General features: G+C 38.4%; 5 protein-coding genes and 1 long non-coding RNA gene across 19 annotated transcripts; 4 read left to right on the top strand and 2 right to left on the bottom strand.

Moving 5' to 3' along the window:
• Window positions 1–48,428: 48,428 nt before the first annotated feature.
• LOC133248755 (inositol 1,4,5-triphosphate receptor associated 2-like) lies at window positions 48,429–57,142 on the top strand. Its single transcript, XM_061419071.1, has 3 exons — window positions 48,429–48,993; window positions 50,435–50,548; window positions 56,955–57,142. Exons 1-3 carry the CDS (start codon window positions 48,429–48,431, stop codon window positions 57,140–57,142), a joined length of 867 nt encoding a protein of 288 aa, XP_061275055.1.
• A 1,982-nt stretch (window positions 57,143–59,124) lies between these two features.
• Window positions 59,125–147,637, top strand: LOC133248003 (uncharacterized). The gene is made up of 36 exons (XM_061417596.1): window positions 59,125–59,213; window positions 62,053–62,211; window positions 67,215–67,332; window positions 68,508–68,558; window positions 72,383–72,460; window positions 74,789–74,845; window positions 76,222–76,281; window positions 76,386–76,450; window positions 77,249–77,348; window positions 79,514–79,648; window positions 81,255–81,356; window positions 82,369–82,532; window positions 92,878–92,992; window positions 93,423–93,585; window positions 100,798–100,859; window positions 101,960–102,040; window positions 102,952–103,048; window positions 104,949–105,096; window positions 105,854–105,935; window positions 117,728–117,774; window positions 117,880–117,944; window positions 118,450–118,557; window positions 122,370–122,430; window positions 123,593–123,602; window positions 125,526–125,583; window positions 128,615–128,669; window positions 128,755–128,782; window positions 129,045–129,185; window positions 132,071–132,205; window positions 140,469–140,616; window positions 141,510–141,553; window positions 143,349–143,411; window positions 143,525–143,574; window positions 143,872–143,973; window positions 145,916–146,023; window positions 147,122–147,637. Exons 1-36 carry the CDS (start codon window positions 59,140–59,142, stop codon window positions 147,363–147,365), a joined length of 3,378 nt encoding a protein of 1,125 aa, XP_061273580.1. The 5' UTR covers window positions 59,125–59,139; the 3' UTR covers window positions 147,366–147,637.
• A 120-nt stretch (window positions 147,638–147,757) lies between these two features.
• DNAI7 (dynein axonemal intermediate chain 7) lies at window positions 147,758–235,785 on the bottom strand. 8 transcript variants are annotated; one of them, XM_061417602.1, is made up of 17 exons: window positions 235,671–235,740; window positions 232,167–232,184; window positions 227,959–227,991; window positions 216,674–216,795; window positions 214,971–215,062; window positions 212,512–212,613; window positions 211,288–211,425; window positions 201,745–201,891; window positions 198,995–199,098; window positions 196,021–196,327; window positions 163,217–163,292; window positions 162,016–162,176; window positions 158,730–158,886; window positions 155,187–155,401; window positions 152,266–152,433; window positions 149,232–149,345; window positions 147,758–148,128 (listed from the first exon to the last, which is right to left on the bottom strand). In XM_061417602.1, exons 5-17 carry the CDS (start codon window positions 215,028–215,030, stop codon window positions 147,850–147,852), a joined length of 2,028 nt encoding a protein of 675 aa, XP_061273586.1. In that variant the 5' UTR covers window positions 215,031–215,062; window positions 216,674–216,795; window positions 227,959–227,991; window positions 232,167–232,184; window positions 235,671–235,740; the 3' UTR covers window positions 147,758–147,849. The 8 variants fall into 8 exon arrangements, with proteins under 8 accessions (XP_061273586.1, XP_061273585.1, XP_061273581.1 ...); XM_061417601.1 differs by having other exon boundaries at window positions 216,711–216,795; XM_061417597.1 differs by lacking the exon at window positions 227,959–227,991 and having other exon boundaries at window positions 216,711–216,795; window positions 235,671–235,753.
• Window positions 235,786–235,867: 82 nt separating this feature from the next.
• On the top strand, window positions 235,868–242,813 carry ETFRF1 (electron transfer flavoprotein regulatory factor 1). 3 transcript variants are annotated; one of them, XM_061417613.1, is made up of 3 exons: window positions 235,868–235,958; window positions 241,761–241,848; window positions 241,927–242,813. In XM_061417613.1, the coding sequence occupies exons 2-3, from the start codon at window positions 241,804–241,806 to the stop codon at window positions 242,146–242,148; spliced, it is 267 nt and encodes an 88-aa protein (XP_061273597.1). In that variant the 5' UTR covers window positions 235,868–235,958; window positions 241,761–241,803; the 3' UTR covers window positions 242,149–242,813. The 3 variants fall into 3 exon arrangements, with proteins under 3 accessions (XP_061273597.1, XP_061273595.1, XP_061273596.1); XM_061417611.1 differs by having other exon boundaries at window positions 235,907–236,261; XM_061417612.1 differs by lacking the exon at window positions 235,868–235,958 and adding an exon at window positions 239,434–239,453.
• Window positions 242,814–243,222: 409 nt separating this feature from the next.
• Window positions 243,223–285,745, bottom strand: KRAS (KRAS proto-oncogene, GTPase). Of its 5 annotated transcripts, XM_061417610.1 has the most exons (6): window positions 281,707–282,065; window positions 261,454–261,632; window positions 260,308–260,467; window positions 252,755–252,870; window position 250,011; window positions 243,223–247,693 (listed from the first exon to the last, which is right to left on the bottom strand). In XM_061417610.1, the coding sequence occupies exons 1-6, from the start codon at window positions 281,815–281,817 to the stop codon at window positions 247,577–247,579; spliced, it is 684 nt and encodes a 227-aa protein (XP_061273594.1). In that variant the 5' UTR covers window positions 281,818–282,065; the 3' UTR covers window positions 243,223–247,576. The 5 variants fall into 5 exon arrangements, with proteins under 5 accessions (XP_061273594.1, XP_061273591.1, XP_061273592.1 ...); XM_061417607.1 differs by lacking the exons at window position 250,011; window positions 252,755–252,870 and adding an exon at window positions 285,579–285,745 and having other exon boundaries at window positions 281,707–281,828; XM_061417608.1 differs by lacking the exons at window positions 243,223–247,693; window position 250,011 and adding an exon at window positions 285,579–285,722 and having other exon boundaries at window positions 252,750–252,870; window positions 281,707–281,828.
• On the top strand, window positions 274,619–283,260 carry LOC133248008 (uncharacterized). The gene is made up of 3 exons (XR_009736591.1): window positions 274,619–276,754; window positions 279,624–279,756; window positions 279,977–283,260. It is a non-coding gene; the product is annotated as an uncharacterized LOC133248008 (long non-coding RNA).
• Window positions 285,746–288,358: the final 2,613 nt, after the last annotated feature.

The raw sequence follows: 288,358 nt of genomic DNA, 5'->3' as shown, positions 1-288,358 counted from the left end.
TCCTCTGCTTATTCATCTCTCCCTGCCTCCTCCACTTTCCTTTCCTTCTCTCCTCACCAAACTTCTGATCTCTTTATTGTCTCCATCTTCTTGCCTTTTCCCAAATGCCACAGAGTTGCAATCATATATTTTGAAGCCTTTTCAGACTGACTTCTTTCACTTAGTAGTATATATTTAAGAGTTCTCTATTTCTTTTCATGATTTGATAGCTCATTTTTTGTGTGTGTGCTCAGTCATTTCTGTTGTGTCCGACTCTTTGTGACCCCATGGGCTGTAGCCTGCCAGGCTCCTCTGTCTATGGGATTCTCCAAGCAAGAATACAGAAGTGGGTTGCCATTTCTTCCTTCAGGAGAGCTTCTCAACCCAGGGATTGAACCCTCATCTCCTGTGTCTTTTGTATTGCAGGCAGATTCTTTACCTGTTGAGCGATTTAGGGAAGCCCATCTGAACGTCCCACAGTTTATCCATTCACCCACTGAAGACATCATGATTGCTTCCAAGTTTTGGCAATTTTGAATAATGATACTAATAAAAATCCGTGTGCAGATTTCTGTGTAGACATAAGTTTTCAAGTCCTTAGGATAAATATCAAGGAGAGCAATTATTGGATTACATGCTTAGAGTTATATGATGACATATAATGTGGAGCATCTTTTTAGATGAAGAGTCTATTAAGGTCTTTGACCATTTATTAATTGCTGTGTGCTTAGTCGCTTGGTCATGTCCAACTCCTTGTGACCCCATGTACTGCAGCCTGCCAGCCTCCATGGGGATTCTCCAGGCGAGAATACTAGAGTGGGTTGCCATGCCCTCCTCTAGGGAAACTTCCCAACCCAGGGATCGAACCCAGGTCTCCTGGGTTCGAGAGGAGGAGGATTCCTTTAACTACTGAGGATTCCTTTATCTACTGAGCTATCAGGGAAGCCCATTTGTTAATTAGGTTGTTGGTTTCTATTGTTGAGTTTTACGGGTCCTCTGTGTATTTTGGATACGTCCCTTATCAAACTGTGTCTTTTGCAAACATTTTCTCCCAGTCTGTGATTTGTCTTCTCATTTTTTTGACAGTGTCTTTCACAGAGCACAAGTTTTTAATTTTAATGAAGTCCAGCTTATCAATTTCTTCTCTCATGGATTGTGCCTTTGGTATTGTATTGAAAAAGTCGTCACCATACCAAAATATAAGTCTAACTTTTCTCCTACCTTTTCTTCTAAGAGTTTTTATAGTTTTGTGTTTTACTTTCAGGTCTATGATCCATTTTGAGTTAATTTTTGTGAAAAATACAAGATCTGTGCCTAGATTCATATCATTTGCATGTGTATGTCCAGTTGTTCCAGCACCACTGTTGAAGAGACTGTCTTTGCTCCATTGCATTGCCTTTGTTCTTTTGTCGAAGATCAACTGACTGTATTTGTGGGGGTCTATTTCTGGGCTGTCTATTCTGCTCCACTGATCTATCCTTTTGCCAGTATCACACTATCTTGATTACTGTAGCTTTACTGCTGCTAAGTCACTTCAGTCATGTCCGACTCTGTGTGACCCCACAGATGGCAGCCCACCAGGCTCCCTCGTCCCTGGGATTCTCCAGGCAAGAACACTGGAGTGGGTTTGCCATTTCCTTCTCCAATGCATGAAAGCGAAAAGTGAAAGCAAAGTAGCTCAGTCGTGTCTGACTCTTCGCGACCCCATGGAGTGCAGCCTACCAGGCTCCTCATCCGTGGGATTTGCCAGGCAAGAGTACTGGAGTGGGGTGCCATCGCCTTCTCTGCACTGTAGCTTTACAGTAAGTCTTAAAGTCAGGTAGTGTTAATCCTCCCTCTTCATTCTTCTACTTCAGTGTTGCCTTGGCTATTCTAAGTCTTATGCTTCTCCATATGATCTTTAGAATCATGTTGTCAATATAAATAAAATAAATTGCTGGTGTTTTGGTTAGGATTGCATCCAATCTATAGATTAGGTTGGGAAGAACTGATCTGAAGTATTGAAACTTCACATCCATGAACATGGAATATATCCCTATTTATTTAGTTCTTTGATTGTGTGTGTGTGTGTGTGTGTGTGTGTGTGTGGCTGCACCGTGCAGCATACAGGATCTTAGTCCACAGACTGGGGATTGAAACCTCATCCCCTACGTTGGAAGAGCAGAGTCTTAACCTCTGGACCACTGAGGAAATCCCTTAGTTCTTTGATTTTGTTCATCAGAGTTGTATAGTCCTTCTTCTACAGATCTTATATATCTCCTGTTAGATTTATACCTAAGTACTTCATTTTGGTTGGGTGTTATTATGAATAATATCATGGTTTAAATTCCAAATTTAATTTGTTTATTGTTGTATATAGGAAAGCTATTGACTTTTTTTTTTTATATTAATCTCTTATCCTGAAACCTTGCTAGAATATTTGTTTCAGGAATTTTTCGGGGGAGGGGGTATTTTTTTTTGGATTTTCTATGTAGACGATCACGTCATCTGCAAACAAAGACCATTTTACGTCTTCCTTCCCGATCTGTATGCCTTCTATTTCCTTTTCTTGACACATGGCATTATCAAGGGCTTCCAGTAATATGTTGGAAAGGAGTGGTGAGAGGGCGTTCTTGCTTTGTATCTGGGAAAGCTTCGTCAACAAAAATTCAATTAACCATCAAGTTAAGGAGAAAAAGAAAAAGGATTTTTATTCAAATCAAGCTAAGGATTATAATCCTGGAAGTAGATGCTCAAAGCTCTGAGAACTGTTCTCCTGTTAGAGTCAAAGGCGCAGTTACATCCGTTTTTGAGACAAACGATAGTATATCAAAATGATGTACAGATAGTTCACCAAGGATACATTGTTCAGATAAGCAGTACAAAGCAAGCAGCAAATCACCACGCCCCCTTAAGATCTGGTAGAGAATACTATTCTTTTAAGAAGTTACATTGCTAGCATCAGAAGAAAGAAAAAACATTGATCTTTATGGATGAGCAGTCCTTCCCGACATTGAGGAGCTCTGGTTAATGTGCAATATATATACATATGTACACTGTATATTACAGAGGAAGGAGGTCCAAGCAAACATAGACAGGAAATTCTATGTTTAATGTTTTTCTTGTTCTGCCTTAAAATATAAATTTTACTTAATCAGATTCATGTTTCTCACCATTTAGTACAACGTTATCTTAAGATATTTTGTGGATAGTCTTTATCAAGCTGAGAAAGGTCACCTCTCTTTGTCTCTCCCTTGTTTACTGAGAGTTTTTTTTATCATGAATAGTTATTGAAGGTTTTCAAATATGTTTTCTGCATCTATTGGTGTGATAATGTGATTTTTATTCCTTAGTTTATTGATATGATGGATCATATTAATTGATTTTCAAATGTTGTACCAGTCTGTTTTTATCAGATGAATACTAAATGGTTGCGGTATATAATTCTTTATATATATTTTTTGGATTTGATTTTGTTGAGGGCTTTTGCATCTACTTCATGAGAGATACTGGCCTTAAAATTTCTTTTCTTGTAATATCTTTGTCTGGTTTTGGTATTAAGATAATACTGGGCTCATAGAATGAATTAGGAAGTATTTCCTCTGTTTTTACACTGAAGGAGCTTGTAGAGAATTGTTTTTTTTTTTTTCCTTAAATGTATGGAAGAATTAACCAATGAACCCATCTGGGTATATCGTTTTCTATTTTGGAAGGTTATTATTTATTCAGTTTCTTTAATAGATACAGACCTTTTCATATTGGTTTCTTTTTTTTTTCCCTAGTGTGAATTTTGGCCAATTTAATCTTTCAAGGAATTGCTCCAGACTCCTTTTTAAAGACACCATAATTTAATGTATTAAGAATTAGATCAGTCGCTCAGTAGTGTCCAACTCTTTGCGACCCCATGAATAGCAGCACGCCAGGCCTCCCTGTCCATCATCAACTCCCAGAGTTCACTCAGACTCACGTCCATAGAGTCAGTGATGCCATCCAGCCATCTCATCTTTTGTCATCCCCTTCTCCTCCTGCCCCCAATCCCTCCCAGCATCAGTCTTTTCCAATGAGTCAACTCTTCGCATGAGGTGGCCAAAGTACTGGAGTTTCAGCTTTAGCATCATTCCTTCCAAAGACATCCCAGGGCTGATCTCCTTCAGAATGGACTGGTTGCATCTCCTTGGAGTCCAAGGGACTCTCAAGAGTCTTCTCCAACACCACAGTTCAAAAGCATCAATTCTTCGGTGCTCAGCCTTCTTCACAGTCCAACTCTCACATCCATACACGACCACAGGAAAAACCATAGCCTTGACTAGACAAAACTTTGTTGGAAAAGTAATGTCTCTGCTTTTGAATATGCTATCTAGGTTAGTCATACCTTTCCTTCCAAGGAGTAAGCGTCTTTTAATTTCATGGCTGCAGTCACCATCTGCAGTGATTTTGGAGCCCAGAAAAATAAAGTCTGACACTGTGTCCACTGTTTCCCCATCTATTTCCCATGAAGTCGTGGGACTGGATGCCATGATCTTTGTTTTCTGAATGTTGAGCTTTAAGCCAACTTTTTCACTCTCCACTTTCACTTTCATCAGGAGGCTTTTTATTTTTATTTTTATTTTTTTTTGCTGTCTCGTATACAGGGTTATCGTTACCATCTTTCTAAATTCCATATATATGCGTTAGTATACTGTATTATTAGTATACTGTTAGTATACTTTTTAGTTCCTCTTCACTTTCTGCCATAAGGGTGGTGTCATCTGCATATCTGAGGTGATTGGTATTTCTCCCAGCAATCTTGATTCCAGCTTGTGTTTCTTCTAGTCCAGCGTTTCTCATGATATACTCTGCATATAAGTTAAATAAACAGGGTGACAATATACAACCTCGATGTACTCCTTTTCCTATTTGGAACCAGTCTGTTGTTCCATGTCCAGTTCTAACTGTTGCTTCCTGACCTGCATACAAATTTCTCAAGAGGCAGATCAGGTGGTCTGGTATTCCCATCTCCTTCAGAATTTTCCACAGTTTATTGTGATCCACACAGTCAAAGGCTTTGGAATAGTCAATAAAGCAGAAATAGATGCCTTTCTGGAACTTTCTTGCTTTTTCCATGATCCAGCAGATGTTGACAATTTGATCTCTGGTTCCTCTGCCTTTTCTAAAACCAGCTTGAACACCAGAAAGTTCACGGTTCACGTATTGCTGAAGCCTGGCTTGGAGAATTTTGAGCATTACTTTACTAGCATGTGAGATGAGTGCAATTGTGTGGTAGTTTGAGCATTCTTTGGCATTGCCTTTCTTTGGGATTGGAATGAAAACGGACCTTTTCCAGTCCTGTGGCCACTGCTGAGTTTTCCCAATTTGCTGGCATATTGAGTGCAGCACTTTCACAGCATCATCTTTCAGAATTTGGAATAGCTCAACTGGAATTCCATCACCTCCACTAGCTTTGTTCGTAGTGATGCTTCCTAAGGCCCACTTGACTTCACATTCCAGGATGTCAGGGTCTAGGTCAGAGATCACACCATTTTTAAAATCTAGGTTACTGGTATTTTGCATTCTGTCAAAAGAGGTAAAAGCTGTTATCAATGACAGACACACAGGTATCAGAGAATTTATAACTTCAGTTCTCATTCACAGATCAGAAGTTAATACAGAAACACAAAAGCTCTCTGGTCATATCTTAAAGAGCTGTTCTCCTTCCCAGTGAGCACAAAATATTGCCTTAATTGACTTGTGCTCACAAATAGGCAAATACAGAAACAACAAAGCCTAATGGGCCATATTCTTTGACTGTCATGTTTCATCCAGTGGAAGATTGGGCCTCATCATTCTTAGAGATAACCAAGGGAGCGGAAGACGGAGTCGGATTCTCAGTTACTGCGATTATTGCTGCCACCAATGAGGAGTAAATCATCCACTCTGTGCGTTCCAGGGAAGTGACGCCTGAAAGCCCACTACACATGACTTCCTGGACCACACTGTAGGAAAAATGTGGCCCAACCACTGTTTCCTAAGGACCCAGGAATATACAGGGTGTTCCCTCACTTACGAAGCTGAGACCCGCCTCTCCGTCCAGGACCACCTGTGTGTTGTGCCCACTCCACTGGCTCACCAGAGCCCTTTGCAGCAGGGACTCTACATTGGTAGCTCATCATTGGCCATATTCAAATATTTATACCACAGAAGTTAGTAGATGCTGAAAATCAGCCACTGTGCCACTTGATGAGCCAGTTGTTAAACATTTTTACCAGCACACCACTGTCCTTTATCCACTAGTTCCTGGACACAGGAATGGAAAGAGAAATGGCCCAAATCACAAGTTAGAATGTGGACAGATGAATTGATTTGGCCAAGAAAAGAAATAAAAACAAATACAGAGAAGTGAAACGAAAAAGAATCTGAGGAAGAGAGTCAGCAGAGGGAAAATTATTTTGACACATGACTGGGCATAAGTAGCCCATGGAGTGCACCTCTAAGGCAGGTAAATTGGTCCTGGCAGGTGAGTCCACTTGGACATGTCAGACTTCCAAAGCATAAACTGCAAAAGCTGGTAACATGACTCCATACAAATATGCAATGAATGTGTGTCAAAAATTTACTTCATTCACTAACCAGGTGTCAACATGAGAATAAAACTGATTCTGAAAAGTATAGGAGAAACAGAGTATTTGTAGTCAATGAAAGATGAGATGCAGGATAAGATGACAGACTTAGATACGAACTGGACTTAGGGAAAGGAAAGGAGGAAAATATTTATTGTTGTTGTTTAGTCACGAAGTCATGGTCCACTCTTTGGACTGTAGCCCATCAGAATCCTCTGTCCATGGGATTTCCCAGGTAAGAATTCTGGAGGGGGTTGCCACTGCCTTTTCCAGGGGATCTTCCTGATCCCTAGAGAAGGGAAGGGATGGAACCTGAATATTCTGCATCTCCTGCCTTGGCAGGCAGATTCTTTACCACTGAGCCACAAGGGAAGCCCCGATATTTATTATGACACAGACCAAAAAAAAGAAAGAAAAAATAATTTAAAATAATGTTAATATTAATTGGAGTGTTATGAGCAAAGATCAAGTGATAGTTATTTTTCCTCATAGATTTATCTGGTCTCTGTCATATGCTGCTGCTGCAGCTGCTAAGTCATATAGACCTCTCTTATTAAGAGTGACCAAGATTATAGTAAGATATGGAATAAGCTGCTGCTGCTGCTGTTGCTAAGTCGCTTCAGTCGAGTCCGACTCTGTGCGACCCAATAGACGGCAGCCCACCAGGCTTCCCGTCCCTGGGATTCTCCAGGCAAGAACACTGGAGAGGGTTGCCATTTCCTTCTCCAATGCATGAAAGTGAAAAGTGAAAGTGAAGTCGCTCAGTCATGTCCGACTCTTAGCGACCCCATGGACTGCAGCCTACCAGGCTCCTCCGTCCATGGGACTCTCCAGGCAAAAGTATTGGAGTGGGGTGCCATTGCCTAGTGTTCATCAAACTTTGACCTCATAGAAAGAGTGCATGAGCTTTAAGCAAATTCATTAAAACATAATGAATTTTGTTGAATCCTTGACTAATTTTCTTTTTTTTAAATTTTATTTTATTTTTAAACTTTACATAATTGTATTACACATGTATACCTGTGGCGGATTCATTTTGATATTTGGCAAAACTAATTTTCTTTTTTAAAAAACATAGTTTATTTGGCTCTGCTGGGTCTTAGTTGTGGCATGTGAGATTTAGTTCCCTGACCAGGGATTGAACCCAGACCCCCTGCATTGGGAGTGAGGAGTCTTAGCCACAGGACCACCAGGAAAGTCCCAAATACTTGAGTAATTTGATTATAAACACATAATCAAATACACTGAAACTCATGACAGTTTCTGGGCACAGGATGGTCTTTAGAAAATTTAGAAGGTAATGAGGAATATGCTGCTGCTAAGTCACTTCAGTCGTGTCCAACTCTGTGCAACCCCATAGATGGTAGTCCACAAGGCTCTTCTGTCCCTGGGATCCTCCAGGCAAATATACTGGAGTGGGTTGCCATTTCCTTCTCCAATGCACGCATGCATGCAAAGTCACTTCATCTGTGTTGGACTCTGTGCAACCCCATGGACAGCAGCCCACTAGGCTCCTTTGTCCACGGGATTCTCCAGGCAAGAATACTGGAGTGGGTTGCCATTCCTTCTCCAATGAGGAATATATATATATATATATATATATATATATATATATATATATATATAAAGAGAGAGAGAGAGAGAAGGAAAAGGCAACCTATTCCATTTCAGTATCCTCTTTTTAAAAATTAATTTATTTTTTACTGAAGAATAATTGCAAAAGGTCAGTTCTCATTCCAACCCCAAAGAAAGACAATTCCAAAGAATGCTCAAACTACTGCACAATTGCACTCATCTCACACGCTAGTAAAGTAATGCTCAAAATTCTCCAAGCCAGGCTTCAACAATACGTGGACTGTAAAAACTCATGACAGATGTTCAAGCTGGATTTAGAAAAGGTGGAGGAACCAGAGATCATATTGCCAACATCTGATGGATCATCAAAAAAGCAAGAGAATTCCAGAAAAACATCTATTTCTGCTTTACTGACTATGCCAAAGCCTTTGACTGTGTGGATCACAATAAACTGTGGAAAATTCTGAAGGAGATGGGACTATCAGACCACCTGACCTGCTTCTTAAGAAACCTGTAAGCAGGTCAGGAAGCAACAGTTAGAACTGGACATGGAACAACACAGTGGCTCCAAATAGGAAAAGGAGTACGTCAAGGCTGTATATTGTCACCCTGCTTATTTAACTTATATGCAGAGTACATCATGAGAAACGCTGAACTGGAAGAAGCACAAGCTGGAATCAAGACTTCCGGGAGAAATAACAATAGCCTCAGATATGCAGATGACACCACCCTTTTGGCAGAAAGTGAAGAAGAACTAAAGAGCCTCTTGATGAAAGTGAAAGAGGAGAGTGTAAAAGTTGGATTAAAGCTCAACATTCAGAAAACAAAGATCATGGCATCTGGTCCCATCAATTCAAGGTAAATAAATGTAGAAACAGTGGAAACAGTGGCTGACTCAATTTTTGCACTCCAAAATCACTGCAGATGGTGACTGCAGCCATGAAATTAAACGACTCTTGCTCCTTGGAAGAAAAGCTATGACCAACCTAAACAGCATATGAAAAAACAGAGACATTACTTTGTCAACAAAGGTCCGTCTAGTCAAGGCTATGGTTTTTCAATAGTCATGTATGGATGTTAGAGTTGGACTGTAAAGAAAGCTGAGCGCCGAAGAACTGATGCTTTTGAACTGCAGTGTTGGAAAAGACTTACGAGAGTCCCTTGGACTGCAAGGAGATCCAACCAGTCCATCCTAAAGAAAATCAGTTCTGAATATTCATTGGAAGGACTGACATTGAAGCTGAAACTCCAATACTTTGGCCACCTGATGTGAAGAGCTGACTCATTTGAAAAGACCCTGATGCTGGGAAAGATTGAGGGTGGGAGGAGAAGGGGACAACAGAGGATGAGATGGTTGGATGGCATCACCAACTCAAAGGACATGAGTTTGGGTAAATTCTGGGAGTTGGTGATGGACAAGGAGTCCTGGCTTGTTGCGATCCATGGGATGGCAAAGAGTCGGACGTGACTGAGCGACTGAACTGAACTGCTTTATAGAATTTTGCTGTGTTCTGTCAAACCTCAACATGAATCAACCGTAGGTATACATATATCCCCACCCTTTTGAAACTCCCTCCCATCCCCCTCTCCATCCTACCCCTCTAGGTTGATACAGAGCACCTATTTGAGTTTCCTGAGCCATACAGCAAATTCCCATTGGCTATCTATTTTACATATGGTAATGTAAAGAAATGCAAAAAGGTAAAATGGCTGTCTGGGGAGGCCTTACAAATAGCTGTGAAAAGAAGAGAAGTGAAAAGCAAAGGAGAAAAGGAAAGATACAAGCATCTGAATGCAGAGTTCCAAAGAATAGCAAGGAGAGATAAGAAAGCCTTCCTCAGCGATTAATGCAAAGAAATAGAGGAAAACAACAGAATGGGAAAGACTAGAGATATCTCTTCAAGAAAATTAGAGATACCAAGGGAACATTTCATGCAAAGATGGGCTCGGTAAAGGACAGAAATGGTATGGACCTAACAGAAGCTATTAAGAAGAGATGGCAAGAATACACAAAAGAACTGTACAAAAAAGATCTTCATGACCCAGATAATCACAGTGGTGTGATCACTGACCTAGAGCCAGACATCCTGGAATGTGAAGTCAAGTGAGCCTTAGAAAGCATCACTACAAACAAAGCTAGTGGAGGTGATGGAATTTCAGTTGAGCTATTCCAAATTCTGAAAGATGATGCTGTGAAAGTGCTGCACTCAATATGCCAGCAAATTGGGAAAACTCAGCAGTGGCCACAGGACTGGAAAAGGTCCGTTTTCATTCCAATCCCAAAGAAAGGCAATGCCAAAGAATGCTCAAACTACCACACAATTGCAGTCATCTCACATGCTAGTAAAGTAATGCTCAAAATTCTCCAAGCCAGGCTTCAGCAATACGTGAATCGTGAACTTCCTGATGTTCAAGCTGGTTTTAGAAAAGGTGGAGGAACCAGAGATCAAATTGTCAACATCTGCTGGATCATGGAAAAAGCAAGAGAGTTCCAGAAAAGCATCTATTTCTGCTTTATTGACTATTCCAAAGCCTTTGACTGTGTGGATCACAGTAAACTGTGGAAAATTCTGAAAGAGATGGGAATACCAGACCACCTGACCTGCCTCTTGAGAAATCTGTATGCAGGTCAGGAAGCAACAGTGAGAACTGGACATGGAACAACAGACTGGTTCCAAATCTGAAAAGGAGTACGTCAAGGCTGTATATTGTCACCCTGCTTATTTAACTTATATGCAGAGTATATCATGAGAAACGCTGAACTGGAAGAAACACAAGCTGGAATCAAGACTTCTGGCAGAAATATCAATCACCTCAGATATGCAGATGACACCACCCTTATGGCAGAAAGTGAAGAGGAACTAAAAAGCCTCCTGATGAAAGGGAAAGAGGATAGTGAAAACGTTGGCTTAAAGCTCAACATTAAGAAAACAAAGATCATGGCATCCGGTCCCACGACTTCATGGGAAATAGATGGGGAAACAGGGGAAACTGTGGAGACAGTGTCAGACTTTATTTTTCTGGGCTCCAAAATCACTGCAGATGGTGACTGCAGCCATGAAATTAAAAGACGCTTACTCCTTGGAAGGAAAGGTATGACCAACCTAGATAGCATATTCAAAAGCAGAGACATTACTTTGCCAACAAAGTTCATCTAGTCAAGGCTATGGTTTTTCCTGTGGTCATGTATGGATGTGAGAGTTGGACTGTGAAGAAGGCCGAGCGCCGAAGAATTGATGCTTCTGAACTGTGTTGTTGGAGAAGACTCTTGAGAGTCCCTTGGACTGCAAGGAGATCCAACCAGTCCATTCTGAAGGAGATCAGCCCTGGGATGTCTTTGGAAGGAATGATGCTAAAGCTGAAACTCCAGTACCTTGGCCACCTCATGTGAAGAGTTGACTCATTGGAAAAGACTCTGATGCTGGGAGGGATTGGGGGCAGGAGCAGAAGGGGACAACAGGGGATGAGATGGCTGGATGGCATAACTGACTCGATGGACGTGAGTCTGAGTGAACTCCGGGAGTTGGTGATGGACAGGGAGGCCTGCCGTGCTGCAATTCATGGGGTCGCAAAGAGTCGGACACGACTGAGCAACTGAACTGAACTCTACTGAATTGAATGTAAGTTTACATGTTACTCTTCCAATACATCTCACCCTCTCCTCCCCTCTCCCCATGTCCATAAGTCTATTCTCTATGTCTGTTTCTTCATTGGTGCCCTGTAAACAAATTCTTCAGTATCATTTCCCTAGATTCCGAATATATGTGTTAGAATATGGTGTTTATCTTTGTCTTTCTGACTCACTTCACTCGTAAAATAGGTTCTAGGTTCATCCACCTCATTAAAACTGACTCAAATGTGTTCCTTTTTATGGCTGAGTAATATTCCATTGTGTGTATACCACAGCTTTATCCATTCATCTGCCGATAGACATCTAGGTTGCTTCCGTGTTCTAGCTATTGTAAATAGTGCTGCAATGAACAATGGGATACATGTATCTCTTTCAATTTTGGTTTCCTCAGGGTATATGCCTAGGAGTGGGATTACTGTGTCATATGGTGGTTTTATTCCTAGTCTTTTAAGGAATCTCCATACCGTCTTCCATAGTGGCTGTATCAATCATTCCAGTCTTCTTAGCCTGGAGAATCCCATGGACAGACGAGCCTGGCAGGCTCCAGTCCAGGGGGTCACAAAGAGTCAGACACGACTTAGTAACTGAACAACAGCAACAACACATACACACACATAGAGAGAGAGTGAAGTGAGTCTGTCATGTCCAACTCTTCTTAATAAAGAAGCAAAGTGTTCTGGAAGGTAAGAGAAGAGAGCTACTTGTTCTTTCAGTGTCGGACATTTCACAGTAGACAATGCTTTATTTGTTGAAAGGAAAATTTTTTAATATTTATCTATTTATTTGGCTGCATCGGGTCTTAATTACAGCACACAGGACCTTTCTTGCAGCATGTGGGCTCTTAATTGGGGTGTACAGGCTTCCCTAGTTGCAGTGCGTGTGTTTCTCTCTAGTGGTGGCAAGTGGGCTCTAGAGCACCAGGCTCAGTAGTTGCGGTGTGGCTGCCAGGGCGTGTGGAATCTTAGTTGCCATTCAGGGATTGAACCCGGGTCCCCTTCATTGGAAGGCAGATTCCTAACCACTGGACCACGAGTCCTTAAAAAAATATTTGAATAACTTAATTCTGGCTAACAGTCACTGAGTCCTGTCTCTGTGACTGGTACCACTTTAAGCACTTTATATGTTTTAAGTCATGGAATGTTGACGAAACCTCTTCATATTGGTAGTATTATCACTACTGTCTTCCTGATGCTGCTGCTAAGGCACAGAGAGGTTAGGCAACTTGCCCAGGGTCACACAGTTAAGACAGTAGCACAGGTGGGATTTGAAACCAGGCGATCTCCTCCAGTCAGGACTTTTAACCACCGTGCTCTGCTGCCAGGGAAGGAAGGGTGTTACAGAAGGAACTGGAATCAAGGAACTCTGCATGAAAGAGGTGGCCTTTCAACTAAATCTTTCTACAAGAATGAAATCCTGTGTGAGAGTAATTTTTTTTTTTTTCAGAAAAGATAAAATTGTGTCCTCATCATCGTTTCCCGTATCATTAATGTTTTTCATATGAGAGGGTTTATGGGAAATTTGGAAAGTAAGTGAAGAGCAAGGAAAGAGATAATAGCAATTTATTGTCACAGTTGTAGAGATGGTAATCTCCTGGAAGGCAAGCCTGAGGTTCTATTCACTTTTGCTCTCTCAGTTCCAGGAGAGAAGAAAAACTTCCATATTAGGTACCCATCTGTGTCACAAAATAGGTAACTAGAATATTCTGATGTTGGGTAAGCTTTCTTTCTTTTTTGGCTAATTTTAAAAATTGAAGTATAGTTAATTTACAATGTTGTGTTAGTTTCAGATGTATAGCAAAGTGATTCAGTTTTATATATATATATAAACACACAGTTTTAAATATATACACAGACAGATATATTCACACTCTTTCTCTTTAAAGATTATTATAGAATATTGAGCATAATCCTCTGTGCTAACAGTAGGCCCTTGTTGGTTATCTATTTTATATATAGTAGTGTGTATATGTTAATCCCAAACCCCTAATATATCCCTCCCCCAATTCCTCTTTGGTAACCATAAGTTTGTCTTCTATGTCCGTGGCTCTATTTCTGTTTTGTGTATAAATTCATCTGTATCAATTTTTTAAAAAAGATTCCTTATATAAATGACATTATATGATATTTGTCTTTCTTGGCGTGGATTAATTCACTGAGTATATTCATCTCCAGGTCCATCCACTAGCAACTTGAAAAGTAATCAAATGCAGCACTGTCAAAACATTCTATGATGGTGAAAATGTTCTCTATTCTGCTCTGTTCAATACAGCCACCACCAGCTACATGTGGCCACGGATCACTTGAAATGTGGCTTGTATGCCTGAGGAATGAAATCTTAAACATTTTTATTTTAATTAATTTAAATTTACATAGCCACATATGGGCAACATAGATAGTCACAGGAGTTCAAATTTTTCCAAAATCTCCATATGGTTCCAGATAATAGGTGGTGTGTAGATTGGTCATTCAGATCAGATCAGATCAGATCAGTCGATCAGTTGTGTCCGACTCTTTGCAACCCCATGAATCCCAGCACGCCAGGCCTCCCTGTCCATCACCAACTGCCGGAGTTCACTCAGACTCACATCCATCAAGTCAGTTATGCCATCCAGCCATCTCATCCTCTATCGTCCCCTTCTCCTCCTGCCCCCAATCCCTCCCAGCATCAGAGCCTTTTCCAATGAGTCAACTCTTCACATGAGGTGGCCAAAGTACTGGAGTTTCAGCTTTAGCATCATTCCTTCCAAAGACATCCCAGGGCTGATCTCCTTCAGAATGGACTGGTTGCATCTCCTTGCAGTCCAAGGGACTCTCAAGAGTCTTCTCCAACCCCACAGTTCAAAAGCATCAATTCTTCGGCGCTCAGCCTTCTTCACAGTCCAACTCTCACATCCATACATGACCACAGGAAAAACCATAGCCTTGACCAGAGGGACCTTTGTTGGCAAAGTAATGTCTCTGCTTTTGAATATGCTATCTAGGTTGGTCATAACTTTCCTTCCAAGGAGTAAGCGTCTTTTAATTTCATGGCTGCAGTCACCATCTGCAGTGATTTTGGAGCCCAGAAAAATAAAGTCTGACACTGTTTTCACTGTTTCCCCATCTATTTCCCATGAAGTGATGGGACCGGATTCCATGATCTTCATTTTCTGAATGTTGAGCTTTAAGCCAACTTTTTCACTCTCCACTTTCCCTTTCATCAGGAGGCTTTTGAGTTCCTCTTCACTTTCTGCCATAAGGGTGGTGTCATCTGCATATCTGAGGTGATTGATATTTCTCCCGGCAATCTTGATTCCAGCTTGTGTTTCTTCCAGTCCAGCATTTCTCATGATGTACTCTGCATATAAGTTAAATAAGCAGGGTGACAATATACAGCCTTGACGTACTCCTTTTCCGATTTGGAACCAGTCTGTTGTTCCATGTCCAGTTCTAACTGTTGCTTCCTGACCTGCATACAGATTTCTCAAGAGGCAGGTCAGGTGGTCTGGTATTCCCATCTCTTTCAGAATTGTCCACAATTGATTGTGATCCACACAGTCAAAGGCTTTGGCATAGTCAATAAAGCAGAAATAGATGCTTTTCTGGAACTCTCTTGCTTTTTCCATGATCCAGCGGATGTTGGCAATTTGACCTCTGGTTCCTCCGCCTTTTCTAAAACCAGCTTGAACATCAGGAAGTTCACGGTTCACATATTGCTGAAGCCTGACTCGGAGAATTTTGAGCATTACTTTACTAGCGTGTGAGATGAGTGCAATTGTGTGGTAGTTTGAGCATTCTTTGGCATTGCCTTTCTTTGGGATTGGAATGAAAACGGACCTTTTCCAGTCCTGTGGCCACTGCTGAGTTTTCCCAATTTGCTGGCATATTGAGTGCAGCACTTTCACAGCATCATCTTTCAGAATTTGGAATAGCTCAACTGGAATTCCATCACCTCCACTAGCTTTGTTCGTAGTGATGCTTTCTAAGGCCCACTTGACTTCACATTCCAGGATGTCTGGCTCTAGGTCAGTGATCACACCACTGTGATTATCTGGGTCGTGAAGATCTTTTTTGTACAGTTCTTCTGTGTATTCTTGCCATCTCTTCTTAATAGCTTCTGTTAGGTCCATACCATTTCTGTTCTTTATCGTGCCCATCTTTGCATGAAATGTTCCTTTGGTGTCTCTGATTTTCTTGAAGAGATCTCTAGTCTTTCCATTCTGTTGTCATTCAGGGTCTTAATAATTGCAGATTTTTGGGCCAATGTATTAGTATAACAGATAGGATCTGCTTTCAAGCAGGAAGGAAGTGGCTTGCCATAGCAATTTCCTCAAGTGTAGAAAATATAAAGCTGGAATGATATATTGCCAGTCATATTTAATTCACTTTTAATTAACTTTTACCACTGGGGAAGACACACTTAAAAATAGGCAGGATTTCAGACGTTATAGGTCCCCTTCAAAGACTTAGAATCAGTCCCAAACCTGGAAAGATATATATTCTCAGTGATCTGAGTTGGACTGTGGATTCTGAGAGAGATTAAATTGTTACAGTGTTCTGAAATAAAATAGACTGCATATAAAATGAGCTTCCCTCATAGTTCAGTCCTTAAATCATCTGTCTGCAACTCATGCTGTGAAGGAAATATCTAGGTTTGGATGTAACAGATTATTCAAGGATAGCTGAATTTCAGCTTAGTTTTCTATAATGCATTTTGACTGCCCGTTGGTATTGAAAGTCCAGTATGGAAAAACTCTGTTTAAAACACACATCATGCACACAAATTCACTTTATTTTGGAAATATTGGAAGTTGAAGAAAAGTCAAACTTTACTACTCAGAATTTCCATTGTGAATAATTTGGGTTTCCTTTTTAGGCTTTTTTCCCCTTTTCCCTTTATACAGTTGAGATCATAGTATATATAATTTGCTTTTATTTACTTGTAAATTTTAAGGTTATTTTTGTACTATTCCCATTTTACCAGCTTTGGGTGTCCCTTGCCTTTTTAGTTGTATTTGAGAGTTAACAGAAGATCAAGTCCTCAGAACTCTGTGCTGCAGAAATGCTACCACAGCTTTTTGAGCTGCCAAAGAGCTTTACTACATCAACAAAACACTTTCTCAGCTTTGAGCCGTTGTGCAGTGAGATTCAACACAGACATTCCACTTGTCTGGATTTTCCATTTTGAGGCTCATGTATGTTAGAAAAATATGTAAGTTCTACCATTTTCTGTCTATTATTTACTTTATTTGTAGCCATTTTTATAAAATAAGAGGTTTTCATAGATGTATGACTTTGGTTCAACTTACAGAAAATCTGAGAGGAAGGTGTTTTAAAGTGTGAATTTTACTTTAAAAAACTTCAGTGTACTTGGCATAATATTATGTACATGCCAATTAGTTGAAGCTGTGTTTCCAGAGGTGACCAACTGCCCTGCTCTCCAATATGCTTCAGATTGATATCTAGCTCAGCACAGAGAAAGCCAGCTCTCTGCTCTCCCAGCTCCTCCATCAACCCTGACAATTTAGCATATTGGATGTTAAATACGGGTTTTTATTGCCAAAACTCATGCCTGTTTAGAAAAAGGATAGGTGTTAGAAGCTGGTTCTCACTGGGGAAAATACGTTTCTCTTGATATACGTATGTGCTAAGTCACTTTCAGTTGTGTCCAACTCTTGCAGATGTTATGGACTGTAGCCTGCCAGGCTCCTTTGTCCATGGGATTCTCCAGGCAAGAATATTGGAGTGGGTTGTCATGCCCTCCTCCAGGGGATCTTCCCAACCCAGTGCCAGCTGGGAAGCCCCATAGACAAAATAATTTGGGGGAACTCTCTAACTCAACTTACAAATGAAAGTATGGTGGGTTCACCCCAGTGACCCCTGCCTCTGTGTAATCTCTGAACTTAAGTGTGGGCCAGATTTACTGACTTGATTATAATGAATAGAATATGGCAGAAATTATGGGATATCACTACCAAAATTAGGCTTTAAAAGACTTTGCTATTTCTTAGTCTCTCTCTCTCTGTGTAAATTCTTCATTTTCTTTCCCTCTTTGTCTTGGATTGCTTACCCTGGAGGAAGCCAACCACAAGCTGTGAGGCAGTCGTGCTGAGAGGCCCATGTGGTGAGGGACTGACACCTGCCAAAAATTACAGGTGTGATTTTGGAAGGAGAAACACCAAGCTACGTAGTCCCAAATTCCTAACCCGCAGAAACTGTGAGCTAATACATGTTTATTGATATGGGCTTCTAAATCTCAGGATGCTTTACTTCCCAGAAATAAACAATTAATAAAGATGTATAAGAGCTAGAGAAGCTGAAAGAAGCTACTCAAGGGATCCAATACACTTTTGGCAATTATGTAGTTAGCATTGGACTGCCTCCATTGTGCTAAGCAATGTTCTGCATACCTTTACATATAGCAATTCATTTAATCCTCACTTTGATCCTGATATTATCACCATTTTACAAAGAAACTGCCACAGAGAGAGGTTAAGTCCAAGGAAATCTAGATCTTGAGTCCATGCTCTTAACCGCTTGACTGTCTTGCCCTTCTGTGGTTAATTTTAGCGGGGAGAATGAAGCAGGTTTAGTCAGAAGGCCAGTTTAGCCAGGGGTGGAGGGAGGGCATAAGCAGAAACAAGAAGTTAGAAAGGCTCCCTGAAGTCTAACTTTGATTCTTAGTGGCTCAGATGGTAAAGAATCTGCCTGCAATGCAGGAGATGCAGGAGATGTAGGTTTGATCCCTAGGTCAGGAAGATCCACTGGAAAAGGAAATGGCAACCCACACCAGTATTCTTGCCTGGAGAATCCCTTGGACAGAGGAGCCTGGTGGGCTATAGTTCATGGGGTTGCAAAGAGTCAGACACGACTGAGGCACAAAACATGTATACTGTGTTTCTTCATTGCTTTGTGCAGGCTTTTGTGAACAGAGGCTACTTTTCCTTGTGGTGTGCAGGCTTCTCCCTGCTTCTCTTGTTATAGAGCACGGGCTCTAGTCACAAGGGCTTCAGTAGTTATAGCTCTCAGGTTCTAGAGAGAGGGCTCAGTAGTTGTGGCTCAGGGACTTAGCTGCTCTGAGGTATGTGGTATCTTCCCAGGCCAGGGATAAAACCCGTGTTCTCTGTATTGGCAGGCAGATTCTTAACCGCTGCACCACGAGGGAAGTCCTAACTGACTTTATTAAGCATAGCTCTAAAATCACTGCAGATGGTGACTGCAGCCATGGAATTAAAAGACGCTTACTCCTTGGAAGGAAAGGTATGACCAACCTAGATAGCATATTCAAAAGCAGAGACATTACTTTGCCAACAAAGGTCCGTCTAGTCAAGGCTATGGTTTTTCCAGTGGTTATGTATGGATGTGAGAGTTGGACTGTGAAGAAAGCTGAGCGCTGAAGAATTGCTGCTTTTGAACTGTGGTGTTGGAGAAGACTCTTGAGAGTCCTTTGGACTGCAAGGAGATCCAACCAGTCCATTCTGAAGGAGATCAGCCCTGGGATTTCTTTGGAAGGAATGATGCTAAAGTGGAAACTCTAGTACTTTGGCCACCTCATGTGAAGAGTTGACTCATTGGTAAAGACTCTGATGCTGGGAGGCATTGGGGGGCAGGAGGAGAAGGGGACGACAGAGGATGAGATGGCTGGATGGCATCACTGACTCGATGGACGTGAGTCTGAGTGAACTCTGGGAGTTGGTGATGGACAGGGAGGCCTGGCGTGCTGCGATTCATGGGGTTGCAAAGAGTTGGACACGACTGAGCCACTGAACTGATCTGAACTAATATGAGTAAAGTCACCCACCCCTTTCTCCCACTAAGAACAACTAGCAGACTAGGAGGAAATCTGCTTGTTTTGGGAGGAAGAACATTTTCCAAGAGATGGAGAAAGTCTAAGCAAAAGATAAGACAGATATGGTCATCAGTGCTGTTTTGCAATAATGTCTTTTTTGGGGGCCATGTCCCACTGCAGTGAAAGAGCTGACCATCAGAGAATAATTCCCTGTGATGATGTCTGTTTGCTCAAATAAGTTAACATACCCATCCCAACTGACACTCAGAAGACATAAACCCATCAACAGATTGACCAGTCTAGCCTTCCTCCAAGATAATCTTTTACTTTTATCTAGTTTGTTTCACTTTTCCTATTTCATACTCAGTGCTCCCATTTCATTTAGTTTGTTTTCCAATTTCATCTCTCTTTTCTTAATGTTCTTTCTCAAGCCTTTATCAAGCATAATAGAAAAGCCTTTGTATACATGTATATGAATAATATGTATAATATGTATATTTTAGAAAATATGAATTTTTGGCGGAAAAATTTATGACATTTTGATTCCATTTGTTTTTGTATAAATAGAATGCTAGATTTCTAGTTAAGAAAATAGATATGCAACCAGCAGCAAAGATTTACTGTTTAGCACAGGGACCTGTGTATATGTATAACTGAATCAGCTTGCTGTGCACCAGAAATATTGTAAGTCAACTATACTTCAGTAAAATAAATATATTAAGAAAAAAATTGAAGAAAGAAAGAAAAACTATATTATTGTGATTTTTCATAAATTGAAAGTCGTAGGCTATTTTGCCTGCTTTTTCTTCTTTTTTCACAGTGACCTCCATGCACCTGTATTTGGCACTTAAAAGAGTATGAAGGGAGCACGTCCTGGGGGTCTCAGTAGAGCCTTAGATCCACTCCACTACACTGTATGACATGGTCTTGTCCATGCAGAGGACGCCAAGAGATCCTCAGTACCCAGGCTGTGAGCATTATCTGATTGGATGAAAAAACTAAAGCCCCAGCACATTTTGGTGGTTGTTGATAAAAATGCTTTCTTGAGTGTCAGGAAATGAAGCCCAGTTGAGTTGTCCCAGCAAGATAACGGTAGACAATAGGTAAACAAATTATAGGAAAGAGCTTTATTATATTTTATTTTTTAATTAAAATTCTTTAATTGCATATAACTGCTTTACAATGTTGTGTTGGCTTCTGCTGTGCAATGAACTGAATCATCTGTATGTATACACATATCCCCTCATGTTGGATTTCCTTCCCATTGAGGTCACCACAGAGCACTGAGAGAGTTCCTTGTGCTATATGGTAGGTTCTCATTATGGAAAGAATTTAAATGAAAGTGTAAGTATTGATGATTCCCTCTTATGACCTACATGGTGCTGACATCTATCATACGGGTCAAGATCATTCTACCCTTGTCATGGTTTAAAACCTGGCTGCTGATTTTCAGGAATAGAAGCTCTTGTCTGAGAAACTTCCTCCCACAACACAACAAAGCTGAGCTTGTTGACTGGGTATGTGGAAAATGCCTAGGTTTTACATGGGGTATTTGATTTATTATTCAACTCAGTGTGCTAGTTACTTCGTGAATAGTTTTATGGGGAAAAAGTCATAGTGAATAAGTGATTGCATTTTGCATGTCATAAAAATAAGAAAGTGGATGGAATATTTATGTAACACAAACTTAGCATTAATTCTTACCTGCCAGGCAAGAAAAATAAAACATGTTTGTCTTGCAAACTAAATAGAACTCTAGTTCAAGTATTTATGATTGCACATTTGGGAGGAATGAAATTCCTCTTCCCTTTAAAAAATATGGGTATGTGTTCTATTTGGTATTCTAGTATATAATATGGAAACATGAACCATTTGAAGGTTTATTTTTGAAAGTATACCACAGGTTTATATATAAAATATAAATAACTCAGTCACTAGAGCTGTACACAGCCTCTTCTTGGAAAAAGAACCTAAACTTTGGGTTTACATAGTTACTAAAACACTCAACCACTCACTGCCACAGCCATACCCTTGACCTTGTTATTAGCAATAGACAGAGCCCTGTCATATCCCAGATTCTGGGTTCCATTCTGATTGCCATCTTCTACCCCATCTTCACCATTTTTTTTTTTTTTTGGTCCATCAGGATGTCCCATCCACTGACTGTATTGCTGTTGATCATCCCAAATCCCCCCACTGATGTCCCATGTTCTCTCCCTGCCCAGACTAAATCCCAGGTGCATCGACCGAGTCACTGCTTCACACAACTCTACCAATTCTTTCTCAATCTCACATCAAACTTGCTTGGATAAATCACAACCCTAGTTAACTCTGATTTTCCACCTACTCTGTGTCTGCACTCACACAGCTAAAAATCACGCAACTCTGCTAGCTGGTCTCATGTGAGATTTGGGACCATGAATCTTGAGTGTCATGAGAGTCAGCATGAAAGTGTGAAAGTGAAAAGTGTTAGTCACCCAGTCTTGTTTGACTCTTTGTGACCCCATGGACTGTAGCCTGCCAGGATCCTCTGTCCAAGTGATTCTCCAGGCAAGAAATCTGGAGTGAGTTGCCATTCCCTTCTCCAGGGGATCTTCCCGATCCAGGGATCCAACCTGGGTCTTCTGCATGGCAGGCAGATTCTTTACCATCTTACTGCTGACTCTCATACTGTTCTGCAATCCCACTGTGATTCCCTATCCAGGCTTTCTCATGCTTTCTCTTAGATTCTGTTATATGTTTTCCTCTCTTCTCAAACTTCCAACACTATTTCCTTTTACAGACATAATTGAAGCAATCAAAAGAAAATATTCACCACCCGTCCCCTGTACCTACCTACCTACCGCTACGCCCAAACGCAGTATCTTCCCTGTGCTATGGATGGTCTGTCTCTGTGGCTACTAAGCCTGAGCCCTTACTGGATATTAAGCCTCCTCCTTCAACACATGGTCACCCACAGTTTCTACCATTCCCAGCTCTCTCTCCTGCAACCTCAGTTTTCCTCTCTGGATCCGATTATTCCCATAAACGTGCAAGCAAACTGTTATTTCTCCCAACTAAAAGAAACCCCAAAGCACTAAACTCCTTTGACTCATTTTTTGTCTGCTATTGTCTATTTCTTTCCTTCCTTTCATAGAAAATTCTTTTTTTTTTTGGCAGCTTCACTGAAGTTGAATTAATATGCAAAAATGCAACACATGTTTAATGCACATAATTTGATGAGTTTGGACATACACATACACCCAGGACACCATCACCATCATCGAGGCAATAATTACATCCATTACCTCCAAAAGTTTCCTCATATCTCTTTGCTTTTTTCTTTTAATGGTCAGAATACTTCACACAAGATCTACCTCTTAATAAACTTTTAAGTCCCCTTTACGGACCATAGCCTTATCGTGGTGAAGGGGCTTGCAAAACTCAGTGAAGCTATAAGCCATGCTGTGCAGGGCCGCCAAGACAAATGAGTCATAGTGGAGAGTTCTGACAAAACGTGGTCCACTGGAGAAGGGAATGGCAAACCACTCCAGTATTCTTGCTGTGAGAACCCTATGAACAGTATGAAAAGGCAAAAAAGATATGATACCGGAAGATGAGCCCCCAGGATTGGAAGGTGTCCAGTATGCTACTGGGGAAGAGCAGAGGGGAATTATTAATTGCTCCAGAAAGAATGAAGTGGCTGGGTCAAAGTGGGAACGACATTCAGTTGTGGATGTGTCTGGTGGTAAAAATAAAGTCTGTAAGCAGAGACATTACTTTGCCAACAAAGGTCCGTCTAGTCAAGGCTATACTTTTTCCAGTGGTCATATATGGATGTGAGAGTTGGACTGTGAAGAAGGCTGAGTGCCAAAGAATTGATGTTTTTGAACTGTGGGGTTGGAGAAGACTCTTGAGAGTCCCTTGGACTGCAAGGAGATCCAACCAGTCCATTCTGAAGGAGATCAGCCCTGGGATTTCTTTGGAAGGAATGATGCTGAGGCTGAAACTCCAGTACTTTGGCCACCTCATGTGAAGAGTTGACTCATGGAAAAGACCCTGATGCTGGGAGGGATTGGGGGCAGGAGGAGAAGGGGACGACAGAGGATGAGATGGCTGGATGGCATAACTGACTTGATGGACGTGAGTCTGAGTGAACTCTGGGAGTTGGTGATGGACAGGGAGGCCTGGCATGCTGTGATTCATGGGGTCGCAAAGAGTCGGACACGACTGAGCGACTGAACTGAACTGAACTGAAGGAACAATATTTCCTAGGAACCTGGAATATTAGGTCCATGAAGCAAGGTAAATTGGATGTGGTCAAGCAGGAGATGGCAAGAGTGAACATCAACATGGTAGGAATCAGTGAATTAAAATGGACGGGAATGGGGGACTTTAACTCGGATGACCATTAAATCTATTGTGGGCAAGATCCCTTCAAAGAAATGGACCAGTCCTCCTAGGCAACAAAGGAGTCCAAAATGCAATACTTGGGTGCAATCTCAAAAATGATAGAATGATCTTGGTTGATTTCCAGGGCAAACGATTCAATGTCACAGCAATCCAAGTCTAGGCCCCAGCTACCAATGCTGAAGAAGCTGCAGTCGAATAGTTCTATGAAGACCTACAAGGCCTCCTAGAACTAACACCAAAACAAGACGTCCTATTTATCATAGGGGACTGGAGTGCAAAAGTAGTAAGTCAAGAGATACCTGGAGTAACAGGCCAGTTTGGCCTTGGAGTACAAAATGAAGCAGGACAAAGGCTAACAGAGTTTTGTCAAGAAAATACACTGGTCATAGCAAATACCCTCTTCCAACAACACAAGAGATGACTTGACATATGGACATCATCAAATGGTCAATACCTAAATCAGATTGATTATGTTATTTGCAGCCGAAAATGGAGAAGCTCTATACAGTCAGCAAAAACAAGACGTGGAACTGACTGTGGCTCAGATAATGAACTCCTTATTTCAAAATTCAGGCTTAAATTATAAAAAGTAGGAAAAACCACTAGGCAATTCAGGTATGAACTAAATCAAATGCCTTATGATTATACAGTGGAGGTGATGAATAGATTCAAGCATTAGACAGAGTGCCTGAGAAACTATGAACAGAGTGCCTGTACAAGAAGGAAGTGACCAAAACTGTCCCAGATAAAAAGGAATGCAAGAAGGAAAAATAGTTGTCTGAGCAGGCTTTACAAATAGCTGAGGAAACAAGAGAAGCAAAGAGTAAATGAGAAAGGCAAAAAGCAAAGGAGAAAGGGAAAGATTTACCCAACCAAATGCAGAGTTCCAAAGAACAGCAAGGGGAGATAAGAAGGCCTTCTTAAAAGAACAATGCAAGGAAGTAGAGGAAAACAATAGACTAGAAAAGACTAGCAATCTCTTCAAGAAAATTTGAGATATCAAGGGAACATTTCATGCAAGGATGGGCATAATGAAGGACAGAAATGGTAAGGATCTAACAGAAGCAGAAGAGATTAAGATGAGTTGGCAAGAATACACAGAAGAACTGTACAAAAAAGTTCTTATGATCTGGATAACCACAATGGTGTGGTCACTCACCTAGAGCCAGACATTCTGAAATGTGAAGTCAAGTGGGACTTAGGAAGGATTACTACAAACAGAGCTAGTGGAGGTGATAGAATTCCAACTGAGCTATTTCCAGTCTTAAAAGGTGATGCTGTTAATGTGCTGCACTAAATATGCAGGAAATTTGGAAAATTCAGCAGCGACCTGGACTGCAAAATGTTAGTTTTCATTCCAATCGCAAAGAAGAGCAATGTCAAAGAATGTTCAAACTATTGAACAGTTGTGCTCATTTCACATTAGTGAGGTTATGCTCAAAATCCTTCAAGATGGGCTTCAGCAGTACATGAACCAAAAATGTCCATATGTACAAGCTGGGTTTAGCAGAGGTAGAGGAGTAGTAGTGTTAGCTGCTCAGTGGGGTCTGACTTTTTGTGACCCCATGGACTGAAGCCTGCCAGGCTCCCCTGTCCATGAGATTCTCCAGGCAAGAATACTGGAGTGGGTTGCCATTCCCTTCTCCAGGGGATCTTCTAGACCCAGAGATTGAACCCAGGTCTCCTGCATTGCAAGCAGATTCTTTACCATATGAGCTACAGGGAAGCCCTTGTAGGGGAACCAGCGATCAAATTGTTAACATTCACTGGATCCTAGAGAAAGCCAAGAATTCCAGAAAAAACAGTTGCTTCATTGATAATGCTAAAGTCTTTGACCCTGTAGATCACAACAAACTGTGGAAAATTCTTAGAGAGATGGGAATACCAGATAACCTTACCTGCCTCCTAAGAAACCTGTATGTGGGTCAAGAAGCAACAGTTTGAATCTTACATGGAACAACTGACTGGTTCAAAATTGGGAAAGGAGAACGACAAGGTTGTATACTATTACCTTTCTTATTTAACTTATATGCAGAGTACATCATGTGAAATGCTGGGCTGGATGAATCACAAGCTGGAAAAAGATTGCCAGGAGAAATATCAACAACCTCATATATGCAGATGACACTACCCTAATGGCAGAAAGTGATGAGGAACTAAAGAACCTCTTGATGAGGGTGAAAGAGGAGAATGAAAAAGCTGAAAACTCAACATTCAAAAAACAAAGATCATGGCATCTGGTCCCATCACTTCATGGCAAATTGAAGGGGAAAAAGTGGAAGCAGTGACAATTTTTTTTTCTTGGGCTCCAAAATCACTGCAGACGGTGACTGCAGCCATGAAATGGAAAGATGCTTGCTCCTTGGAAGGAAAGCTATGATAAACCTAGTTGTTGTTCAGTCCCTCGGTCATGTCTGACTCTTTGCAACCTGATGGACTGTAGCATGTCAGGCTTCGCTGTCCTTCATCATCTCCTGGAGTTTGTCCATAGAGTCGGTGATGCCATCCAACCATCTCATCCTCTGTCATCCCTTTCTCCTCCTGCTTTCAATCTTTTCCAGTATCAGGGTCTTTTCTAATAAGACAGCTTTTCGCATCAGGTGGCCTAAGTATTGGGGCTTCAGGTTCAGCATCAGCCCTTTCAATGAATATTCAGGACTTTAGGATTGATTGGTTTGACTCCTTTGCAGTCCAAGGGACTCTCAAGAGTCTTCTCGAACACCATAGTTCAAAAGCATCAATTTTTTGGCACTCAGCCTTCTTTATGGTCCAACTCTCACATCCATACATGATTACTGGAAAAACCATAGCCTTGACTAGATGGACCTTTGTTGGCAAAGTAATGTCTCTGTTTTTTAATATGCTGTCTCGGTGGGTCATAGCTTTTCTTTCAAGGAGCAAGTGCCTTTTAATTTCATGGCTGCAGTCACCATCTGCAGTGATTTTGGAGCCCAGGAAAGTAAATTCTGTCACTATTTCTATTGTTTCCCATAAATTTGTCATGAAGTGATGGGCCTGGATGCCATGATCTTTGTTTTTTCAATATTGAGTTATAACCCAGCTTAAAACTCCTCTTTCACCTTCATCAAGAGGCTCTTTAGTGCCTCTTTGGCCTTTGCCATAAGGGTGGTGTCACCTGCATATCTGAGGTTGTTGATATTTCTCCCGGCAATCTTGATTTCAGCCTGTGCTTCATCCTGCCTGGCAGTTCACATTATGTATTCTGCATATAAGTTAAATAAGCAGGGTGACAATATACAGCCTTGATGTACTCCTTTCCCAACTTGGAACCAGTCATTGTTCCATGTCCTTTTCTAACTGCTGCTTCTTGACCTGCATACAGGTTTCTCTGGAGGAAAGCAAGGTGGTCTGGTATTCCCATCTCTTGAAGAATTTTTCACAGTTTGTTGTGATCCACAACAAAGGTTTCTGTGTAGTCAAAGAAGCAGAAGTAGATGTTTTTCTGGAATTCTCTTGCTTTTTCTATGATCCAATGGATGTTGTCAATTGGATCTCTGGTTCCTCTGCCTTGGCATATTAAAAAGCAAAGACATCACATTGCCAACAAAAGAAGAGTCAAAGCTATGGTTTTTCCAGTAGTCATGTACGCATGTGAGAGTTGAACATGCGTACATAAAGAAGGCTGAGCACCAAAGAATTGATGCCTTTGAATTGTGGTGCTGGGAAAGATTCTTGAAAGTCTCTTGGACAGCAAGAAGATCAAATGAGTAAATCCTAAAGGAAATCCTCCCTGAATATTCGTTGGAAGGACTGATGCTGAGGCTGAAGCTCCAATACTTTGGCCACCTGATGTAAAGAGACGACTCATTGGAAAAGACTTTGGTACTGGGAAAGATTGAGGCAAAGGGAGAAGAAGGGGACAGAAGATGAGATGGTTAGATAGTATCACTGACTCAATGGAAATGAATCTGAGCAAACTCTAGAAGATAGTGGAGGATGGGGAAGCCTGGCATGTTGTAGTCCGTGGGGTTGCAAAGAATTGGACATGACTTAGCAACTGAAAAATAACAACAAAACTTTAAATGCACAATATAATTTTGTTAACTATAGGTACAATATTGTATAGCAATCACAGTGAGCTCCTAAAAGCAGGGTCCAGGGGCTTCCCTGTGGTCCAGTGGGACCCCATGCTTCCAAAGCGAGACACTGGGTTCATAAAATTTTCTCCTGAAAATGTCTAACTATCTGAAAGCCTGTTCTGCCAGTTTTCCCCAGAATGCAGAGTGCCTCATTCCTGATCTCTGCCCTGAATTCCCTTCAGGGTGTGTTAAGGCTCAGTGACTGCAGTGGCTACTGTCTTCATTCCTGTAGAACCAGATAGTTAACAGCATTCTTTAGTTTAGAAGATGAAATCACCCTTGTCCCTTATTGCTAATCCAAAGTCATCTAGTCCTCATTTTACTTGACTGATCAGCACTTGATCACTGTGTCTTCCTTGGAACTTTCCCTGCCTGGCTTTGAGAACATCGTGCTCACTGGATTTTCCTCCTTCTACCTTTCTGCTGCTCCTTTTCAGTCCCCTTTGCCGGTTCCTCCTCATCTCATTTCCCAGACTGATAAACATTGACATGCCATAGGGCTCAGGCCTTGGACTTCTCTTCCCCACTCGCCTTCACTTTCTGGGTGAACGCCATATGTCCCAGGGGCTTATATGCCACCTTTGCGCCAAGGACTTCTGGATTTATACTATCTCTAACACAAACCTCTCCCCTGATCCAGACCATACGCTCAACTGCCTATTTGACAACCTCCATTTGAATGTTTAATAGGATCTTAAACTCAGCATTCTGAAACTGAGCTCCTGATACTTACCTCTCCCTCTAAATCATCTCAATTAATGACAGCTACATTCCTCTAGTTGCTCAGGTCAATTTTGTTTTTTTTTAAAGAATGTGTTTTAAAATTTTTTAACCCTTTTATTTTGTATTGGGGTATAGCTGATTAACAATATTGTGATAGTTTCAGGTGAACAGAGAAGGGACTCAGCCATACATATACATGTATCCATTCTCTCTCAAGTCCCCCTCACATCCAGGCTGCCATGTAACATTGAGCAGAGTTCCCTGTGCGCTACAGCAGGTCCTTGGTGGGTATCCATTTTAAATATAGCAGTGTGTACATGTCCCTCCCAAACTCCCTAATTATCCTTTCAGTTCAGTTCAGTTCAGTCGCTCAGTCATGTCCGACTCTTTGAGACCCCATAAATCACAGCACGCCAGGCCTCCCTGTCCATCACCAACTCCCAGAGTCTACCCAAACCCATGTCCATCGAGTCGGTGATGCCATCCAGCCATCTCATCCTCTGTCATCCCCTTCTCCTCCTGCCCCCAATACTTCCCAGCATCAGGGTCTTTTCCAATGAGTCAACTCTTCACATGAGGTGGCCAAAGTACTGGAGTTTCAGCTTCAACATCAGTCCTTCCAATGAACACCCAGGACTGAGCTCCTTTAGGATGGACTGGTTGGATCTCCTTGCAGTCCAAGGGACTCTCAAGAGTCTTCTCCAACACCACAGTTTAAAAGCATCAATTCTTTGGCCCTCAGCTTTCTTCACTGTCCAACTCTCACATCCATATATGACCACAGGAAAAACCATAGCCTTGACTAGACAGATTTTGTTGGCAAAGTAATGTCTCTGCTTTTGAATATGCTATCTAGGTTGGTCATAACTTTCCTTCCAAGGAGTAAGCGTCTTTTAATTCCATGGCTGCAATCACCATCTGCAGTGATTTTGGAGCCCCCCCCCCAAAAAGTCTGACAGTGTTTCCACTGTTTCTTTACCCACTGGCAACCATAACTTCATTCTCTGAGTCTGTAAGTCTCTTTCTGTTTCGTAACTTCATTTGTATCATTTCTTTTTAGATTCCATATATAAGGGATGTCATAGGATCTTTCTCCTTCTCTGACTTACTCCACTCTGTATATCAGGTCAAAATCTTGAAGTCATTCTTGAGTTTGCTATTACCCTCATATCCCACATTCAGTCTGCCAGCATATCTTGTCTCATCTAAGAGCATCCATCTATCTATCTATCTGTCTTCATCATCACCATCTATCCATCTATCTTCATCATTACCATCTATCCATCCATCTATTTGTATTCATCATCACCATCTATCATTCTATCTATGAGTTCATGTCATCATTTCTCTTCGTGGATTCTTGCTATAAACGTCTAACTGATCTCACTATTTCTACCCTTGACTCCTTTCACTTGATTCATATATTCAAAGCACATATTTGCTCTCCTTAAAATCCTCTAATGGCTTCCCATCTTGCTTGGAGTAAAAGCCAATATTCTTCTATAACCCTGCTGCTGCTGCTGCGAAGTCACTTCAGTCATGTCCGACTCTGTGTGACCCGAGACGGCAGCACATCAGGCTCCCCTGTCCCTGGGATTCTCCAGGCAAGAACACTGGAGTGGGTTGCCATTTCCTTCTCCATTCTATAACCCTAGGGTCTTATATAACTTACTCTCCCCAGTTTGTGCTCTGACCTCATTTCCTATATTTCTCCTCTATTGTTTTTACTCCAGCCACATCGGCTGCCTCGCTGTTACTCAAATATGCAGGCCAAGCTTGCACCTCAGGACTTTGCATTTGCTCTTCTGCCTGGTTGCATTTCCTCAGGTATCCCCCTGCTGGCTTCTTCACTTCCTCCAGGTCTTTATTAAAATTCACACTCCGGTGAGCCCTTCTTTGGCTGTGTGTGTGTATGCTCAGTCGGGTCTGACTCTTTGCGACCCCATGGATTGTAGCCCACCAGGCTCCTCTGTCCATGAAATATTCCAGGCAAGAATACTGGAGTGGGTTGCCATTTTCTACTCCAGGGGATCTTCCTGACCCAGGGCTCGAACTTCTGCCTCTTGTGTCTCTTGAATTGGCAGGAGGATTCTTTACCACTGAGCCACCTGGGAAGCCCCACCTTCTTTGGCTGCCCTATCTACAATTGTAGCCTTCCCTCCAAACTCATTCTTCACATTCTCTTTTTCTTTCTTCAGCATTTATGAGTCTATAACATACTATGTATTTTTGTCAGTTATGTTAATTTTGTCTCCTTTGGTTGGAAGTAAGCTCTATTAGAGCAGGAATTTTGTCTATTCACAATGTATCCTAGCACTAGGATGGGCCTGATACATACTAAGTACTCAGTATCTGTTGAATGAACACACTAATGAACAGTTGATGAACTTGATGAAGGTTTTCCCAGGTGGCACTAGTGGTAAAGAATCTACCTGTCAATGCAGGAGATGCAAGGACACTGGTTTGATCCCTGGGTCAGGAAGATCCCCTGGAAAAGGAAATGGCTGCAGTATTCTTGCCTGGAAAATTCCATGTACATAGGAGCCTGGCATGCTACAGTCCATGGGACTGCAAAGAGTTGGGCACAACTGAGCAAGTAAGGCAATGGCAAGCCACTCCAGTACTCTTGCCTGGAAAACCCCATGGACGGAGGAGCCTGATGGGCTGCAGTCCATGGGGTCGCTAAGAATCGGACAGGACTGAGCGACTTCACTTTCACTTTTCACTTTCACGCAATGGAGAAGGAAATGGCAACCCACTCCAGTGTTCTTGCCTGGAGAATCCTGGTGGGCTGCTGTCTACGGGGTTGCACAGAATCAGACACGACTGAAGTGACTTAGCAGCAGAGCAAGTAAGAAGCAGCAGTAGAACAAGATGAAAATATACAGCCTTATCTGAATATTTTATATACAGCTTTATCTGTATAAAGAGAAACATACACAGTATTGCTTTCTTTTATACATATTGGTGATACCTATTGTTAAATTGGTGATAATTATTGTTAAAAAGCAGTTATTATTTTATTCTCAATATTCCCATATCATCAAACGCAGAATTTTATTCTCAGACAACAGATACAAATCTAGAATTGTGAACTGCTACAAAAAATGTGTAATTTTTAACTTTAGGAAACTCCCACCATGATTTTCGAGAATTATTATATGAATATTATCACTCATGATATACTGAGTACATGAGAGAACTGTAATCACAAAATAAGACATAAAATAGGTTTATTAATGATTTTAGGTCATTGAATTTCAACTTATTACCAGCAGAGGGTACTACTGATCCGTCTTTTTTACATCTATGTATAGAAAATGTTTGCTGAACTATGAGGCAGTTTTTAATGATATAAATAACCTTATCTTACAAAACTACATTACATGGTAATGATTCAGTCATCAAAAATAGAATAACTTGAGTTTTTAAAATCTATTATTTTCTATTTTATTCTTTTATTTAAACTGATGATCTTGTACATACAATACAAAAAAATATAAAGAAATGATTAAATCTCTACCCCTGTTTCTGAGTACCCAGTTTCTCTCCCAAAGGTTATTGTTGTCTCTAGTTTTTTCTGTATCTATGTGTACCTGTGTTTTGCTTTGGTTTCTACTTTACATATTTTTAAAATGAGAAATAATATAAGTAATGTTCTTCACATTAGGGTTGATTTATATTAATAATTTGACCACATAATTTTGGGATTCCATATACATCCTTGGAGAACCTCTTTTACTAGTTGTATTTTATCACAAAGTGTGAATAAACTGTAATTTATATAACCGGTCCTTACTGAAGGATGCAAAAGTTTTTTCACCACTTTGTCATTCCAAACAAAACTATAGTAAGTATATTTTGGGAATTTCCTGGTGGTCTAGTGGTTAAGACTCTGTGCTTCCAATGCAGGAGGCGTGGGTTCAGTCTCTGGTGAGGTCCCACGTACCTTGTGGCGTGGCCAATATACATATCATTTACAAAGATAAATGTTTTATATATGTATAATGTTTAATATGGGCTTCCTTCATAGCTCAGTCGGTAAATAATCTGCCTGCAATGCAGAAGACCTGGGTTTGATTCCTGGGTTGGAAAGATCCCCTGGAGAAGGAAATGGCAACCCACTCCAGTGTTCTTGCCTGGAGAATCCCATGGACAGAGGAGCCTGGCAGGCTACAGTCCATGGGGTCCACAAGAGTCGGACACAACTTAGCTACTAAACCAAACCAAAACAAATGTTTAATGTATATGTATATGTTAAGTGTATGTATTAATGCATAATATATACATATATAACGGAGGAGGCAATGGCACCCCAACTCCAGTACTCTTGCCTGAAAAATCCCAGGGACACAGGAGCCTGGTAGGCAGCAGTCCATGGGGTCGCTAAGAGTTGGACATGACTGAGCGACATCACTTTCAGTTTTCACTTTCATGCATTGGAGGAAGAAATGGCAACTCACTCCAGTGTTCTTGCCTGGAGAATCCCAGGGACAGGGGAGCCTGGTGGGCTGCTGTCTATGGGGTCGAACAGAGTCGAACACGATTGAAGTTACTTAGCAGCAGCAGCAAGTGTATCTGTAGGATAACTTTATGGAAAAACCCAGTAGACATCTGAAAAATAATGAAGGCAGAGTCTTATTTCCATATACACCAAAATAAAGTCTAAATGTATTGAATTCTAAAAATAATAGAAAAGAACATGAGAAAATGATTTATGAGTTTAGAGTCAGGAAGAACTTTCTTTTTTTTTTTTCTAATTTTATTTTATTTTTAAACTTTACATAATTGTATTAGTTTTGCCAAATATCAAAATGAATCCGCCACAGGTATACATGTGTTCCCCATCCTGAACCCTCCTCCCTCCTCCCTCCCCATACCATCCCTCTGGGTCGTCCCAGTGCACTAGCCCCAAGCATCCAGTATCGTGCATCGAACCTGGACTGGCAACTTGTTTCTTACATGATATTTTACATGTTTCAATGCCATTCTCCCAAATGGCATTGAATTCTCCCAAATGGCAAGAATTCTCCCATTCTTCCCACCCTCTCCCTCTCCCACAGAGTCCATAAGACTGTTCTATACATCAGTGTCTCTTTTGCTGTCTCGTACACCGGGTTATTGTTACCATCTTTCTAAATTCCATATATATGCGTTAGTATACTGTATTTATGTTTTTCCTTCTGGCTTACTTCACTCTGTATAATAGGCTCCAGTTTCATCCACCTCATTAGAACTGATTCAAATGTATTCTTTTTACTGGCTGAGTAATACTCCATTGTGTATATGTACCACAACTTTCTTATCCATTCATCTGCTAGGAAGAACTTTCTAACAAAAACTCTGAAGCCATAAAGAGAAGATTGAAACCTGAGTTTAATTTTTTAAAAATATCTGCATGGCAAATATGTCATAAAAGAAAAATAGAAATGACCCATTATACAAATGAATTTCTAATGCATAAAATACAAAGAACTAAATTTCTTCCTATGTAAAGAGCTTTTGTAAGTTGGTAAAATCAAGTCCCTGTTGAAAAACGACCAAAGAATACAAACAAATAGAATATAGAAATGGAAGCACAGATATTAATAGCTTTAAACACATGAAACCATATGCATAAGGAGAGAAATGCAAATTAAAATGAGGAGATGCCATCTTTCACTTATCAGATTGGCAAAGATCAACACATTGTGTTGATGAAGGTGTGGGGAACCAAGCAGGCTCACGGATTGTTGGTGACACGATAAGCTGATACAACCGCTATGGAAACCAACGTGGCAACAGCTGTCAGAATTTCCAAAAGAAAAGTTTGTGGAGTGTTTTGGCTTTAGGTGTTTTTTTTTTTTTTTCCCAAATCAAATCCCTTTCTTTGAATTAGTCACATGTACTAAACCAGAAGGAAAGGTCACCAGAGTTTAAAAATAAAAACAAAATAATTTAAGATATTATGCCCTTCGTGTAAAGCTGCATAGCAACCATATTGGGCTATGGAAATTACAATGACGATGAAAAGAATCTCTAAGTGTGTATCAGTCAGGATCCCTTAAGAAACAGATGGCACATTTTTTAAAGGGGAGACAGAAAAGAATTTCAATCCTGAAGATGTGGGTAGGATTAAGGGAAATAATGAGGAGTGGGGAGCACCCCATGGTGCTGGCATCCTGGATCTAGGGAACCTATCCTAGCAAGGGCTAAGGTAGGGACGTTCAGAACCAAGTGAGTACTGTCACTTTAAGAGAGGGTTGCCTGGAACTTCCTGGTGGTCCAGCGGTAAAGAATCTGAATTCCAGTGTAGGGTACACCTGTTTGATCCCTGGTCATCCCTAGCTGGGAGCCAAACTCCCACATGCTGAGGGACCACGAAGCCCACTCAGTCTAGAGCCTGTGCGCCGTAACAAAAGAAGCCTTCGAGCTGCAACTAGAGAAGCCTGCACCTGCAACTCAAGAACGTCCCAGTGCTGCAGTGAAGACCCAGTGCAGCCAAAAGAAAAAAGGGGGGCTGCCTGACAGGTGCCGTAGAAAAGCACAGACCACTGTCAGACAGGGCTGGCAGGGTGGGATCCAGGAGAAAAATATTCCAGGCTCTTTCTGTTCATGCCTATTTTATGCAGGTGCCTGGTACTAAGTTCAATGGGAAGTCAGAGGGCAGCGAAGTCAGACTGATGCCATCCACAGAGGCCAGTCTGCTGGAACACAGAACAAGAACAGGTAGGTCTTGCTTTAATTCAGGAGGGTTAACTTGGGAGGGCAATGGGTGATTGTCGTTCAGCTAATACATATCTTGTAATATCTCCAGGGACTTCATTTTAACCTGCCTCCAAAAACATATTACCAATTTTTCTTCCAAAGTATTCACTTCTGTGTCCCCTTTCTTTTAGAATGGAACCCATAAAATCACTAATATTTCCAATCCCTTTCTTTCTGGGACAGTATCTTTATGAAAATTGGCTTCCTGAAGACACTGCCTTTGCTTAATAAAGCTTAATTAACAGAAACCAATTAAAAGACAATGGCACCTAGAACCTAAGTGCACTACTATAAGAAACAGTGCATTTAAAAAATAGTGCATTTTACATACAGCAGGTTTTAAAAAGTAAAATGTATGTTATGGGGACCTCCCTGGTGGTCTAGTGTTTAAGAATCTCCCTGCCAATACAGGGGACACAGGTTCAATCCCTCATCCGGGAAGATCCCACGTGTCATGCTACAGCTAAGCCCGTGAGCGGACACTACTGAAGCCCTCGGGCCCAGAGCCTGTTCTCTGCAAGAAGAGAAGCCAGCACAGTCAGAAGCCTGCACAGGGCATAGTGAAGAGAAGCCCCTGCTTGCTGCAACTAGAGAAAGTCCATGTGCAGCAACAAAGGCTCAGCGCAACGAAAATTAAATAAAGTAATTAATAATAACATTTTAAAAACATATGTTACATTTGGCCATGCTTCTCATGAAGGAAGATTCCACTATCTGGTTTTCTTTTTTCCTTCCTTCCTTTCTTCCAATGGTGCCCCTTTTCCCCTCCAATCTACTTTTGATCAGAATAAATGAGTCCCGTAGATCAACCAGAGATTAACTCCAGAGATCCTGCTACTGGCTAATGTCTAACAACATTAAAGACAGCTTTAAAGGGACTTCCCTGGCAGTCCAGTGGTTAAGGCAGTTAAGACTCTGAGCTTCCACTACAGAGGGCATGGGTTTGATCCCTGGTCAGGGAACTAAGATTCCACATGCTGTACAGGGAGGCAAAAAAAAAAGTATCATTAAAATTTTTTTTAAAAAAGATTGCATTAAAGAGAAGGAGATGTTATTTAAATATATATATATTTGCCTATTTACAAAATATTTAATTTTCTTGAAATGTTATTTTGAAGAGTGGGGATGGCATTACTTAGAGGTTCCCTAATTATAGCGAGACAGTTCCTTTCAGGTCTGGCAATATCAGAGGCCCTCTGGTCAGACCCACCTTAAAGGGAAATGATTTAGAGAGGAAACAATATGTTTCAGTCCTAACAGTAGTTTATTCAAGAGTCAAAGCTCCATCTTGACTTTCTGGGGTAAAGCCTGATTTTATCCCTTTGTACTCCTTCATGTGTTAACAAAACATATTTTCAGGGCTGGAGAAAATGTTTGCACTGTGCTGTCACTTCAGTCCCGTCCGACTCTGTGACACTGTGCATTGTAGCCCGCCAGGCTCCTCTGTCCATGGGATTCTTCAGGCAAGAATATTGGAGTGGGTCGCCATGCCCTCCAGGGGATCTTCCCAACCAGGGATCGAACCCATGTCTCTTATATCTCCTGCATTAGCAAGTGAGTTCTCTACCACTAGTGCCACCTGGGAAACCCAGAGATGTTTGGTTATATGCAAATACCGTGCCATTAAAAAAAATTACTTGTTTATTTTTGGCTGCCTTGGGTCTTCACTGCTGTGCACAGGCTTTCTCTAGTTGTGGCTAGCAGGGTCTACTCTGTGGTGGTGTGTGGGCTTCTCACTGCAGTGGCTTCTCTTGTAGAGCGTAGGCTCTAGGGCACAAGGGCTCCAGCAGTTGCAGTTCACGGGCTCTAGAGTACAGACTCAGTGGGCTCAGTAGCCGTGGCGCACGGGCTTAGTTGTTCCAAGGCATGTGGGATCTTCCCCAACCAAGGATCAAACCCATGTCCCCTACATTGGCAGGAGGATTCTTAACCACTGATCACCAGGGAAGTTCCTATGTCATTTTATATAAGAGACTTAAGCATCCACAGATTTGGGTATCCAAGGGGGTCTTGGAACCAATCCCTCATGGATACCAAGAGGCTATTGTATTCTGTTAGAATCAGCCTGAGGCAAACAATAATAAGTGATGGAATAAATAAGTGAAATAATACGTGATGATATAACACATTCATTTGATTCATTGATGAGCCACTGAAATTTTATTCAGGTTTTCCCTGAATAAGTTCAGGCTGCTCGTTTCACTGCTCTGGGAAATATCACGTATGATACATTCATTTGGAGAAGGAAAAAAGAGTTGAGTTTGCCAGACAGGCGATATAGTCTAGTGGATTCAGAATTTGAATATTATTTCTGGCTCTGCTGCTGTCTTTCTTTATGACTAGGAGGAAAATCTCTCTGGGTGTTGCTAGTTTCGGTATCTGGGGATTGATAAGAAGATCACAAGCAGGGATGTTATAAGAGAGTTTATTTCATGGGAAATTAAACAGAGCAAGTCTAATGAGAGACATGGGTTTATTAGTTATTTCTTTCTAGTGCTATTTTGTGTTTTAAGAGGACATTTAATACCTGAATAAATACACTGAGTTTCAGAAAATGTATCATATGCATGTTATTTCATTTAACCCTTGAAATTAACCCAGGAGGTCATTCAGAATAGGATGCAGTTTCAGGGAAGAAGAAACTGAAACACAGAAAGTTGCTTTGTCACAAAATGAGTGAGCAGGGACATCCCTGGTGGTCCAGTGGTTAAGATTTTGCCTTCTATTGTAGGGGATACAGGCTTAACCCCTGGTGGGGGAAATAAGATCCCATATGCCTTGTGGTCAAAAGCACAAAAAGCAGACAAAAAAAAAAAAAAAAAAACAGAAGCAATATTATAACAAATTCAATAAAGATTTTAAAAAAACAACAAAAAGCAAAACCCTAATGAGCAGAAAAGCTCATTGGCCCAGGTTATTTGAATCCAGAGCCCTAATTCTTAGCTACTACCTTTCTCCCTCTCACCTGGGGACAGAGATAATGATGACCCACAGGAATAGGAGTATATATATAAATCTTGATATACCAAAAATAGATTTTCAGAGCACCCTATGCAGGGGAGGGGGGAAGGGGGAGAAGAGGGGATGAGCAGGAAATCACTGACGCTAAGGTCTGAGAAGCATGTGATTAGGGCCTGCGAGGCCTGGCTGGAGAAGCCCTGTGAGTAGTAAGCAAAACTGCCAGTTTGAGAAAAACGTGTTCCAGGTTTGACGCTTCCAGTTTTACGTTTGGAACCCAGATTTTGGTTTGCTTTTCTGTTTGTTTGTTTTGTGGTGAGTTTGTTTTGTTCTGTTTTTAAGATGCTTGTCACAGCTGAGTATCATTTCCTTGGATGGGAAATGACACTACATGAAGTTTCATTTATTTCTGAATCTGCCTGTATGCTCCCCACCTAAATCTACATTTTTTCACTACCCACCCCCTCCCACCTTTCTCATGGTTCCATCAGACTGTGTACACAGTGCTGGTAAAATAACAGGCTCAGTCTCACCACTAGGCTTCACTCAGTCTCTCCCCACCTCACAGGTGTGTCCACACCCCTATCTTTGCATAATACTTTATTATTTAAAGCCCAGCATATGTCCCAGCTACTTTATAATGGCTTCTCAACCCACACGGAACACACCCTATCCTGACCTCCCATGAAGCTGAATGTTCCACTCATCTAATTCTTTGCTTAATTTTTGCACTCTGCTCAATTTATATGCTGAGTCTCCCAAACCAGGTCAGATCTCGTAAAAGACACGATGATTAATAGCACTGATGTCTGAGAAACTATACAGCATTTGGCCAAATAGAAGCATATGAAATTTAACTTAAAAAGTGACTTTTCCTAGTATGAAGATATTAACAATTAAACAATAAGCTTGTTTTTAGCATACATTTTATTATTAAAAGCTTTGAAATAATATTGTCTCTTTTAGACTTTCATGGGCTTCACAAATTTTAAATTTTTTGCAATGTCTACTTGATATTTCTGTTACAATTTTAAAATTTTAAATATTTAATAATAACCATGGTATGTACTCAATAACTTGTTTTGTACATTCTTTTCTAAGTGGAGAGATTCATTAAGCCAAGACAGCATAGAGCTGAATAGAAGTGGCAAAGAGAAGGGAAATTGGACTTGTCAATGGGGCTGCAGTTTGATATTTAGTGGTATCCCATTTTAAGTGTTAGTTGCTGGCTTGAAAATTCTTCAAGAAAGTCTTTGAGCAACAGGACAATTCATTTTCAGTAAGACTTCCTTCCTACTTCATTGATGGAATTAAGGCTATACATTGTGATTGTTTTTCCTGTTTTCAGACCTAACCCCATAAACAGAAACAATGGTAACAAAAAAGCTGACTTTCCCCGATTAGAGAGTATATTCGGATGATCTTTATTTTTGTAGTAACACGGGATGACGTGTTAGTGAGCACACCAACATGGCACCCATCCTTTCCCAGTAGTTGACCGCATCCTCCAATGTACCTTTCCTCACACCCCTACTCCTGTGGGCCTGGCTGAACCCGGGAGGCACGTGTAGCTCATGAGGGGCTTCCCTGATCTCCAGCCTTTGTCTCTCACCTCGCTCGGTACCACTCTGAAGACAGCTCCACCCACATCATCTGGTCCTGAGGCCCTCTCTCTCCATTCCGGGTTTTCAGAAGGTGGTTCTTGGATGCTGGTGAAGTGAAAGTAAGGTGGTGAGTTTTCCCCAAATAATTAAACTTTGGCTGATGGTGGCTCTTAGTCATTGAAGGTCAAGAAAATCTTCCTCTGAATGGGGCAAAAGCAACTTCAGCCGTCGCTAAGTTCTAACCTTCAATTCAATGTGTCTGTTGTGAATGAGACAAACCTCCAAAATTGATATAACAGGGTTCAGTGGAGCTCTTTGAAAGTTTGAAACACTTCTAGGAAAAAAAACCCAAAACACTGAAAGAAATTGGGAGAAAAAGCTGAGTGGCTAAAAGTGATAAAGCTAGTTTCCCTTAAAATGTTGCTTTGGAGATCCCAGAAGTGTTTTTTTGAAGGCTTTTGGATAGGTTAAAGCACTGAATTGTTGTTTCCAGTCTTGGCTATTTGGAATGTGTGTTAGGAGAATGTAATTTTGTGGTTTTGTTGACTGTAAGAATGTAGGAGCACCTGAGTTCTTGGAGTTAAGATTTACCATAGATTTTCCCCCTGGTCTCTGAGAAGAAAACCAGACTTCATATAATAAGAACTGAAACAGAAGAACACAGTTTTCAGAAGCATAATGTGTGACTGTGCTATTTCAGGAATTGTTCCAATATGAGATGTTTATAATAAGCTTGGTATGACCCAGCCAAGGAGCTTAATATAACAAGGTTAACTGAGTGGTGGGAGGAGAAGGTTCCAGCTTGCAATTATTAGTAATGAAAAAGGTTTGCAGATGACAGACTCACTGAGCATTTACTAAATCTGGGACTTGTGGTTTGCAAATCATTTTGATTAACAGCTGCTACCATGTATCTGGAGAGGGCAGGAAAACGTGTTGCTATTTTATCACATTAAATACTAGTCAAAGAGAGACTAAAACAGTGTAATTTGGCAAAAATAAAATTTACTGATTGAGTAGAAATCCATGCTCTGCTCTCCCACTGGGCTGCTAAAGATGAGTTTCCCGGGAACATCTCAGTGAACAGATGTTTCTTCTTATGTGTTGATGACGAGTTTACTGGCGTCTGATTGTTACTGAAGGAATCTTTTGGTAAAAGGAACCCGTTTTTTTATCTATCTACATATATACTTATATTTTTTACATACATTAATTAAGGGCTTTGCATTAATTAAGCCACCAAGTGGGACTCACTTGGGTGAGTCATGAAGGATTTCATAATTAAGTAACAAATGATTCTTAAGCCTACTTGATCTTAAGTTTCGAAGTTCAATGTTCAAGCAATAACTATTAATAAAGGGAGAAAAAATTTAAATGGTTGGTGAAGAAAAGATAATTACATTATCCACATAATCTTTCTTGAGTCAGAGTTTGATTCAGAAGGCTTCCTAAAATTCTTCAAGGATGCTATTTTTGTATCTCTGTATAAATCTTAATGTCTTTCTTTGAGAAGAAATCCAACAGTTTCTTAGTTATTGAAGAATATGGATATTGAAAACACAAATTATGCTCTAATATTATAAGTTCCTATGGAAGAGGAGATATTATCTATATTACACATACATGGTGAATTTATTCTAATCTATTGAAGACTTCTTTAGGAAGTCCAAACAGATAGGTTAGTGTGGGACTCTGTAGTTACATCACTGATGAAAATAACCTTACTTTAGATAAGAAACCATGTTTGTTTATAGATGTTGCTATGCATCAGAGGCTTTTAATTATTGCTTTATAGTTTTAGATCAGAGAGATGATTGAAAAGTGTTGAATCAAGACCTTGAATAGGGGCAACAAGGCAATTCAGGCGATAATAATAATGACACTCATTCTAGAAAGGAGGACAATGGGTCATAAGTCAAACAATAGGAGAAATAAATAAAATTAGTGAAATAACTTGTTTGGATAATCTCTAATATTATTTTATATTACATTTATCTAATGTAAACTCAGAAATATGCTGTAGGAATACATATCTGGATATAATGTAAATATATAGATATAGGAAATAGAATATAGATATACAGAATAGAATAAATGTAAATATATAGATATAGGGAATGGCATCCAGTCCCATCTCTTCATGAAAAATAGATGGGAAATAATGGAAACAGTGACAGAATTTATTATTTTGGGCTCCAAAATCACTGCAGATGGTGACTGTAGCCATGAAATTAAAAGATGCCTGCTCCTTGGAAGAAAAGCTATGACCAACCTACACAGCATATTAAAAAGCAGAGATATTACTTTGCCAACAAAGGTCCATCTAGTCAAAGCTATGGTTTTTCCAGTAGTCATGTTTGGATGTGAGAGTTAGACTATAAAGAAAGCTGAGCAACGAAGAACTGATGCTTTTGAACTGTGGTATTGGAGAAGACTCTTGAGAGTCTCTTGGACTGCAAGGAGATCAAACCAATCAATCCTAAAGGAAATCAGTCCTGAATATTCATTAGAAGGACTGATGCTGAAGCTCCAATACTTTGGTCATCTGATGCAAAGAACTGTCTCATATGAAAAGACCCTGACGCTGGGAAAGATCGAAGGTGGGAGGAGAAAGGGACAACAGAGGATGAGATGGTTGGATGGCATCACCAATGCGATGGACATGAGTTTGAGTAGGCTCTGGGAGATGGTGATAGACAGGGAAGCCTGGCGTGGGCAGTCCATGGGGTCCCAAAAAGTTGGACATGACTGGGCAACTGAACTGAACGGAGGGAGTGGACAAGGGATTTTTGAGTCCACTTCTTAATTTTCTGTTCACAACCTTAGATTTAGCAAATATATATAGCATTATGCATAGCACATGCCACATAATAGATGCTCCAATTTTTCCCTATCCTTAACTCCCAAACTAGAATAACCCCTATTATATTCTCTCACAGCCCTGGCACTTTTCCTTCCTAGTGTGTAATTATTTATTATTCTAGGCTTTAGGGTTGCTAGATTTAACTAGTTAGAACTGCCAGATGCCCAGAGAAATTTGAGTTTTAGATAAACAACAGATAATCTTTCAGTATAAGTTTTTCCTGTGCAACTTTTTGATGCACACGATGTACTTATACTAAAAAAATTAGCCATTGTTTATTGGAAATTCAAATTTTATTTGGCATCCTGGGTCTTTTTTTTTTTTTTTTTGGCTGCATCGGATCTTAGGTGTAGTGGCATGCAAGCTCCCTTGTCCTGTGGCATGTGGGACGTTAGTTCCCAGACCAGGGATCAATCCCTAGTCCCCTGCACTGGAAGGCAAATTCTTGCACGCTGGACCACCAGGGAAGGCCTGGGCATCCTAGATTTGATCTGGCAGTCTTCGTAGCTTCCTTCTTACATGTGCATCTCTCACAGACCAAAAGTTTTAGGAGAGCAGATATTCTGTTTTGCTCATGATCGTACCCCCTGTTTCTACGAGGTTTAGCACATTTTTAGGTAGTTAATGGATATTGATTGAATGCCTAAAAGGATGAGTGGTATAGAGTACAATGAAGGTTCAGAGAATTTAAAAATAAAACAAACCAATGGAATTTCTACAGGTGTACCATCTTTACATAGTATTCAATCAACAAAACAGATAAATAAGGAAATTCTTCGTAAAAGACAGACTCCAAGCACCTGATTCTACAAGTACAATTAACCTTCAGTTTTTAATTTTCATTAGTACTCTTTCAAAGATAGTTATTGAAAGCAAGTCAGACTTGTATTTTTCAGTGTTATGGCAGATTGCAGTGGATCTAAAACTAAAAAAAAAAATTTGGACAGGATGGACAGGAGATATTTCCATGCCATATATGGAGAAAGTGGCACAAATTTTGAAATCTTGATCATCACATCTTACTTATTGAACTCCCACAAATGTTCTGCTCTATATTAGAAAAAGCAAAACAAGTTAATCTTGTGAAGCTCTGTTAGCTCATGAAGAGCCAGTGCCTTAAGTGTGCTTTTTCTAAGGTTTGGTTTAATAAACCATGGAGCAGGGCTTGCTTAGGTGAGTCATGGAAGTTTAGGAAACAGATGGTAGGAGGAGAAAAATGCCTCAGAAAAGCAAATAGAAATGTGGTGTCTTATATGCTAGGAACATTCATCTGGACCCATCACAGATGCCCACGAGTGAAGCCTTTCACTGGGGCTTGAACAGCAACCCACGCTGAGGTTCACAGATGTTCCCATGGAGATTGATGGGTCTGGGAGTCTGAGGTTCCAGTTCTAGGGCTTCTATTAGCCTCAGGCTCAACCTGTCCCTGATTCACTGGCTGTTGAAGAGTAAAATAGTCACAGTACATTGAGAACACTGACAGATACTTCACTGTTGTTCAGTCGCTTAGTTGAGTCTGACTCTGTGCAACCCCATGGACTTCAGCATACCAGGCTCCTCTGTCCTCCACTTTCCCCCAGAGTTTGCTCAAATCCATGTCCATTGAGTTGGTGATGCTATCTAATCATCTCATCCTCTGCCATCCCCTTCTCCTTTTGCCTTCAGTCTTTGCCAGTATCAGGATCTTTTTCAATGAGTCAGCTCTTCACATCAGGTGGCCTAAGTATTGGAGCTTCAGCATCAGTCCTTCCAATGAATATTCAGGGTTGATTTCCTTTAGGATTGACTAGTTTAATCTCCTTTCAGTTCGAGGGATTCTCAAGAGTCTTCTCCAGCACCACATTTTGGAAGCATCAATACTTCAGTACTCAGCTTTCTTTATGGTACAAAGCTCACATCCGTACATGACTACTGGAAAAACCATAGCTTTGACTATATGGACCTTTATTGGCCAAGTGATGTTTCTTCTTTTTAATACGTTGTCTAGGTTTGTCATAGCTTTCCTTCCAAGGAGCAAGCATCTTTTAATTTCATGGCTGCAGTCACCATCCATAGTGATTTTGGAGGCCAAGCAAAGAAAATCACTGCTTCTCACTTTTCCCCCTTCTATTTGCCATGAGGGATGGGACCAGATTCTGTCTTAGTTTTTTGAATGGTGAGTCTTTAAGAAGGTCGTTAATTGACATGGGGAAGTCAGATGGCTCCTGCCGTGTCCCCACCACAGTCAGCTGTAGATGTGGAATGCCAGGCAGGCTCTCTTCTGTCATTACTATTGCTTCACTTCCAACCTCCTAGCTGAGCAATAAGAAGCTCCCATTTGGCCAGGGGAAATTTTCCAGAAAGAGTGGTAGCTACAAGTCTTTGAGCCAACACTCACTATAGCTAGGGAACAAGTCCACAAGCCTTGTGGAGTATCAATGCTGCCAACAGTAATGTATTGAGAATCTAAAAGAGAATCACACCATGACTTTTGTATACAAGAATTAAAAACATTTTTGAGGAGGCAGTGAGTATACACATTTAAAACAGCCCAAGAATAGAAGGCAAAATCTAATTAAATGACAGAATATACAGTACAATTATACATCCTTGGAGAGAACAGAAAGAAAGCTTGAGTCAAGTGCATATACACTGATTCCAGAATTTCAGTAGGAGAATGTGTTTTAGGCTTGACATTGAAAGATTAGCCTTGAATAGAAGAAACGGAGTGGATTGCAGAGTGACAGCATAAAGATTCAAAGATGATTGTTACCTTAAATGGTGAAGGGTTCTGTTGATGGAAACTTCTTTAGGTGGAACTGGTGGCAATTATCTTGAGGTACAATGAACCAGACTGAGATTTGGAGCATCTTCTTCCTAGTCTTTCTAAATGCCCCTTTGTTCATTTTCTGTTAGGGGACTTTTTAAAAAGAATCACAAATAGAAGCTTTTTTAAAATTTTTATTTATTTTAATTGGAGGCTAATTACTTTACAATATTGTAGTGGGTTTTGCCATACATTCACATGAATCAGCCATGGGTGTACATGTGTTCTCCATCCTGAACCCCCCTCCCACCTCCCTCCCCATCCCATCCCTCAGTGTCATCCCAGTGCACGGGCCCTGAGCACCCTGTCTCATGCATCGAACCTGGACTGGTGATCCATTTCACATGTGGTAATATACATGTTTCAATGCTATTCTCTCCAGTCATCCCACCCTCACCTTCTCCCACAGAGTCCAAAAGTCTGTTCTTTACATCTGTGTCTCTTTCGCTGTCTCGCATACAGGGTCATTGTTACCATCTTTATAAATTCCATATGTATGTGTTAATATACTATATTGGTATCTTTCTTTCTGACTTACTTCACTCTGTATAATAGGCTCCAGTTTTATCCACCTCGTTAGAAAATAGACGTTTTTGTTAAGGTTCTAGAAATAATAACTTTTAAACTCTTTGTAACTATTCAACTATTTATAACTATTCAATTTATTGTAACTCTTTGCATAGATTAAATGTTACCAGTTTAGGCACAATTTTGGATTTATTTCCAAGTTCTTTAGTTACTGTCTTATAAGAAGTTGAGATCATGCTTTTTAAAAGTGCTACCATTAAACAAAATTCTGCTGAAGTCAGACACTCCTTGGCACAGATCTTAGAGATGTTACCATTAGCAAGTTACTTGACCTTTTTGAGCCTTAATTTTATTATCTGTGAAAAGGGGATATTTCTACACATCTGACAGGGCTTGTGTGAAGTTTGGACATTATATATGCAAGATACTTAAAGAGGTATTTATTAAGTTCTCAAAAGATAAGAATCAGAGTAGGTACTCAAATGGGAGCTTTCATATCGTCACTATCATCATATTTGATGTATAAGTGAAGAGCAATGTTGTCTACCCTCTCAAGCAAGACTGCATGGGTTCAAACATGGACTCTAGCACTTATCTAAGCTGACTTTGGGTGTGTCCCTTAATCTCTTTGTGCCTGAAAAAGGAGATAATAGCAGTACTTGCCTCATAGAGTTGTTTTAAGATACGATGAGTTCGCAGCACTGTTTATAATAGCCAGGACGTGGAAGCAACCTAGATGTCCATCAGCAGATGAATGGATAAGAAAGCTGTGGTACATACACACAATGGAGTATTACTCAGCCATTAAAAAGAATACATTTGAATCAGTTCTAATGAGGTGGATGAAACTGGAGCCTATTATACAGAGTAAAGTAAGCCAGAAAGAAAAACACCAATACAGTATACTAACGCATATATATGGAATTTAGAAAGATGGTAACAATAACCCTGTGTACGAGACAGCAAAAGAGACACTGATGTATAGATCAGTCTTATGGACTCTGTGGGAGAGGGAGAGGGTGGGAAGATTTGGGAGCATGGCATTGAAACATGTACAATATCATGTATGAAACAAATCGCCAGTCCAGGTTCGATGCACAATACTGGATGCTTGGGGCTGGTGCACTGGGACGACCCAGAGGGATGGTATGGGGAAGGAGGAGGGAGGAGGGTTCAGGATGGGGAACACATGTATACCTGTGGTGGATTCATTTCGATATTTGGCAAAACTAATACAATATTGTAAAGTTTAAAAATAAAAAAAATAAAAAAAAAAGATGCGATGAGTTGATACATACAAAGAACTTAGTACTTTGCCTGGATCATGAGAAATACTTCCTATTTGTTAGCTATTATTTCTAGAAATTTGAGTCCCAAAGTTAAACATGTGGAAATCTGTTTAAAGCAATTGTTTAAATAACAAAGACCTACAGTACAGCACAGGGAACTATATTCAATGTATTGTAATAACCTATAATGGAAAAGAATCTGATAAAGAACATATGATATATCTTAAGTTGCCCAAAAAGTGCATTTGGACTTTTCTGTAAGATGTTACAGAGAAATCTGGATGAATTATTTATTTGTTTGTTTGTTTTTGGTTGTGCGGGTCTTTGTTTCTGCATGCAGGCTTTTCTCTGGTTGCTGAGAGCAGGAGCTACTCTCTGGTTGCAGTGCTTGGGCTTCTCATTGGGGTGGCTTCTTCTGTTGTGGAGCACAGGCTCTAGGCTGTGTGGGCTTCAGTGGTGGGCTCGGTAGTTGTGGTTCCTGGGCTCTAGAGCACAGGCTCCATAGCTGTGGTGCACGGGCTTAGTCGCTCTGTGACATGTGGAATCTTTCCGGGCCAGGGATTGGACCTGTGTCTCCTGCAGGTGGATTTTTATCACTGAGTCACTGGGGAAGCCACCAAACAAACTTTCTGGCCAACCCAATGTATGCGTAACTGAACCACTTTGCCGTACACTTGAAACTGACACAACATTGTAAATCGACAATACTCTGTTTTTTAAAGCAATTGTTGTAAAGATGGTGGTTTAAAGACATCTTGATCCCCCCAAAGTTTGTTTGGGAATAAATAGCCCATTGCTCCATTATTGTTAGGACAGTGTTAACTGAAAAACATGTCTATATTTTGCCTGTACTTTAGCCACTTCCTCTGTCTCACTGGAGGAAAGTCCGCAATGGCCTCTGCAAAGAAGGTAGCTGAGAAGCGGCATAACCCCGTGGAAAGCATCTGTAGAAAACTGCGAGCCATCCAAAAGAGAGAAGACATTTCTGATCCCATCCGACAGATTATCAAATACCAGTCTAGCAGTTTTGACAGCCCACAGACTAACCCCAAGAAGGATTTTGAAGAGGTACTGAAGAAAATGATGGCTGCTCACGTCCCTCTGCTCGACACGCTCTTCTTGAGTCCTGAGAAAGATGGCACCTTCACTTCACAGTCTCAGATAGTGTCTCCAAGAACCCCATCCATTTCTCATCTCAGCTCTCCTGAGAATGCAAAATACTCACTTATCCTCGCAGGTTCTGAAAATATCTCAAGGCCAAGATCACAGAGCTCCCAGAATTACACATCTTTGACACCGCAGATTATGAAAAGGGAGCTCTTTGCTAACAAGGATTTGACTAACTATTGTAGTGAAAATGATTTTAGTACCTTAGCACTTGATTTTGATTCCACCTCTGATCAGAGCTCTACTCCTCAGGATTCCATGGTGAAAAAATTATCTCCGAATGAAGAGGGTAAATATTTATCTTTTAATGTTTGTTCTTCCAATAAAGCAAGGAGCATATGACTCTGAGAGTGCCTGATCTAAAATGAAGTATGAAACTTGATGGAAGCATCCATCTTTCCCTTAAAATTTTCTTTCTCTCAACAAAAATCTTATATCTGCAACATCAGTATTTTCTATGCTTTCAAATATAAACCTGATAGCAATTCTAGATTATATTTTCAATCATAATCATGGATATTTTTCTACTGACCTGAAAACAAACTTTCTCCTGGGCAAATTAGAATGTCATGATAGAAATACGTAGATACATGGGAGTTAAAATTCATATACTTCCAACATGCCTTGCTGAAAAATAACATTTTAATATTTTTCCCTCTTTGTATGTGAGAGAAACATGTAAGAAAGTGTAGCGGCAATAAGGTACACCAGGAAACAATGCAAATTCTGTAGGCCAAGTTCAATGAAATTTTGGAATTCTATTTAGGGAATTGCTTACAGAATCCCATGTATGATAGACCCTAAAAAGCAATGTAAAATGATACATTTTCTGTATAGCTAGTGTTTACTTTCCCTCTGTTTTCTTTAAAATATTCTTATTTGTGTTAACACTATTTGCTTTTTCACAGAGTGCTTTTTTTTTTTTAAAACAGGTAAAGATAGCTTTATTTCCCCCAATTGCATTATATTAACTGAAACCTATCCATTCTGGCACATGAGTTTCTTCAAACATATATTCTTCATAGGACTAAACTGTCTTAATCCGTTGAGCACCTCATTATTATACCACTTCCTTCACAGTGCCAGAAGTTGTAAGCAATATAACTAAAGTAATATCCAGAAGTAACAACTTTTTTACTACAAATATTTGCATACATTTCCTTGTATAAATGTTCACTTGTCATCAAAAATGCAAAATTAATTTTATCTATTTCACTGTTCCAGTCATGTCAATCATTATTAACCTGTCATAGAATTGCACAGTGGCAATACCTTAGAGATGAAGGTACCAGAGCTGGCAAGAATAGGGATAACACACTGTAGCCCGTTCAACTTTCTCTATCGACTCTGCCAATGAAAAGTACCTACCCGCATAACAGAAATGAATCTCAATTTCGCCTTCTCTCTCGCCTCACAGAGTGCTTTTACTATCACAGGACAATAAAGCTCAGTTTCTTCTTCATCTTCTCTCCTTTTATTCCACCTTTGTAAAACTTGAAAGGAAACATGAATAATTAAAGATGCTTCAAGACCACTTTTTTCTTGATCTATTCATGTTAAGTAACCAGTATTGTGGGCTGCTCTTTATTTTAATATTTGAAACATAACCATATACGTAAAAATATATGTTAGTCACTCAGTCAAATCTGACTCTTTGTTAAAATTAAAATAGTAACTAAGCATGTTAGCACATAAAAGCATCTGGATTTGCAAACTTTTTCTTCTGATAGGGTGGAAACAAGGAACTGATGATGGCAAGGAAGATGTAACCTCTAGCAACACCAGGACCTATGAAGAAGAGTTGCTTAGGAGTATTTTTAATATATGTGACTCCAAACGCAGAGGTTAGTTGAAAGTTTTCTGCTCAGATTTTCACTGATACTCATCCACTCGTGCTTTCTGTTGTGAGAGAAAGGGAAATGGTTTCTGTGTATCTGTGTATCTGTGTCCGTACATATGGCAGGTGCAACCTAATTTGGGAGGGGCGATGGCTATTTAGAGTCTTGAATGATTTTACTGAGTTTATCATCAATTTTACCAGCTGCAGTCATTGACTGGAACTATTTACATCTCATAGGTGTTGCCTCACAAGAAATACATACTTCATATAAATAAAACCGCTGTACAAATTTAGCTCCAATTTTTGTCAATTTTAGATTTTCACTTCTGTTTTTCTTAGAGACATGCTTTTCTTAAAATTTCCGCAAGTAATGTTTAGCATGTCAATGGTTCATGATCACTGTAACAAAATTAATAATATGGAGAAAAGAAAGGAAAAAAGAACTCATCTGTTATCCTGTTTCCCTGAGTAACCACTGTTAATGACTCATAGTATAACCTGCCCCCACAAATTGCTTGGTCCATATGGTTTCCTTTCATTTGGATTAAAACTTTTTTATTATAGAAACTTTCAAACATATACAGAAGTGGAGAGGATATTATGACCGTTATGTATATGTCATAAATCATGATGTCTCATTTTTCCTCCACTCCACTCTGGATTGTTCCTGTTGTTGTTCGGTTTCTAAGTTGTGTCTGACTCTTTCTGACCCCATGGACTGTAGCCCGCCAGGCTCTTCTGTCCTCCGCTATCTCCCACTAAGTCTGGATTGCTGCTAAGTCGCTTCAGTCATGTCCGACTCTGTGCGACCCCATAGACGGCAGCCCACTAGGCTCCTCCATCCCTGGGATTCTCCAGGCAAGATCACTGGAGTGGGTTGCCATTTCCTTCTCCAATGCATCAAAGTGAAAAGTGAAAGTGAAGTCACTCAGTCGTGTCCGACTCCTAGCGACCCCATGGACTGCAGCCCACCAGGCTCCTCCATCCATGGGATTTTCTAGGCAAGAGTACTGGAGTGGGGGTGCCATCGCCTTCTCCGAAGTCTGGATTAGTTTGAGGCAAGTCTAAGACATATTATTTCCTCTGTAAACATTTCAGTACATTCAAAAGATAAAGACTGATTTTAGATACAGCTATACAAAGTCTTTTAAAATTTTTTATTTTTAACATATTATTGGGGTATAATTGTTTTCGATATTGTGTTCATTTCTGCTGTACAGCAAAGTGAGTCAGCTATATGTGTACACAGATACCCTCCCTGTGGAGTCTCCCTCCCACCCCCACATCCCACCTCTTTAGGTCACTGCTGAGCACTGAGCTGAGCTCCCGTGCTGTACAAAACTTCCCACTAGCTGTCTATTTTACACATGTACAATGTCATTTTTATGACCAAAAATGTAACGTAATTTTTAAATATCAAATACCTTACCAACATTCAAGTTTTCTCATTTGTACGAGAAATTTATGTTTTCTTAAACAGTTTATTTGTTTAAATCAGTATCCAAGAAAGGGTTGTTCATTGTTATTGGTTATCTGGCTTATCCCTCTGTTCCTTTTTCATTCTTTTTGTATTTTAAGTTATTTGTTAATGAAACTGGCCCTTTTATCGCCTCATTTTCTCCAATCTGAATTTTAGTGGTTGTGGGGCCATAGCAATACAACCTGTTTTTTGTCCCCTACATTTAGAGGCTTGATCAGGTAAATGTTTTATATCTGTTTTTGGGCAAGACTCTGTATAGATAGTGTATTTTGTATTTTTTTTTTTTTTTGCTACGTCAAGTGGCAGGCATGTGGGATCTTAGTCCCTTGACCACGGATCAAACCCTCACCCCTGCATTAGAAGCATGGAGTTTTAACCACTGGACTGCCAGAGGAGTCACAGTATATGTAATTTTATCAAAAGACAAAACTATTTGAGAGTGAAGGCCTAGATTTATTCTTTCATTAGATGATGTGAAGGTTAGTAGTTTATCATTCCTTCTTACTTTATCAACTGGAATATCTATAAAGAGAAACTCTATGCTGCTTATCAGTTTTATAAGGCTGTGGCTGAGTCTTGTTTCCCAAAGGAAAGGCCAGATAAAAGTTTGATGGTGTTTCTAATTGAAAATAAACTCCAGATACTGTGTCTCTTTACCCTGAAGTACACCAGTATGTATTTCCTACAAAGAAGAACATTTGCTTGCATAGCTGCAGAACAATTATCCAAATTAGGATATTTAACATTGATATGATACTGTTATCTAATTTAAATGTCTGTATTCAAATTTTGTCTATTTCCCCAACAATATTCTTTATAGCTTTTTTGTTTCCTGGTCCAGGATCAAATTCAGAATCACACACTGTGTTTAGTTTTCACATCTCTTCAATCTCCTTTTATCTGGAGTAAGTCCTCAGATTCCTTGCCTTTTATGACTTTGAAAGTTTTGAAGACTATATGCCAGCTACTTTGTAGAATGTCTGATATTTCCTCTTGTTTATTCAGGCCGTACATTTTCGCAGGCACACTACAGAAATGATGTTATGCTCTTCTCAGTACAATATACCAGGATTTTTAACTTTGATCCCTTGATTAGTGTGGTGTCTGCCAAATCTCCATCTTGTAAAGTTACTATTCTCCTTTGTAATGTCTGTACAAAATGAATCCGTTGATCTAAGAAAGCAATGGAAAATTTTAAGCCAAAGTGAGGACTATAATCCAGGAACAGCCTTTCAGAAAACTCGGAGAACCATTCTACCTGTTAAAAGTCGGAGCACATGTTTGAGACAGAAGGCTGTACATTAAATGGTGTACATATTATTAACGGTTTACACAATCTGGATCTAAGCATATAAGGTGAGTAGTGAGTCATGGGTCATCCTAGCTCCTTATAAGAAGGAAGGTTATCTTTTTAGGGGTTGTCTTGTTGATGCTAGGATAATGTTGCTCTTTATGGTTGAGCAGGTATTTCTGCCGATGGGGATGTTTGGTTGATGCAAAATGCAGATACACAATGCATAGTAGAGGGGAGAGGGGAGGACAAAGAGCAGAGAAAATATTTAGTGCTTAAGTTTTCCTTGACTAGCCTTAACAGTTTCATCTGTGGCTTAAGTAGGGAATGACCTGCTTTAGGTGGCAGAATTCGTTTCTTGCTCTTATAGGACTGAAGACTTCAGAGTCTTGCTACTGTCAGCGAGACAGTTTCTTGCTAGTTGCACCTCTGAATATAGGAAGCCCCTAATATGGCAGATTTTCTTCTTCAAAGCCAGCAAGGGAGTGACTCCAGCAAGATAAAAGTTTGAAAGTATTAGTAACTAAGTTGTGCCAACTCTTTGGAGACTCCATGGACTATAACCCACCATGCTGCTCTGTCCATGGGATTCTCCATCCAAGAATACTGGAGTGGGTTGCCAGTTAATTCTCCAGGGGATCTTCCTGACCCAGAGATTGAACCCAGGTCTCCTGCATTGGTAGGCAGATTCTTTACTGCTGAGTCACCAGGGAAGCCCTAGCAAGATAGGCACTGTGATCTCATGTAAGTTAATCACACAACCATATACATGTATATCCTGTCCCCTTTGCCATATTCTACTGGTTAGAAGCAAGTCCCAGATCATGCCCACACTCGAGGGGAGGAGACTACACTAAGGTGAAAGCATTAGGAAGCAAGGATCATAAAGGGGAAGCCTGGAGTCTGTCCACCTCATTGCCACAGTATGGTTGCAAAAAATGGTTTAAGACCTTTTTTTTGGTCATTATTTTCTCCTTAAGTTATATGCAATATATTCCCTAAGTGTAAGTGGGAATGTTTCCACCTTGCTTTATAATCTGCTTTTTCTTACTTAATAATTTTGAGTACTTGTCTATGTCAATAATATATATTTTCTCTGTACTCTAGGGGGATGTAACATAATATATTTAAACAATATGTCTCAATTGGGTATTTTTTCTCTATTATGAAAAGCACAAAAATAACCATGATAAACCATAATGAACATTCTTATAGCAAAACATTTACCTGCACTCTTAATTATATCGGTAGGATGAATGGGACTTATTTATTCCTGGTAAGCCTCTCTGCATGGACAGGATTTAAGGAATTGTTTCCTGGAAGAAAATAAGGAAACTCCATTAAAGGAAGATGGGAGATGTATTAGAAACAGAACCAACAGGGTGTGTGTGTGTGTAAAATATATAAAGAGATATATTATAAGGAATTGGGGCTTCCCTGATGGCTCAGTGGTAAAGATCCATCTGCAATGCAGGAGACACAGGAGATGCAGGTTCAATCATTGGGAAGATCCCCTAGAGAAGGAAATGGCAAACCCACTCCAGTATTCTTTCCTGGAAAGTTCCATGGACAGAGGAACGTGGTGGGCTACAGTCCATGGGGTCGCAGAGTCAGACACGACTGAGCGTGCAGGCCCACACGCACAATTATAAGGAACTGGCTCATGTGATTATGGAGGCAGGCATGTTCGAAGATCTGCAGGGTGAGTGAGCAAGATGAAGATGGAGTCCCAGAGAGCTTATGATGGTTTCCTTCCAGTCAGTGTCCAAAGGCCTGAGAAGCAGGAGGCAACCTGTCCAAAGGTCAACATCTGGAAACTGAAGAAGAGCTGATGTTTCTGTTCGAGTCCAAAGTTAGGAAAAAAGATAAGTCTTGGTTCCAAGGCAGTCATGCAGGAAGAATTGTCTCTCATTTGGGGAAGGGTCTGTCTTTTTGTTCTATTCAGGCCCACTTGCATTAGGGGACAGCAGCCTGTGTTAGTCTACCAATTTAAATCTTAATCTCTTTCAAAAACACCCTCACAGAAACAACCAGAATCATGTCTGACCACATAACTGGGCACTCTGTCGCCCAGTTGAGTTGACACGTTAAAGAAACGTCTCAGGAGATCTTTCTGGTTTTGAGGTATAAGATCAGATTTTAGAGCTTTAGTGGAGGAAAATGAGATATAGGGTATTCTTTTTGACTTTCCAACTCTCCAATTATGCAAACAGGAGTAAAAATTATCCTTCTAAATAACTATTAAAATTTTATTTCCATTTCTTTGTGTCACAACCTAATGACATTTTCCATTAAATTAATGCATTCTTTAAAGTCATTCAGTTTCCTTTACAGCTCTCTTTTCCTAATGATGTACTAAGCTTATTCTTTTATTTTTTTATTAAAAAAATTTTTTTTTCAAATATTAGTGTCTCTTCTTACCTCCTGGGGTAAGAATCTTCACCCTATCAAACTTCACCCTATCAAACTTCTACTTCCTTTTCCTTCCCTCTTTAAACTGCTAGTCCAAGGCAGGCCCTAGTTAAGAGTAGAAAAGATGTCTTATGCTTGAGGAAGACTGGTGTGTTAATTACTAACAGTCTGTATGACTTTAATTTCTGAATGTGATAGTAGGGCTGATTATATCCAAGAATGACTTTTCCACTCCTCCCTCTCCACCCCGAAGAGTCAAACTACTTACTTGAGGCTGAAAATTTCACCTAGGGCCAAGGAAATCCTTCCTTCACGAATGCTTTTTTAAAATATTTATTTATTTTAAAATATTTATTTACTTGGCTGTGTCAGGTCTTAGTTGAGACAGGCAGGATCTTCCCTGTGGCTCATGGGCTTCTTCAGTTGAGGTGCCAGGGCTCAGTAGTTGCTGTAGCTCGAGGGCTTAGTTGCTCCACAGCGCGTGGGATCTTAATTCTCTGACCAGGAATTGAACCCAAGTCCTCTGCATTGGAAAGTGGATTCTTAACATTGGATCGCAAGGGAAGTCCCCACTAACTGTTTTTTAAGGAAAGAATGGGAGAGAAAAATAAAGCGGCATTTTTGACCACTTCCCACAAGTGATTATTGATTACATCTGTGTGTGTGTGTGCGCGTGTGTGCGTGCACACGCTCACTCAGTTGCTTAGTCATGCCTGACTCTTTGTGACCCCCATGGACTGTAGCCCATCAGGCTCCTCTGTCCATGGGATTTCCCAGGTAAGAATACTAGAGAAGGTTGCCATTTCCTCCTCCAGGGGACCTTCCCAACCAAGGGACTGAATCCTCGTCTCTTGTGTCTTGCATTGCCAAGCGGATTCTTTTATTGCACCATCTGAGAAGCCTATTGATTACATAAATCTTTCCTATTTGAATCTCACAACTCTGTGTAGTAGGCATCATTTCACAGATGAGGACACTGAGGCTCAAAGAGACTGAGTGATTTCCCCAGAGCCACACAGCTGATACAGTCCAGAGCCGAGATTTGACCCTAGTCGGTTAGACTCCAACCTTAAGGCCAGTGCTCTACTTTATGACATCAACTCAGCAGGATTGCGAGGGTGATAAGGCACATTTCCAGGACTCAATGGACTTGAACGAGTTAAGCACCTCACTTAAAAAAAATCTTTTGCCACCTTTAAAAACTAACTTGACTTTGTTCTTCCTAAGGTTTAGTCAGAGTCACCAAAATAATAGATTATCTGAGACAGACAACTAGTCAAGGTTCTGAAGATGATGACCTCGAGGAGCTATGGATCATGCTTGATCCTGAAAAGAGAGATGTACATGTGAACCTGGAAACCTTCCAGGCCACTGTGAAGGAATGGATGATGGCTCACTGCAGAAACAAATGGTAATCATAGTCCCAGCAGGATGCGTTTTCAGGTTCTGATTTAATAATTGATTACAATGAATGTTAATCACTGTTTTTTGCACTGATAGGAAATACTATCTGATAGTATCTTACTATTAATCCAAGAAATGAAAATAAAGAGAACATATTTGGTGCATCAGTTTAACAAAGGTTTAGAGGAATGACCCTATCCCATGTTGTCAGGGAGGGTGGAGAAATAGACCTTCTCCTTGTTTATAATACTGCAAGTTGGCACAGCTTTTCAATGGCAGTTTAGGAATGTATGGCTTCCCAGGTGGCTCAGTGGTAAAGAATCTACCGACAATGCAAGAGACGCAATTTGACCCCTAGGTGGGGAAGATATCCTTGAGGAAGAAAATGGCAACCCACTCCAGTATTCTTAACTGAAAACCTTCATGGACAAGAGGAGGCTGGCGGGCTGCAGTCCATGGGGTTGCAGAGAGATAGACACGACTGAGAGACTGAGCACAGCACGAGCATCAGAGCCTTAGAAATATGCAATGTGGTCAAATTATGTAACTTCAGGAAAGACAACCAATTGTATACTCTAATGTATATGCAGAATGTTGTTTATGATTATGACAAATGTAAGCAAACCAAATATTTAATAGTAGGTGGTTGGACAAATGATAATACTTCCATACTAATTAGTCACTCAAAATTATAATTAAATAAATATTTGACAGGAGAAATATTCATATGTATTAATTTAAAATAATTGGCCATAGATCTGTGTATGTAGTATACTCCCCTATTTGTTGAGAAATAAAAATATGCACAGGAGAAAGTGGGAAGGAATATATTCCAAAATGATTTTCTTTGCATGAAGACCTTAGCTTCTTTGTCTTATTTTCTTATGAATTTTCTACTTTTCCTAAAATATTTAGGCTTGATTGTATAATACAGATATCAATAATCCATGGGTAAAGTGGAGTGAGGGCAAAAGAGAAAATTTATTTTTATGACAAATATAAAGGAAAAGAAAAAGAACATGGGAGATATAAAAGAACAGAGACTCAGAAATGGTGATGGGTGCGGATCTATTAATAGGAATATGAGAGTGAGGACTGAGCTATTCTGCTCAGTCATCTTCTGAAAACATCTCATGTTGAAACACAATAGGATGTAAGTACTAGTCTAGAGGCTTTGGTAGCTGCTCCGAAGAGATTATCTAAGGGTTTGTCAATTGCTAAGATTAGGCAGCAAAACTGAAATCATAATACAAAGACTCTCGGAAAACAAATGGTTGAAGTGTTAATATGTTTATTTGGGGTGTCCTGGGCAGAGGCCTGTGTATAGGGTTCTCCAAATTTTAGGAATGATATGCTCCAAACTACAATTAGTTCAAGTTCAACTTAGTTTTTCATGAGAAAGAAAAAAGAGCACCTTCAGTGTGCACCAAATTATTAGCTGTTCATGCCTTTCCCTTCCTAATTCTCTAAGGCCCAACGTCTTGCTCCCTCTACAAGTGTCCACTTAGTCCTCCAAATCATGCCAGCTTCCTAATCCATTGAGGCTCCCATTGCCTAATTATAGCTATGTGCATCATCACCTACTTACTTATGCATTCATATTCTTTTCTTCATGTTAGATTAAAGTTTATAGGAGGTAGAGACAACATGTTTCTTTTCTATGACTCTGTTTAAGAACAGTGTTGGGCTCCAAATTGTGGCCAAATGGATAGATGGTTTTAAAATTCAGAAAGACTACCATCAATAAGAAAATACAGAACACATCTGAAAAATTGGCTAAGCTTTGGTTTGACAAGGAATTCTAGCTCACTGGTTTTGTTTTTTGGCCACAGGGAAAGAGAGAGTAGTGGATCAAGCAGCACAATGGTTGATTCTGCTTTTGAACAGGACAACATAAAATCATGTGAAGCAAGTATGTATGTGTTTCTTTGGGATTGTTCTGCCAGTTTTGTGTGATTTGGAGAAATGGATTTTTTTATAAAACTTTCTTGTGTGTGTTTCAGTTAAGATGACCACAGATAAAACAGATTCTTCATCATGGAACTTCAAGGGGTTGGGTGGAGACTTGCCTAAAGGAGTCTTGTAAGCATTCTTACTTGTAATGTTTTCTCAAGCGCCTCAACTTTTCTTATGGATTTTCTTATTTCATAGATCTATGTATTTTATTTTATTTCTGGGCTTTCCTGCTGTCTCCAACAGTAAAGAATCTGCCTGCAATGCAGGAGTTCATTTCAGTTCATTTCAGTCACTCAGTCGTGTCCGACTTTTTGTGACCCCATGGACTGCAGCACACCAGGCTTCCCTGTCCATTACCAACTCCCAGAGCTTGCCCAAACTCATGTCTATTGAGTTGGTGATGCCATCCAATCATCTTATCCTCTGTTGTCCCCTTCTCCTCCTGCCTTCAATCTTTCCCAACAGTAGGGTCTTTTCCAATGAGTCACTTCTTTGAATCAGGTGGCCAAAGTATTGGAGCTTTAGCATCAGTCCTTCTAATGAATATTCAGGACTGATTTCCTTTAGGATGAACTGGTTTGATCTCCTGGTAGTCCAAGAGCCTCTCAAGAGTCTTCTCCAACACTCCAACACCACAGTTCAAAAGCATCAATTCTTTGGCACCTAGCCTTCTTTATGGTCCAACTCTCACATCCATACATGACTACTGGCAAAACCATTGTTGTGACTAGACAGACCTTTGTTGGCAAAGTAACATTGGCAAAGCAATGCAGGAGACCTGGATTTAATCCCTGGGTCTGGAGAATCTCCTGGAGAAGGGAATGGCAACCCACTCCAGTATTCTTGTCTGGAGAATTCCATGGACAGAGGAACCTGGTGGGCTATAGTTCATGAGATCTCAAAGAGTCAGACATGACTGAGTGACTAACACTTTCAACTTTTTCATGTATTTTATTTACGGTAAAGTCACTTAGCTCTGCTTGTGTGCATGTGTGGTAGGGCTAACATAATTTATTTTTAACTCTTAGCTATTATATCCTAATTGCATTAGAAGTAGTTTCACTAGGAACACAAATTGTGAAAGATTATGAAGTGTCACATAAATAAGCATTTTCTTGCTCATGAAAACTTTATTCTTCTTTGACTTTGTGTTTTCCACGCACGACAAGTTCTATCATACATAGAATTATGACATTGACCTTAAGCTCTTTGGGGGGGGGGGTTGCTTTTTTTTTTTTTAGTTGGAGTGTAATTGCTTTAATGTTGTATTAGTTTCTATTGTACAATGAAGTGAATCAGCTATATGTATACCTATATCCCTCTCTCTTGGATGTCCCTCCCATTCCACCCATCTAGGTCATTTTAGAGCACCAAGCTGAGCTCCCTCTGCTTTGTAGCAGGTTCCCACTAGCTAGCTATTTTACACATGGTAGTGTATATATGTCAATCATTATTACTGCTTCAATAGATACTTTTGAGAAGGCAATGGCACCCCACTCCAGTACTCTTGCCTGGAAAATCCCATGGATGGAGGACCCTGGTAGGCTGCAATTCATGGGATGGATAAGAGTCAGACACAACTGAGCGACTTCACTTTCACTTTTCACTTTCATGCATTGGAGAAGGAAATGGCAACCCACTCCAGTGTTCTTGCCTGGAGAATCCCAGGGACAGAGGAGCCTGGTAGGAGGCCGTCTATGGGGTCGCACAGAGTCGGACAGGACTGAAGCAACTTAGCAGCAGCAGCAGCAGATACTTTTAGATATTAATGAGAAAAGCTGTTTTCTGCTACACATGCATTTGGATATTAAGGAGAAGTGACTCTGTTCTTTATTTTTATTTTGAAAAAAATTTTTTGGCTGAGCCAACATGTGGCTTGTGGGATCTTAGTTCCCCGACCAGGGATTGAACCCAAGTCTCTGCTTTGGAAGCTCAGAATTGAAGCACTGAACCTGTCCTTCCTTATTTTATCTTTGCCACTTCAGGTTTATCTGTGCAAAAAGTGTGGACTAGGAACCGTGTAGCCAACCTATGCTAAAGTCTAGGAAAAGATGGCAAAGAAGAGAAGGCCTGGGACTCCTTGAAAAACACAGTTCAGACTCTCAAAGGGTTTAGGATCAAATGTCAGGGCAAGTGTGACAGCTACAAATATTAACAAGCTGTAGAAAATACTAGGAACCATGAGTACTAAATTGTGAGCTACAGGCTACAATGATAAAACTCTAGGAATTGTTTCCTAGTTAAAGGCCTGTTGAAACCGGCCAAGATTTCTGATTGAAAGCATCCAGTGTCAATTTATTTCAGGATTTTCCATAACCCAGGCAGAAGTAGGAACTCTTCAGTGTCGATAGAGACAGAAGTTGGGAGCAAAGTGAAGAGGAAGAAATGAAAGCTGTAAAAGTTGATTTCACAAGTGGCAGATGCTAAATATCTGGCAATTTTGGAAAAATCTTTGGTGTTATTGTAATAAGTGCTTGAATAAATACTGTGTATGTGAACTATGTTTATGAGGATGAATGAAAATAAAGTAGAAAATCTTCTTTATTTGTTTATTTTTGGTTGTGCTGGATCTTCATTGCTGCATGTGGGTTTTTCCTAGTCGTGGCAGTTGGAGGCTATTCTTTGTTGTGGTGGTTTCTTTTTTTCACACAGCAAAGGCTCTAGGCAGTGGGCTTCAGTAGTTACAGCATAAGAACTCAGTAAGTTGTGGCACGCGGGGCCTAGCCTGGGAGGGCTTCGGCAGTTGTGGCCTACAAGGTTTAGTTGCTCCGCAGCATGTGGAATCTTCCCAGACCAGGTATTGAACCTGTGTCCCCTACACTGACAGACGGATTGTTAACTACTGGACCGACAGGGAAGTCCTCACAGGAATATTTAAGCTTGTTTGGGCTTAACCATAAGCCTTACTTTGACTGGAAGGGATTAGTGATGTTGAAGTTTATGCCATTCATCCTTTTCCCCGCAGAGAGGTGCCTGATTTGATTACCTATATAGCAGACATGCATTTCAACAAGCAGAAATTGGAAGAGGAAAATAATAAATTGAAATTGGCATTGGAAAACTTGGAGGAAGCAAACAGAGAGTTATCAGAGGACTGTACTGAACTGCGCCTTCAGATAAAAAGGTGAGCCATGGTGTGGGTACTGTGTGCTGGGAATTCTCAGTTCCTTTTCCTTTTTTTTTTTTTTTTAATAAATTTGTTTTTTATTGAGATACAAGTCACAAAGCAGAAGAGTCACCCTGTTGAGGTATACAATTAGTTTAGTGTTTTTTAGTATATTCACAAGATTATTCACATGATCTAATTCCAGTTATTCACAAGTATATCCACATGATGTATTCACATGGTATCAAGTATATTCACATGATCAGGACATTTTCATCACTCCAAAAAGAAATCCCATACTGATTAACAGCCACTCCCTATGTCCTCCCCTCTCAGCCCCTGGCAACCACTAATCTACTTTGTATCTCTATGGATTTGTCTATTCCAAACATTTTCATATCCATGGAATCATACAGTATGTGACCTTTCTGTCTAGCTTCTTTCATTTAGAATCACATTTTCAAAGTTCATCCATGTTGAAGCATATATTGCTATTTCATTCTTTTTTATGACTGAATAATATTCCATTGTATAAATATACCTCAGTTTGGACATTTGGGTTAGCACCACTTTTTGGCACTTAAAAAACTGCTGTTATGAACATTTGTGTGCAAGTTTTTATGGGATCATATGTTTTCTGTTTTCTTGGTTATGTATCTAGGAGTGAAATTGCTATACTTTTTAAGACCTATACTTTGGTCTTCCCTGATAGTTCAGTTGGTAAAGAATCTACCTGCAATGTAGGAGACCCTGTTTCGATTCCTGGGTCAGGAAGATCCGCTGGAGAAGTGATAGGCTATCCACTCCAGTATTCTTGGGCTTCCCTTGTGGCTCAGCTGGTAAAGAATCTACCTGTAATGTGGGAGACCTGGCTTCGATCCCTGGGTTGGAAAGTTTCCCTGGAGAAAGGAAAGGCTATCCACTCCAGTATTCTGGCCTGGAGAATTCCATGGACTGTATAATCCATGGGGTCACAAAGAGTTGGACACGACTAACTGACTTTCACTTACAACCTATACTTTAGGGCTACCCAGGTAGCACTGGTTGTAAAGAACTTACCTGCCAGTGCAGGAGACATAAGAGACACAGGTTTAATCCCTGGGTCTGGAAGATCCCATGGAGAAGGAAATGGTCACCCACTCCAGTATTCTTGCTTGGAGAATTGCATGGACAGAGGAGCCTGGCAGGGTACAGCCCATAGCGTCACAAAGAGTCAGACATGACTGAAGCAACTTAACATGCATGCATGCAACTTATACTTTGTATTTTGAGAAACTGCCACACTTTTCCAAAGTTCCAAAGCGACTTTGGAAAACAGCTTTATTTTCCCACCAGTGAAACAACTTTACTTTCCCATCAGCAACGTTTGTTAGTTCTTTTCTAGCAATGATGTTCTCTATGTCCTTCAAGTCTCTGTGTAAGACCAATATGCATACAGGTCAAGTGTAAATCTATCCCAACATTCAGTGGTTCACTAGAACTCTACTTATGCAAAGTTCCATGCTGAGTATTATGAGAGATTCATCGATGAGTCAGGTTTAAAATGTGCCCTCAGGGTACCTGTTTGGCCACCTGATGCGAACAGCTGACTCATGCTGGGAAAGATTGAAGGCAGAAGGAGAAGAGGGCAACAGAGGATGAGATGGTTGGATGGCATCACCGATTCAATGGACATGAACTTGGGCACGTTCTGGGAGATGATAAGGGACATGGAAGCCTGACGTGCTGTAGTCCATGCAGTTGCAAAGAGTCAGACATGATTTGGAGACTGAACAGCAACAGGGTACCTGTAGCCTAGAAGGATGATAAGAACATTCATTACCTTAGCTTAAGCTAGAAAGGGATACTGGACCTTGAGGATGTAATAGATCAAGTGCAGACACTGGTAAAATAGATGAAGTGGGACATGCTTGAACATCAGAAAACAAGCAACCTGGTTCTCACAAAGTCTGTGTGTACAGGTGTCATCAGTTCAGTTCAGTCACTCAGTCGTGTCCGACTCTTTGCGACCCCATGAATCGCAGCATGCCAGGCCTCCCTGTCCATCACCAACTCCTAGAGTTCACTCAAACACGTCCATCAAGTCAGTGATGCCATCCAATCTCATCCTCTGTCATCCCCTTCTCCTCCTGCCTCCAATCCCTCCCAGCATCAGAGTCTTTTCCAATGAGTCAATTCTTCACATGAGGTGGCCAAAGTACTGGAGTTTCAGCTTCAGTATCAGTCCTTCCAAAGAACACCCAGGACTGATCTTTAGAATGGACTGGTTGGATCTCCTTGCAGTCCAAGAGACTCTCAAGAGTCTTCTCCAACACCACAGTTCAAAAGCATCAATTCTTTGGCGTTCAGCTTTCTTCACAGTCCAACTCTCACATCCATACGTGACTACTGGAAAAACCATAGCCTTGACTAGATGGACCTTTGTTGGCAAAGTAATGTCTCTGCTTTTGAATATGCTATCTAGGTTGGTCATAACTTTCCTTCCAAGGAGTAAGCATCTTTTAATTTCATGGCTGCAATCACCATCTGCAGTAATTTTGGAGCCCCCAAAATAAAGTCTGACACTGTTTCCACTGTTTCCCCATCTATTTGCCATGAAGTGATGGGACCAGACGCAATGATCTTCGTTTTCTGAATGTTGAGCTTTAGGCCAACACTTTCACTCTCTTCCTTCACTTTCATCAAGAAGCTTTTTAGTTCCTCTTCACTTTCTGCCATAAGGGTGGTGTCATATGCATATCTGGGGTTATTGATATTTCTCCTGGCAATCTTGATTCCATCTTGTGCTTCATCCAGCCCAGCATTTCTCATGATGTACTCTGCATATAAGTTAAATAAACAGGGTGACAATATACAGCCTTGACATATTCCTTTTCCTATTTGGAACCAGTCTGTTGTTCCATGTCCAGTTCTAACCGTTGCTTTCTGACCTGCATATAGGTTTCTCAAGAGGCAGGTCAGATGGTCTGGTATTCCCATCTCTTTCAGAATTGTCCACAGTTGATTGTGATCCACACAGTCAAAGGCTTTGGCATAGTCAGTGAAGCAGAAATAGATGTTTTTTCTGGAACTCTCTTGCTTTTTTGATGATCCAGTGGATGTTGGCAATTTGATCTCTTGTTCCTCTGCCTTTTCTAAAACCAGCTTGAACATTTGGAAGTTCACGGTTCACATATTGCTGAAGACTGGCTTGGAGAATTTTGAGCATTACTTTACTCTAGCGTGTGAGATGAGTGAAGACTCTACACATGGACATCACCAGATGGTCAACACTGAAATCAGATTGATTATATTCTTTTCAGCCAAAGATGGAGAAGCTCTATACAGTCAGTAAAACAAGACCGGGAGCTGACTGTGGCTCAGATCACGAACTCCTTATTGCCAAATTCAGACTTAAATTGAAGAAAGTAGGGAAAACCACTAGATCATTCAGGTATGACCTAAATCAAATCCCTTATGATTATACAGTGGAAGTGAGAAATAGATTTAAGGGACTAGATCTGATAGATAGAGTGTCTGATGAACTATGGACTGAGGTTCGTGACATTGTACAGGAGGCAGGGATCAAGACCATCCCCATGGAAAAGAAATGCAAAAAAGCAAAATGGCTGTCTGGGGAGGCCTTACAAATAGCTGTGAAAAGAAGAGAAGTGAAAAGCAAAGGAGAAAAGGAAAGATACAAGCATCTGAATGCAGCATTCCGAAAAATAGCAAGAAGAGATAAGAAAGACTTCCTCTGCAATCAATGCAAAGAAATAGAGGAAAACAACAGAATGGGAAAGACTAGAGATCTCTTCAAGAAAATTAGAGATACCAAGGGAACATTTCATGCAAAGATGGGCTCGATAAAGGACAGAAATGGTATGGACCTAACAGAAGCAGAAGATATTAAGAAGAGGTGGCAAGAATACACAGAAGAACTGTACAAAAAAGATCTTCACGACCCAGATAACCACGATGGTGTGATCACTCACCTAGAGCCAGACATCCTGGAATGTGAAGTCAAGTGGGCCTTAGAAACCATCACTATGAACAAAGCTAGTGGAGGTGATGGAATTGCAGTTGAGCTATTCCAAATCCTGAAAGATGATGCTGTGAAAGTGCTGCACTCAATATGCCAGCAAATTTGGAAAACTCAGCAGTGGCCACAGGACTGAAAAAGGTCAGTTTTCATTCCAATCCCAAAGAAAGGCAATGCCAAAGAATGCTCAAACTACTACACAGGTGTCATAGATGTTAAAATTCTGAACAGAAAAGTCCTCACTTAACTTGAAAACACAGAAAAGCATTCTAACATTGAACTCCTACCCTCACAATTTTTGACCATACTCCAAATCAATCTATAAAATTAAATATATATATATATATATGTATGTATATGTATTTATTTGGTTGCACCAAGTCTTCATTGCAGAGTGTGGGATCTTTAGTTGTAGCATGTGGGATCTAGTTCCCTGACCAGGGATCAAACCCAGGCCACCTGCATTGGGAGTGCAGATTTTTAGCCATTGGACCATCAGGGAAGTCCCCCGATCTGTAACATTAAAAAAAAATGCTAACCTCAGGCTCTCTCCATTCCATTGTTGGCTTATGTATTTGAAATATTCAGTTTCTTTAAAAAGAAAACAAGCTATGCTTTGAGTGAATGTGTGATGTTATTTAATAACTATTTGTGTAATTATATTAACTAATATTATGTCTTAGTAGTAGAAGGAAAGAACTGTGTGATTTAGCCAGTGATGGATTTCAAAGGGAGTATGCCAGTCCTTGGCTTCAGGAATATGTTTGTTTCCTTCTATCCTTTATCTCCCAGTGTACTCTACCTGAGTCCTTTCCCTTTCTAAGGACTGTGGAAGATCTTGAGTAAATTTTTTTTTTTTTCCTTTTACTATTGTTGGCATCTGGTTTGAATTTTCAGTGGTTTTCAACTTGGAGCTTAAAAACAGTCCGTGGCTTTAGTTAGTATCTTTGACGGTTATATTTGAGGTTTTGCTTATTGCCTTCTCTCCCCACCCCCACAGTGCCCACCAGGCTATTATGAGAACAAACCTGTTAAAAGAAGAACTGGAGGAACTGAAAATTACTATGAATGCTTCAGAAGAGCAGAAGACCATGATTGTAGCCCAGAACAAACAATTAGTAAGTCATCCAAGTACTTTGAAATCAGCGGATAGTTTATTTAACTGAAATCCAAATGGTTTATTTGGAGGCAAAGATCAGAAATCACAGGCTGATGAATGAATTGGTAACCCCTTAGAAAAGTAAAGATAAGTAGGATAAAAAATACTGTTTTCTTTTCAACCAGGGTTAAAATTCTTTACAAATGTTACATTTGCAATGGTTTGTGAAGATCTAGAATGCCTTCTGAAGTTAACAGGTGAATTTATAAATATCTGACACTGAAAGTCACATCTTCCAAAAAAAAAAAAATTGTGTGTCAAACTTTCACCTTTTTCTCAGGTTTTTAAAAACATTCATTTTTTTCAGCATGTACAGATTACTAATTAGCTCCATTAATCAGTCCTTAACACTAAATAAGCCCAGGCTTGTAATTTTTGGGGCAAAACATTATTTAGACTAAGCTTCAACTACCAGAGAAGTAATTATTTTTATGGAGACTGTTAAACTATTCTCTGGAGCTTCAGTAATAGTCTTCAAAATCCCTCTAGCACTATTTGAGCATTGCTAACCATGGTCAGGCATGGGGGGACAGTCAGCTGAAAGTCATTCAGACTGATTTATTTTTAGGTCTCTAAGGTATCAGGAAACTTGAATTTCAGGCCTGTGTCTTTCACTCATGACCTCCTACAAGCAACAGTTTAGCTTAGCTTTTGCTTCAACAATAAATGTGGAGACTGGACTCACTAAGTATCAGGTGACTCTGCAAGTCTCTATGAATACATTACAGCAAGGACTCAGTCTGGGACCACTAAAGAGCTTCTGTGTGGAAGTCATGTAGAGCAGTGACCAAGAGCTCACCTTTGGGAGTCAGACTGAGAACATGTAAGCCCCGTTTCTGAGGGCTGTGTAACTTTAGGCAAACCACATAACCTTTATTTTTTGTTTTCTCATCTTTCCTTCTCTGTCATGGTTAGATTGAGTCAAGGAGGAGAGTGACTTTTCACTGATACCAAGAAACTGGAAGCCAAAGGCTTAACCCCATATTGAGAATATTTTCCGACTAGGCTTATGTGCAATATGTCAATGCTATATTTAAGGTTGCTGAAAAAATGTTGATGACTCTGGAAGTAAATATTTGTTATTTTCATAAGCTTCTCAAATACTTTTAAATTATGTTTCTCTTAATAAATCAGGAGACAGAAAACCGGGCTCTGATTCTTAAGATTCGGATTCTCCAAGAAGAGGTATGTTGAAATTGTTAAGCAGACTATACAGATAAATATGGAAATCATACAATCATGGGTCCTGACCCTGGATTCATATGAAATTCAAATCATACGAATTTCAGGCTCCTGTGGGCAAAATACTAGGTTGCTTTGTCAAATGACAAATGAGAAAGAGTAGACAGGATTTTCCTGTTTGGACAGAAGTATATTACCTTTGTAATCCTCCTCATGTATTTCCTTCCTCATGTAATTTCATGAGGAAATAGTATTTAAGAAATTCAGACTTAAGATGAAATGAAATTAACCCATCTAAACAGTATGCAAATCAAGAAGGAAAATGTAGACGTTATTTAATAATTTTCCAATATTATTCCCCAAAACTAGATGGCAAAGGTCATTGATTCTAAGACCTAGATCTTAAATTCTTTGACAGTCTGACCTTGGAAAGGCCATTTATCTTCTGAGGGATTAATAATACCTATTCTCTACAGTTACTTTAAAAGTTAAGATAATCATGTGAAGCCATTTCGTTAACCATAATATACCTATATATATTAGTAAATATTAGTAAAATCTTTAAAAAAAGAAAACTTTTATGCAATATATTAATTATTATTTATTAATTAATTATAATTATTATAAATTAATAATTAATTAAATTATAATCAAATAATTAATTAAATAAATTATATATTATATATATTATTTAATATAATTAAATAATTAAATTATAATTAAATAATAAAAATAATTATTAATTATAATTAATTAAAATATTAATTAATATATATTAAGCAACAAAATTAAAACATTGAAAGAACAGGTAAAAAAGCTATTAGTAAGTTACTATTTTGAAGAAAAATTCTCTATAGGTATCTTTTGAATGTCAATCATTATGTATAGTTTTTTGGTTGTGCTTTATGTAAGTTTATTAGAGTTATTTATTAAGCTGCAATGAATGATCTGAAGAGTTATCCAATTCATGGCCTAAGTGGACATTCATAATGGATTGCAAAGGAACAGCTAAAGATTGGAAAAAAATCTTGTATTTTGTTTAGATATATTACAGCTGCCAGGCCAGGTTTCCATGAAACTAGTGCTTTTGAAGTAAGTTCCCAGTGTAAGATATTTTTCTTCTCATATTTAAGATGATTGACTACCATCAAAGAATTATAGTATACCAATTTAGAATTGAGATAGAAGGAAGGAGACTTAGAACTCTTCTTCATGAGATGACATTACGATGATTGACTTGTGTTAGAAAAGGCGTATAGATGTCACTGAATTTCCTTTAGGAGGTAAAAATCTGATGCATTGTGAAGAGCACAATGGCTTGGGTAATTATTCCACCGATTGCTTAGTCACTCAGTCGTGTCCTACTCTCTGCAAACCTATGGACTATAGCCCCCTGGCTCCTCTGTTCATGGGATTTTTCAGGTAAGAATACTGGAGTAGGTTGCCATTTCCTCCTCCAGGGAATCTTCCTGATCAAGGGATCAAACCCACATCTCCTGTGTGTTCTGCATTTGCAGGTGAATTCTTTACCCACTGAGCCATTGGGGAAGCCAATTATTCACTTACATTTATTTACTTCTTATACACACATTCACTGGGAGATAGACTCTATTCTAAGTGAATATGGACTTAAACAAAATAGCCTGTGTGAAACTAGCATGTTAGATGAGATTAGTGCCACCAAGAGAAGAAGAACAGAAAACGGCAATTTAAACTAGGGTGGTTAGGGGACTTCCCTGGTGGTCCAGTGGTCAAGACTCCACCTTTCAATGCAGGGGATGTGGGTTTGATGCCTAGTCTTGGAGCTAAAATTCCACCTGCCTTGTGGTCAAAAACACAAAAATAAAGGTTTACTTTATAAACTCTAGCTTATTGGGTGGTTAGGAAAAGTAGAACTGTGAAGTTAATTTTTGGTTAAAAACTATGAGGCTCATCTTGAAGAACACTCATGGCAGAGGAGATAGCAAGTCCAAAGTCCTCAGGCTGTAGCCTGCCCACCATTTTTAAGGGATAACAAGATCATTGTGGCTGGAGCAGAGGGAACAAGTACTACAAGGTGCTACAGAGAGTTGTGGGGACCTGGACCCCCAGGATCTTATAAAGGCATTGTTTGGACTCTGGTTGTTTATGCTGAGTGAGATGGGAGCTGCTGAACAGTTTTGAGCAGAGGAGTAACATCATATAATTTCAGTTTTACCAAGATTTCTCTGGCTCCTGGCTTTAGAATTAACTGTGGGGCGAGGGAAGAAGTGAGGAGACCAATTGGGAGGCTCTTGTATTAATATTAAAGCAGGCAAAAGTCAGTGAAGGCTTAGACTGAAGCAGGAACAAAAGTAGTGGATAAAGTATTCAGGTCAGTAAATGCTTTATAATATCCCAAAATATTTATTATATATCCAAGTAATATGTAAAATTCACTTCTAGTAGTTTCTATTAGAGAGTCCCTTGGACTGCAAGGAGATCCAACCAGTCCATCCTAAAGGAGATCAGTCCTGAATATTGATTGGAAGGACTGATGCTGAAGCTGAAACTCCAATACTTTGGCCACCTGATGCGAAGACTTGACTCACTTGAAAAGACCCTGATGCTGGGAAAGACTGAAGGCAGGAGGAGAAGGGGACAACAGAGGATGAGATGGTTGGATGGCATCACCAACTCAATGGACATGAGTTTGAGTAAACTTCAGGAGTTGGCGATGGACAGGGAGGCCTGGCATGCTGCAGTCCATGGGCTTGCAAAAAGTTGGACATGACTGAGCGACTGAACTGAACTGAATAGTTTCTAATGTCTCAGTGAAATACAGAGCAAAGTCATTGGCTGAGAGTGAGGATGTTGGAGGAGGTATTGGAAGTTCAAGGAGAGATAAAGAATGAAATAGGCCAGGAATTGGCAAACTTTTTGTGAAGGACATGATAGTAAATATTTTTAAGCTTGCCTGGCTAGAAGGACTTTGTCACAACCACTCACTTCTGCCATTGCAAGGTGAAGGAGGCTAAGGACAATCTGAAAACAACGGGCTCAGTTGTGTCTTAATAAAGCTTTATTTATAAAACCAAGTAGTCAGAGTTGGTCTCTGAAAATGGAGAACGGTAGTTGGTACAGTTTGCAAATCCTTGCTTTAGGCAAATGGCCATTTGAATAGATATGATATAATCACCAGAAAACCTTGAGATTAAAGCTTACAAATTTAATATGTGACCTATTGGTTTATTTGTATTTCTCTTTAACAATCATTATCAGAAAAGGTGCTGGCATGGAGTGGATGGCAATCTGAAATTAAGAAAATACTAAGAAATAGGGGAGAGCCAAGGGGATTGAAGGGATGTGGAAGTAAGAGATTGTAATGATTGGCCGTGAAAGAATTTAAGCTGAGTCAAGAGGTGACTGAGTTCATAGGAAGGTGGTAGGGTAATGAGAAAGTAGTGGGATCATTGGATTGCAGGTTCCAGTGGGGACTGAAGGTTTGTTGATGCACAAAGAAGTAATCTGGAAAGACAAGAAGTAATGGTTGAAGAGTTTAATTGCAAAATGCTTTTGCAATTAAGGTAACAGAAGGGTCACAGTTGCTGTAATGACAAATCTGAAGGTATGTCTAGGGAGTGAGTGGCCCAGGTAGAATGGAAAATAAGAAGGGATTACTGAGAATATTCCTGGATGATCACATTAAAAAGATTGTTATTTTTGGACAAAGTCTAAAGTTCTGTCCCTTAGTTTAAAATGGATTACGATGTCAATGATGAAAATATCACTTTCTAAAAAAGACTTTGTGATGTCCTTTTATGTTTTTTTTGGTCTAAATCTAAGAATACTATCTTACTTTACATTAGAATGCTAAGAACATTATGGATATATATAAATTGGAAGAGAAGATTGAGGACTTGTCTAAAACTGAGAAAGAGCACCAAGTAAGCACTTCTCAAATACTGGTAAAATATTTTCTTGCATCAAATTAATATTACTTTATGAAGGTGTTTGTGACTCATTGACACAATGACCTTTCATTATAAATTTTGAAATTTGTACTCTAGATGTCTGAGTTATATAAAAGACAGCTTCTGCTTTTTTAATGTAGCAGCTTTACTGATACATAACACATATGCCATTAAATTCACTCAGAGTCAGTGGTTTTTAGTATTAAATATATTCAGAGTTGTGCAACCATTACCAAAACCAATTTTAAAATACTTTTTCATCCAAAAAGAAATCCCTTTAGCGGTCATTTTCCATTCTTTCCCAACACTAGACAAACACTAATCAGCTTTCTATCTCCATAGATTTAGTTATTCTGGGCATTTCATATAAATGGGGTCATATACATTATATTGTCTTTTGTGACTGGCTTTCTTCACTGAGACTAGTGTATTAAGAGTTCATTCATGTCGTAGCATGTATCATTGCTTCATTTCCTTGTATTGCTGAATAATAGTCCATTATAGGAATATAGCACATTTTGTTCATTCATCAATTGCTGGACATTTAAGCTGTTCCTACTTTTTTTTTCTTTTTACTATAATGAGTAATGGTGCTATGAATATTCATGTATAAATTTTTGTGTGGATGTAAGTTTTAATTTCTCTTGAGTATGTATCTAAGAGTCAAATTACTACATCATATGATAACTATGTTTAACCTTTTGAGGAACTGCCAGATGTTTTTCCAAAGTAGCTATACCATTTTACATTTCCATTAGCTATGTATGAGGGTTCAAATTACTCCACATCCTTGCCACCATTTGCTATTATTTATATTTTTTATTCTAGTGACAATTTCTAATTTAATAGTATCTAATTTTTCAAATTATTAAGTTAGGGAAAAGTTCAGCTATTGTACCTTCTTAATGCAAAAAATGAGAGATGGAAAAAAGTCCATCTTGATTTTTTAATTCAACTCTATTGAATAAAGAAATTATATCTTACAAAAATGATTTTTTAATCTATATTGATAAAAGTATCTATTTAGTGTATATTTTTGTTATATCTGCCATATTTTATTATCAGGAAACAGAAAGTGACTATTACTAAATTCAGGAATTTGTGTCATGCTTTTTGTTATCTCTGATGGTTTATTTGAACAGTATTTTTTGCTTTATTATATGTTTGAAATGATGTACTTAAAATTCATATCTATATGTGGAATTCTCACTTTTCCTAGCAGACACTCAATTCCATGTGTGTATGTACATATACATATATTATAGCCATTATAATGTAGACATTAAACATTGATTTTATTCTAGGAATGACTGTTTTGGAAAATATAACTGCCATAAACTAGTGGAAAGAGCCAGAGAAGATGTGGATTCAAATCCTGTCTTCTCGACTTAAAAGCTTTATGGCAGTGGTGGTTTAGTCACTAAGTCTTGTCTAACTCTTATGACCCCATGGACTGTAGCCTGCCAGGCTCCTCTGTCCATGGGGATTCTCCAGGCAAGAATACTGTGGGTTGCCATTTTCTTCTCCAGGGTAAAAGCTTTTAACCCCAAGCAATTAGTTAACTTCTTTAAATCTCAGTTTTTCCATCTATTAAATGGGTACCTCATCCACAAGCTTGTTGGAAACTCAAATGAAAGGATTATGTGAAAATACCTCGAGGACTATAAAGGAATATCAAACATGTATGATTATGATGACAATTCTTCTGACTATGCTATTATTTTTCCAAGTTTTCCATTCAAACAATATACATTTTTCTCAATTACATCCTACTTAGGAGTCTATGCCAACAAGCTTGCTTTGGTTTAAACTGATAATATCCTTAATATTCACTTTGCTAAAAGAAAGCTTGAACATTTTTACACTGTTTTTTAAAAGAGGAAGAGCCTTTTGCATGCTCATATGGAGTCTGTGTTCATGTCCTACCTAGATTTTTCTTTTCACCAAAAAATGAACACACTCTATGTCCTTTTATTATGTGAAGTGTGAAACAGTGGGAAGAGCCCTTGGCTGAAGTTGGAGACTCAGATTCTAGGCTCTGTTCTGTCACTTACTAGGTGTGACATCGGGCAAGTCTCTGGATAGTGCTGAGCTTGGATTTCCTTCCTGGTAGAGAGAGGGCAATAACCTTGGCCTTGAGGGTTGTTGTGAGGCTAATGGGAAGGCTCTTTATAAAGTGAAAAATGCATGCATATAAAAAATGCTTCAGAAACATGTCTCCTGATTGTGCCATGATTTTGTGGCATTGTCTTTTACCAAAGCAATGTCCTAGTGGCCTTCCCTAAATGTGTTTCTTTTCAGATGCAGTTACACATGTATGAAAACACTTTGCTTAATACAGATGCAAGTTTACAGAAGGTTGGTACTGTCTCTGTCCATGGAATCCTGGAGACTCCCTCCAAGTAATAGAGGAAGGCGATGATATTTGCATAACTCCACCCCTGTTAAAATATCTGATTCTAATATTCTGTCATAAGACATTTCTTTATTTGTAAGAATAAAAATTGTTCTTCTGAGTGAAGAATATTGACTTTTCCACTTGGGATATTTAACATATCCTCTGTAAATTCTGGTGATATTCATTCCTTTATTCAACAATATTAGTATGCCAATTTGCCAGTCATTGGCTAAATAGTGGTGATGAAGTGTTTTGTTTTGTTTGTCTTTTGTCTTTAATTGAACCCACGCCCCTGCTGTGGAAGCGTGGAGTCTTAACCGTTGGACCAACCGGAAACTCCCTGTGATGATGAAGTTTTAATTCATAACAACATTAACGAATGTACAGTCATTCATTTCAGGGAAAAACAATATATCCCGAGTTATGTTCTACCTAGTTTGACTGATTAATTTGATAGATAAGTATTACTCTATTTATATTTGTCTCTCATGATCATAGCCTATTTGGTAACAAACTTTCCTGGCTACAGCGATGCTGGTTTGGTGGTTTTAAGAGACACAGAAAGGAGGCAGCCTAAGTTAATAAGCTTCCACGTTCAAAGACAGGAAGGGGAAGGAGGAGCAGTATTTCACTTCCTTTCCCTGCAGTTTATGACATTTCAAAGGCATCCTTAGCTTGTGGACATTGACCAGAATACTGACTATGGTACCAACTGTGTCTCCTCCTCATGGGCAGTCTCTCCCCATGTAGTGACATTGTAGTAGCCATGACTGCTCACTTCCTCCATAACTTTAGTCCTTCCACCACTCTGCACTCCCGCCCAGCACTCGTAAGATACTTCTCAGGCCCCAGGCATCATGCCATTCATGGGACACAACTACAGGTCAGGCACTGACTGTACTCTCTGGTCTTGGAGTACAAACTATGATTTTTAAAAGATATGGTTTGAACTGGGTAAAATTGGATGCTTTTATAATTTATTAGTCATTTTGCAGGTAAAAACTGCTTTTTTTTTTTTTTTTTCCTTAAATAGGCCGTAGTAATAAAATTTTGACTTGGATTTTAACATTGCCTTTCAGGGTATGGTTTCACTGGACCAGGCAGAGATAGAACATAATAACACAGTCAGATAATAGATGCCTCGCTACCCCTTATGTTTTTCTGTAGTTTTAATCACAAACCCAGACTAGCTGAATTTTCAAATCATGAGATTCATAGGTCTCATCACATCATTAGGCATATATAATTCTTCTTTGACTCAGATTGCTAGTCTAGTAAATGTGATTTGGTAAACTCATACATTTATTTGCTATTAATTCGCTCTCCTACTTTTCAGAAGGATGTAAGTATAGAAGAGCTTAAGTCAACGATCATAGAATATGGAAGCATTATTGAGGTATACCATAATAATCTCACAACTTGCAAGGTGGGGATTTTAAATGGAAATGTGAATGTCCCAGTAGAGTAACATGGGCAGCCTAATGTTGTGTGTGATTCCAGAACTTACGAGGGGAGAAAAACAAGCTGGCTCAAGAGTTACAGCACTTACAACAGGAATTCATGATGTAAGTACAGAGTAACCTCTCACCGACTTTCCGTCACGTGTCCCCCCACTCCACAGTATTCACTGGCTGAGCTGTGTGCAGTTCTTTGAACATGCCACGTTCTTACCTCCTGTAACTTTGTGATGTTTTCTCAGCTTCTCTCCTAAGAGTACAGATTCCTTCACACGTTTTCCATCAACCTTCCTCACTCACCCTTACTTTTCTCATGTCTTGAGATTAAGTAATCTTTCTGAGTGCATGCATGGCATGTTGTTTTTACCTTTTTCCTGACACACTCTACCTTGTGTTATCATTTGATTCTGATTTTGTATAACATGCTAATCCAGAAGTCCATAAGCAGCAAAATGAGTAAAGTCAGTGGGGTAAGCGCACATACTTATATTAGGGGGGTGAAAACGAAAGTACCTTAGCCAGGTAAAGACGGGGTGTTACTCTGCTTAGCTCCAGATAGTTGTTACATTAAGAATATATGGACCCAGTGTGACCACATATTCTGATTGTTTAAAGAAAAGCAAGACATCTAGATTTTTAGTGAAAAATTTAAAAATTCAACTATTGGCTCCAATTCTTAAAAAGAAAGTATGGCTTACCTGGTTGCAACGACCTAGAATCACTAGTGTGTGCAGCACCTGGAGGGCAAAGACTACCTCTGTTTCTCTCTGTAGTCTTACGTACCTTATGACGTCCTTATACAGCACACATAAGTGCTTACCGTTTGGTGATAAATAAATCTTATTCTTGTGACTTAAAACATAAGGCATACCTAACCAGACCAGACTACTGTTGTTTTTTTTTAAGAAATGGAATGCAATTAAATGTCAGTGGAGAGCATAAAAGTGTCGACTCTGAAGGAGTAAAATCGCTACACTGCGAACTCATTCTTGCTCAGTCTGCAGAGGTAGGTAATTACCATCAAATGGAAACCTTTACAAAAATAATCAGCATGTGCAATAGCTTGCTATTAAGTAAAGGTCTGTATCTTGCTGAAGATCACCCATGACATTTTGAGGGACTCCACTGATAGTTTGTGGAACCTAAGTCTAAAGTTTCTTAGCCTGGAAGAATGAATCTTTTTCAAGTTATGGCTGAAAACTATAGTGAGACTCCAGCATGGGGTATGGAAATGTGTGTTCAGTGAATCTGGACTTTAAAAATCTTGATATATTTGTATACACACAGATACAGTGTGCACACACACACACACACACACACACATATATTTGGCCACATGGCATGCGTGATCTTAGTTCCCCAAGGAGGGTTCGTACCCAAGTCCTTGGCAGTGAGAGTGTGGGATCCTACCCACTGGACTGCCAGGGAATTCTCAAGAAATCTTTACTATCTTGATATTTTTCAGGACTACCTGCAGTGATCCCCAGCCTGGGGTCTGAAAGATTGTGGTAGAGATCATGGACTATTTTTAGTATTTCTTCAAGTCCCAAAGTAAATGTATCTACCAAAAATTTACTTGTTTCATTTACATTGTTTTATGCAGAAACATGAAATTTCTTTGCTTGAGAATATAATTGTACCGACTTAAATTAATGACACTGATTATTATATTCTGAACATAAATTAGCATTTTTATATATTTGGGGTTAATTTTAAAATAGCAAAATGAATTAGTGCCTTAAAACCTCCAGCCTGTTGGTAGTGCTTTACAACAGGGGTGGAAACAGTCACACGCCTTCTTGTGAATGCAATGTTGGAACCTGACTCCCTAGTATATTTTTGTTCCTTTGCACTTTCCAGTTGTGTGCTTGGAATGCTAGGAAATGTTTTCTGGCAGATTGCTTTCTTTCACTACTTGGATGGTCTTCCCATGTTGGTAGATGATAGATTTGTCCAGAATGTCCTCCTGTTGACAGCTGTGCTATGACCTTGAAAGGAGAGAATGTCCTTGGGGCAAATATCATTTGAATATCTCCTGCCAAGGATGCAGGGCGACATATGTTGCTTCACCTAAGGCATTCTCAGGCAGTCTTGAACATTCTGCTGAGGACTGTGCTTTCCTGACATTCTGTTGCAAAGACGCGTCATTTTTTTTAGTGTGCTTTTGAAACCAAGCCGAACTGCCAGACTGAATGACATGGTGGCTAATCTACCACAGCGATGTGTTTTTATCCCCTGTCCTCTGAGGTAATAGTGATGCCAAGATGCCAGCCTGTAAAGTTTTATAATTCTGAACAGGGGTTAAACAGCTGGCAACACTCTGGTGCTGAAGTTTATCTCACTATTGGATTAGGAAGTCTTTGCCTTCTAATTGGAATCTGAAATAAGAGCCCAATCACTTTTTTCCAACTGACAGCAAGGAGGAAGTTAAACGTGCTGTTGTCATATATCTAAAGTATGAGAGGACGCAGAGACTTGGAGAGAAGTATGAGAAACTTGCTTTGTGAAACATCATCTGAGAGCATCTTCTATGAGTGGAAGAGAGACAAAAACACCAGTCTGTTTTCAGTGGGATTTGTTGAATGCACCCTCCCGTGACCAGCAGTTTTCTTTTTCTGAGAATTTCTTTCCTGTTGCTTCTTTTCATAAAATTAGAGCTGTAGAAGTTTATATCATGTAAATGTAAATGTTATCTATTAGATATATGAGTGTCCTTTAAGAATGAGTAAATGTTAAGCTGAAGGCATCCAAGAGAGGAAATGAGCAGTTTGGGGAGGGGTGGTGTGTAGAAGTAGTTCCAGGTGGCGCTATGGGTAGAGAACCCGCCTGCCAATGCAGGTAAGATGTAAGAGATGTAATGATGTAAGAGATATGGTCTTAATCCCTGGGTCAGGAAGATCCCCTGGAGGAGAGCATGGCAACCCACTCCAGTATTCTTGCCTGGAGAATCCCATGGATAGAGGAGCCTGGCTGGCTACAGTCCACGGGGCCATAAAGAGTCAGACACGATTGAGTGACTTTAGCATGCACGCACGAGGATTTCATAAGATAATTTAGAGTGTTTGATGGGGATCATTACATTGACCCATGGGCATCATTTTCATAAAATAAAAATAATGAATATTCTTTGTTAGGATGACAAGGTTGTGGACATTTTGGTAATTGTTTCAGAACAATGAAACTGAGTGGCAGTGCAATTTAATCAGCTTGTCATCTCTGGACATGATAATGGATGAAGAAATGCTGCTGTTACTGACAGAACTTGAACAAAAGGGAGTGGAGTTCACAGCTACGCTTCAGAATCTGGTATTGTATAACATCTGCATATCGTATACTGTTTCACTGGCCAGCAAGATCTACAGATAACTGACCTACAGCCTGTTTGCTGAGCACAGGCGTATCTTTGTGTTGAGAACAAAATATATCCTACTATGAAATGAAAAGATTTTTCTCAAATCTTCCTAATGTGCATCTTCTAATTCTGGGTCAATCAGGACTAACAGGCTGACCATTAGGTATAGATTGCTTGAGCTTATATTCCCTACAAGTTAATCTTTAATATCAGAGGGCTGAAGACTATTGAACTCCTTCTAGCTAATGACTAGTACTTCTTTTTCCATTTTAATTAAAAAAAAACATTTCTTCATTTATTTTTGGGTGTTGGGGCTTAGTTGTAGCACAAGGGATCGTTTGTTGTGGCACACGAGCTTCTCGCTACTTGTGGTATGTGGGTTCCAGAGCACGTGGGCTGTGTAGTTGTGGCAAGAGGGCTCAAGCATTGTGGTGCATGTGCTTTGTAGCATGTGGGATCTCAGTTCTTCGACTAGGGATTGAACCCCCGTCACCTGCATTGGAAGAAAAGTTCTTAACCACTGGATTACCAGGAAAGTCTCTCTCTATCTCAATTTTTGACTGGGAATCCTAGATGATCAGAGAAAGCTGAGAGCAGCATTTTCATGTAGGTATTTCCAGTTCCTTTCACAGTGTCTAGCACACTGTTGTTGTTTAGTCACTAAATCATGTCTGACCCATAGCCTGCAGCATGCCAGGCTTCCCCGTCCTTCACTGTTTCCCAGAGCTTGCTCAAACACACGTCCATTAAGTCGGTGATGCCATCCAACCGTCTCATCCTCTGCCGCTCCCTTCTCCTCCTGCCTTTAATCTTTCCCAGCATCAGAGTCTTTTCCAATGAGTTGACTTTTTGCAGGTGGCCAAAGTATTGGAGCTTCAGTATCAGTCCTTCCAATGAATACTCAGGGTTGATTTCCTTTGGGATTTACTAGTTTGATCTCCTTGCAGTCCAAGGAACTCTCAAGAGTCTTCTCCAGCACCAGGATTTGAAAACATCAGTTTTTTTGGTGCTCAGCATTCTTTATGCTCCAACTCTCACATCTGTACATGACTACTGGAAAAACAATAGCTTTGGCTATATGGACCTTTGTCTGCAAAGTGGTATCTCTGCTTTTTAATATGCTATCTAGGTTTGTCGTAGCTTTTCTTCCAAGTAGCAAGCGTCTTTTAATTTCATGGCTGCAGTCACTGTCTGTAGTGATTTTGGAGCCCAAGAAAATAAAATCTGTCACTGCCTAGTCTAAGTAGATAATATTTAATTTAATGAATGAAAAAATATCCATGAAAATGCTTGCTTCCTTCTATTTGAGACGGAAATAAAATGGGTAGGTGTTGTTCTGGAAAATAGTTTTAACTGATTTATTCAGCATATGTAGAGTAGAGAGTTAGCATCTTCGCATGGCAACATCCTGGGATAAAGGAAAGTCACTGGGTGGCATTAGATAACAAGGAATTCTCTCTGATGGCTTTCTAAATTGCCTATATTAAACCTTGTCTAAATTACTTCTTTTTATATGCCTTTCACTGAATTCCTATTTGAAGGTATGGAATTCTTTTTCAGCATGAAGATGTTTCTGAAGTTGAAACACTAATTGATCATTTTCTACTGTGGGTAACTAATCCAGAGATTACTGTGAAAGAAAAGTGGGAGAACAAGCTTACTGTAAGTGTTCTGAATTTTTGTGATTTTCCTGGTTTATCTTCTACATTCTAAACCCAGGTAGCACTTATTATACACAGTATCATTTCTAAGATTTCATTGCAGTGTTATGCCTTCTTATTCTGACAATGTGTGTAGAGTTTGCATCTGGGGGTGTGCATAAGGTTGTGTATATGGGTGAGAGTAAGAGTGTGATATGAAAAGTGTGAGTGAGTGTGAGGATATGGGATATGCATTGGAGAGACAAACAGTAAATAAGATGTAAATTAATAGTGTATTTTATTTGAATCCTTGTGAGAACTGGCTGGTCTAAGCTTGAATTTTTCCTTGGCTTTTCAAAATTCTCTCTGATAGAACGATTATTGTGCAGAAGAATCTTATTTTTGAGACTTTGACAGTTTTATTATACCAGAAGTTGGCAGAATATCAGAATGTGGAAACATTTTAGGTAGCTATTCCTAAGTTTTGTTAGACTGGAAGCATATAAAAAGAAATCTCTTAAATTTATTCATAACTTACTATCTGTACTTTACAACTTCCTAACATCTATCAGCCCCCTAAGTTAAGCTAAAGCAAGAAGTAAATGTTGAAAACTCTGGAGTGTTAATATCAGCCCTTTTGTCAACCTTACCTTTTTTAAAGGTTTTTAATATGGTTTTGAATATGGTAATCAACAAATACTGATTTTACTGCATTTCCTAGTCCCATTCTATTCTATTAATAAAGCTACTGCGATTATTGATGAAATGGCCACTTATCTTAGGAAAAAGAGAACAAAGCTCAATTTTAGGCACACTGTATGTACCCAATATGTACTTGTTAAATTGGGGTCATCAGTCCACAGCATCATCCATCTTTAGGCAACTGAGAATTGACATCTGTTCGATTAGAATTTTAGAGTTCAATAACAGTGAATGCTGCTGGTGTTGGAATGTCCAGAACATTTTCTATTGCCTGTTATTTCTTTATATTTAACATTGGAACAGTGGAACTTGTTTTGTGATTCTTCTTATAGGAATTCAGATATATCATGGAGGAGAAGCTAAATCTTTGCATCTTAATGCTGAACAACTTGAGAAACCATAAAGAATCCCTTGATAAAGAGTTTGCCAAATTGATAGACATTTTGAAGAGATTCAGGCTGGAATATTTTTATTTCAGAAAAGAATTTCTTTCCAGGTGATGATCCTTTATGTATAAGAGACCCCTACTTTATGTATATAACATGTTTGTAATTTGCCATGGCATTCTGTTTACTTTTTTTCAAGTTGTATACATTGATTTCAGGTGACAATTTTTCAGGGGGACCATTTTGTTTGACAATTCTGAATTGTGAAATAGTGTGAGATTGACCTATATATTCAAAATTGCAAGTAGTAAGCTTGAAATCTATGGAGACCCAAACAATGAGTTATTTTTCCTAGAGAAGGAGTTTGGAATCAGAATATAGAATTCTTTTAACCAGAAGGAGCATTAGAGATCATTCCACAAAGCTGCATAATTTTACAGAGGACTGAAGCAAAAGAACATAAACTGAATTGATGAAGTTTTGAGTTATTAATGGAAAACATATGGATAGCTCTGTAACCTCAGATATGCAGACAACACCACCTTTATGGCAGAAAGTGAGGAGGAACTAAGGAGCCTCTTGATGAAGGTGAAAGAGGAGAGTGGAAAATGCTGGCTAGAACTCAACATTAAAAAAACTAAGATCATGGCATCTGGTCTTATCACTTCATGGCAAATAGGTGGGAAAACAATGGAAAGAGTGACAGACTTTATTTTCTTGGGCTTGAAGTCAGTGCAGATGGTGACTGTAGCGTAAAATTAAAAGACACTTGCTCCTTGGAAGAAAAGCTATGACAAACCTAGAGAACATATTAAAAAGCAGAGATATTACTTTGCCAGCAAAGGTCTGTATAGTCAAAGCTATGGTTTTTCCAGGAGTCATGTACAGATGTGAGAGTTGGACCATAAAGAAGGCTGAGCACTGAAGAATTGATGCATTTGAACTGTGGTGTTGGAGAAGACTCTTGAGAGTCTCTTGGACTGCAAGGAGAACAAACCTATCAATCCTAAAGGAAATCAGTCTGAATATTCATTGGAAGGACTGATGCTGAAGCTGAAGCTCCAATCTTTTGGCCACCTGTTGTGAAGAGCTGACTCATTAGAAAAGACCCTGATGCTGGGAAAGATAGACTGCAGGAGTAGAAGGGGATAGCAGAGGATGAGATAACTGGATGGCATCACCGACTCAATGGACATGAGTGTGAGCAAGCTCCAGGAGATGGTGAAGGACAGGGAAGCCTGGCATGCTGCAGTCCCTGGGGTCTCAAAGAGTCAGACATGACTGAGTGACTGAGCAACAACAACAACAACAACAACAAATGAATAGCTCTATTATTGGAAGGACTTGCTGCTGGGTCTGTTGACTCCTATCCCACTGGGCTTTATGTTCCAACTCAGTATACAACGCTTTGCATTGGGCCCTAGTCAATTAAATTTCAAATAAAAGAAGTCATAGGGAATAGAAGACTCTAAATATAAAATGACTTACAATCTTATCCTTCCTCTTACCTTAATTCTTATGCTTTTTTTGGAAAACTCTTGAAATGTGTGCACTTTGTAAACTAAACATACTAAATACTAAACAAGGATGGGGATTAAATCTTTTGTTAATCACTATTTATATAGCTGCTGATACTTTACTGAGCATTCACTTACATGCTTTTTGACTGGATAAATGAATGTGGGTGTAGTTGAAATTAGAATAAATTAAAAGAAAAAATCATCAAGTCATCAACTCGATGGACTTGAGTTTGAGCGAGCTCTGGGAGTTGGTGATGGACAGGGAAGCCTGGTGTGCTGTAGTCTATGGGGTTGCAAAGGATCAGACATGACTGCAACTGAACTGAAGTGAAAGGAAAAAAATATACTTAGCATAGTTGCTTAAAGAGAATAGCAAGAAGAAACGATTTTATTGCCCCCAAATAAGGAAACTAGATATCAGAGAGAGGTTAATACCAAGAGGAACTATCAAAAAGATGATCTTTTGCTTTCCCTAAGAAGCCAGGCGCCCAGACTTCCCCATAGTGGTAAAGGCGATATGCAGTTAAGTAGATATGCAGTTTCCTTACACAGATACCATCTCCACAAAAGGGAGCGTTGAAATTCTTCTGTTTAGCAAAGAAGAACTATTTTGAGAGAGGCCTGCACTAGAGTCATCTTGGAGTAAGTGAATATTCTCTGTGATCCTATTAGACACACAAAACAGCCCAGTTAAATCACAGCACGTGTGATTCGTCAAAAGCTCACTGTGTTCCATGTAGTGCTGAAAATTTGACCTATGTTTATCTCCAGAGACATCATCCTGGTGGAGTTAAGTGACAGCTGGGATCAGGCCTAGATATGGTCTACTTCAAAACCTATGTTCTTTTAACTATCAATCCCCCACCATCTAGTTGTTAAAATCTAATATAATATTAGGGTTTCTCAGGTGGCACTAGTGGTAAAGAATTTGCCTGCCAATGCAGGAGACTTAAGAGACATAGGTTTGATCTCTGGGTTGGGAAGACCCCCTGGAGTAGGAAGTGGTAACCCACTCCAGTATTCTTGCCTGGAGAATCCCATGGACAGAGGAACCTGGCAGGCAACAGTCCATGGGGCTGCAAAGAGTCGGATATGACTGAGCATAATATAATAGTATTTTGCTCAACCTAGCATTGGGCAGGAGAAGGCAATGGCAACCCACTCCAGTGTTCTTGCCTAGGAAATCCCATGGACGGAGAAGCCTGGCAGGCTACAGTCCACGGGGTCGTGAAGAGTCGGACATGACTGAGTGATTTCACTTTCACTTTTCACTTTCATGCACTGGAGAAGGAACTGGCAACCCACTCCAGTATTCTTGCCGGGGGAACGCCAGGGACGGGAGCCTGGTGGGCTGCCGTCTATGGAGTGGCACAGAGTCGGACATGACTGACGTGACTTAGCAGCAGCATTGGGCAAAATAATGCTCATCAATGTAGAGATGGCTTAGCTCCTGCCTTCTAAACATAATTTAAAAGACACAAAACTACAAAGTGGCTACACACAAAATGATTTGGCTATAGGTCTTAACTGTGAATAAGGACATGAGTGAAGTATTTTGTGGAAGTGAGAGAGACTTCTATGTTTAGATGAAGTAGGAAACATTTATTAAAAGCAAGCTTTTAGAAGTTAATTGTTTGCTGAGGAGAAAGCCTTCATTCAGGTGCAAGACAGATAGTTCCAGTGCTGAGGATTGGAAAGAGATGAGTGAGGCAACAAGAAACAGTGGAAGAAAAAAAAAAGACCCTTAGAGGGCTTGGTGAGAAAAGCATGTGATCATTTGCAAATGCTTTTGTACATCCAAGTGCCACTTCTTTGCCAGACTTTTCCCCCCTCTAAATACTAGGGAATTATAGAAAATAAGACAGAAATATTTACCTCTGTAAAACTAACATCAATTAAGGAACACAGATAATAAACAAACATGTAATTATACAGTACAATTCCAGGGAACAGTAGGTGATATGAAGAGAATTAAAACAGGATAAGAAGACCAAGACTGACCAGGGGCATAAGGACCTAATTTTAGAAAGAATGATCAGGAAAGGTCTGTCTGAGGAATAGTAAGTTAACTAGATAAATGAAGTGAGAAAGTGAGATATGTGATGATTTGGGGAGTATTCTAGGCAGAGGAAATAGTCAGTGGAAAGGACCTGGGGCTGTAATGAGCTTGGTATGTTTGAACAACAGCAAGGGGTCAGCATGGCAGGGGTGGGGTGAGTGCTGGGGAGTGGTAGGCAATGAGGTAGGAAAAATAAGCAGAGGTCAGGTCCTCAGCCTTGCAGATCACATTTAGGAATTGGGGTTTTATTTTGAGTAGATGGGAAGCCATTGACAATTATAAGCAGAGAAATAATATGACTTATGTTTTGGACATTCATTCTGGCTGCCAGGTAGAGAATCGTCTATAGAGGGCAAAAGTGAAAACAGACAGGTGAAAGAGCTTTTTTCAATAACAGATCACTAATTAGATATCTTGAAATCAATTTACTGGATTATAACCCTTTAAAGAAATAAACACAAAACATCAGAATACTTTGCATACAGGAAGAGTAAGTACTATTTAATAAAATTTTTGTTTCAGCCAGGTGCATGTGTGTGTGCTTGAGTGAAATACTGAGTCATGGTCAAAAAAGCTATTGTGTTAGGTGCCATTGTAATAGTAGTCCAGGTGAGGGGTATAATGTGAGCCAGGGTGATGGTTGTGAAGGTGATAAGAAATGGTTGGATTCAAACTGTGTTCTAAGGATAGATCACATCTAACATACTAGTAAATTAGATGTGGGAATGCAAGAGTCATCCTTGACTTAAGTGTTTTTGGTCTGAAAATTTTGTAAATGGGGCACTAGATGGTAAGGTCTGGGGGAGACTCAGACTTGGTAAGACTAAAAAGTCAAGATTTAGCATTAGGACATGATAACAAGAAGAGTTGTTGAATTTAAATACACACACACCTAACCTCTTAACACGATAATGAAAATCTCTATAGAACAAAAATCTTCAAAGTTTCTGTTGAATACCTTTAATTGATATTCATCTGCTAAATGACACTATCTAATTTGTTAAAGCATTTCTAAGGCTGCTGTGCTTCATATTCATAATATCAAAGTAAATAAATGTTGTAAATAAGATTTATAGGTGTAAGTACACATAAGTCATGAAAAACTTTAGTATTATTAAGTATGGATTTCTGTTGATCTTCACATTCCTTTTACTTTCCCTGGAAAGATAATGGATACTCTTGAGAGCTTAGACTATTCCTGGAAAAGATAAAAGTAGATAAAATGGATGTCTTAAAAAGCAGATGAGGTGATACCAGCAAGAAGGTGGAATAGAAAGTAATGGACCCTCCTTCTTCCAATAGATACACTGACTCAACAGTAATACATGAACAAATTCCTTTTGTGATAAGTCCAGCAGCTACTTAAGAGGCTCTTGTACCCTGGGTAACCATGAAATGAGCCACATCAATGCTGGTAGAAAAATTCTAAATACCCTTTCACCATAATTCCAGCTCCTGGCATAGTGTCATATGATCAGAAGGAACCCTCCAGCTTTGAATTTCTTTCTAGATAGGGAAGGAGTTGGACTGTTGTGCCCAACATTCCAAATTTGCTGAAGACTGCCCAGAATACTAGCTTCTGTTTCATCTGTGTCAAAGATGCAGATGGACTGGGTATACTCCAGACACCTGGGGGACACTGAAAATAAAGCAAGTGGTTTGTTTTAGCACACAATCATTCATCATAGTCCCTACCCCTGGCCAGCATAGAATAAGCAGATGAAAAATTCCTGATCACAGCTTCTCCCTAGGTAAGGAAAGGGTTGGATCATACATACAACACTGCAGGTTTTCTGGGGATTGCCTGCGAGATTGGCTTCTATCATGCCTGTATCAGCAATGATGGAAATCTCATACCCTAGATACTTAGGTTCCACTAAGAACAAAAATGGTGGGTTGAGCTAACATAAAGATTCTGAGGGATTCTTAGAATCTTTGCTCAGAGTGGTTGGTAAGGAATTTTTCCTGTAAAAGGCCAGTCTGTGGATACTGGGAGAGGTGGTTCTTTTTGTGAAGAACCAAAGACTCTTGTATGGGGAAATATATCACCATTTTTGAGGGATAGTTTTGCTGGGTATAGTAAAACTATACACAAAGAGTCAAGAAAAATTAAGACATAGGAAAATATGTCTCAAATACAAGAACAAAATAAATTTCCCAAAACTGCACCTAATGAAACAGAGATAAAATATTTACCTCACAGAGATTTCAAAATAACTGTCATAAAGATATGCAATGAGGATGGGAGAGCAATGCATGGACAAAGTGACACAAAGTGAGGCTATTAACAAAAAGACAAAAAAAAAAAAAAAAAACCAGCGACAAACAGAAGTACTGGAGGAGAAAAATACCTAAAATTTTATCAGAGGAGTTCAATAGCGGACTAGATCAAGTAGAATAAAAGATTAGTGAACTTGAAGAGAGATCTTTGGAAATTTAGTCAGAAGAGTAAAAAAAAAAAAAAAGAGTGAAAAAACTTAATGGACATCATCGAGTAGACCAACATCTGTATTATGGAGTCCCAGAAGGAGAAGAGAGAAGAAAAGGGATAGAAAGGTTATTCAAGGAAATAATGGTTAAAAACTTCCAAAATTTGGGAAGGACCCCAGAGGCCTAAAGGATTTCAAGTAAGATGAACCCAAAGAAATCCACACTGAGACATGCTATAATCAAAGTGTTAAAAGTCAAAGAATTTTGAAAGCAGCAAGAGGAAGGTTTTGTCAGATAAAAGGGAGCACTCATAAGACTATCAATGGATTTCTCAGCAGAAATCTTGCAGGTCAGAAAGGAGTGGGATGATATATTTGAAGTATTGAAAGAACTACCAAACAAGGGCACTATACCCAGCAAAACTATCCCTCAAAAATGGTGATATATTTCCCCATACAAACAGAAGCCAAGGGAGTTCATTACCACTAGGCTTGCATTATAAGAAATGCTAAAGGGAGTTATTGAAGTTGAAATGAAATGGACTGTAGCCCATAAGGCTCCTTTTTCCTTGGAATTTTCTAGGCAGGAATACTAGAATGGGTTGCCGTTTCCTTCATCAGGGGATCTTCCCAATCCAGGAATCAGACCCATGTCTCCTGCATTGTAGGCAGATTCTTTACCACTGTGCCACCTTGGAAGCCCTTAAACAGTGATTAAAAGTACACTAAAGTATAAAATTCACTAGTAATGGTAGATATATAGATACAGTCCTGGCCTGAGCCATTAGGCAAGGAAAAGAAATAGAAGGCCTTAGCACTGGAAAGAAAGAAGTAAATCATTTCTGCAGATGACATGATCTATATATAGAAAACCCTAAAGACTCCACAAAAAGCAGTTAGAGCTAATAAACAAATTCAACAAAGATGCAATATACAAAATCAACATACATAAGTCAGTTGCATTTCTATACACTAATAATAAATTATCTGAAAAGGAAACTGAGAAAACAATCCTATTTAAAGTAGTATCAAAAGAATAAGATAAGAATAAACTTTAAGGAGATAAAGATCTATACACTAAAACTGAGACAGTGCTGAAATAAAGATGTAAATTAATGGAAAGACATCTTGTGTTTATGAATTGGAAGACAATATTGTGAAGATGTTCATACTACCCAAAGCAATTTACAGATTCAGTGCAATCTCTGTTAAAATTCAAATGGCATTTTTTATAGTAATTTGTTTTTATTCAGTTACTAAGTTGTGTCTGACTCTTCGTGACTCCATGGACTACAGCATGTCAGATTTCCCTATCCTTCACTATCTCCTGGAGTTTGCTCAAAATCATGTCAATTCAATCAATGATGGTATCTAACTGTCATCCTCTACTGCCTCCTCCTTTTGCCTTTAATCCTTCCTTTTCTAGTTAGTCGGCTCTTCACATCAGGTGGTCAAAGTATGGGAGCTTCAGCTTCAGCATTAGTCCTTACAATGAATACTCAGAGTTGATTTCCTTTAGGATTGACTGGTTTTATCTTGAAGTTCAAGGGACTCTCAAGAGTCTTCTTCAACACCACAACTCAAAAACATCAGTTTTTTGGCACTAAGCCTTCCTTATGGTCCAACTCTCACATTTGTACATGACTAAGGGAAAAACCATAGCTTTGGCTAGATGTACCCTTGTTGGCAAAGTGATGTCTCTGCTTTTTAATATGGTATCTATTTGTCATAGCTTTTCTTCCAAGGAGGAAGTGTCTTAATTTCATGGCTGCAGTCACCATCCATAGTGACTCTGGAACCCAAGGAAATAAAATCTGTCACTGTTTCCACTTCCCCCCTTCTATTTTCCATGAAGTGATGGGGCTGGATGCCATGGTCTTAATTTTTTGAAAGTTGAGTTTTAAGCCAGGATTTTCACTCTCCTCTATCACCCTCATCAAAGAAAATTCCTAATATTCATATGGAACTACAAAAGACCAAAACAGCCTTGAAAAAGAACAAAGCTGTAGGTATCACACATGATGATTTCAAAATATATTACAAAGCTACAGACCAGTGAAATAGAGTAGATTGTCTTGAAATAAACCCTCATGTATATAATCAACTAATCTTCAAGTAGGGTGCCAAGAATACACAATGGGGAATGGATAGTCAACAAATGAAACTGGATATCCACATGTAAAAGAATAAAGATGAACCTTATCACATGCCATATAGAAAAATCAACTCAAAATGGATTGAAAAGTTAAACGTAGCTTAAAATTATAGAACTTCTAGAAGAAAACTTGGGGGAAAACCTTCATGACATTGTTCTTGGCAATACTTTTTTGGATATGAAAGGCATAAGCAACAAAAGAAAAAATATGCAAGTGAGTCTACATGGGACTAAAAAGCTTCCACACATCTGAGGATATAACAGAGTGAAAAGGTAACCTATTGAATGAGAGAAAATATTTGCAGAGCAATTATTTGAAAAGGGGTCAATATTCGAAATACGGAAGGAACTTCTACAACTCAGTAACAAGAAAAATCCAATTTAAAAATGGGCAAAAGAAGTGAATAGACCGTTTTACAAAAAAAGATATAAAATTGACCAACAAGTACATGAAAAGATGTTCAACATCATTATTCATCAGGGAAATGCAAATAAAAACCACAATGAGTCATTCACAATGATGAATGAATCACACCTGTTCGGAACGCTATTATATTTAAAAAAAAAAAAATCCCAAAATATACCAAGTGTTTGTAAGTGTATAGGGAAATTGAAACCCTTGCATACTGTTGGTAAGAATTTAAAATGGTGCAACTGCTATGGAAAATAGTTTGGAGGTTCTCAAAAAACTTAAAAATAGAATTACCATATGATCTAGCAGTCCCACTTCTGGGTATATATCCAAAAGGATTCAAATCCAAAATCTTGAAAAGATATTTGCACACTCATAATCATTGCAGCATTAGTCTTAATAGCCAAGATGTGGAAGCAATCTAAATGTTCATCTAGGATGAATAAATAAGGAAAATATGATATATACATACAATGAAATATTTGCCTTTTAAAAAAAAGTTTTTGAAAGCTTTTTGAGAAAAGAAGGAAATTTGCCACAAATCTTAAAGATACTATAAGTGAAATAAACCAGTCACAGAAGGACAAATGCTACAGGATTCCATTTGCATGAAGTGTATAAAATAGTCAGACCTGTAGAAGCAGAGTAGAATGGTGGTTTCTAGGGGCTTGGGGAGGGGAAATGGTGGGTGTAATTCAGTAGATATAGTATCAGTTGTGTAAGATGTAAGTTCCAGAGATCTTTTGTACATCATTGTGCCTATAATTAACAACACTGTATTGTACACTTTAAGGTATATAGGGTAGATCTCAGTTTAAATGTTCTTACCACAATTTAAAAAAAAAGAAAAAACTGACTACATGCTATTGAACAATGCTGAATAGAACGTGTGTTTTGGTAGTTTTTATTTTTGGTTAGGGTTTTGTTTGCTGGCTTACCACAATGGTAAAGCATTCTCTGAGACCATTTTTGTCTCTCCTATGGTTCTTCTTATAATCAAGGCTGGATTTATGCCAGTGCACAATGGGATTCTGACTATGTATGAACATTTGAGAGGCACGCAAAAAGCCTAAACCTGACCGTGTCTTCCTCACTGTTTTGAAACTCCTGAAGGATATCATTCCATTGAGCTAAGGTCCTTATTTAGGTCAAGTTGCTTCCAGACAGTCATTGATGTATTAGTACATACCATGGTTTAAATAATCTCATTAGCTAACAGATACATTTGTATATATTTTGAGGTTTAGGATTGGATCCAAAAGAGAAATAACATTACAACACTAAGAGATTTGAGGTGAGAAAGAAAGGGGAGGGGAGAGACTTTAGAAAAGAGAAGACTGCAGTGGAAAGCCTAACTGCTCACTTTTATCTATTCTTGAGAACAGCCCTTCCTGTGTTCAAGGCATGTATTATACCATGATTGACAATTCTTAAGGAGAAAGGCTAATGTCATGAAACAAAGTGCTTATTTCTTTTGTTCCCTCTTTTTTCCTTTCCCTTCTTTCTTTTTCCTTTCTTTCTTTTTTTGAAAACGCTAGATGTGATATGTAAATATTGCACCTGTCACAGTGACCTCATTGTGGTGCCAGTGTAGCTAAAAACTATGAATGTAGCTTGTGGGGAACTGAATATTCCAATGTAGAATAGGAAACGGTTTTTTTATCTGTAAAGTGAGGTTATTAGACTAAGTGAGCAATATAATTGCTCTAATTAAATTTCTATATTTGTGAACCATTTATCTATATATAAATACTTTCACTTTTCCCTCTCATCTCTGAAGAACTGTATTAAGTTTGAACTTGTCATAACTTCTGAGGGTTAACTCTTGGTTGAAATGTCACTGACAGCTTGTGGTTGGCACTTTTTTTTTTTAACTCCAGGCAGAAACAACTAGAAACAATCACACAATTGCAAGAAGTTACTGTCAAGCAGGAAGCCATCTTCAGGAAGCAGGTCCAAGAAGCCAGCCAGTGGTTGGAGGAGGCAGAGAAGCAGGTAGGGTGGCCTTTGACTGACTACATTACAGGCACAGGAAGTCTCCTCAGATGTCCTTAAAACCCTGAAGTAAAAATGGAGGAGGAAGCAAAAAAACAAAGAGGAACTGCGAAGTTCAGTCCCTCTCGACTAGCAGTGAGCGGAGGAAGTAAAGGGGGAGTTGTAAGAGGCGGTGTCAACAGCCTGCTGATGAAAGAGGCAACTTTGCAGAAGGAGGCAACTTGACATATCAGGACTTTTACCACTGTAGAAATAGCTCAGGCATACGAAGCGCATGCAAACACAGAATTGCAGAAGTTCAGTGGAGGCTTATCGCTTCCCTGAGAAGAAAAGCACATTTTCAGTTTCGTGTGCATAATCAGAGTGAGCATTCAGTTGCTTTCTTTCCCGGCCACCCTGCTAAAATCCAGCGTTAACTGTCGGTATCCAGGTGGAGGATGGAGATGGGGCAGCCCACACTGCCGGGGAAGAAGCGAAGCCTTCACTGCATAAATTAGAACAAGCAATTTCAGATCAACGAAATCTCCAGACTATAAATACCGAGATAGTGAACACTTGCCAGACACTTGGGCAGAGGACAAGAAAACCAAAAAGTGAGTAGCCAATATTTGTTGTGTTCGAATTCAGTCCACTCTGAGGTGAGGGGCGAAAGGGCTACAGCCATTTGTCTTGATTCCAGCTACTGTATTATTACTGAACTCACGGTGCTGAAATGGCTCTAGAAGACAGAGTTATGGGCATGCACAGAGGTCTGCCTAGTGGCTAAGAGGAAGAATTTAACCATTAACTTTCCCTTTTTGTTGTTTATGAAAGCTAGATTTTTCCATGACTGTTATTTCTTTAAAAATTAAACAAGAAGGAGGGAGGTTCAAGAGGGAGGGGACATATGTATACATATAGCCGATTCACATTGTTGTATGGCAGAAACTGACACAATATTATAAAGCAGTTACCCTCCAATTAAAAATAAAAAATTAAAACTTCTCAATATCTGTAAATGTAAACATGGAAAAAAATCTTGTATGCCTGAGTTAGTTGAACTTGCAAATTGTTTACATATTCTGCTCTGATTTTATTAGCTGGTTTGTACCCATCACATGGTAGAAAAGGCCTGCCTCTCTGGTTTTTTCTATTTTCTTAAAAGCAATTATTTTAGGGTTGAGCAAAAATACTTATGAATTCAATGTGTATCAAAATATTATATACATGTGAAAAGTCTTTAAAAATATTAAGGCATTCTTTATATATATATACACATATATATATATATATACACACACACATATATATAGCTTTAAAAATTAGAATATTGTAATTTTTCTGTATTACCTAAAAGTGGAGAAATGTTTACTGAGGATTTGGGTGAGAAGACAGTTGTCAAATGACAGATGTCAGATTATTTTTAAGCTTATTTTATTCTAGAAATATAGTTCAATAAAAGTAAAGCATATATATATATAAAACCATTTATCAGACAAATGCTTTTGTTCAAGCAGCTTCTTGTTCTAGCTGTATGAAAGTTCCCTTTATAGAAGGTTACTGATTTGGGTCATAACTAACTATAAGCATGGAAATTTTCAGGCTTGTGTTTATTTTGGATTTATTGTACCCTTTCTGCTGTTATCTGAGAAAGCTGTTTAAGCATTTAAAGGAACTGGCTAGTTCTAAAATAGCAATGGTTGTTCAACACTTCATTATTATTATTTCTAAGCCTTGTAGCACTTGCTCATTTTCAGTAACTCTAAGTATCATTGTACTCTGCTTCACTGTCAGACAATGTAAAGCATGCTTTAAGTTATGTAATCTATATGTTGTTTTTTGTATTGCTCAGAGGGCATTGGAAAAGGTCCCCTTGTGATTAGAGTTGTTCATTCTGAAACATGAATGTGCCTTCATTAAGGCATTCCAAAGTTGGTTTACAGTGTGTTTGCTTTAGATGCTGTGCTTTGAGGTCTAATCTTTTGATCCAGTTATATTTATCCTTTGGTTAAATCACTATTATACCTCACAGTTTTGTAAAATGAAAAATGTATCCCCTCCTCTGTTGGTCTGTAGTGCCTTCTTGGAAAGGCCAAGTTTTACAACTTATTCCAAAATATACATTCTTAATATTATGAACTTGCTCTTGTCTTCCCAGTGTATACTCGGGATAATTGGTCCAAATATCATTTAAAACAGAATATGAAAGCTACCCTGAGTGAGATGCATGTATTTTTGTCTGGCTGGATAAAGTAGGATGAATGCTTCCTTTCTGTCTTGAATTGCTCACTGCATATGATACAGCATTGCTTTATCAGCTCCTTCATTTGCTAGTATTTTTTGTTCCCCTAAGAAGGCATGCCTATCAAAATTTTGCTCTGATGACCTTTTGCTTATGAAGATCTTTCTAATAATACCCTGAAAAATAAACCTGTGCAAGAAGAGGGAAATTTGGGTAGCACATATTTTCAAGAAGTCTGTAGAGAAGATTTTCCAGAGAGACTGTGAACAGATGTCAGTGAGCTAGGACAGTTATCACACAAACGCATCCTCACACATTCCACCATGACCACTACTACCACATACTGTCTGAATTCTGACTCAGACATTTGAATTCTGAGTCAGAAAACAAAACTATTTAAATACATTTTGTTCTTGTGAAACTGTCTGGTTAGCTTTATAAATTCATTAAATGTCATGGCAGTTGCTCTCTGCTTGTACCTAAGAAAGGTTCATTAGCAAATTGTGTGGGGATGCAGTTGTTTAGTCCAAAATTTTAGGTTAATGACAGTGTTCTCAAATTGGAAGTAGGAAGTTGTTTATGACATTTGATGAGATGCCCTGGATTTACTGTTGACTGAGAAAATTGTTCAAGTTTTCAGTTGCCACCAGGACTGGACTGATTTATGAGGTAATTAGTATACACACTTGCCCTCCTGAAATATGCCATTAGAATTATTAAATGTCTTGAATGGTAGCATGCATCCTTTCTTCTGCTTCTTTGTATGTATCTCTTAAGTATCTTATTAACAAGGGCAATACTGGATGTATAAATGAATGTTTGCTTTGAAAATGAAGTGAATAAAGCTTCTTAGATCTGGAGTATGCATACAGCATATTAGGGTGAATCTGATGTGCAGGAAACAGAGACTAAATGATCTAATCCAAGCTATCATCCCTTTATTATTCATCCATTTTTTTATCCCATCTACATAAAATCTTCAGAGAGTTGCTCATACAGTAGACAGTGAGTGAAATCATAAATAATTCCTTTAGAAGGCATAAATATTTCTTTGGGGAAAGAGCCTGAGAAGCTCCTATATATTATAATTCTGTATTTGAACATAGAATCTGACATGAACTTTAGAGTAGGCTGTCACCTAGATGAGCTCACTGGAAATTCTCTTCCAGCTTCTATACTTAGCATGGAAGGCATGATGTATGGGGCAGATAACAGTCTTACAGCTTTGAGGTTGAATGTGGTTGTGTACTGAGAAATTAAAACACAAGAGTGAAATGAGACTGGAAGGGGAATTTAAATGATGGAGATACTCAAAGATAGGTGTTGGGATGAGGACCAAGGAGATAACAAAATTAAAACATGGCTTGCTGGACAGTTCTGATGGGATGCGGGCCTCTATTGTCCCAGAGGAAAAATGCATGAATGGATAAAATAATCTAAAAGGAAGTATTGCAGTGATAAAGAGGATGCTGCTGCTAAGTTGCTTCAGTCATGTGAAAATCCCATGGACGGAGGAGCCTGGTGGGCTGCAGTCCATGGGGTCACTAAGAGTTGAACACGACTGAGCGACTTCACTTTCGCTTTTCACTTTCATGCATTGGAGAAGGAAATGGCAACCCACTCCAGTATTCTTGCCTGGAGAATCCCAGGGACAGGGGAGCCTGGTGGGCTGCTGTCTATGGGGTCGCACAGAGTCAGATAAAGAGCATAGGATTTGAAGTTAAACCTATGTTCTGACTCCAAGTCTACAAAAGAACTTTATGAATTTGGGCAACTCTCTACCTTTCCGAACCTCAGTATCTTCTTCCAGAAAATGCCAGAGTTCTTAATTTATAAATGCTGTAACAAAAGCACAACAGTAGCTAGTGAGTGGTTGGCCATACTGGGTAAGGTCTGTTCTGCAGGAGTATATTTCTGTATGTAAACTACCTCATTCACAATTGACAAATGGGTGAAGACATGTGAGAACAATATGGACGTTTCATTCAGTTTACCTGGGCATAGCATCTGGATTAGTAGGAACAGAACTATAACCTTCAGCAGCAAAGGAAAAAACCCTCAGCTTGGCTGCTGACAGGCAGCAAGAGGCTTTCAGCTTTATTTTAAGAAAATTAAAAACAGGTGTCTGCACCTGGGCCTCCCTTGCAGAGGAGCGCCGTCCCGGCCCCGGCCGAGCTCTGCTCTGTGGCAGACTATATTCCCGCCTGCGTTTGTTTCAGCAGCCCCACAGCCTCCAGGTTCCGCTTTCATGGGCATTTTCTCAGCAGCCCCCCAGCTCTGTGCCACTTAAAGTGTCACCAGCATTTCCACTCTGTTGTTTTTGTGCATTCTAGGATTCTGGAGTCAGCCTTTAGCCATTTTAAGTCGTATGTCTCAGTGATCTAAGCTATCTTCCCTGGTACTAATGACAATTGTGTTCAATAGTGCTTGGGTTATAATGTTGCATATACATTTTTAGTGGTCTCTTCCTAGCCCTATTTACCTCATAATCTCCATTATTTTTGTTCTTATTGTAGTTTTTATTTATTTTTAAATTTTATTTGTTTTTTCCTGCACTGGGTATTGCTTACAGCACGAGGGTTTTCTCTGGTTGTGGTGAGCAGGGGGGCTGCTCTCTAGCTGTGGTGCACAGGCTTCCATTGTGGTGGCTTCTCTTTTTGGCAGAGCACAGGCTCTAAAGCCCAAGCTTAGTAGTTGTGGCCTATGGGCTTAGTGGCTCTGTGGTATGTGGGTTGTCTCCAGACCCTGGATCCAACTTGTGTCTCCTGCATTGGCAGGCAGATTCTTAACCCCTGCACCACTAGGGAAGCCTTGTTGTAGTTTTTAAATTCTTAGTTATTGCTGAGTAATTAGTATATCATGAAACGTTCAGATCTTAAGTGTACTGTGGAACCAGTTTGACAAGTGCACATGGAAACACAGAACTTCAATAACCCCAGAAACCTCCTTTGTGTTACTTCCACTTCTACTTCCCCACCACCAGGAGGAACCAGTGATCTGATTTCTATCATCAGTGGGTTCTAGATGGGTTCTAGAATTTAGGCTGTTCTAGAATTGAGTTGTGTAGTATAAACTTTTGTGTGCTTCTGTCTGTCTTCCCTTCAATGTGTTTATCAATGGGATGCCTTTTCATGGTTGAGTTACATTGTTTTGTAAGAACATTGCACACTATGATTATCTTTTCTCCTATTATGGGACATCTAAATTATTTCCAGTTTTGGGTCTGTGTGTGGACCTGTGGGTTTTTTTTAACCTAGGATAACTATCTAGGAACAGCTGTAACTTTAACATCTTAAGAAAGTGCAAACAGTTTTCATAGTGCTTGGAGCATTTCATGCTCCTTCCAGCAGTGTATAGGAGTTCTAGGTATCTGATTTTAATTTTTTGGATTGATTGGCCATTGTTGTATTTCTTCTTTGTGAGCTACCTAAATCTTTTGCCCTTTTTCAAGTTAAGTCCTTTGTCCTTTTGTTATTGAGTTGTAGAATTTCTTTTCTTTATATATTTTGAATACAAGAACTTTGACAGATATATGTGTTGTGAATTATTTTCTTCTAGTCTGTGGTTTTCAAAGAACTTTAATATTTTTAATGCACAATTTAATAGAACATTCAGAAATGCTATGAAGTTGACTAACATTATTATGGCTTAATATCATGGTCTTGATTTTCAACAGCCAATCAATTGCAATGTCTTAGTGCATAATCATTTAGAAAGTTGTTTTATTTCAGCTTCCTTCAAAGGCTGAATGTATCCAAGACAACTGGTCTCATCCTACATCACAGATGGCAACAGCAGGGAATACAGTGGCCATTGTTTTACTCGCTTCCATGTAAAACCTAAATGTCCTGGAGACATGGCAGGTTCAACTCCAAACACATAAAGAAGAATGCAAAGATTCATGCAAATTAAGGTCATAAGCCAGCTTGTTTTGCCTTATGAAACATATGAAAATCGTTGCTACCCATTGCACAAAACATCTGTTGAAATGAGGTTTACAGCTTGAATGTTTTGAGATTGACTGTTTCTAAAACCCAAGACTGCCTGATGGGGAAGCAGATGGGCAATTTAGACAGTCTTATACTAACTCGTTATTTCTTCTGAAACACAAACTTATTTAGAAATTCAAAGACAGTGTATTGAGATATACAGCTTCAGAAGTATAATGTTGGAAACTGGTTAAGAGAACAGAGCCTTCAGAAAACTGATTAGGAGAACAGAGCCTTATTCCTTAATATAGTGAACACAGGGATTTTTAAAAAATTGAGTCTATACTTGAGTTCTAAGTATTCAGAATTTAATTCTTTAAAATTACTTAAATATGTTAAAATAGATTTAAAATATATTCTCCTCCTTGTGGGCCTCATAAACACTGTCAAGCTTAGTTGAAAAATGTTAGTTTTACAAAAAAAAATTCATATAAAATAAATTTTACATTGGTAATTTTCCACAAATTGGAGGTTTTCAAGCTTTTTTCCCTGAAAAATGTTTATAATTAGATTTTGTACTTTTCACATGTATTAGCATTATTTTCTATGGCTCAGAATTTCTTCAGGCTACTGAGATATAAAACTGTTGGTCTTTAAAATAAGAAACACCAGATTTCTGTGTGTTTTGGACACCAGAGTATCTGCTGTTAATTTTCCTGGCTCTTAGTGACTTTTTTTTAAGTGGCAGCTATTAATATGCCTCCATCTAGCAGAGCTTCCTACCCTCATTTAATTTTTGTTTTTAATCATCTGTGGGCTGAGAAAACAGTCAAGCTTGTGAGAATTATGTATAAATTCTGAGCCCACTATTTGAGTGAAGTATAGGACTTGCCACATGAATAAAGGGCATGGATATCAACATCTATTTTGGTTGTTCCAATGATTTCAGCCTATTTTCTGGTTCTTGGCTACTTTTCAAAGGGTATGGATTGTCAAATAAGAAATGTGTTACTATTTAACTTAAAAGTTAAATAGGTGTTTTTCTCACTTTCATTATTTCAGAGATGAGAATTTGGAAGTTGCTGGGAAGCAAATTTTCAGTTAAGTAGAAAGACAAATATTTTTAATTTCACAAAAGAGGATAGTGAATGGAGCACTGTCCTGAGTCTGATCTTAGCTCCATGAATAGCCAGTTACGCACTTCAGTCTTCTGGACATCAGTATCATCACACCTACTTGTAGGATTCTGGGGCTCTGGGGCTCTGTTTCCAGGGCTTCCTTTCCTTGTAGCTTGAGCAGAGGCTTATTAAAGAGACAATTTCCCCATGGGTAGGAGTTTGGATGGAGTGACCTCTGAGGTGTATTCCCTTTTTAACATGAATAATTCGGTGACTCACTTGTAGAAGATAATTCACTTGCATTGATCAAGGTTAATTTTAAATACTCAAGGGCAATAATAGTTTAGTTGCTCCCTCCTGTTTTGTTCTTCTGCTTTCCCAGTTTGATGAGTCTTGAGAACATCATTCTCAAAAGCCATTGTTTTCTCTCTCCTTTCCTCAGGCCCCAGATTTAAAGCTGTTAAAAGTTTATGAAATGCATAAAGGGAGGCAGTTTACAAACTGTCATATTAAGCTGGTTATACATTCTCTTTATAGCAACAATTCAGCCACTAAGAAAGAAGTTAATTAAAGGACAACTTCATGGCTTGCTGTTTCAGGTAAAAAACAAACAGAAAGACCCAAACCCCTGTGATACGTGTTTACTGTGGGGAAGTTGTCCAGTTGGTGTAAGATTTTGAAGCTAAGTTATAATATGTAATAATTTTAGTCATAAAGTTAAATAACTGACTTAGAAAAAGATGCTCTGGTGAACTTTGTCCTTTCATGCATTTTTGAAAGCATTTTGCAAAACAGGAGAAAACACTCATCAGTGAGTGGTTCCTAATAACATCTTTTAGAGAGGAAGCACCTCAGAATTTACTGTATCTATTAGCGAAGGGCCAGTTTTCTAAGCTTAGTCACATCCCTTCTGAGACTCTTGAGTAGGCTTTGGTGGTTGTTGTCTCTTTTCTTTCCTGTTTGAACCAAGCTCTCAACTCCTTTCTGTCTGGGTATCTCAGGATATCCATGGTGGAGTTAAATGCGTTTCTTTCCCTTATGACACTTGGTGAATTCCTCCTTTCTGTTCATAAATGAAGAACATAAGGAACAGTAAGATTGGCACTGGAGGGAAGGGGCTGGAGGAGGAAAAAGAGAAGGGTGACATTTGCATGTATCTGTTCCCAGGGCATAATGCAGGAACATCTGTTTAAACAGAAAAAAAATTCATGTCAGAGATTAAGCTAGGCAGAGTGCCTAAGAAGCCCCTTACAATAAGTTGAACAGGAAAAATCTCCATATCTAAATGTGCTTTAATCATCTCAAGAACACCAGTTTTCTATTATAATGTAACTGATAGATATGTATCTATATCTTTGAGGAAAGTCACAGTTTTATTGCTGTAAAATTTTCACAGACACCGTTTTCACTACTCTGAGTTATGTCTCCAACAAGCTTCTCTGGCCTCTGCCTGAAGATTCAGTGACAAAGCCATTTAGTTTCCTGTTACTGATCCTTGAATTTCATTCCTAGAATAAGTAATGGGGAAAATGCAATGAGAAGCTTACCATTATAAACCTGTTCCCTTAATGTAAAATACAAGATAAATAACTACTCTATTTTCTCCCCCTCAGTTAACATCACATCTTTAATGTGTTTTGTATCTGTGACTCTTCTATCATCCTATTTTTGAATATACTCTACCATTTTCTCATGACAGAGCTGTTTAGATGAGGAATTTCCTCACTGTGATCCCTTGTCCTGCACAGAAAGAATTCATCAATTTCTCCAGGAACAGCTGGTAAGTTTCAGCTTTTTGAAACTGTTTAAGTGCCAATTGTGAACTTACTGTGCAAGTATTAGTAAGTTAGACCTCTATACTAATTTTCTTGAGAGATTATCAGGTGAAGCAATATACCTATGTTCTTTTCTTTTTTAAGGCTTGAATGCCTGATTTTAATTTTTATTTAAGGTTCACTTGTTATTTATTTTTGGCTGTGCTGGGTCTTCATTGCTGTGTGTGGGTTTTCTCTGGTTGCGGTGAGCAGGGGAGCAGGCGCTACTCTTCGCTGAGGTGTACAGGCTTCTCACTGTGGTGGCTGCCCCTGTGGCTCCCTTCAGGCTCTAGGTGCACGGTCCTCAGTAGCGTGGCTCCAAAGCTGGAGTGCTGACTCAGTAGCTGTGGTGCATGGGCTGAGTTGCTCTGTTGCACGTGGGATCTTCCCAGATCAGGAATCGAACCTCTCTCTCCTGCTTTAGCAGTCGGAGTCTTAACCACTAGACCTCCAGGGAAGCCCTATTTTTTTTTTCTTTATTATGTGCACACACACAATTCTGATAGGCCCTAGGAAATGGTACTATTAAAAATTTTTTGATTATAGTATCATAAAGAAGAATTATATAACCAAACTTGCCCCTCATATTTCTTTCCCCAACACCTTTGTTTATATGAAAGTGTTTAGTATTGGGAATTGGTGTTACCATTCTATTAAATTATTGAAGAGTAATTTTTAATAAGTATTACATCTTACTCATAAGGTATACATCTCAATTCAGAGCATGAAAGCTTTTTTACTTTGGTGTCATTTATTTTCTTCTTGATCTCTCTTGTGGGAGGACAATGATATTCTTTCTGATTCTGGAGATGAGAAGAGTAGATTATGAAATATGTTCAGCCCTTTGGAAAGCTAATAGTACTTGATTTCTGTTCAGAAGCAGCATTGCCATAAAAGATATAGTGATCCAGAAGCAAGAATACATCCGCTACCCTTGACCTTCAGACACACGTGCTGGTACACACCTCTGCTGGGTAAGCGTGGATGGCCCTCTCCTATACCCTGTTAGACACCGATGGAGGTGGGGCTTTTTCGGAAAGGGAAAATAATCAGTTATTGGGAAGATCGCCTGGAAAGGGGAATGGCAACCCACTCCAGTATTCTTGCCTGGGAAAGCTCATGGACAGAGGAGCCTGGTGGGCTACAGTCCGTGGGGTCTCAGAGAGTTGGACATGACTTAGTGACTAAACAACAACAACAATATATAGCAACGGTTGTCAAAAGCTTATATGTTTATCTCTGAATTCAGTCAGTCAACTTATATTTGAGCACCTACTCTGTGTAAGGCACTGTATTATATATTAATATAATAAAGAGTAATCCCTAAAATAGCTCACAGATTATAAAGGGAAGTAAGACTTGGGTCAGAGAAGGCTCTGCAGAAGAAACGAGTGTTTAACTGGGCACCGAAAGACAAGTTGCATTTGGAAGAGCAAAAAGCATGGGAAAAAGTATTCCAATGGAGAAAATAACATGAATGGGGGGGAAAGAAGAATGCAAAGCTGTAAGAGAAGAGTTCAAGCTGGACAAGTCACTTTGGAAATAAGAGGACTTGGGTCAGGGTACAGCAGAATGTAAGTTTGCAGCAGGTTCACGTCAATGCCAGGCTAAGGAGAATGAACCTTATCTTAGGAGATGCTCAAAACTGGGGCATCTCTCATCAAAACATAGATGTGCTTTGAAAGTAAAAGTTAATGGTTGGTTCTGAAAGGATAAAAGAAATGGGATGATAAAATAACTTCAAGAAGAAATAGAAAGTAAGTAGAGTGATTTGTGGATCATTTCAACTAGAAAAGGGAAAACTGCCACTGCAGCTAACGAGTGACCAGTTCATGTAGGACAATAGATGAGCACTTGCTTTCTAGGGATGATGTTACCCACAGGAACTCAGTGATTATCACAAGGGCACTGAAGGAGAGCCCCCTATGTGCCAGGCACAGGTCTCTGCTCTGAACATACCTCTTAATTCCTTTAATCTTCACTATATCCCTGTGAGGTAGATGCTAATGTAATTGCCATTTTAGAAATAAGAAAACAGGAACATGTGTTAGGAACTTGCCTCAGGTCGTGTGGCACTTCATTTATAAGTAAACTGGGGCTCAGAGTGGGTTAGTTGTTTATCTGAGATCACAAAACTGTACATGGCAGAGTCAGGCTTTGAATAGAAAATTGTGATTGATTCTAAAGTCTATGTTTTTTCTATTAAATTCTGCTGCTGCTTGTACTCAGAAAAACATAACAAGACAGTTTCCACACCCAGAAAACATTGTCATCCTATGTCCTGCACTCTTTAATGGACAGGGAAGTCTGCTGTGCTGCAGTCCATGCGGTCTGTAAGAGTCAGACACAGCTTAGCGGCTGAACAACAAAAACAAAGACAATGTCGAACTATTTTCTCTTCAGCAGTTGGTAAACTGTTTCCGTAAAGAGCCAGATAGTAAATATTTGAGGTTTTGCTATATGGTTTCTGCAACAACTACTCAGCTTTGCTGTTGTAGCACACAAGCAAGCTTGGATAATGCCAGATGAATGGGTGTGGCTATGTCCCAATAAAACTTTATTTACAAAAACAGGTGGCTGGCTGGATTTTGCTTGTGACAGCAAGTTGTTGTTGAAACCTCTAGTTGCTTACTAGGCAAGGGTTTCTGTTTCCCCTCCTCTACCCTCACTCCTCCTTGAAAAAAGAAAGGCATGAAAACTTAGGGGATGGGGGATTATGTTAAAATATTAATAAAACTGAATTTTTGCTGTCTCAGAAATGGTCTCATCTCCAAAGAGGGAATTTTGGGAGAGTCCCTCCAAGGATTTTGAATTTTGTGGCATCTGCCTTTGAACCATTAATTTCTATTTTTATTTTTTTCTCTTCTAATGCAGATGCCTTGCATCTGGATAGTTTTACAGCAATTCCAAGACTAGAATTGACTCCTTTCTCATGTGTGGCCAACCTAATCCATGCTTCGCATGAAAGGCCCAGATATGAAGAAACAGAGGATGGTGCTTTGGCTGTGACTGAAAGACACAGGTAAGCTAAAAGGGCAGACTGTACTTATTCTGCTTTTCGGGGGGTGGCCTCTTTCCGTTGCCTACCCTTTTAATCAGTTAGATTTTCATATCCTCAGATTGTAACACCTTTATCATGGAATTTTTATTGTGTAACTTGCCTAACTTTCTGAAAATCGATAATTTAAAACAAAGATAGTTTGCTCCATAGCTCTTTTGAATTTCATAATATCCATCCTAAAAGTATAAAAGTTGAATAAGGCTGTTTAAAATGTTTCCCAGCTTTTAGGAATATATTATGTACTGCTAAGTTAACTTAACCTGCTAGGTTTTGATCGTAATTCTATTCCTTCACACTCCAGGCAAACAAGTCTTTGAGAATCTACCCCTGTGCCCCTCTTCCCGCACCCAAAGCTCCTCTGAATTTACTCAACTCTCTAAGTACACAGATTGATCTTCCTTAGGAAAAGTTCAGAAAAGTCAGTGGAATCTGTGAGCACTGTCCACTCCACTGAAACTTCCTATCTGTACCAAGGGGTCAGGAAGCAAGACTTTGAATTGCAAATACTTCATTTTCATTTGGGGCTGGATTCTCTATGGTTATAACCTCTTTCTGATAAAACTTGGAGCTCTCTTTCATCATGTCTCACTGAAGGCATGAACTTAATTAGATATTTGGTAAAATTGGGGTGGGGAAGGAAAACTACATGATAGATTAGTATCTGCTAAAATTTGCAAAGTTTCCACTTGTAGTAAGGAACTTGACTTTGTGTTGTCAGGTGCCCTGGCCCTTCAGCTGGTCCCCACCCAGGAACAGATCTTTCAGGTTGCATCAGGATGAATAATGACCTAAGTATGGAAGTGAGTATTGGACTATATTTCAGCTTCATTTTTTAGCTCTCCCATATGCTGATCCTCTTCCATGGGTATTCTTTTTTATTTTTTTAAGTATTATAGACTCTTGTAAGTATTATAAACTCTTTCAAGTACAAGTCTTATATCACAAAATTCAGATGCATGAGAAATGTCTGTCTACCTTTGATGCCATATGGGGAGCTTTCTACCCTCTTCTATAGTATAAACTCAAGCAAATATAAACAAAAGGATATTTTCATGAAGTGTGATGAACTTTTTGTTTGAGAGGTGGAGTTCGGGCCTTATATTCTCTATTAACTGCTAGAAGTCTCAGGTCCCACTGACTCTCTGAGAATTGAGGTCAAGGCTAGACAATCTTTGAGGTGTTGTACTTTGCTGTACAAAGTAAGGCAATGGCCAAGGAGCAATCACTGCCTCAGTTAGGGGTTCGTAGGACTTCTTCTGTATCCAAGAAGAGAATACTAAGTAGCTGACGAAGTGAAAAAGTGAACATGAGAGTAACTCAGTGATGTCCAATTCTTTGTGACCCCCATGGACTGTAGCCTGCCAAGTTCCTCTGTCCATGGGATTTTCCAGGCAAGAATACTGGAGTGATAGCCATTTCCTTCTCCAGGGGATTTTCCCAGCCTCGAACCTGGGTCTTATGCATTTGTAGGCAGATTCTTTACCATCTGTCACCAGGGAATCCCCAAGTCACTGAGGGCACTCAGACAAATACCCCAGGTCATGGAGATGTGTCTGAAGTACCTTTCCCCATCAGCAGTCTGAGCCTGAGGGAACATGATCTTCTCAACCAAATGGAATAGACTGTTCTGTTTCAGAATCTGAAAATCCATCACTCTACTTTCTTTTTTTTAAGATTTATTGTGATATATTTCTCATATCAAACAGTTAATCAATTAAAATTGTTCAATTAAATGTTCTTAAAAATATTCAGAGTTGTGTAACCATCACCACAATCAACTTTTGAACATTTTGATGCTCCTAGAAGCATGACTATTAGGAGTCTATTCCTATGTCTGACCCCTACCCTGACTCCCACTCCGCCCCACTCTCGGCAGCCACTAATCTACTTTCTGCCTCTATAGATTTTCCTGTTCTGGCTATCTCATATGAACGGAATAATACAATACATGACTTCTTATGACTAGCTTCTTTCACTTAGTATAATGTTTTTAAGGCTCATCTATTTTGTAGTGTGTTATCAATACTTCCTTTTTATGACCACATATTTCACTGTATGAATATGCTATGTGGTATTTATGTATTCACCATTGATAAGAGCTTGAGTTATTTCTACTTTCTATCATGAACAACATCACTATGAATGTTGATGTAAAACATTTTGTGTAAATATATGTTTTCAGTTCTTTTGAGTATACATCTGCTGTGGTGTGTGTGCTCAGTCATGTCCAACTCTTTGTGACCCCACGGACTGTAGTCCACCAGGCTCCTCTGTCCATGAAATTTTCCAGGCAAGAATACTGGAGTGAGTTGCCATTCCTACTCTGGGGGATCTTCCCAATCCAGGGATTCAACCTGTGTTTCTTGCATGTCCTGCATTGGCAGGCAGATTCTTTACCACTGTGCCACCTGGGGTACCGCATATATCTACAAGTGGAATTATTGCACCGTATGGGCTTCCCTGGTGGCTCAGACAGAAGAGAATCTGCCTGCAACGTGGGAGACCTGGCTTCAATCCCCGGGTTAGGAAGATCCCCTGGAGGAGGGCATGGCAACACACTCCAATATTCTTACCTGGAGAATCCCCATGGACAGAGGAGCCTGGCAGGCTACAGTCCCTGGGATCACAAAGAGTCGGACACGACTGAGTGACTAAGCACAGCACATGGTCACTCTATGTTTAACACTTTGAGGAACTGCAAAGCTTATTTCCAAAGCTGCTATACCATTTTACATTCTCACCAATAGTGTATGAAGATTTCAATGTCTCTATATTCTTAGCAACCCTTGTCTATCCTTTTTTCTTAGTTTACTTAGAAAATGTTTTTATTTTATACTACAACGTAGTTGATTTAAAACCTGTTAGTTTCACGTGTACAGCAAAGTGATTCAGTTATACACATACGTGTATCTATTTTTTTTGTCTATCTTTTTAATTATAGGTATCAGTGGATGCAAAGTGGTATCTGATTGTGGTTTTCATATGCATTTTCTTAATGACAAATGATGTTGAACATGTACTCTTTGGCCATATGTATATCTTTTTTAGAGATATGTCAACAGATCTTTTTTTTGCCCATTTAAAAAAAATGAGTTTGTTTTTTAATTGAGTCACGTGAGTGGTTCTTATTCTCCCTCTTAAGTGGCTGCAGTCCATGGGGTCGCACAGAGTCGGACACAACTGAAGCGACTTAGCAGCAGCAGCAGCAAGTGTGTGTATCTGACATTTTTCTGTCCCTTAGTACCCCATCCTATTGAGTAGTTAAGAGAAGGAAAGAAAAAGGAAATGAATCTGTTTTGCTATTAGCAGTTCTTGTAAAGTTTTAATAAAGGAAGTTGAACTTGGAAGCTTACAGGATGTCTGGTTATTAGTAATTTCCCTTTTATCTGGTATTGATTTCACCAAGAAGACGGAAGGAACCAACATTAGTTGTGTACCAGGTACACAACTGTAGGAAAGCATTTCTATATACTAATTTTGTCTACAACTTTGAATGGTATTCTCTGCTTCTGCCATCAAGGCAACTGAAATTCAGAGAGGTTAAATAACTTAACCAGGATCACTCAACTAACAAACCTGGGCTGCAAATTCAGGTCTGTCAAGCTTCAAAGATTAACCACTTCTTACAACTCCTCTTATACAACATTGAATTTAGACATCTCAATCATCATAATTACTCACAGTTACCTTGAAAGTAGTTTTTTGGCTGAGAAACAAATGTGCTTCCTTATGTATCAAAAAGGAGCTCCTAATCTATTCTTATTAGAATATGCGACCAAGTTGTCTTGTCTTTTTATTTATTTATTTACCATCGGGTGTTAGTTGTGTTATGTGCGATCTTTCGTTGCGGCAAGGGGGCTTCTCTCTGATTGTGGCATGCGGGCTCAGAAATTGCAGTAGGTGGGCTTAGTTGCCATATGGGATCTTAGCTCCCTGACCAGGGATGGAACCTGCATCCCCTGCATTGGGAAGCAGATTCTTAACCACAGGACTAGCAGGGAAGTCCCATTTATTTTGTCTTGACACCCATGAAGAAATAGGAGCTAACAGAGATCACAGGTCAGATGCTGCTGGGGAAATATAGAGATTCCCTGAAGGTTTTTCTGCTGCCTCTAAGCCGTTTCTTCCACGGGCCCCAGGAACTAGTCTGTCTGGTGCACTGTGCGGCTATTCTCAACTGTTTCCACCATTCCCTTTCCGTCTGCTTCACTGAAGAATCCTTGCAGCCTGTGCACTCCCTCATGCCTGTCCCCTGAGCACATCCCCACCCCCTACCCTGCCATGCCCTCCCACACCCATCTCTTAAACAAATACAGTGCTCTCCTTAGACAGTGCTTGTCAAAGCATTTGCATTAATAAGAATTAAAATTAAATATGAGATTAAAATTACAAAGCATATAATCCATGTTTATCCCATTGACCCATAGATCGTTGTGTTTCCTTAACTCTTCAGCTTCAAACTTTCAGAATTTCATCACTCTTGAGGGCCTTCATAACAAGCAACTTGCCCTGGTATTCAAGCTTTTCTCTAATCTGGCTGCAGTCTTAATTTTCCACCCTTTCCTCATCCCTGCCTTATAGTTGTCCCTAAATGTCCGCCAAGCCATGTGGTCTGCATTGTCGGAATATATCACACAAAGTTGTTTATGCTGTTTTCTCTGCCCCAAACACTTACAGTTCTCCATTTATCAAATTCCATGTGACTGTCAAGGCCCATTCCAAAAACTTTTCTTGTGATAGAAATATTTGCAGTCAAGCATCTCTAGTCCTTTATCTTCTTCTTTTTTAAAAAGATTTTTTTTAATGTGGAAAAATTTTAAAGTCTTTATTGAATTTTGTTATTTTGTCACAGTATTGCTTCTGTTTTATGTCTTGGGTTTTTTGTTTTGTCTTTTTTTTTTTTTTGGTCCCGAGGCATGTGGGATCTTAGCTCTTCAACACCCTGCACTGGACTGCCCAAGGAAGACCTCTTTAGTCCTTCTTGAGATCGAAATCAGTATGAATTAGAAGTTGAGAGATGAGGGTTTTCCCTGGTTCTCCCTCTCTGCAATTGTGGAAAAGTCTTGTCATTCAGGCCTCAGTTTCTTCATTTCTCAACTATGCCACTTGGGAAAAAATAAGTTCACCCTTTTCTTTTAGACCCAGTCACTGTGTATCTTTTGTCTATATTTTTGGTTACACTGTAGTTCTTTGTTTTCTTATGTATTTTCCTATATCAGGTTATTAGCTTGGTGTAGAATGCCTTTGGCCATTAACCAATGTCCACCTAGCATCCTGAATAGATTTGGTATATGGTAGCTATCCTATTAATATTTGGTTAATGCCTGTTTACTTCTTTATTTTTGTATCCCCTATCGGGTCTATTTAAAACATTGAGAGTGAGCACCCATGAACTTGTTGAAGTGACAGTCTTGTCCTATTGCTTTCTGACTGGTGTTCCTGAGAACTATTTTTTATTCCTCTCTGTATTCATAGAGATAGCTATATTCTAGCCTCTTTTGCAGAAAGCACAGCATGAGATAAGAATGAGCATCAGTATTCACAGGAGGATTTTGGGGGTGAGCAGAGGACTCTAGCAAGATTAACATCTCAATAAGAATATCTCTTAGTAAAATAATTTGGGGTCCAGTTTGGGGCATTCTTGGGAAGAACAGAGCTATTTTACTGATTCAATGAAATCTATTTATTTGGAATATTTTAAATAGGGGAAAAAAAGAAATAAATTATTTCCAGTCCTTGTCTTTTAGAAACTCAGACTAAAATATTTATGAGAGAAATTTTTACAGTACCTGAGTCATACTTCAAAACAATGCCAGGGTAGTTTTAGTGGGTGACAGTGTCGATGAAACAAGATGGGCCACAGGTTGATCATTGTTGAATCTGCAAAATAGGTACACAAGGGTGGTTGTTCTGTTCTGTCTACTTTTGTATTTATTTGAAATATTCCCTAATAGTGACTAGAATTTTTAGCCACATAGCATAGGCTTTGGGATTCAGCAGGTGTGGTTTTAAACTGGCTCTGTTACTTATTATCTGTGAGACCTTGGACAGGTGGCTCAACCTCTTTCAGTTTGCTTGTGTCCCTTGTGAAACAGAGATATTATTTTGCAGAGTTCTTCTGAGAATTCAAATACATACACACACATATATCTCTCTGCACATACATATACATATATTATGCTTATACACATGCCTATATATATCTACAACTGTTAAGTTCTGGTCTAACCAGTCCATGGAAACAAACCAGGTTTGTTTAGAGAAACAGACTGTTCATATTTAGAGAAAAGACAAATCTCAGTGCTCTGTCTCCTCACTTGCTGATGAATAGGAAGCTCTTTTTGTTTCATGAGGTCAACATGAAACAAAAGAACATTTGTTTTTCCAAGAACCTATGTTGATGCCTGGGCTTCCCTGGTGGCTCAAACGGTAAAGAATCTGCCTGCAATACAAGAGACCCGGGTTTGATCCCTGGGTCAGGATCATCTCCTGGAGAAGGAAATGACAACCCACTCCAGTATTCTTGCCTGGAGAACTCCATGGACAGAGGAGCCTGGCAGGCTACAGTCCAAGGGGTCGCAAAGAGTCATACACGACTGAGCAACTAACCCTTTCATACTGATGCCTACCAGTATATCCCAATGTCCTTCTGACCTCACCAACCAGTGGGTCCCAGGGAAAGGCACTTCACCTCCTAAGAGATTGTTGGAGAAGGCAGGTGGTTTCACCACTCCCATCCCTGTAGTCCTTTCTGTTTGCTGTCTCCACTGGCCACAGGCCCTGCCTGCTCCACTGCTGACCTCCTCAGAACACTGTGTCTGGACTTCTGGTAATCTCCTTACCCTGCTCAGTGGGGAGAAGTCTCTCCCTTCTTGTTCCAGAACTTTAAGGATCCTACTGTAGTGTCGGGTGGACTGCTTGTGACTTAGTCATTGAAATTATCCTTTGCTTTTCAAGACAAATGGATAATCCAGCAGTGCTGCATGATAGTACAGTCTCCCACTGAGTTGATTCTTGCTGCTCTTTTCCGTAGCTAGATCAAGCAGTTTATTTGGTCCAACTTTCTCCATTCTTCCTCACTCCTGACAACTTCTATTTCTCTCAGGCCTAGGTTGTCTCTCCTTATAATCTGTCTTTCTTTCCTTATTCACTGCTCCCACCACTGAGTCTGAACAGCAACCAAAGGATTTCTGGGCCTTTGCAAAACTGCATTCATGATTAGGTACCTGTGTGTGTCCCCCAACACTCCAAGAATTAAGATGCTTCATGAAAATCCTGGGACATCCCTGGTGGTCCAGTGGTTAAGACTCCACCTTACTACTTCAAGGGGTTGCAGGTTCAATCCCTGGTCAGGAAACTAAGATCCTGCATGCCGTATAGTATGACCAGAAAAATTTGGGGGGAGCTTCCCAGGTGGTGCCGGTGGTAAAAAACCAGTCCATCAATGCAGGAGATGTAAGAGATGAGGGTTCGATCCCTGGGTTGGGAAGATCCCCTGGAGGAGGCATGGCAACTCACTCTAGTATTCTTGCCTGGAGAATCCCATGGACATAGGAAACTGGTGGGCTACTACAGTCCATGGGGTCGAAAAGAGTCAAACATGACTGAAGAGACTTAGCACCATGAAATGAAACTGATTCTCCCCTCTACCTACCTGAGTCTTAGATTTTACCTCAACAAGACTCTTTATAACATATTAAAGTACCTGGTTCATAGTAAACACTCGGGAAATAGCAGCTATCACCCAAAATCAAGATTATCAATAGCATGAAGCTCAGAGGATATAGGTTAAAGGATATGAAGATGAATTTTTGTTTTCCATTTGACTGTTACACACACAAAAAAGTATACCATAAATATTAAGTGCTTTGCTATCCCTTTGAGGTCTCCTTCATGTAATTACATGTTTTTTCCATCACTAGAAAAGGGTGATTTTATGAGGCAAAGTACAGAATCCATTTAAAAATATCTCAGATTTTCTGGCCATTGTCTGTCCTGTTCTCTCAAGCTATGTGTGGGTGCAGCTTTAATAACCTTGGAGAATAAATAACATTGCCAGTTGCAAAATTGGAACATGTAGAAGTTGGCTGATAACTACATTACAGATGAACCTCGAAGTGGTGGGTGTGTCCTGTAGGTCTCAAGGTGTGGTGTCCTTTGAGTTAGAAACTGCGGGGAAAAAAAAAAACTTGTGAAGGCATTTAGTTTTATTTAGGTTACAGCAGTTATAATCTTTTGACATTCAATTTTACATTCTTTTCTTTCTAGAAGATTGAAACTTTGACTCTAAGTCAAGGGCATTTATTTTTTAAGTTAGAATGAAATAAGTCTATACAGACTCCCTTTGTTCAGTTTTTTTTTTTCTCAGAAAATCATATTTACTTGAGTAGTGTCAATTGTCTAAAATGGATCTAAAAGTGAAAGTTACCTTGGTAACATGAATGTTTCTTAGTGAAAGGGTTTTTGATCATAAAAATCTATGGGTAAAATAGCATTTCATCTAAAAGAGTAACCCTGGAAGATTATCTAGGCCTATTAATTGCCCTTACTGATACTGATAGAGCTTCTTGGTGGCTCAGATGGTAAAGAACATGCCTGCAATGAAGGAGACTGGAGTTTGATCCCTGGGTTGGTAAGATCCCTGGAGAAGGGAATGGCTAGCCTCTCCAGTATTCTTGCCTGGAGAATTCCATGGACAGAGGAGCCTGGTGGGCTAAAGTCCATGAGGTGGCAAAGAGTCAGACATGATTGAGCAACTAACACTTTCACTTTACTTTCAATATCTTAGAAGCTATTTCTTCATATTTTCGAACTGGATATTAAAATAATGCTGCTGTATGTATGTGAAAAAGCTGAAGTGAGAGGGGGTGAGTGTGTGTGTCTTGCATTTGCTGACCCAGCCCGTGGGAGACTATCTCGCTTTGTTCCATAAGTACGTTGGCTACCCCACCCTTACCCTACATTAGACTTTTACTGTCAAAAGCAAATGGGCTGCACCACAGATTCTCATGTAAATGTTATGCAGGTTCCTATTTGAATGGCTTGAACAGGAAGAACATGCTTCCTGCTCTAGGCTGTCAGCATGTGTTAGACTCATTAATGTGAGCCAATCTTGTGCTGTAAGTAAGTCTCTCTCTTCTGAACTTTCTCTTTCTTGCATTTAGTCAGTTTCTTGATTTTCCTTGGTTTTAAGATATATCCAGTAAATTATCTTTTTTTATAATCTGTCTAGATCCTGCAGTTGTTGTGTGTGTTAGGTTCTCCTGTGGGCTCAGTAAACTAGTTTGAATAGGGGCGCCTTTTGAAACTGGAAGAAAAGAGCATAATTGTAGAAAGTGTTTGCTGAGTTATTTTTCATCCCCTATTTCACACACACAGACAGCCTGAGGGGCTATATCTCCAACTTTCATGAACTATTAACTCTAAATTTGGAAAAATAAAAATCTCCTTCTTTTATCTGGCTCTTCTTCTAAGGAGGAAAAAATGTTAGCTGAATATATGAAAATCTAGGATTGAGGTATGTTGTGTATTAGGTTGTTTTTTTGATCAGTGAGATGTATAATGATTCATGAATTGGGACTAATATCCAGTAATATCCAATATCTTTTCAACAGAACAATGCAGTAATGTATGTCTACTAAATACATAATGTTTATCCAAAACCACAGAATTGTTACTTAATCAATAAATATTTTATGTTTACCAGTTTCATGTATAAAAATTAGGATGAAAAAAGGGCTTTACACAGAGCATTATGACAGATGAGACTCATTTTTAATATAATGTATTTTTTCTGTACTTATTATTTTGATTTTAAATAGAATTTTTAGAAAAAAAATTTATAGAAATAATGTTTTCTCTTTCCTTTAATATTGGAAATCAGTTTAATTCAATAGAAAATAGCTGCATTCTCTTTCATCTCTTAAATTCAAATATAAGGTTTCATGTCTGATTGGTATAAAAAGGAATTTTTCCTGACAAACTTAGGTTTTTAGTTAGTACAGTATAATTATTGCATATATTATTATTATTTATAACACAGTAATAAGTGCTATTTCAAGTCACATATAATAATAGATTTCTATGTTATGAAGTGTTAAATGGGCCTGATTTATTATTATTATTATTATTAAGGACTCAATGCTCGTTGATTTTTATGGAGGATACTCAATGAAAATGAAGAATGTCTAATTTTTTCCTATTTTACAGCTTCATTTTTTTACATATGTATTGGTAGATAGTTAAATAAGCATATAATAATTACTAGTACAATATATTTAAATATCTCAAGGACAGAGCCAATATTATTTAGCTACCAGTGGCATATAAGATGTAATTTCTCTTCAAAATTTAATGCACATATTTTTCTACTCTGTTCTGTGCATTCCTCTATGCAACGCTGCTTATAATTTATGAAGTATTTGTTTTGCATATTTGTCTTTTTGACTGGCCTATGAGTTCCTCTGGGACAAGGACTGTGTTTCTGGTCTCTTTCAGGCTTTCAGTTTTGTGCCAGAAACGACGCAAGGCTGTTTCTGGCACAAACTAGGCCTTTGCTGAAAGTTGTTGAATTAAACTGGTGCCACAAGGGACTTCAGTCACATATAGTCTGACACAAAGACGTTTAAAGCAGGGACAAGATGAAATAAAAGAGAAGATTGCCTAACATTTACATATACAAGTTGTTGTTATTATTGTTCAGTCACTAAATTGTGTCCCACTCTTTGCGACCCCATGGACTGCAGCACGCCAGGCCTCCCTGTCCTTCACTATCTCCCAGAGCTTGCCCAAACTCATGTCCACTGAGTCAGTGATGTGATTCAACCATCTCATCCTCTGTCACCCCCTTCTCCTCCTGCCTTCAGTCTTTCCCAGTGTCAGGGGGTTAGGTATAAATTCTTACTGTGCAGGTTTGATTTGTGGAGTTTCTTAACATTTGAGGTGAACATTTTGGAAGTTTATATTCAAGTCATTTATCAGTCAAAGATGATCGATGGAAAGTCTCTGCCTCTCCAATAGCCTTAGGGTGTTTCAGAGACAGTTCTGTTTACAATGAAGAGGACACTATATTTAGTCTGATTGTTCAGACAGTTTAGAGGCTGGCACTACCATTCTGAATGCTCCTGAGAAATTACTTTATTCATTGGCTTTACTTTCCTCACCTGAAATAAGTAAAAAATTTTTTTCTCATTAAAATCTATTGCATAAGGTTGTGGAGTGAGTTGAGACGGTATATAAAAGGGATTAATAAATTGTAGTATGCTGTACAGATGTAAGCTATTGTTTTTTGTACTGGATAACTATATATTCAGCAAACTCTCGCTAAACCTTTACCTTTCTGTGAAGTCAATCTTTTCTTGGATAGATTCTCAATATGGTATATGGTATACAGCAGGCCTCTATTGAAACCTATTATATGTTATGACACCTAATGAGAAGTTCTGTGTTTGATTATGGAAATTTAAATATCTTTATTTTTGCATTGTCTGTGCAGATTTTGGATATGTCCAAGTGATTTCAGTTTTAATTTATTAAATTCTTATTTGTTTTCCTAAATAAATCAAATCATAATAAAATATATTTATTAGTAGAACTTTTTATTAAAGAGGAACCCGTGTTCCCACTGTATTTTTTGAAAGAGAATAAGTGAATCTGGGGCTTCACAGGTGGCTCAGTGGTAAAGCATCTGCCTGCCAAGCAGAACATATGGGCTTGATCCCTGGGTTGAGAACATCCCCTGGAGAAGGAAATAGTTATCCATTCCAGTATTCTTGTCTGGAAACCCCAAGGACAGAGGAGCCTGGCAGGATACAGTCCATGGGGTTGCAGAGTTGGACATGACTTAGTGACTAAAGAACAACAGCAAAAAGTGAATCTATGTTCCCACTGCTTTTTTTTTTTTTGAAAGAGAATCAGTAAACCTAATCTCCTAAAGTTCCCTCCAAACTAGGAACTTGATGGAGATTACAAAGCTCAAATGAGACTTTCAAATACTTACCCTGGCAGACTGGGACCACAAATTTTTTTGGGGGGTAGGGGAACCACAATTGTGTTAAAGCTCTTTTTGAGCCCCAAATAAGAGGAGCTGACATAGATATAATCCCTCAGAACTTTGAGACTTGGATAAACTTTAAATGTATTATGGATCTATCTAGAAAATTGAGAACCATTTTTAAATCAGCAGGTCAAAAGTTTTAGGTTGAGTAATAGTTCCATAAATAGAAATGTTTCATGCCCACCTAGAATGCCCACCTAGTTCTGTTTAAAGAAAATTTAAGTTCATGATAGAAACTCTGTCTGCCCTTTAAGATTAGAATTTGTTTTGCCCAAGAATTTATATTTTATTTGAATATTGGACTTGTAAGTATAGTTAAAGTTGGACTTTTTTTTGAAAGTACAGCTTTGAGTAAGTATGTATATCCATCTGCCCTATAGCATCACATTCCCATATCCTCTCCAAAAGAGCAAAGCAAATATGGGTTCATTTAAAACTGTATGAAAATATTTGCTTAACACAACCTCTCTGGAATGGAAAATGTCAAATTGTTAAACTTATTTCTCTCTCTCTTTCTCTCTTTTTTTTTCCCTTAAGGAGAATGGTGTTGAATACTTATGTTCTGAGAGCCAGCCCCAAACCAGGTTTGCCTATTTGTTTGTGTGTGAATTTGGACGCATGTTCCATAATTTCTAAGAGAATTCTTTGGACCCAACACTCCAAAAATATTACTTCTACTTTTTTGACAGGGAATATTCTACCCTACCATCTCCTGGTCACACTTCGTCCACAGAAAGTACTGTAACTTCAAGTGGTAAGTAGATTAGAAAAGATATAAAAATAAGACTGTTAGTCTGTTATATTGAAAATGGATAACCAACAAGGACCTGCTGAACAGTGCATGGAGCTCTGCTCAATGTTTTGTGCCAGCCTGGATGGAAGCAAGGTTTTGGGGAGAATGGATACCTGTATATGCATGGCTGAGTTCCTTTGCTGTCCATCTGAAACTATCACAACATGGTTAATCGGCTATACCCCAGTTCAAAATGAAAAGTTTAAAGTTTGGGGAAAAAATAAATAAATATGAGGAAACAGAAAAAAACTGAGGATATTCTACAAAAGATCCCATAAGCAGAAAGCTGTACTCTATTTCAATAAATGCTATATTATTTAACACCTCCTTTAAAAAATTAGAATGTTAATATTATAACCATAAGCTTGGATATCTTGTGATCTCCTGAGGTGTATACAAGTGAAAAGGACATAAGCAAATAATCTTTTGCATAGTATTCATGCTGTTAGTTTCTTCCTGTTGATAGATTCTGGATCAGAAATTTTGCATATGGCTTCTGGTGACCTTGACTGTAAACCACTCTGTGAGAAAGAGGAAGATAAAAGATCAGCTTTTGCTGTGACCAAGATCCAAGGTAAGCTGTTGAAGGGTTCAAGCACAGTTTCCATTCTAAAACACGAAACAAACCTGGAAGCTAGCGGAGTAACTATCGTCAGTGGCTGAGTAATATTGTCTTATAAAAGAATTTTGAAGACAGAGTCTGAAGAAAAGAACTCTAAGAGGTGACCATGGCCTTCATATATGACAATGTTACCAACTTTTTCCCAACTCTATATTTAGAATAAAACTTACAATGTATTTTAATAGGATTTAAATATCTTCTTATGGCCAAAATTTATTGGACACACCTGAGTCTCAGCTGTGATGCAGTTGTGAAATCACTTACTTAGGAAATTCTCAGAATCCTCATTAGAATTTACTGGGTTAAAAGGATGGACCAGGACTTCTCTGGTTGTCCAGTGACTAAGACTCCGTGCTTACACTGCAGGGGCCATGGTTCATTCCCCGGTGGGGGAATTCAGATCCTGTGTGCTATGTAGCATGGTCAAAAAATTTTTATTTATTTATTTATTTTTAATTTTATTTTATTTTTAAACTTTACATAATTGTATTAGTTTTGCCAAATATCAAAATGAATCCACCACAGGTATACATGTGTTCCCCATCCTGAACCCTCCTCCCTCCTCCCTCCCCATACCATCCCTCTGGGTCGTCCCAGTGCACTAGCCCCAAGCATCCAGTATCGTGCATCGAACCTGGACTGGCAGCTCGTTTAAAAATAAAATAAAAACTGGATATTAAAAGAAAAGAGGATGGACCAATTAGTGATGGTCCACTCAGGAGGCAATAATTAACTAGATAATGCTCAGTCGTGTCCGACTCTTTGCGACCCCATGGACTGTAGGGACTGGAGTCAGTTGCCATGCCATGTCCATGGGATTTTCCAGGCAATAGTACTGGAGTGGATTGCCATTTTCTTCTCCAAGGGATCCTCCCAACCCAGGGATCGAACCTGGGTCTCCTGCATCGTAGACAAACACTTTACTGTCTGAGCCACCAGGGAAGTCCTAGACAATGCATTAGATCCTCCTTTTCTGCCATTTGAGTCTGAAAATAAAGAGGTTATTCTCAACCGTTCCCTGTTAGGCATCACTACAGTTGATACCCTTGGGAAATGTAGACTCCCATTTCTACCTAAAGTGTCAATTAAGGAAAATTCATCAAAAGTTAAATTGTCAATTAAATTTGAGATATAGGTGCTAAGTTAAAGGAGCTGTAAAATTGTAGAAATGGAATCCATTTCTTCATTTAACTAAAGAATATCTTTACATTCTATCTCACACCAAATAAGAAAAATTTTAATTAAAACTACACCAGGATACCATTTTTTACCTATCATGTAGATAAAGATAGAACAATTTGTTTGCACACTTCTGATAAGATTGTTGGAAGAAAAAGAATTTCTCGTCCATTGCTGCAAGGAATGTAAATTATTATAATTAGTATGGAGAGGAATTTGCCAATATCTACCCAAAATTTAAATGTACGTCAGTTCAGTTGCTCAGTCGTGTCCCACTCTTTGCAACCCCATGTACTGCAGCACACCAGGCCTCCGTGTCCATTGCCAACTCCTGGAGTTTACTCAAACTCATATCCATTGAGTCAGTGATGCAATCCAACCATCTCATCCTCTGTTTCCCCCTTCTCCTTCTGCCTTCAATCTTTCCCAGCATCAGGGTCTTTTCCAACGAGTCAGCTCTTCCCATCAGGTGGCCAAAGTATTGGAGTTTCAGCTTCAGCATCAGCCCTTCCAATGAATATTCAGGACTGATTTCCTTTAGGATGGGCTGGTTGATCTCCTTGCTGTCCAAGGGACTCTCAAGAGTCTTCTCCAACACCACAGTTCAAAAGCATCAATTCTTCAGCACTCAGCTTTCTTTATAGTCCAACTCTCATCCATACATGACTACTGGAAAAACCATAGCTTTGACTAGATGGACGTTTGTTGGCAAAGTAATGTCTCTGCTTTTTGATATGCTGTCTAGGTTGGTCATAAATGTATGTATCCCATGATAAAATAATTGGTTTCTGGGAATTTATCCTGTAGATCTAAGTACACACATACTATATGACATATATGGAAGTTGATTTATTGCAGCATTGTTTATAATAACAAATAATGGAAACAAGTTAACTATCAGTAGAAGACTAACATATTTTGGCATGTCCAAGTAATGGAATACGAATATGCATTTGTAAAACATACAGAAGGGAACGTTTTTCTTGGAAGAATATCAAAGAACTATTGTTTCTCAGGGAAAAGCACTAGAGTACAAAGCCCTATGTATTGCATGTAAATATTTGTGAAAGAATAGAAAAAGGTTTTTGTACATATAATACATATATAAAATATCTCTACAAAGCTAGACAGAAATTAGTAACATTGTCTATGAGTCAGGAAACTGGCTTTCTGGTGGGCATGATGGGAGAGAAAATTTTCACTGATAAACATCTTATACTTTTGATTTATGGACTATATGAATCTACTATCAGTCTTAAAATATTTTTAAATATAAATTTTCCATAGGGAAGATTTTTATGTCTTTGAAGATAGTGGTTACCATTTCGTTCTTATTTCCATATAAATTTTAAAAATGGAGTACATCCTTTAGTTATTCTGTTTTCTTGAAAAGAAAGAAACAAAATCTAACTATTGCTGCTGACCTTTGTGTCTGGACTGAACTAAATTTGTACTGTAATGTGCTTGATAATGTGAAGAGGAAAATCATTATCAAGTACTGCTGCTGCTGCTGCTGCTGCTGCTAAGTCGCTTCAGTCGTGTCCAACTCTGTGCGACCCCATAGACGGCAGCCCACCAGGCTCCTCTGTCCCTGGGATTCTCCAGGCAAGAACACTGGAGTGGGTTGCCATTTCCTCCTCCAATGCATGAAAGTGAAAAGTGAAAGGGAAGTCACTCAGTCGTGTCCGACTCTTACCGACCCCATGGTGTGCAGCCTACCAGGCTCCTTCATCCATGGGATTTTCCGGGAAGAGTACTGGAGTGGGGTGCCATTGCCTTCTCCATTATCAAGTACATTACAGTACAAATAAATACAGGGAAATTACAAAAAGGAATGGCATAAATTAAAAGTGCATCTCTTTATCTTAGTTTGATGACATTTTGCTTAGAAAGATACTATGTTTTGGAAGGATATCATACTTCGTCATCAGCCCTGCATATATAATTTTTTAAAACATGTTTGTCAAGCTATTAAAAAAAGCTAGCTACCCTGGTAAGGGAAGAGCCAGCTTAGCTGGCTCAGTGGTAAAGAATCTACCTGCCAGCGCAGGAGATGCAGGTTCAGTCCCCGGATCAGGAAGATCCCCCTGGAGAAGGAAACGGCAGTTCAGTCCGGCAGACTGGCGGGCTACACACTATGGAGGAGCAAACTAGTTGGGCAGGATTTAGTGACTAAGCAACAACAACTAAGTAATTGTTTATCCTTCTTTCATTGTTTCTATAATTATACTAGTAGTGTGTTTGATTAAAAAAGCAGCATCAGCCTTAAAAAGTAGTTTAAAAACCCTATTATTTGAAGGCCATACAAGTATTTGTATGGCACAAGCATTTGTATTCACACTTTTAATTTATGCCATTCCTTTTTGTAATTTCCCTGTATCTATGTGAACTGTAATGTACTTGATAATGATTTATACAAATATTCATTTGTTAAGAAATTTTGCGTGGCTGGCTTCTTTGGGAACACATATTAAACCCTTTGCCACGTAGGTGTCTGCCCACATTGCCACCCTCAGTATTTCTTCCTCTTTTCCTTGTAACCCTCCTCGCCCCACAGTGTTTGGTGTGTTTCCTCCTTCTTACAGGCGGAAGTCCAGCTCCTGAAAACATTGAACTGCAAGGCTCTGTGAGTGGAGAAAAAAGCATGTTGATTCAGGTAATATATACGTGTTAACAATAAAAGTAATGATACATTACAGTGGTAGAACTGGCCCTTTGAGTTTGCAAAATACTCTTAAAAGCATTATTTCAATTTATCCTTTCAAAATATTATGAGGTTCATAGAATTTAGTTATAGCAATATTTTATAGATGAAGAAGTTGAGGCCAGAGCATCCAGGGTCACACAGTAGAGTCAGAGGTAGGACCTCCTGACTCCACACTGGTTTTTCTTTCATTCATTCTTGTATTTGTTCACTCATTTATCCATTAAAGGTCTACTGGAAACAAGCTAAATATCTATCTCTAAAGTCCTCTTACATAAATGAATGCATTAATAAATAAGGCTAAATAAAAGTGATACCTATCTTAAAGATATGCTGTAATTAAGGGAAGAAACATACAATTACTCAGTAATTAGACTGCAGTTAAACTAACATTGTTTTAGTTCGGCCTATTTGATTGTAAGAAACAGAGACTCATGTAACTATTAATAACCCAGGTTGAGAGAAGGTTGTGACATGTATACATTTGAAGTAATGAGATAAAAATTTTATGCTAAAGGGAGTAGAGTAATTGGATATGTGGTTTGGAATAATTCTTTGTAATATAAATTATACCTAAAGTGTAGTGTTAGCTAGCAGACATGCCTAAAATAGTTGCCTCTTATTAAAAAATAGACAGAGGAAAATTCAAATCCTCTAGTCTTTCATAGTTGGAGAAGGCAATGGCACTCCACTCCAGTACTCTTGCCTGGAAAATCCCATGGCCGGAGCAGCCTGGTAGGCCACAGTCCATGGGGTCGCTAAGAGTCGGACACGACTGAGCGACTTCACTTTCACTTTTCACTTTCATACATTGGAGAAGGAAATGGCAACCCACTCCATTGTTCTTGCCTGGAGAATCCCAGGGACAGGGGAGCCTGGTGGGCTGCTGTCTATGGAGTCACACAGCCAGATGTGACTGAAGCAACTTAGCAGCAGCAGCAGCAGCAGCAGTCTTTCACAGTAGTCTTTCAAGAAAACATTTTTTTTTTTCTCATTTCAAAAAGAAAAAGAAAAAACTTAAATAATGGATTAGAAAATGTAGTAATGGAAGTAGAGGACTGGTTAGAATGCTATTGGAATAATTCGGGCAAGATATGAAGATAGTATGAATTTAGTGATAATGAAAAAAATGAGACTTATTTGAGAGATATTTATGGAATAACATTCACAGTACATAGTGACTGATAATTAGGGGCCTGGGAAAAGGTACATACTCAGGTTTACAGCTTAACCTATAGAATGAGTAGAACAACATGAGAGAGGGAAAGAGTAAGAAGAATTTGTGGGGTAAATTTAATTAATTTGAGATAAGTTTCAGGTTGATATGTGATATCATCAACAGTCTGTAAGGAGATTTTATAGATAAGCTATATACCCATATTTGTAAACTCATCAATGGGACTTTGGGGACAGAGATATATTTGTGAGTTATCAGCAAAAAACCAAGCACGTGGATGAGATTTCCCAAGAAAGGAGGGCAGACAGAGAGAGAGAACAGAGGATAATGGACTCTTGATTCCAGTGTCAAATAAGAGGAGGCCAGTGGCAAAGGAGACGGAGAAGGAGCTATTGTGGTGATTGGTGGACATAAGGAAAGGGAAGCCAAGGGCTGAAAAACCTTCAAGAAGGGGATTCTAGATCATTTTAGATGCTACAGTGAGCTTAAGTAAGATACCGACTGAAAAGTATTCACTGGGGTTGGCAGTAGGGAGGTCACTGATAACTGGGGAGGGCACGTTCCTAGGAGTGTTGGGTGCAGAGGCAGAGTAGTTCACAGATCACAATGGGAGATGAAGAACTGGAACAACTCTTCAACAGTGTCCAACAGCTGCCAGCTCTTCCCAGAAGAAGCATAGCCCGGAAGCACAGAAGAAGAGGAAAATGACATCACTGGAAGACATCATAGGATTAAGAGAGGATTAAAAAAAATTAATTGATACAAATGATCCAGTGTTTTACTTGCATTATTGCATTTGTTATATTTTATCAAAATCTTAGTTTCAATTGTCCAAAAATGATGTGATGTGGTATCCAGGGCCCTACGAAGGAAATCTGTCTTGGCCAAAATAAGGAAATATGGAAAAATTTTGAGAATGTTGAATAATAATTATCCGAAAATAATTGTAACCTATAGCTTCTCCTTTAGATTTCCCCAGGCAGTGGAGTACAACTGCTATTGTGGTGATTCTTGTTGCATTGATGCCTTTGTGGGACAGTTGGTCAGTGACCTTAGAGTATATTCAGATGCAGTAAAAGCCAAACAGCACAGTATTTTTTTTTGAAGTATAATTGCTTTACAATGTTCTGTTAGTTTCTGCTGTACAATGAAGTGAATCAGCTGTATACATACATAGATCCCTTCCCTCGTAGACCCCCCTCCCACTCCTTCCCCATCCCACCTCCTAGGTCATCACAGAGCACTGAGTTAAGCTCCCTGTGTTATACAGCAGATTCCTTCCACTGTCTAGTTTACACATGGTACTGTATATATGTCAGTCCTAATCTCCCAAGTCGTCCCACTCTCCCCTTCTACCCCTGTATCCACATGTCCATTCCCTACATCTGAGTCTCATTTTAGCAGTTATTTTGTCAAAATTTCCCCAACAACCCATTTGGAATGCTGCATGTGAAAGTCCTAGATTACCGCCCCCTTTTCATTCATTCAGTCCTGCCTCTCCCTCAAGCTCCAACTTGTTCTTTGCCTGCAGAGACATTCCATGCTTCTCAAGGCATATGTCTCTCTCCTCCCTTTGCAAAGCATATATTTGTATCTCATTTGGCAGGCACTTAATCCTAGTCTTCTTTGTGGTAATTGGTATCACATTTGCAGCTTTTCAGGTATTTCTATTTTTTTTTATGCCTCAACTAGACTGGAAACCCCCCTGGAGCCAGTCCTCTTTTCTTAATCCCTAACACAGTTCATGGCATACTTTGTTTTTGAACAGGGTAGGGCAGGAGAGGACAGGAAGCCAAGAAATGATTGCATACGAAGGATTTCCACTCTATGTACAGCAATAAAATCTCCTTATGTTTTTAGGAAGCCAAAAAGGATCCAGAAACAATAGATGAGCACAGAAAAGAATGTGCTGCAGGAGGTAAGGAATGTTCTCTTCCAACTCCCCACATTAACTTTTATTCCCTGCTGGTAGGTTTTAAGGGAGAGATCTTTCTCAGTAAAGATACGGCAGGCCAACTCTTTGTGACCCCATGGACTTGAGCCTACCAGGCTCCTCTGTCCATGGGATTCTTCAGACAAGAATACTGGAGTGGGTTGCCATTTTCTTCTCCAGGGGATCTTCCTGACCCAGGGACTGAACCTGAGTCTCCTGCATTGCAGGCAGATTCTTTACCATCTGAGCCACCTGGGAAGCCCCCTATAACTCTGCATCTGTAGATAAGACCAGCCAAATAGAACTAATTTTGATTCAATTTGTATCATTTTCAGAATGCCATATTTACATTGCATTGCCTGTTAAGCCTAAAGGTCTGGTAATAACTAGTGCCCTATTGTGAACTAAAAGCTGTGCCAATGTTGGGACTTCCCTGATGATCAGTGGCCAAAACTCCACACTCCCAGTGCAGGGGGCCTGGGTTCAATTCCTGGTCAGGGAACTAGATCCCACATGGCACAGCTAAGAGTTTACATGCCTCAACTAAACATACTGCATGCCTTAAGGAAGGCCGAAGATCCTGTGTGCCACCACTAATACCCCAGTAGCCAAATAAATAATGTTTAAAAAAAATGCCAGTGTTAGTAGTGAACTCTCAGCAGCTCTAATCTAAGATCGTTTTTTATTGTCCCATCTAAAAGCAAATAAGCCAGTATTTAAAGAATGAGTGTTAATTTGCTTCTCTCCCCGTCTTCCTATTAGGATGGAATAGTGGATAGAGTTCTGCCTTTGGAAATCAAACACTATGCTCTGTCACTCTTACTTGCTGTGACTTCAGAAAGTTGTTTAACCTGAGTCTTAATTTCCTCATTTGCAAAGTGGAAATGATGAGTAAAAAACAATGTGTTGGTGGTTTAGTCGGTAAGTTGTGTCCGACTCTTGCTACCCCATGGACTGTAGCCCACCAGGCTCCTCTGTCCATGGGATTCTCCAGGCAAGAATACTGGAGTGGGGTGCCATTTCCCTGGTAACTCAGCTGGTAAAGAACCTGCCTGCAATGCAGGAGACCCTTGTTTGATTCCTGGGTCAGGAAGATCCTCTTTAGAAGAGATAGGCTACCCACTCCAGTATTCTTGGGCTTCCCTGGTGGCTCAGCTGGTAAAGAATCTGCCTGCAACGCGGCAGGGCTGGGTTCCATCCCTGGGTTGAGAAGTTACCCCGGAAAAGGGAATAACTACCCACTCCAGTATTCTGGCCTGGAGAATTCCATGGACAAGTATAGTCCATGGGGTCACAAGAGTCGGACATGACTGAGCGACTTTCACTTTCACTTTCAAAAATCAATGTGCCCTTTATGAATAGACTGTGCTAAGTACTAGGCAAAATTCTTTATGTGCATAGTTCCATTTAGTTCTCCCCAATGCCTGTTTGAAATAGGTAAGCTGTGATTCAGTTTCATAGCTTATAAACTGTAGGTAAGAAGGGAACCTACCACAGAAGGCTGGATATGAGGATTGAGTAAATGATATAAAAAGCACTTAGAAAAGTGCCTGATGAAAGTTCTCATAAAAACTACTATAGAAAAATAGAAAAATCATCCTTATTTTGTGGATGGTTTGATGAAGTTGTGCCAAAAAAAAAAACAACAACAAAAAACCACCAGGCCATCCAACATCGAAAGATTACTGCTAATTGTAAAAAACCCAGACATCTCAAGTTAATGAATTTAGCACTTTTCTGTGCATGGGAAGATACAAGAGTCTGAACTTATTACAATCATTCCTTTGATATTCACCTTAACTGTCTAGGGCCTATGTCCTGCTTTTCTCCATCTTAAATCCCCGATGGCTTGATGACAACAACATCTTTTGTTTACTGAAATGACAGGTGACATTCTTTGTCCACAAAAGCTAGGATTTAAACTAGGTTTTTTCAACTCTAAATCTAACGCTCTTAATAACTAATATTGTGTTCTTTGCAAAATAGTGAAGAGTATCATTAATACGTGTAAAGAGTCTTGTTCTGGGACTGGCCTATAATAAACCTATGGGAAATGATTGGGATATCATATTTATACTGGCCACCTAATGCGAACAACTGACTCATTGGAAAAGACCTGATGCTGGGAAAGATTGAAGGAAAGAGGAGAAAGGGATGATAGAGGATGAGATGGTTAGATAACATCATTGACTCAGTGGACATGAGTTTGAGCAAACTCAAGGAGATAGTGAAGAATAGGGAAGCCTGGAGTGCTGCAGTCCATGGGGTTGCAACAAGTCAGACATGACTTAGCCAGTGAACAACAACAACAACAATCATGTTTATTCTTGCTGTTATTGTTACTATTATTATTATTATTATTATATTATTAATATTACTACTACTAGAATCATTACTCTTCATGTTGTTGCTGTTTTTAAACCCTTGATCTGTAGGAGGACCAGGGTACCAGAGGAAGGTATGCATTTAACCATGGAATTAAATTAAGTAAACATTCAAATACAGGAAGAACAAACTGGGCTGTCCCATGATTCTGAGACATCTTCAGGTTTCAAAGACTATTCATATGCTGAAATGTGAGCCAACAATTTTAACATCATCATAATCCCCAAAGCATAACGTAGCACAACATTATCTTATATTAATATTTAAGCAGATGTATTATTAGCTGAGGGACATCCCAGGTGGGTCAGTGGTAAAGGATCTTCCTGCCAATGCAGGAGACAAAGAATCAATCCCTGGGTTGGCAAGATCCCCTGGGGGAGGAAATGTCTACCCACTCCAGTGTTCTTGCCTGGAGAATCCCATGGACAGAGAAGCCTGGTGGGCTGCAGTCCATGGGATCACAAAGAGTCGGACATGACTGAGCGACTGAGCATGCATGCACGCATTATTAGCTGGCAAGCTTCTCAGACATGTGTCAATGAAATGCCTTTGTCTGATAACAACGTTTGGTTGAATGTGCCCTTAGCTGTTAATCCTTTTTAACCAAATACTGTTCTACTGTCTTTAATAGGTGCTGCTCTTTCCTCTCTTCCTGTGAAGTCGGTTAACTTTAGACAAAGTGACAAGTAAGTTCTTCCTCTTACAGCATGCTCACATTTTTTGCATTTCTGTTGAACTGTGTTTGAATAAGTTCTTTCTCTTATTCTCTAGCACTTCTGCTAATGAGAAGGAGGTAGAGGTAAGTTTCAAGCAAATATTTTTTCTTTAATAAAAAAAGTGTTTCAGAATCACTTGCCTACAGTCCCTGTATGCTTTTTCATAAGCTGTCCTTCCTGTGTTGTCTTTTGGCTTGGCCATGACAAAGTACAGGTAAAGCTCATGCATGCCAGCATTATGTCACTGGGAGAGGAAAGATATGCTTCAGTGTAATTTGGTATTAAGCTGACATATTTGACTACATCCAACGTTCTTCCCTCACTGTCACATTATTTTGACAATAGGCCGAATTTCTCAGATTATCTTTGGGATTTAAATGCGACTGGTTCACCTTGGAGAAAAGAGTGAAGCTTGAAGAAAGATCCCGTGACTTGGCTGAAGAAAATTTGAAGAAAGAAATTGCTAACTGTTTAAAACTGTTAGAGGTAAGGACCCTAACATTTTGGAACTATAGGTTTGTTATATTATTAATAAAGTTTTCAAAGCTTCATGAGTTTATTTGTATAACTAAAACTATCACCAGGTACCAAACCCTGTCTGATTCAAATGTGAATTAAATAGGAGGTAAGAAGTCCCAATCAAGCTAAGATAAAAAGTTCACCAATAGAAGGGTGTAAGCAGTAAAACAAACAAATGTGCTTTAAAGCAGTTATGTGAATCTTCTGCCATCTCTCTATAGCTTCAAATGGATTTCAGGTAGAAGAATAAGCAGAAAACAATTTTAAGCTTCAAAGAAGATAATCCAAAGACCATTTCCATTGAATTAACTGAGGAAAAAAATTGAATTAACTGAGAAAAAAGGATGGTGACTGATTTCAGTCTTGTTAGATAATGGGCAGACCCTTCTGGAAGGTACACAGAAATGTAATAGCTACTATTCTTCTATTTTGTGAAGTCACCATAAATAACAGATGGGTTGGAAAATTAAAATGGTTAGTTTTTGAAAAAGAAAAAGAAAACATGTTCTGTTTTTATTGTGGTTTGAAAAACACAGGATGTAAAATTTACCATAATAACAATTTTAAGTGTACATTAGTAGTGTTGAGTATATTCACATTGTTATGAAACAGAGCTTCAGAACTTTCTCATCTACTTACTGAAACTCTATGTCCATTGAACGACTCCCCCTTTCCCCTTCTCTCAGCCCCTGGTAATCACCATTCTATTTTCTGTGTCTGTGAATCTGACTACTTTAGATAGCTTATGTAAGTGGAATCATACAGTATTTGTCTTTTTGTAACTGGCTTATTTTTCTTAACATAATGTCCTCAGAGTTCATCCATGTTGTAGCATGTGGCAGGATTTCCTTCCTTTAAAGCTGAATAAAATATTCCATTGTATGCCTAGACCACATTTTGTTTATCCATTTGTTTATTGATGGACATTTGAGTTGCTTCCACCTCTTGACTGTTGTGAACATTGAACATTTTTGCTATGAATATTGGTGTGCAAATATCTCTTCAAGACCCTGCTTTCAATTCCTTTAGAAATATGCCCAGATGTTGGATTGCTGGATCATATAGAGTTCTATTTCTTAAGTTTTTGAGGAGTCACCATACTGTTTTGCACAGCGGTTACATCATTTTACAGTCCTACTAACAATGTACTAAGGTTCCAGTTTCTCTATATCTTGGCCAACATGTTATTTTCTGATTTCTGATAGTAGCTATTCTAATAGGTGCAAGGTGATATCTCACTGTGGTTTTGACTTGCATTTCTGATGATTAGTATTTGAAGCATCTTTCATATGCTTACTGGCCATTTGTGTATCATCTTTGAAGCATGTCTATTCAAGTCCTTTGCCAAAATTAAAGTAATAGATATGATTTGCAAATATTTTCTCCCATTTCGTGGGTTGCCTCTTCATTCTGTTGATTATGTCCTTTGATGCACAAAAGTTTGTAAGTTCGATGTAGTGCTCTTTGTCTACTTTTGCTTTTCTTGTCTATGCTTTTGGTATCATATTCAAGAAATCATTGCCAACTCCATTGTCAGGAAGCTTTTCTGCTATGGTTTTCTTCTAGAGTTATCTTCTGGCGTTATATAGTTTGGGGTCTTCAATCCATTTTGGATTGATTTTTGTATATAGTGTAAAATAAGAGTCCAACTTTACCGTTTTGCAGTTTTCCAGCATTATTTATTAAAGAGACTGTTCTTTCTCCATTTTGTAGTCTTGGCACCCTTGTCAAAGATCATTTGACCATATGACCATTTGACCACGTACTCTTGCCTGGAAAATCCCAAAGACAGAGGAGCCTGGTGGGCTGCAGTTCATGGGGTCGCTAAGAGTCAGCCACAACTGAGCGACTTCACTTTCACTTTCATGCATTGGAGAAGGAAATGGCAACCCACTCCACTGTTCTTGCCTGGAGAATCCCAGGGATGGGGGAGCCTGGTGGGCTGCCGTCTATAGGGTCACAGAGTCGGACACGACTGAAGCGACTTAGCAGCAGCAGCAGCAGCAGGTTTATTTCTGGGCCTGCTATTCTGTTCTATTGGTCTGTCTTTATGCCAATACCATACTGTTTCAGTTACTGTAGCTTTGTAATGTGCTTTGAAACCAAGATGTGGGGTACCTTTAGCTTTGTACTTTTGTTTTCAAAATTGTTTTGCTCTTCAGAGTCCTTTGAGATGCCATATGAATTTCAGGATGAATTTTTCTGTTTCTGCAAAAAAAAAATTCACTGGAATTTTGATAGAGATTATATTGATTTGTTAATTGATTTGACTAGTATAGACAGTGAGACAAATGGCTTTCCATCAGGAAAGCCTTAGGAAAGCCATCATCTTAGATCAATGGCACAGGTTTGAGATAAATATTCATAAGGCAATAAAGGCCTACTTACCTAACCAGCCTAGGCTCACCTTGTTATCAATGGAAGAGCAAATATAGTGGTCAGAGTCAAATATAATTTGAGTATTTTTCCTACTTTTCTTAAAAGTTCAAACTATGTTCTTCATATAGTGCATTCATTTATAGAAATAATTTCTTTACCACTGCCAATTAATTATATCCCATCCCATTAATTGTAGAAGAAAGATATAAACACACATGAAGGAGTGGCAAATTTGGGAAATTAAAGTGGAAGAGATGAAAATTGTATAACAGATTTTATGAACACCTCCATAGGTCTACTTGATAGCCAACAAAGATCATAATATTTCAGTAGCATTCATTATTTGTCTTTACTGCTGCTTTTCACCTTCCACAGAGATAATAGAGTCATCTGCATTTACAACATAGTCAGCATTAGAATCACTTGCTGAATACTTGGGTTTGATACTGTCTAATACTTTACTTTCTGTGCAGTCTTTAACATCTCTTTGTGAAGACGACAGCCAGGCCCAGGAAATCATTAAGAAGCTGGAGAAGAGTATAACGTTCCTCAGCCAGTGCACAACACGAGTGGCCAGTAGAGCTGAGATGTTGGGAGCCATTAATCAGGTAATTTGTCTCCATTTGTCTAGTTACAATGAAATTACTGAAAGGATTTATTATCTGTAACATTATAGATTGTATTCTAGGAAAGTACTCTATTTGATCATTTCAGAATATTTTTGGTATTTTGTGCTTTTACACAATGCAGTAATAAAGATCCTTGTTTATGGATCTTCTCATACTTATTCAGAGAGAAGTAGATTTTTTTTTTTTCAAAATTTCTTTGTGAGAAATTCTGGGGAAGATTTTAAGTTTTTGAATCTATACCTAAACAGATGTGTTATATTCATATCTCTAAATAATATGTCTGCACTATCACTTAGTGATTTATTTACAGTTTTAGATATTTGTTTCCTACTATGAAGATGAATATTTAGTTCTTTTATCAGTCTCTCCTTCCTCACACCTAAAGTGTCTTTCACTTTATTGTTGATCTCTCTTCTTTCCTGACCAAGCTTAAATTCCATGGTCAAACACGACATTCACTCTCTTGCATGAACTCTCAACACTTTTACCTCTCTCGTTTTATTCATTTATTTAGAAAATCTACAATCTTGTTTAATACATTTCTTTACCTGCTCATGCCTGCATAGCTGGAAAACCTCACACCCTTATGCTGACTGAGTTCTCTTGAAATTCATCACAAATCTTAAGTGGTCCTTGGGGCTTCCTATCATTCACCCTGCTTCTCTTCTATATATCAACTTCATACTTTCCCTTTCCCCTGAAATCCCCATCCTGTCCTCTCCTACCTTCTCTGTCAAATGATGACTTTGCTTCCTAATTCAATAGGAAATTTGAGGCAGTCAGAAGGAATCTTCCAAAAGCTTTGAACCTACAAGCATCTAAACACTCAACATTGCCTTCCTTTCTAGTACCAAAGATGAGTTTTCTCCTATCCAAGGCTAACCATCCCACCTCTATGCAAGAGCCCATTCCTTTCAGTTTGCTCAGAATCTGGGCCACAATTCTACCTGCAGTCTTTCCTCTCCAGTTTTTCCCCACTCTTTTGAATCATTCTCATCAGCACACCAGAGAAGGCAATGGCACCCCACTCCAGTACTTTTGCCTAGAAAATCCCATGGACGGAGGAGGCTGCTAGGCTGCAGTCCATGGGGTTGCAAAGAGTCGGACATGACTGAGCAACTTCACTTTCACTTTTCACTTTAATGCATTGGAGAAGGAAATGGCAACCCACTCCAGTGTTCTTGCCTGGAGAATCCCAGGGACGGGGAAGCCTGGTGGGTTGCCGTCTATGGGGTCGCACAGAGTCGGACACAACTGAAGCGACTTAGCAGCAGCAGCAGCAGCACACAAATACTTAGATACTTTGTTTTTAAGACAGGAAAAATAACACAAAGCAAACACAAAAAATCTTTCACTCTTTCTCCTTTGGTTACCACCCTGTTTCTCTGTTCCCATTTTTAGCAAATTTCTTCAATAGAACTGAACTCACTGTTTCTAATTTCTCTCCTCCTGTCATCTCTGAAATTTATTCTAGTTGGCCTTAACCTACTCTTTTTTCTTAACCTGTCTGCTATATTCAACATGGCTAAGCTCTTCCTTCTCCTGGAAACACTCTTGACATTTGGCTTCCAGGTACCACAATCCCCTGTTTTTTCCCTCTACATCATGAATCATCATGGACCTTTCCAGACTCCTTTATGGGTCCCATCCTTTCTCCCAGCCTTATTAATCTTAATGGACCCCACAGCTTTACCTTTGCACATCTGATCTTCATCATCACTCAATCCTGGTACTATCCCATCTAATCAACTGATGATTCCCCAATTCACACACTTATCTTAAACATCTGCCTTGAGTTTTAGACTAGAATCTGCTACTGTTGACATAGCACTTTGAAGTTTGATAGACAGCTTAAACTTAACATGTCCAAAAAGAAACTGCTGATGGAAGGGAAGAAAATATTTGAAGATCATATATCTAATACGGGTCTAGTTTCCAGAATATGGGCTTCCCTGATAGCTCAGTTGGTAAAGAATCTGCCTGCAAAGCAGAAGACCCTGGTTCAATTCCTGGGTCGGGAGGATCTTCTGGAGAAGGGATAAGCTACCCACTCCGGTATTCTTGGGCTTCACTTTGGCTCAGCTGGTAAAGAATCCGCCTGCAATGCGGGATTGGGTTCCCAACCCAATCCCCGGGTTGGGAAGATACCCTGGAGAAGGGAAAGGCTATCTACTCCGGTATTCTGGCCTGGAAAATTCCATGAACAGAAGAGCCTGGTAGACTACAGTCCATGGGGACTCAAAGAGTTGTTCATGACTGAGACTGAGCATACATGCACATACATCCAGAATATGTCAAGAATGCTTGCAACTTAACAACAAAAAGATAAGCAATCCAGTTAAAAATGCAGATAAGACTTGAATAGACATTTCCCTAAAGAAATTATACAAATGGCCAATAAGCACACGAGAAGATGCTTAATTGTTAGCAAATTGAAAATCAAAGCCATAATGATATACCACTTCACACCCACTACTGCTGCTGCTGCTAAATCGCTTCAGTCATTTCCGACTCTGTGCTCTGTCAGCCTACCAGGCTTCACCGTCCCTGGGATTCTCCAGGCAAGAACACTGGAGTGGGTTGCCATTTCCTCCTCCAACGCATGAAAGTGAAAAGTGAAAGTGAAGTCACTCAATCATGTCCGAGTCCTAGCAACCCCATGGACTGCAGCCTACCAGGCTCCTCTGTCCATGGGATTTGCCAGGCAAGAGTACTGGAGTGGGTTGCAAGGAAAAAGAAAGGAAGGAAGAAGGAAAATAATTAGTGTTGACGGATGTGGAGAAATTACAATATTATTTTTTTATTGGAGGAAAATTGCTTTACAGTGTTGTGTTGGTTTCTGCAGTATTATTGTCGCATTATTAATATAATATTTAGCCACTAAAAGGAATGAAGTGTTGATACATGCTACAATGTAGCTGAATCTAAAAAATTTTATGCTATAGATGCTAGACATAAAGGTCACATGTTATGTGATTGTGTTTATATATAGTATCTAGAGTGGATAAATCTTTAGGGAAAGGTAGAAGATTGGTGTTTGCTAGCTTCTAGGGGAAGGAGGTGAGTAGGAAGTAACTGCTTCATAAGTATGGGGTTTTATTTTGAGATGATGAAAATGTTTGGGAACTAGTGATGTTTGTATAACATTGTGAATGTACTAAATGTCACTAAATTGTTCACTTAAAAATATTGAATTTTATATTGTGAATTATACACTAGTATAAAAAAAGAAAAAATACAACAAATATATATTTTGTCAGGTTCCAGTTCAAATAAAACTGTAAATAGATGTTTTTGAGACAGTTAGGGAAATTTGAATATGAATTAGATGATATTAAGGTGTTTCTGTTTATGTTGTTAGAAGTGATCACGGTATTATTATTTAAGGACACACACTCCCACTTTTCAGATATTTATTAAAATGTTTAAGAGTTAAATAACATGATGTCTGTCGCCTGTACTTAAAAAAATAGCATTCAAACTTTGAGATGAAACTTACACACCAAAATGTTGACGGGTCTTGAAACTGATTGATGGATATATGTGGATCCATTGTGTACTTTTTGTGTCTGTGGAAATTATCATAATATAAACAATTTTAATTTTAAAAAAGTAGATAAATAATATTAGATCTGTATTATCTGTAAATATTATTATGCCCATGTAAGTTCTATTCATAGCATATACAAGTAGTCTTTTACTTGTATATGCTATGAATATACATAGATGTATATTCTATGGAAAATATATTCTAAATGTATATTCTAAAGGAAAAAGATGACTTTTCCTTCTTTGCACAATGTTTATGTTCTTTTTGGAGTTAATAATTTTACTTTACCGTGATTGTTATGCTCAGTTTTCTATTTCAGTTCAGTTCAGTTCAGTCGCTCAGTCGTGTCCGATTCTTTGCGATCTTATGAATCGCAGCACGCCAGGCCTCCCTGTCCATCACCAACTCCCGGAGTTCACTCAGACTCACGTCCATCGAGTCAGTGATGCCATCCAGCCATCTCATCCTCTGTCATCCCCTTCTCCTCCTGCCCCCAATCCCTCCCAGCATCAGAGTCTTTTCCAGTGAGTCAACTCTTTGCATCAGGTGGCCAAAGTACTGGAGTTTCAGCTTCAGCATCATTCCTTCCAAAGAAATCTCAGGGCTGATCTCCTTCAGAATGGACTGGTTGGATCTCCTTGCAGTCCAAGGGACTCTCAAGAGTCTTCTCTAACACCACAGTTCAGAAGCATCAATTCTTCAACACTCAGCCTTCTTCACAGTCCAACTCTCACATCCATACATGACCACTGGAAAAACCATAGCCTTGACTAGACGGACCTTTGTTGGCAAAGTAATGTCTCTGCTTTTCAATATGCTATCTAGGTTGGTCATAACTTTCTTTCCAAGGAGTAAGCGTCTTTTAATTTCATGGCTGCAATCACCATCTGCAGTGATTTTGTAACACCCAAAAAAATAAAGTCTGACACTGTTTCCACTGTTTCCCCATCTATTTCCCATGAAGTGATGGGACCAGATGCCATGATCTTCATTTTCTGAATGTTGAGTTTTAAGCCAACTTTTTCATTTACTTATCTCTAATTTATTCTTAACCTCTCCATGGAGTCTAGATTTCACAATAGATACACATTAATCAGATATTCTGTCAATTTTTTCTTTGAGTTGTTGCTTCCAGGGACTTTTGACCTGTCAGTCTCAACTGACAGTTGTATGTGTGTGTGTGTGTGTGTGTGTGCTCAGTTGTGTCTGACTCTTTGCAACCCTATGGACTGTAGCCCACCACGCTCCTCTGTCCATGGAATTTTTCCTGGCGAGAATATTGGAGTGGGTTGCCGTTTCCTACTCCAGGGAATCTTCCTGATCCCAGGGATAAAACCTGCATCTCTTGCATCTCCTGCATTGGCAGGCAGATTTTTACCACTATGCATGTGGGAAGCAAATTCTTAAATGAAGACTTCTTTCACTTCTCTCTTGAGTTAAACTCCATTTCCTGAATCCCACGCCTCCTTCTTTGCTGGTTTATTTATTTTTCTTTATTTTGATGGAACATCTCACCCAGTAACTTTTCAAGAAAAAGAATGCCTGGGAGGTAAACTTTTTGAGATGTTATATAACTGAAAATCCAAGTCTTTATTCTTATGCATCTTTACATTAGCTGGGTAAAGGATTTTAGGTTAGAAATCATTTCCTTTAGAATTTTTCTCGCACTGCCTCATTTTCTTCTTAGCTTCTGGTGTTGGTATCAAATTTTGATGCCATTCTGACTCTTGAGCTTTTGTTTATAACATATTTTTACTTTCTAGAAGCTTTTAGAATATTCTGTTACCCCTACTGTCCTTCCCTGGCATGGGTTTATTTTCAGCCACTATTTTAGGTCCTGAGTGGACATAAATTGACAAGTTATTCCTTGAGTTCAGAAATTTTCTTGAACTATTTCCTTTTCTACGCCTTGTGGACTTTTTCTACATTTTCTATACTTGCATTCCTGTTTTTTGGCTGTTGGATCTCCTGAACTGTCCTTTCTCTTCTCTTTTCTACCTTTTAGTCTTTTTGTTCTAGTTTCAGAGAAGTTTCCTCAACTTTATCTTGAGACTCTTCTCTTATGTATTTTTATTATATTTCTAACTTCCAGACTTTTAAAATTCTCAGATCCTAACTTTTTTATACCTTGTTCCTATTTCACAAATGTAATGTTTATTTTTCTCTGAAGATATTGATAGCTTCCTTAAGTTTTCATTTTTCTGTAGTTTATTTCTTTCAGCTTGTTTTTTCCCCCTGTATTTTTATTTTCTTTTCTCAGGTTAGAGGCTTGCCTCTGACTAGTGATGACCCATTAACTAGTCCCATTAATTGATTGGGAACTCGGGATGTGTTAGGTGGGGAAGCTTTTTCCTGGTTCTGAGTTTCACACAGGCCGGGAGGTTTCACCAGCATCCTCTTATACCAATAGTTTTAAGACTTTCATCCTGCAGTGTTAAGATTCCTCAAAGAAAATTCCAACTGCCTATCTTGAGAGTATAATCCTGGCTACCAGTGTTTGGTAGTTAGAAGAAGAATAAGGCTTTGTATCTTAATATTCAACATGTATCAGCAACAGCCACAGGAGTGGAAAAGGTCAGTTTTCGTTCCAATCCCAAAGAAGGGCGATGCCAAAGAATGTTCAAACTATTGTACAATTGTGCTCCTTTCACATGCTAATAAGATTATGCTCAAAATCCTTCAAATTCGGTTTCAGCAGTATGTGAAGGAGAACTTCCATTTGTACAAGCTGGGTTAGAAAAGGCAGAGGAACCAGAGATCAAATTGCTGACATTCATTGGATCATGCAGAAAGTAAGGGAATTCGATAAAGGCATCTACTTCTGCTTCACTGACTATGCTAAAGCCTTTGACTGTGTGGATCACAAAAAACTGTGGAAAATTCTTAAAGACATGAGAGTACCAGATCACCTTATCTGTCTCCTGAGAAACCTGTATGTAGGTCAAGAAGTGGCAGTTAGAACTGGGCATGGAGCAACTGACTTGTTCAAAGTTAGGAAAGGTGTATGACAAGGCTATTGTCACCATGCTTATTTAACTTATATGCAGAGTACATCAAGTGAAATTGCTGGGCTGGATGAGTCACAAGCTGGAATCAAGATTGCCAGGAGAAATATCAACAACCTCAGATATGCAGATGATACCACTCTAATGGCAGAAAGTGAAGAGGAACTAAAGAGCTTCTTGATGAGGGTGAAAGAGGAGAGTGAAAAGGCTTACTTGAAACTCAACCCCCAAAAAACTAAAATTATGGCATCTGGTCCCATCACTTCATAGCAAATAGATGGGGAAAAAGTGGAAGCAGAGATAGAATTTATTTTCCTGGGCTTCAAAATCACTACTGACAGTGACTGTAGCCATGAAATTAAGACACTTGCTCATTGGAAGGAAAGCTATGACAAACTCAGATAGTATATAAAAAAGCAGACATCCCTTTGGTGACCAAGGTCCGTATAGTCAAAGCTGTGGTTTTTCCAGTAGTCACGTGTGGATGTGAGAGTTGGACCATAAATAAGGCTGAGTGCTAGAGAATTGATGCTTTCAAACTGTGGTGCTGAAGAAGACTCTTGAGAGTCCCTTGGACAGCAAGGAGATCAAACCAGTCAATCCTAAAGGAAATCAACCCTGAATATTCATTGGAAAGATTGATGCTGAAGCTCCAATACTTTGGCCACCTGATGCAAAGCTAACTCATTGGAAAAGACCTGGATGATGGCAAAGATTGAGGGCAGGAGGAGAAGGAGGTGATAGAGGATGAGATGATTAGATAGCATCACCAACTCAGTGGACATGAATTTGAACAAACGCTGGGAGATAGTAGAGGACAGAGGAACCTGGCGTGCTGCAGTCCATGGAGTCACAAAGAGTCAGACATGATTTAGGGACTGACCAACAACAGACTTTTGCTTCAATCTATTTTTTTCTGTAGGATCCATTCACCATCAACTGTTACTGCTCAATCCACAGACCCTCTGTTCAAATCTCTCCAGATATCCACCATTTTAATCTTTCCCCAAAATGGTAGAGGGGCTCAGCTGACCTGAGTGATGGAGGGGATCTGTGGATCTAATTGCTTTTTATACAGATTTTCAACTCTTCGTGTGTTTTACCTCCAAGCTTAATTCCAGACATACCACTAATTCTTGGGCATTTGTGGATTTCTGTGATTCAACCCAGGTTTCTTCCAGACTTTTCTTTTTTTTATTTTTTAGGGTTTGGCTTTTCAGGTCTTTGTCTTTTACCTCTAGTCTGTCTACCTGGCAAGTGTTCAGAATTTGGTTGCTGTTCCATCCTCTTCCATTCTGATTACCCTTGTATGCCTACCTGCTAAGTTGCTCAGTCATGTCCAACTCTTTGGGACCCTATGGACTGTGGCCCACCAGGTTCCTCTGTCCAAGGGATTCTCCAGGCAAGAATACTGGAGTGGGTTGTTGTGCCCTCCTCCAGGGCACCTTCCTGACCCAGGGTCTCTTTATGTCTCCTGCACTGGCAGGCAGGTTCTTTACCACTAGCAACACCTGGGAAGCCCTTACCCTTTTATAGTCATGCCTTTAAAACACAACAACAAAAAAACTTTTATCATCACTTTAGTGGGATTTATGTCTGGGATGAAGACAAGAACATGTATCTTTTAACTGGGTATTAAGGATAATATTTTCGATGTAAATTTGTTCCTTTTTTTTTTTCCTGCTAGGAAAGCCGGGTTAGTAAAGCAGTTGAAGTGATGATTCAGCATGTAGAAAATCTGAAGAGGATGTATGCCAAAGAGCATGCTGAATTAGAAGAACTGAAACAGGTTCTTTTGCAAAATGAAAGGTCTTTTAACCCTCTTGAAGATGAAGGTAATAAAAGTTTAAGATAACAGTATCAGTTACATTTTTCTGACATTCTCCTCTTTCTTTCTCTCTTACTAATTCTGATTATACACTGTCTTTAGTACAACACCCTTTACGTTAAGGTTGTTTTAGAAGAATATAAAAGGGATACAATATATAAAATAATATAAGAAGTAACTCATTCCTGTTATTTATATAGCCCAAAGTAAGATGTCAGCATACAAATTAGGAGACAAGTATTTTATGGTAGACACCAAAAATTCATTAAATTGTTGATATGAGACAGTCATATCAACTCATTGACCCCCGTGTTGTCCTACTTAGGAACTGGCTCTTTCGCCACACATAAAACAAGGCCCCATAGTATAAATGAACCACTTTTGCCAACAGTGGTTTTGTATCCCTCGAAGAAGGAATGACCATGGCAGAATAAGCTGATGAGTGTCTTGGAAAATAGTGAGACTACTGAGACCATGGAAAGTATCTCAACAGAAGGCCTATATATACCTTTACTAATTTTATTTTAAATAGATAATATAAATGTTCATAAACAGAATATTCGTTTTAATGATATGTTCTCTCTTTTGTAAAAGTAATAATGTTTGGTGATCTTCTGATCTGTAATTTTGGGCTCATTTATTCAGCATACGTTCATTTTGTGCCCCATCTGTCCCAGACAGGCATCGTTGACAGTGGCAGAGACACAGAGGACTGTATTTCATTGGTTCAGATATTGCTTTGAATCACCAAATAAATGACAGCTAGATATCTGCATTGTTTAGTAGTCGCTAGGGTCTTAAATAGTTTCCGACTATTACTTTTCTTTATAAGAATTAAGACCATTATGTTAGATTGCATGTGTTAATTCAAAAAACATGCAAATGTGTTTTCCCTTTCAGATGACTGCCAAACTAAAAAACGTTCATCTTCTGTAAACTCTAAGGTAATTACCAATTCACTGAACAAATGTCTATCACATGTTACAGATGAGATGATTTAAAAATATTTTTTGAAGTAACATGGCTTTAAATGTAAATCATAAAGCAACAATGATTTTAAGTCATATATGTTATATGCATGTGTGTTTATGTTTATATATATATGCTTTTATACTTCTTGCAATATTTGTATGTAACAAGGCTTCCCAGGCGGTGCACTTGGTAATGAGCCCACCTGCCAATGCAGGAGATTCAAGAGACACCAGTTCCATCACTGGAGTAAGAAAATGGCAACCCACTCCAGTATTCTTGCCTAGAAAATTCCATGGGCAGAGGACCCTGGTGGGCTACAGTCCATAAGGTCATAAAGAGTTGGTGCGACTGAGCATGCACACACGCTAAGTTTGCCTGCAGTGAGATGAAAGTCAGTGTAACAACAGTTTCTCTTTCATGTGAAACCAGAATTGGGAATAAGCAGTCTAAAAGTGGCACAGCAGCTTTAGAAAATCTCTAGGGCCCAGTTTCCTTCCCTCTTACTGAATCATCACCCTCAGAGCTTTGCTTCCACCTCATGGTCTAAGATAGCTTTGTCAGTTCTGAGTACCAAGTCCTGGTGATTACTTAATATGTTGCACCATATTCCAAGAAAAAAGAATAAGAGAAACAGGTGTTCTCTCTCTCTCTGAAGACACTCCCTAGAAGTCCCAGCTAACATTTCCCTTTTCATTTTTGCTTGGAAACAAGATGAAAACAGAGCTTTTATTCTGGAGATGTAACTGAAAATCAAGAGGTCTGTTACTAAAAAAAAGAGGGGGGGGGTTGGAAAATGGGATATTGAAAGTCAATCAGCAGTTTTTGTCAGTTTAAAAATCAGGATTTCACAGAATTTTTGAGCAAGTGAGTTTAAAAATCATTCCATCTAAATTGATCTTTTGCACAGATGAACAAAATCACTTTCACAGAAGTTATATGTTTAGTTATGATCCTATCGTGATAGAACCATGATTAGAACCCAGATTCCTGGACCACAATTTGATTTGCTTGATGTTCAGCTAACCTATAAAATTAAATTAGGGATGATGGTTTAAGAAAAGAATTCACATAAAAATTCTCATTTATTTTCCTACATTTACCATATTTTTATTTCCTGTAGTCCCACTTATTTCAACTTTAAGAGTCACAAAATATGACATAACATTTTCCTGTGTAAATCTCAAGGCTAAGGTATAAAAAACATCCATTCATTAAAATGTCATACTTACCCTTATATGTGTTAAATGGAAAAAAGTGAAACCATGAAAAAAGAAAGCTCTTAAATAGATGCATATTTATCTCCTCTTGATTTGAGGAAATTTTTCCAAGCATAAAAGAAATGGCAGCAAAAGTGAGGAAAAGATGAAAAGATTTGGCTGCATTAACAATAAAAAAGTTTTTTGCCAAGAAGTATCTTTTGCAAAATTAATATGAGCAAAAATCATAAACAGGTGGTTCTCAGATCAGATACACAGTTATTCAACATAGAAAAATGGTGTTCAGGGTTACTATAAACCTAAACAGAAAACCCTGTATTCCTTACTTGACTGGCAAAGATTATCCAGTGTTGGAGAAAGTTGAATATAAGTTGGCAGAATATTTCTGAAAGGAAATTTGGCCATAACAAAAACCTTGAAAATATGTCTCCTGTTTAACTCAGTAATGGTCAAGTACATGGATGTGTACATACAAGAATACCCATCAGTGTTTCATACAAGGATAAAATATTGAGAATTTTCTAAATGTACATTTCTTCCCTTTGGGTAGCCATCTTCTCTTCGAAGAGTGACCATTGCCTCTTTGCCCAGAAATATTGGAAATGCAGGAATGGTAAGCAAATTCCTAAGTGTTCTTAGTCAGAAGCAAATTAATTTTCATATCACAAAAGTATAAACTTCACTAAATTTGTATTTTATTATTTCCTTAATGTCTGAACTTTAAAGTTGGCTGGGATGGAAAATAATGACCGATTTAGTAGGAGGTCAAGCAGTTGGTAAGTATAATTTTATGATGCCTCTTTGGGAACCTTATGATTTTATAATTTGGCTAAAGTAAATGTTTGAAATAAGCAATATAGTAACATCTGTTTTGTATGGAGTATATGCAGAATAGTTATAAAAATTGGCATATGATCGTGAAATTGTTTTCTTATGAGATAAGCATTACATGAATATGCTAAAGAAAAAATAAGAACATATTGCTTTTGTATTGATTTAAGTAGTGGGAAATAAATTGGTAATGGCTACACAAGTATTTGATTTGATAAGTGGCTATAATCATCTTTATTTAGGCGTATTTTGGGGTCAAAGCAGAGTGAACACCGTCCCTCATTACATCGATTTATTAGCACCTATTCCTGGGCAGATGCTGAAGAAGAAAAGTGTGAACTAAAGTAGGTGAAGCTTGATGTGTTTATTAACTTGACGTGACTGGGGAATAAATACTGGGCATCACTTTTATTCTGTGGAGTCCACTGCTGCAGCATCAAAAAGACCATTCATTGTATAAGGCTTTTATGAAAATACAGCACTATGTAAATGTTACTTATGAGTACATTCACTCAGTACTGCAAGGTGTGAGGTCTTAAGTTAGAAAAGAACCTGAAATTTGCCAGATTTGTGAAGATAATCTTCTTCCTGTATAGGTATATGGTCATCAGGGGGAAAGGTTCATAAGAGAGCCATAGAAATAAAATGTTCATCAACTTAGATGAATTATATACAACATGTGTGTGTGTACATATAGACATATATGTGTATGTTTATATTTATATATATCCTAAAGGCACGTATGTAATATATGTGTATTACATATACATCTGTCTTCTCTTTAGGTAAATGAAGAGTAGGAAAAACAAAACTCTATATTGCTATATCTATATTTAGCAAGTGAAACAAATAAAATATACTTCTATAGTGAAAGGTAGAAGGTAAGAGGGAGGGACATGAAGAAATGCTGCCTCTAAAATCCTTGGTGACATTTGGTCTGTTTCCTCATCTGTAGAGATCTTAATGAAATTATTTTGTGTTGATTGTATACACATTCCTTGCATGCCTATTATGTTAGGCACACTACGCTCAAGCTTAAGGGATATGAAGATGAAAAAGACATTGTTCCTACCCTCAAAGCCTTTTTTCTCTCTTAAATAATCGTGGAAGCCTAATTGCATGGACTGAATTCCCTTTTATTAAAGATTTAGAGTTAACATAATGGATATTTTCTGATCTGGGTTTTAAAAAATTCAAGAGTTTCCTTGAGAAAAATTATCTATTTAAAAATTTTTGTTTGTATGGCATGATTTCTACTGAGAAGTTTATGCCAACAAAAGACTGAAACCTTGAGAATCCTATAGGAATTCTGGGTTGGAAGTCTTATGTTCTTTAAAAACCAAACTAAAATCGACCACAGGCATTCCCTATAGATGTCTGACTGAAAAACAAAAACTTTGACATGCAGTTCATTTTGGCCCCTGTGGGGGATTATGAACTTGAGATTTCAAAATTCAAATCTAACTAGGAACTCATGAGTGGTCATGAGACATGGAACATGAACAATGGAACAGTTAAGTTTTTTTTCAAGCAAAGGATTCCTCTTTAAATAAGATTTCAATACACTCAACCCAATTGCAACTTCCCAGTTCATTGAATACTATTGATTTGAAGTAGTTTTATACCAAACCTATCTTCATAAACACTTTTTAAATTATGAAGGTTTTTTAAAAAAAGAAATGACACTTTAATGCTATTCCAATTTAGTGTTGCTCAAAAAACCAACAGAGAAAAGATTAGTTTTAATTATCTATATTCTATTTAATATAGAATGTTAAAAAAATGTGGTAAAAGAATACGTACTGAGAAAAATTTTACTGTATGTTGAATGAAAAATTCACAGAAGAAGACATACTGGCATCCGCATTTGTTTCTTAAGGTGTAGTTACTTATACATACACATACACTCACACACATGCATGCACAGGCCAAGATGGAAAATCACAGAATAACACTGGTTAATTATAAGTGGTGAGAACTAACTTACACATGTTCTTTGCAAATCTCCCCTTTTTATTTGTTCTTTGGCTAGCACCCGAACTTTCTACAACAAACATTTGCTGTTTTTCTAAATACAAAGTTACTTTAAAAAATTAAATTCCTATAAATGATTAAAAATATAAAGTTGGTGATTTGACTTTTAGAATTAGGTATTTATCAAATTTTTCTAAAGCAAGATAAATATCTGTAAGCTTCCTTACAAAATACAGTAAAACAGCAATATTTTATAAATAATTATAGAACATTATGCATACTTTGATACTTAGAAACAATACTTATTTACAGAACTAAAGATGACTTAGAACCACCAGAAGAAGAAACAGTAGAAAAGACGAGAAAGCCAAGTCTTTCTGAAAAGAAAACAAACCCATCAAAATGGAATGTCTCTTCCATGTAAGTTATTTACTTGCTAAATGATATCATTTTGGTAGAATGGGGAAAGGTAAGGCAGGGTTAGAAGTTTTAATTATTTTTGCCTTTTAAAAATTTATTTTTGGTTGCCCTGGGTCCTCGTTGCTGTGTGCAGGCTTTCTCTGGTTGTGGCGGTTGGGGCCACTTTTCATTGCACTGCACAGACGTCTCACTGCAGTGCTTCTCTTGTGGACACGGCCTCTAGGTCTCAGGCTTCAGCAGTTGAGGCTCGTGGGCTCTAGAGCGCAGGCTCAGTAGCTGTGGTGCTTAGTTGCTCTATGGCACATGGGATCTTCCTGGACCAGGGATCGAATCTGTGTCCCCTGCATTGGCAGGTGGATTCTTTACCACTTTCCCACCGGGGAAGTCTAGCAGCATTAATCTTAAGCAAATTACTTTACTAAAAGACCTTTGAAAATGTTAAATTTAAGATGATTAATAACAAACTCCATATGGTCTATAAGAATTATTCCTGAACCTATGAGCTACAGGAGGCAGGGGAGTTCACAGTGTAAAGAACTTGGCCTTGGGACCAGAGGACCGAATTATAATGTTTCTACTATAGGAATATAAATTGCCTTACCTGACTTAAAGAATGAAATTAGTACTCAAATGTACTTGTTAGGAGTTAAATAATGCCTAAATCACATAATTTTCAGATTTTTATCTTAGCACCTCATTTCTTCAATTCTAAAATATTATAAGGGATAGCAGGGAGCAGATTGTGGCCAAGCCCAAGACAACAGATGACACTGTGTAGCTTATTACAAGGAGGTGTCAGTGGTAAAGAATATACTTGCCAATGCAGGAGACATGGATTTGATCACTGTGACAGGAAGATCCCCTGGAGTGGGAAATGGCAACCCACTCCAGTATTCTTGCTTAGGGAATCCCATGGACAAAGGAGTCTGGTGGGCTATTGTCTGTGGGTTGCAGAGAGTCAGAAATGACCGAGCACACATGTACGCTGGTGGAATTATGTAGGGCAGATACATGACTTGATTATTGTTGGCAAAAGGAATGTTTCTAGTATACAGAAGATTGTGGTTACTGCATACTGATTTTGTGTTTTTGTTGTAGTTATGATACATTAGCTTCCTGGGCAACAAACCTCAAGACGTCCATCAGAGAGGCCAACAAGGTGCTCTGGCTTTCTGTGGCATTCATTGTACTGTTTGCAGCGCTGATGAGCTTCTTCACAGGCCGATTCTTCCAGAAGCCCGTGGACGCTGCCCCCACACAGGATGGGGACCCCTGGATGTCTCTAGAACACATCTTGTGGCCATTCACCAGACTGCGACACAACGGGCCACCGCCAGTGTGACTGCAGCACGTCCTACTGTGTGTAGCTAGTTTTTAAAGTTTCAGTATCTGAACTTTGTACATTAGTAACTTTTAGCTGGGAAATTATAGAATGGAACAAGAGGTTCTCAGAATGACTGTAAGATATTTTATATTCTCTCTTTTTGTGATTACCTTCCTAACTAAAATGCAGTGGGGAGGAAGCCTGCTTATATGATTTTTTAAATGAGCTTTCTGAAGAGGAGATATTATTGTTTGTTAAAATTTATTGAAATAAAGAACCATTCAAAACTATGAACAGTGAACACTGGAAATCTCAGTAGGCCAAGTACAAGAGAAAAAAAAAAACCTAATTCTTAAAAAATAAAATGAGTATAAAATGCTGATTAGATCATTTGAACAGCCTGTTTGAAATATAGTCACTCATTACACTTTATTGAAGAAATACCTGATGTTTCTCCAAGTTGTTTGATTCTTCATACTGGATAAAATTTATCCCTGGGGATTTAAGAATAGCTGAGTAGCCTAGTTGAGAGTAGCATGTGGCATACAGAGTCAACAAACTGGCAGTTGGAACGCCTAACTGCCCTCATTGCTTCCTGAGAAGCAAAATCCTTAACCATGTGATATAAAGTGGAATGAAATTCAGTTTCTTCTTTAAGGGCTTCAGAAAACGCATCACTGGATTCATTGATCTTGAGACTTTGTGCCCTGTCACCACTAAACATTAAAAGGGTCCAGTTAGGGTTCCGAATGGGTTCTTCTTTAAGAAGGTGTTCCCTCACCTAAAAAAAAAAAAAAGAGAGAGAGAGAGAGAGAGAAATCTGTGAACAGTTGCTCTTTTATTAGGTATTTTGACAGTTGAGTATGTTACTTTGTTTGTTGTTGTTGTTCAGTGGCTAAGTCATGCCCAACTATTCATAACCGAGCACACCAGGCTTCCCTGTCCTTCACTATCTCCTGGAGCTTGCTCAAACTCATGTCCATTGAGTCAGTAATGGCATCCAGCATCTCATCCTCTATCACTCCCTTCTCCTTCTGCTCTCAATCTTTCCCAGCATCATGGTCTTTTCCAATGAGTCAGCTCTTCGCATCAGGTGACCAAAGTTTTTCCATATGATGGTCACAAAAATTGTGAACAATTTTTTTGGCCAATCCAATATTTGAAGGGCTTAAGTTTCCCAAATTGCTAAGATAAAAAGAAATATTCTTAATGTACCATTTTTTTTTAAAGCATGAAACTGTTTATATCTTAGTGTTTAAGGAGCTTATCAAAATATATTAATTCTTCAAAAAATATTTATTGAATGCCTTCAAGTGACAAGTATTGTTTCAGGTCCTACCTGAAACAATAAAACAAAAACAAAACAAAATAAAAAATAACCAAACATATTAATAAATAACAATCATAGGAATAAAACCTTGTCCTCGAGGAGCTTGTATTCTAATGGAAGAAACATGCAGTAAACAAGATAAATAAATGTGGTAGCTCATTTATGCTAAAATATTCATCAGTCAGCTTGCAGAATTTGATAACTTCTTTAGCAGGCAGTAGGAAATCTGCCCAGAAGGTTACTCTCAGAGGAGAGAGTTCATGAATCAGACATATTCACATGAAAGGCTTACATTTGTTCTTCAGTTGGTGTAAAGCGGTCTCCAGCCTAAAATCAAGAGCATTTGATACCATAACAGACAATGAAGGCATGACCTTTACATGGTTTGGTTTTATATTTTTGGCAAAATGAAAGAAAATGAAGTTTGCCAATTCCATTTTGAATTTTAATTTTTTACCTTTTTAAAAGGAGAATTGTGGTCTACATTCATTTAGTTTTTGAGTACTTTATCTTCTTTTGGAAGACAAAAGTTTAAGGGGTTTTGCATACCATACCTGAAATACAGTTTTCTTAGAATCACATGCTGTATTCCACTTACTCCAACAAAATGCAAAAGCAGAACTTAACAGGGCCATTTGCCGATAAGCTTTCACTTCTACCGAAGGATGCTGTCGGTATAAAAACAAGTAGAGTTGATCACAGAGCCTCTCAAGTCTCCCTTCCATCCTTGACCTCCTGCAGTCTAGTCTGTTCTCAACCCAGATCCATTGAAAATGTAAGTCACATGAGGTAAGTCAGAGAAAGATAAATGTCATATATCACTTATCAACAGAATCTTAAAAAATGGTACAAATGAACTAATTTATAAAACAGAAATAGAGTCACAGATATAGAAAACAAACTTATGGTTACCAAGGAGGAGAGGAAGGGGAGGGATGAATTGGGAGGTTGGGATTGACGTATACACACTACTACATATAAAATAGTCCATGGAATTCTCTGGGCCAGAATACTGGAGTGGTAGCCTTTCCCTTCTCTAGGGATCTTTCCAATCCAGGGATCGAACCCAGGTCTCCCGCATTGCAGGCAGATTCTATACCAGCTGAGCCACCGGGGAAGCCACAGGGGATTCCCTGGTGGCTCAGACGGTAAAGCGTCTGCCCGCAACGCGGGAGACCTGGGTTCAATCTCTAGGTTGGGAAGATCCCCTGGAGAAGGAGATGGCAACCCGCTCCAGTTCTCTTGCCTAGAAAATTCCATGGATGGAGGAGCCTGGTGGGCTACAGTCCATAGAGTCACAAAGAGTCGGACACGACTGAGAGACTTCACTTTCACATATAAAATAGACAACTAATAAAGACCTGATATACAGCACAGGGAACTCGACGCAATGCTCTGTAATGACCTATTTGGGGAAAGAATCTGAAAAGAGTGGGTTTATGATATGTATGTATGACCGACTCACTACTATACAACAGAAACTAACACAGCATTGTAGATCAACTATACTCCAATTAAAAAAATTTTTAAGAAAAAAATAAAATTCAAATATAAAAAATAATTTAAGTCAGACTCATGACTTCTTTCTCAAAATGGGGCAACGGCTTCCCCTTTCAGAGCAGAACCCAGGGTCCTAACAGTGATCCACGGGGCCTCTGTGCTCTTATAGGCCCCGTTGTTGCTATTCAGGCTCTCAATTGTGTCCAACTCTTTGCAACACCATCGACTGCAGTATACCAGGCTCTCCCGTCCTTCACCATCTCCTGGAGTTTGCTCACACTCATGTCCAATCCCCACCTTGAGGCTTTCCTCAAATGTTACCTTCTTATTGAGCCCCCTCCCCCCACACCATATTTGATATTGTACCTTTTCTTTCTTTCACTTGATTTATTATGTTTGTTGTTGATGTTTGCCTCCCTCTATTCTAGAATGTAAGCTCCACAAGGGCAGAGATCTTTGTTTTATTCAATAATGTTTCTAAAACATTATCTGGAATATAAGTGTTCAGAAAAAAAATTCTTGAATACAGTATTCTGAAAAGATGACTAGTATATGACGTTCAGCATTTGTAGAGTAACTGGCAACTGGAGTTACTAAAACTGAAGTGGGATTTTTTCCGCTATGCATATATGTATACACTCTTATAATGTGATTATTTCCAGTATGTGTCTACCTATATTGTCATTTTCTGGTATATTATAAGCTTTTTCTTGAGTTTAGAATTCTTCTGCCCAAAACATCTTTCATGATTAGAACTCACTCTGTCTTAATTTATGTATCATGAATGTTTGACAAACATCTACTGTATTCTAGGAATAGGGTTGGTGCTAGAAAAATCAAAGTTGATTAAGGAATGGTCACCACTCTCAAGGAGCTCACAGTTTAACATGGAAGGATCTCATTTAACTCAACTTATGAGTTACATGAAGCAATATGCAGACAGGAAGACTCTGTGAAGTAGGAGGAAGTGGGTTTTAATGATCAGTGGTCCTTGTATGTATTTAATTTCACTTGATTTATCACGTTTGGGAAACTGCTGAGTCATTTACTCTTTTCAGAAATCTTCCATATATGCACTCTGGAAGAAGAAAGAAAGCAGACAAAATGGGATGCTGCGCAGACTACCTCTGCACTAAACTGACCAGCTGTGGTTGTGCTCCGTGTGTCAATATGAAGATCATTCTACAGAATATTAAATTTGAGAGAACCCTAGATTTTTCAGTTTAGTTCAGTCGCTCAGTCATGCCCGACTCTTTGTGATCCCAGGGACTGCAGCACACCAGGCTTCCTTGTCCACCACCAATTCGCAGAGCTTGCTCAAACTCATGTCCATCGAGTCGGTGATGCCATCCAACCATCTCATCCTCTGTTGTCCCCTTCTCTTCCTGCCTTCAATCTTCCCCAGCATCAGGGTCTTTTCAAATGAGTCAATTTTTTGCATCACGTGGCCAAAATATTGGAGTTTCAGCTTCAGCATCAGTCCTTCCAATGAATATTCAGGACTGATTTCCTTAGGGATTGACTGGTTGGATCTCCTTGCAGTCCAACAGGACTCTCAAGAGTCTTCTCCAACACCACAGTTCAAAAGCATCAATTCTTTGGCACTCAGCTTTCTTTATAGTCCAACTCTCACATCCATACATGACTACTGGAAAAGCCTTGACCTGATGGACCTTTGTCAGCCAAGTAATGTGTCTGCTTTTTAATATGCCATCTAGTTTGCTCATAGCTTTTCTTCCAAGGAGTAAGCATCTTTTAATTTCATGGCTGCAGTCACCATCTGCAGTGATTTTCAAGCCCAAGAAAATAAAGTCTCTCACTGTTTCCATTGTTTCCCCATATATTTGCCATGAAGTGATGGGACTGGTTCCCATGATCTTAATTTTTTGAATGTAGAGTTTTAAATCAGCTTTTTCGCCAGAAATCACTGGATTTCTAGTCTTGCTATTTATTCCTTCCTTTCTAACTATAATCTCATATAAGTGAATATAGAAAACTCATTGGTATACCTTAAGATTTATATAAAATGTAATACTTGCTAACATTCTAAATGTCCATCACATTAAACTTGGAAGGATTCATTCTTACCTTATAGTTTATAACAACATAAAGATGAGAGTGTCCAGTAGGGAAGATATTCAGTCCAGCCTTTTTCAAAGCAATAATGAAAGAAACAGGAGTCATCCACTTTTCTTCCAAAATAGAAGAATGATTTTTGTTATTTACTTTGATTGAAGCTAACATGCAGAGGTTTTCCTAGTTTCAATAAGAAAAAAGAAGCTTTTATATAAGTAAGTTAAAGAAATTATTACCTCATTATCATTCCAGGTCCAGCTGTTAGGTTCTTTATACAAAACTATGGTTTTTCTAGTAATCATGTACAGATGTGAGAGCTGGACCATAAAGAAGGCTGAGAACTGAAGAATTGATGCTTTACAACTATGGTGTTGGAGAATATTCTTGAGAGTCTCTTGGACAGCACAGAGATCAAACCAGTCAATCCTAAAGGAAATCAACCCTGAATATTCATTGGAAGGACTGAAGCTGAAGCTGCAGTACTCTGGCCACTTGAAGGGCCAGAGTGAAGGGCCAAGTCACTGGAAAAGATTGAGGGCAGGAGGAGAAGGGGGAGACAGACGATGAGATAGTTGAATGGCATCACCAACTCGATATATATGAGTTTGAGCAAACTTCGGGAGATAGCGAAGGACAGGGTTTGTTGCAGTTCTTGGGTTTGCAAAGAGTTGGACACAACTTAGTGACTAAACAACAGGAACTATTTTTCGTTTTTAGAAAATCCTGTATTATCCTATATTAAAAAGAATGCAGGACAGACATATTTTAGGCTTGATCCAAAAGGTCCACCTCAAAGTTTCCACATTACCTTAACCAGTTTATCAACTTTTCTCAGGCTCATCTGAGCAATCCAAGAATCTCTTTGGTTGCCTACTTTATAAATTATGATCTAAGAATACTGCATGTGCTCCTGTTGAAGTGGAAGAGCTATTTGACAGCAACCATGTTGCAACTTTTAAAAATCATAATTTTTTATATGTATAAGATTTTAACATAATAATGCAAAATTATTATCCAGTTTTAAAGTTTGAAAAGTGGTAATCTGGTGTATAGAGTTCACATCTCTCCTCTGACCTTAAAAACCAAGTGTGATGATCTTCTAGCTTTCCTGCCACATTCATAAAGAATTTCAGGTTATATCTTTTTTTAAAAAAAATCTCTTTTTAAAAACAACTTTCATGAGGTATATTTTACATAACATAAAATTCATGCATTTCAAGTACACAGTTCAGTGATTTTTTTCTTTTTTTTTGGTAACTTTGTTGACTGGTACAACTATCACCATAAATCAGTTTTAGAACATTTTCATCCCCTCAGTGAAATCCCTTATGCCTATTTATATCCATTCCCCACTTCAGCCTCAAGCAAATACTAAATCTACTTATTGTCTTTAAATTTCAGACTCTGTAATTTCTTTTTTCTAATTATGAAAGTATAATAACATATTTAGAGGAGATTTGGAAAATACAGAACAAAGTTACATATTGTTCTACTATACATTAGTTATTTTTTAAAGTAGATAAATTAAGATTTTTAGTTGGAGTCTCAATAGAGTGAAGTAAGCCAGAAAGAAAAACACCAATACAGTATACCAATGCATATATATGGAATTTAGAAAGATGGTAACAATAACCCTGTGTACGAGACAGCAAAAGAGACACTGATGTATAGATCAGTCTTATGGACTCTGTGGGAGAGGGAGAGGGTGGGGAGATTTGGGAGAATGGCATTGAAACATGTATAATATCATGTATGAAACGAGTCACCAGTCCAGGTTCGATGCACGATACTGGATGCTTGGGGCTGGTGCACTGGGACGACCCAGAGGGAGGGTATGGGGAGGGAGGAGGGAGGAGGGTTCAGGATGGGGAACACAGGTATACCTGTGGTGGATTCATTTCGATATTTGGCAAAACTAATACAACATTGTAAAGTTTAAAAATAAAATAAAATTTTAAAAAAATTAATAGAAGAGACAGAAAAGTAGAAAGATATAGTAGGCCTGAAAAGCACCATGAACCAATTCAACATAATTAACAGTAATACAATTTTCACACAATGCTGCTGCTGCTAAGTCGCTTCAGTCATGTCCAACTCTGTGCGACCCCCATAGGCGGCAGCCCAGTAGGCTCCTCTGTCCCTGGGATTCTCCAGGCAAGACTATTGGAGTGGGTTGCCATTTCCTTCAATAGCAGGATACAAATTCTATTCAAGTTCCCATAGACTACAAACTAGGAGACACTGCAACATAACCAGGAACATAAAATAAGGTACAAAAATTTCGTGGTCTACAGGTATTGAAATCATAGAGTCAGACTCGGTAGCAATGGAGTTACTCAAAAGGGATTTCAAACAGCTGGGTGCTATCTTCCTGTGATAAGATCACTCTAAGACTGGACCAAAACCTCTGAAAGTCATACTGCAACCATACTTAGAGTTTCACCAATTGCTCTATTCCTAGTAACTTTAGGGCACAAACGTATACTTTACTTTTACATGTTATTTCCTATATACTCAGTATTTTATTTAGAAACTACTGCTACTGCTAAGTCGCTTCAGTCGTGTCCAACTCTGCGACCCCATGACGGCAGCCCATCAGGCTCCACCATCCCTGGGATTCTCCAGGCAAGAACACTGGAGTGGGTTGCCATTTCCTTCTACAGTGCATGAAAGTGAAAAGTGAAAGTGAAGTCGCTCAGTCATGTCCGACTCTTAGCGACCCCATGGACTGCAGCCTACCAGGCTCCTCTGTCCATGGGATTTTCCAGGCAAGAGTACTGGAGTGGGGTACCAGCTCAAGGTATATTTTCAATATATTTATAAAAGACATATTTCAATATGTAAATCATCAGTGATTGACTGTTTTGACACACACTCTTATAGTCATCAAGAGATTTAACTCTTTGGTATGACTTGCTATAACAGCGGTTTACCTTGATTTGTATTTGAAGTTCAGTAAATACTGTAGTTATAGTCAGAAGTACTTTATTCACATCAAGTGGTCTTAGCTCCCATGACTGGTATGGCATATTAATATGGGCATCTTGAATTAAGGTAACAGGACAAAAAGTTTCCAGGTTGAATGTTATAAGCCTCTCTTCTGATTTGTAAGACACGTTGCTGATGCCATCAGTTTTCCACTGTTTACCTTTATAATTAGGATTAATAAGACATTAGTTCCATTTTTTCCTCTGCAAAAATAAGATGAATGAAACCACTCCACTAACTTTAATATGTATAAATTGATTTTTCACACTGAGAATAGGATCACAACAACAAACCATCTTCACTGGAGTTTCTTCCTGTCTACAGGATCAAGTCCAGATTCCTCAGCATGGTCACAAGACTTTCAGAATGAAGCTCTGACTCTCATTTCTGGCTTCCTTCTTTGCTACTTCTCAGACTTCTTTCCAGTCACACTTTTCTTTTCTTCCCCAACAACATCATAAACCTGTAAGCCTCTGCACATGCAGTTCTTTCTTCCTAGAGAACATTTCCCTTCCTCTTTTAGAGAACCTGTCTTCATCTTTCTTTTTAAAGAACTTTAAAATTCTCCTATCTTGAGTATACAATTATTTTTAGTCGGTTTACCCAGTTTTGCAATCATCACCACCATTCAGTTTTAGAATATTATTATCCTCCCAATAAGATTTCTTATGTCTATTTATAGTTAATTCCCATTTGCATCACCAGCCCCAAGAAACTATTAATATACTTAAAGATTTGCCTTTTCTTTACTTTCATTAAACACAATCATATAATAAGTGGTCTTTTGTGTCTCTTACAACTCAATAATAAAACATAACGCAACTTAAAAATGGGCAAAAGATTTGAATAAACATTTCATCAAAGAAGCTACATGAAAGTATAATAAATACATAAAAATCGATGCTTAACATTACCACGCATTAGGGAAATACAAATTAAAACTATGAAAAACCATTTCACACCCACTAGGGTGGCTCTAATAAAAAAAATAGGTAATAACAAATGGTGGCAAGAATATGGAAAAATGGGGAACCTTGTGGTGTGGTTATAGCTCCTTTGAAAAACAACTTGGCAGTTTTTAAACAGTTGAACATCAATTTACTCTTCAACCCAGAAATTCCACTCCTACCAATATACCCAAGAGGAATGAAGACTTATGCCCACACAGAATATACTACATCAATGGTCTCTTGGTCTCTTAAGGACCTGCTCAATATTCTATCCTAGGAGAAGCTGTCCTTAGCACTCCAGATGGGACCCGGTCACTGCTCTGCTCCGTAGCACTTTCATCTATCATATAGCCCCTCACTGCTCTACCCCCTTGTGTATGGTATCTTTCCCTGTCTGCCTCTCCTACAACTTTGAAAATTCCTGGAAGAAGGAATCGTGTCTCATTTATCTCTTTCTTATTGTTTAGCATTTTATGAAAGGAATGAATCATTCTTTTCCTAGAACACCCTCTTTATTTCCACTTGGCTTTCTTGTCTTCTCACACAAAAGGTTCCACTGGCTATTTTTGACTTAAATTTTTTTTTAATTTTGCATGTATTTATTTGAAAATTTACTGGAAAAAAGAAATAAAACACTTTTAGGCATTAATTTTAAAGCATTCAATAAACAATAGTAGACAGGAATATATAATATTGTCCCTACGCACTTAAACTCTCCTCCTATTGAGGCCATCCTCCTAATGAAAATTATCTTGGATAATGAATAAAGTAATAAATAATAAAGTAATTCCCAACCTCAGCTGTCATTCCCATCTCTCTCTAGTTTTCATCCCCATACACCTACTTTTTTTAAAACTTCTTAAAAAATTGGTGTATAGCTGCTTTACAGTGTTATATTAATTCTATTTTTGACTCTTGAATTCAATATAATAATTATATTAGAAAACTAAGTTATATATAGTTCCTCTTTCTGTTTTTACATTTACAAAATTATTTTAATTTATAACCATAAAAATTGTTGTTTAGTCGCTAAGTCATGTCTAACTCCGGGTGACCCCATGGACTGTAGCCTGCCAGGCTCCTCTGTCCAGGGGGTTCTCCTGGCAAGAATACTGGAGTGGGTTGCCATTTCCTTCTCCAGGGCATCTTCCTGTACCAAGGATTGAAACTCAGTCTTCTGCATTGGCAGGTGGATTCTTTACCAGGAAAACCATGGAGTCGTAGATTACTGCCATATAATTACTGCAGTTAGAGTCAAATTTTACTTGTTGTATTTCCCTGAATCATGTGGGATAACTGATCTTGTCTAATTCTAATTTTAATTTGATAAATAAATATTTAGGAACGTTACCATTAAAGGAAAGGAAAAGTGAAACCTCTAAAGCAACATGAAAGGAAAAAATTACCCAGTGTTCATTTTGATATATTTTATGGTTTAATGTATTGATAGAAATATACTGTTTTTAAAACATAAACTATCTCTACACTAAACGTCTTGTGGTTATGTCTGTATAAGCAAAAATATAGTGTGTTGTAGCAACCATAAAAAAATTTAAAGTACAAAATAGTCTTTAAATTCTCTGCCCCCATAACTAAAGTAATAGCTCTGTGCTTTAGTTATCTTATTATCTAGACCTGTTATCTAGTATGTAAACCTTTTCACAAATAAATGGATGTAGAATAATTCACCTACATTAAAAACAAAGCTATTCAACTTTAATCTAAGAGTCCCCAGATTTGCATACATTAATTCACAAGACCAAGACCTTTCAAAGTTTAGCCTGCCAACCCCAAATCAGGTATTTGTTAATAATTGGTGAATGATTAACTTGTATTTGTTAACACTTCTGATTTATTGATATTTAACAATTTGAATAAGCAATAATTTCCCATGGTTCAGTAGTTAAAAGTTATCGAGGCATAAAGTGGTTGGTTTTGCTCTTTCTCAGGTTTCCCATTTGCCCACTCCCCATCCTCAGTTGTTGTTTAGTTGCTAAGTCGTGTCCAACTCTGCGAACCCATGGACTGTAGCCTGCCAGGCTCCTCTGTCCATGGGATTTCCCAGGCAAGAACACTGGAGTGGGTTGCCATTTCCTTCTCCAGAGGATCTTCCCATCCTAGGGATTGAATCTGTGTCTCCTGCTTGGCAGGCGGGTTCTTTACCACTGAAGCCACCTGGGAAGACACCCATCCTCAGTACCTGGTTGTAATAAGCTTTGCAATTTATAAATCATTAACATTAAAATAATCAAATTTAATCACCCCAATCTGAATTATTTGGCCATTTCAAGAGAGAGTAGGCTTTTCATTTGTTTTTGATTTGCTATACTATTTGATATTTTTATTCATTTCCTTCTTTTTAAAAACATCCCTATTCATTTCCATCAAAAGGAAACAAAGACCCTAGAATAGGCACAGAAATATGTATGATTAGAAACTCAGTTTACATTCTCCATTTCCTATTTTGATTTAAGGATTTATATTATTATACCTCTTTTCATTACATAATTATCAAAGCTGGTTAAGGCATCATTGTACCTTCAGCATCCCACCTTGCAACCATAGGATTCTCAAAGAAGATTACATTCTCGTGAACTTCAAGCGTGACCTCTATGGGTGGAAAAACATTTTCTGCTTCAAGGTCTTCTGTAGTTTCCGGAGGATATGTATATTTCTGCAATCCCTCTTTGAGTATCTTTTAAAAATGACCAAGATAACACTAAGTTAGAAGCTGACTGGTAAGAGTTTATGATGCAGAGTTATGCAGAGTAAGCTATGTATGTTAAATAAACACTGCAGTTTAGTCACATTTCACTATAGATTGACAAATAAAATGTCACAACAAAATTAAAACTAATGATTGAGGGGAAAGAATCACTACATTTGAATGTAATTCAGAACTCTTCTATAAGCCAGATTCTAGGCTGGCTGGGACTTAACTATTCATTTTATTTCTCCAATAATTCTATGAGATATGTGTTGAACAGAGAAGATAACTGGGACTTAGAAAAATCAATTAATGTGCCAAAGATTACAAAATGACTTCAAGAAGGCACCAGAAGGCAAAAGTATTGGATTGGCCAAAAAGTTCATTTGGGTTTTCCCCTAACATCTTATAGAAAGATCTGAACAACAAAATCTTAAAAGATTTGACCAACCAAGTAGATATATAGGACCCCAAATCTCATGTTCCAGTAACTTTGTTAGGGTGTGTGGGTGAAGACAGAAAGAATAAGCAACCTTTTGAGAAGCGTGGAAATAAATGAATGAAATTAAAAATCATCATATTGCATACCTTAAACTTATGTAGTGTTATATATCAATTACATCTTAAAAAAGCAGGGGGGTGGTGATGGGGAGAAAGTAAATTAAGCCAAGAGCAGATGTCCGTGGGATAAAGAAGATTTGTCTATTATCAGAATTTAGCAGAGATGGATCTAGGAAAGGGAAGATTACAAATGTTGCAAAACAGAGGAAAAACTGGTTGGGGAAAATTTCTAGAGGAAGTATGAGATTATTTAAAAGGGACTTAGAAAATGAGGAAGGTCTCTCTGTTGCAGGAGAGAAAAATAAGTGTGATGGAGAATACTCTGGCCTCAAATAGAGCACTTAGAGTAGTATCAGGATACCAGGACAAAATTCAGGAACACCAGATCTTTGTATGCATCCTTGAAATTCCCAGTTCAGGCTTAGACCTTCCTATGGATAAAGAGTTTTGAAAGCCTACCTCCACCAAAGGGTGTCTTTCTGGACTCCACTCTGCTCTTCAGATATTTCTGAGGTAGGGAAGGCTGATTCAAATAGATTCTTCAAAGTGGCTGTGTCTAAGTCACTTCAATTATGTCCAACTCTTTGCGACCCTATGGACTGTAGCCCGCCAGGCTCCTCTGTCCATGGGATATCCCAGGCAATGATACTGGAGTGGGTTGACATGCCCTTTTCCTGGGAATCTTTCTGACCCAGGGATCAAACCTGTGTCTCCTGAGTCTCCTGCATTGATGGCGGATTCTTCATTGCTGAGCCCCTGGGGAAGTCCCTCAGAGGGGCTACAAACCAAATTATCTCTCCAGGGTCAACCTAATAACTGCATTCTCATTTATGAGAAGGGGAAAGGAACAGCAATATTATCCCTGCTGCTGCTAAATCACTTCAGTTATGTCCGACTCTGTGCGACCCCATAGACGGCAGCCCACCAGGCTCCCCCGTCCCTGGGATTCTCCAGGCAAGAACACTGGAGTGGGTTGCCATTTCCTTCTCCAATGCAGGAAAGTGAAAAGTGAAAGTGAAAAGTGAAAGTGAAGTCGCTCAGTCGTGTCCAACTCTTAGCGACCCCATGGACTGCAGCCTACCAGGCTCCTCTGTCCGTGGGATTTTCCAGACAAGAGTACTGGAGTGGGGTGCCATTGCCTTCTCCGAATATTATCCCTAAGAGGGTAAAAATTAGTTTAGAGGGGTCATGAAAAAATTGTACTCTTTTAGGTATAAAACACAAATATACATACAGCACATATGTAAATATACAGTATACATGTGGTATTAATACTTTATGGGGGACAGTTAGGAAAAAAGTCTACAAAGGCTCTTTGGAGGGGTGATAATGAAAAAAAAAAAGATAAATACTACACTAACTCAAGAATGCCTATGCATAAAGAAGTTATGGCTTCTTCTAGGTTCCTCTGTCCATGGAGTTCTCCAGGAAAGAATACTGGAGTGGGAAGCCATTCCTTTCTCCAGGGGATTTTCCCGACCCAGGGATTGAACCCAGGTCTCCTGCATTGCAAGCAGATTCTTTACCATAATGGGGTATTATCTGGGGGTGTAGGCCACTAAAAGTTAAGTCAATACTAGAGCAAATGTTACTACTTACTGAAACAAGAGCGAGAACTCCTTGAAAAATGATTGACAACTGCTACCATCAGTATCCTTGTTACTCAGTGAGTGCTATCTGTGCATCAATACCACTGGCAGTGCCCACATCAGTGCTTTTCAAACTTTCATGTGCAGTTACTATGCAGATTCGGTGGACCTGAGGTAAAGTCCCAAATGATGCATTTCTAACAAGTTCTCAGCTGCTACAGATGCTGCAGGTTCATGGACCACACTTGTATATCAAGAATACAGACCAGTGGTTCTCAAACTTTGGGGTATGTCTTGCTAAAACACAGACTGCTGAGTCTTAGCTCCAAACTTCCTGATTCAGTAGGACTGAGGTGGGGACAATGGATTTGCATTTCTAGCAAATTCTCAGATGATGCCAAATGATGTTGATGCTTCCGGTCGAGGGACCACATGCTGGGAACCACTGATTTAGACTAGAATCCACAAACTATGGTCCTTGGAAAATCCAGCCCCCACCAGTTTTTGTAAAATAAGTTTAACTGGAACACAGCCATGTCCATTCATTTACCAATGGCTACTTTAATGTTACAATGGCAGAGTTAAGGAGTTGCAACAGAGCTGGTATGGCTCACAGAGCTGAAAATATTTACCACCTGGCCCTTTACAGAAAAAATTTGATGACCCCTGAAAATGACTGTCATTATTAAGGCCAAATTGGCATAATATAAACAGAGTTACAGGTTTACAATTAAATTAACATGTATGAATTCTAGTTTTAAAATCTGTTATTATTTCAGATTCCTCTCCTTTAGTATCTGATTTTGATTCATAAATTCAAGACAGCTTAAAATTACATTTTCCGCATTTGTGGTTGTTTAATAGGGTTAAATCATTTTAGGGTTAAATAGATGTTAAATCATTTCAGATAAAGTTAAAGCATGAGAAATTATTTTATCCATAAATTTTGATTCAAGAATCAACCTACTTCCACAATCATCCAGCCCTTCATTGGTTTACACTGTGGAGGAAGCTCCAAAATATCCAAGTGGTACACTCCACCCAGGGTTGTGAATTGGCATAAATCAACCTCATTTTCTTCAAGGAAATAGGGCTTTTCAGAAGCATTCTCTAACAGCAACTCCTGTGCTGAAATTAATCAGATTGATTGAGTTTCTAAATAGATCACAACATTTCTGTATTTTCTTAGTAAGGAAATGAAGGCATTCTAATACTGGTAAAGAAAACTTTTATTTAGCAACTACACATTTTCAGAATGTGGTTAATTCAAAATCATTCACTTTAAAGTGGGAATAGGCATGCATAATATTAGGGTGCAGGGGAGGGCTCCATTTATATTTTTCATAGGTAAATTATCTCATAAGGATTATGGAAAAGTTATAATGATATAAACCTAGTTGACTGTTGACAAAAAAGTGTGTTGGAAAAAGTGAAATGGACAAGAAGTCTGTTATAAAACTATGCTAAGAACTGTATAAAAAATACATTCCTAAGGAGTTTCTGGGAAAGAAGCAAAATGATAAAGTTAATGAAAAAGATTCCATAAATCTCAAACTAGAAGTTCTGCAAATTAGACATCACTATCATCTTGACATTTAAAAACTGTATCCAATTGTTATTTGCCATGATAAGACTAAATACAAAAGTGTGAAGAAATTTCTAACTTCAAGTGTGTGCTTATGAATGTTCAAGGCAACATTGCTTGTAATAATAAAAAAAATTAGAAATAACCTTATTTAAGTCCTTATTAATAGATGATAATGTCCCATAGCATTACATAGATACTTTAAAAAGTAAGGTTACCAATGTGTTCTGACTTAGAATAATGTTGAATATTATCCATTTAAGTAGAATATGTATTGTGTTTTATGTGTGTATGTACAATAACAAATATTGTTAGGTGAAAAAAAAGTAACTTTCAATGAGAATATTCATATAATATGACCTGATGGTTTTATTTAAAATCAAAAAGAGAGAGATGGAGACAGAGTACAACAAATTCAAAAGAATTGTTAACACTGGTTATCTCAGTAGAGAGATGAGGAAGAATTTTCGCTTTAAATATACTTCTGCAACATCTGAGTTGATTTTCTAATATCCTTGCATTTCTTTTGTAAGCAGAAAATCCCAGTCAAGTTAAATTCTAAAAATGTGACTTGGAAGAATACCTGCTGAAACTGTTTCACTTAGTAATTTCATCTCCATTTCATATTTTGTGGCTTCAGGTTCTTCCTGGACAGGACACTACAGAGAACACAAGGACGGACGGGGGCGATCGTCAGTGTCTGCCGCAGCCCAGAGTCACTCTTCCTATTCTAGTTCCCACTAGGTTTCTGCTACCGTAATTCCAGGACCCCAAATGGACACTTGCTCTGGTCTAAAACTGGACTCAAAAATAATACTTTAAAAATGAATTTAAATGAGAGCATATCTCCACAAACCTCACAAGGCCAGGAGCTAGTCGCTCAGATTCTCTGTGGAAAACCCCCAAGCACAAAACAGAGGGACTAGGAAGCCAGGCAAGCTATACAAATATTATTTATATTGGCATTTGGTTTTAGCCAAGTTTTTGATTTTGCTTGATTTTGTCAATAAACCCTCTGAGTAATTCCAAAGCCTGTTTTGGGTAAGCCTCTCAAGAAAATTAAAGATGCCATGCCCTAAGTAATGTAGAAGATATTATTATATCCTGGAATAGCAAAACAGAATACTACTGTGCAAAAAGAGGACAGAGGAATTTAAATATGCCATGTGGCACAGTGGTAAAGAATTTGCCAGCCAATGCAGGAGATGTGGGTTTGATCCCTGGGTCAGGACGATCCCCTGGAGTAAGAAATGGCAACCCCGCTCCAATATTCCTGCTGGAAAATTCCATGGACAGAGGATCCTGGCAGGCTACAGTCCATGGGGTCGCAAAGAATCAGACATGACTGAGTGACTGAGCACACACGCACGCCATTAACTTACCTTTGTGAACTTAAGCAAGTCATTTAAGCATTACGAGTCACAAAGCCCTGATCTAACAACTGATGTGGCATGCATCTGTGCACTAGACATATAATAGCTCTTGTAAACAATCCTAAGCTATTATCTTCATTTTACAAAAAGGGAACTGAAGCTTATGGAGATAACTGGCCTAAGGGTCCAATAAAATAATAAAAGTGAAGAATGTTGCACACTGTAAACACTAGATAAATGCAGTGCTACTATAAAACTTTAGCATGTGTGTGCCAATATTTGCAAATAGGAAGGATTATATCCAGAAAAATTCATTTGCCTTCAAACACCACCTGTCCTTTTGCACGGCAATAGAAGAACCTCATACCAGAATCCTAGTCAGAAGCTTAACACCCGTTAATCCTACCATGCTGCTCATCCTCATCTACCATACAAGGCCCAGTCCTTCTTAGTAGATGATCTTTTCTCTTACTCTCATCACTATATTTTTTGTATCTTCCTCTTGACCAGTTTTAATACCATGCATTCTCTGCCAACCTTTTCATCCGGCCTCTGACACTTCTCACTTACTAATTCATTCATTCAATGAAGCTTTACTGAGTGCCTGAATTGTACAGGCAGCACTAGATACTAGGAGTAAAAAGAAAGAAAAAGCGAAGGTCCTTGCTTAAGGAGCTGCCAGTCTATGAGGGAAGCAGGTCAACAAAGTGGGTGCTGTAGTGCAGGAGGGGGTCCACGAGAGAAATGCAAAAAAGAGTGGCTAATTCTGTGGGAAGACAGTGTGCGTGGTAAATATAGAAAACCCTACAGGAAGGTGGTAAAGTCTGAACTAAATCTTGAAAGAGAATTAGGTCTTCTCAAAAATGGTGGGAGAGAATTCCAAGTGTGAATGAAGGCGGAAACGTATGAAGCAAAACACAGGGTTCCAAACACCCACAAGTGGTCAGGTATGGTTGGAATGAGACAGGCTAGGAGGGTAAAGATTTGAAGCTGGAGAGAGGCAAGGTCCAACTTGTGGAGAGCATTGGATGCCACTCTAAAGATTAGATTTTCTTCTATAGGTAGAAGAGAGCCCCCGAAAGACTTACTAGGAAAGTAACACAAAGAAATGCATTTGGAAAGGGTTTTTTTTTGGTGGCCAGATGATGACGTATTGCTTAGTAAAGAGTAGGGAATCCAGGGACTTTCTTGGTTGAGAGTCTGTCTTGCATTGCAGGGAACACGGGTTTGATCCCTGGTCTGGGAACTAGGATCTCATATGATACAGAGAAACTAAGCCCCTGTGCTGTGGCTACTGAGACCGTGTGCTCTGGAGCCCGTGCCACGACTAGAGGGGCCAAGCACCGCAACAAAAGATCCCACATGACGCAACCAAGACCTGATACAGCTAAATAAGTAAATAAAATAGAACAAACAAATAAATAACTATTCAGAATAGGAAGTCCAAGGTAAGAGGATCAGGGCACAAGTCAAGATAGATGCACTCAGGGTCATTAGAAGGAGCTTAGATGAGAGATGATGAGGAAGTAAATCAACATAGCTTGGATGGAGAATGGATATAGAAGACTGATTTTCAAACGCTTGGCTTAGGTAATAAGATAGATAGTGGTAACAATTATCAAGAAAAGGAAGAATTGCTTTGGGGGGAAAAAGTAGTAAATCTGATCGTGGATATGTTGAATTTGAGATACCCATGGGACATCTAAGTGGCCTTTGATATTCTCTACCATTAAAAAGCCAGCTGCATTTTTTTCTTACAGGAAGGATTTTCTCTGACAACAGTATCAAAAGATATCAAACCAACAAGGGAGTCATGCTTTCCAATTCACAGTTTCAAACATTTGAGAATTCTTCAGCATGTAGATCAGACTGGTTTTCTACCTTGCAGGGAGACCAAAGAATTTAGACCTTCTCAACAGAACCTTGATAACCCCAGTACTTCAGTATGCAACAATAGGAATTTATCCTCATCTCTATCATCACACAATAGAATGATCTTGTATTTAGCTCAAAATATTGCCCTATAATTCACAATTTTTATAATTTTATGTTATTCTTTAGCTTAATTGACTCTTTTTTGAAGCTAGACTTCTAGAGAATGGAAGCAATGGGTCAATTTACACTCTGCTGCAAGCTCCTGAATCTTGATAATTATTCTAGAATGTTTTCCTGTCATCACAGCTAGAACATACTCCTGCACAAAAAGTAAACTCCAAACCACATTTATTGATCCTATAATCCTTCAGCGTTTTACACATTTTAAAGCTCCTTCTGTTTCTTGGCAGTGAAGCTGGAAAAAATGCTTCTTTCTTGATATTATCATCATGTTTATATCTGCTAAAGAAAAGTACTCTTTCAACCTAACTGTTTCAGAAAATTTTCCACGTACTTTTTTCTTACAGCTAAATTTTAATATGTAGCATTTTGTCAAGTCTCATCAATTACCAAAGTGGAGTTTTTCTTTGAATTACACTAAATTTATAATAAATCTATTTTTAAAATAACATTTAAAAAACTGTTTGTGTGGAAATGTGGACAGAATATGAAGCAGAGAAGGTAAAGTATAACTTTTCAATGACATCTTGGCTCAATTGGTTTATGAATTGGCTTCTAACATGGAAGAACTTCATAGAACACTAGCAAAGTATTTTTCATTGCAACTTGATTAATGTGCAGTTACTGTAATGTGGAAATTATTTTAATATGTATGTAACTTGAATGTGATATAAAAACATAGCTTGGATCATGAATAAGATCATGAAAGCTGACTAGAAATTCCAGAAATAGATCTCAGGAGCCACTTGGGAATGTAGCATATGGCATTTCAGATCAATAGGAAAAACCTAGGTTTATATGGTAAGTGTTTTGAGAGAGCTCACTAAGATTTGAAATAAAATAAATTTAGATTCTCCCCTAATTTACACATTTAGAAAAGACAGAGGAACCAGAGAGCAAATTGCCAACATCTGTTGGATCATAGAAAAAGCAAGAGAATTCCAGAAAAACATCTATTGCACTTTATTGATTACGCCAAAGCCTTTGACTGTGTGGATCACAACAAACTGTGGAAAATTCTTAAAGAGATGGGAATACCAGACCACCTTACCTGCCTCCTGAGAAATCTGTAGGCAGGTCAAGAAGCAACAGTTAGAACTGGACACGGAACAACAGACTGGTTCCAAACTGGGAAAGGAGTATGTCAAGGCTGTATATTGTCACCCTGCTTATTTAACTTATATGCAGAGTACATCATGCAAAATGTTGGAGTGGAGGAATCACAAGCTGGAATTAAGTTTGTCGGGAGAAATATCAATAACCTCAGATACACAGATGATACCACCTTTATGGTAGAAAGTGAAGAGGAACTGAAGAGCCTATTGATGAAAGTGAAAGAGAAGGGTGAAAAAGTTGGCTTAAAGCTCAACATTCAAAAAAAACTAAGATCATGACATCTGGTCCCATTCACTTCATGGCAAACAGATGGGGAAACAATGGAAACAGTGAGAGACTTTATTTTGGGGAGCTCCAAAATCACTGCAGATGGTGACTGCAGTCATGAAATTAAAAGATGCTTACTCCTTGGAAGAAAAGCTATGAGCAACCTAGACAGCATATTAAAAAGCAGAGACATTACTTTGCCAACAAAGGTCCATCTAGTCAAAGCTATGGTTTCTCTAGTAGTCATGTATGGGTATGAGAGTTGGACTATAAAGAAAGCTGAGTGCCAAAAATTGACGCTTTTGATCTGTGATGTTGGAGAAGACTCTTGAGAGTCCCTTGGACTGCAAGAAGATCAAACCAGTCAATCCTAAAGGAAATCAACCCTGAATATTCATTGGAAGGACTGATGCTGAAGCTGAAACTCCAATACTTTAGCCACCTGATGCAAAGAACTGACTCATTGGAAAAGATTCTGATGCTGGGGAAGATTGAAAGGAGGAGGAGAAGGGGATGACAGAGGATAAGATGGTTGGATGGCATCACCAGCTCTGTGGACATGAGTCTGAGCAAGCTCTGGGAGTTGGTGATGGACGGGGAAGCCTGGCGTGCTACAGCCCGTGGGGTCACAAAGAGTCAGACACAACTGAGTGACTGAACTGAACTGAACTACTTTACACTAAGTTCCAGATAGATAAAAGATCTAAATGTGAAAAGATAACTAAACCAATCAAAAGCCACAAAAATATGAAAATATATGAAGAGAACAAAGGAGATTTGATATCAACAATTATCAGAGAAAGAAATCTTGATATTGTTGCTGTTGTCCATTGAGTGGTGATGCTATCCAGCCATCTCATCCTCTGTTGTCCCCTTCTCCTCCTGCCTTCAGTCTTTCCCAGCATCAGGGTCTTTTCTTATGAGTTGGTTCTTCATATCATGTGGCCAAAGTATTGGAGCTTCAGCTTCAGCATCAGTCCTTTCAATGAATATTCAGGGTTGATTTCTTTTAGGATCAACTGTTTTCATCTTCTTACTGTCCAAGGGACTCTCAAGAGTCTTCTCCAATACCACAATTCAAAAGCGTGTGATACTGGACATCTGCAAAATGTCAGTACTGGATACCATATGTTTGATAGAATGTCTTGAATTTTCTTTCCCATCAAAAGAAAATCTATACAAAAGAAATTCAATTTTTTTCATCAAAACATAATTTACAGTTTCAGAATAAAGTGTTGGAACTGACTCTTGGTAAAGAATTGAAGATGAATTTTGAAAATACAATATCATATGGTTCATTTTGGATAAAAGATAAGAATGGTTATCCTGAGTGTGCCAAAGTCTCATTCATTCCTGTGCCTTTAAAACTACCTATAAGCTGGTGGTTCCCAAACCCATGCTAGAGATGCTCTTCAGGCCACATACATTTATTTGCTCAGCCCTGGAAGTCTATACACACATATATGACGGGCAGATCCAACTTTTCCCTTAGAACCCCAGGTTCACATTTGCCTACTTGATATTTCCACTTTTGTGTCCTAAACTTACCATGCCCCTCCAAAAATCCTCTGGTTTCACTGTCACTCTCAACCAACTCAGCCCATTCCTGTCCACCTCAGTAAACTGTTTCAGGTCAGGTCAGTTCAGTCACTCAGTCGTGTCCGACTCTTTGTGACCCCATGAATCGCAGCACGCCAGGCCTCCCTGTCCATCACCAACTCCCAGAGTTCACTCAGACTCACATCCATCGAATCAGTGATGCCATCAAGCCATCTCATCCTCTGTCGTCCCCTTCTCCTCCTGCCCCCAATCCCTCCCAGCATCAGAGTCTTTTCCAATGAGTCAACTCTTCGCATGAGGTGGCCAAAGTACTGGAGTTTCAGCTTCAGCATCATTCCCTCCAAAGAAATCCCAGGGCTGATCTCCTTCAGGATGGACTGGTTGGATCTCCTTGCAGTCCAAAGGACTCTCAAGAGTCTTCTCCAAACCACACTTCAAAAGCATCAATTCTTCGGCGCTCAGCCTTCTTCACAGTCCAACTCTCACATCCATACATGACCACAGGAAAAACCATAGCCTTGACCAGAGGGACCTTTGTTGGCAAAGTAATGTCTCTGCTTTTGAATATGCTATCTAGGTTGGTCATAACTTTCCTTCCAAGGAGCAAGCGTCTTTTAATTTCATGGCTGCAGTCACCAGTAAACTGTTTAGTTTCCCCAAATTAAAATTCAGCATGATTGTTTATTTTACCTCCAACATATTCCCAAACATATCCACCTTTCCACGTCTTACTACCACCTTTGTCCAAGCCACCACGACCTCTCATACTTCTCGTACTATTGAACTTGATACCATGTTTCTAGGGCTTTCCAGGTGGCGTAGTTGGTGAGTGTTTGTCACTCAGTCGTGTCCAACTCTTTGCGACCCCATGGACTATAGCCCGTCAAGACCGCCATGCTCTACTGTCCATGGGATTTTCCAGGCAAGAATACTGGAGTGGGTTGCCGTTTCCTTCTCCAGGGGATCTTCCCAACCCAGGGATTGAACTTGTATCTCTAGAGTCTCCTGCATTGGTGGGTTCTTTACCAACTGCCAGCCTTCCTTGGTGACTCAGATGGTAAAGAATCTTCCTGCTAGGCAGGAGACCCTACAGTCCTTGGGGTCGCAGAGTCGGACAGGACTGAGACTGTACACACATGCACCATGCTTCCACTTTAGTGAAAGAAAGTGAAGTCGCTCAGTCATGTCTGACTCTTTGGGACCCCATGGACGGAGGAGCCTGCACCAGGCTCCTCCGTCCATGGGTTTCTAGGCAAGAGTACTAAAGTGGGTTGCCATTTCATTCTGCAGGGAATCTTCCCAACCCAGGTCTCCCACATTGTAGACAGACGCTTTACCATCTGAGCCACCTTCCACTTTAGGCCCTCACAATTTGTTTTCTGCACAGCGGTCAGAATAACCTTTCTGTGTCATGAACCATGCCACTTTCCTACTTAAATAGCCCTCTAATGACATCTTGTTGAATCTACAGTAAATCTTAACTTCTCCCTCTGGCCTGCAAAGCCCTGCTTCACCTGGCTTCTGCTTTCCTCTCTGATACCATCACATACCACTTTCTTTCTTGTCCACTCTACACCAGTCCACTGGCCTTCATCCTGGTCCTCACTTCTGTCTAATGACCTTTGTCATTATATAGCTGATTCCCTTTGGTCATTTGGGTCTCAGCTTAAATAAGAACCAATCACACAAGCCATCTGTAACTATCCAATCTAGCTACTACCAGTCACTCCTACTATACCATCCTGTTTAATTCTGCATATGGCATTTATTAAGATCAGCTATCTCCAGTTTTTTATGACTTGTTGGTTTCTCCTGACTTGCAAGTATTATAAATCATGAGAGTAGGAATCTCATTTGTCCTTCACCACTGTCCCCTGAGGGCCAGATAGTGCCAACATATATAAGTAGGTATTCAAAAAAATATTTGCTGAGTGAGTAAAGAAATAAGAACAAGGTCCAAGGTATGACCAGGTAAATGGGTGGTCCAGGTAAATTTGTGGGAAGCTGAAGGTTGTTGAATGTTAAAGGTAGGTTTTTTCATGTGGGCTATTCTTGTAGACTCTAAATCTATCCATAATGATGCCAAGAAGTCCTCAAATCTCTAAGGCTATTTCTCCACACTTTTTCCTCTGAGCAGAATAATTTCCTTTCCATCTAAACTCCTCCATATCTATCAAGAGATTTAGCTCAAATGCTATCTCATCAGAGAAGACTTCCAATCTGTTCAATTCTGTTCGTTTTTTGGATTCATTTCTCTCTCTTAACTCCTATGCCTAATTTCTCTCATTACATATATCAGAATATATGGTAACTATTACACTTCTCCTCCTCAATCAAATTTCATACAGAAGATAATTAGTAAATTTTATGTTTCATATATATGTTTTACATATTATACATACTCATATTTATATTAAATATATGTGTGTGTGCTCAGTCACTTGGTCATGTCCAACTTTTTGTGGCCCCTTGAACTGCCAGACTGCCAGGCTCCTCTGTCCATGGAATTTTCCAGGCAAGAAAACTGGAGTGGGTTGCCATTCCCTTCTCCAGGGGATCTTCCCAACACAGAGATCGAACCTGGGTCTCTTGCATCTCCTGCACGGGCAGGCAGATTCTTTACCACTAGCACCACCTGGGAAGCCCATGTTAGATATATACAATAGATATATACTCACATTTATGTTAAATCTGTTGAGAGTATCTTAAAGACAAAGGCTATTCTTTTAAAAATAATTTAATTTTATCCATTTATTGTTTGGTTGCATTCGGCCCTCACTGTTGCACGAGAGGGGCTACTCTGCGTGCGGGGGCTTAGCTACCCTGCGGTATGTGGAATCTTCCCAGACCAGGGATCAAACCCATGTCCCCTGCATTGGTAAGCAGATTCTTAACCACTGGACCACTAGGGGAGTCCAAAGGCTATTCTTAACTTGAACTTTAAAAAATTTCAAAGGTTCATATATTATCGTGCATGTCCCTTAGATCACCAAAATATTTCTGAAGATAATTATTATTTTTATTTAAAAAGCAATATTTATCATATTGTGCTACACTTAAATTGGGCTATTCTAAAATTTTTCTAAGATATGTTCTTTGGGAAGACAGCATTAGCAAATACTGACAATATTATAGTATTAGTATTACTACTTATGTAAATGAACTGAAATGTGGTATTCAGAGCCCTCTAGTGGCATAATTCTTAATAGACCCATGAAAAAGGAAGACATAATTTGGACCATCTTTTAAATCTAAGAGATTTAATTTTTAAATTAACAAAGTACTAAATACTTGGTATTTATAATCATATCATGTATCAAGCATAATTCAGGTATTTGGGGCCATAAATTCCTATGTTATACTAAAATTTGCCTTGCAATCAGCCTCCAAATTTGTTAAAATGATATAGTATTTACTTACTAGCATTTCTTTATTAAAAAGAAATGTAGTCATACATTAAAATATGCCAACCTAAAATTATAAAAATAAGCAACTTATCCTAAAGAAAAAGCTTTAAAAATAGAGAAATTTCCCTCTAAAGCCAAACACAGTAAGTCTGCCTACTGATCTTACAATTCAGTTCAGTTCAGTCGCTCAGTCATGTCTGACTCTTTGCAACCCCATGAATCGCAGTATGCCAGGCCTCCCTGTCCATCACCAACTCCCGGAGTTCACTCAAACTCATGTCATCGGGTCAGTGATGCCATCCAGCCATATCATCCTCTGTCGTCCCCTTTTCCTCCTGCCCCCAATCCCTCCCAGCATCAGAGTCTTTTCCAATGAGTCAACTCTTCACATGAGGTGGCCAAAGTATTGGGGTTTCAGCTTTAGCATCAGTCCTTCCAGTGAACACCCAGGACTGATCTCCTTTAGAATGGACTGGCTGGATCTCCTTCTAGTCCAAGGGACTCTCAAGAGTTTTCTCCAACACCACAGTTCAAAAGCATCAATTCTTTGGTGTTCAGCTTTCTTCACAGTCCAACTCTCACATCCATACATGACCACTGGAAAAACCATAGCCTTGACCAGAGGGACCTTTGTTGGCAAAGTAATGTCTCTGCTTTTTACTATGCTGTCTAGGTTGGTCATAACTTTCCTTCCAAGGAGTAAGTGTCTTTTAATTTCATGGCTGCAGTCACCATCTGTAGTGATTTTGGAGCCCAGAAAAATAAAGTCTGACATTGTTTCCACTGGTTCCCCATCTATTTCCCATGAAGCGATGGGACTAGATGCCATGATCTTCATTTTCTGAATTTGAGCTTTAAGCCAACTTTTTCACTCTCCTCTTTCACTTTCATCAAGAGGCTTTTTAGTTGCTCTTCACTTTCTGCTATACAGGTAGTCCCTAGTTTACATACATTCATACAAACACATGTACACATACACAAACAAGTTGAAGTTTCATGAATTTATATGCCAGCTTTTGAATTTTATAATATATTTTGCCACACCAAGAAAATAGTGTTATGAGTGAATTTAGGGTTAGGATAGTTTCTATGTTGCTGTGAGTATAAAGGAATATGAACCTCACCATCATCCATAAATATTGCTTCACATTCTGAGTTCCAGCTGGACTGCAAGAAGCACATTTCTTCTGAGGCTGCTGTGAGGTTGGAAGTGAAACTTTCCTGTCACCACATGTACATATACCAGATCACTCCAGGGGTCACAACTGCAGAGGAGAGTGTCCCAAGAATTCCTGGTGACAAGCTTGTAGATTCCTTAAAGTAGCACAAATGGTTCCAGCATAGCCAACTGTAATGGAGTCTTAATTAAGTGCCTCCAAAACACAGAACAATCTTAAGGTGGGTTCTGGCTGACTTCTTTCATATGGCAAGTGTTCTTACACAAGTTGTTCACAACAAATCAAGTTAGGGCCTACTTTTAATCACTTAACCATCCATTCATTTGCTTATTCCTTCATCCATTCAACAACATTTAGGAACTTCCCTGGTGGTCCTTCTCACATTGCTCATGGGCTTCTCAAGGCAAGAACACTGAAGTGGTTTGTCATTCACTTCTCCAGTGGACCTCATTTTGTCAGAGCGCTCTATCTTGGGTGGCCCTGCACAGCATAGCTCTTGAATTTGAGCAAACTCTGGGAAGTAGTGAAGGACAGGGAAACCTGGCATGCTGCGGTCCACAGGGTTGCAAAGACCAGGCACAACATAGTGAGTGAACAACAACTGGCAGTCCAGTGGTTCAGACTTCGCCTCACAATGCAGGGGGTGCAAGTCTGACCCTGGCTGGACAGCTAAGACCCCACATGATTAGAGGTCAAAAAGCAAAACATAAAAAATAGAAGCAATATTGTAACAAATTCAATAAAGACTTTAAAACTGGTCCACATTACAATTGCACTCATCTCACATACTAGTAAAGTAATGCTCAAAATTCTCCAAGCCAAGATTCAGCAATATGTGAACCGTGAAATCCAGATGTTCAAGCTGGTTTTAGAAAAGGCAGAGGAACCAGAGATCAAATTGCCAACATCCACTGGATCATGGAAAAAGCAAGAGAGTTCCAGAAAAACATCTATTTCTGCTTTAGTGACTATGCCAAAGCCTTTGACTGTGTGGATCACAATAAACTGTGGAAAATTCTAAAAGAGATGGGAATACCAGACCACCTGACATGCCTCTTGAGAAACCTATATGCAGGTCAGGAAGCAACAGTTAGAACTGGACATGGAACAACAGACTGGTTCCAAATAGGAAAAGGAGTATTTCAAGGCTGTATATTGTCACCCTGCTTATTTAACTTATATGCAGAGTACATCATGAGAAACGCTGGGCTGGAAGAAGCACAAGCTGGAATCAATATTGCCAATAGAAATATCAATAACCTCAGATATGCAGATGACATCACCTTTATGGCAGAAAGTGAAGAAGAACTAAAAAGCCTCTTGATGAAAGTGAAAGAGGAGAGTGAAAAAGTTGGCTTAAAGCTCAACATTCAGAAAACGAAGATTATGGCATCCAGTCCCATCACTTCATGGCAAATAGATGGGGAAACAGTGTCAGACTTTATTTTTCTGGGCTCCAAAATCACTGAAGATGGTGACTGCAGCCATGAAATTAAAAGACCCTTGCTCCTTGGAAGAAAAACAATGACCAACCTAGACAGCATATGAAAAAGCAGAGACATTACTTTGTCAACAAAGGTCCGTGTAGTCAAGGCTGTGGTTTTTCCAGTAGTCGTGTATGGATGTGAGAATTGGACTATAAAGAAACCTGAGCACCAAAGAATTGATTCTTTTGAACTGTGGTGTTGGAGAAGACTCTTGAGAGTCCCTTGGACTGTAAGGAGATCCAACCAGTCCATTCTAAAGGAGATGAGTTCTGAGTGGTCATTGGAAGGACTGATGTTGATGCTGAAACTCCAATACTTTGGCCACCTGATGCGAAGAACTGACTCACTGTAAAAGACCCTGATGCTGGGAATGATTGAAGGCCAAAGGAGAAGGGGACGACAGAGGATGAGATGGTTGGATGGCATCACTGACTCAATGAACATGAGTTTGGGTAAACCCCCAAAGTTGGTGATGGACAGCGAGGCCTGGCATGCTGTGGTCCATGGGGTCGCAAAGAGTCAGACACAACTGAGCAACTGAACTGAAGAAAATCTTAAAAAATAATACATTATTGATTCCTATCACATACTAGGACCTGTGCTTACTGTAAATGTGAAGTGTATCAAGATATTCTTATCCTTAAGATCATAACTTAGTGTTTAAGTTAACAATTCTAATCATTAAACCGAAGGATAGGAGCATAGTAGAAAGACATCTAATTTAGCCTCCCAATAAGGGGAGAACTTTGTGGAGGTTAAGATTGAAGGTGATGGAATGAAATTTATATTTTAAAGCTGGACAAGAAAATGTAAGCATAACATATTCCCTGCCTGCACTGGCCCTCCCTACTGTACAATGGGCATATGCATTATGCATTAGCCAGACCTCCTGAAACGTGGGAAAGCTTACCACAAAAATCAGTGTTTTTACCCTTTTGTCTGAGGTCGGTAAGGTAAATTCTTGAAGGTTAGCATTCTTAGGGGTCATGGTGTTCATACTTACCCAGATTACGTATCTTTGGTGAACTTTACGTAAAATGCCAGTGTATCATTTTGATGTACGATCCTTTGCCTCAAAAATGTAGGTGACTATGCCTTGACTTCTAACAAGTGGAACAGTTCTCAGAGCTTCTGAGAGTCTGTCTCCCAGGTTATAGTGATCAAATTGGCTCAAATAAAATTCTTTTTTTTTCTTAACTCGATCATTAACTGAATTTTTATCAACACATGTAAATCTTAAAAGACAAGTAGATGTCAGGCAAAGTGGATGAGGTTGATGGGAGGAAGGGAATTTCACAAGGACAGATTAGCAAGTAGAGTATCATGAACAGAGGCTTATCATGAACTTTCCATTTCTAAAACCAGAAACAGAAAAGGAAATATTGGGTTGGCAAAAAAGTTTGTGTGGGTTTGTCCATATGATGTTACTGAAAAATCCAAATGAACTTTTTGGCCAACCCAATACATTGTTTCATTTTTTATTAGGAAAGGAATGTGTGTTCAGTACTTATTTATTGAAAAGTCAAACAATACATAAGTATAAAGAGAATAAAAAAATAACTGATAGTAATACCATCCTGGGGCTTCCCAGGTGATGCAGTGGTAAAGAATCTGCCTGCCAGCGCAGAAGATGCAAGAGACATAGTTTCAATCCCTGGGTCAGGAAGATCCCCTGGAGGAGGAAGTGGCAATCCATTTCAGTATTCTGGCCTGGAAAATTCCTCGGATAGAGGAGCATGGCAGTCTACAGTCCATGGAGCCGAAAAGAGTCAGATGTAACTGAGCGACTAAGCACATACATACCATCCCAATTTTCTCATACTACCTCTCCTCCTGACCCCAAGAGAGCCACTGTTTAGTTAAGCAGGCTGTCAGATTTTGTTCTATGATTTCACAGATAAGTATTTTTTCCCTGGCTCAGACAGTAAAGAATCCACCTGCAGTTGCAGGAGACCTGGGTTCAATCCCTGGGATAGGGAGATCCCCTGGAGGAGGGCACGGCAACCCACTCCAGCATTCTTACCTGGAGAATCTCCGTGGACAGAGGAGCCTGGTGGGCTATAGTCCATGGGGTTACAAAGTGTTGGACACGACTGAGTGACTAAGCACAGCACAGGACATTGCAAATATAGTTTCATTCTTTAAAAAAAATCTTAACAAAGCATCTTAGGTATTTTTCCATATAAAAGTTATAGGTTCTAGTCCAAGGTGGCAGTAGGAGGATCCGGAAGCCATCTCCTCCCACAGACACACTGAATCTGCAGCTGCACATGGAAACATTTTCTCTTTAAAAAAAAAAAACAAAACAAAACACCCAAAAGCTAACTGAGTAACTCCTACATATCGTGCAAGTGGGAAAACGTCCATACTGAAGTGGGTAGCTGAGGCTGGGACACAATCTCACCATTACCCACCCCTGTGCAGCAATCCACAATCAGGAGGGAACTCACAAGCAAGAGGGGGAACAGAGAGTTTGAATACCACATCAGGCCTCAGCTTTTAACACCCGCACCTGAGAAACTAGCCCCCCAAATATCTAGCTTTGAAAGCCAATAGGACTTACTTCCACCAGGACCATAAGGCTACGCGAACTGAGCAGCAGTTATTAAAGAGCCCCCTGCACAGACTCACCTGCCCCAGGGCCCAGAGCAAAGGGGGCCAGCTGAAAAGCAACCTGATTTTCTGTGAAAGAGGCTTATTTGATTATTTTAAAGTGTAGGCCTGAGGGGCAGGCATGTACTATAACACACACCTAGGGAACTTATGAATTACACTTCCAAAACAGAGGCCGGGGGCAGCATAGCTTTGTGCTTTCCTTTTATTTTGCTCAAAGATTGCCAGTATCTCCCCCAAAGGAGCTTGTATCACCCAGGGGCTAACCCTAGATCACCTGGCTCTGGTGGCTAGTGGGGCTCACATGCTCAGGTCCCACTGGATTGAAACAAACAAAAAAAGAGTGGTAGACTACCACCCCTAGGGCACAGCAGAGAGGACAGGCCCAGAAGCTCAGTGTGAAACAGTCCTAATGGTTTATCAGCTATGATGGTTTATGGCTTAAGGGGCAGGCTTCCAACTGAACACACTATATAGCCCACTATTATAGCCCACTATAATCCTCCCTAGAGAAGGAAATGGCAACCCACTCCAGTGTTTTTGCCTGGAGAATCCCAGGGACGGGGAGCCTGGTGGGCTGCCATCTATGGGGTCGCACACGACTGACACGACTTAGCAGCAGCAGCAGAGACTTTGGAAGGCAGGCACAATCAGTTTTGAGCACCAGTATTTCTCAGGGGAAGCTTGTTCATGTATCTGGTGCCCCGGTTTTTACATCTGGTATGCAGGTGACTCAGTGGTAAAGAATCAACCTGCCAAACAAGAGATACATGTTCAATTCCTGGGTTGGGAAGATCCCCTGGAGAAGAAAATGGTAACCTACTTCAGTATTCTTGCCTGGAAAACCCCATGGCCAGAGGAGCCTAGCGGGCCACACAAGGGGTCACAAAGAATCGGACGTGACTTGGCTACTAAATACCACCACCACCACCACCCTGGTTTTTATGGCTGCTACCCAGGGAATGGCCTTTGAGTGCTTGGTTCTGGTGGCCAGCAGAGCATGTATTCATTAGTTCAACAGGATGGTAGCAAGGAAAGAAGTAGCTTTTAACTATGACCTCAAGGTTCAGCTCAGAGGGAGTAGAAAATTCCAAAAGACCATCTCTCAGTCTACTCCTGAGGGAGGACAAATACATGCATATTTGTATATTTTTAAAGTTGTTGCTTGGGAATTCCCTGTTGGTCCAGTAGTTAGGACTCTACACTTTCACTGCTGAGGGCATGGATTCAATCCCCAGTCAGGGTACTGAGATGCTGCAAGCCATGAAGCTCAGCCAAAAACAAAGGAAAAAAGTTGTTGATTGAAGGTCTGGCTTCAGCTTGGACCTAGGTGCTGACTGAGCTCCTTCCTTTTGGGACACTGACAGCTCTTGGCACACCCTCAACTACTGAGAGTCACTAAAAATAAAGTAGGTACTTGTACAATCACAAAGAATTGAAAGAAAACCAAAGCAGTGTTGAAGGATAAATTTCATCTCCTACACAAGGTTTCTCCTTCAACACTGGGAGAGATGGCTGTTTTATCTAACCAATATGGATAACCAATATGGAGAGTCAAGGAAAGTGAAGAAACAGAGGAATATATTCCAAACAAAAGAAAGATATAAAACCTCAGAAAAAGACTTTAATGATTTACCCAATTAAAGACTCAGATGAAAGGTCATAGAGATGCTCACTGAGCCTAGGAGAAGAATAAAAGAACATACTGAGAATTCTAACAAAGATAAAATATAAGAAAGTACCAAACAGAAGCCATGGAGCTGAAGAATACAATCACTGAACTGAAAAAATACAATAGAGAGATTCAACAGCATACTGGATAAAGCAGGAGAAACGGATCAGAGAACACACAGACAAGGCAGTAGAACTCACCCAAGCAAAAAGAAAAAAGAATGAGAAAAAGTAAAGATAGCTTGAGAGACTTACGGAACAACATCAAGCAGAGCAACATTTGCATTATAGGGGTCCCAGATGGACAGGAGAGAGAGAAGGGCCAGAAAACTTACTTGAAGACGTAATGGATGAACACTTCCCAACCTGGGGGATGAAACAGACATCCAGAACCAGGAAGCCCAGAGAGTTCCAAGAAAAGATAAATTCAAAGAAGTTCACACCAAGATATATTATAATTAAAGCACCAAAAGTTAAAGACAGGGAAGAATCTTAAAAGCAGCAGGATAAAACAACTTATACATACAAAAGGTGAAACACTGAAAGTGAAGCCGCTCAGTCATGTCCGACTCTTACAAAGGAGCTTCCGTAAGACTATAAGCATATTTTCCAGCAGAAAATCTGTAGGCCAGAAGAGAGTGGAATAACATATTCAAAGAGCTATTAACAAAAGAAAAAAAAAAAAAAGTAAGAGTACTCTACCCAGAAACATTTTCATTCAGAAGTGAAGAACAGATGAAGAGTCTTCCAGACAAGCAAAAACTAAAAAAGTTCACTGCCACTAGATCAGCCTTACAAGAAATGTTAAAGATATTTCTTTAACCTGAAATGAAAGGGCGTTAGTTAGCAACAGGAAAACATGGAAATGTAAATCTCATTGATAAAGAAAAATATATAGTAAAATTCAGAATACTATAAAAATGGTGGGTTAATCATTTATAAAGCTAGTATGAATGTTAAAAGACATAACTGTAATAATTTAGAGATACACAAGATAAAAATATGTAAATTATGACATCCAAAACATAAAATGTAGCAGTGGGGAGTAAAAATGTAGAACTTCAGAATGCATTCAAATTTAAGTTGTTACCAATTTAAAATACATTGCTATAAGTAAAAGTTGCTTTATGTAAGTCTCATGGTAACCATAAAGCAAAAATCTACTGTAAATACACAAAAGATAAAGATAAAAGAATCTAAGCATACCAGTATAGAAAACCATCAAATTGCAAAGAAAGAGAAGAAGAAAGGAACAGAGGAATTACAAAATAACCAGAATACATGTAATGTATTGTCATTACATGATGGCAATAAGTATATACTTATTAATAACTATCTTAAATGTACATAGGATAAATTTTCCAGTCATCACAAGATGTAGAGTGGCTGAATGGATAAAAACACAAGACCCAGCAATGTGCTTCCTATAAGAAACTCACTTTACATATAAAGACACACATTGATTGAAAGTGAAAGGATGAAAAGAGATATTCTATGTTAATAGAAACCAAAAGAAAGCTGGGCAGCTATACTTTTATCAGCAAAAATAGGTTTTAAGATGAAGAGTGTAATAAAAGACAAAGGTCATTACATAATGATAAAGGAGTCAATCTAATAAAATATAACATTTGTAGATATTTACAAACCCCAACATAAGAGAACCATATATATATATATCTCAAATTAGAGATAAAGGGAGAAATAGAAAGCAATACAGTAATATTAATAATAAGAGATTTTAATATCCTCATTTTATCAATGGATAGATCATCCAGACAGAAATCAATAAGGAAACATTGGCCTTAAACAACACATTAGACAAGACAGACTTAACAGACATAAACAGAATATCTCACCCAAAAGCATCAGAATACATGTTTTTAAGTATACAGGGACATTTTCCAGGATAGATCATTTGTTACATCACAGAATAAATCTTAATAAGTTTATGAAGACTGAGCTCATATCAAGCATCTCTGATGACAATGGCAGGAAACTCGAAATCAGTTACAAGAAAAAAAAAACTAGAAAATTCACAAATATGGGGGTACTCTTTCTGCCCCCTTCTGATGCCTATGTCAGAAGCTTTCTCTATCTCCTTTATACTTTAATAAAACTTTATTACACAAAAAAACAAAAAAACAAAAAAAAAAAAAAAAGAAAATTCACAAATATGTGCAGATTAAACAACATGCTACTGAACAACCAATGAGTCAAAGAAGAAATTAAAAAAATATCTTGAGACAAATGAAAACAGAAATACAATACACTAAAACTTATGGGATAAGGTGAAAGCAGTTTTAAGACAGAATTTCACAGCACTAAATGCCTACATCAAGAAACAAAAAGATCTCAGATAAACAACTAACATTAAACCTCAAGAAATTAGAAAAAAAGTGAAGCTCAAAATTAATAGAAAGAAATAACAAAGATAGGAGCAGAAATAAATGAAAGAGTCTAAAAGGACAATAAAAAGATCAATAAAACTAAGGTCTTTTTTTTTTTTTTGCAAAGATAAACAAAATTGACAAAGCTTTAGGTAGATTTACAAAGAAAAACCCTAAACCTCACTCCTAACCCTATCTCCTAAACCCTAGCTCATACCTGTACCCTTACCTATAAAGCCATAAAATCATATATCATATAATCATATATCTATAGTTATAAACCATAAACATAAACCTAATCATAACCAGAAATTGAAACGAAAACCATAGTACATACATTGTAACAAGAAACTGAAATCAGAGCCATAAACCATAGTTTATAACCAGAAACATTATAACCAGAAACCATACCCATAAGCCATCAACCATAACAATTAACGATAACCACAACTAAAATATAAACCAAAACTGATAAGCCATGTCCCATAATCATAAACTCTAACCTTAACCTAGCCCCAGGTCAGTTCCCACACCACCTTTCAGCCCTAATCTTAGTCCTCTAAATCACCAACCCCAATCTAGTCAAATCATACAAAGACATCACAGAAAGAAAACTATGTATTAACATTCCTTCTAAACAAAGATGTAAGAATCCTTCACAAAATAATAGCAATATGAAACCAACAGCATATTGAAAAGATTGTGCATCATAAGCAAGTGTCTCAATACCAGAAACTCCAGGTTGTTAGTATACTCAGCCAAGCAATGTAATAAATTATTAAATGAAATCCAAGCAATGTAATACAAGACAATTATCGCATGATCATATAACTTGATGCGGAAAAAGCTTTAAACAAATACTAGTGTTATTTCATCATATACTACTACTAAGTCACTTCAGTCGTGTTCAACTCTGTGCGACCCCATAGACGGCAGCCCACCAGGCTCCCCCGTCCCTGGGATTCTCCAGGCAAGAACACTGGAGTGGGTTGCCATTTCCTTCTCCAATGCATGAAAATGAAAAGTAATATAAGCACTAACAAAAGTAGGAAGAAAAGGAGATTTCATTCAATATGATACAAAACATTAGAAAAAACACATAACAAACATCATGCTCAATGCTGAGGACTGAAAGGTTTACCTCTGAATTCAGTACAAGATTAAGATGCTGACTTTTACCATTGTTACAATATTGTACTGAAAGTTCTACCCAGGGCAATGAAGAGAGACATAAAAGGCATCCACATACGAAAGGAGAAGGTAAAGCCATATCTATTCACAGACAGTGACAGTATCTTATATATATAAGTTCCCAAAGAATCAACAAAAAATTATTTGAGCTAGTCAACTAATTCAGCAAAGTTACAGGATAAAATATCAATACACAAAAAACTATTTGTATATACTAGCAATAAATATTCTCAAAAGGAATTTAAGACAATTCCACTTTAAATAATGTCAACACCAGTAAAATACTTAGGAAAAGATTTAATCAATCAAGGTGCAAGACTTCTACACTGAAAATCACAAATCATGTCTGAAAGAAATGAAAAAAAACCCTAAATGATGTGAAGACATCCCATAGTAATGGAAAAAATTAATATTGTTAAGATGGTAATGTTACGTAATGCAATCTACAGATTCAATGTGATTCCTATTAAAATTTCCAAAGGCTTCTGGGGAGAAAAACACAAGTTTATCCTAACATTCATATGAAATTTCAAGGGACTCCAAAGAGCAAAAACAATCTTGGAAGTCAAAGTTGGAGGGTCACTCTTCCCAATTTCACAACTTAGTACAAAGTGACAGTAAATAAAACATTGTGATATTGGCATAGAGGTATAGATCAATGGAATTGGATGGAGAACTAAAAAAATTTTTTGTTGTCCAGTCAACACATCCATATATAGTCACTGATTTTTTATAAGGATGGAAAATAATAAATCGGGGAAAGAATGATTTTATCAACAGATGGTGCTAGGCAACAACTATCTACGCACACAGGGATGAAAGTGAACTCTCATACCACATACAAAAACTAACTCAAAATAGATAAAAAGCTTAGTCAGTTCTCCATATTTGTGGGTTCTGTATCCACAAATTCAACCCACTGTGGATCAAAAATATTCCAAAAAATAATTCTAGAAGGCTCCAAAACAAAAAACTTGAATTTGCCTTGCTGACAACTATTTATATAGCATGTATATTGTATTAGGTATTGCAAGTAATCAAGAGATGATTTAAAGTATAAGGGATTATGTGTGTAAGATATATGCAAATATTAAGCTAATTTATATAAGGAACTTGACCATCTGAGAATTTTGGTATCCACAGAGCAGTCCTGGAACCATTCCTCCATGGAATGACTGTATAAATTCAAGAAGAAAAAGTGGTGATAAATCCTCATGACCTTGAATTTAGCAATGGTTTCTATGATTTCACAACAGGGTACAAACAAATGAAAGAAAAAATAGATAAATTAGATTTCCTCAAAATTAAAAACTTTCATGCTTCAAAGACATTATACAGAAAGTAGAAAGACAGCCCATAGAACAGAAGAAAATATTTGCACATTATACATTTGATAAGAGTCTGTTATTCAGAATATGTCAAGAACTTTTACAACTCATCAACAAAAAGACAAAGAAACTAATTTTTTAAATGGACGAAGGGCCTGCATAGACCCTTCTCCAGATGAGATATACAAATGGTCCACAAGCACGTGAAAAGATGTCAAATATTTTGCTAGGCAAAATAGTATAAATGATGTGAGGCCATGGGCAGTTTTTAGGGTGGTGGTGTGTGTGCCTTAGTCACTAACTTGCATTTGACTCTTAGAATCACACAGACTGTAACCTGCCAGGCTCCTCTGTCCATGGGATTTCCCAGGCAAGAATACTGGAGTGGGTTGCCATTTCCTTCTCCAGGGAATCTTTCCAACCCAGCAATCAAACCCAGGTCTCCTGCACTGCAAGATTCTTCACCATCTGAGCCATCAGGGAAGCCCCTACAAAACGTTAACGTGTTTGAAAGAGGAGAGCTACAATGACAAGCACCATATAGCTAATGGAGGAGTATCTGATGAGTGATTTTTTAAGTCTGTTTGGTGCAAACAGACTGAGCTGGTTATATTTATTCCTCATAAGGATAATATAAGGAATGGACCCACTGGATATAGTTTAATGTGTTTAGGATTGTTGTGCTTCGTAGTATACCCTAGCCAGCCAGTTTGAGCAGTACAGCTATAAGAACTACAAATCCATCAATGAGAATTCTACAAGCCCCTTTGGCAGTCACAAGGTGTAACCTGTAGAGGGGCATTTTTACTGTAAAAGCTATTATGCATGCTGATCAGATGAAAACATTGGATCAAGAGTTAGATATTGTTTGGGCTCAATATTGCATTATTAAAAAGTTTCAGTTCAGTTCAGTTCAGTCGCTCAGTCATGTCCGACTCTTTGCGACCCCATGAATCGCAGCACGCCAGGCCTCCCTGTCCATCACCAACTCCCGGAGTTCACTCAGACTCACATCCATTGAGTCAGTGATGCCATCCAGCCATCTCATCCTCTGTCTTTCCCTTCTCCTCCTGTCCCCAATCCCTCCCAGCATCGGAGTCTTTTCCAATGAGTCAACTCTTCGCATGAAGTGGCCAAAGTTCTGGGGTTTCAGCTTTAGCATCATTCCTTCCAAAGAAATCCCAGGGCTGGCCTCCTTCAGAATGGACTGGTTGGATCTCCTTGCAGTCCAAGGGACTCTCAAGAGTCTTCTCAAACACCACACTTCAAAAGCATCAATTCTTCGGCGCTCAGCCTTCTTCACAGTCCAACTCTCACATCCATACATGACCACAGGAAAAACCATAGCCTTGACTAGGCAGACCTTTGTTGGCAAAGTAATGTCTCTGCTTTTCAACATGCTATCTAGGTTGGTCATAACTTTCCTTCCAAGGAGTAAGCGTCTTTTATTTCATGGCTGGAGTCACCATCTGCAGTGATTTTGGAGCCCCCAAAAATAAAGTCTGACACTGTTTCCACTGTTTCCCCATCTATTTCACATGAAGTGATGGGACCAGATGCCATGATCTTAGTTTTCTGAATGTTGAGCTTTAAGCCAACTTTTTCACTCTCCACTTTCACCTTCATCAAGAGCCTTCTTAGTTCCTCTTCACTTTCTGCCATAAGGGTGGTGTCATCTGCATATCTGAGGTTATTGATATTTCTCCCAGCAATCTTGATTCCAGCTTGTGTTTCTTCCAGTGTAGGGAAAACCACTAGACCATTCAGGTATGACCTAAATCAAATCCCTTATAATTATACAGTGGAAGTGAGAAATAGATTTAAGGGCCTAGATCTGATAGATAGAGTGCCTGATGAACTATGGATGGAGGTTCGTGATATTGTACAGGAGACAGGGATCAAGACCATCCCCATGGAAAAGAAATGCAAAAAAGCAAAATGGCTGTCTGGGGAGGCCTTACAAATAGCTGTGAAAAGAAGAGAAGCAAAAAGCAAAGGAGAGAAGGAAAGATATAAACATCTGAATGCAGAGTTCCAAAGAATAGCAAGAAGAGATAAGAAAGCCTTCTTCAGCAATCAATGCAAAGAGATAGAGGAAAAGAACAGAATGGGAAAAACTAGAGATCTCTTCAAGAAAATTAGAGATACCAAGGGAACATTTCACGCAAAGACGGGCTCGATAAAGGACAGAAATGGTATGGACCTAACAGAAGCAGAAGATATTAAGAAGAGATGGCAAGAATACACAGAAGAACTGTACAAAAAAGATCTTCACGACCCAGATAATCATGATGGTGTGATCACTCACCTAGAGCCAGACATCCTGGAATGTGAAGTCAAGTGGGCCTTAGAAAGCATCACTATGAACAAAGCTAGTGGAGGTGATGGAATTCCGGTTGAGCTATTCCAAATCCTGAAAGATGATGCTGTGAAAGTGCTGCACTCAATATGCCAGCAAATTTGGAAAACTCAGCAGTGGCCACAGGACTGGAAAAGGTCAGTTTTCATTCCAATCCCAAAGAAAGGCAATGCCAAAGAATGCTCAAACTACCACACAATTGCACTCATCTCACACGCTAGTAAAGTAATGCTCAAAACTCTCCAAGCCAGGCTTCAGCAATATGTGAACTGTGAACTTCCAGATGTTCAAGCTGGTTTTAGAAAAGGCAGGGGAACCAGAGATCAAATTGCCAACATCCGCTGGATCATGGAAAAAGCAAGAGAGTTCCAGAAAAACATCTATTTCTGCTTTGTTGACTATGCCAAAGCCTTTGACTGTGTGGATCACAATAAACTGTGGAAAATTCTGAAAGAGATGGGAATACCAGACCACCTGATCTGCCTCTTGAGAAATGTGTATGCAGGTCAGGAAGCAACAGTTAGAACTGCACATGGAACAACAGACTGGTTCCAAATAGGAAAAGGAGTACATCAAGGCTGTATATTGTCACCCTGCTTATTTAACTTATATTAAAAAGTTTAGTGAACCTATAATATTTTGGATATACACTAGAAGTGGAAGAGATCCTACTAAGGTGTTTAAAAAAAGTAAATTCTTGCATTATGTTGTTTTATTTAGTTTCCTCAGCGTGCTTAGTAGCTCAGTCATATCAGATTCCTACGTCGCCACCTCGGACTAGAACCTATAACTTTTATATGGAAAAATACCTAAGATGCTTTGCTAAGATTTTTTTTAAAGAATGAAACTATATTCGCAATGTCCTGTGCTGTGCTTAGTCATTCAGTCGTGTCCAACACTTTGTAACCCCATGGACTATAGCCCACCAGGCTCCTCTGTTCACGGGGATTCTCCAGACAAGAATACTGGAGTGGGTTGTCATGCCCTCCTTTAGGGGATCTTCCCAACCCAGGGATTGAACCCAGATCTCTGCACTGCAGGAGGTTTCTTTGCCATCTGAACCACCAGGATAGAAACAGTAATTACTGTTGGAACTAGTGTTGTTTTGAATAAGAATAGAATAGAACCAATAGAAAATAGAAAATAAAACAGAATAGAAAAGAATCAACTCCATACCAGTGAAAGTGATCATTAGAAATATCTGTAACATAAATAATGTAGTGATATGTAGGGGTAGTGCTTTGAGCTAGTGGTTCTTTGGATAGGTGGAATTGCCTGGCTATGGGTATGAGTGGTAAGAGTTACGTTGTTAGAATTAGTAAAGGTACTGCTAGAGAGTCAGAGAAGATTAATGAAAACTTAAGGCTGTTGTCATTAAATTGGTTAAGAAGGACTAAGCTAATAAAACTAGTAAACTGAAAGTGGTAGTATTCATTCAAATGGTATTATTTTTTCATATTAGTGGTATTAATAGGTGTAATCGTGAATTTTAAAATTGTAGCTTGAGATTTTGTATGTAACCAATGTAATAGGTGTTTGATACCATTATTAGCAGGGATAATCCTAATGCAGCTTCGCAGGCTGTAAAAACTGGTAAGATAATGGGTATTATGCTAGCTAGAGTTAAATGGGTGTTCAGAATTATTAGGGTTGCCATAATAAATAATGACATTATTCCCTTCAGAAATAGTAGGGAGGATATTACACAGGATTGGTATATTAAGACCCCCCAATGTTAGTTGCTTCAGTCGTGTCCTACTCTTTGTGACCCACCTGTAGCCCACCAGGCTCCTCTGTCCATAGGATTTCCCACGCAAGAATACTGGAATGGGTTGCCATTCCCTTCTCTAGGGTATCTTCCTGACCCAGGGATCAAATCCATGTCTTCTGCTTGGCAGGCAGATTTTTTTACCATCTGAGCCATCGAGGAAGCCCCCAGGAGAAATTGTAAATACTAGAGTAATATTTATGTAGACTACAGGAACTTGATAATTATGAATTTAATCATAATTTAATGAGTGAAAAAATAAAAACTTGCTTTAATTTAAACTAATTACCATATTTGGTCCACTCTAACCCCTTTTGAGTCTACCTGTAGGCTAAATTTACTGCTAGTGGTGAAATTAGGATTAGTCCTATGAGTATTGCTATTAGATTATTTGTTTGGGATGCTCAGGGTAGGGGCAGAATTTCTAGGTCATACAGAGAAGAAACATAATGGTCACTATGAAAAATTTTAAGGGAAAACTGTAGGCATGCTGATCCTATAATGTCACATCTGCATTTGTAAGGACTTGATTTTTCCATGTGTTTAGTTGGGGAAGTTAGAAAGCGATAAATACAAGAAAGCTTTTCTGGATGATGTCTCTTTGTCACTAATACATTGCTAAAATGTTGGTTAATAAGTCCAAGTATAAAAAGAATGTTGAGTCTAAACAGAAGCATATGACTAGACCAGATAGTTCAAGAGGGGCTAAGAGAGCTCTTGTGAAAGGCTGGGGGCTGGGGTTTATCACTTGGAATGCATAGGTCCGATGGGTTACGTCATTGTGTAAGCAGACGCTTATAAGCAGGGGCTGACGTAAGCTGGAATAATTGTGCTGTGCTGTGTGTGCTCAGTCACGCTTGACTCTTTGTGACCTTCCGGAATGTGGCCCACCAGGATCTTCTGTCCATGGGGTTTTTTGGGCAAGAATACCAGAGTGAGCTGCTTTTTCCCCCTCCAGGGGATCTTCTCGACCCAGGGATCGAACCCCCGTCACCTGTGTCTCCTGCATTACCTGCCGAGCCATGGGGGAAGCCAAAACAGCTACTACAAATTCAAGGATAGTGAGTAGAAAGAGAATAACAAATGCAATGAAGGCTGTGTTAGGAATAATACTTATTAGGGCCAGGGTTGCCCCTCCAACTAAATTATTTAATAGTTTCTGCTGAATCATATGGTAGCAAGTAACTACCATAAGATCCAGCAATTCTATTTCAGGGCATTTATCTGAAGAAAACAAAAGTACTAACTCAAAAAGAGGTACGCACCTCTATGTACATCGAAGCACTATTCACAACAACCAAGACACAGAACCAATGTAACAGTTCATCCGTGGATGAATGGATAAAGAAAACGTGATAGATAGTGACAACAGAATAATATTTGGCCATAAAAAACGAGGAAACCTTGCCACTGGAGACAACAAGGGGGACCTCGAGGGCCTTATGTTAAGTGAAATGTCAGACAGAGAAAGACAAATACCATATGATCTCACTTTTTTTGTGGAATATAAAGAAAGAAAGAATTTAAATACAGAGAACAGATTGGTGGTTGCCAGAGGTTCGGGGTTGAGGTAGACAAATGGGTGAAGGTGGCCAAAGGTATGAACCTCCAGTTACAGAGAAATAAATTCTTGACTTGAAATATACAACATGGTGACTATACTTAATTATACTGTATCGTATATTTGAAAGTTTGTAAGAGATCTTAAAAGTTCTCAGCACAAGGAAAGAATTGTAGCTATGTATGGGGGTGAATGCTAACTAGACTTATGGAGATTATTTCACAGTACATAGAAATATCAAATCTTTGTGCTGTATACATGAAACCAATATAATGCCATATGTCAAGTACATCTCAAGAGCTTTTAAAATTAAAGTATATAAAATCTGTATCATTTTGAATGGCTTCTACTTGACTGAATATTTTATAATTAATCTGTGGACTGTAATTTCTAATATAAAAAAGCCAGTGAACATTATAACATTTTTATTTAGTTGTCTTAGGATTTCATAATAATAAATCACTAAAATGAAAAATCACTAAAAGGTACATTTACATAGTACCAAATTTCCCGGAAGATTGTACAAACTTTCACTTTTAATAACAGAACGTGAAAATGGCTGCAACCTCTCACACTCAGTTTGATATGAAGTGATATAACGTCAGTCCTAATTTGTTTACTCATTTGGTTATCTTTTCATATCTTTATTGACCAGTTGCATTTCTCTTGTTGATCTGCTCAAGTCTTTTGCCTAATTTATATTAGGAACTTGTCTTACCAATTTGTACAAGTTCTTTATATTAGGATAATAACCATTTGTTTGATATGTTTAAATATTTTTCCCAGTCCATTGTCTTTCAGCATTGTTTATAGAGAGGTTTATTTGACACAAATGTTCGAACCCATAATCTCCTTTTCTTGCAAGGTTTTGGTTTTGATGCACTAATAAGGAAGAAAGATCTTAGGACTTGCATGGCGGTCCAGTGGTGAAAAATCATCTACCAATGCAGAGGACACTGGTTCGATTTCTGGTCTGGGAAGATTTCACGTGTAGCCGAAATTAGCCACAACTACTGAGCACGGCCTAGAGCCCATGTCCCACAACTAGAGAAGCCACTGCAGTGAGAACCCATCCACCACAATGAAGAATAGCTCCCATTCACTGCAAGTAGAGAAATCCTATGCATAGCAACGAAGACCCAGCGCAACCAAAAAAAAATAATGACAAATTTTTTTTAAAGATCTTTTTTGTTTTTGTTCAGTTGCTCTGTCATGTCCAACTCTTTGAGACCCCATGGACTACAGCATGCCAGGCTTCCCTGTCCTTCACTATCTCCTGGAGCTTGCTCAAACTCATGTCCATTTAGTCGATGATGCCATCCAACCATCTCATCCTCTGTCATCCCCTTTCCTTCCTGCCTTCAATGTTTCCCAGCATCAGGGTCTTTTCAAATGAGTCAGCTCTTCACATCAGGTGAGCAAAGTATCAGACCTTCATCTTCAGTATCAGTCTTTCCAATGAATATTAAGTACTGATTTCCTTTAGGATTGATTGATTTGATCTCCTTGCAGTCCAAGGGACTCTCAAGAGTCTTCTCCAACACCACAGTTCTTTTTAGTAAATATGATAAAATAACTTCCCTACATTCTCTTCAAGTACTTTTTATTATTTTATGAGTTTTGATTAGTTTGTTTTTATATTTAAACTTTTGATCTGTTAATTTTTTTTTAGTCTGTAGAGGGAAGTATGATTGGAAATATATTTTATTTCATATCTTAGCTAGCTGTCTCTGAGACCACTATTAAACTCAACTGTTCCCTTCTCAAGTTCTATAAATTATTTTACATAGATATTGGATCTCCTACTTCTTTCCACCATTTATTTTACTCACTCCCATAAATTCCATCAAATTATCTTTATCCCCTTCTTTTGAGCTGCTGATTTTCTTTATAAATCCAGTGATTTTTGCCCCTTGGAGGTGACTCACACTTACAAAAAGTGCTCAACAAATGTGTTCTATTCAGAATTAGTGGCAAGTGGAGGCCCAGCTGGAGAAGGCAATGGCACCCTACTCCAGTACTTTTGCCTAGAAAATCCCATGGATGGAGGAGCCTGGTAGGCTGCAGTCCATGGGGTCGCGAAGAGTCAGACACGACTGAGCGACTTAACTTTCACTTTTCACTTTCATGTATTGGAGAAGGAAATGGCAACCCACTCCATTCTTGTGTTCTTGCCTGGAGAATCCCAGGGACAAGGGAGCCTGGTGGGCTGCCATCTATGGGGTCACACAGAGTTGGACATGACTGAAGTAACTTAGCAGCAGCAGCAGCAGCAGCAGCAGCAGCAGCAGCAGCAGGAGGCCCAGCTGATGATTGTTTCCACCTGCTCTCTTTCCCTCCCTAGCCAGCTGAGTAGGGAAAATGGCTCTGACCTGGGGGATTTTTCACTTCATGCAGGTTACTGCTGCCCCTCTTAACTCCCCTCCAAAATCTTCCTTCAGCACAGAAGATGGCTTTCCCCCTGCCTTGGTACACTTAAGCATGACTGTAGCATTTTCCTGCTTCTGTGGAAATCACACACACTTCAGCATTGTCCATATTAACTTTTCAGAATGCTGTGGGGCATTTGGAAGAATGATAGAGCACATGGACATAAGCATTATCTACACACATGCCTGTGTGGAGTGATGAGAGGATTGGTTCCCCAGAACAGGGGTGCTCACTAAAGTAATCTTAGTGTCATCTTCTAGGCAATCTTCTCTTTTTTCAACTGCCTGATCACAAAGTTCTGCCAGCCAGGTTCTTCCACCAACCACTCACACAATTTTCAGTCCTGCTTCCAGACTATGGTGAAGTTTCATAAGGTAAAACTAATTGTCTGATCATTACTCTTGGTTCCCTAGACGAATTATTTGAGAAGAACTTCATTCACTATGCTTTAAAATATGCATTACCATCGAGTAGAATGCTTTTCCTTAATGTACTTCTGTGTATTATCAACAGTAGCATTGGTACATCCCCTGGAGGAGGTCATGGCAACCCACTCCAGTATTCTTGCCTGGAGAATCCCCATGGCCAGAGGAGCCTGGCAGGCCACTCTCATGGGGTCGCAAAGAACTGGACATGATTGAGTGACTAAGCACAGCACAGCACAGCACTGGTATACCTTTAGTCATTTTTACACCTTTAGTCTCATTATAGATTGAAGACGTTCAGTTCAGTCGCTCAGTCATATCTGACTCTTTGCAACCCCATGAACTGTAGCACGCCAGGCCTCCCTGTCCATCACCAACTCCCGGAGTTTACCCAAACTCATGTCCATTGAGTCGGTGGTGCCATCCAACCATCTTATCTTCTATTGTCCCCTTCTCCCCCTGCCCTCAATCTTTCCCAGCATCAGGGTCTTTTCAAATGAGTCAGCTCTTCGCATCAGGCAGCCAAAATATTGGAGTTTCAGCTTCAACATCAGTCCTTCCAATGAACACCCAGGACTGATCTCCTTTAGGATGGACTGGTTGGATCTCCTTACAGTCCAAGGGACTCTCAAGAGTCTTCTCCAACACCACACTTCAAAAGCATCAATTCTTCAGTACTCAGCTTTCTTTATAGTCCAACTCTCACATCCATACATGACTATAGGGAAAACCACAGCCTCAACTAGATGGACCTTTGTTGACAAAGTAATGTCTCTGCTTTTTAATATGCTGTCTAGGTTGGTCATAACTTTCCTTCCAAGGAGTAAGCGTCTTTTAATTTCATGGCTGCAAGCACCATCTGCAGTGATTTTGCAGCCCAGAAAAATAAAGTTAGCCACTGTTTCCATTGTTTCCCCATCTATTTGCCATGAAGAGTTTCAATAAAACATTAAAGAATAACAGAAAAAAAACAGATGTAGTTAAACACATTGGAAAGGGCCTGTTAATGGAGGAAAACTTAGTTTGGTAACTTGGAGCTCTAATAGATGACAGATTTTGAGAAAAACAGAAAACTGCACTATTTGGTATTACAGTGAATTCATGTGCTGATATCTTTAATGTGAAACTATTTTAAGTAGTTTTAGACATAGAACTATAATAAGTCCTCACTTATATGAGGTGCTTCAACTGAGACATACATGTATAGGAAGAACTGCTAAAGCCATCTATATTCAAGTAATATTTCAAATTATATCTTTTCTAAATTATTTCACAACTTTAATAATACGAAATTTTGGGGGTAAACTGTTGATGAGTTTTTTTATAAAATATGATCAAGGAATTTGAGGAGCAGAAGTTATTCAATATTTTTATCAGATCAAGACCAAACATTTTTAGATAACATCTTTTCTTTCTTTTTTCGACTCTTCCCTTCTCTCTGCCTAGAACACCCTTCTCCAGGACCTTCTCAAGATTAGCTCCTACAAGTCAGCTCAAATGTCTCTGCTTCTAAGAAGCTGGTCCTGACTACTAGCAGAAGTGTCCCTACCACTCCACCCTAGGCAGTCCTGTTTTATATAAACAATTTTGATACCTTTTTATTTGTTGTTTTCATGAATGTTCAACCACAAATCTTGCAAAACCTTATTTTTAGTGTACAGGTCTCCATTTTGTTTCTTACTGCATACTTAAATAATGTGACATCCAGGGCCCATTTACTCATTCTTTATTTATTCCCCCTTAGAAATCAGTGTATTACATCCATTCATGTCTTCTTAACTAAAGCAAGTCACATGGTCATGGTCACCCCTAATTTTAAGGGGGAAAGGAGTATAATCTTCCTACATGTCCAGGAAAGGGAAGAAAACTGGAAATATTGTTGAACCCTAGTAAAGCTACCATGCTATCTGAGAGGAAAAATGATTTTTTTCTTTAATTTTAAAAGCTACCAGATTGCTCAAAAAACATTTAAGAGTGACAACTTTTAAAGAAGAACAAATCACTTATTTCCAACCTCTCTGAAGTATCAGTTATATATAGGTTTCTGGATTCTCCTCCTTTTATGCCTTTTTGATTTTTTTCATAATTGTAGTCACATTCTGAATACTATTCTTTGTACTGACCATTGTGTCTTATATCCATCTTTTACATTGCTGTAGAATCATTACAATTTTTGATTCTGGTGTAACCAAATGGCATTTTTCAATTAAACGTGTTCTTAGAATACCTAATAATACTTATTCTAATTTCTAATTTGTATTCAACTTAATACTTAACCCTACCTGTGTTTAAAGAAAACAAACCAATAAACCAATACAATATTTTAAGTACTTACAGGAAAACCTGGTCCTCCCTAAAATAAAAGTGTCCATGGCCAAACAAAAAGCTGCTCAGTTCTGAGAAAGTTCTATTAAATGCTAAAGAGACAGTTTATTTTACCATAATAGGTAAGTGGCTTGAAAATCCTGGAAACAGAACGAAGAGAGCAGAAACTAATTACCAAAATATGATTATTATAACATTTAATTGGGCTTTCCAGGTGGCACTAGTGGTAAAGAATCCACCAGCCAATGCAGGAGACAGAGGAGACTTGGGTTCTATCTGTGGGTCAGGAAGTTCCTCTGGTTAGGAAATGGCTACCCACTCCAGTATTCTTGCCTGGGAAATCCATGGCAGAGAAGATTGGCCAGCTACAGTCCATGGGGCCACAAAGAGTCAGACATGAATGAGTGACTGAGCGCATAGCACCTAACATATTATTATATCTAAAGATGTCAATTTTTAAAAGAGAAGTACAACGGTTTTAAAAAATTAGTTTTTACTTCATTAAATTCTTTCTTACAAAACCGAAACCTGAAGAAGTAACTAATCCTTCAGTTTGTGAAAGTATTTATCACAAGTTCCCTTAAGTGAATTTGAAATATAATAAATACCCACAAATAAAATTGCTTCAAAGCTTTTGGGGACTGAACCTAAAATAAAAATGAGCAATTTCTGTGCTCAACTTTGGGATGTGGAAGCAACAAGCTCAACCATAAATAGTGACTATGAATATAGAAGGCAAGGGAAAAAAACACATTCAAAACGGAGCCATTGGTTAGAAAATGGCTTTCAGTTTCTAGCTGTTTAGAAAACAATCTTGAGAATGCATCAAGAGAATCTAATAACACCCATTTCATGAAGAAAAAAATGTACATTTAAAGTGTCCTACCATTTGTTCTTCGACATCACCTTGTCCCTCAGCTTTTGTTTCTTCCTCATGAACTAAGTTAGACTCATTTTCTTGTTTATTCTCTTCTTGGAGATCTTTGCTGACTGCTGTTTGCACACTCTTAACTTCTTCTTTGACAAAGTCAGTTACTATAGAAAAGTGTTCTTGTGATGGTGTTAGAACAGGGCTCAGGGGTGTGACATGATCGTAGTGAGTGTGCAGGAGGCGTAGAGCAATGTCAGATGTTGCTAATATCCTTGGGATTTCAAATCCAGTTTGTGTCTCAGAGAATCTGATACTTCTGTGCCTGTTAATTAATTTAACAAAAAAGATGAGCCTCTAGGAAGTTCTATGTCTGCTGTGAATTTATACCTAAGCATTATTTCCTCTTTAATTTCACCAGAGTTTTGAGCAGTGTGGATACACTTAACTTGCTTTCTTTGCAAGCATTTAGACCAGGTTTCTGATGTTACTGTCTCAAAACTATCTCTTGGGATCCATGGCTCCATACTCTTCTCTTCCATCTCTGGGAATTCCTTCTCTGGTTCCTTTGTACAGCCTCCTTCCTAACCATGACTGAGCGATTGAACTGACCTGAGTTGAACTTCCTAAAGTGAAAGTGAAAGTGAAGTCGCTCAGTCGTGTCTGACTCTTTGCGACCCGTGGAATGTAGCCCACCAAGCTCCTCTGTCCATGGGATTCTCCAGGCAAGAATACTGGAGTGGGATGCCATTTCCTGCTCCAGGGGATGTTCCCAACCCAGGGATCAAACTCAGGTCTCCCACATTGCAGGCAGACACTTTAACCTCTGCGCCACCAGGGAAGCCCAGGCTGATGTCACTCAGCTCTCCATCCTGAGTCCTCCTTTCATCTCCTTCTACATATTCTCCCTGGATATTATAATTTCTATGACTTCAATGAGCTCTATGTTTCCTAGGGGAAGAAGTATCCCTGAATGAACTATAAAAGGTTAAAAAAACTCCTTTACATATGTGTGCACATATGTAATAAAATTCATAAGAGTTGATTTCTAAAAAGTTAAGAACTACTGATCTGTATGCTAATGACTTCCCCAAACATGTCTCCAAAACTTGGGCTTCCCTGGTGTCTCAGTGGTAAAGAATCTGTCTGCCAGCGCAGGACATGCAGGTTTGATCCCTGAGTCAGGAAGATCCCCTGGAGAAGGAAATGGAAACTCGTCCCAGTAATCTTGCCTGGGAAATCCCATGGACAGGCGAGCCTGGCAGGCTACAGTCCATGAGGTCACAAAAAGTTGGATACAACTTAGCGACTAAAGGACAACAACAATGCTAATAATGCCTCCAAATATGTTTCCAACTCACATTTCTCTCAATGCCTTCAGATAGTTACACTTTGATGTCTCACAGTCTCATAGGTAACTTCAAATTCAACAAGTCCCACACTGAACTCACCATCCCAACCTCTGCCCCTCTTCATCACCATCAAAGTAAAACAAAAGTTGTTCTGCCACCACTGTTCCTTATCTTAGTAAAAGAATACCATCTAATTCTCTTTTTAAACCTGGGTAGTTAATACAGAGCTGTTCGTTTTACTTTTATTCTTTTAAAATTATACAGATTATTTTCCGCCAGAGGGCGGTCCACTGGTTAGGATGCCACGTTTTCACTGCCATGGGTGTGGGTTCAGTTCCTGGTTGGGGAAATAAGATTCTGCAAGCTGCACAGTGTGACCAAAAATAAATGAATAAAAAATTTAATTAAAATTTAAACCACAGAGTATTTTGTAGCAAATAGAACTTGGAAAATATTTTGTTCCTTCCTTTTACTAAATATCAAAAACAAAGTCCAATTTTTCCCATTGTTGTTATGACTAGTCTTTTTAGAGCTGGGACTAGAAACCCAGACCTCCTAACTTTTATTCTGATAATTTTTCTCTAAAACTCACTGTGCCATATTAACTCAATTATTTTGAAACATTCGAGTAAAGCAGCAGCCAAGTGATTATGAATTTGTCATTATCTCTATTATTCCTCAGAATGATATTACTTTGTTGAAAACATCATTTAAATATCTAAAAAGTAATAAATATGAAATTATTTTTGAAAGTATTAGTTTTTAAATTTAAATACATATTTTAAATTTTTTACAATGTTGTGTTGGCTTCTGCCATCTAACAACACAAATCAGCCATAATTATGCATACATACCCGCTTCCCTTGTGGCTCAGCTGGTAAAAAATCTGCCTGCAATGCGGGAGGCCTGGGTTTGATCCCTGGGTAAAGAAGATTCCCCTGGAGAAGGGAAAGGCTACCCACTCCAGTATTCTGGCCTGGAGAATTTCATGCACTGTATACTCCATGGTGTTACAAAGAGTCAGACACAACTGAGCGACTTTCACTTTCACTCTCCCTCCCTAGCCTCTCTCCCCTTCCCCCATCCCATCCCTCTAGGTCATCATAGAGCACCAGACTGGGCTTCCTGTTGCTACACAGGAACTTCTCACCAGCTACCCATCTTACACCTGATAGTGTATATATGTTGATGCTACTTTCACAGTTCACACAAAATAAATTTTTTAAAAGCTTCAGACTGTCCCGTAGAAAGTACCAATCACTTCTACTTTTTGGTGGGGAGGGAGGCTGAATGAGTGAAAAAAAGAGGAAGACCCTGATATCTAGTCAGTGTGTATTTATACTAGACATCCTGTTATGGATGACCTTTACATGTATTAACATTTAATCTTCAGCCCAATCCTATTAAGTGATAAAAATAATTTCACTGTTGATATACTGAGACCTTACAAGGCTAAGTAACTTGCCTAAGATAAACAACAGGTCTCAGAATTAAACCCTAACTGGCTGAGCTCCTAAGATGGGTTGTTTTTTTTTTCTAAGATGGGTTTTTATAAGTATGCCATGCTGTAATGCAACAGGCATCTACTTGGTCATGTGACTCTAATGTCTTCAGACCTATAGCATCACCCATGGCAATACCTTGGATTCTTCTTGAGGTTTGCCCATATATAGAGAGTAACATTTTCATCTTGAATGACTTTTTCCATATTTCCACTGTCCAGATCTGCTAAAGTGCTAGCTTGCTGTAAGAAAAAAAGAAAACATTATTAAGATTAGAGGCCTCACAAATTATATAGTTTAGGTAAGTTATTTCATCAGTTAGGTGTTGGATTCCCTTCAATACTTAAAAAAGTAATTTGGGTAAAAATAAGGTTCAATAAAAATAACAAAGAATTGTTTTAAATAATTCTCTAAATGATACAAATGTATTTACTCACTTAAATGTGTTTCCCCTTTTCTACTCAGTTTCTCTTAAGGTGTCTAAGGATGCAGTCGCTCAGTCGTGTCCGACTCTGCGACCCCATGAATTGCAGCACGCCAGGCTTCCCTGTCCATCACCAACTCCCGGAGTGCTCCTATATTCCCAGATAGCTCTTGCAGATTGCTTTTAGATTACCCTTTTCAATTTTAACATTATCATGACTTCTCATTTTAACTATATATCCTAATCTTAACTTTATCCTTACCTTATGCTACTGCAAAAGTTAGCCTATTCCCGAACACACCAAGTTTACAAAATATACCTATGAGTTCTGTGTTTTACTAGTCTAATACCTGATAATCAACATACCATTTAAGGATATTCTTTAGAATTCTTTAATAAACACTAAAATAGATTCATGCCTCTTGCTTAAGACATTAGTTCTTTAAAAGGACTTAAATAAGTCAATATGTATTCAGCTCCTATAATGTAAAAACTTAAAAGTACTGGGAATTGAATTTATTGCTATTTGTTTTCAAAGTAATTGTTCTGTGAGTTCCCTGGCAGTGGTTAGGACTTCACTGAAGAGGGGCACAGATTCAATCCCTGGTGGGAGAACTAAGATCCCACAAGTCATTCAGTGTGGCATAAATAACAGAACTGTTGTAAAACTGTTTCACATTGTGTGAATTTATCCAGCTGTTCCTTCACAGTTTAACTTACTCTACCTCCTTTATTTTTTGTACACTGGAAGTTAGGTCAAGGTAGGTTTAAGTGGTGGCCCACTCCAGTGTTCTTGCCTGGAGAATCCCAAGAATGGCGGAGCCTGGTGGGCTGCCATCTACGGGGTTGCACAGAGTTGGACACGACTAAAGTGACTTAGCAGCAGCAGCAGCAGCAGGTTTAATCACATTAGATGAATGATTTTCTGCAAGAAGGCACCTTATGGGAAGTTGTGTTCTTTACACTGCATCCTATCAGGAGGCATATGATGTCCCACCGTTAACAATGTGGACTTGATCACTGAGTTCAGGTGGTGACTACCCATATCTTCCCATTGCAAAGTACCTTTATCCTAGTCAGTAAGTAATCTGTGGTCAAATACTTTGGCATTATGAGAATGACATGCTCTTAAACTTTTCACCTAATTACTGAGGTAGTGGTTAATTATCTTTATCAGTTATTACACTGGAGATTGAAAAGTGGTGATTATCTTACTGACCATTCCTTCCACCTTCATCAAATGGTATTCTATAAAGAATTGTTCTCTCTACCCCCACCTCACTTTCCCTCTACCTTTCTGGGGTATCACTGTAGACTCATGAATTTTTATTTTAATCAGTGTGTTTTAATAAATTATAGTCATTGTTCTTTCTGATATTCAAATTATCTCCAACTTGACCACTGGGAGCTTTTTTAAGCTAGTCTTGTCCCTTTACCTATGACTCTATTAGTCTTTGAGCATTTACTTGCTTTCTAGCATAAGATAATGCAAAAATTCATCTTTCAATAACAATCTCATCTTTCAAATTCCCTGCCCCAAGCTTGAATCAGCTATTTACCCCAATTAGAACTTAGAAATCTGGTTCATACTGATATTTCCATTACAAATTTAACATTACAGTGTTTTTTCTAATCTTCTGTTCTGTATAACATATCTTTTTTTCTCGTAAAATAAAAATCTTGATCAGTAATAATTATAACACATTTCCTTACTGGCTTTTTCTTACAATATAAATAAGATAGTTGCAAAATTTTAATATGAATATTACTGCTAAGAATAACTTAACAATAATAAGCCTTCTTTGCAGTTCTTTTTGTAATTAGAACACATTCTACCACATCTATAAACGTTACTGTGTTCTAGACCAGAAGAAAAAAGAAACCAAGACACAAAATAGCCAAAAGCAAGGTATGATCTTATACTGTTTTCTGATTTAAAAAAACAAAGCCAAACAAAAACTACAGGAGATATTAGGGAAAATTTAAATATGGACTGGATATTAGAATATATTATGGAATTATTATTAACTTTCATAGATATAATAATAATGGCTCTATAATTAGTTGAACATTACCATTAGTGCTAAGATATTTGGGAAAAATAGAGTGACTACCAATAATTGTAATCTTGTGTAAACTGATTCATTCTAGAGTGAATATCTAACATACAAGGTTTTGTGAATTCATTTTCATAATGGTCCTAGTAAATTTTAGCAAGTATAAGAGAAAATATCTAGAATTTAGCTATATTGATAATGTTTTATTTCTTTAAAAATAAATATTCACAGTTGATATTTATTATTATTAAAAATAAATATTCACATTGTGCCTTAAATTATTCTGACTTTTCCTTAACCTTTTAAATCTTCAAAAAAATGATACTGGATCTCAAAAATTATATAATATAAAATCTTAACACTTACAAAAGGTATTAATAACATATAAAGCAAAACATCACACTTACTCTGAGAAGTATTTCTGTGGCTCTGTTAAACTTAAGATGAAGGAGCTCCTGCAGTTCTAGAATTGATTCTTGGTACTGGATTATATTTTTCCCTTGCAAATCATATGGTGGAGTTTCCAATAAAATTAACTTCAATTTCTCAATTAACTATAAAGTGAAAGTAAAAATACAAAGCAAAAATTTACCATAAAAGTAATCTTCTGATAAACAAAGGAAAAAGTGAAATATGGGATGTTTTACCATTTTTGAATTGAGGAACATATCACCACTAAAACATATAAAAATAGTTTTCCTGAATTTATTCTGTTAGAAAAGGTCATGGGAAAATAAAATATTTCCTCCCAAAACTCCACTATAAAAATCTTCAACTATGTATAACGAGCTGTCCTCAGCAAGCTGATAGAGGAGGCTTATTACCCAAGACTGTAGAACAATAGAAACAATAACAATATGGTAATAATGAGAAGAGTGAGCAGAAATGGAAGAGGAGAATCACTAATATCTACTGAATACTTACTATGTTCCAAGACCTGTGTTCCAAATGCTTTATATGTTTTAATCCATTTAATTCTTATCATAAGTCTATGGGTCAGTTAGTTCAGTTCAGTTGCTCAGTCGTGTCTGACTCTTTGCGACCCCATGAATCGCAGCACACCAGGCCTCCCTGTCCATCACCAACTCCCAGAGTTCACTCAGACTCACGTCCATCCAGTCAGTGATGCCATCCAGCCATCTCATCCTCTGTCGTCCCCTTTTCCTCCTGCCCCCAATCCGTCCCAGCATCAGAGTCTTTTCCAATGAATCAACCCTTCGCATGAGGTGGCCAAAGTACTGGAGTTTCAGCTTTAGCATCAGTCCTTCCAAAGAAATCCCAGGGCTGATCTCCTTCAGAATGGACTGGGTGGATCTCCTTGCAGTTCAAGGGACTCTCAAGAGTCTTCTCCAACACCACACTTCAAAAGCATCCATTCTTTGGCGCTCAGCCTTCTTCACAGTCCAACTCTCACATCCATACATGACCACAGGAAAAACCATAGCCTTGACTAGACGGACCTTTCTTGGCAAAGTAATGTCTCTGCTTTTGAATATGCTATCTAGATTGGTCATAACTTTCCTTCCAAGGAGTAAGCGTCTTTTAATCTCATGGCTGTAGTCACCATCTGCAGTGATTTTGGAGTCCAGAAAAATAAAGTCTGACACTGTTTCCACTGTTTTCCCATCTATTTCCCATTAAGTGATGGGACCGGATGCCATGATCTTCGTTTTCTGAATGTTCAGCTTTAAGCCAACTTTTTCACTCTCCACTTTCACTTTCATCAAGAGGCTTTTTAAGTTCCTCTTCACTTTCTGCCATAAGGGTGGTGTCACCTGCATATGTGAGGTTATTGACATTTCTGCCGGCAATCTTGATTCCAGCTTGTGCTTCTTCCAGTCCAGCGTTTCTCATGATGTACTCTGCATATAAGTTAAATAAACAGGGTGACAATATACAGCCTTGACATACTCCTTTTCCTATTTGGAACCAGTCTGTTGTTCCATGTCCAGTTCTAACTGTTGCTTCCTGACCTGCATACACATTTCTCAAGAGGCAGGTCAGGTGGTCTGGTATTCCCATCTCTTTCAGAATTTTCCACAGTTTATTGTGATCCACACAGTCAAAGGCTTTGGCATAGTCAATAAAGCAGAAATAGATGTTTTTCTGGAACTCTCTTGCTTTTTCTGTAGATACTGTTTATTGTGCCTATTTTGTAGATGAGGAAACTGAAGCAATCTAGTTCCACCAGAGGAGCTTAGAAGACGCCACTCCATCCTATCAAATGAAAGTCTGAACAGACTAAAAAACCAACAACTTCTTTATGGATCAGAAAGCAGGAGGAGGGGGAAAGGAAGCATTTTGAAATACACAAGAGCACTTTGTTCTTCTTAACAAAGCTTGATCTCAGGGAAAATTAAGAGCAAGCTTGACCTGCTGGAATTTTTTTTCTATTAATTTAATTTAATTGGAGGCTAATTACTTTACAATATTATGGTGGTTTTTGTCATATATTGACATGAGTCAGCCATGGGTGTACATGTGTCCCACCATGCTGAAACCCCCTCTCACCTCCCTCCCCAACCCATCCCTCTGGGTTGTCCCAGACCACCAGCTTTGGGTGCCCTGCTTCATGCACTGAATTTACACTGGTCATCTATTTTATATATGGTAATATACATGTTTCAATGCTATTCTCTCATATTGTCCCACTCTTGCCTTCTCCCACGAGTTCAAGAGTCTGTTCTTTACTTCCGTATCTCTTTTGCTGTCTTCCATATAGGGTCATTGTTAATCTTTCTAAATTCCACATATATGCATTAATATACTGTATTGGTGTTTCTCTTTCTGGCTTACTTCACTCTGTATAATAGGCTCCAGTTTCATCCACCTCATTAGAACTGACTCAAATGCATTCTTTTTTATAGCTGAGTAATATTCCATTGTGTATATGTACCACAACTTCCTTATCCATTCATCTGCTAATGGATATCTAGGTTGCTTCCATGTCCTAGCTATTGTAAACAGTGCTGCAATAAAACTGGGGTACATGTCTCTCTTTCAATTCTGGCTTCCTTGGTGTATATGCCAGCAGTGGGATTGCTGGGTCATATGGCAGTTCTATTTCCAGTTTTTTAAGGAATCTCCACACTGTTCTCCATAGTGGCTGTACTAGTCTGCATTTCCACTAATAGTGTAAGAGGGTTCCCTTTTCTCCACACCTTCTCCAGCATTTATTGTTTGTAGACTTTTTGATGGCAGCCATTCTGACCACCGTGAGATGGTACCTCATTGTGGTTTTGATTTTCATTTCTCTGATAATGAGTGATGTTGAGCATCTTTTCAAGTGTTTGTTAGACATCTGTATATCTTCCTTGGAGAAATGCCTGTTTTGTTCTTTGGTGCATTTTTTGATTGGGTCATTTATTTTTTTGGTATTGAGCTGCATGAGTTGCTTATATATTTTGGAGATTCATTCTTCGTCAGTTGCTTCATGTGCTATTATTTTCTCTCATTCTGAAGGCTGCCTTTTCACCTTGCTTATGGTTTCCTTTGTTGTGCAAAAGCTTTTAGGTTTAATTAGGTTTCATTTGTTTATTTTTGTTTTTATTTCCATTCCTCTGGGAGGTAGATCATAGAGGATCTTGCTGTGATTTATGTCAAAGAGTGTTCTGCCTATGTTTTCCTCTAAGAGTTTTATGGTTTCTGGTCTTACATTTAGATCTTTAATCCACTTTGAGTTTACTTTTGTGTAGGGTGTTAGAAAGTGTTCTAGTTTCATTCTTTTACAGGTGGTTGACCAGTTTTCCCAGCACCACTTGTTATTTGAAATTGTCTTTTCTCCATTGTATATTTTTGCCCCCTTTGTCAAAGATAAGGTGTCCAAAGGGGCGTGGATTTATCTCTGGGCTTTCTATTTTGTCCCACTGATCTATATTTCTGTCTTTGTGCCAGTATCATACTGTCTTGATGACTGTAGCTTTGTAGTATAGTCTGAAGTCAGGCAGGTTGATTCCTCCAGTTTCATTCTTCTTTCTCAAGATTGCTTTGGTTGTTCGAGGTTTTTTGTGTTTCCATATGAATTTTGAAACTACTTGTTTTGGTTCTGTGAAAAATACCATTGGTAGCTTGATAGGGATTGCACTGAATCTATAGATTGCTTTGGGTAGTACACTCATTTTCACTATATTGATTCTTCCAATCCATAAACATGGTACATTTCTGCATGTATTTGTGTCATCTTTGATTTCTTTCATCTGTGTTTTATAGCTTTCTATATATAGGTCTTCTGTTTCTTTAGGTAAATTTATTTCTAAGTATTTTATTCTTTTTTGTTGCAATGGTGAATGGGATTGTTTCCTTAATTTCTGTTTTCTCATTATTAGTGTATAGGAATGCAAGGGATTTCTGTGTATTAATTTCATATCCTGCAACTTTACTATAGTCATTGACTAGCTCCAGCAATTTTCTGGTGGTATCTTTACAGTTTTTTATAGAGAGGATTATGTCATTTGCAAACAGTTTTACTTCTTCTTTTCCAATCTGGATTCCTTTTATTTCTTTTTCTTCTCTGATTGCTGTGGCTAGGGCTTCCAAAACTATGTTGAATACTAGTGATGAGAGTAGGCACCCTTGTCTTGTTCCTGATTTTAGAGGAAATGCTTTCAATTTTTTGCCATGAGGATAATGTTTGTTGTGGGTTTGTTGTATATGGCTTTTATCATGTTGAGGTATGTTCCTTCCATGCCTGCTTTCTGGAGAGTTTTGATCATAAAGATAATAATATGGTTTTTAATCTTTCAATTTGTTAATGTGGTGTATCACATTGATTGATTTGTGAATATTGAAGAATCCTTGCATCACTGGGATAAAGCCCACTTGGTCATGATATATAATCTTTTTAGTATGTTGTTGGATTCTGTTTCCTAGAACTTTGTTGAGGATTTTTGCATCTGTGTTCATCAGTGATATTGGTCTGTAGTTTACCTTTTTTGTGGCATCTTTGTCTGGTTTTGGTATTAGGGTGATGGTGGCCTCATAGAATGAGTTTGGGAGTTTGCCTTCCTCTGCAATTTTCTGGAAGAGTTTGAGTAGAATAGGTGTTAGCTCTTCTCTGAATTTTTGATACAATTCACCTGTAAAGCCATCTGGTCCAGGCTTTTGTTTGTTGGAAGATTTTTGATTATAGCTTCAATTTCCTTGTTTGTGATGGGTCTGTTAAGATTTTCTATTTCTTCCTTGTTCAGTTTTGGAAGGTTATGCTTTTCTAAGAATTTGTCCATTTCTTCCAAGTTGTCCATTTTATTGGCATATAATTGGTCATAGTAGTCTCTTATGATATTTTGTATTTCTGTGTTGTCATTTCTCCATTTTGATTTCTAATTTTATTGATTTGATTCTTCTCCATTTTTTTCTTTATTTCTGCTCTGATTTTTCAGAGCCTACCTCACCCAGGAGAAAGGAAAAATCCAAATCCAATTGGCTTTGGTCATTCCCTCTCACCCAACTTTTAACAGGAAAAGTTAAAAACACTTGCAGATTCATTGTCCAGAGACATAGGATTACTTAAAGACTGTGACCTAATCACAAGACTATAGAACTCTTCCTTCCCACCTCACCACCACATTCAGTTCAGTTCAGTCGCTCAGTCGTGTCCGACTCTTTACGACCCCATGAATCGCAGCACGCCAGGCCTCCCTGTCCATCACCAACTCCCGGAGTTCACTCAGACTCACGTCCATCCAGTCAGTGATGCCATCCAGTCATCTCATCCTCCATCGTCCCCTTCTGCTCCTGCCCCCAATCCTTCCCAGCATCAGAGTCTTTTCCAATGAGTCAACTCTTTGCACGAGGTGGCCAAAGTACTGGAGTTTCAGCTTTAGCATCATTCCTTCCAAAGAACACCCAGGACTGATCTCCTTTAGAATGGACTGGTTGGATCTCTTTGCAGTCCAAGGGACTCTCAAGAGTCTTCTCCAACACCACACTTCAAAAGCATCAATTCTTTGGCGCTCAGCTTTCTTCACAGTCCAACTCTCACATCCATACATGACCACTGGAAAAACCATAGCCTTGACTAGATGGACCTTTGCTGGCAAAGTAATGTCTCTGCTTTTCAATATACTATCTAGGTTGGTCATAACTTTTCTTCCAAGGAGTAAGCGTCTTTTAATTTCATGGCTGCGGCTTATTTACAACAGTTCTTTTTACCCAGTACATCATATCTGGCTATCACGAAAAAATTACAAGGTATACCAAAAGGCAAAAAACAGAAACTGAAAAAAAAAAAAGCAAGCATCAGAACCATACATGGTAGAACCAGACAGACATGGTAGGATATGATGATCAGAACAGGAATTTAAAACACCTGTGATTAATGTGTTATGGGTTCTAATGGATAAAGTAGACAGCATGCAAGAATTAGATGGGTGATGTAAAACTGAAAGATGGAAATCCCAAGAAAGAACCAAAAAGAAATGCTAGAGGTCATTTCAACAGAAACAAAGAATACCTTTGATGGGCTTATTCCTCAACTGGACATAGCTGAGGAAGGTATCTCTGAGAATATTTATCAAGAGAATCCTCGAAAACCAAAAAGCAAAGAGAACAAAGACTGAAAAAAGCCAGAACAGAATAACCAAAGACTTTGGAACAACTTAAAATAAATATGGCACACACATAATGGAAATACCAGGAGGAAAAGAAAGAAAGAAACAGAAGAAATATTTGAAATAAAAATGGCTGAGAATTTCCCTCAAACTAATGTCAGACACCAAACCACAGACTGAGGAATCTCAGAGAATACCAAGTAAGATAAATACCCCAGAAACCTATTTATGCATATCATTTTCAAAGGATGGAAAATCAAAAATAAAGAAAAATTCCTGAAAGCAGCCCAAGGGAAAAAACACCTTATCTTTAGAAGAACAAAGAGTTATATCCAACTTCTCAGAAATCATACAAGCAAGTGGAAAGACATTCAGTGATGGGAAAAATTAAGGCACAGTATGATCAAGGAACAACAAATAAGTAGCAGAATTTAATTTTTTTCCTACAGAAGACAGGACCACTTTATTTTAGGAAATAATCACGTGTAATGGAATAGGGTTTTTTACTCTGGTCAGAATGACCTTTTGATGTGCTGTGAAGCATGAAAGCAATGACTCAGTAAACTCAGCTGAAAAGCAGTACAGCACATAAAGAATAAAACAGTAGAATTTAATTTTGAACACTGACATAGATAATATATAGAAAATTTCTAAAGTAAGAGAGAGAGCATAGTCGTGCTGGGTAGCGTGGGCTCAAGCCAGAAACCTGGGCTTCATCCTCACCCTCTTACCAGTGGCATGATCTGGGATGAGTTATTTAACATCTGAGTCTCGCTTTCTTCATTTGAAAAATGGGGATGATGGTGCCTACCTCACAGGGTTATTGGAGTTACTTCACAGCAGCAACATGAGTAACCTAAACCAGGCTGAGAATGTCTGCCATAGTAAGGGTTACATAAGAATTCGCCATGCAAATAAATTTGATAATTTGGAACTTGATGTTTACTGTGGGATAGTGCTCAACTGCATCCTACTCTTTGCAACCCCGTGGACTGTAGCCCATCAGGCCCCCCTGTCCATGGAATTCTCCAGGCAAGACTACTGGAGTGGGTTGCCATTTCCTACTCCAGGGCATCTTCCTGATCCAGGGATCAAACCCATATCTCTTGAGTCTCCTGCATTGGCAGGTGGATTCTTTACCACTGAGCCACTTGGGAAGCTCTACCATGGGATTACTGCTATCCAGTTCTTTCTGTTCATCTTACGACTTCTTGCTTTGGTTTCCTGCTGTTATTGATTACTCTCCTTGTCTGTCTCCTGTTTTGTTTTACTTATCCTTTTTTCATCTTCCCTACTGTTTATTATTTCTGCTTCTATACCCCACATTCCAACAGGAAGATGTATCCAGCTCATCACTGGTGAACTCTAGTACTGCTTCCTGCTGCCTCTGCTCTTTAAAGAGCAGCAGATTCCTGGACCAGCATCACGTCATGGCAGCCTCACTGGGAGAGAGGATATGAAAGAACACTCTGTGAGGACTCTATTAGCAGCCAAACCCCTCATGGGAGGCCCTTTGGAATCTTTGGAAAGTCAGAGTAAGGCTCATCTAAGGTCTCGTAGGGGACCATAAGCAAGTCACTATCTGTTTCTTCATGTGTAAAATGAATCTCATAAGCTTGTTTTCCGGATTAAATTAAGCAAACATATTATGACCTTAACAGTCTGGAGTTATTCCACTGTATAGGCACGTGGAGAAGTAAACCACAGTGACAAGAACTGTAACATGGTAAGGCAATGAAACAAAAAGCATTAGAGAATAAAAGGACCAAGAGGAGTGAATTCTTCCTGTTGCTGTTCAGTTGCTAAGTCATGTTCAACTCTTTGCGACTCCATGGACTGCAGCATGCCAAGCTCCTCAGTCCTTCACCATCTCCCAGAGTTTGCTCAAGTGCATGTCCATTCAGTCAGTGAAACTACCTAACCATTTCATCCTCTGCCGTCCTCTTCTCCTTTTGCCTTTAATCTTTCCTAGCATCGGGGTCTTTTCCAATGAGTCAGCTCTTCATATCAGGTAGCCAAAGTTTCCATTGTTACATTGGTGTATCTAAGTGTGGATTCCTTTCTGTTTATCCTAATGTGGGATCTGTTGGGTTTCTGAGGATTCTGGGAAATTGTCAGCCTAATGAATATTGTCTCTTCCTTATTCTACTTCTCCTTCTGATACTGCTTGTCAATATACTTTTAGTCCTTTTTGTTCGATCATACATGTCTGTTAACTACTCTTTGATAATTTTTCATCTCTTCACTGTGCTGTATTCTGATAAATTCTTCCAATCTAACTACTGACTCACTCATTATTAAGAATTCTTGGTAAAGACATTATTGTTTTGCCTTCATCAAGCTAAATATGAGCCAATCAAGTGCATATCATCACTCTTTGCAGTGTAGGTTTTCATCTATTATCCACATTACCTTTCTGAGGCTCCCAGCCATAAAAGGGTCTCTGATAGTACTTGCTACCTTGTTGTACTTTAGGCTTGCCTCCTGATGCTTCTTTAAACCAATACTAAGCCACAAAAGATTAACAAATAGACACTTTCTAGGAAGCCACTGACTTTGACACTTGTCCACTTTTCTGAATTGTCTTATGGACTCCAAGATTCTTCCTTTACTTTCCTTTGAGCTAGGCAATGGATTTAAATGTCACAACATTTTTCCTGGCATTTTTAAGTGCATGGTAAGTGGTAGTGCCTCAGGTTAACCTATCCATCCTATTTGTAGGAATAGAAAGTAGGATATTCTTATTCATCTTTGTACTTATAGTGCTTAAAAGAGGTGCTTGGCTTATAGTTAACATTAAAAAAATATGTGTTATGAATCACTGAAAAGTGGATAATTCTGGCTGAAGATAAAATCATACACTTTTATACTTGTTATCTACATAAATGTATGCAACTTGATTTTTTTCTGGAATTGGATGCACTTACAGTTAATGTTACAGTTTTGGACTTCCCTGGTAGCTCAAGATGGTAAAGCATCTGCCTACAATGCAGGTGACCTGGGTTCGATCCCTGGGTCGGGAAGATCCCCTGGAGAAGGAAATGGCAACCCACTCCAATACTCTTGCCTGGAAAATCCCATGGATGGAGGAGCATGGTAGGCTATAGTCCGTGGGGTCGCAAACAGTCAGACACAACTGAGCGACATCACTTTCACTTTCACATTTCACAGTTAATGTTTCAGATTTGTTAGGCTGATCTTACCTAAGGTGGTGAGAGGTTTTTAGGAGTGGTAAAAATATAAAATAAAATAAAAAGATGAGCAAATATTTTTCTTCCTAACCAAGAAAGAAGTAGTGTTACTAACGGCAAATACAATAGTTTATTTCTATTTTTGGAATCAATATCAGACTATTTATAATTTACATAATTTAAAATCACAGAATAATGCTTAAATACTTACATTTAGCACTAGTTTACTCTTCTCAATCACTTCCTCTAAAGTCTCATTGGTTTCCTCTTTCCACAAGGTAATAAAAGTATTAATTTCTTGGGCTATTGAAGGATCAGGACTCCCATCACATTCAATGTAGTGTTTCCACTGTGGAACAAAAATGCTTGCAAGTTCTCACTGATGAAAATTCAACCAAAGATTAAATCACTTCTTTTTCAAGGTATGAACTCTTATAACCTAGTTTTCCAATTCAGGCGAAAAACATATTATGATTTTAGTTCACTGAAGATGTCTCTAAAATACCCAAATATCTCTTCATCAATATAACTTATAAGCTTCAATAATTCAAATAGAAATTTTATCTATTGTCACATTTTACTTTTAAAACAGTGTTTATGAGATATTTTGTTTTGCTTCTTCTCACTAATCATATAGCTCCTGTCTTTACACAAGTTTAACATTTGGGTTAATTTATACTTCTCAAATTATTACTAATTATTAATTGCCATGTCATTTTCGTATGTCATTCCATTCATTGTGTAGTCTATGCAAACTCTACATTTGTAATCGTATTGTGTGTGTGTGTGTGTGTGTGTGTGCACGTGTGTGTGTGTGTGACTTGTTCAGTCGTGTACACCTCTTTGCGACCCCATGGACTGAAGCTCACCAAGCTCCTCTGTCTGTGGAATTCTTCAGGCAAAAGTACTGGAGTGGGTTGCCATTTCCTTTTCCAAGGGATCTTTCTGACCCAAGGATTGAACCTAGGTCTCCCACATTGCAGGCAGATTCTTTACCATCTGAACCACCAGAGAAGCCCAATCATATTGGGATTACAATTTTTTTGCTTTAAGTTATACTATAATCTTTGCCATATGATTACAGTTTTTCCTTTTTAACCACTGATATTGTTTCCAAAGCTGCACTGTTTTGAACAACACTCGATTGCCTCAGGGTCAAACTTTTTATATTTTAATTTAGTATAATTTCCTTAATATAAATTCCCCAAAATTAAAGAGTCAGAGTCAAAGGATATAAAAATGTCAAGGATCTTATTGACAAATAGATTTCTAAAAAGCTATACGAATTTAATTTGCTACAAGCAAATGAGAGAGATTTGTCAGATTAAATTTTTTATAGACACATTTAAAGTTTCCTGTTATTAAGATGGATATCGGATTATAACTCCCTCTTATGGTATAAAAGTGTTAGCTAAAAAAGTAAAATCAGTCTTACCTGGGAAAGGAATCTATTATCTCGTTTCAATTTCTCTGCTTCAGGAAAACATGCTTCTAACAAATAAAGTTCTTCAAGCTCTTCATTTCTCCTTTCTAGATCCTGTTTCATGGGCATAGATACATTGATCTTTTTTTTAATTTTAGCTTTGTATTTTGTAAGTAGCATCTAAAATTTACTGGACAAATATTTAATTTCAAGATGAATACTACAATTAGTTTAAATGCAACTGATATTTCTAAAAGGTTTCATCTGAAACAGTGGTGTATATAGTGTGATATGCAGCCTCCAGGTGGATCCTCCAAATTCTTTTGGGATCAGTGAGGTTAAATCTATTTTAATGACATTATTATGACTTTATTTGCTCTTTTTGCAGGGTACACATTTGCAAGATGGTGTAAAATTGCTGGCGCCTTTGTACAAATCAAGGCACAAGCTTTATTAGTGGTCATATTCTTCAGGGGAGAGGGGTATAAGTAGCTAGGTTCACATAAGAATGACCTGATGAAGAAGTAAAAATTATTAATTGTATTCAATGTAAAAACTTAAGTATATGTCCTTTGATATTCTGTGTGGTAAGATGGGAAGAATGCATAGAACACTTTTGCTGCATATCAAAGAACAATGCTATCTTGAGAAATAAACATCTGTCCAACTGTTTGAGTACTTTGGCAGACCTTCTGTCAGAAACGAATGAACTGACCATGTCACTTTCAGGAAACACTGCTGCCCTTGATAAAACTCAAGCTTTCAAATAAAAATTTGAATTTTAGAAAACCTGTATCCACTACTAGGGAGGCTGACAGTTTCCCAATCCTTAAAACCTTTACCTGTTTGGCTGAAGTTGACACTAATGCATGTGATCTTTTTGATAATGAATTATAAGAATACATCAATATTTGGAAGCAAATAATTCAGTGAACCATTTTCTTCCAAGCTATCAAGTCATGATGTTGCAAAATCATGTGTCAATACAAGATTTATTAAGAGTATAAAAATAGACCAACATTTTAGTGTAACAGAATACATAAAGTTCATTTATTTGGTTTCAGATTCCACATTAAGATGCTACCACCTATAGAGTTTCAGTATAGTATCAAGGCAAGAATCCACCATCATCTGAAAGGCTGTTACAATATTTCTCCTTTTTCCAACTATCTATATGAGGCCAAATTTTCTTTCTTTATATTTATTTCAATGGAAACAACACATACTGTAAGAGATGGAATAATGAAGTAGGGAGGAGATCCAGGAGGGCTTCCCAGGTGGCACTAGAGGTAAAGAACCTGCCCGCCAATGCAGGTTAGACATAAGGGATTCAGATTAGATCCTGGGGTCAGGAAGATCTCTTGGAGGAAGGCATGGCAACCCACTCCAATATTCTTGCCTAGAGAAATCTCATGGACAGAGGAGTCTGGCAGGCTGCAGTCCACAGGGTCGCAGAGTCAGACACGACTGAAGTGACTCAGCATACATATGAGGTCCAGTTGTCTTTTGTTAAGTCAGACATTAAAGACCTTTAAGAGATATAAACAATGCCACTCATTTTCCTAATTTAAATATACATTTATGTGGTAACGGATGTTAACTAGACTTATTGTGGGATCATTTCACAATACATACAACTATTGAATCATTATGTCATACATTTGAAACTAATATAATTTTATAACTCAATAAATACTGCAATTGCTTTTTTCTTTAAGTATGTTTAATGTGTTTACTTTTTAATTCATGTTTACATTTAACAATGTCTAATCTCTACTAATACAATAAATATCTTGAAATTTGTTTTAATTTCTAATATGATAAATATTGATACATATAAACCATCTAAACAAAAACTTCTTTGGGATCTTCACTTTTTAATAGTAATGAGGCTTTGTCCTGAGATTAAAAGGTCTCAGAACTACTGATTCAATAATGAAGAAATCTGGTGAAAAAGAGAAGTGAAATTTTAAAAGGAGAGGTAGAATTTGAACATTTTTTGGTTCCTATTTAATTATCTATAAGATAGATTGAGAATAATAACTTAGTGGTTATAAGCATGAGCTCTGAAGCAAGACTACTTCTATCTAAGTCTTGGCTATGAAATTTATTAGCTGCTTAAATCTCTCCATATTCCCCAATTTCCTCATCTGTGAAATGTGGGTAATAATTTACCCACCATAACTTTATGGTAGGATCAAATGAGTTAAACCAGTTCATACAGACCTAAATATTATGGGTATCTATGGAAGAGAATGATATTAAATGGCCAAATAGATCTGATTGCTGTTGTTTTAGTTTCTAAGTCATGTCTGACTTTTTGTGACCCAATGGACAATAGCCCTCCAGGCTACTCTGTCCATGGGATCTCCCAGGCAAAAATACTGGAGTGGGCTGCATTTTCTTCTCCAAAATGGATCTGATAGCCACATAGTTTGTCTTCAGTAATAATATCATTAATGTTTACTTACTTTTGCTTCAAGTTTTTGCAATTTTTCATTCTCAATTCGTTGTATTTCAAGTCTTTCCATTTCTTCTTTTTCATATTTCACACGTGCTTCCTCTGAAGAACAGCAAGAAAATTTTTTAGTCTGTTTTTAAGCGCTTGAAGCGACTTCAAATATTTAAGATATAGTGGTGGTAGAATACTAGATATAAGTCACAACCTTTATCATGTGGTAGAAATAAAACTGCCAGATTTCTTTCAAAAAAACAACACGACTCTCAAAATTTCTGGCCCACAATTATATTTCTCTTCTCCAAAAAGTTTATAGCAATATAATAATGATTTTAATAAATGAAAAGTGACAGATCTATCATGGGTAATTAAAAAGAGATAAAATCTTCAAATTTCCATAATCTCGTGACATCCACACCATCAGAAGTAACTACCTAAATTTTCTCTTGCTTTCACTGTTAAAAAATAAAACATGAAATATATGTTAAAGAATATGAGTTTAACCCAAAATAATAAAACATTCCCAAAATAGTAGGTCCTGATACTGTATTCTTATCATAAGTCACCTAAATGATTTATATGATTATTAATAAAAAATCAACTTGGAAACTAATGTGCTGGTGGCACTCAGTTACTAAGTCATGTCTGACTCTTTGCAATCTCATGGACTGTAACCCCATCAGGCTCCTCTGTCCATGGGATTTTCCAGGCAAAAATACTGGAGTGGGTTGCTATTTCTTCCTCCAGGGGATCTCAAACCTGCCTCTCCTGCATTGGTAGGCAGATTCCTTACCACTGAGCCACCTGGGAAGGACAGACATTTAAAACCCAGTATGACTCAACGGATGTTCTTCATGTTAAAAGATACAACTATCTGAACTATTCAGATTTTTAAAGTCACTTTTCGGTATTTTAAATAACCAAATTTTTATTAATTTCTATAATTAATTTCCTGAAATTCTTTAACAAATGAAAATCCTCTTTAAATTTGACAAATAGATATTATTACACTGTAAGAACTTAGGCTGCTCTATATGTTTCTTGCTAGTATATATTTCCCATATTTAATTCGAGTTTAAGAATTCTTACTGCACAATCAGCACCAAAGCTCTCAATTTAATCAGTAATTAATGATATAAACACTTTAAGATAGGATTGCCATATTTAGCAAATAAAAATATAGGATGCTCAGATGAATTTGAATTTCAGATAAATAATGGACTTTTTTTTTTTTTTGGTTCAAGTATATCCTAAATATTGCATGGGTAAATTATCCCAAATTATCCATTGTTTATCTGAAATTCAAATTTAACTGGGCATCCTGTATTTTATCTGGCAACTCTCCTTCAAGATATATCTGAAAGTGATTGGTGGGTAAGCTTTAAAAAATAAACAGCTACTATAAAACACTGTTGTTTAATTGCTAAGTTGTGTCCGACTCTTTTGTGACTCCATGGACTGTAGCCCACCAGGCTCCTCTGTTCATGAGATTTCCCAGGCAAGAATACTGGAGTGGGATGCCATTTCCTTCTCCGGGGGATCTTTCTGACCCAGGGATCGAAACTGTGTCTTCTGCATTGCAGGAGGATACTTTACCACTGAGCTACCAGGGAAGCCCATTATAAAACATTAAATTCAAAAAATTAAAAATTTTGAAAATTGTCTTTAAAAAGTGTTGACTGGATGACAGAAATGCCAACCTATTGTTAGCATTACCTGCATATGAAAATAGTTACCACTGTGTGTCTTATACCTTCCTCTTTTTGTCGTTTCTCTTCTTCCTCTAGTATCTGCTTCAACCGGTCAGCTTTGGTGATTTTCTTTTTCTTACTGCCAGACTTAATAAAGGTCACAACTTTTAAAAAGGTTATTAACATGTATACAAACTACTTAAAAGCACTTTTACTTCCATGAATCTAGTCCTCTGTTTATTCAGATAAGACTGCCTATTAAGTGCAAAGCCTTGACTCCTGGCCGTAAGGACAAAATACAGAAACAGTAGGAAAATTAGCATATAAATTATTCAAAGGCAAAATTGACATTGACAAGTATATACCATTTAATTCTATCATTCCCAGGTTTCACATCTTTTAAGTGGTGTTAAATAAAATCTCACTTCATTTTTGTAAGGATGAGAATAAAATATATGTAAAAATATATTTAACACTGCCACATGTCTATAAAAATTAAATTTTTTATCACTAACAGATATAGAGTTATTTTGCAAGTCTGGAGTAAGGAGACATTATTTCCAAAAGCTGGGGTCAAGTAAAATTTGTATAGAACAGCTAGCTTGTAAGTCTGTGCCCCAAGGATTTTAATACTTAGATATGAAGGGAAGATACCCCCAGGAACGGAAATGCAGGCATAAGCTATAGAGTTGGGAGAGGACTGGAATGGCCCTGGGAAAAGACCCCAAGAAGAGGAAACAATGGACTCCAGAATGGAAAAGAAGGCCAAAGCCTAAGCCATGGACATTGGACATTATTCTAAAAGACTTGGAAACCCCCAAGAAGTTTTTGAGAAGATCTGTGGCTATTATCTTGAAAACTAACCTGGTATTAGGGGGGGAATAATTATAAAGATACCATCATTTTGGTGACTATTAACAACTTATAAAGTCATGATACTGGAAATGCAGATGGAGGATGGAGCTAATAAATATTGTATAAGCTAACTTATTTGATAATGATTACAGCTGGAGGCAAGAAGAGGAAAGGAGTCAGAGAAGAATCAGAAAGGAAGAACAGTAGTCCAGAAGATGCAAATTAGAAAGAAGAACTGCTTAGAGAAATGTATACACAATTGGTATAAAATGCTGGTGGAGCACCCAGGCAAGGCTTTCAGGTATTGACACTGAAGAACTGAGGTGCAGAAAAGAGATTAGGATTGCAGAATACAGACTTGAGAACTACCTTGGTGATGACCCCCTCCCCTCCATTTTCCTTACAGGAGAGTATACAAAGAGAAGAGCACAGTCTAAATTTAGAAATCAATTGTGTGGCTAATCCTTGGGATATACAGACTCCTGGATGACCATCTTCTCTTTTTGGCTCACCTACTGCAGAATGCACCAGCGGAATCTCCAGTTCACTAGCCCTGTCACTTTTCCACCATTCATCAATCCCCTCTTCCCATACTGTCACTTCTTACCCCAGTTAGATTTCACAGTTCATCACCATTATCACTAACATATATCTCCACCTCCCCTATGTTCCTCTCCCTCTGAGAAGTTCTGCTGCCAAATTCCTAGTTCTAGTTAAACTCAACTCTTCATTTATTCTGTGCTCACCATAGGGGCAGCTGAACCTTACCAGAGAAAAATACATGAGTTCAAATTTGTGAGCACAAATTTTAAACAGGCTCTAAGCACCATCCAGTATACCTCATGCGAAGAGTTGACTCATTGGAAAAGACCCTGATGCTGGGAGGGATTGGGGGCAGGAGGAGGAGGGGGCGACAGAGGATGAGATGGCTGGATGGCATCACCGACTCGATGGACATGAGTTTGGGTGAACTCCAGGAGTTGGTGATGGACAGGGAGGCCTGGCGTGCTGCGATTCATAGGGTCACAAAGAGTCAGACACGACTGACTGACTGAACTGAACTGAACTGATTTCATTCTCCTCACTCTTCAAACTTCCAAAATCGTCTTCTCTTTCCTACTCTCAAGTGTTGACCTTACCTCTTAACATTACTAGAAACTTTAAGATTGTAAGAATGTTAGTTGCTCAGTCATGTCCGACTCTTTGCTACCCCATGGACAGTAGCCCACCAGGCTCCTCTGTTCATGGAATTCTCCAGGCGAGAATACTGGAGTGCCCTTCTCCAGGGGATAGTTCCAACCCAGAGATTGAATCTGGGTTTCCTACATTGCAGGTAGATTCTTTACCATCTGAGCCACCTGGGAAGCCCAACTTTAAGAATACACACCAAATCTTTGAACCTACCTCTATCTTTGCTTTCCTTCCTGTTATCCGTGGATGGATTGTATGTACCTTTTGCTACTGAAAGCTGAATCTCCCACTTTTACACTGCATCCTATCCCTTACTATCTATTTAAGATTTGGCTCCTGTAATTAACACCTCTCAGTCTTATCTGCCTCTTTGCAACCCCATGAACTATATAATCCATGGAATTCTCCAGGCCAGAATATTGGCGTGGGTAGCCTTTCCCTTCTCCAGGGCACCTTCCCAACACAGGGATCAAACCCAGGTCTCCCACATTGCAGGTGGATTCTTTCCAGCTGAGCCACCAGGGAAGCCCCAGTTAACACCTCTAGTTATTCACAGATTTCTCCCTCCCTTTTACTTCCCACTCTTTTGCTCCAATGCTGTTACCTTTTATATCAGACTGCCTAAAGGGAGTCGCCCACTGCTTCTACGTCCCCATTTCCTGCATGCTCCATTCTAATCAGGCTTTCATTTCTTGCATGCTCCATTCCAATCAGGCTTTCATTTCTATTGTACCATTTAAGCCTCTCTTGTCATGGAAGCTTAAGATAGTCATGTTTCCAATGACAATGGCCAATTTTCAGTCCTCATTTTATCATCATTTGACAAAGTTTTCTTTCTCCATCTTGAAATATTTTCTTCATTAGGCCATCAGGTTGATACTGATTTTGCTTCCTCCCCCTCTTCTTAGACTTCTTTTCTGGCTTCTCCTCCTCAGATGTAGTTGATCAGTAATTTTTAAAATTATTTGTTCATATCCCTAAAAGAATTTTGAAAAGCTATGTACCCCTTCACACATTTTTAAGCTGACACTGAAAACTTTTAACCACAAGTTTAAATATGTAAAAGAAAACTGTAACATCACTCTTTTAGATATTATATTCATCATTTAAAATATACCCAATGGATCTACATAATATAGTGATTTAATGGCCAATTTCAATTAAAAATATGAATAAGCATTTTAAATAAAAGTTTTCTAATCCTTTTTTCTTTGATTTCATATCTCCATTCCACTCACCCCACAGAATCTCACCCTAATGTAATACACTTGAAAAACTTTTGCTGATTTTCCTATCATAAATAGGATATGGAAATATTATAAAAATATGTATGAAACTTTCAATTTCCTTGACTCTAACTTTCTAAGCAATATAAATTTTGCTCTGGATTGGGTTAATTTTTTAATTATTTTGGTATACAATTGAATAAAACAACATTTTATATTACAAATTTTGGTAAGTAAATATTAACACATAAACAGTAAAATTTTACTAGATAAGGATTAATGTTAGCTATTGATGAAGAAAATAAGGATTCAGACAGATTCTATTTGAATTTTTATAGATACAGAAAATGAAAAATCTAGTTTATATTAAAAAGCAAATGAAAAAGGTTACAGCTATATCATGCAATTTTTCAAGTTATTTCCACAACAGATGCCAAAAATTATATTGACTTGCCAAAAAAATTACTTCTACAGTAATCACTAATTTTTGTGATGATGTTCTTGTTTTTCTTAAAAGTATTCCTAAACAATATAGTTTTCTTACTTTTGAATTTTACATAAATCAAATTCTATTTTTTGAATACAACTGTAATTCATTAACTTACTGTCATTAAATATACATAACAAAAAATTACCATTTTAACCATTGTTGTACAACGCTCACCACCGTTCACCTCCAGAACTTTTTCTTCATCCCAAACTAAACTCTGTATCCTTAAAACATTAACTCCAGCTCTGCCTACAACCCAGCCCCTATTGATCACCATCCTACTTTCTGTATTTATGAGCTTGATTACTCTAGATATTTTCTGTAAGTAGAATAATACAATATTTATCCTCTAGTGTGATTTACTTCTTTAGATACAAATTGTACTTTGAAAGATTCATTCAAGGGGGGATACAGCTGCAGCTGTGTATTTTCATTGCTGAATAGTAACTCATTATTTATCCATTCTTCTACTGATTGACACCGGATGATTTCTAGTTTGTCACTATCATGCATAGTGCTTCTATAAACCTTTAAGTGTATGTATCGTGGTGTCCACACAGGAGTTTCTCTAGTGCATACACCTAGAGGTAAAACTAGTGGGTATGTGTATTTTCAATGTAGTTGAAATTGAATTTTCCAGAGTAATTATTCCAATTTACACTCCCATAATCATTATCCTGGTCAATATTTGTTAATGTCAGTATTTTGCTTCTCTGGCAGTTTTTTGTTTATTTAAAACACAGATAATGCTTATCAGGGTAAGGAAGTGCCCTATAACCTATTAAGGTACAGTAACTGAATTTCTAACTCAGTCTAATTTTATTAACTTTATTTCTTACATTAAACCAATTCTGTCACCCTGAGATAAGCTGAATTGGGTCATGATTTTTTATCATTCTATATACTTCCAATTGAGTGTACTAATATTTTGTCAGTAAGAAATTTTGCATTTATGTTTGTGAAATGAATTTCAATTTTCCTTTCTCATACTATTCCCAGGTCACCCAGGTAACTCAAAATGAATTAGGAATGTTTGCTCTTTTTCCATGCTCTAGAATAATTCATAACAAAATGAAATAATTAATCTTTGAACGAAGAACAAGCTATCAAAGACTTACAGACCTAGGATTTTCTTTCTGGGAAAAACTGAAGCCACTAATATAATTTCTTACATGATTATAGGACTTTCAGGTTTTTGACTTCTTCATGAAACAGCTTAAGAATTTTTTTTCTATTTGCATAATTCATCTGAATTTTCTAATTTATTGGCATATAAATCTCTTCCAATTATGTCATTTATTGTTAAAATCATGTCTCTCTTTTCATTCATAAAACAGGCATACTCTGGAGATACTGCAAGTTTGTTCCAGATTACCACAGTAAAGTGACTATTGCAATATTGTAAGTCACAAATATTCTGGTTTCCCAGTACATATAAAAGTTATGTTTATACCATACTGTAGTCTATTAAGTGCACAATTGCATTGTGTCTAAAAAAAGGTATGCACGTTAACTTAAAAATACCTCATCGCTAAAAAAACGCTGATCATCATCTAAGCCTTTCAGTTCAATCAGTTTAGTCACTCAGTCATGTCCCACTCTTTGCAACCCCATGAACCACAGCACGCCAGGCCTCCCTGTCCATCACCAACTCCCAGAGTCTACCCAAACCCATGTCCATTGAGTCAGTGATGCCATCCAACCATCTCATCCTCTGTCGTCCACCTCTCCTCCTGCCCTGAATCTTTCCCAGCATCAGGGTCTTTCCAAATGAGTCAGCTCTCTGCATCAGGGGGCCAAAGTATTGGAGTTTCAGCTTCAACATCATTCCTGCCAAAGAACACCCAGGACTGATCTCCTTTAGAATGGACTGGTTGGATCTCCTTGCAGTCCAAGGGACTCTCAAGAGTCTTGTCCAACACCACAGTTCAAAAGCATCAATTCTTAGGCACTCAGCTTCCTTTATAGTCCAACTCTCACATTCACACATGACTACTGGAAAAACCATAGCCTTGACTAGACGGACCTTTGTTGGAAAAGTAATGTCTCTGCTTTTTAATACACTGTCTAGGTTGGTCATAACTTTCCTTTCAAGGAGTAAGCATCTTTTAATTTCACAGGTGCAGTCACTATCTGCAGTGATTTTGCAGCCCAAAAAATAAAGTCAGCCACTGTTTCCACATCTATTTGCAATGAAGTGATGGAACCGGATGTCATGATCTTAGTTTTCTGAATGTTGAGCTTTAAGCCAACTTTTTCACTCTCCTCTTTGACTTTCATCAAGAAGCTCTTTAGTTCTTCTTCACTTTCTGCCATAAGGGTAGTGTCATTTGCATATCTGAGGTTATTGATATTTCTCCAGGCAATCTTGATTCCAGCTTGTGCTTCCTCCAGCCCAGCGTTTCTCATGATGTACTCTGCATATAAGTTAAATAAGCAGGGTGACAGTATACAGCCTTGACGTACTCCTTTCCCAGTTCGGAACCAGTCTGTTGTTCCACGTCCAGATCTAACTGTTGTTTCCTGAACTGCATACAGATTTCTCAGGAGGCAGGTCAGGTGGTCTGGTATTCCCATTTCTTTAAGAATCGTCCACAGTTTATTGTGATCCACACAGTCAAAGGCTTTGGCATAGTCAATAAAGCAGAAATAGATGTTTTTCTGGAACTCTCTTGCTTTTTCCATGATCCAGTGGATGTTGGAACTTGATCTCTGGTTCCTCTGCCTTTTCTAAAACCAGCTTGAACATCTGGAAGTTCACAGCTCACATATTGCTGAAGCCTGGCTTGGAGAATTTTAAGCATTATTTTACTAGCGTGTGAGATGAGTGCTATTGTGCAGTTTGTTGAGCATTCTTTGGCATTGCTCTTCTTTGGGACTGGAATGAAAACTGACCTTTTCCAGTCTTGTGGCCACTGCTGAGTTTTCCAAATTTGCTGGCATATTGAGTGCAGCACTTTCACAGCATCATCTTTCAGGATTTGAAATAGCTCAACCGGAATTCCATCACCTCCACTAGCTTTGCTCTTAGCGATGCTTCCTAAGGCCCACTTGACTTCGTATTCCAGGATGTGTGGCTCTAGGTGAGTGATCACATCATCATGATTATCTGGGTCGTGAAGATCTTTTTTGTACAGTTCTTCTGTGTATTCTTGCTACCTATCCTTAATATCTTCTGCTTCTGTTAGGTCCATACCATTTCTTTCCTTTATTGAGCCCATTTTTGCATGAACTGTTCCCTTGGTATCTCTAATTTTCTTGAAGAAATCTCTAGTCTTTCCTATTCTACCGTTTTCCTCTATTTCTTTGCATTGATCGCTGAGGAAGGCTTTCTTATCTCTTCTTGCTATTCTTTGGAACTCTGCATTCAAATGACTATATCTTTATTTTTCTCCTTTGCTTTTCACTTCTCTTCTTTTCATAGCTATTTGTAAGGCCTCCCCAGACAGCCATTTTGCTTTTTTGCATTTTTTTTCCATGGGGATGGTCTTGATCCCTGTGTCCTGTACAATGTCATGAACCTCAGTCCATAGTTCATCAGGCACTCTATCAGATCTAGTCCCTTAAATCTATTTATCACTTCCACTGTATAATCATAAGGGATCTGATTTAGGTCATACCTGAATGGTCTAGTGGTTTTCTCCACTTTCTTCAATTTCAGTCTGAATTTGGCAATAAGGAGTTCATGATCTGAGCCACAGTCAGCTCCCGGTCTTGTTTTTGCTGACTGTATAGAGCTTCTCCATCTTTGGCTGCAAAGAATATAATCAATCTGATTTTGGTGTTGACCATCTGGTGATGTCCACGTGTAGAGTCTTCTCCTGTGTTGTTGGAAGAGGGTGTTTGCTATGACCAGTGTGTTCTCTTGGCAGAACTCTATAAGCCTTTGGCCTGCTTCATTCTGTACTCCAAGGCCAAATTTGCCTGTTACTCCAGTGGCACCCCACTCCAGTACTCTTGCCTGGAAAATCCCATGGATGGAGGAGCCTGGTGGGCCGAAGTCCATGGGTTCACTAAGAGTCGGACAAGACTCAGCGACTTCACTTTCACTTTTCACTTTCCTGCATTGGAGAAGGAAATGGCAACCATTCCAGTGTTCTTGCCTGGAGAATCCCAGGGACGGGGGAGCCTCGTGGGCTGCCGTCTATGGAGTCGCACAGAGTCAGACACGACTGAAGTGACTTAGCAGCAGCAGCAGCCAGGTGTTTCTTGACTTCCTACTTTTGCATTCCAGTCCCCTATAATGAAAACAACATCATTTTGGGGTGTTAGTTCCAGAAGGTCTTGTAGGTCTTCATAGAACTGTTCAACTTCAGCTTCTTCAGCATTACTGGTTGGGGCATAGACTTGGATTACTGTGATATTGAATGGTTTGCCTTGGAAACGAACAGAGATCATTCTGTCGTTTTTGAGATTGTATCCAAGTACTGCATTTTGGACTCTTTTGTTGACCATGATGGCTACTCTATTTCTTCTAAGGGATTCCTGCCCATAGTAGTAGATATAATGGTCATCTGAGTTAAATTCACCCATTCCAGTCATATATATATATATATATATATATATATATATATAATACTACCGAATAGTACAAGGACTTTAGAACATCTTAAATAATCCTTCCCCAACCCAAATACTGTCACTCTGCTTATTTAACTTATATGCAGAGTACATCATGAGAAACGCTGGGCTGGCAGAAGCACAAGCTGGAATTAAGATTGCCTGGAGAAATATCAATCACCTCACATATGCAGATGACACCACCCTTATGGCAGAAAGTGAAGAGGAACTAAAAATCCTCTTGATGAAAGTGAAAGAGGAGAGTGAAAAAGTTGGCTTAAAGCTCAACATTCAGAAAACGAAGATCATGACATCTGGTCCCATCACTTCATGGGAAATAGATGGGGAAACAGTGGAAACAGTGTCAGACTTTATTTTTCTGGCCTCCAAAATCACTGCAGATGGTGACTGCAGCCATGAAATTAAAATACGCTTATTCCTTAGAAGTAAAGTTATGGCCAATCTAGATAGGATATTAAAAAGCAGAGACATTACTTTGCCAACAAAGGTCTGTCTAGTCAAGGCTATGGTTTTTCCAGTGGTCATGTATGGATGTGAGAGTTGGACTGTGAAGAAAGCTGAACACCAAAGAATTGATGCTTTTGAACTGTGGTGTTGGAGAAGACTCTTGAGTCCCTTGGACTGCAAGGAGACCCAACCAGTCCATTCTAAAGGAGATCAGTCCTGGGTGTTCTTTGGAAGGACTGATGCTAAAGCTGAAACTCCAGTACTTTGGCCACCTCATGCAAAGAGTTGACTCATTGGAAAAGACTCTGATGCTGGGAGGGATTGGGGGCAGGAGGAGAAGGGGACGATGGAGGATGAGATGGCTGGATGGCATCACTGACTCGATGGACGTGAGTCTGAGTGAACTCTGGGAGTTGGTGATGGACAGGGAGGCCTGGCACGCTGCGATTCATGGGGCTGCAGAGAGTTGGACGTGACTGAGCGACTGAACTGAACTGAACTGAACCCAAATACTGTTTTCATATATTTTTAATAACAGTTTTACTGAGATAAAACTTATATGCCATACATTTCACCCATTTAAAGTGTACAGTTTAATGGTTTTTAGCACATTCAGAGTTGTGCAACCACCACCATAATCAATTTTAGAACATATTCATCACTTCCCCCAAAGAAACCCCTTACACATTCACAGCTTCCCCCCCACCATTTCCTCACAACCCCCCAGATCTATGATACCACCAGTTACTTTCTCTATATTTCATGTAACTGGAATCATACAATGTATGGTCTTCGGTAATCAGCTTTATTCATTCAGAACAACATTTTCAAGCTTCTTCCATGCTACAACATGTATCAGCATATATCATAAAACTTCTGTTTTATGGCTGAAAAATATTCCATGGTATTGTAAGATGGATATACACATTTTGTTTATTTATCAACTGATGACTATTATGGGTTGTTTGTTGTCGTGTATTTCAGTTTATTTTTTAAATCTACATGTCATTATTAGGATTACTGTTTTATACCTTACATACATAATCTGGTTTGCAGGTGGAAAACACAATTTTTGCTTGAGAAAATGCTTTTAATTTGGCCTCACTGCTGTGTGACTTTCAGGATCTTAGTTCTTCCCCAACCAGGGATCAAACCCAGGCCCATGATGGTGAAAGCAGAGCGTCCTAACTACTGGACTATCAGGGAATTCCCTGAGAAAACATTTTTATTTCACCTTTGTTTTGAAAGATGATACAGAATTCTAAATTGTCAGTTATTTACTTTCAGCACACTGAAGACATCACTCCACTTTTTTTTGGCTTCCATTGTGGCTGTTAAGACCAGAAATTCAAGATTTAACCACTTCTACAAAAAAAACTTGGCTTAAAACTCAACATTCAGAAAATTAAGATCATGGCATCTGGTCCCAGCACTTTATGGCAAATAGATGGGGAAACAGTGGAAACAGTGAGAGATTTTATTTTTTTGGCCTCCAAAATCACTGTAGATGGTGACTGCAGCCATGAAATTAAAAGACGCTTACTCCTTGGAAGGAAAGTTATGACCAACCTAGACAGCATATTAAAAAGCAGAGACGTTACTTTATCAACAAAGGTCCGTCTAGTCAAAGCTATTTTTTCAGTAGTCATGTATGGATGTGAGAGTTGGACTACTAAGAAAGCTGAGCACAGAAGAATTGATGCTTTTGAATTGTGGTGTTGGAGAAGATTCGAGAGTCCCTTGGACTGCAAGGAGATCCAGCCAGTCCATCCTAAAGGACATCAGTCCTGAATATTCATTGGAAGGACTGATGTTGAAGCTGAAACTCCAACACTTTAGCCACCTGATGCGAAGAACTGACTCATTTGCAAGAACTGACTCATTTGCAAGAACTGACTCATTTGAAAGAACTGACTTATTTGAAGAACTGACTCACCTGATGCTGGGAAAGATTGAAAGCAGAAGGAGAAGGGGATGACAGAGGATGAGATGGGTGGATGGCATCACTGACTCAATGGACATGAGTTTGAGTAAACTCTGGGAGTTGGTGATGGACAGGGAGGCCTGGAGTGCTGCAGTCCATGGGGTTGCCAAGAGTTGGACACGACTGAGCAACTGAATTGAAAAGCAAATACTCTCATGAAAAAGAGTTTAATGCTTCTTTGGTTCCTACCTTAATTTAGGTTTTTGCCTGATAATCTCTTACTGTTTTATCAGCTCTTAGGTGCTTTTAAGATGATAGTTTTGATCTATACATATATATTTTACTCAGCATTATTTATTGTTCGCAGCAGAAAGGTTGATCTAAAATGTCTTAAGGCCAGTATGACTGAAAATGGGAAAGTCAAAATAATATTTTTGAAACAAATTTATCTTACCACTTGTTTTGATTTTAAATTGATCAAAACTGTAAATTTAAAACTGTAGATTTTGCTCTTTCAGAGTATTAAAACAGGTCTATTTATCTTATTAACAAAACCCAGCCTTCAAAGTTAAACCAACTAGCCATATCATACTTACTTTATATCAGAGACAGTTTGACTTCATGTTTCTCTACAAATAAATGTTAATATGCATCATCATGATAAGCTCTTTTTTTTTATTATAAGTCAGGTATGAGACAATTACATTTCCTTACACTTTGTTTTAAAAGATGCAATTATTTAATGTCTTGAACCTAACACCATTTATATTTTAGGGTCAACACTGAATGTTCAATAGAAGCTAGGACTCAAATTTTAGGCAACCAAGGCCTCAAAAATAGGATATACATAGAGAAATGAGCGATAGGGTCCCCTTTTAGCTCATTCTTTATACTTCCATGCCTAGAGGTACTTGGGTATCAGTCTCAATGTATTCAAGTAAAATCAATTCAAATTAAAGTATTTGGAGTTAACCTGTACATTCATTAATATTTAAGGGAGTTTTTCCTTATAATCCAATCAATGTCTTCTGCTAGTTCATGAAGTACAGTGGTTTCTGAAGAAAACATATTGATGTAAAAGCAGTGATGGGTCTTTTAACAGTGCACCAGGAGTTATAACCTTTATGATAGTCTTATACAATTTCCTAGTTTTTGCAATGAATAACACTAATTTAAATTATATGAAGTTTCAAAGGAAACTTTAAGGTCTATGTAAAAATATTAAGCTAATTTACATTTTTACTGATAGTTTTCATCTTTCTTCATTAAAAAAATTAATGTTATTACTTTTCAAGCTTGGATATTTTATCAATAAATTACACTGTGAGAGGATTTTTCTGCATCATCATTTGACAATAAAATTACAAGCAATGCCACTAAAGAAAAATTAATACCAGCTCCACCACTCCACACTACAATATATAGGACATTCAGAATATCTCAATATTTCAAAGGCCACATTTCACCACTTACTTGTAAGACAGATAAAAACAAGAAGTCTTTGGTGCCTTGATTAAACAATGCTTTGCCAGTATCAGTATTTTGAACTGTCCTATAGTTTCATAGTCAAGGATCTAGGGCAATGAAGCATGTAAGACTTAGAATGGATGAGACACACGCCTTTGTTTTATAAAGCAGAAGGAGAGATGCAATGGCAAAAGGACAGGACTTAAAGACAGTAGATTTTTTTTTTTTTCCAGGAAAGAGTTCACCTTGGTGTAAAGACTTCAGACCGACACTGATGCAGCGGCCTCCTAACTGGCACTCCTACTTCTACTCTTGCTTCCCTACAGTGAAGTTTCCAGTGACCATTTAAAGATGTAAATCAGATCATGTCACTCTTCTGTGTACAACTCTCCCATGCTCAGAATAAAATCCAGGCATTTCACCATAGCCTACATGACTATGAATTGGCTCCTACTTCTCTCCCCCAATCCTTCTGCCCAGCCCTCTACCCTCACCACCCCGCACTTCATGCTTTATCTTTCATTTTCTATTTTGCTCACTTAGATTCTAACCACCAAGGTCAGTCCCAACTATGGGTCTTTGCAATAACCGTTTCTTCTGCCTAGAATGTCATTTCAACCAGGTCTCTTCTCAAACTTTAGTTCTTCACTCACCCTATACGAAATAGCATCACCATTACACCCTACCCTACATTTCTCACTGACTCCTTTCTCTGGTTTTCTGTACATTCCAAGCAACCTAAAATTATACTTTTTTCTTCACCTCCCCTCCCCAGACAGAATGCAAGCATCATGAAATTAAATCGCTCTCTTCAGGGATATCTGCAGCTTCATGTGCAGTGAGATGTCATTCACAAGTCAAGACTGAAAACAACCTCAGTGCTGTCAATCTACAGATGAAGGGATAAAGAAAATGTGATGTGTGATATGTGTGTATGTATGTGTGTGTTCTCAACACATGTACACTCATACAAAGTGGTAATTATGTGAGGTGATGGATGTATTAAGCAATCTTATATTGGTAATCATTTCATAATATTTACATACTTATGTCAAATCATTACATTGTATACTTTGAAATTTACATGATGTTATATGTCAATTATATCTTAATAAAGCTTGGAAAAAAAGAATGTAAGTTTCAAGAGGATAGGGACCCTTGTCTTGTTGCTGTACTCTTAACTACCTAGAACACTGCAAAATCAATGAAGCAACTATTTTTTCATATGTTTGCAAGGTCTTATATACAAGAGTCTTCATTTCTATCTTGTATGTGGTAGCAAAAAATAGGAACAATATAAAAATCATAGACTTACTTCCATGAAATGTGATACAGCTGTGAAAAGAAGTGATGCAATCTCAATGTGTTGAAACAAAAAAAGGTCCCCAAGATATATTTATTCCATAGAATCTATAATGCCATCGAATGTAAGATGTACCTTTAAATTATTATAAATTATAAATTATTATAAACTGGTATAAATTGTTATACCAAAAAAGGAAACAGATTACATTCCCAAGATAGAAATGTAAAAGAAGATGACTGTATACAGCTGGATGCTAGGTAAACACAAATGAACCCACAATACAGAAAGACATAGCAAGGAAACTTGCATCTATCAATCCTGAAAATGAATAGAAATAAAGAAAAAAAAAATCCCTCAAAATTTAAACCACAAGCCAGTTCATGAGTCTGACTTATATCATTAGTGTGGTCCAAAAACCCTCAAGAAGAGAATTTAAAGTAGTACTGGGTTGGTAGTAAGCCCATGTGACTGACAGAAGCAAACATCTCTGGAGGAAAAAGATGTCAATTCAGGACTACAATGATTGGAAGCTATTAGCAACCGTAAGATATATCTCAATTTCAGTCATGTTAAAATGTGAAATGTAAAAAGACGAGTATCCTAGAATTAATAAAAATATGACATCATTAAGTGAAAACTTTTCATATTTAAAACAATGCCTCTAAGATTTCACTATGTAAAGCCAAAAATGAAATGTCCACACAAACTAATAAACTACTGTAGACCCATATATAAATGACTGTAGTCCTCCAGAATACTCCCCATAAGACTGTGCTTTATAAATGTCGCTCAGTTATATCCACAGTCCCTAACACAGTATCAGGTGGGTAGTGGGTTCAAGTGACTGAGAAAAGCAAACACTGACGGCACTCAACAGTATTTTTTGAAAAAATGTTTAACTGTATAAATACCAAAGACACATTTATAGAAGCATTTCTTCTTAAATAATCATAGGCCCAAGTGTTTTAAAGTAATGGTAGGGCAAATGGAGTATTATATATTTATTCAACAAATATTCAGTGAATTTCTACTATGTGCCAGACTAAACACTATGGATCCAAAAATAAATAAAACATGTTCTTGACCTTAAGCAGCTCACAATGAAAAATTATTACAATAAAATGACAGGTATTATAATTGAGGTATGTTCTAATTCATGTGCTATTAGAACATAGTACAATTGATTTCACAAGAAAAAATGATAGGAAATTAACAGAGTGGTGACTCTTCAGATATGACTTAAATCTGGCATTCCAAATCGAAATCCCGTTGGGACCAGAGAGGTAAATAATGAAAGAGATTTGGTCATAGTCTGGACTACAACAAAAGGGGAAGCATTTCCAAAAAGGGGTAGCTGTCACTTGTCTAGCCAACTGTTCCCTTATGGGGACAGTGTTATCAGGTTGCCAATTTTTTAAGAATAGACACATTTTTTGCATGATAATCCTTTGGCAACTGATTAAAAAAAGAACTTTTAGGTTAAATGAACTATGTATATGTTTGCCAGTAAGAGACTATAATCGCTGCTTTAAAGTATAAATCTACTCAGTGAAGAGAGAAAAAGTTACTTGAGACATCCTTTAAGGAATGGAAATTTTAACAAAGCACAGAAAAATTCAGTACATGTTACCATGCAACCCATTTAGAAACATATTATCTTAGGGTTCACTTTTAAGTCACAGAAGGTTTTGGACCTAAATTTTTATGGGTCTATCTGAAATGAAGAAAAAGCTTCTTAATCCAAAATTTTATAGAGCACAAATAATAAAATACTTTCAATCTAGACACAAGTAAAAATTAAAGCCTATCTTAAAAAAGTCTTTGTGAAATTAGAACCATTTTTCTACATCAAATTTGAAATATTTCCTGTTATTGTAAAGGATTATTCAATGATTTAGATAGCATTAATGTCTAAAAACTAAGCTTAGTAAACTCTATAAACTATAATACAACTACCAGAAAATGTTTTAAAACTTCAATTTGTACAATGTCAGCTCTTTAAAACTATTTTGAGAAATAATTTCTACCTACCTTTTTTGCTTTGGGAGCCTAAAAGTTGGAAAAACAAAAGAATTGATAAATTTAAAAAATAATTCATACATTTTAAACAAAAATATCATGATTGCCTAACATGTTAAAATTAAGAGAAGCTAGGTAAAAAAGACAAGGGAACTTTCTGTACCCTCTGCAGATTCTCTTTAAATCTAAAATTATCTCAAAAGGTTTTTTTAGGAAAGAATTCAGACAGAACTACAAGTCTATAAAACACTATGATAGTTCACCCACTGAAGCATCTTTTGTAAGTAAATTTTACACTTTCTTATGACAATCAATGATCCGTGTTTAATGAAATATCTGATTATGAAACAGAATACCAGTCAAGAAGGCACTGATTTAAAGGGTTCTAAAGAACAAGAAATCATTAACTAAGTATTGGTATTAACGTCAAGCCTAAATGTGTGGGAATGATTTCACATCACAGAGAAATAGTCATTCTATCAAGTTAGATTGCTGATTTTATAGGAAAAGAATCAGTAATTTAAAACAGGCAAAGCTATGGCAAAGTGATTCTATTCAGCAACGTGTCCTAAAGCAGAGGTATGCTTTTTTAGATCTTAGAAAGTACAGCATTTCAATAAATATTTACAAGTATTTTTTAGTAATACTACTTGTAATTTCCTGATTTGGCCCTTGAGTTCACTAGATTTCTGGTAAGGAATTTGTAGGGGATCATGTGACTGTAAGATGATATACTTTCCACATTTGAAGACTAGTACAAGAGAAGTTATGGTTCAAGCCATAAGGTTATCACTATATAAAACATAAATGTTAAAACTGACATCAAGCAGTAGATTATATGTTCTTATAAAGTGCATATATCTCATTAATTCATTCAACAGGTATTTATTAATGATTTACACACAAAGTTCTCTGAGATACTAGAGATGACATAAGAATGGTGACTCGACTCGCACAACTTTTACAAAGGTGTTTTATTTTTACCATACTTGCTATCGTTAATAGTTAACATATGTCCACCTTGAAATAAATTCTATACAGCAGAATATGTAAACAGCAATGGCCCTGTTTCAAAGCAGCTAAATTTTAAAGGTGGGCAAACTGTCATCTCTCATTAATGCTTTTAATGTGAGGCAAGTTTGGGATAAGTACATATAATCAAGTGAAAGTGAAAATCACTCAGTCATGTCCGACTCTTTGCAACCTCATGGACTATACAGTCCATAGAATGCTCCAGACCAGGATACTGGAGAGGGTAACCTTTCCCTTCTCCAGGGGATCTTCCCAACCCAGGGATCAAACCCAGGTCTCCTGCATTGCAGGCAGACTCTTTACCAGCTGAGCTGCAAGGGAAGCCCAAGAATACTGGAGTGGGTAGCCTATTCCTTCTCCAGTGGATTTTCTCAACCCAGGAATCGAACCAGGGTCTCCTGCATTGCAGGCAGATTCTTTACCAACTGAGCTATCAGGGAAGCCACATATACTCATTCTTCCTGCAAATCATAAGAGCATCCAGTAGTAGAGTAGTTCTCAGAGAGCATAAGCATCACCTGGGATGCCTGTTATAACAATGCATATTCCTGGCCTAAAAGTGTACATACTCACTTCTCTCTCCCCATAAGTAATTCAGTTCATGATATGAGTTGAATTGTGTCCCCTCAAAATTCATACATAAGTCCTATCTCCCAGTGTCTCCAAGTGTTTCCTTGTTTGGAAAGAGGGTCCTTGTTGATATAGTTAAGATGAGGTCATACTGGAATAGGGCGGACCTCTGATTCAATAAGACTGGAAACCTTGTAAAAAGGGGGAAATGTGGACACAGACACACACACACTCAGAGAACACCAAAGAATGGGATAATGCTGCCACAAGACAAAAAGAAGCAGAAGCTAGCACCTGCAGGGTGAGAATAGCCTTGACAACACCTTAATCTAAGACTTCTAGATTCTGAAACTATGAAACAATAAATTTCTATTGGTGAAGCCAGTTAGTTTGTGGTATGTTGTTACTTGGCAGTCCTAGGAAACTAATACTTAGATCTGGAGTCCAGTCTGTTCCTGAAATCTGCACTTGAACTGGTATTCAAGGCTTGCATGCGTACTAAGTCGCTTCAGTAGTGTCCACCTCTTGTAACCCCATAGGCTATAACCTGCCAGACCTCTCTGTCCATGGGATTCTCCAGGCAGGAATTCTGGAGTGGGTTGCCATGCCCTCCTCCAGGGGCTCTTCCCCACCCAGGAATGGAACCTGTGGTTCTTATGTCTCCTGCATTGGCAGGCAAGTTCTTTACCACTAGAGCCGCCTGGCAAGTCCATTCCGGGCTTATTCCAATTTTCCAGAAGCCACATTTTGAGAAAGACTGCCAAAGGGATCTAAAAAAAGAGACTTGTGTACTGGTTGGAAAATAATAAATAGGTGCCTATTCCCTTAAGTTATCAGCAGCTTTAAGTCAGTTTAAAATCCATTTACTTTCTGTTCTTCCTGACATAAACGCTCTCCACACTCTGTTTCTTCTCATTACTTCCGGTAAATTCATCATACTTTAAAACACAGCTTGAAAAGCATTGCTCTGCTCTTCCCATCCCCCTTTCCTCTCCCGCCCTAATTTTAACATTCCCATCTTTGTGTTACTCCATCGTAGTCACTTCAATGATTACAGTTATAAAACTGTATTGTAATTAATTTGCTAAGTCTGTCTTCCATACAAGGGAGAGATTGTAATTATCACCTTTGTGTACTTCGTTTCAGTTTAGTGCCAAGCACAAAGAGTATGCTCCATATTTTCCCTTAATTAATGAATTAAATAATTAACTAATTACACTTTCCACTTTCATCTAGTTTTAATCACTGGAGAAGATGGAAATCACGTTTAAGAAAATGGGAAACGAGAACATGTTATAGCTACATGTTGGTCTGTGTTCCTGGAGAAGACATGACAGCTGAAGAGTGCAGAAAAACAAAACAAGAAGCTTTATCATACTTAAACACCAGGCAGGCTGCATACTCTGAATCACAAAACAATTCAAGTTTCCACAAAAGACCACACAAAACAACTTTTCAAAGCAGAGTAAACTGCAGCAGCTTTCAATTAATTGCTGAGGTGGCCAAAAAACAAACAAAAAAAAAAACCTATGCATTTCCACCAAGCTGCAATTAAAAAAAAAAAAAAGCAATTTCACAGGAATGTCTATCACGACTAAGAGTAACTAAATTGAGACGAATATTTGAATTTAGCAGCAGCTGGAGATTAAAACATCAGCTGATCTGATTAAAACACCACAAACTGGCCATTCCCCATTTGCAGAAACCGGTCTGGACTCTCTCTCTGGTCCATCTGACCCCGAATGGAAGGCCATACTTCAGGAGAGGTCCATCCCCCCTAAGGATATGGGGTCTTTCCTAAACCGACTCGCTCTCCTCTAATAAAATATGACAGGCTCTTGCCATATCATTTAACACGGCGCAGGAGCATCAATGATCGCCCCTTGACCCTGCTCCCCTACGTTCCCTGCTCACCATGCTGATGCATACACGACCTCGGTAGTCGGCCAAGTGTGATCTCTGGGTTGTGTGGACAAACGCTCCCGCGTTGTCAGGACGACAAGCCCCGCCCACTGGCGCCCCAGGGCCGCTGCGGAGAGCCTCGCGTTTGGTTCGCGCAGTCGCGCTGGGGTTCTTCCGGACGGCGCCCTACCCACTTGCCTGACAGGTTGCTCCGCCCCACTACAGCCTGCCGCCCGCCTCGGTCGACAGCCTCCAGCGTTGGAGCTGAGGGTTGCGTTTACGGCTGCGGCGTGCCGGAAAGTGCGTGAGTGCCGCGCTGGGGAGTCTTATTTTGTTTTCCGGACGCTTCAGTCTGGAGGCGGTATGCTCTGGGCGAGGACCAACAGGTGTAGAAAAAGGGCTTGTGTGCGTCTTCCGACGTTGACAGCCCCTCTCCCTGTTTCCCTAGATTTGCTGGGGCGAATCTTTCTTTGCGGATTTCGAGAAGGAAGGGGGCCGCCGGCTACGCGACTGGGTCAAGTAGCTGACACCGGGTCGGCTTCCTGGGCCGTCACCGCTTAGACCAGCGGGGGGCCGGGCTCGATTGGCAGTTTAGAAAAAGAGGTAAATAAATTGGCTCCCAGAGGGTTGTTTATTTTTAAATGACCTTCAGATTCTTCTCCCTGCACCTGGTTGTTTATTACCTGAGCTATCAAGGTATATGCTGTTTTTTGGTGTTTGTTTTGTTTTGTTTTTTCAAGAGGAGCTCTAAACAAGAACTGGAAATAATTTGAAGCAGTTCCTGGTAACGTATTCCTTACTGGTGGAGGTCTCAGAGACCCAGCAAGACGCGCTAAATTCTGTGCCCAGAGTCAAGGTCACAGTGTACTAACCGGTAGCACAACCCTTCGAATGTCGGTCTACCAACATGAAGAAACTCTGGCAGCTTAGACCAACAGGAAAACTAGAAGAAATTAAGAGACTGAGAAATTAACCTTCCAAAGCGTATCTGAATTCCGTATGAATTTAGATCTAAACCCCGTTTAGGCTTAAACCCCATTTTAGCCTGACAAGACGTGAAATGCTTTAAAATTCTTGCCACCATTTCTCATCTGATTGTAATTTTATAATGCGCTGTCTCTTGCAATTTCGTTGACCAAAGGTATTATTAAATAAGTATTTCTGACTGAGCTAGTCTTTGTAGGTTAAAGTGTTATTCTCCCCACAGAAATCCAGATTGGTCATAGCTATGACATTTCACCTTCACATCCCTGGTAGCAAGATTAAAAACCTCTTAATGTCGACTTGATATAGAGTTCCGAAGCTGGTATGGAACTAAGCTTTTGTTTTTCAGTCAAACTACTAATGTTTACGATTACAGAACTTCAGTCAGCTCTGATGGGAGTAAGGAAGTGTGGATGGTAATCATAAATAATTTTGATATCATAGGATTTCAGGGGAGAGACTTGCTCAAGTTCTCTTTCCACCAAATTCCCCCCAGGGAGGAGGATTTGCTATGGATGTGTTAGAACATGCTAGACTGTGTTCTAGGCGACTGCTCTGCTATGAGATTATACCAGTGGGCTTATATAGTTCTCCTCTACTAGTCTTACAGCCTGCAAGAATAAGAAGGCCCATTTCCTCTGTTCACTTTTACCTCCAGACAGGTGCAGTTCCTAGCCCCTCTGAACATACATGACCATCTTCTTTCAACTCACTTTTATAATCTGGCTTCTAGGTAGGCCTCAACCAAGCAGAATACCAGCTTTGGGGGCAAAATCTCTTGCCACCTGACTCTCGGATTACATATCCTTTGGTGCAGCCAAGTGTGTTGGGATAAATTTTAGTGTGAAGCTTTTTAGGCTTAACTACTTTGGGGAAATGTGCTCCATCTGTTTGAGTCAAATCTGAACTTCATGGGGAAGAGTGATCAGTAATAGCTTTAGGCACGATGATGTTGTTGTTTAGTCACAAAGTCATGTCTTACTCTTTCGAAACCCCATGGACTGTAGCCCCGCCCATGCTCCTTTGTCCCTCGGATTTCCCAGACGAGAATACTGGAGTTGGTTACCATTGCCTTCTCACTTAACCCAATACTGGAGTTGGTTAAGTCTTGGCCCACAAGTCATTGGGAAAGAGCTATCAATGTGGATTGTATGCCCACCCCCATCCAGGTTTCTTAGAATGATAAGGAACTTCTCACAGTCCCTAACTCTCATTTGGCTCTTTATAAAAACAGTAATTTCCATGACTTTATGCAGAGTTAAGGAGCAGCCCCAAGTCCCTGCTGCATTTAAATTTTTCACCAGTTCACCCAAGGAAACCTGTTTCTCCTAAAGGCTAAAGTAAACTTAAATGCCTAAAGGTCAGTATGCAGTAATAAAACATTTCCTCAGCTCATAAAAGTTAATATATCAAGGAATGGGACAAATTTATCTTGGTCACAGCAGCTACTTTTTTGCTGGGCAGGTCCTTTTTTATGCATAATTTGTTAAAAAAAAAAAAAACAGCTAAAGACAATTTAACCCACATTCTAAAAGCTTTTACAAATTGTGAATTAAATAGAGCTATGCTCTTTGCCAGGAATTAAACAGGCTGTAATTTTTGATTTGAAATTACATCTAATGTAGATTTACAATTATTTTAAGGGCACAAGGTTCTTCCTTAAGTGTCATTTTCAGTAAGATTAAAACACAAAAAATGGCTCTCAGAAAAAAAGTTTTTAAAATGGAATTAGCTGTTGCTGTACCCGGTTAAATAGACCCATCTAATTTCACTCCTGAAAACACTAAATCTTCAGTAAACCATTTGGGACGACCCAGAGGGATGGTATGGGGAGGGAGGAGGGTTCAGGATGGGGAACACATGTATACCTGTGGCGGATTCATTTCGATATGTGGCAAAACCAATACAATATTGTAAAGTTTAAAAATAAAATTAAATTAAAAAAAATTAGACTAATAGAGGAGGAGATGACAAACTTTGGAAGCTGCAAGACAGATGACTGTCATCTAGCACACTTGAAAAGCCCAATTTATACTGCATAATTCTCAAAAAGGCCCTGGAACAGGGCCATTGGATTTGGAAATGAAGAATGAAGTAAATCAGAGAGGATGAAGTGAAAGCTCTTTGAGAAATACCTCTAAGTGCATGCCTCACTCTCAGAAGACTAGAGGTTTATTTCTGGACAGAATCATCTATGGTGTGGGGGTGTCCTCAGGCATACAAAGGACATGAGAATCACACTGGGAGCAGGTTAGGTGTATTTGAGTATACATGATGCTGAATGCAAGGCCCTCAGTTTTCCACTTCTTAATTTAGTAAATCCTCAGAAGATTGGAAGACTCTTATCTGTGGAATCTGACCAGCCCAGGAGGAACAGACTAAGATAACAACATCAGAGGTTCCCCAATAAAGGGCCCAATTAGATCACTCTCAGTGAAGGCCCAAAGTCTCTAAGCTGCAACTTCTAAGCAGATTTCTAAAGGGTTTGTTTTTTGTGGTGTTTTTTTTTTTTTGGAAAAGGACTACCATTTATGCAGGAAAGCTCAAGTGATAACAGACAAAAGCAGAAAAATAGCACTTTGGAGGAAAACAAGAAAGTTAAAAAACTCAGATGTTCTGATCATTGTATACTTGTCACTGTGAACTCATAAATCACTAGTAAATAGGGGATGCAGACAATTATTAACATGTAAACAGTGTTGGCTATTTATTTTTTTTCCCTAAGAAAGAAAAGCCACAGAAGCAGATCTATAAACTTCAGCAAGAAAAGGTCTTCACTTAGTTGCTATACTGGCAGCAGCAGCCTTTCAAGTATGTTTGTTAAAAAAAAAAAAAAAAACACTACTTAGTTGCTTAGTTGTATACCCCAGAGGTATATAACTGTTGACCTGGTTACAGGTTGAATCCCCTACTGACCAGCCTCGTGGTTTAGATGTCTACTTTCACCTGCATTTCAGGATCTCCCAGCCCTACTCTTGGCATTCTGCCAGCATGTCTACACTACTTTTAAACAGGTTTACTAACATGTAATTGACATACAAATGCTACACTTATTAAGTGTAAGTACAATTTGATAAATTTGACTCATGCCTACACCTATGAAACCTCACCACAATCATGATGGTAAAACCATCATCCCCAGGGATTTCCTCCTGTCTCCTGTGATCCCTTCCTGGTCTCCAGCCCTCTACTCCTATTCATAAACTTCATCTTATCTCTGTGGTATCCTCCAGCAATACTGAGAGCAATCTGAGTGGCTCAGATCAGCTCTCCAGGTACCAATTTGTTTTTTTTAATTGGTGCTCTGTTTCCAACGGCAGAGGATTTGAGTGGTATGCCTCAAACTGCACCCCCCCCCGCCCCGCCACCATAAGCTCTGTTACTTTTAATGTTTTTGCAAGATGAAAGGTTTTTCTGGATGACATATACTTATGTCTCACGGTACCTCCCACAAAATGCTAACTTCAAAGGAAAAAAAGTAACTGTGGAGAGTTCTGACAAACACCACCTTAACCAAGTGATCAAAACTAACTTTAGCCATAATGGAACAGACTGGAATTGTGTCCACATAATAGAGGGCAATGAAATAAAGCATGTCTAATGTTTCTGCCGAAACTACGTAAGCTGAACCTAGCCATAAGTTAACATCAAAACAAGACATATTTCTACAAAATGAATGGCCTGTGATCCTCACAGATGTCAAGTTTATGAAAATCAAGGAAATTAAGGAATTTTTTCAGATTGAAGGCTAGAGACATGGAAATTAAATGCAATGTGTAATCAGTGTAGATTGGATTCTTTTGCTACAAAGGGCAAAACACAGGGCTGTGGATTCAATGGTAGTAATATAGCAGTGCTTGTTAATTTCCTGATTCTGATGGTTGTTTTGTGCTGTAAGAAAACATCCTTGTTCACAGAAAGTACCTCAAACTGTTGTCCAGTATGGTAGCAACTAAGCCACTGGTACTTAGCAACATGTCTGGCATAACACTTCTTAAAATATTTTGGATAAAAATGATACATTATTAAAATAATTTCAGCTGTTTTTTTAATAAGGACTATCAAAAGTAAAATTACATGGATGGCTTGCACTGTATTTCTTTTGGATGGCACTACAAAGTATTCAGGTTGATTTGGTATCATGTTAGCAACTTATCCTCAAATAGTTCAGGGAAAAAAGTTATTAAATCTGAGTTGCAGCTTTTCTGAAAGATTGAATGAAATTATTTTAAAATAAAAATTTGTTAATGAGGGATATAAAAAGGTATGTTATTTTAGATTAATGGGCAAATGGGCATTATGAAATTTTAAGGTTATATATGGCATTGACATTCATTTGGGGCCTATCACAAACTAAATGTTTATAATGTACGAATTTTAGGAGTTAACCCCCACAACCGTCACAAGTATTGGGAATTATTTTCTATGTTTAGGCTGTGATGGTGCCTTTAAGGAGCTGCCTCTCACTAGCAGCACAAAGTACACATGAAGATTAAGCTTATCTATCCCACTGGATATTGCCTGCTCCTCATGTACCCCCTTTCTGGGTTGTTCACTTGGTCTCTTCATCACTGATCTTCCTGCCCATTTGCCATTAGCTGTGAACCTGCTTGACTCTCACACCTGTTTGTCCTACTCTTTAGCCTTTCTTTGTAGGGCACCCTTGATTTGTCCCAGTGTCCTGCGAACAGTTCGAGCCTTGCCTCGAGAGCAGGGCACACAGTTCTCCCTCTGACAAGAAAAGAGGCTCGGAAAGATTAAGCAACCTGTACAACACTGTGCAACTGGGATTCCAAGTCTATTTCTAATTCATGCCACTCTGTAAGAGGCCCACCTGCTTATCTCTGATGATCTGCTTTCTCTAATTGTTCTGTTTCCTTCATAGAGCTTACCACAACTCATAATGATCTTTTATGTCCCTCAGGAGATGCTGATTCTGTGATAGCAGCTATCTTACCTGACACGTTTACAGCTGCATCTCACTGCCTGGAACATAAAAGTGCACAATCAACTTTTATTGAATGGCAAAAAAAAAAAAAGAGTACTAGTTTACCAGTGGGTAAAATCTTTTTCAAGACTACAATGCAGTTATTTGTAAAGATTTTTCTTTTTCTTTAGGTATATTACATATAAAAGTGGATATTTTCCATGATAAGTGAAAATGGCCAATTCTTTAAGAGGAGAAGTATTGAATCTTTATAAGAATGTAAGTACGTACGTTGCCAGTTTTGTAAATGTTATATGACATAGATTGTTTAGAAATATATAATCTTTCTTTTTTAAGCTGCTGTATCTTGGACGAGACTATCCAAAAGGAGCAGACTATTTCAAAAGGCGTCTGAAGAATGTTTTCCTTAAAAACAAAGATGTGAAGGACCCAGAGAAGATCAAAGAACTTATTGAAAGGGGCAAATTTGTAATGAAAGAACTAGAAGCATTATACTTCCTTAGGAAATACAGAGCTATGAAACAACGCTATTACTCAGATACCAACAAAACTAAATGATCAGTATTACTATCATTTGACTGAAGATCAGTGCCAGCTGTTTATGTACCAGCTATGACAAAAATAACATTTAAAGTGTCAAGGATATACATTGTGTTAAAAATACCTGAGCTGCCTTACTGAACTAAAACAGGTTTCAACTTCTATTGCTTTATCAGCAAGCTTTATGCTCAATTTTTATATAACAATTAACTAATGTTAAATGTCAATTTTATAGTAATTTAGCTATATAATATTGCCAACTACTTATTAAAAATTGATGAGCACCCAATTTCAAATGAAAATATAATGTACTTAAGTTTTAGTGAAAAATTTGCCAATTATTCTTAGCTCATTTCTGCATTTTACTGAAAAGAGAATGCCATTTAACACTTAAGCAGAATAATTTCTTGCAAGTTTATTTCCCTTAACTTTTGAAAGAGCTCATTTTTGACCCCATTTGAAATGTTAACAGCACATATCCAGTGTTCACTGCAAAAGAAGTAGCATCTGGTAATGATTTAAGTGCAGTTAGTAGAAATAATATGTATAGAGTTAAGAACTTGAAACAGCCTACCAGTGACTGGCATTACATAATATGCCTATTTAATTATTTCCAGTATTAATTTTGCAATTGGATGCCTTTGAGCCTTAAAACAAATCACCTGTTGTATATCAATACCTTCTTCAATAAAAAGTAATGATTTATGTTATTCTATTCTTTTGTCATAAAGGCAGATTTGGTTTGCATCCACTTCTAAATGTGTTAATATGTCATAGGACCTAAACCTAACGTGGTTTAAAGCAAACACTTAAACTTTTACACAATGTTCACAGCACCTTTTACAAATAAAAAACATCTAGCTTTATAAGCTAAAGAAAAGATTTACTAATTTACTAATATATGCTAATATAATTTAGCGTCTGTTGCTTATAAACTATCCTGTATCATTTGTGGGGATAATGTTTCAAATTTCCCTGGCAATCCAGTGGTTAGGAGTTGGCACTTTCACTGCTGTGGACCCAGGTCAGGGTCAGGGAACCAAGATCCCACAAGTCGTGCAGCACAGCCAAAAAAAAAAAAAGTACACACTATGATAGTCACCATAACTATTTTTATTACATTACAATAATTAGGAGCAGTACAGTTCATGACAAAAATATTACAAATTTCAGATCACTTCACAGCACATACTCCTATAAACATTTAAAAGTTAATTTTAATTAAAAGAGTGGTCATTTTTAAATTTAATGTTTGATATGACCAACATTCCTAGGTCAGCGCAACCAAACGATGGAAAACAACTGGATCACACTGCATATGTCCCACAAAAAGAAAGCACAATGTACAAAATGTGCATGTTTCAGTTTACACTATACAAAAATAGTTAAAATACATTCCAGGTAAACATGTTACATTAAGAAATAGTACTAGTAAGAAATTGGCACTCAAAGGAAAACTGCAAAAGTATTTTCAACATGAAAACACAAGACAGTGGAATTGGAAACTTTTGAATAAAACATTACATAACCCATTTAGCTCTATAGGGAAGGGGACCGTCTATAATTGACATTTCTGCAGGTAATAACTTTTTTTTCATAAATTCATCTAAAATTGCCTATTATCATCCCAAACAGGCACTTAAAACTATTAAAACAAGTATTACTAGTTATGACTCATCTTTAGGAACTGATGTGAATATATTTCTAGAAAGAAAGAAATTTCATTTTCTGAAGGAATTTACAGCTACCAGTTATATGCTGTTCAATTTCTCAATGCAGATTTCATGCTACCCAATATCAACAATAAAGTTATTAAATATAAATTCAGCTTTAAAGTTACTAATGGGTTGTTAAAAATCATTAATACAAAATAATCAATAAATTATTACTTTTTGACAGATGGAAGGGGCAGGTAGTTTTTACTGCCTACAAAGAAACCTAAATGTGTATATGTGTAGGAAAAATGGTTAGGAAAAAACAAATCACTGGAATACAGATGAGATGAACTTGTGCAAACTGCAACTTAACATGCCTCACAAAGTTTCCATATATTTTAGGACAAAATTGTGCAATGGTGGCCAAGATTTTGATAACCTATAAAAGTTAGGTTCTAATTCCTATGCAGTGTGACTCAGTTAAAATAGAGCCTAGAATTCCTAAGTGGAGATACTCACTCAAATTTTACTACATACTTCTGCTACATTCTTCCACAAACGTTAATGTCTAAAACTATGTAATTTAGCAATTTTTTTAACTTCAACAAGGATTTTTATCTTTAAGGCTGTAATTAGATAACATTTATGTTATTTCTAGGATTATCTCTCCCCTTTTAAAATCTCTACAAAAACAAACATTTTATTAAACCATTCAAAATTCACATAATAAAGGATAATTACCACTGCCATAAAAAAGTTGCCCAGCTACATCAAAAATTCAAGAGTCCTAAAAATCACCTCAGTTATACACTGCAAGTCCTGAAGTATGGCCATTTCTTTCTCTTGTTTAGAAATAAAAGGAGGTACTAAAGCAAGTCTTAACTCCCTACCTAATGTTCCAGAAGCCTGTAGTTTAATATAGCATCTCAGAAACCATATTGATTTTTACAGAGAAGTTTCCTTTTCTGTGAATTAGCTCAGGCATCTGTTTATTTTTACCCAGAAGAAATAACTTTTAGAATTCAATATTTAATTTTGAACATCTATTATAATTACTTATACAAAGAGACCATACTACACGCAGGGGGATTTTAACATTATCTGACATACAACTTAATTTGTACTATAATTGTCTCAATAGAATCACATAATTATGCCAAATTAAAAAAATAATCAAATTTACTCCTTTAAAACATTGAAGTAAACTGATTTAATTAAAAAAGAGCTTGACTAAACAGCTACTTTGGAATAAGAGCAAAACAAGTATTTTAGAACTGGAAGAAACTAAACTTAGAGACCAAATCATTTTTTTGCAGAATTACAACATGCATTATGTTGTATCTGGGTCATGTGTCAGATGCCTCACTGATATATAGACCCTCTAGAATATAAACACTACTTAAGGACAGGCCTTATGTCCCATGTTTGGGTACTCTTAATATCCCCAGTGCCTTGGGCAGTGCCTGGCACTGAAATATTTGCTGAAAAAATGACTTCTGCTAAAGAGTAAGACATGAGTTAAATTTGAAAATGTCTTTCATGGTAAGATTTTAGTTTTTAAAACAATGGAATGTATCACTATTAGCAGGGCTAGTCCTAGTAAATTACATAAGGAATTCTCTCAGCACTACTTTTATTAAATTCTCCTTCCATGGGATAGGGTTCTAACTATTCATAGCAGGTATGAAAACTCCTGCTTTGTAACTGATGAACCAGGCAGCAAAGAGATGATGTTCAGAGGATCAAAATTAAATTGCTACAGCCACAATCTGAAAATTAGCTATTACGTCAAATCCCATTATAGTATCTGTCAGATTACGTTAAGCCTGAGGAATTTTACAATATAGGACATTTTGGTATGATTTGATGGGAGGCCATCATGGAGATATCCAAAGCAGCAATAAATCTTGAGTTCAGAGAAATGAGAAATATTATAAGAAAAAACATCAAGTCATGGGACATAGAGAAGTGTAAGGTAGGCAGGCAAGACAACACTAATATGGGAAAAGTCCTGGAAGCAGAGAACGATATTTAAAAATAAACTTCACCTCTTGCACAATTTTGCCTAAGACTGGCACTGAAGATGATAACACAGGTAAAAAGTTACAGATGGTGCTGAGACTGACAAATAGGTATATCCTTATGTAAACTGAATGTAAATCACATAGTTATAAAGCTAGATACAGCCTTTGAGATGACTTCTTTAAAAATGAAGAAATGGCTAGTAAGTGATTTGTCCAAAATCAAAGACACATAACTTAGAATCTAAGTCAACTTCCTCCTTGTCCAGTGATACTTTCACCTCAACACACTATCTCAGTTCAAATATTTTAAAATAAGTTAACATTTTAAATGCATTCAAAGAATCATTTTGTTAGCATTACTTTATTGTATAAGCATTAGATATTCTTAATAATGGACCAGACTGTACTGAAGTGTTTACAAAAATGTTACTTTAGCCAGTGTTAAAGAGAACTAGCCAATACTCAAGATTTTGACATTTTTTCATTTCATCGTTTAAAAAAAATTAAAATCTTTCCACCCCACCGAAAATCTCATTTAAAATAATGTTGTTTTTTTTTTTAAGTTCCGTTTTTTGGGGTTTTTTATTTTAAAAAAGTGATGTTCCTGAGTAGGACTACGACATAATGAGAATGTACCTTGCTGAGCTATTCAATCTCTCTGCAAGTCCTTGTTTTTGACCAACCAAGGCATGGCAACAATGGAAGACCACAGGGATGCAGTCCACACTGTGAAACTCTCCATGTAGCTTAAAGGTTCACACAAGGCCCGGCTATGCCACCCTGGTCTCTGTAACACCTACCAAGCTAACTGGCCCAAATAATCTTTTACATCACTATCAGTAGAATTAAAACTACTTTTAAAGATTGAAGTTCAAGAAAAAGATTTATGCTAAGAAAGAGCAATCTGACACAGGGAGACTGTATTTAATTCCTATGAGAATTCTTTATACATGTTAAAATTTTTTTGTTATTACAAAAATTTAAAGCATGTAAATATAGTCCCAAAATGCTTGTTCTAATCCTCATTACCTACTGGGTCTGCCTTAACATAAAAAGCTATTCAGAGCATTATAGGAATTTACCTAATGTGGAAAGTAAGTGGCCTTTTAATATTTTCCATTGCCTTGTATTTTTTTCCATTTTTTTCCTTTTTTATAGAAAAAATATAGTATTTTAGGGAACGTGACCATTTGACAAATAGCAGTGGAAAGAAGAAAACCTTTGTGAACAGTGTAACCTGACATTCATTAAGGGTAACTGAAACTATAGGACAATGATACCTACAAGATGAAACTATAGGAAGCCCATAAATTCATGTTCCCTCGATGTTTCAGTAAAACCAATCATGAAATCTCAACTGAAGTTATAATTAGTAATTAATCCATGTGTGTGACTAGATAAAACAATACAATAGGGATGATTTGAAAGCCTCATTAATTTGTTTCACACTAAAGTTCACAATTGATAAGAAAAATAGGAAGTAATCAACTGCATGCACCAAAAACCCCAAGACAAAAATCTTGGGTGTTCAGTTTCTTTTTCACAGGCATTGCTAGTTCAAAAACCAAAACGCAGGGAATACTGGCACTTAGAGGAAAAAAGTTTCCACTGTCATTTTAAAATAAGCATTCAAGATAAAAGCTAACAGTATGGATGGAGCAGAAAGAAAATTAGATAATGCTAAAACAAATGCTAATAATTTAGTGTAATATACAAAAATTACCACTTTTACTTAAGTATGCCTTAAGAAAAAAGTACAAATTGTATTTACATAATTATACACTTTGTCTTTGACTTCTTTTTCTTCTTTTTACCATCTTTGCTCATCTTTTCTTTATGTTTTCGAATTTCTCGAACTAATGTATAGAAGGCATCGTCAACACCCTGAAACACATAACAAGTATTAAAACGTGAATATATATGATGGTTTGAGGTATACAGAAAACAGAAAGGATGTATTACTAGTGGAAATATTGAGAAAGAATAAGAATACTTAACATTTCTATTTAGACATATATATATCAGGTTTTTTAGGATTTTTAGGATTCTTAAGTGTCTTCAAGGATATTTTGGTAACATTATAGGAACACTGATTTTCACCAAAGGCAATGAAATCAATGGCAAAGAATCCTACATACACTTATGTACTAACACATGACTTTTCCTGAGAACTTAATTTGCTACCAGTTTTTCCATACTGGCATACCTCTGTCCCCAAAATCCAAATGTATTTGTGTATATATGTGAATATATATTTATACTTAATTATCCCTGAGTTTTAGACATTTGATATAAGCCACGCCAGTATATACTACTTTTATAATTATTTCACTATATTTGAGCCATGGTTCAATATTATTTAAATCCATTTAGATTTAAATAATTATCATGAAGTATACAGTATCAATATATAACTTTCAGTTTTATTAAGGCATTAGTTTCAATTCACATATTTGTGAGAAGAAAATTTAAAATGACCACAAGACACAATACTCTGAAAAATGTAATGCTTCTATTGGAGAAAAGATCTAGATCATTTAAATGGTGGTGAAGTCCACTGATTTGGATATGTTTCTTAATTCATTATACTTTTAATATCTGTGTAGTATATGAAGTATTCAGAAGTTTTTCATATAAAGTCAAATGCTGTTATCTTCAAAGAAATTGCCATTTGGTCATTTTGGTCATCTTGTTTTGATCAAAGCAAGCTACTCAAAGTCACTCAAAGTAATTTTGAGTCAAAATAATTTTCACCCTCATCATTCATACAGAACATGAAAAATACCACTCAGACTGCTAGTAGGACAGCTGATTTTAACCCTGCAATCCTGAATGGTGCAAGATCTACACCTAAGTCAATTCCTCTCCTACCCCAGTTAAAAGCAAATTAAACATACAAGCAAAATAAAAATTAAAGGAAAAATACGATCTTGTATTTAAAATATGTATTTTAAAATCTGTTCAACTGAAGAGTACTGTGCTGTGCTTAGTCACTCAGTTGGGTCTTGACTCTGCAATCCCATGAACTGTAGCCTGCCAGGCTCCTCCTCTGTCATGGGGATTCTCCAGGCAAGAATACTGAAGTGGGTTGCCATGCCCTCCTTCAGGGGAATCTTCCTGATCTAGGGATTGAACCCAGGTCTGCTGCATCGCGGGTGGATTCTTTACTGTCTGAGGAACCAGGGAAGCCCAAGAATACTGTAGTTGGGTAGCCTATCCCTTCTCCAGGGGATCTTCCTGACCCAAGAATCAAACCAGGGTCTCCTGCATTGCAGGCGGATTCTTTACCAGCTGAGCTACCAGGGAAGCCCCAGTAACTGTTATTAAATGCCTGTTAACCTAATGATGTTTTCAAACCTAGACACCAGAGGGAGTCTCAGGAACAAATACACAACAAAGCTGTATAAATCAAGCCACTTTAAGAACAACGAAAACTGGCTTTTTACTCATTTTAACCACTTCTGTCGAATATGAACAGAAACATATTCATTAAATTATTTTATCTTGAAAATAACTGAAAATTTAACAGATATTTCTCTTTTATGCATTACTAAGATCTTCTACAATTAATATTTCAATAACTAAATTAATTCTGGGCATTTTCATGCAAGTTACATTTAACTGATTTTCACATTTTATCTAAAATTTATAAAAGTATTACCAATGTTTTTAAAGAATTAAATAGAGTGGGAATGAGAGGCTTGCTCACATTTAAACAATAGTAGTGGTATAAAAACTGGAATTATTCATTTGAACACTAGTGAGTAGAAGTTCCCAGTGAAGCCCCCAAACTTCACTTGATGTTCCCCACTTACTGATACAACATACGCTTCTGCTTCACCCACAGGAGAGAGGAAAAGTAGGTAGACAGTTCATCAGCAATACAATCAAGGCTTCATATATATAAACCTTCATGTTAACACATAAAGAGCAAAAAACTTCCAGTGACACAATAAAGAATAACTATTTTCTTATAAACAGTACCAACCTTGACTAATTTATAAACATAAACTATTAGAACAGGATGGGATCTTAAGAGAGAATCTATTCCAACTTCCTTACCCTTCACAAATTCCCTTTGATCACACATCCTTATGTAGTCTACTTCAACAGTTTTTATAATGAAGAAAAACATCAATGATACAAAAATGTTCAAGTAGACAAAATGAAAAACCATGAGACAGATACAGAGAAGACACACCCTAAGGTGAAAACAATATATAAGTATTTAGGAGACAATGAAGGGAGAATTTGATTACATTACCTTCTTGTAAGATTCTGACAAATACTTTAGTTTGTATTCCACTGAACTCTTCTTTCTATATAATCTTAATTTTAATGATTAGTGAAATATTAAAATTGCTCAAAACAGGGTAGGGGATGCCTTTTGTTCATGTGGGAACTAATCATTCTCATATACATGTAAAGAAGACAAAACAGGATACCACTAGGGTTATTTGTTCAAACCCATCATTTTAGCACTAAGAAAAACTAATCTGCATATATTTATCACTGTCAAATTCTGTAAAAATATCTTTATTTAAAAAATTTAGGTATTACCAAGTACAATTTCTTCCTTATATAAAATGCTATTCATGATCACTGAAAAAGATTCATCATGCCCAACAATCTGACATTTAGACTACAGTCACTGAAATAGTTTGCACAAATTTGAGATTTTAGAAAAGTATACACTTTCATCTGTTTCAAATAAAAACTGAAGCATAAAGCTTATTTTATTCTAAATAGTTCTACTTTAAATATCATCTAATAATAAACAGAGTAGGAAGAAAAAAAGATTAGCACTTAACTCTGGTCATAAATCCTGTTATTTCAGAAGTTTTACTTTTAAGATTGCATCCCAATGTTGGGTTTTACCACTTCTAAATTAAATATTATTTTGTACAATGATGCTCAAAAAATATTGAGTTCATAAATCTCAATAAAAATTAATGCCAGTCATTAATTTTGCTTTGTTTCTTCGTCTGAGTTTAGTTCATAACATACCACATAGTATCTTTGGAATTTAATCTACTATTCAGAAGTATATTTTTGGAGATACATTATTTCAGACCTTCGACTCATATAAAGAACACCAACCTTTAGTTTAATCAGCACAATGAATGATATCCTCCAATTTTATTTCATGTTCCCCCAGAACATTATATATTGCAAATAATATGCATCAAAACCTTAAGCTTTGGTATAAACTTTATGGCATCTATTGAGGGAAATATTTTCTAAGGAAAACCAAATTTAATATGGGTTGGTTTAGAAAGGAAACTGAGAAATTCCACTCAATAAATCCAACTGGGCAGCTCCTGTGTGCCAGGAACCTCATTAGGCCACAGACATACAAAGATTAGAAGTATGAGATTCTAGCTCTCTTAAAATTCTTACTGTATAGGAATCAAACATAGTTTATTTCACTTTAACATGGTAAGTGTGTAACAGTTAAGAGCAATAAACTGGGAATACATAAGAAGGGCACATTAGGCCCAGTCTGCTGCTAAGTCGCTTCAGTCGTGTCCGACTCTGTGCGACCCCATAGACGGCAGCCCACCAGGCTCCGCTCTCCCTGGGATTCTCCAGGCAAGAACACTGGAGTGGGTTGCCATTTCCTTCTCCAATGCATGGGAAGTGAAAAGTGAAAGTGAAGTCGCTCAGTCGTGTCCAACTCTTTGCGACCCCATGGACTGCAGCCTACCAGGCTCCTCCATCCATGGGATTGGTTTAAAGAAAGATTCTTAGAGAACAGGAGATTGGACAAGCATGAAAGCGTGTTAACTAGTAAAACTAGGGGATGAGAACACTAGCATTCCAAACAAGAGCAACAGCCAAGACTTAAGGGAAGGTAAGAAATAACATAGTGCTGATTTACATGAGGACCAAAAGTTCAGTCAAGGAGTTTTTTAGAGATGAAACCAAAGGTGAGAGGGGAAGATTGGTGTTAAGGAGCCATATATATTCTATGAAACCTTTTAAGTATATCTCTCTAGTTGCACTGTGAATAAAGGCAGCAAAAGGTAAACTAAGTTAAGAGGTTTCAACAATCCCAGCAAGAAATGATCAAAGTCTGAACTGATGATGTGATGAAAGTTAGAAGGTGGGCTTCCCTAGTGGCTCAGTGGTAAAGAATCTGCCCGCCAGTGCTGGAGATGGAGGTTTCATCTCTGATCCAGGAAGATTCAATATGTCATGGAGCAACTAAGCCCGTGGTGCCACAGCTATCGAGCCTGTGTTCTAGAGCCCAACAGTGGCAACTACTGAGCCCACGTGCATTAAGTACTGACGCCCATGTGCCCTAGAGCCCATGCTCTGCAACAAGACAAGCGACAAAAATGAGAAGCCCATGTGCTGCGACTGGACAGTAGCCCCTGCTCACCACAAATAGAGAAAAGCCTGTGTGCAGCAATGAAGACCCAGCACAGCCAAAAATAAATAAATTTTTTAAAAAGTTAGAGTGTAACATCATTCATAATAGAAATTTGTGATTGCCTCCAAATGGATGTGAAAAATAGGGAGTCATCCCAAGACTCCCAGGTTTCTCACCTGGGTAAAGAAGTGATGCTGATGTCACTACGTTATGAGAGCAGAGATAGAATAAGTACCTGCCTGTGGAATGTCCAAAAGAAAACATACTCTGTAAGAGTGATCCTTTCCCACCTTCTGGGCCATTAAACTCCTCTATATGGTCCGGCATCTTTTGTCTCTCAAGACCTTGACAAATGTAGAATAGTCTATAGCCATCAAAAAATTGCCTCAATTATAATTAATATCCATTAAAAATAAATGTATTGACTGGAAGCAAACTACACCTTTCTTATTTTTTTAATACTTCAAATTAGAATCCCACACCAAGGTAGATCTCAAGTGGTTGCTACTTCGTTAGCTATGAAAAACATGCTTTCTGCCAAAATTAATATGCTGAACTTACCAGATTACATTACAATGCATTTTTTAATTTTCACACAGCCAGGAGTCTTTTCTTCTTTGCTGATTTTTTTCAATCTGTATTGTCGGATCTCTCTCACCAATGTATAAAAAGCATCCTCCACTCTCTGCATTGTAAAACACAACTTCTTTAAAGTCTGTTTCATTGGTAATAGTAATTTATTGGGACAGCCATGTGCAAGAAGTTTGAAATTTTGAGCTTTACTTGAGCATTTTCTTTTCTCAAACAGAATCAGACTGTTTGAATAGAAATGGAGATTCAGTATTAAAATAGGGCATAAATTCTGATTTGTTCTTTGAAGTCAAGTTTTGTTTTGTAATGGGATAAGAATTTTTTTTTAATTTAAATTAGGAAGTGCATGTTTTATTAGTACCTGTATATCAATTAATGCAATCATTTTAGTTTGTTAGTCACAGAATTAATCAAAGTCTAAACTGAAGTTAGATTTAAATTATTTCTTTGACTTAGGGAAAACAAGTTATTTTTGTACCACTGATCCCCACTCCTGCTCTGAGTCAGGAGTGAGGAGAAAAATGGTACAAAAGGGATAGTCAGACCTTTGTTTCAACACACACACACACACACACATGCACACAACACCTCAAAATACAGCTGGGTCAAGAGACTGGAATCACAAGTTCTATCTTCAGTTGCAACTGTCCAGTCAATTTCTAGAGCCCACAAACGGAACCGAGACTGGGACTTTTGTGGATAGAGAACTGCACTATTTAAATAAAAATGCTAAATGAGGGCTGTTTACCATAAAATGAAAATATTTTTAATTGTTTAAAAAATACAAAATAGTAGCAATACAATTTTGTATCCGTATTACAAGTCTTAAGAATAATTTTTAGAACAATATCCAATGTACTGGCTTCATATCTTTTAATTTACACACTCTGAAGGAGCCAAGGGGACTTCTGCTTAAGGCTATGGTGAGAAAGCTACAACAACAAATACAATCATATATGGAGAAGTTTTATGTCTTTTCTAGTCTAGAAAATTAGACAGTAGACAAAAGGAAAAAATGTTTAGATTAACTGTACTGTTAGTTTGTCCCGAAGAATGTAACCACCAAAGTAGAAGCTGACATCTAAAAAAAGAAATATTAATTTCTTAAAAGCATTAAGAATACTTAAAAGTATTAAGTATTTTCTTAAAATATTAAAAATCTTAAAATTTTCTTTAAAGTATATTCTCAAAAATATTAAGAATTCTTTAGTATTTCTAAAAAGAAATACTAACACAAATATTAATCTACATAGGGCTTCCCAGGTGGCACTAATGGTAATGGTAAAGAACCCGTCTGCCAGTGCAGGAGATGTAAGAGACACGGGTTCAATCCCTGGGCTGGGAAGATCCCCTGGAGAAGGAATGGCAACCCACTCCAGTTTTCTGGCCTGCAGAATCCCGTGGACAGAGGACCCTGGCAGGCTACAGTCCATGGGGTCTCAAAGAGTCAGATATGACTGATGCAACTTAAGCACGCATTAATTTACATGTGGTACAAATTAACTTAAAAGATATATGTTCCATTCTTCTGAAAGAAAGATGTTTTTAAAATGTTAGTGGTTTATTTTACCGTACATTTTTTTTTAAGCTTAATCTGTTCTTTCAATTTTAAGATAGAATTACTCACTATGGGAAGTGGCATATTTAAGTCTCTGACATTGGTAACATCAGTCTTTCTATAACCAAATGTGAAAAAATGGACCCAGTACCTAAAAATCTAATTTGTACCAAAAATATGATTTGCAGTTTTAAATTCAATCAAGCACACAGAATCAGCCATTTAAGTATTAACTTAAGTAAAACAGCTAAAGCTTAATCTTAGCATGCATACATCATCACACATCCACTGCTTACAATAGTTAAGGAAAAGAAAAGGGGCATCTCAATTTTTATAGCAATATTAATTCTTACAAATCTTTAGAATGTATTAAGAACGGCTTCAGTGGAACTCAGTAATTTATCTTTGAAGTAAAACTTTAATTTAAAATTCATAAAATTAAGTTTCAGTTAAGTAGGGATTTAAATAATGTTAATTATATATTAAAATGTACCTCTGAAGTTATTGTATCAACGTGACATAAATATCTGTATACTTTTAATGAAATCAATTTAATCAATTAGGTAACTAAGCCAACTACAGAATAAAAATTCCAACTATTTTCTGAAATCATTAAATATGTTGGTACTTTAAATGAGACAGCCACATGTACCCATATATAAAATTTTTAATATTTTGTATTTATCACTACTGTCTAAGAGGAGAGGGTTTGTTTTTAAGAAATTACTAAATAATTAAGGTATTAAAAGAGCTTTAGTAATGCATATAAAATATAAAGCATGTTGCTGACATTTAAGATATCTTCACAAATGATTGTCTTTTCAATTTGAAAATTAATGCAAGAAATTTCAAATATATGTATATACAAATAAAACAAACCAGGTAAAGCTCATATTTTTAAGAATAAAAACTCTCATTCTTGTTTAAAAAAGAAGGTATAAGGTCAATGTAGAAGTACTGAAATATTCTATGATGGAGGAAAAATAATTTAGCAGAAGCAAATTTTGATTATAATTTATTTCTAAAACTAGTTTGAATGTGTCTGCTTTTTAAGTATGCACATCCCATCACCAATATCAGAATATATGATTTTTGTTTCCAGTAATGCAGAGAGAGTTGGAAGCCAGTAATTAAAAAGAACTAGACTACCCGCCACCAAAAATTCAGTATCAGGACCTCAGAGGCTAAGATAATTAACACCACCAAGAAATAGTTGTTCCAGAATGACTTTTTCATTTCTCATCTTTACTAATAGAAACTTTAAATTAGATTTTAAAGAATCAGTTATTTACCATATTTTCTCAGACTTAATTACTTATTTCTTGATAATATGCTTTAAAGTCATACTGACATGAAGAGAACATTACTGATCCTTGTATGTACCTTAAACCACTGGCACAAAACACTGGTTTCATATTCCAGAATTTGTAGGTAATTTTAAAAGATTAAGCACAGCCAAAACAGATGTTTAATACCTACTATGGTTAGTTGCTAAGGTCTTAACCGGCACACTATGATTTATTCTTGAGACTATGGCTTGTTGCCACAATATACTCATCTTCAGATCTCACTGATTAAACAACTGAGACACAAGTGCGTACTGTAGGAGCAAAAGTGCATGTGTCTATGTATGTAAATTTTAAAATAAGTTTTAAAAAATATATTTGTACATTTTTCTTTAATCAAGAGATTTGACAGTACTTTCAGCTCAGTCATTATCTGAAAACATACTGTGGAGACTATGGAAATACAGCACTTCAGTACAGGAGAAAGAACTGTTAACCACATCATTCTGTATCCTTATGCCTGTAATGTTTTCACTAACCAATTCAATTTTAAACAAGTACTTGTTCCAGTTAACAGTTTACTACCTGCCAAAATTCTTTCAATGAAATAACACTTCAAATACCTGAATGCAAGAATACCAGCCTTCCTGTATTGTTGTTCAGTCATTAAGTTGTGTCCAATTCTTTGCAACCCCATAGACTGCAGCACACCAGGCTCCCCTGTCCTTCACTATTTCCTGGAGTTTGCTCAAATTCATGTCCATTGAGTCAGTGATGCCATCCAACCATCTCATCCTCTGCCACCCCTCTTCTAGCCTTCTTGGGGGAGAGCAATGGGAGGAACAAGATGTATTCTAAAAAGCAACTCTGCATTGCTGAATTGGAAAGAAACCTTGCCGAACGATAACCTACCTCAGCAACTCTGAACTGCTTCGGAGGCCGTGCTATGCATTGGTGCACAGCAGGTCCTCGGTTAATTGTTTTGTCTAGTTTTAACACATAAAAAGCAAAGTTCAAAATATCAATCTTTTGTACACAACCCCAACTACTGCTAAACAGAGAAATGTGGCATATAAGAACGTTTTTTGTTTGGTTTGCTTTGTTAAAACAGTTTGATCATAAGTTTTCTTTAACGGAGGTCTCCCAACAACTAAATTTATGTATCTGGAAATAACAACAACAAAACAAAATTAATTTAAAAAAAAAATTTTTTTTAAACTTAAAACATTTTTAAGTTCATAAAACAAATTTTCACATTATGCTCAAATTGAGACCTCCAGAAAGCAAAAAAGCTGAATCAGAAGTAACGTATACTCAGAGAATTTTGCTTTTATCATCCACTTTCCTGAATGCTCCCCACTTTTGATTTTAGCAGACTGGAAAACACACTGCTGATTACCATGGTATCAACAATTTGGTTTCAACAGCCTTTGCGAACACTACCATGCACTGCCCAAAGAAGCCAGAAAAATGTCATCTAGACAGCAGACTTTATTATACACTTGGAACACAGGGACCTGATGCAGCCTACCTGCAGAAACAAAAACTTCTTTGGCCTTTCAGATGTGGACTAAAAGAATAGCTGAAAGCTATAATTTTATAAAAATATAAAAGAATTGTATTTTAACCATAAAAATGGACTTTTTAAAATAAGAAACTAATTAAGTTGGTAAAATATATAGTCTGCAACCCTTACCTTAAAAATACTAGAGTAAAACTCTTAACTTCTCTTTCACAGAATATGTAAATTTTACTTTAAAATTACTAATGTTAGCCTATAAAATTTAAGTTGAAAGTCTGACCTAACTTCTCATGTCTGGTCAAAGAACACAGTTCCCTAGATAATCAACAAGCAGCACAGTACAACCCACAAGCCCAATGCAGCCACAGCCCATATTTTTGTACTGCCCACAAGCTGAGTGATTTTTGCATTTTTAAAGAGCTGTAAGAAAAAAAAAAAATGCAACAGATATCACTTGGGGCCCAAAAGCCTAAAGTATTTATCATCTGACCCTCTGCAGAAAAAGCTTGCTAGCCCCTGACTTTTATCTATAAAAGTTCTAAATGCATGTCCTGTTCCTACTAACTTAAATATAACTTTCTCTTGTTTTGTGTTTTAAGTTCATGCTCAAGACCAAAACAGGGCAGGAAACAAGTAGCTGCTGATAAACTACAATGAGGATATGCATATTCATTTTGCTCAAATAATAAATAAATAATAGGAGATGAATATCAAAACGTTCTGCAGAAAATAGGGCTTCAAATTTTCACAAAAACTAGAGATGTAAATTAAAATTTATAAAAATTTACATACTTCATTTTCTCAATTACTTGGAATAGTTAATTCAAGTCTTCTAAGAGCATGCAAATATCAAATTAATTTCAACAGAGAGAGATGAATAAACTTTTGAGAGACAAATCAACAAGTCCATATAATAGAGAAATCAAAGATCAGAAACTAAATATTGAAGTTGTAGTTTAGCACCATAAATTACATAACCAGATCAATAAAACAGGATATAAATATAAGAGAAGCTGAGGGCTAGAAGGTTAAGGAATAAAGTACAGTATTTCTTTGTAATATATCACTGTATATTTTAATTCGATGATCCATAAAAATGTCTACAAAACAAATTCAGGTTAATCCACTAGGTATCACATACCTACATTACCTTCCCTACCCCTCCCTCCACAAAAACCAGTATAAAACCTAAAAATCTATTTTAAAAGGAAACCAGGTAGTTTTCCGATTAGTTATGAATGCTGTGGTATATTAAAGTATTCATGTCAAACATTAAGAATCAATATTACTTCTGAGGTAGTAACCATACAAGGAAAGAAGACACAACTGTTTTAGGCTCTTATATCAAACAAGAGTGGAGGGTAACACTGCAGAAGTAACAAGACTTCTTCTTCTGTCCTTTATTACCTTTCCACTCCAGATGTGGTCCATGTACCAAAGTCAGCATCACTTGAGAGCTTGTTAAAATTGCGGAATCACAGCTTCCAATCTAGACCCTAATTCTAATTCAGAATTAGAATCTGGGTTTGAATAAGAAGCTCAGTTGATTTTTATGCATATTAAAGTATGAGAAGTACAGCTTTATTTGCAGCCCTTTACAACATCAGGCAAAGTCTCTTATTAGACTTTTTTCTTTCCTTTGTACAATGTAAACTAATATATCTCCCAATCTAAAGTATTTATATTTAACGTTATAAATAATATAAGTTAATAAAATGTTAATAGTATAATCTAGGTAGCAGGTTTGCAAATGCTTTCAGTAAAAATCCTTCAATTTTATACCTGAAAAATTTGTATATGAAAGTGAAAGAAGAAGTTACAATGATATAATCATGTTTTCTGAGTACTTCTTAAGGGAAATCCAGGATTCTAGTCAGAGAAGACCAGTACGAAGATGATAAAAATCAAACCTCTTCCTAGTCTTTGGGACTTGGGAATGCTATGAATAAAATCTTAATTCTTTCAAAGTAAACTGAAGTAATATATGTACCAAGTATTTTTGTAACTTATAAATCAGGTTTTAGAATTAGATAATCTGTATTATGGTTAAAAACTATAGTAATTCAACTTTTGATTCCAAATGAAGACTTAAAATAGAATTTTTTTTTCACTGTGTACCAAATTTATACAAGTAGAAAGCGGTACATATAATCTTCCGCCAGGGAAGCAGACATATATATACTAGCTGAGAAATGGTTTACTTTTAAAATTTTTATCCCTTTACAAAATTCAGTGAAAGATCTAGAAGATGTTTTTATAAATTTAACCATGTAATGAATTTTTCATCAATTTTCTTAACTTCTAGGATGATAAAGTTAAATTCCATGAGATTGGTTTTCCAGGCCATAACCAGACAAGGCCCCAAACAAATGTTCACCTTGTATGGAACATACCAGTATTCCATCATAACATTATATATTCCTTTCTAGGAATTTATTTATTCTATACGTTAAACTCTTATTTCACACAAAGAGGTTAAATCATATCAATTAATTTTACCTAGGGAAAAAGTTACTTTTAAAGATAATTTTTGAAACAAAATTCAGGATCAATCTGGTGGTGGTGGTGTTTTTTTCAGAACAACACAGTAAATGAATAACTGAGAATTCCTATTTGCTTTGTAAATATTCTCCTGCCTTAATGAAAACTTTCCTGAAAAACAAATATATCCTTTAAAAGAATATTCTAGCAAAGTAAAATTCTCCAAACATACAACATTTAATCTAGAAACATGACATAATATAAAAGCACTTCAAAAATAGGAAACTCAAAATTCGTCTCCCTGTTAATTTAAAAAAAAAAAACAGTAAAAAAAAAAAAAAAAAATTCCCACATCTCTTGAATCCTGACTATAAGATGTGCTGAACTGTTCAATGTGGAAAGAAACCAAAGCCAAAAATAACGCATGGACACTGGAATGAGGACTGCCCTCTCATATCCTTTAGAGAACATTTACCAAGTAAATATTGTTTTACTTCCTACTTTAGTATAATGGGAAAAAAATCAACAGTTATGCTATCAGGTATGTACATTTATTAATGTTCACACCTTCCTGCTCCCAAAATGACATTATTGGAATATATATTAGTAAATTATGATTAATGATTAAAATCACTTGATATAGTTTGAGAGGAAAGATTTGTTATTTATTACAATTTTACTTACCTGTCTTGTCTTTGCTGATGTTTCAATAAAAGGAATTCCATAACTTCTTGCTAAGTCCTGAGCCTGTTTTGTGTCTACTGTTCTAGAAGGCAAATCACATTTATTTCCTACTAGAACCATAGGTACATCTTCAGAGTCTTTAACTCTTTTTATTTGTTCTCTGGGGAGGAAAAAAAAAGTTATAGCACAGGAATTAGTAACAAAAATCTTTCAGAAACTATTCACAACTTTGTCTCATAAAATAAAGGTTGTTAATGTAATTCCTAGTTCCCATCACACCAAATTTTCCTTTCTCCTCCTTCTACTTGTTTTTCTCTATTCTAAACAGAACTTCTATGTCTTTTAAAAGATCAAATATCCAGAAATATAATAGTACTACAGTCTAATAGGTTCATATGCAGGTAGGTCACAATGATAAAACAGAAATAATGAAAAATTTTAGGCCAAAAAAGTGCTATGCCTAATTTTTAAAATTATAATCTTAAAAACACATTCTGTGTATGTTGTTAAATATATATACAGAGAATTAATGTTTTTATAAAAACATGAATTACAACATTAACATATTTTTAACCTTCCATTCTTAAAAAAGAACACCAAGTGGAAAGATTTTATTTCTATGTGAACAATTATTTTAATAAAAGTAATCAATTTTATGCAAATTCGCCAAGATTCTTTAAAAACTGTATTAACACTTCTGTCTTTTAACTTCAGAGTTGTGTTTTTTCCTTAATTATCTAAAGCCAGTACTTATTTGATTCCAAGAAATGCCACACTAAATGGACTTATTTTTTAAGGCTATTCAACTGGTGCCATCTCAATTATCTTTTCACATTTTTGTTCATGGTTTTCATTTTTATGATGGATCTAGCATAAAGCTTTGTTTCTCCAGTACAGAGTGGTTAAGAGCACAGGTTTTAGAGTCAAATAGACCTGCTTTTCAATTCCAGCATCGCCACTGTGTGATCTGGAACAAGCTGCTCAACTGCTCAATCCCTAAGATTTCATTTGCAAAACAGGGATATTACCTACCTCACAAAAATTATTTTATATTAGATAATTTGTGCATGGCAGTTAGCAAAGACTCAATAAATGGAGATACAGTTACTCCTCAATGTCAATTTATTTTATTCAACTTAAACCCACCTATAATGGTGAATATCTTCAAATGATTTAGTATTATTTATGGCAAATACACAAAGAAAGCCCTCCCCAGTCCTCATGTACTGGTCCCTCATTGCACTGTACTCCTCTTGACCTGCTGTGTCGAGAATATCCAAGAGACAGGTTTCTCCATCAATTACTACTTGTTTCCTGTAGGAATCCTGAGAAGGGAGAAACACAGTCTGGGTTATCACGGTGCACCTTTTACTTCCAAAAAGGTGTTAGACACAACTCACAAACAAAAACCAATCCAATTCAAAACTGGGCAAATTGAATAGACAGGTTTCTAAAGAAAATACACAAATGGCCAATAAGTACATGAAAAGATGTTCAACCTCATTCAGGAAATGCAAATCAAAACGACAATGAGCTACCACTTCACTCCCATTAGAGTGGCTATGGAAAAAAAAAAAAAGGTAATATAATAAGTGCTAGTAAGGATGCAGAGAAACTCGATCCATCAATCCATTCCTAGGTATGTTAACAAAAGAACTGAAAGCAGAAACTCAAATACTTGTATGCCAATGGTCAAAGCATTACTTACAATAGCTAAAATGTAGAAACAACTCAAATGTTTGTTGGATAAAATGAATGGATAAATACAATGTGGTGTGATGGCATGACTGTACACACATACACATACACACACTGAGTGGAATATTATTCAGCCATAAAAAATGAAATTCTGATATATGCTATATAACACAGATGAACCTTGAAAACATTACGCGAAATGTTGTCTGATACAAAAAGACAAACATTCTATGATTCCATTTATACTGAGACACCTAGAAAAGGTCAAGTCAGAGAGACAAAAAGTAGGAAAGACGTTACCTGGGGCTGAGGAGAGGGGAATTGGAGAGTTATTATTTAATAGGCACAGAGTTTCAGTTTGGGATGAGGAAAAACTTCTGGAAATAGAGCTAATGGCTGTCCAATGTTGTGAATTTAACTTACTGTCACTCAACTGTACACTTAAAATTATGGCAATGATCAATTTTATGTGTATCTTACCACAGTTTTAAAAGTTTTTTTAAAAAAAAAGATGTTACAAGAAGAGTCAACAATGCAAGTGCACAGATTGATAACAAAAAGACCCAAAATTCTCTGTAAAGAAAAATAATTATTACAAAATGGGATAGCTCTATCAACTCTTACTATTCTGGATGATTTAGATGGCAAGAAAAACCAAGAAACTTACAAATAATTGTCATGCATTTATTTTACCTATAGTCAAGGGAATTCATAAGAGAATGGTCAATGCTGAGAATTTTCATACCCTCCATAGTCCATTTCTACAGTCCTGGGAACAGTATTTAACAGTCAGATAGATACTATGAAACTGCTAAAGAGAATAATTGTTCTGTCTGCAAATTCTGTGAGATCCCTAGTAAAAAAGAGAGGGAGTGGAAAAGAAAAAAGAAAGAGTTGGATACCTTAGAGGCACTGCAACTCAAAGAGGGAGTAAAGAAAAGAGGGTGAGTAACATAAGACTCCTGAAATGAAATTTGACTTTCCTCTGACTTTTGATTAGTCTGTGTGTATCTACTCAGTCACTCAGTCGTGTCCAACTCTTTGTGACCCCATGGACTGTAGCCTGACACACTCCCCTATCCATGGGATTTCCCAGGCAAGAATACTGGAGTGGGTTACCAGTCTCCTCCAGGGGATCTTCCCAACCCAGGGATCAAACCCGCATATCCTGCATTGGTAAGCGGATTCTTTACCACTGAGCCACCTGGGAACCTTTTGATTAATCCTCATGCCTAAAAGATTTCACACACTGTCTGCCAAAACAGACTTCAAAAAATAAGGGAAAGAGCTGGTGTAAGGTGAGGTCATGGAAGCAGAGGCAGGGCTAATAATGGGTATAAAGTATAAGCCTAAGGACACTGTTTCTTCTTGTTCCACCTTTAGTTCATGAATTACTTTACAAACCAATCTATTATTTAAAAAGTGGTCGTTAAAAATTATGTTTTTGGTAAAATGTCTGAAAAAATGTTCACAGCATACAGAGTATTCTAAGATACACATGTGACATGTTCCCAGTATAGAGATACACATCTGTATAAACGTATCTATATATACATTAAAAAAACTCATGGTGGTATGTTTATTAATGTTAACAAAGGGTATGTCTCTGATGGAAAGAATTAATTTAATAAATAATTGATTACTTATCTTTTTTTGGTAACAGATATTATTTTTAATGTATTCCTTTGCCCCTTAATTTTAAAAAGTATGAAAGATTACCATATTAGACTATGATCTAGTGCTTATCTTTTAAAGTAAACTGTATTTTCCAAATGTCTATAATAAAAAGCTGTTGATCTCACTAGTCAGAAAAGAAGGATGAATATTTAGTTTTCTAAACAAGAAGCTCTTGACCAAAGATTTGAACATTTGGTTGACATTTTATTTTAGCCTAAAAGAGTTGGACACAACTTAGTGATTAAACAACAAAAGAAAACCAACAAACTCCCTTAATTAACCACTTGAAAGAACTCGTGTATATTATAAATTATTTAATAAAAACCAGTGTTTTCAAGGTATAATGAAAGAGCAGGAATTCAGAGCGAAGTACAGTGTATTCAAGTCAATCCATTCATTACCCAAGTGTGGCTACTGAGCATGTAAAACAGACCAAAGACTTTTCCTCACAGTCTTCACTTGCCAAAACTAGCGCAAGTTAACCTTATGGTTAATAGTTTCTTTAGTCTTTGAAATTTCCTATCAACAATGAATTACAGACTATAGTTTCTGGAGCCATACAGATCTGTACCTAAGGTGTGGCTGGAGGATCACTCACATGTGATGACAGATACTACCTCTAAAACAAACACCTCAGTAAATTCCCATTTACAAAATTTTCAAACACTCTGTGTTTCGAAAGGATGTAAAGTGGAATAGCAGCAGTTTCTGCATGTATTTCATAGCATGTTCCCAGGATGAACACTCCATCAAAGAGACTGGGAAACTGGGAAAGCAGTCTCTATTCATTCCTATTATCTTTTCCCTTCTAAGCCCTAAAGATACTGACAGCAAAGTTCTGACTCACATTCTGCTCTTGAAAAAAAATAATCTACAACCTGCCTATAAACAATGAGGTGGAATCTGCTGATTACAAAGAATAGGTTTAGGTTAAAAACGTAAACCCACTTTGGCCACCTCATGCAAAGAGCTGACTCACTGGAAAAGACTCTAACGCTGGGAGGGATCGGCGGCAGGAGGAGAACGGGACAACAGAGGATGAGATGGCTGGATGGCATCACCGACTTGATGGACGTGAGTTTGGGTGAACTCCGGGAGTTGGTGATGGACAGGGAGGCCTGGCGTGCTGTGGTCCATGGGGTTGCAAAGAGTTGGACACGACTGAGAGACTGAACTGAACTGAACTGAACAACGTAAACCAGTATTTCCCAAGTTAATTTTAACTAGAGTCATCCTTAGAAGTGTAACTAGTCACTGAGCTATATAAAAAGGCAATACAACTTGGTAAAAACTTAAGAACAAAAGTGTTACATGGTGAGATGTGATCTGAAAAGAACTGACAGGTTTTAAGACAAAGCAGACAGCAAGCACAACAAAAATGACACGTGAATACTAGAGCGTTTGTTCCAGCTTCAGAGCAGCCATAAGGAAAAAAGTATATGGAGGTAAGAAAAAATGTATGTGTCAACGGAGACTCTTTCCCAAGATGAAAAGCCTCAATAAGCAAACGACAGCCCACAGGCCAAATCCTGCTCACTTGTTTTTGTGTGGCCTATGAGCCAAGAATAGTTTTTAGGTTTCTAAATGGTTGTTAAAAAAACAGATTATGTGACAAAGAACCAAATGATGCTTAACAGAAGTTTGCCAACCCTGCTCTAAGCTTATTAACGCCTTATCACAAATCTAAAGTACTCTTAACATATATTACTCCTTTTATTTGTAAAAAAACAAATCATCATTGAGAAAAAATACAGGTTATAAAGCATAACCAGTTTAAAACCACATAAATTCCACAATGAAACTAGTTAAAGATAAAGCAAGAAAAGGAATAAGACTTTACATTTTTAATTAGTGTTATTTCCAGAATAGTACTAATAATATAGAATAAACTTTTAGATCAGGTACATATGTTACTAACATCCTCTGGAAACTAGGATAAAAAAAAGCCACTTAAAAACTAACTCAACACAATAAAATGATAAATGAGGGAAAGTTATTCCATAATTTCCCCTTATTCCCAGCTAAAGTACTATTTTTTTAATTTAAAAAAGAAAAACTTTTCTAAATGAAATATACTATGCTGGCAAAAATTAAACACAGACTGAAGCCAAACATTTCTGGTGATACAGTTTACAGGTACAGCCCTTTGGGAAAGCAAGTATGGTACTTATCAAGAGCCACACAAATGTTCATAGCCTTTGACACAGTAATGCTACTTATGGTAAAGAATGCTAAGAAAATACGGTTTACTTTCAAAAAACTATAGTTAAGAAATATACTTAACATGTATATCCCAAAACATTTTACCACAGAGCACAAAATTACAGACTTTTAATACCCACAATCTTATGCCATTTATCTATTTTCAAAATATACTCCAAATCCAAGCACTCAGCACCATCACCCTAGCCCAATGTGCTTGTGTCTCAGGCAATCTCCTACAATTGCTTTCTAGTGGTCGTTGCTAGTCCTACAATATATATTCTAACAGCAGCTGGTGATCATATTACAATCTGCAACTATATACTTATGTGTAATTATTCAAGTCGATATCCCCTGCGTGGCTGTACACTCCAGGATGGTTCAGCTTGCATCTGTTTTACTCACTACTATGTACCCTGTGTGTCAGTCTTGAACACTGCAGGTATTCAGTAGTTGAACAAATGAATAAACCACTCCACTGTAAACATATGAGGCACTATAAAACAGTCATAAAAACATAAAAACAGCTATAAGAATCAACCTCCCTGACTTCAAACTATACTACAAAGCTACAGTCATCAAGACAGTACGGTCCTGGCACAAAAAAATAAATACGGAACAATGGAACAAGACAGAAAGTCCAAAGATAAACCCATGCATATATGGACACCTTTTCTTTGACAAAGGAGGCAAGAACATACAACGGAGAAAAGACAGTGTCTTCAATAAGTGGTGCAATAAGCTGTCCTGGAAAAACTGGACACCTACATGTAAAAGAAAGACATTAAGAACACTCCCTAACACCATATACAAAAATAAACTCAAAACAGATTAAATACTTAAATGTAAGGCCAAAAACTATAAGGCTCTTAGAGGAAAACATAGGCAGTACACTCTTTGACATAAATCGCAGCAAGATTCTCTTTAACACACATCCTAGATTAACAGAAATAAAAACAAAACAAAACAAAAAACAAATGGGACCCAGTAAAACTTAAAGTTTCTGCACAGCAAAGGAAACTATAAACAAGATGAAGATAACCCTCAAGATGGGAGAAAATAATTGCAAACATAGTAACCAACAGAGGATTAATCTCCAAAATATATAAACAGCTCATACAGCTTAATGTCAAAAAAATGAACATAATCAAAACATGCGCAGAAGACCTAAACAGACATTTCTCCAAAGAAGACATACAGACAGCCAATAAACACAAAAAAAGATGCTCAACACTGCTCATTATTCAGTTCAGTGGCTCAGTCCCGTCCAACTCTTTGCAACCCATGGACTGCAGCATGCCAGGCTTTCATGTCTACCATCAACTCCCAGAGTTTACTCAAATTCATGTCCATTGAGTCCCTGATGCCATCCAACCATCTCTTCCTCTGTCGTCCCTTTCTCCTCCTGCCTTCAAGCTTTCCCAGCATCATGGTCTTTTCCAATGAGCTAGTTTTTCGCATCAGGTGACCAAAGTATTGGAGCTTCAGCATCGGTCCTTCCAATGAATATTCAGGACTGATTTCCTTTAGAATTGACTGGTTTGATCTCTTTGCTGTCCAAGGGACTCTCAACAGTCTTCTCCAATACCACAGTTCAAAAGCTCATTATCAGAGAAATGCAAATCAAAACTACAAACCTCACATCAGTCAGAATGGCCATCATCAAAAAATTTACAAACAATAATGCTGGCGAAGATGAGATAAGGGAATCCTCCTGCATAGCTGTTAGAAATGTAAACTGACATAGTCACTATGGAGAACAGTGCGGAAATTCCTTAAAAAACTAGGAATAAATCTAACCATATGACCCCGCAATCCCACTACTGGGCACATACCCTGAGAAAAGCATAATTCTAAAAGACATATGTATCCCAATGTTCACTGCAGCAATATTTACCATAGCCAGGACTTGGAAGCAACCTAGATATCCATCAACAGATGAATGCATAAAGATGTGGTACATATATACAATGGAATATTACTCAGCCATAAAAAGGAACGGATTTGAGTCAGTTGTAGCGAGGTGAATGAACCTAGAACCTCTTACACAGAGTGAAATAAATCAGAAAGAGAAAAACAAATATTACATATTAACGCATATATATATACATGGAATCTAGAAAAGTAGTACTGATGACTCTAACAGAAAACAGGCTTGTGGATACATGGACACAATCAGGAAAGGTGAGAGTGGGGCAAACTGCGAACGTAGCACTGACATACACACACTATCACATATAAAACAGACAGCGGGAAGCTGCTATTTAACGCAGGGAGCTCAGCCTGGTGCTTTGTGATGACCTACAGGAGAAGGGTGGGGGAGGGGAGGAGGCTCAAGAGGCAGGGGATATATATTAATATGCAATTATGACTGATTCACGTTGTTGTATGGCAGAAATCAACACAATAATGTAAAGCAATTTTCCACTAATTAAAAAAAAATAATAAACAGGGTGTACCCATCTCATCACCACTCACTCAACAACAGGTCTTACATTTTTATTTTTCTCAGTTTGTTAGACCAAAACCCTATTGTTTTAATATCTCCTTCTTTGAGGACTAGTAATGTTACATCGTTTTTCTTTTTCATATTTATTCCCATAACCTGTGTCCTTTGCCCTTTTGGGATTTTGGTCTTTTTTGTACTGACCCAAAGAAAGGCAATGCCAAAGAATGCTCAAACCACTGCACAATCTCACTCATCTCACATGCTAGTAAAGTAATGCTCAAAATTCTCCAAGCCAGGCTTCAGCAATACGTGAACCGTGAACTTCCAGATGTTCAAGCTCGTTGTAGAAAAGGCAGAGGAACCAGAGATCAAATTGCCAACATCTGGTGGATCACAGAAAAAGGAAGAGAGTTCCAGAAAAACATCGATTTCTGCTTTATTGACTATGCCAAAGCCTCTGACTGTGTGGATCACAATAAAATGTGGAAAATTCTGAAAGAGATGGGAATACCAGACCATCTGACCTGCCTCTTGAGAAACCTGTATGCAGTCAGGAAGCAACAGTTAGAACTGGACATGAAACAACACACTGATTTCAAACAGGAAAAGGAATATGTCAAGGCTGTATATTGTCACTCTGCTTATTTAACTTATATGCAGAGTACATCATGAGAAATGCTGGGCTGGAGAAAGCACAAGCTGGAATCAAGATTGCCGGGAGAAATATGAATAACCTCAGATATGCAGATGACACCACCCTTATGGCAGAAATGAAGAACTAAAGGGCCTCTTGATGAAAGTGAAGGAGGAGAGTGAAAAAGTTGGCTTAAAGCTCAACGTTCAGAAAACTAAGATCATGGCATCTGGTCCCATCACTTCATGGGAAATAGATGGAGAAACAGTGTAAACAGTGTCAGACTTTAGTTTTTTGGACTCCAAAATCACTGCAGATGGTGACTGCACCCATGAAATTAAACAACGCTTACTCCTTGGAAGGAAAGTTACGACCAACCTAGACAGCATATTAAAAAGCAGAGGCATTTCTTTGCCAAAAAAGGTCCGTCTAGTCAAGGCTATGGTTTTTCCAGTAGTCATGCCTGTATGTGAGAGTCGGACTATAAAGAAAGCTGAGCGCAGAAGAATTGATGCCTTTGAACTGTGGTGTTGGAGAAGACTCTTGAGTCCCTTGGACTGCAGGGAGATCCAACCAGTCCATCCTAAAGGAGATCAGTCCTGAGTGTTCACTGCTGAAACTCCAATACTTTGGCCACCTGATGCAAAGAGCTGACTCATTTGGAAAGACACTGATGCTGGGAAAGATTGAGGGCAGGAGGAGAAGGGGATGACAGAGGATGAGATGGTTGGATGGCATCACCGACTCAATGGACGTTAAGTTTGGGTGAACTCCGGGAGTTGGTGATGGACGGGGAGGCCTGGCGTGCTGCAGTTCATGGGGTTGCAAAGAGTCGGACATGACTGAGCGACTGAACTGAACCAACTAAAGTTTTTTAAAGTGTCTTCCAACTTATTAAAGTGTCTTCAAGTGTTGTTTTATGTGTAGAAACTGATCTGTAGACCCAACAGAGGAATTTGAAAGTTAAGAATAAATCTTTCAAGAATGAGATAAATTCACTTATCAGGACATCATTTTGTCATTTTTCTATTATAATTAACAGTAATCAAGGTATTCAATATGTTCATCTTCTAATACATTCAGCTGAGTTTTCCACTAAGGTAGTTAACCCTGTCATGAGAAAACATAGTACAGTAAACGGAAAATCTAAAGAAATTATAACTTTTACTCTCCGGGAGTTGGTGATGGACAGGGAGGCCTGGTGTGCTGCGATTCATGTGGTCGCAAAGAGTCAGACACGACGGAGCGACTGAACTGAACTGAAGAGTAATCGTATTACTATTAATAGTAATTATGACAGCCAAGGCTTACTGAACCCTTATTTATATGTAGGATACTGTGATAAGCATATTACAAGCCTTATCCCATTTAATCTCCATCTTCATGCTGCTGATTCCATCAGATGCTCTTGTAAATATGAACAGGGCTGCTGGAAATGTCAGCTAATGTATTCTTTGAGGATTTACTTTTGAAATGTTTGTGAGATTTTCTTATTGTGCTATTGTAAGTATTTTTCATGTACAGCTCTATAACACCAACAGAAAAAATTGAGAAACTTTTACTCTTTCAATGCTCAAGTATTCTGTTACCCTTCTAAAAGATTCTATCATAGAATGATGTATGTGTAAGAACATACATGAACCCAACACCCAGGTCTCCCGGATTGCAGGTAGATTCTTTACCAGCTAAGCCACAAGGGAAGCCCAAGAAAGTGGGTAGCCTATCCCTTCTCCAGTGGATCTTCCTGACCCAGGAATCAAAGCGAGGTCTCCTGCATTGCAGGTAGATTTGTTACTGACTGAGCTATCAGGGAAGCATATTCCATACACTGGTTACAAATCATCAAAAGTGGTTGTACACAGCTAGTTCTCAAAGACAGCTAGAACATACAATAGCCTTGTATGTTAGAATTACAATATAGAAACAAAGAATTTGGGACATACAAACACAGGCGTATTTATTAGTTCATTCCCACCTGCTGCTGCTGCTGCTGCTAAGTCACTTCAGTCGTGTCCGACTCTGTGCGACCCCATAGATGGCAGCCCACCAGGCTCCACCATCCCTGGAATTCTCCAGGCAAGAACACTGGAGTGGGTTGCCATTTCCTTCTCCAATGCATGAAAGTGAAAAGTGAAAGTAAAGTCGCTCAGACCTACCTACTCCTTTCTCCCTTGCATCATAGGAACACTTACTAAAAATCCACTAGGTATCATATACTGTGCCAGGCATTAATAAAGTTTCTAACCTCAAAGAACTAGGTCTGGTGAAAGAGCTATGAATGTAAACATATGATTACAACTCAATGAAATAAATGCAAAACGCCTTATGTAGAGCAAGATGGCAAATAAAAGAAGAGATCAACTTTGCTTATATGAATTAAGAAAGACAGGAGGACCACTCCAGGCAGAAAGGTGCACAGATAGCACAGAAACATGAAACAGCATGCTCAGTACATGGAACCAACAAGTCCTTCTAAGAGACTATAGGCAATTAGAAGTGAAACTGCACCATCAAGCAGAGGCCAGGTTATGGAGGGTCTAATAAGCCATTTTAAGAAGTTTTGAACTTCACTGTATACTAAGTCATGAAAAGGTTTTTAAGTAGGGGGAGGATCGAATTGACATGATTCACTATTATTATGGCTTACCGCATTATTATGACAAATTATAGAAAGAGCCCAAACTAGAGGCTGGAAGAGAGGTTTCAGAAGCTTTTACAAGAACCTGAAGTAAGGCAGCAACAGTAGTAAGACGGAGAAGATTAAACAGTTTTAATAAATACTTAACGGGTAAAACGGACAGAAAAACCCTCATATATCCCTACAGCAACGTTTACAGCACTGTCATTCAAAATAGCCCAAAAGAGGACACTATCCAAGTGCCTATCAACTGATGACTACATAAATAAATATTCATACAAGAGAATATTATTCAGCCATAAAGAGGAATGAAGTATCGAAACACAACATAGATGAACCCTGAAAAATTATCCTACATGAAGGAAACCAGACACAAAAGGCCACATATTGCATGATTTCAATTAAATATTTAGAATAGGCAAATCCACAAAGACAGAAAATGGATTAATAGTTGCCAGGGGCTGACTGGAGAAGGGTTTGGGTCATAACTGCTAATTGGTATAGACTTAAATAGGGTGATGGTGATAGTTGCGTAACTTTGTGAATATACTAAAAACCACTGAACTGTACATTTTAAGAGGGTGAATTTTATGTTATGTGAATTATATTTCCATTGTTTTAAATGGCACAGCTGACTGTTTAGAGATGAGAACTTAAGAGGAAGGGGAAAGGAAAAGATGGGTTCAATCTGAGGCATGTTAAATTTCATATGTTTGTAGGTTGCTCTGGTGCTATGACCTGCAGGCAGCTTTGAAACACAGGTCTGATGCTCAGGGCCAAAGTCATCCAAACTAGAGATATACTCCTGAACCTTGCATATGTGGCAGCTGCACAACTCCACTTACTTGTGGTGTGCGTGCGTTCAGTTGCTTAGTCATGTCCGACTCTTTGTGACCCTTTGAACTGTAGCCCATGAGGCTCCTCTGTCCATGGGATTTCCCATGCAAGAATACTGGAGTAGGTTGCCATTTCCTTCTCCAGGGTTATCTTCCTGACCCAGGGATCAAACCCACATCTCCTGTGTCTTCTGCACTGCAGGAAATCTTCTTTACCCACTAAGCCATCAGGCAAGGCCACTTGTGGTGTGTGAGTATGCACAAACTACTTAATCTGTAGTGTACCCTAAGCTGCCATTCCTTTAGCTATAAAAGTGGGTAAATAATAATACATAGGACTTTGTATACAGGTTAAAGACCATGAAAATTCCTTTATAAAATGAAAAGTCCTATAAAAAGCTAACTGAACATCTACACCTGGACCACTTTTCCCAAAACCACTCACTGTATTTCAAAATAAATATAATGGAGCTAGATAAGATCCAGGAAAAAAGAGCTAAAACTCTGAGGTTTATGAAGGATTTCTGTACTGATTAGGGAGCAAGGGTGTTAAAAGAGCTTGTTCTCACGGCAGAATTCTGATTAAGACATTCATTAAAAGTAAGAATAAAGAAAACAAAGACTTCTTTCAAATGATGGATATTTGAAATTATAAAAACCCATCGACTCTTAGCTTAGGACTAGAGAATAAAATGGGTACTATGCCCAAGAGATAAAACTAGTTCAAAAATCTGAATAAACTCAAGGAAAATTTGAATGACAAAGTTTCGAAAATAAGCCTATATCTGTAACCTGTTGAAGTCATGTGGCATTCTCCCACAAATTATCACTCGATGTCAAAGTCAGATTGGATCCATCATGGATCCAATCTTAATAATTACAGATGCCAATATAATTTTCATATATTGAATTATGTACCTCTCAGCTATTCTTTAATTGGCCTAATACCAATTTCTTTGTATATTTTTATCTCTAATACATCTGTATTATTCAATTCCTCAAGGTTTTAAAGGGGGGAAGAAAATAAATATCAAGTAATCTAATAGTACCTAATACTCTAGTGACTCTTCTCCCTCAAAAATGAGGATGTATTTTTCCCTCTCAAACAGTATATACGCATTAAAAAAAAAAAAAATACTATGGAGAGTGTGGCATATGTCCTACCATATTTTATGTACATATTCCCATACAAAGGGCTATGATACAGCTTCTCTTACATAATGAACCATTTTTCAATGTCAGTACATACAGATCTACTTAATCCCTTCCAAAAACTGTGTAGTATCATTTATATAAATATACCATAACTTACTTCACCCATTCCTTACTAGTAGATGTGTAGATTATTTTCACTTTTAAAAATTGTAAACAGTGCAATAAACACTCCTGGATATACATTTAAACATTTATCCAATTGAATCTTTCAGGTAAATTTCTGTAAGTGGGATCAATTGACATGTGGTTTCCATTTTGACATGTATTGCTAAACTGATGACCTCCAGAAAAGTTTACAATAATGTATGTTCCCATTGCATCATAAAGAGTACACATTTTTACATACCTTTCCAGGTGTGCTATCATTCTAATCTTAGCCATCATAAAATAAAAAATGTTATTTATGGAATTCCCTGATGGTTTAGTGGTTAAGACTCCACACTGTCACTGCCGAAAGCATAGGTTCAATCCCTGATTGGGGAACTAAGATACCCTAAGCTGCAGAGTGCAGCCAAAAAAAAAAAAGTTATTTATTGTTTTTACTTGCATGGCCATATTAATGAAGTATCCCTTAATATGGTTCTACATCACCTTTTGTGTGAGTGTGGACAAGTTGGCTATTTGTGTGCTTAGCCCCCACACCCCCGTTTTTATCTTTTTGGATGTTTGCTTTTTTCTAATTCAGATACAGAAGAAAGTCCTGACTTGACAGATGATGCAAATAGTTTTCCCAGGTTTTCATCTGTCTTGTATTTTTGTTAAAGATGTCTTAATTTCCATGTAGCCAAACAGCTCAACTTTTTCCTAAATGGTTTAAGAATGCTTTGAAAAAGTGAAAAGAATCCCTACTTTTCTTAATGGAGAAAAATATTTAATCCCAAGTCTATAAATAAAAAAGCTAACCTAATGTTAAATAACTCAATCTGTGTTAACTGACACTATCATTTTTACTTCCACAGCTAATGTTTAACATTAATTAATGTTGATTAATTAATATTTAAAATTTATATATAGGAGAGAAAGATACAGAGGAAAAATGAACTCATGATTTTCAAATAAAATCTACCTCTTAGCTCTGTCTGCTGAAACGGGTCTAGAAGCAGTGACATCTCAGTAGCAACAAGAACACCCAATATCCAGGTCTTGATGTCTAAACAGCATTCCCTATTAAAATGAATTAGGGCCCATTAGACAAATGGCTGAGTCCAAGATAGGGACAGGTAAAGTGAACCTGGAATATACTGTGCCAGAAAGTAAGAAGAGTTCAAAAACTGATGGAAATATGTCAATAAGATACAGAGGCCAGCTTAAAAGCAATTTCACTGGTCATATCAAAAATGAATGTGAGCATAAAAATCAGTGATTATAGGAATAGACTTTAAAACATCAAATGAAAAAAGAACCTGTGAGTCACTACTGATATAAATTAGACAAACCAAATAAATAAAGAGAGGGGAGAGAAGAGAGAACCCTTACTTATGGTAGCTGTCAACTAATAAATGCAGAAGTAATGACAGAGTCAGGTTACCCACCATTGTGCCGTCACGATGGTGGTAGTTTAACATGATGAGAATTATCAGTGGCTGCTACAACCCACTGGGTGCGAGTATATTGGAGAACAAGATATTTACAGTCTCAAAGCATCTCCCCACAGAGTACCTATTATAAAGAATTAAAGATAACTTCACAGAGATAAAACTGATAGATATGAGATAGCTATGACATTAGCCACTAACCAGTGTTAACATAACACCATTAATAATGCAACAAGCCAGGATCTTGTGCCTCCTGATGTGATACCCCAAGGAGGGTATGACATCACTTTCAGAGTATTTCTACCAAAGTATTTCTACCAAAAATGTTTAATCTGAACCTGACCATAGGGAAACCATCAGACAAAACTAAATGAGAAGATGTTCCACAAAACAACTGGCCTGAATTCTTCAAGATGTGCCACTGTCATGAATGACTGAGAAAAGCTGAGAAACTTCTAGACTGTGAGATGTGACAGCTAATTTGTGATCCTGAGATCAGGGGGAAAAAAAACTGCTAAAAGCACATTCTGGAAACTGATAACATTTGACTACAGAGTATATATTAGACTTTTTATCAGTGTTGAACTTCCTAAATTTTGTCATTGTGTTGGAGTTATACAAGAAATTATCCTTGCTGTTAGAAGATAGTCAGCAAGCTTGTTCCAAAAAGGACTAGACAGTAATTGGTCTCTTGCAACCACTCAACTCTGCCACTGTAGTGCAAAAGCTACACTACAAGCAGCTGTGCCCCAATTAAACTTGACAAAAACAGAAACAAGCTTTACTGGGCCAACAGGCAGGTCAGTTTGCAGACCCCTGTATCCAGAGGAAAGGGGTCCCAACATACTCAACTTATTTTCAAAGAATTCAACAAACATAAATAATGTGTATTCAAGTATGTGTGGGTACATGCAACTTACTTTCAAACAATTCAGCAAACATAAATAATATGTATTCAAGTATGCGTGTGTACATAGGGCTTCCCAGGTAGCATTAGTGGTAAAGAACCTGCCTGCCAATGCAGGAGACGTAAGAGAGCGGGTTCGGTCCCTGGGTTGGGAAGATTCCCTGGAGGGGGATATGGCAACACACTCCAGTATTCTTGCCTGGAGAACCCCACGGACAGCGGAGCCTGGTGGGCTACAGTCCATGGAATCGCAAACAGTCGGACACAACTGAAGTAACTCAGCACTTATGGATGCTCACAGAGAGGTATACACACTTAAAACAAGTTTGTGTAGTTTAAAGCTAAGAGGTATTCACTGTACAATTTTTTTTTAACTACTTTTCCATGGGTTTCAGTTCAGGCAGTTCAGTCACTCAGTCGTGTCCGACTCTGCAACTCCATGAATCGCAGCACGCCAGACCTCCCTGTCCATCACCAACTCCCGGAGTTCACTCAGACTCATGTCCATTGAGTCAAAGATGCCATCCAGCCATCTCATCCTCTGTCGTCCCCTTTTCCTCCTGCCCCCAATCCATCCCAGCATCAGAGTCTTTTCCAATGAGTCAACTCTTCGCATGTTGAAATGTCCCAAATAGAAAGTTCAAAAATTACCAAAGGTAAGCACTGTATCCCTATTTAATCCTCTAAAATATTTTATTTTTACTACCCATTTTTAATTTTATTATATTAAGATCACAATAATATAACTGTTCCATAAACCTAGGTACTATGAGATAATATAATTAAGATATAAGAAATCTATTGCCCTCCTAAAGTGTAAAGCCTCTAAGTTACACACAATTAGGATTACTGTCTATAAACAGTAGATCTGCTTCCAAATATGTCTAAGACTATTAAGCTCCACAACGGCAATGATCTGGTGGCCCCTTTTGTTTCTCAATGTATTTGTAGACCCTAGGAAGGCTGCATGGTACTGAGTAGGCACTGAATAACATTTATGAAATTAAGAAATTAATTACATGGTAAACCAGAATCTTATGAGATGCCAAACCATAAAAAGTTTTCCTTTTATTTCCATGGCCAACTTTCATTTGAATGTTTTTAAAGCTTTGTATTTATAAAAACTCCCAAGTTAGAATAAAACATGCCCAATAATTTTTAACATTCAGGTCTCAATAAATAGTTATTATTAAATAAATATTCTTAAATTGACCTAAATACAGTACCTGAATTTTGTGTTAGTTTATTCTAAAAACAAATTAACACAATAAGGTACTCTCAATTATTCATTCTACAGTCCTATAAAACTGCACATAATGTTATCTTTTAGCTTGTCACTTTTAAATAGGCCATTCCTAACACCCCACGAAATTCATCACTAAGCTTTGAACTCTGTAAGGCACCTCCTGTGTGCACCAAAGAAACTCATAGACCTGAAGTGCCACTTCTTGTCCCCTCAGACAAAGCAGCCTCAATCAATGTTAACAAGGGCACCGCCCTGATTTCTTCACATTGCTGCTTTTCCACTCTTAGTTAAAAATATTCACTCACATATTTATTTACGCCTAACTAGTCCACACTAATCTTAATACTAGCAGAGAAAAACTGATACTTTAGATTGTTAAAACATATAAGACTTTTAAATAAAATTTATAGTTATAAATTCTTTATACCCACAGCTTAAATAGAAAAAAATCCAAATTTAGGATTTCAATTGTTATTATAAAAGCAAGTAAGTTGACCAGTAGAGGGCACTCAGTTGAAAGTAGGGGGGTGGTTGAAGAGAGGCCACAGCCTTGAAGAGAAAGAAAGGCATTTACAAAACTGCTGTGTACCTTGTTTTAAAAACAACAATGTTTTTACAGAACTCCAGAGTAAGCTAATATACTGCTAGTTTAGAAAATGAAAGGTTTCCATCTATACTATGTTAAAAGAAAAAAAATCTAACATAAACCACTCTCACGGACTTGAATCTCACAACTTACAGAATGTTTAAAGCTGTATGCAATGCATATTAGGGTCTCAGCCTGGGCACTACTGACATCTAGGGCCATGTCATTTTGCGGGGGGCTGTCCCATGCACTACAGGGAGGTTAACAGAACCCTCGACCTCTCTATCCACTATAGATGCCAGTAGCAGTCCCCATCCTCAAGCTGTGACAACCAAAATTGTCTCCAGATGATTGACAAATGTCCCCTGAGGGGCAAAGTCACCACCCATTCCTCCTTAGTACCTACCGATACACTGTTTTTTTTTTTAAACAAAAAAGAAAGACAAAAGAAAATTAACAGCTTATATCATTAAACAGTGCTTTTCTTAAATTCCTCTTTAATACTGACTTAATTCTCTAAAGTTTAAATACCTTAATCAGCAAGTAAATTCCACAATTAACATGGAATTTTTTTTTTCAAAGAGAAACTGATATATCTTGGCGAATAAACAGCTCAGAGCGCTAAAGATGGAACCAATCAATCCAATTACAAATCCATTCTTCCTTATTGAGGAGAGAACTGTTTCATCAGAGACTGAATTATAAATGTCACATTAACAGAAGCATGCAGATGTCAATGAATTGGAGCCCGGGAGAAAATACTTCTTATATCTATTTTTATATTATATCCAGTAGATACTGGTTATATATTTGCTAACTGATCACCTGATCCTTCCAATCTCTATTTCCATTTTCCTGCTTCCACCAAATTTGACCTTAGAAAACACATTTCAGAGAATATATTTTTATAATAACTATGACCTCCAAACTATTAAAGTACACATTATTTCTAGCCTAGTATTGTGTGTGAGGACTGAGTTTTTAATCCTGCACCACTAAAAAGGTCTTTCGTTCCCTCTCAGAACTCATAGATGAGCTTCATAAAAGATAAAGATAAAATCTTCTTAGCATAGAAGTAAAGGTGATTATCATGTAAATATAAACATGCTCCATCCATGCATCATACCCAATTCTGTATCAATCTCTGCCATTAAGATGCCATCAGATAGAACGCTGAGTTCAAATTTTGATATATTGGGAAATCCGAATCAGCCTCCAATATTAAATATTTTCTTAATTTGAAGGCCATTTTTTTCATTTTTAAAAAGCTATACAAGAGTACAGTGGAAATTCCACTTAACTTGATCTCAGAAAACTTAAAATTCTATCACTTACTAGCTAAGTATCCTTAAGCAAGTTACAACCTCTCAGAGACCATTGTTATTAATAAAATGAAACTATGACCACCTTTCTTACAGTATAAATCTCTGCAAATTCTAAACAACTAGAAAATAAGGTATTACTTAATTAGACATTTTTCTCTAAACTTCTTTCCCCTTGTTTTAATGCAGAAAAACTGATGAGAATTCCAAATGTGCCAAGTCTATGTCCTCTCTTATTTTCTCTGACCTACAGTGTTCACCAATCAAAACCTTTAGCAGTAGCGATGCTCACTATTTTTCAACTTTTTATAAAAATGTCACGTATTTTTGTTTATTAAAATAAACTACTGGATCTCCTGCTTTTCTTCTAGTTGAACTACACCAAGAATTTAATGTGTCAGTTCCCTCAGAGACTCACTGTCACTTGGGAGATAAGAGACAATCTCCGAAACCTTTTCCCAGGTGACTACTCTAGTGACGGGACGTCAGTTTCAAAGTTCACAGGTAATCAATGCTTCCCTGGGTCAAGTCTTCTGATTTGGCAGAAATCATATCAGAGTTAATGGGTTTGAATTTATAAGCTTTTTCTTCCCCCCCAAATAAAGGAGAGCCTTTTAGCTTTATTTAAAATTTATATTACACTTAAACAATTTTGACCAAAAGGTTTCCTAACCTTTTTTTTTTTAAATCACATTCTAAATGTATCATTCTTGACCTCTGATAGGAAACAGAGCATAATGGAATTCCTCAGATTTTCAGAGAAGATGGGCACTTCTGCTACAACCATGTTCCAGAATCCCAGGAAAACCACCGTGCTTTGCTTAACTTAAATTCTATTAAAACTCCTTTTTACTTCCAATTTAAATGGTGGAGTATGCTGGCTTAAGGAACAGGTGAACTATTTAATCCTCCTCAAAGTGAAAAATAAACCCATCAGCACTGAACTGACTTGCCAAGAGGAAATACAGAGTGACTCTTACATAGGTGGGTCACTTAAGTTAGACTCCTTTTTACTAATGAGAAATTATTAAACCTGGAAGCCATGTAAAAGTTGATTCTGTGTTTAATTCAGATCTTTGCAAATAAGAGTGTTTTTCTTCATCTTCTTTCCTGCAGTACCAAAAATATTTGACATTTCCTTATGAATAGTTATCTACTCAATCCTCAAAATGCTACACCACAGACATCTTCCCATGGCCAACAATGTCCTCAGAAACTACCTGAGTGCAGTCAAGGTGGTTTGTTTTTTTAAAGACATTACACACATAGCATCCTAACAGGGCATTGTGACCTGTTCTAGGCTCTACAGCTTGGGATGCTGAGAAAGTTCTGGGAAATTTTTCAGAGCTGATTAAAAATCTGGTAATATCAGATCCAGAATAAAAGTCAAAGGATTAGGATTGCTTAACCTGGAATAAAGAAGTCTAAGAAATAATCTAACAACATAAATCTATTTCAAAGATGAGCTGGTACTATGTTAAACTTAACAGGAAGATTCAGACCATGCAAGAAACATACTAATAAGTACATTCTGGAAATTAGTTAAGAAGGACAGTTATGTGCCAGTCCCTCCTGCAGGTCTTTGGGATTAAATAAACCCTTATCTGCGTCGAAGCATCTGAGTACAGTTCTGCCAGAAGGCAGTGGGGACTACTACCTGACCTCTCAAGCTCTCTGCCAGGCCTTTATTCTATCATTTTGCTGTTAGCCATCCTTTGGTTCATTTTCACAAAACTGAGGAAGTCTGAAAATTATTAAGTAATCAATTTGTAATTAAAAAAACAATTCTAACACGGCCTTGAATAAATTGAAAAAGGGCTGAAAAGCAAAGGGAAGGATTGGTGGTGGTACCCTTATATATCAGCTGATATACATACCCACAGAAGCAAAGAATGAGCTTTCTAAAATGTATCAGGTAGTTGTAGGTTCTCCACTACTTCAACATGAAAAGAAAATATGAAAATACTACTAAACAAATGCTTTTAATTATCAAGTGATTATACATCACCAGTGTCAACTCTACATGTGACATCAAAATACCAAAAAAAAAAACACACACACACACAACCAAAACCCCATAAAAACAAAAGCCACCTTTTTAAAAATGACTATTAGATATGTCTCATTTTACAGACAAGAGGTAAATTCACATTTTCATCCTCTGAGAAAACTCTGTAATACACTTCCAATCAAAATACACATACACTAACACAAAGTGAAGTCACAGTATTACTATCCTGAGAGAAGATGGGCTGGGCTCTCATACCTGTGGTTACTTATAACATCAAAGGAAAGCTGGGAAACCCAAGTACATTTCAGTTAATGTAATAAAACTATGATTAGCATAACTGCCTTATAATGAGTAGTCAGTGAAAATGATCAGAGAAACCATTTTTTGTACCCAAAGGATGGGCCTGCACAAGTCAATATGCATAATATTAAAATAAGATTTACCTCTATCGTAGGATCATATTCATCCACAAAGTGATTCTGAATTAGCTGTATCGTCAAGGCACTCTTGCCTACGCCACCAGCTCCAACTACCACAAGTTTATATTCAGTCATTTTCAGCAGGCCTTATAATAAAAATAATGAAAATGTGACTAAATTAGAACATGTGCCGCACATGAGGTTAATGTAACCCAAACGCTCTATCAATACACAAATTCACCTTTATATGGAAAATTTTCAAAATAACTTCACAAAATTCAAGGAAACACCAGTTGACAACAGAGGTGTATTGCAATGAATTGTAGTTTGTTTACTAACTCCCTCATCAGCATTTGAGAACAACGCATTCAGAGTGCACAGTTCTTTTACCTTCGACGCAGGCTGCTCTATCTAAAGAGCCAGTAGTCTGCTGTTCCGCAGCAGTTAATGGCTCTCGAAGGAGCAAGCCATGACTTCGCTCAGGACAAGTGTTGAGCGCGCTGCTCTATGTCCCGTGGACACAGCCGCACAGAACTTGTTGACAGCTACCACCACAGTATTCCTCACTGATGTGGGTCCCTAAGAGTTACAAGTGGATACGCTGAGTGTCTCTGTTGGAGCCGACAGCTATAGAAAACTTTTTAAAAGCATCATTATGGTCATTCTCCAGGACAGTTAGCAAGAATCAAATTGGGGCGGCAGGAGGATTGTCAAAGCTAGACGCTATGCTGGGAAAATAAAAACTGAGACGCCAAGCAGATGAGGACGATATCCGGTGACATTTTAATCTGTAGATTATCTGCTGGGCAAAATAATGGTGTAAAAAATAAGAGAACTTTGAGAATTGTGAACTATTCAGCATAGATCATCTGATCATCAATCACAATATATGCTATTGTTAGTGCTGAAAAATAGCACTTTGCACAGAAAATAGAATTAAATAATATTTAAAGACAAGCATGCTTTTAATGAGAGAATTTCTAAAATATGTTAGTTATATCACAGTAACCCACATGACTTTTACTCTCTGCTTGTCACATATCAACTCCCAACAGTAGCAATAAATATCAACAACACGTAAGGTTTAACAGCACCAACACAGACAATGTTTTTTAGTTAGTTTCAAACTCTTTGAAATGAATGTATCTACTTTAATCTCCTTTCCCTCAATAACTACATTACTATAAATTTAAGTCATGAACTGGCAGTCAATGTCCAGCAACGTACTATAGGGTAAGTAGTTCCAGATTAATCAAAGTGCAGATATACTATACAAACATTATACACATGCAGCATCCCATTTACTGAACCCCACCACATCCTTGCTCTGGCTCTACTTCCTGAACCCATTTCCAAAGAGCAGACAGGCCCAGCAACTGCTGTATCACAGTTCCTCATGGGCCTGCTCTGTGCCACCTAGGCTTGTCTAGGGCCGCCGCCAACACACATTATGTCCTGTTTTGCTCCCTCTTTTCATTCCTAATATTGGCCATAGCAAATGTGATAGGTGAGGATAATCACAGCAAAATGTATCCTCTAGTTCCCTGCCCACCCCACCCCTCCAATAAAATTTGGATAGCCTAGAACAGTAGTTCTGAAAATGTGGTGTAGGAACCCACTAGGGTTCCTAAGACTTTTGGAGAGGGTCCAAGAGGCAAAACCTGGTTTGATGATAATGGTATGTGGTGATTTATCCTTCCCACTCTTATTCTTTCACAAGTGTATACAGTAGAATTTTCCAGACCTGTGATCACAATAAATTGACTACAGAAGCAGCTATGAGGATCCAGCTATCTTCTGCTAAGCCATACAATTAGAGAGATTTGTGAAAGTGTGAAACAATGCCGCTCTTCTTGCTAATTGTTGCATTTGTTTTGGAAAACAGTTACTTTTCATTAAATATTCTATTTCTGTTACCAAGTAAAGGGCTAATTATTTCTTTTTTAAAATGAATTAATATTGTTTAATTCTCCATTCTAATTTCTGTTGTGGCAATACTGACACACTCCACATTGGCATCTTCAGTAATTCTGGAGTCCTTATGGCCAGTAAGTGAGCTAGTCTAGGGGAGATCGTGGACAAATACTGGATTAGTGCTTAGCTTGTACATACACATGTGAATTCTCAACACCACACACTTTCTGGTCTACTTTTTTATGCAGTGGTTATTTCTGAAAAAAATCTTTGACTTGGATTTCAAAAAATCAAGTTTCTTTAAATCCACTAGACAGAAATGGGTTCCCATGGAAAATCACAGGCCAAAGGAGTCCCCTGTGTCCAAAGCTACATAAGCTAGTAAGGGGTGGAACTGGGACCAGAACTGAGCATTTCATTCAGGCAAAAAAATGTTCACTTTTTTGGTCATAAAAAAAAATGAATTATCACTTCATCTACTGTCTCTTAAAACCAAGAATGCCTGTGGACGGATACAGTCTAAGGTAAACAGTACTGCTATCAACCATTTTTGACGTCTCTAGCCCACTACACGATCGAGTCAGCATTTCGGACCTTAGTCACCTAAGAACATCACTCGTAAGGTTGATTCTGAGATGATGACTATGAACAGAATTTTTTCCCTTTGTAATTTCTTTTGAACGATTTTTTTTTTCCATTACAAATATAACATGTACAGTAAGTAAGAACTAGAAAATGCTTTTTTGTTCTTAACCACTCGTTTTGGTGGATTATCAAGATTTAAGAAGGCCAGTTTAGGACTTCACCTGCACCACTGCACATGCCTCAGAGTATTTCAGGCACTTGGCTGGCAGATTGCTACAATTAACTTCTCTTGTAGGTCGCTTTGAAAAAAAAAAAAAAAGGCCTGAGAACCGTTTAGGAGTACTTTAATAACTCCTGGGATGGGGGTCAAATTTGTACGCATAAGGGTAATACAGAAGGCATGGGGGAAAGGAAAACAGGCAAATTAAACTTCACGTGCAATTTTAACTACTGCTGTTTACACTCAACTAGCAAGGAAAGAGCCCTGCTTCTGCTGTGCGGGTTTGCTGTGTGTGTTTTAACTTGACAAAGCAAAACAGACCTTCTGGGATTAACTTTTTCCTTTACACGAAGTCCAGGCTTTACGTTGCAGGGTGTTGGCCACCTGTTCTTTCACCACCATCGCTACCTCCACCACCTCCTTTGTGGCCACAGCAATGTCACAGCCCATACGGGGGGGGAGGGGAGCCGTCAGGAACTCGGCTGCAGATGCATTTTTTCCAAACACAATAACCTCCATCAGTGGTCTCTAAGCACTTTCCCCTGCGCCTCCAAAACGCGACCTCGCCTCTTACTCATCTATCCCCCCTACACACTGAAAAAGGACCACAAGCCGTCCAGTCTGCGCTTGGGGAAGTTTATACCTTCGTCCCAGAGATGAGAGATGCAGCAGAGAAGGCAGCAACCGGGGCAGCCCAGTACTAGGAAGGGAGGAAGAGGTGCGGGAGCGGAGAGGAGGGTGAGCGAAGGACGGCGAGGGGGAGGGGAGGCCGGAGCGCCGCGGGAGTAACCTCTACCGCACCCGACCGCCCAGAGGGGCGGCCCGCCCGGCCCGCGAGTTTCTCGCCGGCCGCCTCCAGCCGCGGCTCTCGGGGAGGAGGAAGGAAGGGGTTCCCCGTCCAGGAAGCAGCCCCAGCGGCGGCCGCCTCCAGCCTCACCCTCCTCAGCCCCGCACCGCCCATTCCTCATTCCCCGCGTCGCCGCGTCTCCCCCTGCAGACCGCCCCCCCGCCACCGGCCCCGTCCGCCCGGCGGCCCGCCCGCCCAGGCCCCGCACCCGCGCCCCCTTCCCGCCCCTCCAGGGACCCCTAATTCATTCACTCGCCGCCGGCCCCGCCCGGCGCCGGCGAGGAGGGTCGGGACCCCGGCAGGAGCCGCGAGGGGTGGTCCGCTCTGTACCTCTCTCCCGCACCTGGGAGCCGCCGAGCCTCTGGCCCCCGCCGCTGCCTTCAGTGCCTGCGCCGCGCTCGCTCCCAGTCAGAAATGGCGGGGGCCGGGAGTACTGGCCGAACCGCCACCGCCACCGCCGCCGCCGCCGCCGCCACCGCCGCCGCTGTGCCTCCGCCGCCGCGGCCGCCGCCTAGGAAAATCGAGCTCCGAGCGCACCGATGAGTTCGGGGCCGGGCGGCCGCAGAGGGCAGAGCTATCGATGCGCTCGGCGCTCGATTCCTCTCCAGACCGGAGTGCGGCTGAGGGCGGTGTGGGAAGAGGGAAGAGCGAGCCTGCTAGAGCCGCCGGGGAGAGGGAGGGGGCCGGCCCGGGCCGGGGAGGGGGCGGACCAGGTCGGCGGAGGAGGAGCGGGGGCCGGCGCGGCGGAGGAAGCAGGCGGCTGGGGCGGTGGAGGGTGGGGACGCGCGGCCGGCGTAGTGGGAGGGGGGTTGGCTCTGGGAGGTGCCTGGGCGCGCGCGGGTGGGGGTGCCGGCGGATCCACGCGGGGCCCGCCCCCAGGCTCCAGCCGCAGGGCGGGCCAAGAGCCGCAGACTCGGACCCCGGCCGGCGCGGGCTCCGTACCCCGGCGATGCCGAAGCCAGCGCCGCCCGTCGCTGTCTGGTCCACACGGTGGAGCTGCAAAAATCCCGCCACCCCTGGGGTCGGCCTGCACTTGGGTACATTCATTTACAATCATTTATTGCAAGTAAATAAACATGCAGTCACCCAAAGTAGGAGGCGACTTGGGGGACCTCGGAAGAGACCTGGCCGCCAGTTCCCTGGCCCGGAGATTTCTGAGCACACCTTGAAGATTACCACTCTCCACAATCGGGGGCTGAGAGCTAGCCCCAGGCCCAGACAAACGCGACAAAACCTTTCATCACTAATTAAGCGGGGGGCGGGCGGGGGGGCGGGGGAGCGGCGGATCTGTTGTTTTCTGTTGTTATTTTTATGTATATTTCGAAGCCATCGCGGGTCACTCAAAACGGCGACCTCAGATATACCTAATGGCACCTGACAGCACAAGCAGACGACAGACTATTTTTAAATAGAAGTGCCCTTAATAGTCTAGACCTGAGGAGAATCATTCAAACATTAATTAGAAGACAGATTAATCAGTTAACGTTCGGGGAGTTAGCACGTTAAACAATGGAACAATTAAACATAACTCTAGCATGCCCAGAGTCTGCGTTGATAAACTATCTGTAAATGTTTGAGGGAGTTTTTTTAAAAAATTGAGACCTGGCAGACCGGCGCCTATACCCAGTAGGGCCACCCATCTGAGTCTCTACTCGTAGGTCTGTCCCTCTAATCCGCATCGTAAAACACGAATAGTTATTTTAAAGCCCAACTAGTATGTCTGTACTAGTTATGTGAATGTTTATAAGTTTGTATAATCTTCCTCTATTGAACCTTTTTTAATATATAATGACTTTCTTTGTCTCGTAACTTTTTTAAAGTCTATTTTGTATAATCTTAATATAACCACCCGAAGCTCCCTTTTGGTTAGTACTTGCATAAAAATGCATAGAATATCTTTTTTTTTTTAAACCTATTAATGTCTTTGGATCTAAAGTGAGTATTTTCTAGATTGCATATTGCTGGAACATGTTTTTATTTTATCCATTCTGCCCATCTCCGGAGAAGGCAATGGCAACCCACTCCAGTACTCTTGCCTGGAAAATCCCATGGACAGAGTGGCCTGGTAGGCTGCAGTCCATGGGGTCGCTAGGAGTCGGACACGACTGAGTGACTTCACTTTCACTTTTCACTTTCATGCATTGGAGAAGGAAATGGCAACCCACTCCAATGTTCTTGCCTGGAGAATCCCAGGGACGGGGAGCCTGGTGGGCTGCCGTCTCTGGGGTCGCACAGAGTTGGATACGACTGAAGCGATTTAGCAGCAGCAGCAGTATGTCTGTTAACCTAGGCCTTTCACCAGCTGCCCCCTTTTCTTCCTTCCCCTTACGTGGGCTGTACTCTGCCAGGCTGTTTCGTGCCTCTTGTCTCCTGGCACCTGGTACCAGGTAGAAGAGGCAGAAGAGAGGAGACAGGAAACGGGGCAGGGAAAAGAATATGTCTGCCCTAGTTCAGGTAGATACTAAATGCACATATCATCTTTCTTAATCATCACAACAACCTCATGAAGTCAGATGCTTTTCTCTAGTTTACAGAGGAGGAAACAAATTTAGATAGGTTACAAATTGGGTCCAAGTTCACACAGCTGAAAGGAAGTATCCTTCATGTCAGATCATGTTCTGCTCAGAGTGGCTGCCGTCACGCTTAACATAGAACAAACATCTTCTCCACGTCCTCCATGGCCTTAAATTATTTGACACCCTTACTCCCTTTCCTTTCTAAGCTCTTATCCAATATATAATCTGTCTTCCTCACTTCCAAAGATACATGCTGGTCCCTGGCTGCTTTTTTGAAAATGCAGGCAGGCTTCTTCAGGGAATTTGCACTTTTGCTGCCTCTTTATCTGGAACACACTGCATGGTGGTTCAGCTGGTAAAGAATCCGCCCGTAATGCGGGAAACCTGGGTTTAATCCCTGGGTTGGGAAGATCCCCTGGAGGAGGGCATGATAAGCCACTCCAATAAGACAGAGGAGCCTGGAGAGCTACAGTCCATGGGGTCACAAAGAGCCAGAAGCGATTGAGCAACTAAGCACAATACAATATATCCAAAAAGCCTTCTTTAACACTTGTAAATCTTTGTTCAAATGTCTTCTAATGAATTTCCCAAAAG

Source organism: Bos javanicus, chromosome 5, assembly GCF_032452875.1.
Source record: "Bos javanicus breed banteng chromosome 5, ARS-OSU_banteng_1.0, whole genome shotgun sequence".
Classification (NCBI taxonomy): domain Eukaryota; kingdom Metazoa; phylum Chordata; class Mammalia; order Artiodactyla; family Bovidae; genus Bos; species Bos javanicus.
The sequence above is the reverse complement of the archived record's forward strand: the minus strand, read 5'-3'. Positions and strand labels throughout refer to the sequence as shown.

Coding starts and splice junctions, on each gene's coding strand:
- LOC133248003 (XM_061417596.1), top strand. CDS start 59,140: ATGACCACAGATAAAACAGATTCTTCATCATGGAACTTCAAGGGGTTG. Junction 76,451..77,248: donor TTACAACAGGAATTCATGAT/GTAAGTACAGAG, acceptor TTTTTTTTTAAG/AAATGGAATGCAATTAAATG. Junction 117,775..117,879: donor GAGAGCCAGCCCCAAACCAG/GTTTGCCTATTT, acceptor CTTTTTTGACAG/GGAATATTCTACCCTACCAT.
- DNAI7 (XM_061417597.1), bottom strand. Junction 215,063..216,710: donor GAAACGACAAAAAGAGGAAG/GTATAAGACACA, acceptor GCTGTTCTTCAG/AGGAAGCACGTGTGAAATAT. Junction 201,892..211,287: donor AGAGTAAACTAGTGCTAAAT/GTAAGTATTTAA, acceptor TTCACTTTATAG/TTAATTGAGAAATTGAAGTT.
- ETFRF1 (XM_061417613.1), top strand. CDS start 241,804: ATGGCCAATTCTTTAAGAGGAGAAGTATTGAATCTTTATAAGAAT. Junction 241,849..241,926: donor TATTGAATCTTTATAAGAAT/GTAAGTACGTAC, acceptor TTCTTTTTTAAG/CTGCTGTATCTTGGACGAGA.
- LOC133248755 (XM_061419071.1), top strand. CDS start 48,429: ATGGCCTCTGCAAAGAAGGTAGCTGAGAAGCGGCATAACCCCGTGGAA. Junction 48,994..50,434: donor ATTATCTCCGAATGAAGAGG/GTAAATATTTAT, acceptor TTCTTCTGATAG/GGTGGAAACAAGGAACTGAT. Junction 50,549..56,954: donor ATGTGACTCCAAACGCAGAG/GTTAGTTGAAAG, acceptor GTTCTTCCTAAG/GTTTAGTCAGAGTCACCAAA.
- KRAS (XM_061417610.1), bottom strand. CDS start 281,817: ATGACTGAATATAAACTTGTGGTAGTTGGAGCTGGTGGCGTAGGCAAG. Junction 261,633..281,706: donor AATATGATCCTACGATAGAG/GTAAATCTTATT, acceptor CTCCCTTCTCAG/GATTCCTACAGGAAACAAGT. Junction 252,871..260,307: donor CATCAGCAAAGACAAGACAG/GTAAGTAAAATT, acceptor TTTACAATGCAG/AGAGTGGAGGATGCTTTTTA.